Source organism: Accipiter gentilis, chromosome 4 (assembly GCF_929443795.1).
Source record: "Accipiter gentilis chromosome 4, bAccGen1.1, whole genome shotgun sequence".
In the NCBI taxonomy this organism is placed as follows: Eukaryota; Metazoa; Chordata; class Aves; order Accipitriformes; family Accipitridae; genus Astur; species Astur gentilis.
This window is the reverse complement of record NC_064883.1, coordinates 22043437-22331794: the sequence shown is the minus strand read 5'-3', so window position 1 is coordinate 22331794 and position 288358 is coordinate 22043437. Positions and strand designations below refer to the sequence as shown.

General features: G+C 38.3%; 2 protein-coding genes across 11 annotated transcripts; one reads left to right on the top strand and one right to left on the bottom strand.

Moving 5' to 3' along the window:
- Positions 1-145679: 145679 nt before the first annotated feature.
- Positions 145680-269269, top strand: AKAP9 (A-kinase anchoring protein 9). Of its 10 annotated transcripts, XM_049797979.1 has the most exons (52): positions 145680-145927; positions 168470-171521; positions 172589-172843; positions 181139-181183; positions 188727-188780; positions 189217-189387; positions 191915-192070; positions 193015-193212; positions 194007-196445; positions 197981-198194; positions 199018-199097; positions 200884-201022; positions 201449-201570; positions 203530-203635; positions 204052-204250; positions 207326-207422; positions 208282-208374; positions 210020-210391; positions 211366-211590; positions 213222-213362; positions 213903-214006; positions 214723-214928; positions 222957-223168; positions 228566-228728; positions 234108-234320; positions 235530-235568; positions 236760-236992; positions 239554-239673; positions 242692-242868; positions 242977-243081; positions 243516-243668; positions 243926-244105; positions 247459-248547; positions 249628-249774; positions 250170-250673; positions 251678-251741; positions 252453-252571; positions 253374-253565; positions 254460-254648; positions 255310-255454; positions 256200-256419; positions 257483-257633; positions 258550-259218; positions 261098-261303; positions 262182-262290; positions 263124-263309; positions 263848-264048; positions 264452-264684; positions 265678-265763; positions 266560-266635; positions 267884-268023; positions 268704-269269. In XM_049797979.1, the coding sequence occupies exons 2-52, from the start codon at positions 171498-171500 to the stop codon at positions 268745-268747; spliced, it is 11805 nt and encodes a 3934-aa protein (XP_049653936.1). In that variant the 5' UTR covers positions 145680-145927; positions 168470-171497; the 3' UTR covers positions 268748-269269. The 10 variants fall into 10 exon arrangements, with proteins under 10 accessions (XP_049653936.1, XP_049653937.1, XP_049653935.1 ...); XM_049797980.1 differs by lacking the exon at positions 168470-171521 and having other exon boundaries at positions 201476-201570; XM_049797978.1 differs by lacking the exon at positions 168470-171521.
- Positions 269270-269652: 383 nt separating this feature from the next.
- Positions 269653-283221, bottom strand: LOC126037592 (lanosterol 14-alpha demethylase). The gene is made up of 10 exons (XM_049797989.1): positions 282978-283221; positions 282086-282184; positions 280887-281063; positions 275414-275540; positions 274093-274267; positions 273789-273908; positions 273161-273356; positions 272469-272564; positions 271367-271535; positions 269653-270717 (listed from the first exon to the last, which is right to left on the bottom strand). The coding sequence occupies exons 1-10, from the start codon at positions 283149-283151 to the stop codon at positions 270539-270541; spliced, it is 1512 nt and encodes a 503-aa protein (XP_049653946.1). The 5' UTR covers positions 283152-283221; the 3' UTR covers positions 269653-270538.
- Between the last annotated feature and the right edge of the window lie 5137 nt (positions 283222-288358).

The window sequence follows — 288358 nt, the reverse complement described above, 5'->3', positions numbered from 1 at the left end:
AGAGACTCTCAGAAAAAAAATGTACAGAGGACATACAGGACACTCAACATAGAACCTTCCTTTCATCACAGAAGCAGCTATTCTCAAAAATTATGAACCCTGAATTAGAATTCTATGTATGCTTACTGGGATAGAGAGCATTTTCTCCACTTCTGTTGGCTTCAGCTTAGGTCTCCCTCCAGGATCCAGGTGTAACATTGCTGAAATTCCCCGGCCTTTGCTTGAAGGCTGCAAGTTGCGCTCTCCTTCCTTCTCCATAAAAACACCCACAATGAGCTTTTTGTGAGGACTTAACACTTTTCCTGTTCAAAACCTAGTTGCTATGTGAATTTCTTGGTTTTGACACCTCAGATTTCCTACACAGCCAGTAAGTGGAATTTACCCATTTGTGGTGCAGGAGGTAGCAACTATGAGAGCTCCTAGAGATAGCCAAAGTCTTCTGAATGCAGCAATTAACTATTTCCCAAGGGAACTACTTCTTAGATGTTTTTTCCCTAAACTTCATGTTCCCTCTGGACTTTTAGCCTATTTCCTTACCTTTTCTTCATCACTAAATTCCCTCTTTTGCACCACTTCTAGATGACTGTCTTCCTTCTAGCTTCTATATAGGCAAGGTCAGGAGAACCTGTACTCCCAATGTCTTTCCCTATTGCTTTCCCCTTTCCTTTCCTACCATTTCTTACCCAGACCAAACGTAGAAGGAGAAAGTTACTAACGAAAATTACCGTTTTGTTCCTTGCCTTGCACAGCTCTGTAGCCTGGGGCCATGCCTGGAGCTGCTGGCAGATACGGCACAGCAGAGCATGCATGAGTAGCTGGGGTAGTTCCCACAGTTGTTGTGATGCCTCCAGCTCCAGTTTGATGGGATGAATATAGGTCTAGGTCACTCATAAAGTCCTGGCAAATGCAGCTTCCAGTCCCTTTTCAGAGGCAGATTATCACACTCTGCTTATTTCCCTTCTGGCCTGTGAAGACGCCCTTCAAAATTTAATGACCCTGACCAAATCTGTAAGCTCAAACACTGTGTACAACACCCTACTGTTCACCTTCCCCTCCTACTTCACAGCTATATATGGTAAAACGAGTTGCTTAAGGTTTGACTCGAGTGGGAGCTATCAGTCACTGCACTTTCAAAGGTGACCCTTGTTTCTTAAGTGTCTCTGCTTAGGAGACTACTTCAAGATTTGGAGTTATTTTTTATGCCATTCTTGCAGATTGTGGTCTATATATGCTGATGTCAAGGCATTTTTCCTCAATAAAGGCTTACAGAAATTAGATTGTTTCCTTATGCCAAAGGACATCCAGTATCCTCTAGCCCATTTCATTGTATTTCACTATTAGTCTACAACTGTGGTTCTCATTTATATAATCTTCCTGTGTGGCCTCTCTTATGCTTCCTTACATGGCTGTTATCACACTCCTGCCAAGTCGGGTTCTACTGGATGGCTGGTGCTAATGGAGCTGAGCATTTTCTGTCATCCAGTGGTACATTGGCTCTGAAAAGAAGAACATGGATTGCTTAGGGGAAAAAAAATCTGATTGATTATTTTTAGTTTACTCTTCTGCTGCAGTGGGTGAAGCAGCTCGCAAAAGGCATGATCACTGCTGAGCAAGAACAATGAAGAAGTATTATTTGTGTGCAGACTTCCCCACAGACTCTATCTTTGACGCCAGCTTAAAATGTTCCCAGTCACTGATGCATGGAAAATGTTCAGGATGCAGTAGACAGTTCTAAAAACACCAGAACCAATCACCTGGGAAACAAGAAAAACAGAAAGTCAAGTCAAAAAGTATTTCAGCTATTAAACAAACACCACCCACCTGTAGGCAAGTGGCTAGCAGCCTGAAGCAATATGTGTAAATCCTTTTTAGGAGTTCCAATATTTTTTTCAAATATAAGGGAGAGAATCGGTTCCTCTCATATTCTCTGTGTGATACTTAAAATCTGCTGTGCGATGGTAAAACTACAGCCCCCGCCCCAGGTTATTCAATATCCTTTTTAAGTTGATGTTGAAATGACTATGTGTTTGTGAATCAAGTTGGGTAGAAACAAGAATTAATATAACTTGATAGAAAAACTCAAACCCTAGGCTCAAAACTGGGGACAAATGAGAGGTATGCTTCTCATACTTCACTCTGAGTCCCAGGGGATCTGGAGCCCTGTTAAAATAATCAGTAACAGGTATTGCAGTTGTGGAAATACAAACCTAAGTCTGAGGATAACATAGGAGGGCTAGGTCTGAGCCCTTTCAAATGGTACCTACAGAGTCAGTTACCTCTCCATCGAGTTTGCTCTTTTCTTAGACTGTTCAGGAAATAGTTTCCCTTCAAGTAATGTTATAAATTTGCATTCTTTTAAAATAAACGTTCAAATTCCATACAGAACAGCTCCAGGGAGAGGGGTCCCTAGTGTGAATGCCTCAGTCTGCCTGATGCAGAGCTTCATGCAGCATTAAACTATCTGGGTGACATTCAATACAAATAATCGTCTAAAAAGAAGAGATGAAACTGTCAAGGCTTTTTCCTGGGCACTGAAAAAAATGGATATCACTGCACCATGCTTACCTACAGGCTGTCTCGATACTTGCCAGATAAAGGTGCTTAGGTTCCTTATGGCACTTTTCCTTACAGGAAAGGTGAGGAAACCCTCACTGCTGGCTGTGGGAAGGAAAAGGACTGAAACGTTGCCCATCGCAGTCCTGGGGGTGGAAAGCATGTTTGGGGTGACTTTATGTGTTTCTGTTATCACAGACAGAACAGAACGTAATCTCACAGAGTGATTTGTGTGCGTCTGCATGGCCATGTATGGCCAAAGTTTTAAGTCATTAGTTCCACTCCCAGGCGCCTCCAATTCTGGTATTTTGGGGGCAGTGGAGAGGTTGTAAGTGCTCAGCCCATCTGATAATTAGGCCCCTGAGAAAGCTGATCATTTTGAATTTCCCAGAATGGAGGCACCTAAAAATCACAGCACTTATGGAAAATGTGGTTTTAAATGTATAACAATTGTGTTTTGGTTTATTTCAAAATGTGTGTACAAACCACAATAGAGAAGTACCCCTTCATTAACACCAGTAAAAGTGATGATAATAATAACCCTTCAGTGCTGTTTCTGAAAGGGAATTGCTCAAGGTTAAGAGAGGTAACCTTTGAACTGGTGTATGTTTTCAAACCAGAAAGATTAAAAGGTCAAAGTTGAAAAGTATATATTTTAAATAGCACCAGATGGCTGTGGTGCAAACACAAGGCTGAATTCAAACTGCTGTGCAGTTAAAGCACATGCACTCGCTGGGACCCCACGGGTGAATTACAGCCTCTGTGTACACTGGGGCTGTCCATTATCTGACATATACCTACGCCTGCTCAGTATTCAGCCAGGGACGACTTTTCTTTCTTAATGACTGTTGGATGAATAGGGCCAATTCTTCAGCCACGAGAGCCATTCCCAGGGCCTGTGATGAGAATTGGGTGCATATCCAAGGACAGAGGTTAGCCACAGCCCAGTGGTTTTCAACTTTTTTGATTTGTGGACCCCTTACTAATTCACTTGGAGAAGTGGAAACCCCAGTGAAAATTAGCACATGTGGATTGCTGTAGAATATTTATGAGCTTGGTTTCCACAGTCACCTTTTGCAAACAATTTCAAAGTTCTCTGCAGACCCCAGACTGAGACCATCACTGAAAAAAGCCTCTTTCGCACTCCATCTAGTCCTCCCTTTGCAAAATCTGGTAGTTTACCTTAAAAACTTCCTCTCCCAGTTTCACTACTTACCAAAATGAATGCAGCTGTACAGATTTGATTTTACCTCGTGCAGTCATTTGAAGGTTAACCTAATTTCTTTTTCTCTTTAGTTCTCACATTTATATGTCAGCAGATATTTGGTTTGCTTCCTCCCCCTCTCCCCAGTCATTTTTCTCTCAGACAGATGTGCAAAACTAGCTGTAAATTATTTGGTAATCACTCAGATCTATTTTTTTTTACTGGCTTATGGTGTGCCATTATCCTATCAGCTTGTTGTCTAATCTGAAAAAATCTTTTTCCATGTGGGAAGCATTCCATACGTTGATCAACCTGATTTATTGCTTATTAAATTGACAGTTAACTTGGAATAATAATCACGATGAGGATTCTAGATTATGTGCTATGTGGCCTCAATTCTTTCCAGATCAGTCTTAATTCTCTGAATTCTTATAGTCTTAACCTTGCTTAGGATGCCGAAGACATCTTCTCCATCTGCTGCAGAGACCCTTTAAAATATGAAGTCAGAATTGAGGGTGGAGAGCAGCCTTCTCAGAAGCTCTGCAGGCTATTATCCTTTTTTTAAATATTCTTTTTTTAATGTCTCCCTGCTTATTTCATTTTTTTGATTCTTTGATTGCAAGCACATTGGAAAGAGTCCATTTGTATCACCGTGTTTGTATCTCACATACAACAACAAAGTCTTTTAGCACTACTGGAATATAAATATTAAAGAAGGAGAAGAATGATTCCTAGGATAAGGGTTTTTTCAATACTTGTCTGTGCCCTCCATCGCTTCTCTGATATAATAGGGTTCACTAACAGGTGAATAATGTAATGTGAAGCCATAAAAGATGCAAAATTTTCATTTTATAAAAAGTAATTTTGTTGAGAGGGAAACTGTGGCCTTATTCAGAAAACAACAGAGACAGAATGAATTATTATTCCCTGCAAAATGAGAAAACCTGTAAGTTTACAGGTGGAAATTTTATATCTCAAGAAGCCACATTCTTTGTGAAATGAAAGTTCTTTTCTAGTTATTTTGCACAACTCTTCAATTCCTAGTGCTATTTTATAGCACATGCATCAGGCTTGCATGTTTAATAACCACATCAAACTGAGCCCTGTGCTGTACCAGCCTGTTATTCATTTTACCAGTTCTTGCCACACAGGATTAGAATAAAGTGAGGAATTCTATTTGTCATCTAGAATTTTTGGTAGCCCAAACTAGTCCTTACTTTGGTATTTACATAAAAGTAGGGTTATTGTCACATGTCTAAATATTCTGATTTTAACCTTACTCCTTTCCCAGGAATACCTTAATTTTGGTAAATCCACTTATTTTGCTTTCGGATATTCCAGGGCAAAAATTTTGATGATATAGTGAAGTCTATGAATTGAGCCATAAGTGACTTCTTTCCAAGCAATTCTGGGTTTTTTTCTGTTCTATTCACTGCAGTTGGAACACGCTCTATATGCCAGTGTAATGACAAGGGTTTTCTGCACGCCTTTCAGACAAATTACATTTATTGATGGTAGGACATGAATTTACTGATAGAAATCCTACAACTAGTTCCTGTTATTCCTCTAAGAGAAGTTCTCACAAAAAAACAGTTCCAAGCAGCCAAACCATTAAAATCACAAATATTATCAATAAATCCTTATCTTCATTATGGTTTGAACTTGCATGTGTTTTCATTCTGGAGGTAAGCCTGGAGTAACTCCCTTAAAATGAATGGAGTTTCATAGCCGAAATAAAACCATAATAAGATCTTAATCTAGCCCTCTATCTCAAAGTGCAGAAGTGAAGATATATATGATACATATTTTCACATGATTTTATATAGTAGAACATTTTAATGTAGACAAGTAAATAATTCATATATTGAGTTATTCACCTATTCCCTATAGAATTTAATAACTCTAAATCTGTCTTTTGGAAAAGGAAAAGGCTCAAACCTTAAGACTAAAATAACTTGTGTAGAATTGTAATCAGAGAGATTAGCTAATGTTAGCATGCATCCTTCATATCATAAATGTGGTTTCAAGGTTATCCAGCAATTGAAGAGAGCTAGATTTCATTATCTGACCTTCTAAAGAAATCAGTTCTGTTAAAAAGGATAGCAACACTTTTTTGAATTCTATTGTCAAGCTCTTTTTTCATATAACTACACTGCTACAACATCTAAGACTGTTTTCAAACTGAACATGGCTTAAAAATTGTACCACTTAATTTTTTTCCTGACTTTATGTATGCAAATGAAGACAGACTTGTCAGCAAGCTGTCATTTACTGGTAGGTGAATCCTAAATACCTGCTGTATGAACCTTGTGACATCAACATTAGGCAAACTTTTCCCCAAGGCTACATAAATGTATTTGCTTTCTTTCCTTAAAAGAAGACTATTTGATACAGCTGAAGAGATTTTATATAGCATCTTTGGAATTGTGACACTTCATTTAAATGCATTAATTATTTTAATGCATTATGACTGCATCAATATAGCTATCTATTAGTGCAAGATGATATGTTTCCCAGGGCTTTTACAGCTTCAGGTTTACAACAAGACTGTACTGGAAGTCATCCTTGCAAAACTGTGCACAGGATATGAGGGATAACTAGATTAAGAAGATGATTAGCCATTGCTCTTTATGTCTCTGTCCAGAGCTTCTCTGATTTTTTACTGGCTCCTGCAAATATGTACTATGGCAAATTTCCATATGTCAAAATGTACTACCTCCCAGATGCTGTCTTCTTGCAGTAGCAGCACCAGCTTCTGGTAGAAGCTTTATAGCTTCATGTTCCTCCCATGTGCAACACCTAGTCTTTCAGAACAATAGGACTGTGATGCTTCAGATCCATGAGAACAAGTGGTGACAAATAGAAGGGGACTTTTTCTACCTTGTATGTTGTCCACTCCACCTACTTCTCCACAAGGTGCACAGAAGACAAACATTTTGCATGTTATGGGGACATAAGGGTTGGCTGTAACTGAAGTTTGCTTCACCATTGTCTGTTGGAGAGGCTTTCAAATGTCAGCTCGGGACAGCCTGTTCCATTTCGCTTGGAATCTGATAGTACCAGAATTCATATTGACTTTTAATTGACACCTTAATGGGACACACTCCAATATCCAAACTTGGCTAGAGTCACGGATGCCTGGATTTATGTGGATGTGTTGCCTGTTAGATTAACCTGAATTTTCACTGGGCACCAGACAAGTTTAAAGTCGAATCAATTAGTAGTACATTAGCAAAACAGTTAAACTATTGATCACAGAATCTAAAAAGAAAATAAGTGAAGTAAACACAGTGACAGAATCACAAAACCATTGAGTCCGGAAGGGATCTCTGGAGATCATCTGGTTGAATCCCTCTGCTCAGAGCAGGGTCGGCTAGAGCAAGTTGCGCAGGATTGTGTCCAGTTGGGCTTTGGAGGTGTTCAAGGATGGAGACTCCACAAACTCTCTGGGCAATCTGTGCCAGTGTTTGATCACTCTCACAGTAAAAAAGTTTTTACTTATGCTTAAATGGAATTTTCTATGTTTCAGTTTGTGTCCATTGCCTTTTGTCCTGTCACTGGGCACCAGTGAGAAGTGTCTGGTACCATCTCCTTTATTCCATCTATCAGGTATTTATACACATTGATAAGATTCCCCTGTGCCTTCTCTTCTCCAAGCTGAACAGTCCCACCTTTCTCGGCCTCTCCTTGTATGACAGATGCTGTGGTCCCTTAATCATCTTTGTGGCCTTCCACTGGACTTGCTCCAGTATGTCCATTTCTCTCTTGTACTGGGGAGCCCAGACCTGGACCCAACACTCCAGGTGTGTCTCACCAGCGCAGAGTACAGGGGAAGGATCACCGCCCTTGACCTGCTGGTTGTTGTTTAATGTTCAATTTGTCATCTACTGGGAGCCCTAGGTCCTTTTCCGCAAAGCTGCTTTCCAGCCAGTTGGCTCCCAGTGTATACTGGTACATGGGGTTATTCCTCCCCAGATGTAGCCCTTTGCAATTCCTCTTGTTGACTTCACAAGTCAGACCATTCCTCCAGTCTGTTGAGGTCCCTCTGGATGACAGCATAACCATTTGATGTATCAGCCACTCCTCCCAGTTTTCTATGATTTATAAATCTCCTGAGGGTGCCCTCTGTCACATAATCCAGGCCATTAATGAAGAGGTATTGGGTACAATGCTAGTGACTGGCCTCCAACTGGTCTTCATGCTGGTGTTCAGAACCCTTTGAGCCCAGCAGTTCAGACAGTTTTCATGCCACCTCACTGTCCATTTACGTACCCTGTACTTCATCAGTCTAATAGAATGCTATGGGAGACAGTGTTGAAAGCTTAAATTGCATAAGTCAAGATAAACATCCACTGTTATCCTCCCCATCCACCAAGCAAGTCATCTCATCATAGAAGGTTATCATGCTGGCCAAGCATCATTTTCTGTTCATAAATCCATGTTGTCTACTCTCAAGCACCTTCTTGTCTTAACTGAGTTTGGAAATGGTTTCCAGAATTATTTGGTTCTTCAACTTCCCAGGGACTGAGGCTGACTGGCCTGTAGTTCTGTTTCTTCCTTCTTGCCCTTCTTGGACACAGCAGTAACATTTTCTTTCTTCCAGTTCTCAGATGTCTCCCCCAGTCTCCATGAACTCTCAAGGATTATCAAGAATGGTCCCACAATGACATTAGCCAGCTCCCTTGGCACTTGTGGGTGTATCCCATTATCCCATCAGGCCCCATGGGGTTGTTCATGTCCTATTTGTTTAAACATTCCCTAAGCTGATCCTTCTCCACCAAGGGTAAGTCTTCCTTGGTCCAGACTCTCCCACTAGGCTCATGGATCTGGGATTCCTGAAGGCCAGCCTTTCCAGTAAAGAGGTGAGAGAGGTACCTTCCATGTCCACCAGGTCCCATGACCAGTTCAGCTATGGGCCAATATTTTCCCTTGCCTTCCTTTTGCTGCTGCTATATCTGTAGAAGCCTTTCTCATTGCCCTTCATGTCCCTTGCCAGACTCAACTCCAAGCAGGCTTTTGCTTTCCTAATCCCATACCAACACACTCAGACAGTATCTCTATACTCCTCCTTGGAAGTTTGACACTGGCTCCATTGCTTTTACACTTTCTTTTTCTGTTTGAATTTTGTCAGGAGCTCCTTGTTCATCCATGCAGGCCTCCTGACATCTTTGATTTCCTGCTCACTGAGTTGGACTGTTCTTGAGCTTGGTGTATCCTTGAAAAGCAACACTCTTCCAACAGCTTAAAATACCTCTGGGATTAGTCTCTGCTGCAAATTGCCATTCATGACTTCTCTGAGATAATACTTAACTATGGTAGGTGGCAATAGATCCTGGGTAGCCTTTCCTTGAGGGTACCTTATTTCAGATTATACTCTCTGAGGCTGTAGTCAGTCTCAATAACCAAGGCAGCAGTTAGTAGCTCTTTGCCTCTTTAATGCCATTTTACAAAGCCGATTTATAACATTAATAGAAGACTGGAGGGAAGGAAAGAAAGGCAGACATCCAAAACCCTGCCACCAGTTCAGGGCTGCCAACATCAGTGAGATATTTCAGGTTGCATTCTCTGTCCAGGATGGATCCCTTCCCACTTCTCCTGCCTTACTTTTGCTTTATCTTTATCTCTGGCTCTTGGGAATGTAGGTTTAAGATGTACATGAAGTATGACACCCTCTTCCCTGCTGGCTAGGATCAGATTTCTTCTCCCCACAGCCTGTTGGAAACCTACCTGAGTTTACATTCCAAGAGCATTCCTTAATTAGCACATTCCTCCAGCCCCACTGGCTTTCTTGCTCTTTGCAACAATTGAAGACAGCTACAGTATTTTTTTGAATCATGTAACATCAGAACTATTAATTTTCAATACCTCTCATTAGATTTCATAATATCTAGGTCACTGTGAGTTTTTGATAGAGGCCATATATGACATATTAATAAGGAAGATGGCTGGCATGGCATTTAAGTACTTTTTCCATATAACCTCCTTGAATTTAACCATAACACACAGTGACCCTTTGCTTGGGTTTAGACAAACCATGACTGTCCTGTTTAAGGAATACAAATTCTACCTCTCCATCTCAGAAAAGCTCTTTATTGGGTTGCTTAATCAAAATCCAAATACATATTTTTAATACATTAATTTTCTCTCATTTCACATCAAAGGGCTTTTCTGAATGCTGTTAATTGTCTTTGACGGTATTACATGTTTGGGCTAAGCAATCCACAGTTTAGTTAAGTTAATTTAACTAGAGAAGTGTGTCAAAGAAGGAAAGAAAAGAAAATGGGATTATGATTATTTTTTTAGATGACCGACATGTTTACTATTGAAATTCATTGCATCTCTGATTTTCGTGACTGTTAGCTTATGAATATCCAATGTTTTCATTTCTTATGACTTTATTGCTAATCTCTTAATGTTTATTTTTCCTTTAAGCTCCTGCTCTAAATGTTACAGAATTGCTGGCAAATCCCCACTTTCTGGCAAAAAATAAAGCATCTATTTTGCATTGCCTCAGGAAAAGTTTCATTATTTATTATTTTTAATTGTATGATTTTTAAATCTGTCCCATGACAATGAAGATGTTATTTTTGTCAAAGATCAAAACAGTCTTTCAATATTTGTCATTGTCTTAAATAGTACTTGTTAAAGATCTAACCATGGAATGATTAATAATGGTAATAATGAAGTATTACCACAGCACTTTTGAACATTAATCATGGGTCATATTGACATTATATGAGCACAGAATGTAAGACGGTCTTTCCTCTAAAAACCTTATGCTCTCAATCTATGATACAGATTAATGCAGAAGTAAAAGGCAACAGTGAAATAGTGATGCTGAGTGTGGTACACATAACACAGCAACAACATCACAATTGTTAATTTTTGTAGGCATCCAAAGAGAAAAGTTCTAAGGTGCAAAAAGTGGAGAAAATGGTCCTAATAACTTAAATAATTTGGATGTACCGATGAACTCAACATAAAGAGAGAAGAGAAAAGGGAAAAGAAGAGCATTTCCCTGTTAAATGATTACCATTTGGGGCTGTAGACAAAGCGTTCCATGTTTCTCCTTCTACAGGACATAATAAAATCTTGGGCGTTGCTTTCACAGCTGTAATCTCATAGCAAAGCCACTGGATTCAGAACTGGGACATCTTGACATCTGTCCCATTTTTAGGGCCTGGCAGGAAGTTTACTCTCTTATGCTTGTGGAAGGCATCTGAGTTCTGGGGCTTTTCATGGCATGTCTCCTGCTGCTATAAAATGAAAAACATGATATCCTGCTTTTTGCTTCATGAAGCAATATCAGAATCTTCAAACCCTTCTGGAGCTGGCTTTTTGCTGGAAAGATGAACCATTCCTTGAGAGGTGGCTACTGCATTCTCCACTGTCTTCAAGGAATGTTTTGATTGAATGATATCCCACTGTTCTTCCCCATCAAATGCCTTTAATATGCTGCATAGCCCACTAATTAAGTGGTGTGTATCACCAATTAGCAGGAACCACACAACTTCAGTGTGGGTGCTTATCTTGCCCATCTTGCCCAGGAGTACGTATCTCAGGAAATCTGAGTGTCTCTGTATCCTTGCTGGGAAGAGAGGCCAGGTGTTCCCAGCACAGCCTTCAGACCATTTGCTCGTCACTGTTTTCCTTCCACATTAATCCTTTTTCCTCCTCATCCTGGCACTACAAGCAGTTCTGAACAGCAGCCACTGAGGGCTCCAGCCAGATTTCCTCAGCAAAATACCTTCTGTGGGGTAGGAAGCCGGGGAATGAAGCAGCAGTAAATGGAGCAGCCTTGCCATGTTCCTCCCCACCGCTCTCACCTGTGCCCAAGCCTATCACTTTAGCCGCCACCAAAGCCTGCCAGCTCTGGACGCAGAAGACCCAGCATTTGGACTCTAGTACAGGTCTCCCATATAAAACACTGCTGCCAAGCTTCTGAGCCAGCTTTAGGAATGTGTTTTTAATACTCATTGTTCACTCTGTCTGTTACAGATGTGCACAGTGTGATTATAATAATGCTTTGCACATGTGGTGTTATGAAATGTGTGCCTTTAAAGTCATGCCAGTTTTTTTTGTGTAACCCAAATATAATATTTCTACCTATGTTCCAGTTACTTAGTTCGCCACACATTTTAAAAAAAAAAAAAAAAGACAAAAAAAAAACCAAACAAAAAAAACCAACCCAAAAAGCTTTATTATAAAGATTAAACTCACAACTATGTAAGCAATGCAACCAAAAGAGAACAGACCCATTTTCTTCATAAAAGAACAGGTTTTTTTCATTTGCATGCTTGGATTTTTTTTCTGGTGCTCCAGCTCCTCAACACAGACACAGATGCTCACACAAACATCTATCCACATAAAAAATACATGCACATAAGCACAATTCATATTGTACGAAAGGAAATGATTCCCTAGCTGGGAAGCCATGCTCTATCCAAACATCCTCAGCTCCATCAAAGGATGTCCTTGCATTAATCACCTTCAAGCTTAACCCTTTCAGCTCATTATACCCAATAACGAAGCTTCATCCCTTGCTCTGAAAATTCTGCTCTCAGAATGTCACAGACAGTCATCAGATAGACATCATATTTACTGTGCCTTGGCAGTCCATTTTGGTTCCTCACTTACCATGGGGTTCAGTTAAAGTAGATGGTATCCAGATCCCATTTGTGGACCTTGGTGGGGTCTCCCATATGGGGTCTCCTGGGATTACAACAACTTCCTGAAGAAATTAAGTGATCAATGTGGGGGGGGGAAGCATGAGAAGCATGAGTGCAGGACACAGATCTTACACCACAGTCAGGCACAGCCCCCTTGAAGCAGAAACTAATTGCTGCAGGTCTCATTGCATCCAGAACTATGAACAAAACTCATCTCTTTAATCTATCTCTTCTGCAATTTGTTCTACACTTGACCACGCAGCAACCACTCTCCCTTTGCCTCCATTTCCATTCAAACACCCCAGCCAGCCACAACACAAATGAAATCAGTTATTTCTTCAGCAAACTGAGAGTAGTGTGCATGTGAGTGTTACTGGGTAATGATTTGGGCATTAATTAGACACTAGAATAGCATGATCTTCATAAAGTAGTGGACAGAAAGCTGACACAAATGTGGGTTTGATTTTCCAACTTCTTTTATAGTCTTCTGAAGATGGAACAAGTTATTTAAAATCTACTAGATAATTGCTTGATATAATACTAATAATATAGGCAAAGATTTCATTTTAAGTATGTAACTTCACCTAGCAAAGGTCTTTGAACATTATCTAATATCTCAATTTAAAATCCAGACAAACCAAATTATATTTCTAATAAGGCTGTTTTGAAGAGATGTCAAAACAGGAAAGAATACTGAGGGCTTATCCACTTTTTCAGTTATAATATGCCTTTGTATTGTTGTCCCTGAAGAACGCATATCTAGAAAAACTGATCTTTCACTAAGCTTCAAAATTAATGATGCTAAAGCAATTCCAAACCTTTAACAAAAGCAATGCCAAACCTTTATCAAAAGCAAACCTTCTAGTGATAACCTACCCATGGTCATGATGCTGTATCAAGCCTATAACCTGAAATACTTCTATTGCAGACATAAATAAATGCAACACTGTAGCTAGACTTCATAGCCTATTTTAGAGCCCTGTTTCCTCAGTCGTCTAGATTGGAGATGTCCGCAAGGTACCTTTGGTCTATAGGTTTAGGCTTCTTTCCAATGAGAAAATTGGCATGCAGTGAGAGACAAGACGTAGTTCTGTCCATTCAGGTCTCTTTCCAACACAGAGTCAAGCTGTGTCCATGATATACACTGGGCTCAAGAGCTGGGTATAATAGCTCACCAGTGGTGGCTGGCTTCCCAGGTTGTAAAGGACAACATTGAATTAATAAGGCAATGATCCGAATTGACTTTACATGCTCTACCTTGTCCGTATCACTTCGGCGATGCACGACTGCCAGATGAACTAGCTGTAATTTCCCATCTTAGCTTCCCAGAACAGCAATAGAGCTTTGACAGTAGATATATACACCTCAACAAAAAGTGAATCTGTTACTGAATATTTAATGATGAACAGGACCAAAATCAAGTGGGTTGAACAAGGACACCCAATCTCTGACTAGAGACAAGTTTATTCACAAAGAACATCATATCGAAACTTAGCAAGAGGAGTTGCAGGAAAGACTGATGATACCCCAAACTGGCCACGATGGTGATCTCCTTACACTTTACCAGGAAGGAAGACTACAGTCACAGCAGCAGATAACCAGCATCAAGCTCTCTCAGTCTATATTATTGAAATAAATAGTGGCAGGGCACTGGCCCACTGCTATCCCATGATTGTCCATACCATTAAATATGAACACAATATCTGGCACAGTTTTGGTCATGCCTGCTAGCCCATTCCCCAGCAAGTCCTCAGCATGGCTCATGGGTGAACATAGGCCAAGGACCGTTCCCCGTAGGCAGTTTGATTGCAGCCACTGGGGTTTAGAGGATGGGAGAGTTCAGTCCAAGGAGCATGAGCCATGCTCTTTCAGGTGGCCAGAGGAGAGCCAGGATGCACTTTATTTCCTAGTACAGATGTAACCATCAACATCTTTCGCATGGGAGCCAGTGAACTCCGCAGGTCTTTGCTTACAAACAGGAGAATCCCATATATCTAAAATAATTATATTCCAGTTAAGCAGCAAGCCATGGTGAACCTCAATTTGTTTGATGTTGTGGTTTCATTCAGTCAATTGCCTAAAACTTCAACTATTTTTCTGAAGCACATCCAGGCTTCTTTGCTCTGGAAATCTCAGAGGATCAATCTCCCTGAGGAGATTTTCAGTACGCCCTCATTCAGGTTGGGCAGGCATGTCTTTCATGCTGTGTTTTGATATTTCCACATCTTCTTCTGGCTGAACACAAGAAGTAGGAAAGCTGCTCAGAACTTAATTTAAAAGGTAAACTGAGCTCTTTTGAATTTCAAAAAGTCTCAGGATGGATCTTCTTTTATCAGAACCAGCTTATCCATGCCTAATTCAGAGAGAAAGGTGGGGGTCCAGATCAAAACTTTTTGATCTGGCTTCAGATGTTCTCAAAGTTCAGGGGTATTTGAAACTCAGATTTTGGTGTGGGCCCATCTGTGACCTGCAATGCCCTTGTCTCACCTTTTACCTGCCTATTCTCCTACACACATATTTCTTCTTTCCAGCTTCCCTCGCCCTCCATTGCTCTTCCAAGATTAAAGATTTTTTTTTTATTATTATAAAAATAATTCCTATGAGAGATAAGAAGCTCCCCAGTGTATCTTTATTAATCCTAGTTAAGATAACATTTTGCAAGCAGACAGGGGAAGAGATTTATAAAGAGCAAGAGAAGATAGTTGCAGATCAGCACAGCAAGGCCAGAATTTCCTACACTGTCTGAATCTGTTTACAAAGAAGTGTGAGTTAAAAATTGCCCTGCATGTGAAGTCCCACAATAGTGTACATGTAACCACATTGCTGAGTCTGAAACTAAATTTTATCTTCTAGTATGGCCAATATTATAATCTTGCTGTGCCTAGGAAAGGCCACCATTGTATTTTTGTCCTGTGTGCGGACCCTTGTCCACACAAAGATATTTGTGGCATTAAGGTCCTGTTATTGAAGCACGAATGTAGCTTGTGGATTCAAAAAAGGAGGAGAGGTTTTACTTCAGGATGGGAAACTCATGGATACCCACCAGTAAGGCAGAATTTGTGCTGGTGTTTGCTGGGATTTTTGGTTATTACCAATATTAATTTCTAAATACATACAGAAAATGCAAACCATGTAGCACTATCCCAACACTGTGAGGTTAGAAAAACAGGTTGTTATGGGCAAAAGGAACACACCATATACACAAAGCCAGTAATTTATTGTTGATCTAATTACAGTCTTAACAGGCTTATCAAGGAGTAATTGTTAGTGTGGTTACAGTGATACTACACAGTTCAAATTGCATATTGCAGTTAAAATGATATATACACAAACTTTATAGTACTTACAACCTTCTCTGGTCTTATACTCACCCTCCCACTGACCCTTGGTATCCTAAGGCTGATAGTGTCCATTCGTGCAGGGCACAGGTAGGGTTACCATGAGTCTTAAGTATCCCAAGCTCTTAGCTAGGAGGAGTATGATGTTGGTGTTGAAGGTTTCTTCCTCCTCTGCTGAGATTTGCTAGGCGGCATTTTTATGTTTGCTGATGTGCTGTGCACTTTGGTCTTTCGTCATCAGTCTGCAGGTCCATATTGTATCTCCATGTACCTATATATGGTGCGTTTTACATACATTGGATGCTTCTTGGTTCTCATCACTACCCCTGAGACTAGTTTACACAGTGCCCAAGGTTGCATTTATTTGCTGACCAGCAACTGACCCCAATTTATATCCCTTGAGTCTCTTGTATCTGCCTTTGCCTGTGCTTCCAAGGCCTCTGCCCTCATCCTGTGCCTTCTCCCCTCTCTGCTGCATTTTAGTCTAGGCTCTAGGGTCTATTTCTTCTTTTCACTATCAATTAGTGAGAAAACTTTATCTAATAACAGGTGTTATACCTCAGAGTTGTTCCAAGCTAAGTAAAAGCTAAAACCAAGCAGGTAACACCTCCCTGCCCAGGCCAATAGGCAACTGCTGTTACAAGCTGAAGCAAATCTCCAGGTGGGCCAAGACAAGTCCAGACAAACCCTAAGAGGGCTGTACCGGTAGCCTAATGCAAAGCTGTGCCTCCTGTACTGGTAGCCTAACGCAAAGCTGTGCCTGTTACAAGCAATGGAACCACCATGTATACTGAGAAAAAGCCTACAGTTATTTTTTTCTCTCTGCCTGGGCTCTAGCACTTTTTCTGACTTTGGCTTCCCATGAGATCGTGGACAGGTTTCTCTGTCCTTCTGAAACCGTAGAACAGAAATAAATTATACTGTCACCTTAACACAGCAGAATGAGAGGAAAGTGATAGAAATGAATCAATTGCTGTTATTTGTTCAAATGAGAATCTCTGGTTTGGTAAAAGCAAACAAGTCAAATCTGAGGAATAATATTTTTCTGGGAAGGATCCTAGGAGTCTGTACTGCTTTCAGCTGGGATAGAGTTAATTGTCTTCCTAGTAGCTGGTACAGTGCCATGTTTTGAGTTCAGTATGAGAAGAATGTTGATAACATACTGATGTTTTCAGTTGTTGCCAAGTAGTGTTTAGACTAAAGTCAAGGATTTTTCAGCTTCTCATGCCCAGCCAGCAAGAAGGCTGGAGGGGCACAAGAAGTTGGCACAGGACACAGCCAGGGCACCTGACCCAAACTGGCCAACGGGGTATTCCAGACCATGGGATGCCACAGCTAGTGTATAAACTGGGGGGGAGTGGGAGGGGAGATCGCTGCTCAGGGACTGGCTGGGTGTCGGTTGGTGCGTGGTGAGCAATTGCCTTGCGCATCATTTGTACATTCCAATCCTTTTATTATTGCTGTTGTCATTTTATTAGTGTTATCATTATCATTATTAGTTTCTTCTTTTCTGTTCTATTAAACCATTCTTATCTCAACCCACGAGTTTTACTTCTTTTCCCAATTTTCTCCCCCATCCCACTGGGGGGGTGGTGGGGGGGGGGGGAATGGTTGAGCGGCTGCATGGTGCTTCATTGCTGGCTGTGGTTAAACCACAACAGAGTCTTAGGAAAACCTGATCTGAAGTACTTTTGACAATCAAATGAAGGAAATATTTGTCCTCTATCCAGATGTGCATGCTGAGAAGCACTAGCATGGTGAAATATCTTGAAATTATTAATCCTATTCTATATTCAATTTTCCTTAAAACTGGGAACAAAATCATCTACTCAAAATGGGAGGATCACCTTTTAGATACATAAACAGATAAAAAAAATCACTTCATTATTAAAGTACTGAGAAAATTAAATCATTCTCAGAGGCTAGATGAACACCGATAAAGCCTACTTATTCTGGACTAATCTTGTGGGGCAAAATACTCTCTAATGTGCACCAGAAGCAAAGATTATGGAGAGCATAACATATTGGAATCTAAATTAATCCTGCTTATTGACTGATAATATGACCTGATCCTGGGGGAATATGCCTAATTTATTACTTTTTAAATTATTTGGATTCCTTTAGGATGAGCAACTCCCCAATTTATTTTCATTGGATAACTGTGTTGGGAAAGGAGTCATTAAGTATGAATGAGGATTAGTTTGTTTTGAGAAAGTATTAAAAAAAATTCACATTCAACCAGCGCTGTTTAGATTGTATGCTTTTTCATACTACAAGGAAGAGAGAATATTTGGAGCACAGACTCTAAAAAATAAAAAATGAAAATAAGATGCGTTGTATTGTTTCCTAGCAGACAGCAATTGTCCTCTGAGTTTTCCTCTGTTTCTGAAGCCACTCTCCCCAGAACACAGGCAGTACAGACTGGAAGAGTGGTGCTGGTAAGGGAGGGGGGATCTGTTCCCAACTGCTGTCATATTCACAAAATAGAAAAATGGGGAAAAATAGAAAATATTTTACTGAAAAGTCCTGAAGGGCAACTTAGCCAGGGAGTGTTACTTGATATAGCCCTTGAGGCTGACCTAGTTGTTAGGAAGGGCTCTTGGTCCTGACTGTAGATTGGCACCCTACCATGTTTAACACTGTGCTCACAAAGCAGTCTAAGACACTTTGTTAGTTACAAAAAAAAAAAAAAAAAAAAGAATACCTTCATAAAAGAATAACAATGTAAGTGACAAAAATGCAGTTCCTGACCAAGACAATCTTTCTGAAAAGGTGCTGTTTGTATCTGAACTCACCTCTTCTCCTATTCCCTTTGTGCATTTCCCTTTCACAGAATCTGGAAGCCCCCACTCAGACCATCTGTCACAAGGTACTATCTCACTACTTGATTTATGTGCTTATTGTATTTGTGTTGAACAGGATTTTATCAGGATTTAAAGAGATGAGCATGCAAAACATGCAAACACTTTGTGTTGTGCATAAAAGAGCAGTCTGCACTGTGGTTTGCTCTACATTCTTTTTTCTTCTCCAATATCATTCATCAGTAAAAGTGTGCTCTCAGACCTATATGAAGGATTCAAGTGTTCAGCAGCCGCTAGCTTTCTACTAAGTCTAATTTTTTAATTCACTTAATAGAATTATGCTCTTCTACCTTTGTTACAAACCATCACTATTAAATGAACAGTGAGGCAGCATTAGACAACTGCTTTGTATCTTTGTTTCGTCTTTGATAAATTTTTATGGAAATCCTATGAAATTTAATCATCTTTTATATAACCTGCCTAGACACTGCCCTAGGAAGGAACAAAGGCTTCTCACTGGATTTGCAATTGTTCCCTACCACTGTTTGCAAAAACTGTTATTAACTATTCAAGTCAGCATGAACCTAGGAATAGTAAGGTAAAAGTTTTGACTGAATTTGGCCTGATGGATGACATGTTTCCCACTCCAGAACAAAATACATTGCTTTTTGCAGAGTCTTTGCAAAATGCACAAGGTCTTCCTCTATAGGGTGGCTTTATGTTTGGAGTGAACCAACACTTTGTATGCAGTAAAAGGGAGAAAACAGACCTTCTTTGTCATAGAGCCTCTTCTCCTCATACTCTGTCCCCAGGTGGAACAAGCTATGGAGTCCAAACTAACCTATATGTGACAGGTGAACCTTTAGGTAAGGACTAAGTCTGGTAAATTTGGGGGTTTGGAGTCATTGGAGTTTCTTGCCTGGGCAGATGTGATCACTCTCCAGGTTATAACAGTAGCTCCAGAGCTTGTGGCTGCTCTGACAGACAGGGATGGATGACCAAGGATTAACTGCTTCCCTGACAAGTGATGGCCAGGTCAGAGCACAGCTCTGAGAGCCCTGCATGAAGAAGGGGTGACTTGCATCCTGAAGAGGAATAGCTCACTGTTGTCTTTTGTTCCAGGCCAGGGTTCACTGCTGCACCTTTTTGGGATAGAGGACTAAAGGTTTGAAAGTGCTCAGGTACATACCACCTAAAACCTAGAACAGCAGTGATGGGATGGAAGAATATTCTACACATCTTTTCTCTGCAACAAGCTTTACAATGCCTGCTAGTTAAATGAGAAGTACTTAAATTACATCACTTGCAATTGAAATATGAACAAAGGTGAATGCAGTGACAAAGAACTCTGAATGCATCCTAAGCCTTATTGGCAGATCCGTGGCCCATATACAATCATAGAATAGTTTGGGTTGTGTCGTGGTTTAACCCCAGCCAGCAGCTAAGCACCACACAGCCACTCACTCCCTCCCTCCTACCTGGTGGGATGGGGGAGAGATTGAAAAAAAGTAAAATTCCTGGGTTGAGATAAAGACAGATTAACAGCACAGAAAGGAAGAAAATGGTGATGATGATGGTGATAATAATAATAAAATAATTGGAATATACAAAACAAGTGATGCACAATGCAGTTGCTCACCACTTGCCGACCAATGCCCAGTTAGTTCCTGAGCAGCAATCTGTCCTCACCTGACCAACTCCCCCCAGTTTATATACTGGACATGATGTTACATTGTATGGAATATCCCTTTGGCCAGTTTGGGTCAGCTGCCCTGTCTGTGTCCTGTGCCAACTTCTTGTGCCCCTCCAGCTTTCTCGCTGGCTGGGCATGAGAAGCTGAAAAATCCTTGACTTTGTCTAAACACTACTTGGCAACAACTGAAAACATCAGTGTGTTATCAACATTCTTCTCATACTAAATCCAAAACATAACACTATACGAGCTACTAGAAAGAAAATTAACTCTATCTCAGTCGAAACCAGGACAGGTGGAAGGGACCTTTAAAGACCATCTAGTCCAACCCCCCTGCACTGAACTGGGACATCTTCAAGTCGATCAGGTTGCTCAGAGCCCCGTCCAACCTGACCTTGAATGTTGCCAGGGATGGGGCATCTACCACCTCTGGGCATATATGCCACCTCTCTGCACCTCTCTTAGACTGTAGTCAAAGATGCAGATACTATGGAAGGAGTAGAAAAAACGGGCCAAGCATACAGGGATCCTTCTCTAAGTGTGTCCTTCCAGTTTCTGTCAATGTGCAGTTCAGGGAATTTCTCAGCCAAAGTTCATATCCACATGTTCCTGGTGATGGATTTTTTTTCCTTCCATTAATTTGATTCCTTGCTTTCCTGAACAAATCAATGCCCTGGTAACCCGCAGTAATAGGTTCCGTGGGTTAATTGTAGATTGGGTACAGTGATCAGGTCATGAAAATTTCTGGTATTGAAGGTCATGGCTCCAGCAGAGGTAAAGAAAGGTGTATTTTTTGCTTGACAGTGTGTCATATTATATATTAATGTAATTGATTACATTTTATTCACAGGCCTTTATTGCCTAATATAAAAGATAACAAAAAAACCTGTTATAAAGACAGTACAAATTGCAAATGTCTCAAAAAGACTTGTGCTTTCTAGTTCTATTTAGCAAAGTTACATAAAACTCATTTTCTTTCTTCCAAAAAATGCAATTTCATTTGAAGCATGAAGTTCGGGAGGTCTTGACACTGAATAGCCAGCTTCTGTTTATGTTAAACTTTCTGCAACACAAGGAAATACAAACTGGTTTTGCAATTGTTCATCAACTAGATTTTGATTTTGTAAAATCCAAAATGGTTATTTCAAATTCTGCCTTTATATTTCCTGCACAGAGTGGTTTTGTCTTTGACCTCTTTAAAATATAATTACCCATATAAACTTTCAAACATAAAAGCTGCCATTGACTACCTGCAAACTTCACACAAAATCTAGCCACACTGTATTAACGACTCACTGCTAAGATGTTTAGGCATCATAAAGTGATTGTAACAAGCGCTGTTGAGGTTTGGGGTCAAGGTTCCCCAATGTTCTTGTTTTGACAAATGATCTTTGCAGCACTTACATATCATAAACTATGTTTAAAATTAAATGTTCTTAATTAAATCAACAACTTGAACTTGCCCTCTGGGGTCATAAACAACCAAAGAGAGATGTGTTTTTTCTCTGTCCACAGCAAGAGGTTGAGAGAGAGGGGGGGAGCAACAATAAAAACTGTCGAAAGGCCTTTCTGATAAAAGCCCTAGTCTCAGCTTTATAAGTTTTGTTCTGATTTGCAGTTTTGTGGTCTTTCTTACCCATTATTGGAACCATTGCCAACAAAACAGAGGTTGCACGAGAACTTTTCCCACACTCATTTCTACCACGCTGGTTCAGAGAACCTTGTTCTTAATTTCGCAGCTTAGTTGTGTCATGGAGCTGTGTTTTTACCACCCCTAAGGCAATTTCAAGATTTTCCCAGAGATTAAAGCACTTAGAAGCTTATTGTTTATTAGAGACCTACACTACAGAATGCAGCAGAAAGGAGGATAACCCCAGCAGAAGGAATATATTCTGCTTCCAGAACAGCCTAACTGGTCCACCTACTGTCCTCACTGATTATTATAGTGCAAAGATACTTTTATTAAACATAATGATATTAAATGGACCTGATGCGATTTAACACATTTATGAGAGTCTTTCATGTCTCGCTGTAGGAGGTTGATATTTAAACCCTAGTCCTCACTGAACCTGAAAGCATTAATAATCCCCTTCTCTTTGGCCCATATGCAGGCTCATTACAGTTGCTCTTTATAGTTATCTATTTTCTCTTAGGCCCTTATGCAGAAAAGAATCCCTATAGAGGAAAAAGCTTAAGCACTTGATTAACTTTAAATACATTGAAGTCAGTGCTCAAAGTTAAGCAGGTGCTTAACGCTTTCCTGAATCAGGGCCTCACAGCCTAGGGTTTCTGTCTCTGTATTGGTTCAAAAAATAATGATCTAGGATTTGATTCTGCTCTCAACTTCCTTGATACAAATCAGGAGGACTCTAGTTAGATTAAAGAGCTTTGTTCCTCTTTGCCTCGTACCTTATATAGCCATCTAGAAAAATGGGTGTCAAACATTACCAGTGGAGAATAGCAGAGTTTAAATAAGCTTTGCATTCACTTTTGTCACAGTCAGAAGACACATGGTGCAAGGAAGCTGCCACTCTGAGCTGGTGGTGGAGCACCAGCATAGAATTAGAGTGCAGGATCAGGCCGAAGGGACTCCTCTTGGCCTGACTGCATGAATTGTCTCCAGACCATTGTAATGAGGTGGGTAGAAGGGGGCTAAGCAGGGGCAGTGGGATCTGCAGGCAGTGATGAGTGCCATGAGCAGGACATGGATGTAATGTGTCCTCCATGGATATCTCGATAGTCAGACCTCACTGCTGGCCAGTGTGCATATGAAAGCAGATGTGTGAAGATCACCTTCCCTACCCTCCTCACCTCTGGTTACTGTGCTCCTCTCCCTCAAGAATGAGGAGGGCCTTTATGCTTCAAGAGTACAACACCTAAAATCCTGCCTCGATCCAGTTCCTTTCCCCAAGTATGTGATATGTAATACCCAGGCAGAAGTCATCCAGCAGCTTCTTAAATCTGCTTTCATGAGGGACAAGAAATCTCCTTGTATATAGTGATTTATTTGCATTTTCCCAGTTTCTGGAGGAAAAAAAAAACCAAAAACATCAGGTGGCCTTTCTTTTTGCTCATGGAATTATGATGTCAGCCTGGTCTCCGTGACACTCTGGGACACAAGGACAGCTGGGAGTTATCAGTGTTTCCTCAGACACTAAATTTAATCTGGAATTCCAATAACAGCCATTCTATCAATGATCTACAGCCATTGATAAACTGCAGACTCCTCTGGTCTTGTAGATCAAGCCTACATCCATGAAATGGTATCCAACCTTGCTGGGCAAGACCTAAAGTCCTAGACCATAGTCATGTAGCTCTTGACAGTGATGTTTGCTTGGTCCATGATTTTGGATATGTACTCCAGAGTTTCAGGTGTCCTTCTACCTTCAACCTCCATAGCTGATTTTTAGTGTATGATATGAAAAGGATTTCAGGCACATTTCATGAATTTAAAGGGTAGCTGCAGAGTAGCAAGGGCAAATTCACAATCTCAGCTGTTAATCTTCAGGAATGTCTCTGGGTTTTGATTCGGGACGAACCAACTGAATATTCAGCAAGTGCACATTAACCTGCAGTATGGATGGACAGAACTCATGGGGACAGCTCTTTAACCACCATCAAACAACACTATTTCACAGCATCAGCCAAGGGCCCCCATTAGAAGCTGGCATTACCTATCACTGATAAAGCAGGATTTACAAGCGTTGACTTGTAGGCTAAATAAAAGGGCAATGAGAGCAGACTGGAGTGAGGTTTCGGGGATTACGCTAAAACCCAGATTATTCTCAGGACCATCCAGGTACAGCATAAGGTACTGCCTATAGAGTCACAGGTTCATTATATATGTAGTCCCTGGGAGCAGAGAATATGTCATACGAAATGCAGAGCTACCATTATCACTGCCTATGCACAGCACTTGCATCTCTTACAGCTAGAAATAGTTAACAGACATAGAATGAGCACATGCAGAGCTGGTAGATATGCCCAATTGAATGAATCAGTTTATATATTTTAATCCTTCTTAAACAGGTTTATCCTCCAAAGAGTTTCTCATTTCTTCTTCTTTTCCATGATTTAGCAGCCAGCAATCTTACAGCCCTACTGTGCTTAGAAGGGGGCTCCAATTTTTTATTTCTAACAAGGTTTCCAGCAGATTTTGAATGTCATACAAGTATTCTATTTGCACATTAACTTCTTTCAGACTGAACACATCCAGAGCTAAATTATTATTCCTGAGAGCCATAAACTAAAAGAGCCATCACTCCCTGCTCTGTGGAAGGCAGCATCATTGCTGGCCAAGGTTTAACAGACATTTTTCTTCTGAACACCTACATTTGAGAAACATTTAAATATTTAATTCTCTTATTCCCTGCCAAGAAGACTTCCAGACACTTGTCATTGGGCTGAAGACCTATAGCCACGTCTACAGGATAATCCAAAAGTTTAAGCGTGTCTGGTTAGGCAGCTTGGACTCTCAAGTCTGTAGATTTGGCTACTTTGAAAACCTAGGAGTCTAAGAACAATGCTGATCTGAGAATGGCTGTGAAATTCAAACAATCTGCCAGGTAACAAGGGTTGCTGTCAAGCATTTGGAGACAGAGAACTGAAAAGGAACAGTATCGCAGCTGTCAGAAATATCAGGGCTAGATTCATTAATAATTCTCAATAACTCACTGATGACATGGGACTGCTGCAATCCTGAGAAATAAATGGAATACTTATCCTTTGACCATGCTTCATGTGAAAACCACTTTTAACGTGAAATTCTGTATCTGGTAACGTTTTATATGCAAGCTGATTCAGTTTTCTGCATAGGCATACAGCATGCTACTGAAGAAGCAGCAAATGCCAAAAAAGATTATTTCAGTCTGCAACTGGAAGCAAGGGTATCGTCTGTCCCACTGCATGATGAGCTCATCATACTCAGGGAAATGAACACCATGCAACACTGCCTTGCAAAAACTTTTATGGCACTTTCATCCAAGAACAACAAGCAAAAATTTGGCATGATTTCTGTTGTACATAACATCATCATCAGTCATTTAGCTCAAACATCAAGATACCCATTAGATAAATGCATATCCAATGACATACATACATGGGAAGACACAGACCATATGTTGATTGGAAATTATTATATAGTACAATCTGATACTTATTTATACTGACCTTTGCCATTTTCTTGCAAAAACAGCAATTATCTTTCCAACACAGAGATATGTCTGGTGTGGTATTTGTCCATGAGAATTCAGTACATTTCATGAAATAATCCTGTAATAATATTAAACAAGTTTGGTGTACTTGGAGATCATTTGGATTATATAAATCAACCCAGACAATCAGCACAAGTTTTGAGACACCACAGGGATCATCCTAGTACCAAAACATTAAAACTGACATCCTTAGCCTTCAGATGAGACAAACCAAATCCTATAATACAAGCGACCCCATAGTGATACTTCTTGAAAATCTCCAACAAAGTCTTTTTGGGAAAACAAACAAACAAACAAAGAAAAAAAAAAACACAACAAAAACCCACCAAAATACAACAAAGCAAAATAAAAGCACTCTACTTTGAGAACTGAGGGGAAAAAAAGGAAAAAAGCAGATTAAGAACTTAATTGCAAAGTTATCTAAGTATTATAACAGAAACAGTAGTAACACTGATGGTAAAACAATCTCAGTTGGAAAAAAAGTAATTCTGAGTGGACAAAAAAGAAGATAGGGAATAAGAATACTTTCAACTCATTTGAATCAAAATTATGCTCAGGTCTGGTTTGTTAACAGTAGCTACAATAGCCAATCCCATGGCACAGGAGATGTATATAAACTAGAAGACATTTGATGAACAAAAACCCAAGTATGAAACAGCTGTGCTGCAAGACACAGCCATGTAATTCCTGAGCTTCTCATCTTCATCACCATGCCTGTACCTACAGCTCTTCACTGACTCAGTTTGGATTTGATCTCTTAAGTGCCAGTGGTCTGCAGTGAAGAGAAATGCTTTTGAACACTTATAGGGCTTAGACATCCACAACTGGAGTTTTCCAGTTTACTCATTCAGATCTCTAACTTAATGAAATTTAGGTATCTGTTGAGTCATTCTGCATAGTTTAATTACTTGCACTCCCCATAGAGGTGACAGGAATGATAAATTTCTCTGAGGACGTGCAGGTGAAGACCATGTTAGATTAGGTTAGGCGCTTCCCTCTTTCCATCAACTGTATGAGAATCAAGGACCCTCCAGACACTGATCCAGCCCCATTAATTTAGAATTTTACTTCATACAGGAAATACAAAAGTTTTAATACCTCTGTCTGCTCCATTCACACCTGTTGAAACACAGTTTCAGTAGACTTCTTATTAGGCCTGAAGAGGAAAAAACTCTCCTTTGTTAGGGTTTGCCTTTCACCTACTAACTGGTTAGAGCACTTACACAGCAAATGTCAGCTAAACTGCTCTCAGCCTCACTGAGTCCATATTTCTTTGTCCCAAAAGATTTCTGTAGTTGCCAAGCCATGAGAATTTGGATGTTCTATACCACGTCCTAAAGCAGAGCCACTGGCAGACAGGATTGCAATTGTTGGAAGACCAGAAGCAGAGGCACTACCATGTACCCTGACTGATGCTGCTGAGACTTCAGCACAGTGAAGTTAATCCCTTTTCATGAAATAGCTACAAAATACAGAATAGAAATACTCTATATGGAGTATGTCTATATATGCTATATGGAGTATAATAGTTCTCCCTTTTCAGACTACAGCAGAAATAAACCGGAATTCAATTAAATCTCTGTTCTTTCCTGGAAAGTCCAAGAATGCATCTTTGAAAGTATCCCACCATCATCACTCTGACCCTGACATGGTGGATGGTGTCACCCTTCTCATCAAAACACAAAAAAATCTCAAACAAGGGATTGTGAAGTTTTGAGCATGAGACAGCTACTTTGTACCAAGATTCAGGGGTGTTGCAAATGGGAAATTGAAGTCAATGATGTTCTTTTGATGAAAAATGAAAACTTCACTGAGAAAGAGGAGACTTTTAAATTTAAATCTTTTTTCAGAAGGAAAAAAAGACTTTGACAAAAATAATTTGCCCCTCCTATATCAGGTATTTGACTTTATATTCTGTATCTGTTGTAATAGCCAAAGAAAAGAGGAAAATCACTTCGTTTTCACCTATTCCAGGGAAATCTGAACATTTTAATGAGAACTGTTGTCCATTATCAAACATTTACTATCAAGGGTACAGAAGGAACTAATCAAAACTTTTGAACTGTCAGAACTTTGGCATCCAGTATTTCAGGTGCTTGCAAAATTAACTGAAAGTTGCATCATGTACTAAAAATAGAATTTAGCCATTGTTGTGGTTTAACCCCAGCCAGCAACTAAGCACCACGCAGCTGCTCACTCGCTCCCCCTCCCACCCAGTGGGATGGGGGAGAAAATCGGGAAAAAGAAGTAAAACTCGTGGGTTGAGATAAGAACAGTTTAATAGAACAGAAAAGAAGAAACTAATAATGATAAAGATAACACTAATAAAATGACAACAGCAATAATAAAAGGATTGGAATGTACATATGATGCACAGGGCAATTGCTCACCACCTGCTGACCAACACCCAGCCAGTCCCCGAGCAGCAGTTCTCCCCCCGCCTCCCAGTTCCTATACTAGATGGGACGTCCCACGGTATGGAATACCCCGTTGGCCACTTTGGGTCAGCTGCCCTGGCTGTGTCCTGTGCCAGCTTCTTGTGCCCCTCCAGCTTTCTCGCTGGCTGGGCATGAGAAGCTGAAAAATCCTTGACTTTAGTCTAAACACTACTTAGCAACAACTGAAAACATCAGTCTGTTATCAACATTCTTCTCATACTGAACTCAGAACACAGCACTGTACCAGCTACTAGGAAGACAGCTAACTCTATCCCAGCTGCAACCAGGACAGCCATTTTCTGAAAAAGCAGAAGTTACATCTGTAACATTCTAGGCATTGGAAAGGTGATTTTTTGCTTTCAGCAGCCATGTTTTTGGGGGACAGTGGAATTGTATATTTGGTAATGGTAAGGAATGCAATAGCGTATTTTTAAATTAGGGCCCAAGCTGCTTCAGTGTTAGAAATTTTGGAATAAGCTCTTGTAACTTTGATATTGTATTCACATATGCTTTTGGGTTTACTCCTTTTATTTCTATCTTTGTAGAGGTGAAGTAGTCCAAAAAGGTCATGAGGACACACTTGAAAAGTCACAAATTAAAATTACTATTTGACATTTGTCTAAAAAAGTGACTCAGTAACAGTAGGTTTGGACGTGTGTTAGCACAATGCAGGTTTCCACCCCAGCTGAAAGGTTTGTGTCTGAGAGTAGGCAAGGTCACAGAGGTTAGAGGAAGCATTGCCTTCGATGGCCACAAAGCATTCAGCTACTAAGGATGAAGAGCAGCTCCCTGTCCAGATTTATAACCTCCCCTGCTGTTTCAACATCTCGACACTGGCATATGCTCCAAAGGGAAATGGTCTCACACATCTCTGGCTGAAGGGGGGAAAAAGATGTAATGGAAGAAAAGCAGCAAGGAAGAGCCTGGCACTGAGCGCAAGAAAATGTTTTCACAAAGTGAACTGTTTGAACACAAAGGTTAGCTATACATGTTGATACAGCATAGTCACAGTTGGGTGAATTAACGAGATGTCGACACTGGTTTAGCTCTGCAGAAAAGGGGAAATTCTAGTGGAAGCAGCATGCTCTATGTCCATCATTTGAAACCTCAGCTAGAAAGTTTCCTTAAGAGACACTGGTATTTTTGTAACATTGATAACATCTGGCGTTGTATATGGCTACTGATATAGATTTTATTCTTTTTTTTTTCTTTTTGTTTTTTTTTTTTTTTTTTTTTCCCCTGCCTCTGTAACACAGTAAACTCACTATAGCAGCTGGCAAGTAAAACAAGTACACAGGCCTGAATTACAGTCACTGGGCAGACAAAACTCTAGGAAAATAGGATACCAGTTCTGCCTAAAGCATTGGTGAGCATGGGACATCCTCTCCTCCAATGTATGACTGCAATTTTTGTCATACTCTCAGTTTTAAAAGAAGAAATAACAGCTTCAGTTCCCTTTGCTTTTACTGAGGATCCAGCTGGAGTCATCCATCACTCAAGAAGGCCATCATCATCAGGATGTGCTACATCAGAATGTACTTCACTCTGTGCTACAGGAGTGAAGAAATAGTTCTGGCATGGTCATAATTTTCTTTCCTAACAGCTGATACATCATGGAAATTTTCATATTGTGTAAATTCTGCCCCAGAAAGGCAAAAGCCATTGGCACGCATAAGAATTAAGTTCTGAAATGAACAGTTTTCAATCCTATTCTGTGAGAGCAGGAGAAATAACTTGTGTTCCCTCTGTATTTCCTTTCTTTCCTCTGTAGTATTCAAGTACTTTATAAGCAGACGAATAATTTATATGTAGCACAGGATCCGTTCTAATCCCCATGTATTAGTAAAGTTAACACAGCTCACTCCATACTGCTGTTTGCACAGCTGGATGTGTCAGATAGAGTAAGTTCATCCTTTCTAAGATGAGCTTAAATCCACAGCCTACTAGTGTCTTTCTTATTTACACCAACCACTGTTTCACATTGTTCCCATAAGGAAGGTTAGTTTTAGCAAAGTCATGTTCTTGATGCAACCTTACAGGTGCATAAATATTGATAAATCACCTCAGCACACTATCAGATCTGAATATTCATCTTCAAGCCACAGAATGTGTCTAATTATAAGTAAAAAGTCATTGAGATTTGTATTATGAGACCTACAGCTAATGATTCGTTGATGGTACCTTACACTCCCCTGGTCAAAATGAGTGCCACCTTCCGTGACAAAATAAATCAGTTTACAGTGGGATGAGGAACATGGGCTTTGCTTGCATGAAAGAGGCAAAGTTACATCCAGAGGGTTCCTAAAGGTTTGTTCTTTGCAACAGAAATAAAAATCAGGGAAAGTCGTGTTCACTGTCGTGGGGCTGCCCACCCAATCGTTCTCCCTGCCCCAGGGTGAGAGGGGATGGATGCTGAAGGAGAGAATGCTGCTATGCTTTACAGAACACCATGCAAATACCAAGGGTAGGACTTAGGTCAAAGCTTAAGACAAAAAAAAAAAATCAAATGTCTGCAGGTAGCTGTCTACATGTCAGCTAGAGTCCAAGCTCTCACTGCACTTGGTGGAGATTTGGTCAGGACAGTCAATGACATCTCAAGAGCGGCTCAGCTGATGAGCCAGTGTGGCAGGAATCTGTACCAAAGCATAGGTACATGGTACCAGCTGGGATGCCCGGGGCTATCCAGGACCTGTGTGGGGGCAGCAGACATTACACACCACATCATGCTGCTGCATCAGAGGCTGAGGGCCAGCCATCTTTATTTTGGGGCACCCGTTACGGCACTGAACACCTCTGCCTAAGTGAATTCCTCATACTTAAGGTGCTGGCTATTTTAGGAGGAACTAAATCATTCTTTAGGCTGCACTGACTGTCTTGACTTGATCTCCATGAGCTCTCATGAGAGTTTAGATACACAGTGTACATATCAAATCCCATCTATAGACATTAAACGCTGATGTCATAGTCAGCAAGCTGAATCCTGTCCTAAGGCATTGTATGCTTCAGGCATGCCATAGCTGTGTATTTTTAACTTTCCATTATTCAAAGGCAGATTGTCTGGTTTGTAAGTTGCTTTACAGGTGAAGACATACCCAAGCAGCCTCCTTTTGGAGAAAGTTGTGGTCTATCAGGGTGTATTACTTTGATTTCAGCCCCATAGGAGGTGGGACTGTACTGCTCTAGGGCCTGAGCTGCACGTTTGTTCGCTGCTGTACCCAAGAAAATAAAGCCACTACAGAACCAAAGAAGATGGGGAACATGGTTCAGAGACACCAAAGGTGGGTCTCATCTCACTTAAGCTAGTTATTGGAGAGAAACTGGATCCTACATGTACCACCATGGTCAGCTATTAGCTGCAATGAGTCAGCTCTCTATCATCATTTAGTCATTATGCACTGATGCACCATTTAACCGTTATGCAAGTCATTATGCCCTAAGAAGTTCCTTCAAAATCAGAATCTCTTCCCAGCTCAAGCAAAAAGCCTGTTTTCTCTTTTTTCTTCCCCTGGCTTGACCTTTAACTCCACAGCTTCCTTTGCTTTCTTTTGTAGTCTTAGCATTAGTCCTCTCAACCCTTTTACTACTATATGCATCTCTTCCCTGTTTTGATGACAATTTTACTCTAGCCTTTTAGGTCTGAGGTCCCCAAAATGGCCATGCAAACTTCCGAAAGGACTGTGTCTACACTGAAGGACGTTGTGCTGCATGGCATTAGGTAATTAACATTGACTCCTAACTCTACCTTGGAAGAATTTTTTTCACTTAAGCTGGTTTGACATAGATTTTTGCCTCAGTGATTTTTAAAATTAGTTTCATGCAGGGGATCTTTTTTAACTAGCTAAATCTTTCAATTTAAAAATAAATCTTAAAAAACTGAGCTTGGACACAAAAGTTCCCTAGAACAAAGGAAAAATAAGAGTTTGGTGGCAGTCTCTATACTCCAGAGCTTTATAAGTTTTTTCATAGTTAATTTAGAAACAAGCATTCTTTTAACTTGAGTCTATGGTATTTGCAGGATGAACACCGTAGGTAGGTGGATAAGTAGATTTTTTTTTAGAGTGGTAGGAAAAAAGTCTCTTGGAGTGACCTTTTGAAGTATTTCATGTTCAGATTTGATTCATAATCAGGGATAAACATGAGCTACTTTCATATTCTTTATCGCATCATTTAAGGGGAAACATATCAAATGCCAGCTGATTGCATCTGTGCCAAAAGGTAATTTTATATTCCTTGTTGAGTGAGACAGAATAATAATTTCTCTCCAAAAGAGATTTGATGACAGAGCAGGAATCAATGAACAAATCGATATACAACCATCTTAACTAACAGTTTTAGAGGAACTTCTGGCAGTCCTTAAACAAACAACAGTGCACTCTGTCTGGCGAGAAGTTAAAAAGCAAACTTACTTTACTCGTGAATCATTGATTTGAAAAAATCTCTGGGTGTCTCAAAGGAAACTTGAGGAAGTCCAATAGTGTATGATCAGCAGAGATGGGCAACTGAGAGGGGAAAGAAAACAGAGCTTCCAGCACAATGGAAATAAATTGTTAGCCAGCTACTGCGGCCTGTGAAGCTGGCAAGAGCTAAGAGAGAAGGTCAAAAACATGCAATGAAGGGAGATGCTTCTGTGCTTGCATATATAAAGTGATGCCCACTGCACTATGACTTTATGGTTTTAAGGAGAGAGAGAAAATAATATAGGCAAAACATAGCAGAGGTATTGAGTATTTGACTGTGATGTACTGTATCTCACAGAGCCTTACCTAAAATGTGAAATCAAACTGGCCGGGGTAGGAGCATTGCTTAGTGCAGGTGAGCTCTCTGAAAGCTGAATAATGATTGCTAGTCATTTTACAGCTAGGTACCTTTTTGGGCAATGGCACAAGATGTGTCATATCAATAAAGTCACAGTCAGCAGTGAAGCAGGAGGATGAGGACATAAAAATAACACAGCTTCAGACATTCAAATGTGGACAGAAAATAATAAATTAATGCTCATCTGAAACCATTTCGAAAAGAATGTATGAGGGCCCTGAAAGGTCACTTTACCGGATAATCTCCCCAGTACAGAGACTTCGTTTTCTTAGGTGTTTGTATCAAGTGGAGAAAAATGCAGTCTTAATCCTGAACTGAAGTTAACTGTGGCGGTAAAAATACTGTTGACGACAGCAACCCTGATTCAGGAGGAGAGATAAAGTTGAAGGATAATAAAAATGCCAGACTGGTCATGTCATGAGTAACAAATCCATAAATATGTGATCTGAATAATGTTCATTTGAAGGAAGAAATTGCGGCAAACTTGGGAAAACATAATTAGAGAGTAATTAAACCCTACCTATAAGATAGATAGATAAAAACATTGTAATAAAAAAGCTTCACTGTTTTTTGTTTCCTCTCATAGAAGAAATATGTCAATCTATTATATCAATTGTAAAGCTTTTACTTCACCAGTGGTTAAAAAATGCTGAAGCAGAGAGGCGAAAATTACCACCAGGTGAAAGACTGGGGAGGTGGCAGAGAGGGGGAGCTGGCAGAGAGCTCCCCACGTCCCGAGGCTCATTGCCGGGGGAGGCAGGAGGCAGGTGGTGCGGAGGAGAGGTATCACCAGCCTCTTCTTTCCTGTGGGCCATTCAGGAGGGTGCAGGTTGGAGCAAGCCTTGCTTTCTGCCTTGCGTACCTCATGTCCTGCACGCCAGGAATCTCAGTCAGGCAAGAGAGCGTAAGTCAGGGGCCGAGTGCCAGTGCAGGCTGTTCACGATAGATCCCTCTGGTGTATCATTTTGGTGTTATTTTAAACACAGCCGGCAAGGGAGTGCTGCAGAACCGTCGTTGTGCTAATTGGCTTTTTCTACTAAGGCGATCCCCATTTATAAAATGTGGTTTCCGTAATAACTCGGTGAATAATCTTGGGGAAAAAAAGCCCATCCCTCTCATGCATGAGAATCACCCATCAAAGCAGAAGGTGAAGTTTGATGAAGTCAACCTGCAAAGTGTAATGAGGATAACACTGCATCACCAAGGTTTCCTCAAGGAGATAACTACGGTCAGAAAATCATTATACCGGTTGCTGTTAATAGGAGGGAGGAAGAACGAATGATTCACAAACAAGTCGTGTAACTTGCCTACAAGAGCACCGCGGGGAGGAGTCCTGTTACTCATTACACTCCATGTCAGCTCCAGCAAGGCCAGAAGCACAGCAGAACAATACCCATGACATCTTGGGTGGCCAAAGGTTTCTTACATTGTTTTCACATTCATTGTGCACTTGAAATTTTCTCAGAAAAGAAAGGAAGTCTTTGGGCCTGCCTCTAAGAGGTTTACTTCCCGTATAAATTATATGACACACGTTTCAATCACACATAAATGTATATATACACCTTCGCCACCCCACAGAAGACAGGAGAAAGCATCCATTTTCAGCATTCTTCCAGCTTATCGTTCAGAAGAGGGGTGGGAAGAATACTTAGGCTTATAGCATGGTTGTCCCCTATTCCTTTTATTTGTATTTAATTTTGCAGGGACAAGGCTCATTTTGTGCACAGTCCTAAAAAGGAAAATTCTTTTATTCCGCAGTTTATTATTATAAATGCATGTGGAGTATGTCGTATGGTTTTTCAGGCTGCATGGAATGAAGTGAAAAGGAGTTTTCAATCTTTTAATGCTCCATGCTTGTGGAAGAGGCATAAGAAAATGGTCCATGGGGATCCTATATTATTATTTGAGGGATTTTTATTTTTCAGGCCTGGTCAGGTTTTATGACTGGCACGTTTCCGAGAATGCACCTCTCAAGCACTGAGGTTTATAATGATTTCTCCTTATGCTATTTATCTCACTTTTCCAGTTGCAGTGCATTTATCCTCACGCAGACAGAAGCATGACAGGAGAGGAGAGGAGACGTCAAAGAGATTCTGCCAAACAGAGGAATATGGTTTTCCTGCTCCCCTCCCCGACGGATATTTTCAAGAAGATGCAAGGTTTTGCAATGCACAAATATATTAGCAGTGCAAAGCAAACAGGAAAGGCTGTGACATTTGCTGCAGTTCTACTAAACTAGCTCAGGTTGTGTATAGAGGGGGAGAAGGATTTGGGGCCTGGCAGTTTGCCCTAAAATGCATGCATTTTACAGGCTGTCCTCTGTGCTTCCCCAGTAACTTGTCTTCCATCTACTGCAACCCAGAAAATAATTTGCTCTCAATCAAAAAATGAAAATACCAAACAGTTGATGCTCATCTGATTTTTGCAAAATCTAGACTTGCCAGATGATTTGCTCCCTCAGCTTTTCTTCAGCTACATAGCACAGCAGTTATTTTCAGCATCTCTCTGCTGGAACACTGGCTGGGTAAATAATAGAAATATTTATCAGCAATCCCAACTGCTTTCTTAAACATTCATACAACAGATTTTTGAACACAACATTTGGGGAGCCAACACTGTTATTTATGCGAGAACGTATTCATTCCAAGACAGGATACAGGACTTAACAAAAGTTATTAAACAACGTGATGGCAGCAAAAGGCAGTAGAACACAGCCTGCTAAATAGCCAAGTGTTGGGCCTTATATGCTTTTTTCCAAATCAGAAAAAACCACAGATCTTTTGTACTTTAGATCCACCTTTATGAACAGGTATAATCCTAGATGGGGAATGGAGAAGACAGTGTTTTCTACAAAAAAGCATGAGAAAATATTTTCAAGTGGATTTTCAAAGGTACTAAAGGAGTTAGGTGCTTAAATCTTATGGGTTGGCATAAGCAGGTTCTATAAGCCTCTTTGCAAATCACAGCTGTAATGTCCATAAAAGGACTGTTTTGCAGCCAAAGCACTTAACTGGGACCCAGTAGATCTGAGATTCGTGCCTGGCTCTGACTTTGCAAGCCACCTGCCCTCTCTATGCCTCAGTTTTTCTTTCTATGAAGCAGTACTGAGGTGTTCCTCAGCTGCACAGAGGAGTGCTGAGGATGTAATCATTATAAAGTTGGGGGGACACGCGCTTATTTAATTTAGAGTAATTTTCCACAACTAGAAGAAGTGGGATTGTACATAAGACTTACTATATATGCATAGAAGAAAATTCATAATGTTAATTACTCAGAAGAAAAAGAAACCAAGCAGGACTTACTGCTTCTCTGGTAAAAATGTGACATGGGATATATTTCCTCAGAACTTTAAATAAGGCAAATGTTTCCTCCTAAACAGGAAAACTTAGTAATTATTATGTTGAAATAGCTTCACTTTATGAAGTAACCTCATTAAAAAGAGGCAGGAACACAGACAAAATGGGAATGTGCATGATGTCAGACAATATTACCACAGCGTGAGACTGGTCACAGAAGCAACACCTGGCTGCGCAGTATCACCGTCAGCAGCGCTGAGCAAGCTCAGCACGCCAATGAAGTAACTGAAGTTGGAGACAGACTCATCTGTAGACTAAGCTAAACACGAACCAGGGCATCAGGTCTCTTAATTTTGCTGTGATGCCAAACTTTTGGCTTCAAAAAACTGAAAGATGCAGATGTGCCTGATAGCAGGTGCTTCGGGTGGAAGTGGGGATGACTCAGGTCAGCTGCCTCCTGGGTCTCCCAGTGCGCAAACGCTCAGGAGCCAGCTTTGGGGCCCTCTACACAAGATTGCACTCACACTGCTACCGGCTAACCCAACTCATCTACTCACTGAGAGGGTCTTGTCTGTCCCTTTCCCTCTGGCCCTGCAGGGAGGCTAGCCCTGGTGCCGACATGCAGTGAGGGATACTTTCTAAACCTATACGCTATTCATGAAGGAACGCAAAGAGGCTTCCTTTTACCCTTGTTCGTCGCGGCTGCTAATGCACTTTGGTGCTCTGGTTTTCTTCGGGCAGACCCTGGGCTCTGGTCTCAGGGCTGCTTGGTAGCAGGACTGAGGAGAAAGCAGTGCAGAAGTGTGTCTGTTTTCCCCACTGGTGACACAAAGGTCATCGCTTGCCACAATGCCACTGATGCTACAGCTCTCCTGGTACCTTCGGTAGATCTTTCCCTAGACTCTTTAGAGGAAAATGCCTAGAAATCTATTCAAGGGCAATACTGCAGAAAAGTAACCCACAGGAGCAATCCTTGGGGAAAGCCAAGGCAAAAACAGTGCAGAAAGATTTTGCAAACCCTCGAGGTTTCCTAGTGCCTCTGCTGTTCCAGTAGTCTCCTTTACTTGGGTCGGTTACATCCCAACACAATGGAAAGTTCTCCTAAAATTTCTCTTGACATACTCATCACACAGCTCATATACTCTCATTTTTTCAGTCTTCTGGACTACATTAAAATAACTCGGTTCCACTGGGGACATCTCTGATTACCCACTTTTAGTTCAGTTCCTAATTTGTCTTCAGAGAGGAACGGGGTTCAAACTCAAAATCTGAATCTTTGGGGAGTATTTAGACCTGGGACTTGAACTGCCTTCTGAAGTAAATGATCCTGTAAGCCCGGCCCTTTCTCCAGAGGAGACACAGGGCTCGCCATGGTTATGGCTTACTGTCAGCTACCTGCCCCGGTGCCCTGCTCTGCCTCAACACCATGGCCCTGAAATTACAGCTGAGGTGAAACATAAACAAAGGGAAATCATGCCAGTTTGCGCTGTCTTCGTATCAACCTTGATTTTAAAGATCTTTGTTTCTGCAAGGGATATAAGTCATTCCTCCAGATCCCTCTTTAAGTGCAGTGTGTTATATTTCAAAGGCACATTAGGCTTTCTTCCCGTCTCTGGTGTCCAAACAGGATGAATCTGCATAAAAGGACATCCACAAATGAGAAAATAGGACCAGGTCCGCTGATACCTTTAGCTTGTGCACAAGAGAACTGAGGGGGCAGTTCATTTGCAGTTTCCTTGTATTTGGGCCAACTCTAACTGTTGGCACTAGTCCCAGCATAGATTAAAACAGTTTGGGTATTAGCAAGGTATAGCTGGAACCGAAAGCACAAGAACTGCAAGAGACACCCTATATTCCCTGGATGTTTTTCCATCTCAGCTGGAGAAATCAGATCCAAGACTCATCCCTTTACTCCACTGAAGTGGTTGAAATTGGAATGGAGCGGGCAAAAAAAACCCCAAAAAACCAAAGCAAAACAAAAAAAAAAAAATCCCATGGAACCATAGCCTGTAAAGATAAACAGCTATCAGGATTATCAAAGCAAAGCACTGACAGGTAGTGGGTAGCTTTGGATCAGATCAATTTACTGGAAGCTTTAAATGTTTTTTAGGACATGTTTAGAAATAGGAACCAGTGGCCCTGACTCTCCTGACAAACCAGTATAACCATTACAGACTCCACTGACTGGGGTGCAGTTCTTTCACCTCCACCGTTCATTCATCCAGCCACGGGAGTGCTTTCAGACTGTAACTAGCAGAAAACACCTAGCTGGAGCTCCTGTGAAGGCCCACTTGCACACCTACCTCTGTTCTGATGTGTGTGTGGACCTATGCGTTATTCAGAGTATTAACTCAGTGAATGCCCAACTGGTCATCCGTACCTACAAACACCTCATATATGTACATGACGATAGGATTTTATGTGACATATTGGGTCATAAACTCTCCGCCTTTGATACTCAGACTTCCCTTTTGAAATACTGTTCCCAAATAATTCATAAATGACTGGCAGAAATAGAGTGATATAAAACATGAGGAAAAAATAAAGGATGTCAAATTAATCAAAATGCAGAAGTACACATGCCATCCTCCAGGCCTGGTAGAAGAATGATCAAGCTCGTGAGCCCTCAAGATGGAGGGTCTCTTTGTGTGTACATTTGGAGGTCCCACGCACCTCAGGGTGTCCTGGCAGACTCCAGTAAGGCACTCCTGCAGTGGGAATACCTTTTTACCTCTCCTGTCCCCTTTATAAAAAGATACATTGATCTCCTCCTTGTATTTACAGCAGCCTTTACTAGCTGCATTGAAACAGATCACCTTGAGATTTGGTTCAAACACAGCAAGTCTCTTGAGTTTTTTCCCCAGCTGTTAGGAGAGAAAAAAATTGTTTAAACACTCACTTCAGGGAAGCTGCAGACAAAGGCATTACCTCTTCCCAGATGTGGATTCTTCCTGACTTTGAAGTGAATCTATTAAGCCATCCTTGAGACCGTTCCGCATGTTCTGTCATTATGTTAAACCATTAATTGTCCTAGTTTCCAACATAATGTGCATTACAGTCATTAAGATCCACTGCTCTGGCAGGTTTTTCTCTCTACTTATTCAGCCTACTTTAAAAAACAATGTATTATTTGAGTCTCTGAGGTCTTGAGTATTTTCACATGTCCCATGGAGATTTGCCATTTAGTGTAATGGAAGCAGGAATCAGTCAGACTTAAGAGGTTCCCCTGGCATGAAGAAAGATTCACAGGTGAAAAGCCTAAAATGATACGGTATACATAAATATTTTAATCTTTTAGATTTAAGAGAACATGCTTGCTTTTCTGGGAAGCTGCAGTTTAAGTTTACTGTCTACGCTTTAAATTGTTATATTGTGCTTTAATGGCCAACTCCATTCTGACAGGCTGATTAATGTCTGGGATAAACATGAGTGTTCCTTCAATGGTTGAGAGCTGTAGGTATCCATTTGAGTTACTTTGTTCTCTCCAGAGCAGTAGCCTTTTTCCAAAACACTCTTTTTCAGCCTTGTCTAAACCCTCCCAGTTTTAATATAGCACAAGGCACTAATAGGGATACTGAATACCACTCATAGGAATTTCAGGGATACTAAAATAAATGTCCAGAACCTTCCTCAACTGAGATTAGAATTTACCCCTGAATTTAAAGCTCAATATCAGCTCAATATTCTAGTTTTGTTTTCTTTTTTTTAACTAGAAGGTCTGTCATGTCCCCACAATTCTCCTGTCTGGTTCACAACTGGAGAAATACATAAGAGGTCAGAAAATTTATTTCACTGCTTCAACAAGAAATTAATAGAATTGATTAGCCACAGTATCACAAGGCTTAGATCCATGCTTTGCAGGAGAAATTCATAATATCCTGAAAGTTGAAATCCTGAAATATCATTTCACTGCTGTGAATAAGACCAAATCAGCTATTCGTTGCACTCAGTAAAGATACAGTATAGTGAACAGAATGATAAGCCTAGCTCGCTGTTAGCACTGTAACGAAAGCAGCAAACCATGACAAGGTTAATCCCTGCCATTAAGAGTGACTATGACACACCTTGTTGATATTAATAAGGTCTTTGAGCTTTATTTTGTAAAAGGCTTAATAAGTCATAGTGTGAAGTTGACCCAAATGCTGCTGATGCTTTTCTGTCATCGTATGATATGCCTACTTTGCAACTCGTAGAGTAGGATGCTCTGTAGACCCTGTTTCTTAATCAGAGATTAAAGCAGCTATCACGGTTGTAGATATGGAAAACTCTAAGAAATAGTATGTCTTTTACAGAGTTTTATAGTGGCATTCAAGACCTATTCTGAGACCCACAGCAGAGGCTATGGGACTCACAATCATGACTCAAGCCCCTGCACCACTTCTTTCCTGCATTTCATTTCACTGCTATAAAAATGAAATATTGCCAGCATTACACTTTTACTTAATCCATTCTTTTATTGCTAATAAGCAGGCAGGATCCCTAATGGCTAATCCATTGAAATCTAGCAAGATTAAAACCCTGAACAGAGCAAAATGTGTGCTTGAGCAGTCACCCAAGAAGCATCACTATCACAGCTCTTACCAAACTGCAACTGCAGAATTTTTTTAAAGTGCAAAATTTAAAGATAAAAAAAGCAAATATTTCCTAGCAAATTGGTCATTCAGTGCTTTTAGGGCTTGGGGGCTTTTTTTGACTCTTCCATGAAGTCTTATTAGGCGTCTTCACTGTCCAAAACTGTTCACCAAGCAATTCATGCAAGTAGTTTGCAGATTGTTCACAAGCAATCTGCTAGATTGGTAGCTGAGCTCTGTTGACTAGTTTAATTGGATCCATCAGACATTATGTTCTACTGGGTTTTTCCTATGGTTAAATCACTGGTATAGATATTCACATCTATCAGATTTAAGGTACAGACCAAGTTATTTCTGATTTGCCCAGCAGCCCGGTAAGAGAGAGCTTCCAGTAAGAACCATGAAGCCAACAAGTCATTCTTAACCAAACTTCTCCAAAAAGTCATCATTTCTATACTCTACATAATAAAGTAAAACCTAGTTACGGGTAGCTACTGAGAAGAACAGCAGCAACAAAGTGGTCATATGCTACCAAAACTCCTTGCTGCACTCTTACCCTGGTCCACTTTGTGTCTCATCCTGTTTGTTTATTTGTTTGTTTGTCTGTTTGTTTGTTTTTAGGCAAGCAACTTTCTTGGTAGGAAAAAGCAGGAAAGATTAAACTTCTTGTTCTCAAATTAAAGTAAAGCTAGCACACAAAGGTGACTAGATGACCTCAGGCAGGATAACATTTCCTTACCTACTGTTCTTGTACATTTGCATGCTCTTGCTCTTGGTGTATTGCTCTTGCTTTCTCTTCTCCCCAGCAGAAAGGGAAAAGCTCCTTTCTGAAATTTTTTTGGCTGCTATCTCATCAGTCCTGCTCTAAGGTAAGCAGGTCATAATTATGCTGTAGAATAGACAAGTGGCTGTGAAATGTATTTTTAAGTGGTTTCTGATGGCTATGTGGTAGATCTTTGTCTCCGGGGGACCACACTTCAGTCCCACTTCACAGTGCCATTAACATATAAGCCAAATCAACCCATTTCTTGGGGTACACAGAACACAAAATCGAGGAATACATATACCAGATGGGGAATGGCAGCTTCACTGCCCTTTGCTTCACTGGTTTGTTGCTAGCAATATTTGATCCTGCATATGGGAAAAATTGAGTGCAAAATGCCACAAATTGTTGCTGAAATATTTTATGAACACAAATATGTAATGGCAAGGTTTTGGATGCTGTTATCATCATGAGTACACTATCTATGCAACCTTCCCAGCACAGGTCACTAAGTGCCACTGGAATTCTGTTCAAAAATTATTTATCCCAGCAGAAGGTCATGCCACCTCACTGGGTTAAGTCACAAATTTCCCAGAGAGCGTGTGAGCACATGTTTGGGTTTAAGGAAATAACTCCCTCCCAAAAGTTAATGATGGGGGTTGTTACAAGGTCTAAGCAAAGCAATTATTTTAAACTACAAGCCAACAAAACATTCCCTTTGTTTGTTTTTCTCCAGGTTGTCCTTGACTTTCAGAGCTGGAAGACAGCTGCAGGCAGGAGGGCAGTCAAGCTAGCCAAGGACGAGCTGCAATTAGTTTCAAAAACCCCTCTGAGCAGTACAGGGAGGCACATGAACAGCCCTCCTGAGGCTTCAGTGGGAATAAGGCACCCATATATATATATATATATATATATGTATATTTTAAATACGATCTGCCCCTAAGTTCACCTGCTAAATCAAAGGCAAGTCCTGGTGGAAAACAAGCAGGAAATGAGACAATGCCAAAGATAAGGTTATAAAGGAAACTTTGGAGGGAACAACACGAGCAGCCAATAACTAGGGACCACATCTGCCTGATGGAAATCTAGCAAGTAAGAGTTACCTTTCCCAGGCAGGACCCAAGAGCAAAGGGAAAACTGAGAGAGATATGCAGGAACTGGGAACATAGGTTTTCAGCACATGCACAGAGGCACCCAGCAAAAAAGAGAAGGCTGCTTCTCATAACCAGAAGTGGGAGCAAGCAGGGGGAGAGAAACATGCTATTTTGTTAACCCTTTGTTGTGCATGGAAGTAATGCTTTGTTAGAAATAAAGTGTTTTTTCAGAGATGCTTTGTGCAGGTATCAAACACTGGGGTTGTCGTGCTAACCCAGACAACAAAAAAGCAGAAGTTACCCCCAAAATCCACCCTGAGAAGGTTCAAACTAAATAGAGTCACTCTGAGTGAAATGCAGACTGCTTCACTACCCTGACAAATTCATCGGGTGAGCTCCTGATCTTGCTTCTGCTCCAGCCTTCACATCAAGTGAAATGGGTACAGGAGTGTACACTGGCAGCTTGAGATCTCTGTGTCGCCATCCATGGGTTCTGACTCTTTCTCAGAGGAATCGCTAGCTCAGCTCATGAAATGGATGTATTTTGTTTGTTTGCTTCTCCTGCCACTCCTGGTACTGGATTTCCCCCACTGCCACCCTGCTAGAGAGACGAGGCTGGTGCACTGAGGCAGACCCCATGGCTGCTGATGGCAGCACTTCTCCGCAAGTCCAATGTCTGGCTTGCAATGGTGAGACAGAAATACCAGAAAAGAGAGGACAACTAGTGGAAAAAAGGAAATCCAGGAAGAAATAAATTAAAAACAAAACCAACAGGGGGAGGGGGGTAAGGGAGAGAGCAGGGAAAGCTGTGTGAAAGGGGACAAAGAAGAAAAAAGAGAGCATTCGACTTTACATTTTAGCTTTCTTTATCTCCTGCCTGGGTCTTTACAAACGTTGCACAGTTTCTGCAACACAGAATAGCTGATATACTGCCCTGTTCCTTTACACCCTCAGACATAATGCCCGAGACCTGTATTTTTTTTTTTTGTCATCAAAGAACAACCAAAAATATGAATGGTATGACAAAAGAAGTAGGATAGTAGATAGGTATTTTGGTGCAATAATCTTGGAAAATGCCTAAAGTTTCCAGACTGTCTTACAGAAACCTGGAGTGTCACATTGGGTCTTTAGTAATTTTGCACTGACTGAGTGTAATATGGCCCTTCTCCTGGCCACAAAATTTTTTGTAAAAACTCATAATCATTGGGGGTTTGTTTTTTTTTTCCTACTTCAATGTTTGTGATATACATAGAGAGAAAATGATCTAATACAGAAGAAATAAATGTATGCCTACATTGGGGACGCCTAGGTACCATACAAGGTAGTACATACACATGCACGCAGAATGCAATGCTGATACTGGATCACTCTGTCTGAATGTCATAGTCAAATGCTTCTCGGCACCCTGTTCCAAATTAGATTGACTAAGGAGTCAAAGGTCTGATTTTAGTTCTTTTGATGTAAATCTAGCTAATTTTGCTGTGATGCATATAGTTACTCTAAATATGACAGTAGACAGCAGGTGGGATTTTCCTGAAGATTTCACCCAGAAGTATTTCCAGCCTAGATGAACATAATATAGTCTACAAAGTTGATTGTAATGTTAAGTTGTGATGCCCAGAAAAATAATTTTTAACTCACTGCTCTGATCTTCAAAGTCAATTTGTCATTTGTATATCTTAGGTTTTGTGTTCTCTTCCTGGTATGGATTACATAATTAACTTCCAATAGATTAAAAGGTTTATTCTTGCTAATCTATTTTCTACAGGTTTAATGGATTTAGGCATAGCGAACTCAAAGATGGCCGTTATTCTCAGACTCCAAAATATGTACTTAGAAGTATATAAAATATTTTAATCACACTGCTTTAAAATTCCTATTTAAAAATATATATTTGTCCTTGATGTAAAAAGGGAACAGTTGCGTATCAGCATTCATATCAAATTAATCTTACCCCAGCAAACTTAGCAGAGCTCTAAATAATGAGATATGTCACACTTTGGTGTAAATTGTTCAGAAAACTGATGAAAAATGGTAAAGCTGTGCGCTTCATTCTAATTTGGCAATATTGGCCATGCAAACCCAAGTCATTTGGCAAACGTGAAGTCAGAGGAAAGCTCCAGATAAAAACTGCTGCTATATAAACTGATGCAAAGCAAACATAGAAATGATATTGCTATGTATTCCTTAGACTAAGCAGGTCATATCTCAGAAGCAAAGAGATTTACTATAAACTTACTGAAAGATTTGTAGCTGTAAATTGATAGGATGTGTAGCCTTCAATTCTCTAAGCATTGTATGCCTGAGGGAGGTTTTGTTGACTTGAATAGATTTACTCCCAACTGGTACCAGCCTAAGTGAGAGTCAAGCTCTGTATGTAGACATTCTGCTGGTTAACTAAAAACCTGAGGGAAAATTGGATGACGGCATTCCTCATATTTTCTCCACCCCTAAGATGTTGCAAGATATGATCAAATGCAATGCAAGATGCTTAATCTTATTTGCATATTTCCCATCATTTTATGCAAGACGCTGGAAAAAAGTTACATAAAGCAAGTATCGCTTTGTCTGGATAATAAATGTAAACTATTTTAAGGTGTGTTCAAGGACAGTTCTGCTCATTTCATACTTCCTTTGGTGGTTCAGGCTTTACAGTTCTTTCAACCACAATTGTAATGCAGGACACTGAAAGCTATTGAAAATTTCATAACATTTGTACTTGAAAAACACAAGAGGGTCACAGTACAAGTTTGATTACTTTGGTTTAAACTATATTAATGCTACAGATTTTTTTTTTTAAGTGTAATTCATTTCTGGGTTACTTGTGGTGACTTGCAGAGTGGTTAATTACTGCTTGGAGGCAAAATTTGTGGCACAGAGGTCATTAAAAAAAGAAAGATTTAGGGAGTGCAAAAAAAGCCAGTTTTTTTAGAACTGGTTAATTTGTCCAGAAGGGAATACATTTTTATAGCATGCATAAAGCAGAAATATTTATCTTGAAGCAAAACCACAATATTTTCCTTTCTGTTTTTAGAACCAACCATTTGGATGTTCTACAATATTGTTAGACACATCTTTCATTGTTACTAGTTGCTATTACAAAACTTTCCTGCCATTGAATTTAGAAATCTTCAGGTTATTTGGCATGATAATATAACTACTTCTCAGCTGTCCCTCAAATTCTGTTGATCATACATGAAGATAATGTCCTGAAGAAAATATCCTGAAGACAATATCCTAAATAAAATGCAGTGAATCTGTCAGAAAAAGAAAAAAAAAACCTAAATATTTTTTGTTTTAATTTAATTAAGTTCATATTCACTCTGAATAGTCTTGAATTTGACATCTGCCACATTAATTCAGAGCATTTGTTCTCATCAACATCACGCCCCAACTTGACCACCTCCTGTTTCCCATAGATTTTATTGAAAGCTTGGAGAAACATAAGCACCTTGCAAAACCTCATCCAACAAAGTGAGTCAGGCTTTTAGGTGAGCACCTCAGCCTAATCACAAACCAAGCAAACAAATGGGTTATCTCAGAGAACTAATTAGAAACAGGATTTGCTTTTGCTTTTGGAAGCTGAGACACTGCCCGCCAGAAAGCTGGCAAAACACAGGGGTAGAGAACAGGAGTCTGTTACATCAACTTAGTTAATGGAAACCAAGGAAAAAGCATTGTTTCAAATGCATGGGAGCCCAAACAGCTTACTTTTTAATGGGAAACATAAATACTTATGTTTCTGGGAGTAAAATAGAGGTGTTGAATTTTGAGAATTTAACAAGAAAAACGTGTGTTCCTGGTTTAAGTGCTCAGACTCCTACCCAGAAAAAGAAACTTGTAGTGAATATATATCGCTCCAGCTGGATTCCATGCAATTAACAGAGTCTACTTTTTTTTTCTTCCTTGCACACAAAAAGGCACTTTTCTCCATCTTTTCCTACTTAATCCAAAGTTTAAATCAAGATGGTTGGTAAGGGCAGAGAGCCCTGCCCTCATCCCAGAGCACCTATTTTTTTGCCAGGATTCCACCAATACGTCACATTTCAGTGTGCTGGGCCATAGTCCATCCTCGGTAAACTGAAGCAAAAATGAAGCCATTGGAGATTCATCATAGTACCTGGCTTCTTGATATCTCAAAGTAGTAATTTTTTATTAATTTGATTAATTTAAGGTTCAGGCTTCCATGAAGAACTGGGTTCTAGCAGGATCTGAAATAAATTTTGCTTGGATTAGTTACTTACCACTTCCTTGAAAACAGATATGCATTCACAAACACACCTTCTACTTACCACTGCTGGCACAGGCTCCCCAGTTACAAGTCTGTTTTATGTGTGTACCGGATGAGCTGTATACATTATGATTCCTTATTTTGGTATAGGGTCTTTCCTTTAGGCATTTTGTATGTGTCTTAGTATAACCCGGGAATAGCCATACCAGGTCATATCAAAGGTCCTTATCCTCTGTGATTGTAGCCAAAAGCAGATGCTTAATATAAAATGTAAGGACCGCACAGAGCATTACTTCCCCATTACACGCTCTCAGTTTCCAATGTTCTGTGACTCAGAGAAGTCAGCATAACTTAGGAAATACAGATATACACGCATAGAGGACTTTCAGTCATTAAATTTGTTTTACTCTCTGTATATTCCAGAGTTGGATGACTTGCAAGGCTAAAAAGAAAAATAGCTCTCTGCTGCCTCTCTGGGAGAAAGAGGAAAAGGTAACCTGGGCATACTTTATTTATGAAACTAAATTCACCACAGTGTATCTACGATGTCTGTTGTGATTTTAAAAAGGGTATGAAGTAGTACATAAGAATGTATTTATTAAAGGGGGACTGAAACTCTAAAGGCATGTCCAGTATGCACTCTGTCGCTCCGTAGCAGCCCAAAGCTGCACTACCATGCACCCAAGCAGTTGTAGGCAAGTGAGAAAGAAATACCACTAATATGTTCCATAAGATTTTCACTGTTAAGCTTCTACTGACTTGAAGTTGAAACGATCAGGGTGAAAAACCAAATTCCACAATCAATATCTTTAACCCAGTCTAGCTCTTAAGATTGCCTGTGTTGGCAAAAGTATTAGACACAGGTTGCTTTATAGATTAAATTGAATTTCCTTGAATTGACTTGTGTGTTCTGGCCTTGTCCATGCCTTCAGACTCCCCAATATTTTGATTTCTGCCTCCAGAGCTCCTCATTCAAACACGTAATTTTAAACAAATCATTTTTCTCTTTTTAGTGTCAATACACCCTATTGGCTGCCAAGAACATTCGTTACCAGATATAGTTCATGCCAAATATAGTTCATATTCTCAGAAGTACATGAGTTATGGTGTTACCACCCCACACACATGTTTACCCTCCTTTGCCATCTTTATACATATCTTTCTCTCCTTTCTTTCTCTTCCACACAATTCTGAGGGGACAAATTCCATCATTAACACTTGACCAAGGAGGTTGCATACGGAGGCAATAGAGTGCAGAGCACTAGTATAATGTATAACGCACAAGCACTTGTGCAGCTTCAAGAAGTCTGTACTCAGCTGAGCAGATGGCTTCACACCAGGGCTAGCTGTCAGGAACTAAAGATTCATGTTTGAGCAGAAACAAAATAGTTAAAAGATGTGGAACTATGCTTTCTGTATTTAATTCTGTATATTTAGGCTAAGCCAAGGGCTTTAAATAGCTCTTTAGTCCAGATGCTGAAAACATTGATGTATGTGTTGATGTAGAATTTTGAACAACTGTCCTGGTTTTGACTGGGATAGAGTTAATTTTCTTTCTAGTAGCTGGTATAGTGTTCTGGTTTGGGTTCAGGACAAGAATAATGCTGATAACATACTTGTGTTTTCAGTTGTTGCAAAGTAAAGTTTAGACAAAGTCAAGGATTTTTCAGCTTCTCATGCCCAGCCAGCAAGAAGGCTGGAGGAACTCAAGAAGTTGGGAGGGGACACAGCCAGGGCAGCTGACCCAAACTGGCCAAAGGGGTATTCCACACCATGGGATGTCATGTCCAGTATATAAACTGGGGGGAGTTGGTCAGGTGGGGGCAGATTGCTGCCCAGGAACTAACTGGACGTTGGTCAGTGAGTGGTGAGCAATTGCATTCTGCATGGCTTGTTTTGTATATTCCAATTCTTTTATTATTATTCTATTATTTTTATTGTTATTATCATCATCATTATTATTATAATTATTAATAATTTTTCCTTTCTGTCCTATTAAACTGCCTTTATCACAACCTATGAGTTTTACTTTTTTTCGATTCTCTCCCCCATCCCACCAGGTAGGAGGGAATGAATAAGCAACTGCATGGTGCTTTGCTGCTGGCTGGGGTTAAACCATGACAACAACAAACCCAACAACAAAAAAATGTTTCATTTCAGGACATTTGCTGGAATCCCTCAAGTTTTCCTTTTCCTTTTCTTGCTTTGGCCCAGGAAGCACAGGGTTTGAATTCACAGCCTGCAGCTCTGGCCCCCACCCCTGGGTAAGGCAGCTGAGTGCTATTCAACTCTGGTGTGATCTTTTAAAAGAGCAAGAACTACTATTATTACTCACCCCCAAGAAACAAGGCCAAGCTTATTTTGTTTCCTTGGCATGAAATTTACATCTGTGCACAAATAATTTTTGTTTATCAAACATGGAAAGAACAGAGATACTCTAAAGCAGAATATATATGCCTGTAAATTCTTTAGGGATTACAGGGTCTAACACAGGGGGTCTCTGGCAGAAGCCTTTAAACTCTGTTATTATTACAATAATTTCATAGTCCCATGTATCCAGCTGCCCACTCTCATGATTTTATCAAGAATCTCCCCGTAGCGGACACGACATTCTCTTCTGGCATCTAGAGATTACATGACAATTTCCACTTTCATTTATAATGAAAAAAGCTCCCAAGCTCACAAAGAAGATCTTGAAACTAGGAACAAAATAAAAGCAGCAAATATAAATACCCCATTTTTAAAAATTGATTTTGAAGTCTGTCTCACCAGAGTCTGAAGGCCTCCCTTATGATTTCAGGCTGGTGATTATTGCAAGCAGTTAAGGCTTAGCTCTGACACTGGCTCTGACCCTGCAAATTTGTACAGAGCTGGGATTTAGGATCTTGGCTCCTGGTCTGACTAATCTAGGAAATAAAAGACATGTAATAGGGAAGAAAGCACTGCTTGGGAAGCAAGACATCTAGCACCCAATGAGAGGCAGAGCCAAAGGGAATAATCTGGGTCTGATGGATAAGCCCCCAGCAGAGACAGAAAGGGTATCAGTATCTTGGTTCCAGTACACCTGGCTGTGGTCCTCACCAGCCATAAATCACTTTGGGATACTTCAAGATAAAGAGTGTTCCCTGAGTACCAGTTATCATTACTGTGCCATGCAGATCTGTTTTCACAGCTGGATGTCCTGATGCCCACAGCTAGTGCTGCTTGAAGCTGTGCTCATTTAAGCCACCTGCCAATGCAACTCCATAGATCAGCCAAATGCCAGGATTGAAAATGTTTCTATACCTTAAAATTAGTTTCTTTGCAATTTAAATTGGAAACATCAGCCTAGTTTTTTATGTCCTTAGTGACACTTTGAAGGGCACCTCAAAAAAAGGAAACCCTGGCCAGACAACACTGGCACTTTATGCATTGACAATAAATGTCCCCACATCTTAATTTGCAATATGAGAAAAATAGCAAAACTTTAAGAAAGGTAATTAATTTCTACACTGATAAGAATCTTCTTTGTAAAACAGAAAAATGTATTCACACTTCCCAGACTTAAACCATTTACTGTTCTGTAAGAGCTTATCTCAAAACCCCTCTCCCCGTTTCATTAAGTGCCAAGATTTAATCAGGGTGAGTTAGGTGGAGACCAAGGGGCAGGAAAGTCCTTTGCAAAGAAGACAGGCAAAAATTCATAGTTCCATTAGCCAATTTGAAGTAGAGGGGAGTTGGCTGGTTTTTACTTTTCCTTTGGTAATTTAAGCATTTGCATTGGAGTGTCTGGAAGTTACCTCTTTCCTCCTTCACAGATAGCTCTGACTCGAGGATGTTGCTTTGGAGGATCAGGAAGGAATTTTTCCAGCTGGGCCTATATAGACCCTCAGCTCATGCTATCTTCCTCTTAATGCCACAAAGGCACAGTTAGGGCAATAGATTTCAAAGTGTAACACTCCTTCACAGAGGGAAGCACTTCACGGAGACATTTAGCTCAACACACCTGCAGTTGCTGTCTGAGGAGACACAATAGCAAATGCTGGGGAGTTCAATGCACCACCATGAGATCTGGAGATGGACAGAGGCCCTGCACGTAGTCCTGTCTGTGTCACCACACTGGTAGGAACTCAAATGAACTCAAGCCCTGGAGCAACTTGGAAAATAGCTGGTACATCAATTTAATAAACTTGCAGCTTATGTTGTCTTCAATTGCCTACATGTGTGGATCAATGGCTTACTGTTCAATCCAATTCTAATGTGTTACTGGAAACTGCACTTATATTTTTCCTGGTTTGGAAATGCAGCTATGTACATATTGCTTACCACTCAGCATTTTTTCTCCATAGATTTCAAAACACTTTACAAATCAGAGACAGTTATGGAAAGGAGAAACTGAACACAAGGTAGTTACCCATATGTGTGCAGCTGATCACAGGCAGAGCAATGCAGAACCCCTGAATCCTCATCCACTTCCAAATCACTGCCGTACCCTCATTGTCCTTGTCCGGTTTGAAAGGTAACAAACAGAGCTTTCATTTAGTGAGTGGCAGGCTTATTGGCTGTCAGTCACCGGATGGACATGATAAACATTTTTTTAACAAAAAAGTTCTGGAAAGATAAATTAAATTCATGGTTTACCTTGTCTTTGGGTTGTTCACTGAAACTGTCAGCTAGGACTGGACCTGTAGCTGAATTTGTTCACAGTGACACAGATAGCTCATTCAGGGGAGAATCCCATTTCCAGTGATTACTGTAGGAATGAAATACCATCTATCCACCATGTCTGGGGGTTACGGGGGAAGCTGTGCCTGCTAGGACAAGGCTGATCGCTCCCAGCTGAGGCACACATGCCTTCAAGAAGGCAGGTGATATTTTTACCATCGGCTATCTGAGAGGATGAGCTTTAGTTCCCAGGATAGTCTCTACTGGTCTGCCTTTACTAATTTGATACCTGTGGCCAGGTTAACTTGCTCTTGATCCATTGCTTTTACACACCCTGGAAAAAAATCTCCCTTACACCTCATGTTCAAGGGAATACTGGGTGAGCATGCAACAGCAGAGTCCTGCCCCTCCCCATCACAGTGCATAACCAGAGAGAGAGGCCAGGACACAAGTCCGGAGCAAGGTCATCTAATTGTCTCATGGTCATTCATAAGCAGCACTAGATCCAAACAAATTAACTGCTCCTGCAACGACAGATACTTTGCCCAGTCTTATAAAGGACTTGATTTCATTCCCAAAGGCTTCCGGGACTCAGCTTCTCAGCCTGCCTATCTCCCACTTATGCTTATGTTGACAGCTATTTTTTCCTTATCCATATATTCAAAGCAGAAGCTAAGAATGCAAAGGTTATTCTCTTCCAAACCCCTCTCTCCATGGACGGGTCTATGATGTCTCTGATGATGAATAGCACCATGCTGACATGCAAATTTGCTAAATGTAACCAAGGAAACAGGGTCCTTACTAATACCATACACTTCTCAGAGCATTTGCTGGAGGCAGAATAGCATCCCTGGTATCTGTATGCTGTCACTCACCTCTGGGAATGCAATGTAAAAATAATTACATATGTATAATGAGGAATAGGTTAGAAACACCTTGTATGTAAATATAGCCAGACAGTCCTCTCAATGAATGGACTGGTTTGATCAGGAAAGCTGATGGAGCAGAACAGCAGTACAGATTTGGTTTTGATTTCCAGTGGAAAACAGAGTAGATATGCAGGAAATATACCGCTGCTCAGGCCATATAGGTACAAATTTGTTCTTAACGTATATCTGGCCATGTGGATGGGTTCAATATGCCATAGGCTGGATTGTGGAGGTATAACCATAGCGCACTTGAAAAGGTAGAGCAACCTTATGGCATGTGTGGGCATCAGTGCTATCTTAAATGAAGAAACAAACAAACAACATAAAAACTTGAAGTCTTAAGGCAGCTTGAATAGCAGAGGGGTTGATGAGAGGAACTGTGAGTTAACTAGGAGAAAGCTTGAGGCTACACTGGTGTGCCAGTCATCTGCAATATACCCAGACAAGTGCTTGCTGAAGGGGATTATCTGGGACATGAACCAGGGAACACGATCTGTGGAGGAACTTGAAAAGGGATGAAACCGAAGCCTGGGTTTGGGTGATGCTCATGGGCTCTGTAGATGCAGCATACCTCTCATGGGTTGCTGTTCCTCATGTCTTCCACCATGTCCATCCCAGCACTAGGCCACGCTTAGCAGTCCTCTCCCAGTTTAACTACTTCTAGCAAAGTGGCAAAGCCATACCAGGACAGGAGGGCAAACAGAGCACACTGACCTGTGAGGAGAGCAGAATTCATTCTTTTTGGGGAAATCTGTGCCGCAGACATGACATCAGTGTGAGCCCAGCTAACAAACAAACCTTTGAGAGCAGTCAGACTGGCACAAGGCAGAGGCAGACAACCACTTGTCAGGAGAGCTGTGGAGATACAGCGTCAACATGCAGTTCTGGGGTAGCAATGGGACGGTGGGGAGGGGACCATGGTGGAGCCAGCAAACACAGAGGAGGGGAGCTGTCTGATTGTGTGTTGCAGACTCCTGGAGAGAGTTAGGTCTTTCCAGGATAAGCAATTTTTTAATTAGAAAAATTGTTGAGTTAAAATAAACAAACAGATAGACAGGATCCCCTTGTCTTCTCTCAATCCCTGACATTTGTCTCCTGTCTTTCCAGGTTCTTCATTAGGCTGTTTAGGTTTAGAGCTCAGGAGTCCACTGTGCTAATCCTAAACTGAAATGATCAAAAATCTTTTAGACGGAAGAAAACATTCTATCACTTACTCAATAGACTGTAATATAAAGAATCTGAATCTGTATCTATGCACAGGACATGATTAAGTGAAGGAACAAAGATGTCATAGTATCATTAATAATGAATGGAAACATTTTAGCTGCTGCAAGTGAATTGCAAAGATGTTTGGCCATTCAGTACGTTTTGAAGGAGAACTGCAAAACCTGGACATCCACCCAAAGCTTCCAGAAATTTATCTAAAGCATCCCAGAATGCTAATGATATGAAATGTCAAGAAAAAATGTCCTTCTATGGTTTCCAGTATTTCCTGACATCCTTTAGACCAGCAGTATGCAAAAAATACCTGTGGTATTTTGGTAATTCCACTTTTGCTCCCACAGATTCCAAGAAGTGCCAACATGTGAGAAAATGTAAAATTAAACACTATTCCTAACCTCAAAAAAGTTTTGTATTTGGCTCATTTGCGCTTCAGGGAAAAGCTCAAGTTAAATGGTATTTTCCATGCAATGTGTGTTCATCTCTACTTACGACTCCTTCATGACTTTTGTAACAATCCTAATGCACTTTGTACTTCTGGCATCGGTATTTTGCACTATTTGGATAAACACATTGTGTTTGCTTAATTCATTTTCTAAAAACGATGTTTAACGAACAAAGCTACCTTTCTTATGTAGGTGGTGACTTATACTTGCTGATGGTCATCAGGTCCCCATCCATGTCTCAAGCCTAACAACTGCAGAGATCTGTAGGACTCAAAAGTCTAGCAATAGATAGTTAATATTTTTGAACATAGAGGATACTGAGTGAAATCCAGCACAGCCCAAAAACTAGTTATGTGCAAGTGTCATATGTTTATTAGGAGGCTTCCAAAATCAATTTGGACTCCAAGTACTGCACACTTGTGACAAAAAAAGCCTCATATGGCATCACGATGTCATTGAGTGCCATCAAGACTGCCTGAAGACTGGCTGAATGTGGAGCAATAGGAAAATCATGAGATAGCATTGATGCCAGGATAAAATACAAGAAGGTGGCATGTTAGCTAGGAAAAAACATATTAGCCATTAGTGATCTATGGTTTTAGGTTATTCTGTGACAGTATAAGAAATACAGCAGTGAACCATTTGACACTAACACAAAAAAAATCAATAATTTTATACAAAATTATAACCCCAACATCATTGTCACTAAAAAAATCTTTGAAATACTAGGCAGGTAGACACTTCAGAAGGTTAAAAAGACAAGGAGTATTTACTTAAGAAAAGTAAGACAGACATATATAACATAATGAATGATACCAGCAATGCCAAATGGGCTATCTTATTTACTCTTCTTCTAAATTTACCTTGGGCCATAGTACAAGAACAAAAAAGTAACCAAGGAAATGTTAAAAGGTAAAACAATAAACACAGATAAAAACAAATGCTTTTTATAAAAATATTTTGCAATCTATAGCACTTTCCCTTGAATTATTTCAAACCACTTTAATGAAGTTGGGCCTCAGATTAACATTTGAGAAGACTAAAACACAAGTAGGTGATTTGCAAAGACCATACAGAAAGCTTGTGTGGTAGTTGAGAAGGGAAACTATTTTCTTTTATTCTCACTGCCTCCAGGCAATTTAGAATAGAACTATGGAGCTGCTACAGGACATTGTTGAAATAAGTGACATGGAACTTTTCTGTATCTATTAAGAACTTTATATGAATTGTAAGTCAGAAGATAAGGCTCACTGTTCATCCTTGTGGTAGCACATACATGATTTTAGTCATATGTATACCATAGAAAAAGAGGTAGGAAATCCCAAAGGGACCAATCCTATGGGATTAAGTGCTTTACAATAGTGGCCATAAATAAAAGCTGTGTGATTCATTCACAAAAAACATGCAATAGGCATTTATGCAATTATCAATAAATACAGTATGTACAGACTACAACACTGTGGAAGAGTGAGGCTGAAAATGATCCATCGTGAATCCTCTGAGTTAAAGGTAAAAGATCTCAGTTGCTTCCTTTTTCCCAAATACTAAAAAAAAACCAAACAATTGTTATCTTGTGGAAGTGAAAAAGCAATTCAGTCTGGAAATAATTTAAGCTTTGGTGACACAACCGATGTTTCAAACCCAATTTAGAACCGGTACTGTTCTTACTGGTAAAGAAGCTGCTAAGGAAGAAATTAAAGTGTGTAATTAAAGTTACAACATTACATTAACACATAAATAATTTCTCTGGCAGGTCATACAATTCACATGCATATTTTATTAAACTGTAAGAAATAATTTTCTGTGTGACCCTGATCTTCCTGCTTGCTTTGAAGTTTGAAAGCCAGCAGTATAGCCTATAAGTTTAAAGAAATTTAGAAAGAATTGTGAAGTTAAAAGGTACTTTTGATGTTTGTTCTTTCTCTTCTATCACAAGGGCATTCAATACAGAAGAAGTAGAAAACATTAATGCCTAAGAAATTTCCATGGCAATCATGCTCATTTAACTCTTTCTAATCATTTAATATAAAAGGCTGGAGAGAGCTATTCGTTTAGAAGAGGTGCAGAGATGGCGCTAGGAATTTCCTATTTTATTGCCCACAATTTCTTCTCTTACTGTCCTTGCACAAATTGCTAGGAGTAACCCCTTGCACTGAGAACAGGTCCTTTTGGCTGTCAAATAACACAGCAGTTTTTCACATCTCTCAAAGCAGGATTCAGAGAATACCCCTTTGCCCTAGAAGCATTACTAGTATCTCTGATCACACAAAAAAGCATCAGATTGCCAGATAACCTCCATTCCTTTGCCCAAACCTGCTGGGCTGCAATGAGACACATCTGTATGGCATAACGGCGACATGGTGGTCAGTCAAATTTTTAGTTTCTTTCGAAAAAGTAGGTTGAAAGTTGAAATCTGGCTGATAAATGGGGCCAGGCTCTCTGTGCTATGAACACCTTCCCTTTGCCTCATTCATTCCCACCATTCTTCAAGTCTTGTAGGACCCGAGTCCATTTTCTGGCATATAACTGAGGAAAAAGTGTAATTAAGTGGTAAATGAACATGAGTGCTGCTGAAGTTCAGGGGAATTTCCCAAAGGACAGACATTCATTTTACAACTGGTAAATCTGTATGCATTCAGAACATTTCTAAGCAGTAGCACCAGCAGGTGAAAATACACCACAGAGTAAATGCCTCGGTGGAAATATTTCATCTTTAAGTGTGGCAATGCCAAAGCTTGTAGCTAACTATACACTTGACTTTTTTTGATGCTTTTTCTTGGAAGCATCCTAAGTTTTATGTTGAGAAGGCAAATGCAGCTAGTGTAGAAAAATGTTTCAAGGGGGGATTTCAGAGAGCAAAAAGTTAGAGGAAAGAATCAAAAATGCCTCAGCAGAGGTTATAAACCCAGCTCTACCCTGTCTCCTGAGCACAATTGTTTCGAGCAGTCCCACCCACCTTGTATAATTACGAGCAATTGCCCATTAAAATTGCAGAATCAGGACTTAAAGGGGTTATGGGTTATTCCTCTCTACACTGAACTTTATCTAGTACTTAAAGACAGCAAGAAACACACCCACAGGCACTTGAAATAATCCCTACATGTATGTCGTGTGAAATATCATGAGATTGTGAAAAGCACATTTAAATCAATTACTCATAATAATAATTTCATAAAGCAGATTTCTCAGAAGTATTGATTTAAATTCCTGCTAAACTGTTAAATAAAATTACCTGGCCACCAAAGATGAGGTTTTAAGTCTCCCAGTTGGTGCAACAGTCTCTGTTTGCCAACTGTATTGTAATAACCGAAAAGTTAACATCTCTGACTTTATAATTATTTGAATTTTAATGAACAAGATGAATTAAATCTTTCAGCTTAGCTGCTTACACTGTGAACCAGTCTGAGTTCCTGAAAGATAAGAAATAGATTGTGCTTATTCAACAGCTTTTCTGTGTAGAGACAGAGGGAGGAAAAGAAGCCAGGTTTCTGTGGAATTTAAACTCATTATTAAAAAAAAGATGATAATGGTAATTACGAATATGAGTTGTAGCATTAATTAGTGAGTTTGAGAACAGCTCCAAAATGAGAACACGGGTCTTTTACCATGTTCAGCGACAGTGTGCTTTGTAAAAGGGTGGCCATCTGGATGTCCCAACACATGCATATATATATATATATATATATATGTATATACACAAACACACACGCATCAGAATATAATTCCCTTGTAATCACACTGGTCCAAAAATACAGTTGAAAGAGCATGAAAGAACACATAATATCTGCCAGCTTTCATTCTTTTCTCCTTGTTGCTGAAGGTTTTATCACCCTCACTGGTATCTACATTTCACACAAAAAATATTGAATATCTTTTAAGTTTTTCCATTTCCCTCAGAATGAAAGGGATGTTGGTATGTTGGTGCAATTTGCCAATAACACTAGCAAACTAAATAGGAGATAAATAGATGGTGAAGTTGGCTCATTTCCAGGCTGTAAATTCATTGTCAGCATGGCAGATCTTCTAGCCAAATGTATGAGATCACTTGCGAACAACAAAATAGAGAAGGATATGAATATTTCTATGAATCTATTTTCTTTTTAAAATTCTGCAATTAAAACAGGCTCAGGTGTATCATATACATATTTACATACATACATGCAAACACATGTGCAAAGGCTGACTCTCTTCATCCAAATGAATACTGTTCAGCATGGAAATTTACAACTCTAAGTGGGGGATTAGCAACTGCTTAGGGATTTAACCTCATTTCTATGCAAAAATTCCAATCAGAGCTTAAATAAGGAGGTATTGATGAGCTAGATACATTTGCAGATGTTTCTATCCAATACTGCTCTTCTCTTCCTGCATCATGCTTTTTCATGTGAAACACCAGAAGCAATGTTTTAAACAATAGGAAATGTAAGTCTCTACAGTCATGCGTCTTGAGACTATGCACACTGCAATATTTTGAGTGAGGATCAGTATCTTTTTATGTCGCCTTTTTTCCTACCACGTATTTTTCTCCCTGTGAGATTTTTAGCGTACTAAACACTGCAAAATGCCCTCATTCCCCAGAATTATAAAATAGTCTTGGAAGGGTAAGAGAGCCTCTCTGTCACATACCTTTAAGTTTGAATATTTTGATTTCCTGTGTAATTTCAATTTTGCTGTGAATCAGAACCATCTACAGTAAACAGAAAGCGGAACTGGAGTTTGCTGATATTATGGTCTGCCAGGAACAGGAGCTGTTATTGCAAGTCTGAAGAATTTTATACCTCTCTGATAGCTTGTATACCATCTGAATCTTATTAAACTGCTTGTGCCTGGCCTGGAGCCTGGAGCCTGAGCCTTTATATGCAGGGAACTTTAATGCTAATAACAGAATAGGCTTTAATGAACCACAGCTTCAAAAAGAACTAATATCAAACTTGAATGACTTCTTGGAAAGGATTTTGCTATCAGCATTGATTAACAAAATAAGTAATATGCCAGCAAACCAACTGTGGTCTGCTACATTTGTTTGTTTCAGCCTCTATTTTGGCTACCCGACTGGTCTTTGAGCTTCTTTATCCCAAAATGCGTGCCACAGCCTGATGCCAAGAGTAACATCTCCTTTCAGTTCACTCTGTGAAATACAGTAGGAGGTTGGCATTAGAGCTACCTGGCTGAACTGACATTGTATATACAGTAAACTTACCAAAAATGTGCAGATGAATGTACGAGAGAAAACAGAGCTGCGAAACATGGGGTTACACGGCAGAATTACAGATGCAGAATTGTTCCTTCCCTTACTGAAGAAAATGTTCCTCCACTCCTTAGTTAAGGTGACACTAAAACCGTAATTTACACTGTGATTAACGTCAGTGTAGTATTCTGATCTGCCCCAAAAGACACAGGATCATGTAAAGAGCAACAGAGAAGACTCAGGAGATTTCCTAGCCCATATCTCTTTTTCAAACCTAGATCTACAATCCCTAAGCTATTTCAGATGGAACAGTTGTCTAGTATTTAAAAGACCTAATGCAAGAAAGAATGTATTTGTAAAGCTAAAGAAGATCAATCAAGCAGCTTCTGACTAACAGATCATTAAATAATCAACTTGATTTAAAATCTTGACATTTGTCTATCATAGTTTTGCCTCCTTTTGTTCACAAACTACTTGCTATTTACTCCCTGGAGGTTTCCATAATTCATACTCCAGTTGTACTTAAAGATGACAGGGAACAATTTTTCTGAGTCATTACTAATGATGATATACAACATAGAAGTTCTGATTTTTCAAGCTTATTGGAGTTTTAGGTATGGATATCAATAAAACCATAAACCAGCTGGAATGAGCATTCCCTGCGATCAAAAGAGAAATCGTCACTGATGTTGTGGGAGGGTGCATGAGCGCACACGTGCGTGCGTGTGCGTACAAACAGACAAATACCTCCTGCATACAGGCACACACGCGTGGGTTACTCTTGGTGAGCTGACACTGAGAAAGAATGCAATAGATTTTTATAGCTGCTGTGTGACTGTGATACACCTTAGCCCCAAGAAATAGTCCAGTTTATTTAAAATCAGCAAGGGAACTGGACTGCAGGGGCATCATTTTGGGGCTCTACGGTTCCACCCGCCATGGTGCCCCAAGTTGTGGACACCAGGGGACCTGACGGCAGCGGGAACGCGCAGATGACTTCAGGCAGTGTCTGCGCAATCTCCCGTCCCCATCTTCAGACAGTGTCTCTGCCCTACGTATAGAAAGAACAAGGAGAAAAGGCTATGCATAAAAGCTAGCAGGACTGAAATAATTTTGACCCAGGAGCAGTAGGCTCCCAGCACGTGGGAGTGTTATAAACGGCCAGCTACAATGTTGTTAGACTTTCAAATGGAAGAACAAAAATCTTTTTGGTCTGACAATTTTCATGGCCTTGAGCACTTTATTTTTTAATGATCGTAAGTGTTTGAAAATAAAGACTTCCAGTGTGTTGTCACCTGTCGTTTATACCGCTGCTATTATGAAGCCACAGCAAAATAATAACACGGACTTGATTTTTAATGATTGCTCAGTTTTGCCTCACTTTCTGTGAAGTGCAGATATAAATTATTTTGTAGTCCTGACATTATCCGGGGATACGATCTATCCCCTCCTCACCTTCCCAATGGGATCAGCTTGGTTTGCGAGCCCAAATGTTATTGTCAGAGATCCTCCTGCTGCAAACCGCCCTTGCGTCAGAAAAGCAAGCTGTGGTTCTGCCTCCTGTATCCCCAGCACCAGCAGGAGGGGATTAAGCGGCCCTCCCGGGGCCCTGGGTCCGTGGTCAGCAGCAGCCGGGGCGCAGGAGGGAGCCGGGGCTGAGCGCGGGGGGTGGCGGAGGCAGCGGGAGGGGTGCCAGTCGGCCTCCCGGGGGGCTCAGCTGCCTCTCCCTTGGCTGAGACTTCAAGGGCTCAGGAGCAGGCGAAGACGAGATGGCATCCCGTGGGGAGAGGAGGAAGGAGGGATCCACTGGGCAGACTGGGCGGGGAGGGGCAGCAAGGGAGCGCTTTGGAGCACGCGGTCATTTTGGTAAATCTGGGCGCCGTTCTAAGCCTCGATCCATTCCTGATCACAAGCAGTGAACGCAGAGACGTGCTGGCGACAGGGACTAGAGGAAAACAAAGCCCTAACGCAGGCAGCTTTCTGTTAGATGCTAAACATCCTGTAATCACAACTTAATTGACCGTCCAGCTGGCAACACTGGAGTCAGAATTCAGCTAGTGTGCCACAACTTTGGCGTCTTTGCTTTGCTTTCCAGACCAAACCCGTGCTTTTGTCAGCAAAGCAAGCAGATCGGCCTCAGATGCATGACAGGGTTCTATTACTGAGAAAGAAGGTACAGTTTTCAGATAGTTATTTGCAACCACAGTTCATTTTCTCCATGCGTTGCTGCAATTTGATTATCTAAATGTCTCAGGAGACAACATATAAGCTGCTGGGTAATCAAAGTTTTAGATAAAGAACATTTCCATTTCAATGCGAATTTTCTATTTAAAGAGATAGGAATAAACTGTGTGGCCCAGAAAATGGATAGCAGAGCCTCAGTGGATCTTGACAAGCAGACTTACTCACATTTTTAAAGTGGCTTATGGAGAACTTCTGACTATTCCTTCCCAGACACTTACATACAATTACAAAAATCCTAAACCATCGTCTTCTACCAGAGGCTTTCATGACTCTCTACTTTTGTACTTCATTGAGGAAGTGAGGATTAAAACCCCCACCTGGTAAGAGCAGTATAATCCTGATTTACATGCTATTTGTTCTCTTTAATATTTTTCTTCCAAACATGATCCTTTTTGAAATGTTGTTTCCAGTGCCAGTTTTACCTTCTAGCAAAGACGGAGTGCCCTGGAGCGTTTAGGCGAAGCGTGCCACAGCCCTGCACGCCGGCGCTGGGCTGTGTGGAGCCGGCTGATACAACCTTCTGCCATTTGTGGGCGTTTGCTGAATTATGCGACCACCCACAGAATCGCGAGATGCTTTTGAACAAGAAAAAGCACCTCTCCCTGCTACATACCTTTGCATTTGGATTTCCTGTGTAATTACAATTTAGCTGCGAATCAAAACCATCATCAGAAAACAGAAAGCAGACCTGGGGTTTCTGATCTGTTAAGTTGTGCCAGGAATGAGAGCTCCTCTTGCATGTCTGAAGAGAGCTGTAGCCCTGCAACTGCACATATGAATCTTGTTAAATTGCTTGTGACCAAGTGGAGAACCAAAGCTGATTTTCATGCAGAGCCTCCAATGTTAACCATAAGACAGTCTCTTCAACAGCAAGTGTAGTGGCTCTGCTGTGGTACCCAGTGGTGGGGCTGTCACTCAGGTCCTCAAAATACTTAAACAGTTCTGTGAAAATTCACCTTAGCTGTAGCTTAGCAGGAAAGAACTTAGCCCAGGGGCCTTAATTTTTCACTGCTAGTCAAAAAAAAACCCCAATGCAGTTTGTCTCACTCAGCCATTTAGTGTTTAGCACGTTGTACCTGAGACACCCTGCCCTCATCCCAGAGCTTCATTATTTATTAAATCAGGAGAGGAACAAAGATCCCTTGGCTTGCTTCCCTCCTGCCCACCTTAGCTGGGGGACAACTTACCTACAGTAAAAATGTCCCTTAGACCCTACAGCTTGGATCTGATTCATTCCTACAGCACTCTCCCCTTGGGGAGCAAGGGATTTGCTACCTTTTTTTTTTTTTGCAGGTGCAGCAAAGGGATGTCCTGGTGCTGCAGACCCCAACAACCTGTGTGAGAAAGCTGGAAAATACATATACTTATTCCTTGCTTCTTCTGTGATACACGTGTGCTTCTTTTCAGATACCTCTTTTCTTCAGAAGCACAAAACTAGAACCTAGTTTCCTACAACACTTCCCAATGCCAGGGGACTGATGCCAACAACAATTCCTAGTAAATAACTTCCTTCTGACAGCTCGCCAGACACGTTTCCCTCTAAAAACCTCCAGCCTCCCAGATGTACAGATTTCACATGGGGAGGTCTCGATGGGCTCAGAAGCAAGAGATAAAGATGAAAGGTTCCCTGTTCTGCAGGTATCTGGCCCTTTCCTTCATGAAAAGCTGTGTCTGCGGGGAATCCAGCAGGACACCTTACATCCAAAACATGCCATCACCTCTCTTCCATTCCATTCTGGGCAAGTCACTCCATATCTCTATCTTAAGAAGATTATTACCCTATCTTGCCCCAGCTTCAGGGTAGTGTTGCATTACAGCACTGATGCTGCAATACTGGAGCAGCTTTTCAGTGACGCTCCACCAGATTAAAAGATGAATAAGCATGAAAATATTAATCAGGGCATCTTTTACCTAGGAATAATAAAAAAAGTGAATGAACAACAAGGACCCAACACTAAGCTTCATATCTAGTCCTTTTTCTCTGATTTTCTGGAATGTATCTAGGATTGATATGAAATCCACATGGGTCAGAGTTTCTCTTCTTGCTGCAAGGTGGATGGATGTTGATGAACAATTATCCTGGGCCTTTTTGCACAAAGGTGTGCTGACAAATCATGTTACAATATAGACCGAATGACACAAAATTAATATTTTTTTTGCTGGGAATCATTTCTGAACCCATCTGGCCACAGTGAAGTACCATGAAGGAACAGAAATTGAGATAGTGGTAATCTGTAAGAAATGGAACATCTGAAATTAATCTTCACAACAAATTGTTCACCTGGAATCCTGACAACTGTGTTTTATTAAATCATGTCCCAGTAGTGTGATGATTTTTAAACAGAATTTCAAGGTCTTGAAACATTTTATAGGTTAATTTTTTTCTAATATCTATTTGTATATGTGTCTGTGCTTCAAAAAATATGCATTTCTTGAAAAAAGTGTGTGGTTAGAGGTGTACCACCAATCAGACCAACCAGAATTCCTATATATCAAGTGAACCCTCTGCTTTTCTGTACTATCTCATAAACCTCATTCAGAACAACTCTTACTGGATAGGAAATACCACATTTTTCAAACATTGCAGTTCCTGTTAACTGACCAAACTGCTGTTGTTGTTAACTTCAGGGTTGCACATGAGATCATAATGTGTCTTATGAAAGATAGTAGGTGCCTTTTAAAACATGCAAATTGTGTAGATGGATTGCCTCTGATAAACTGTTTTTCCACCTGCTCTGAAAGTCAATTAACTTCCAAATGCTTTTACGTGTGAAAGGTTTCTTATTTTTGTTTGATGTTTCCTTTTTTAATTGGTTATTTGAAAGAAATCTGTAGGGGATGGAGCCATAAAAATGCATTGAAAAAATGTGGGAGTCCAAACTGAATCTACAATGAAAGCTGACAGCATGGGCTTAGCTCAGCCTCTGGTGCCTCTGTACTGCAGAGGTCTCTCAGCAGAAAAAATTCTGCAGCAATGCCAAGACACAGAAGGTGAGCTACAGATGATATTTCAGCTTTCTCTGTGAACCCACTTCCATTATCATCAAAATTAAAATGAAAAAATCTATTTGGTTAGCTTGTCTGTCCTCCCATTGCAGGACTATCACCCAGTTCTTGTTTTGTCGTTTACACTAGGACAAGGTGAATCAGAGAATCCCAGATTATTATTTCATAAATTCATGTTTTGCAGAGGCTGGAGACACTTGTATCTGGTGTTTGTATAAACTCACCATCAGCAGGTTTTATTCCTTCTTGCTGAGATATTCCTAGCCTTAAATTAACAAACCCCATTCAGATGCTGCCTCAAGGGCACAGCAGTCTCTAAGTCAGTCTCTAACATCAGGTTTTCAACCCCTTCTCTTGGCAATTGCATAAGAGGAACATAAATGCTACTGGATCAGACGCAGGACCTGCCTAACCCAGATGCTGCCAATACCAAAAGCTTCAAATAAAGATTCAAAAATGGGAGATTTGCAAAGCAGCTTATCTCTCATTTAAAGTCCATAGAAAACAGCTGGGCAACATCTTTGGACACAAGACATACGACCTCCCAGGCTCAACTGAGTTCAATGGCTGATGAATGCAGTTAAATGTGACGTTTGTAAGAGTCATAGTTTCAGTCCTCTACAGCTGTGATTTTCTTTCTATTCCTGTAAAAGTTTTCCTTTCTAGTATTTTGTTATTTTCTTAGCATCAGCTACACCCAACAGCACATATTTCCATAGGTCATTTGCTTGTTAGTGCAAAATATTTGCTTTAAAGTTTTTATGTTTCCTATATTTCTACTTTATTCGGTATCTCTGCTCTTGTACTTTTAGCACTCAATATAAATTCTGTCATTTGTTTTAAAGTATCTTTATATATAGTTACTCTATTTGCTTCAGTTAGTCTAATTGTTTCTTACTAAATAATTTTCATTTTTTCATTAGCTATTTCTACAGGACTGCTGTTATTTGTTTAGATGGGACCTCCTGTGCTTCTAATAACTCTTTTTCTCTACATATAAAATCCTTTCATCTTCTGTCTACCTGTGTCTCTTTTGATTTCTTTTCTAATCAGAAATTAATACAACTTGCCACAGGAAGGCCTTTTTCAGAATACAAAAACTTTTAATGATCTCTTAGTGCAGACTCCAAGATTTCTTTTGAGAGATGAAGCTACAATGAATTTAGAGCACAGCCATATGCACAAGAAATAAAAAATATTCAGTCTGTGCGATCTTGCTGTTGGCTATATGGAACTGGCTGCCATAGCACTGCCAATTTAGTTATGTTGTGAATTTCTCATAAATCTTCCCTAATCCTGCCAAATTAAGCAATGTTGTGCCATATGAAAATGGTCTCAAGTTTCCATTCTCTTTTCCAAATGATTGAAAAATGGTTTTAACCAAGACAACCTCATTACAAGCAAAATGCACAGGTCATTAGCTGTTCATATTGTTGAAAATGGACCATGTTTCTGATCTTTCTCATTTTAGCCAGTTCCTAAGATATAACAGAACTGTGCGTCTCACTTTATGATTAATTTTATTTTCCTAGCAACTTATGAGTGATCTTATCAAAAGACTGTGAAAGTCCACATAAAATACATTCGCCAGTTTTCTTTTATCCTACTCAAGGAGCAGTAGCACATAATTGCACACAGAAAACACACTTGACCTTGCCATTCTTATGCTGAAAATTTGTATTTTTACATCTTCTCAGTGTTTTATAACTATGTCCTCCAATCTATTTGGTAATTATATGAGCCTCCTGAATAAATTTGATGATTTCACCGACCATTTTATAGTTGGTGAAACCAACACAAATGCAAACTCCTGCATGCACCTGGGGAAGGACAATCCCATGTGCCAGTATAGACTGGGGACTGGAAAGCAGCTTTGTAGAAAAGGACCTGGACGTCCTGGTAGACACCAGGTTGAACAAAGTCCACCAAGCACCCTTGCAGCAAAGAAGGCTAAACCATATACTGGGCAGTATTAGAAGAATTTGATCCAGCAGGTCAAGGGAAGTGATTATTGCCCAATGTTCAGCACTGATGAGACCACATCTGGAATACTGTGTCCAGTTTTGGGCTCCCCAGTACAAGAAAGACATTGACAAACTGGACTGAGTCTAGTGGATGGCCACCCAGATGGCTGGAGGCCTAAAGTTCAAGGTACAAGAAGGGAGCCTGAGACCGCAAGGTTTTGTTCTTCATTAAAAAGAGCTGACTGAAGGAGATTTTATTGCTGTTCTCAGTTATGTAGCAGGAGGGTATAGAGGGCATAGAGTATATAGACGAGACAGGGTCATGCTTTTCCCAGTGAAAGGGTAAGGTGCAATGGACAAAATTTGCAGCAAAGGAAATTCTCATTAACTATGAGGTGTCACCTGACACTACCCAACACCACAGGGACAAGCAGGTTCTTTTAAGGATCCTTAGTAGAATGAGAACTGGCCACAGGGTTATATTATAGTTAGAGCTTTATTATTGTATAAAGATTTTAGCAATCAGCATAGCTTATCATTACACAGGATTTCTAGCAATTATCACAGCTTTCCTATTACCGAAACTTTCAGTTACCTAGACTTTTCAGTCACTTGGACCCTCTGTAGATTGGGTCAAATTCTTAATAATCAGCACGTGATACAATAATCACAGTCTAGACTCTGACTTTAAAAAGTACACAAGTCAACCACTGAGCCCTCAGAGGAAGGAGGATGATGCAGGCGGTGTCTTTGTCCTCTAGTCAATGGTGAGGGTGCTCCCCCTTCCTCCTCCATCAGTCAGGCTGCTGTTGGATCCATTTCAAAAACTTTTTGGATAAGCTGATGTAGTTATGCTATGTGAGTTTGGTCTTTACCATTGCAATAAGTTAGTGGATTCTGAAGAGGCTGCCAGACAATCAATATGCAAGAATTTGGGCTGCAGGAGACAGCAAGCTGCAGGTGGTAATGGCTCCTTAATGATCTTTATCTTTTGTTCTCCATTGTCTGCTGACTACTTGTTGCTCTGGCTTTGACCTAATGCTGATGCTCCCAGCATACATAAGGCCTTAGCATGAGCCATGTGCCAGCCAAAATGTGAGCAAGAGTTGAGTGAACAGTTTCAAGAGGCACCCTGACCACCAGTGGATCACGGGTTTTGACATCCAGAATATCTCATGTGTTGTTACGCTTCCCTGGTCCATAATGGGTGTCACCATATGCTGGCAATAACGCTGCACCAGGTGTCCAGAGCAGAGGGCACGATGAGGGGAAAAAAAATTACTTTGAACAGTAAGTTGTCTGGAGATACTGTGGGATCTCTCGGAGATCCAAGAGATCCAGCAGGATCAGCTGGACATTGCGCTGAGTAACCTGCTCTAATTTCATAATTGCCCTCTGAACTGAAGGGTTAGACCAGAAGTCCCTTCCAACTGAGATTATGTCATGATTTTCCAGCCCAAGTAAATTTTTAATTTAATTTTAATGAATTTTTTATTTCAGTGCTATTCCAGCTACAGCAATCCCTTTTCCCCTCATCCTGCTTCACAGAATCAACATGTCTTAAATGGCTAAGAAGATGGAGTTCCCACATTTTTTTCGCTGATAAGGAAGGCAGCAAGAATGATTTGGCTACTTTGATAAAAGTTCACAGACTTCCTGCCTTTGATAAAAAAATAATTTCTTGTTACTTGTTTTCTCCTGTCAGACTTGTTTGCATATTTCTTGTTTTCTAGAACATAATGTTGTTTCTCACCACTTAGGCCCCTTTCTATGGACTGCTGTTCCATCTTCTGAAGCCATCTGAATAACCAGCACTGCAATTTAGTCACTGAAGGGGTTAGGTTTTTTTCCTCTTGCTTTCTTCTCTGTTTAACTTTGACATATTCTGCTTGGAGCAGTTAAAGCCTATTCTGGAAACGTGCACTTACCCACTTTTCATTGTAGCATATTTTTAATAATTTATTCTTTTTCCCTTATTCCCCCATGCTACTTTTCAAGGTCATTCTAACACATACATAGCACGTGTTTGGGGTTTATTTAATTTGTTTCTGGTTTTGTGCAGGAATATGCATATCCTAAAGCAAGCCCCTATACCCTGTACAATGCTGCAAAATGTCATAACATTCCATTCCAGTTTTGGTGTTGGGTTTTTTTTCCTTTGACATTACTGCTCCTTCTATCTCTAGGACTGAGCTTTTAAGAATATAACCACTCTCCTTGAACACCTGTACCTTAAATACCTTCTCTTCACCTCTCTCTCTCTTGTACCATGTTGATTATTCAATGTGATCCATGACAGTCATTCCCACCGTTTATATCCATTTGCTGTCCAGAGTCAGAAGTAACCATGTCACCTTGACCCTGGTGCAATCATTCCTCTTGCCATTCTAGCCCAAAATGGTTCCTCACATTGCATTTTCCTGCTTTGTCTCTGACAGCAAAGGGAAACAAACCCTTGTCCCAGGAAAGGGATGACTCTCTGCTACCAATTGCCAGGGTAGCACACTGGAAAGAGACAAGCAAGAACACACAGTTGCATCATCTCCTTGCATTAGATGATGTCTGTCTGCAAATCCAGTCTCCCTCCATTCTTCTTCATTATGGAAGCTGAATCATTATCATAACTTTCTCAGAGTTCCTGGAAGATCAAGGCTGTAGTGTTTGCCAGGGTACACAGCGTTGGGGGGTATGTGACATGTATGAGTTATTATAGCATGTTTACTGTGGACTGAACCTTCAAATGAAAGGAAATTAATCTCCATGCAGCAGAAACAGCCACTGCTTTTAGTCTCAGGTAACCTACAGACCAGACATAAATAAATCTATTTCTTAAACCTCTTGTGAAGATTTTACTTACAACATTTTTTTTCTTTTACCTTCCTTTTATTACATGTAATTATAATCTGAGTCATTTGAAGATTTCTTCTTTTTCAAATCTGAATAGCTGTATCAATTGGTCTAGCAAAAGACACTGGATCTGTCTTTGAAACCTATACAGGTATAACAATACAGCTGTATTTATGTAGTAGAAAAACATAACATTTATAAATAGCTGGAGACACCCCAAGGTTACAAAATTCACACCCAGAATGGAAATTGTCCTAAATTTGGGGGCGGATCATAGAGGATTTATGATCTGGTATGTTTGGGGGCAGGGTTTCTCATACAGAGGGCTTATCAAATTCAGCAGTTGCATATGATTTTTTTTTTATTTTATTTTTTAGAGTAATGTCTGTCGGCAAACAATTCATCATAATAGATTTGTTTGGAAAAATTACCCTTTCATTTTCCTCCACAGATGGGTTATTTAGATTGTCTCAGACAGGAACACGTTTGCTAACTTCAACTGTTCAACAAATCGGATTGCAAGCACCTTAACAGAAGACCTAACTTACTATTGAAATAGTTTCTAACTCTGCTTCAGATAACTTTGTTTCATCCCAGACTAGCAGCATTTTGTTAAGCATTTTCAGTTATGAACCTTGAGTTGCATTCCTTAAACACTTTTTTTCCATTGTCTTTATATGTAATCCTTGGCTTATATACATCACTTAAGAAACAAAGTCCTGTTTAAATACATGAAATGGTCAAATATTAAAGTTCACTTCATTTGCTCAGCTTCATTGCTTAACAGAAGAAACCAGAGGGGTTTTGCAACAAGACAAATACTTTCATTTCTTCTTTAGACTTCATCTCATATTTGGCATCACATAAAAGAATGAATATTATGGTCAAAATGTCTTCTCACTGGAGAAAAATGTTTTCTCAGAAAAATCCCAAAGAGGATAAGAAAGTTCATTTACTGGGTCTAAATATCCATAAGAGAGAAAAATATCTTTTTTTTTTTTTTTTTTTTTAGTTGGAACATTAATAGTAGTTTTCAGAAAAACCCACACATTTTCCACAAAGTATGTGTGCTTTATATATGCTTTAGTTCACCGAGTGCAGTGTGGTAATGCTGAAACCCCATGTTAGTCCTGATAGATGATGTTTGAACAGAGGAAAAGACATCATCTGTCAAAGTCAAATCTATCATGCATTTTACTATATTTTATAGCTGGCTCTTACTGAACAAATAATCCAAAACATGCACAAAGAAAAGCTGGGAGCTAGCATCATGAAATATGACCTATTTTCAAGAAATGTTTTAGAATACCATTTTCAGTTATCCCATGTCAATGATTGATTGTTTGTTATTGCCTAGGTGACTAATGATAAGCATGATGAGTTGACACAAAATTTCACACTACTTAGAGCTTGCATTGCTTGTTTTGTCACTCAAAAGTATCCCTGCTTATTGTACTACTCACACAATAATTTATTTGCAGCACATAATAGTAGACTTAAAAGCAGACATTCCAGACAATTATTCTTTTTAGTGATAAGTCAAGGTTATTTTACTTGATCCAAAATAAAGAATTTCCTTGCTCAGAAATGATATATATATGTGACCTGACCTAGAGCATACCAAGTCAGACAGCTGAATGATGCAAAGCAGACAATGGAGTCTACACATGCAATTGTATAGAAAAAGCTACACTAAGACAAAAATAATGAAAGGCAAAAATGTGTAAGGTCTCAGTTCCCATTCCTTAATTTGCTGCACTGCTCTCCCCAATTAATGCAACAGAAAGTGACCTTCACTGAGTTTTGCAAGTGAGCAAATGGCATAAAATGGACTTGACTCAGGTGTATACCTATATAGTTATTATATTCATATATTACCTCAAAAAAACCTCTCATATTTAAGGCAATTGATAGCTAAATGCTGTTTAAGTATTAATAAAAGTGTCATATGCAAGGTCTAAGTGGTAATTATTTTAGCTGAAGCTGGTAAAATCACAACTACAGTATAGTAACCTGTTGGGGCACTATACTTTAAGAAAAATTTAGACAAATAAGAGACAGCCAGGAGAAGAATAAAAATAAGAGATTTAAAAAGTATGACTTCTGTGGGATGATTAAAAGAATGTTGGCTTATTAGTCTAAGAAATAGAGGACTACAAGAGGCACGAGAACAGTCTTCCAAGAGGACAACTGGTCTCCAAGTGCAGAAGGGACAGGACCAGAACAAATTTGTTAATTTTGCTGTAAAAAAGATAAAAGTCAGAGGTGATGGAAAACTTTCTAAATGACAAAAGCAGGCAATCACTGCAAGAGAAAAACCAGGAAGGTGATGGTATCTGCTTTCTGGAGGTTCCTTAAGGGAAAATTTAAAAAAACCCACAAGTTATTCAGGATTAAACCATAAATATCTTGACTCAGTGCAGCAGGTTGGAGCAGGTCATCTCAGTGACTGGTGTTAAAGGTAACATTGTCTGTTTCAGTATGGCGAGAGAGGAGAGAAAAGTTGCAAGCACAAGCACTAAGGCTGCCAGTGCACTCATTGGAGGTGTCCAGAAGGAGCATCAGTTTCAGCCCAGTTCAGGTAAACAAGATAAGAGTGGCTGTGCCTGGCCAGACCTGAAGCCCACCCTCCACCATGTCCTACCTCCAGACACAGCCAGCTGTGACACCTGGAGAGACATGTAAGAGCCGGACGAGCTGTCCGTGTCCTCAGGGCACCGACAAACCTGATTTTCCCTGCCCAGCTTCCAGGGCCACCACCCCCCCCCAGCCCAGGACCGCATTTTAGCCCTCCATAGCCATCGGTCCCTGCCCCAGTGATGCCACAGCAGGGCTGGTCTCCAGCTCCCCACAGCCCTGCTCTGCCCAGCCGTGAGCCTCGCTGAGCTCCCCGTCCATGGGAGCCCCTGGGCAGCGCGGTGCCCTGACATGAGCATGCAGTGGTGGCACTGCCCCAGACCACTTCTTCAGCTTGCAAGTATTTTGTGTCTCAAAGACTTTTTCTGAGCTGTAATGGAGTAACAGAGCTGGGAACAAAGAACAGAGATTGTACTTGGAAGGGATGAGACCTTTGGGAGGCAGCAGCTAAATATCTGTAAGTTATGATTGATTACAGGCTAAACATGGGACCTCTCTACAATGCCGCATCCAAAGGGCTCTTTGAGCCCTGGATAAAGAAAAAAGAAGAGCTGGGAGTGAGGAAATTGTTCTGCCTTTAAGGGCAGCTCTGGCAAGATCGGTTCTGGAATATCAAGTTCATTTCTGGTATCTACATTAGAAAAAGGGTGTTGAAACTTGGAGATGTTGAAACTTGGAGATGTTACAAAGAGAAGCCACAAAAATAACTTGAGACTTTAAACAAATACCTTATTGAGAATGTTTAAAAGAAGTCCATCTCTTCAGCTTGTCAAAAGAAAGGTGCAGGAGTTACCTGACACTATTCTTTAAGTACTTACCAGATATTAATAACGTGCTTCTTAGCCTACCAAAGAAAAATGAAGCAAGACCAATGGTTGAAACAGAACTAGGAAGAGGCAACAGATCTTAAGAGCTATGGCTGATTACTCTTTGGAAAAAGCTGCCAAGAAAAATGAAGGATTCTCCATTTCTTGGTGTCTGAAAATCAAAAAAGAAAGCCCTTCTAAAAAATAAACCCAGGTGGATAAAGATACTTACTGAAGGTCTAAATGGGTGAAATTCTACATTTGAATTACAGTGTCTTTCAAAATATGAATTTATTTGGCCTTAGTTTGTGCATTTCTCAAAAGGCAGCAGTCCAAAAGTAATATTTTTAATTCCTTTATTTGTACTTCAACTGCAAAAAAATCTTTATCAGATTTAAAGACATGATAGAAAGAGCTAGTAAAGGAATGAAACTATATGTTAAATCTACCCGTTAAACAGGTTTCTATACTAGGATTGCAACTAGTTATCAAAAGCAAATTTCCTATATCTTTGTTCCACACCAAATTGACCAACCTTTTAGCTTAGGAAAAAGTGATAACAAGTTGTCCCATACATAATTTGTAATTCTGAACTCCCTTCATTGACATCTGTGTAGAAAAGAAATCTCTACAGATATATCAAGCAAACATATCTGATAATCTTTTCCACTCTGCCTGTGTTTCCCCTAATGTAGAGAAAGCCAGTCCAGACGGAGAGCTAGAGGCTCTTCACTTTTTTGATTGAGCAACCTTTTTCTCCCTTTGATATAGCTTGTCATACCGTGATGAATGCAATGGCAGCCTTCTCTGCAATAAGTCACTAGGAAACATCCAGGGTCAGCAGAAAAAGCTCAGCACACATTTCACTCACTAGATGTAAGCATTTCACCATTTCTACAGGCAGCTGGGAAAAACTGGTAGTTCCTGAATTTAGTTTACCTTCTCTCGGTCATTTGACTACCAAGTGTACAGGACGGTGTAGGTTGTTAACAAAGTGAATAGCGTGGGAATACTAGGCAAGGTGAGGCAGCCCATAACAGGCCTCTCCACACCACCAGCAGCGTTATCCTCCCCTCTGATCTTGACCCAAAGAATGTGCGCAGACACTTCTCTGCTCTCACACTGGAGCTCTGTGGAGGAAAAGAGCTCCTTTATATGGAGCAAAAATTTCCCTCCTCTTCCCTGCCTACCCTTTCCAAACATCCTGCACTCATCCATGACAGTGACACCTTGCTATCCACACCCCAGCCATAGGACTCCAAACTTTCCAAAATGTCCAATGGAACAGAGGTGTGATAATAAACATTGGCATAATTTACAGTTAATTTTTTCCTAAGTAGAAGAGAAGATACACCCCAGAACCTTAGAGGCTTTTTGTTTATCTTGAAAGCACATGCAAACAAAAATGGAATAACAGTACAGCTACACTGAAGTGCAAACTGTGTATCTATTTTTCTGCAGGGACCTTATGAACTGAACATAATATAGCAGTGATCCCAAGCAGCAAAGTGTGTTAATTCAGTGCACATAAAGCTTTGTTATGTGAGTGATCAGGCTGAGAAAATAATACAATGTTCTTAGTAAGTTGGAACATATTTATCTTATATTCCATTTTGAGGAAATGTCAATGTTAATTTACAATAATATTATTTAATTATAATCTAATCCATATATGTCCAACAAGTGAATTTATTTTCTGGCTCTGCTGTGTGTCAGCGCCAAAGGTTAAATATCTTTGAAGATACAGTAAAGCAGTAACAATATATAAAGTGTCTGCATTTCCAAGATGTTTCTTTGAAAAAGTGCGCACACACACACACACACAGAGCTAATCTCAAACATTTTCACAATAGAAATGGACTCATTAGTGAAGTACGTCCCAAAACACTGCTGAAAACTTTACCCAGATTCTTTGCTGTCTTTTTTCCCCATATTAGTCTCATCCTGAATATTTATTGCTCATTGAATAAAAGAAGAGAGAAGAGACAAAGAAAATAAATGTATTTGCAATGCAGAAGTTTTTAATTTTGGCAGGGATTCCTCCAATATTTAAAACAAGTTATAAATACCTGGGGACAATGGAAAGTGGTGACATCATTACTCTTTCAAAAATGTTCAGAACAGTGGTGCAATCCTAAACAAAATGCGTATGCTTTGTGTATGAATGAAGACCAGTTCTAAGGATCCAAATATAGCTACTAATTTCTGATTTATCCCATTATTGTTTCAGTCTTGAGGGGTCCCTGGCAATCTTTCACCTGTTATGTTTAAGCTCTAGTAAGTGCTAGTCATGCAGTTATATTTACTGCCTGTTGGGTTTATTCTTACCAACATTTTTATGTAATATTTTGCAGTCTGACATGATTTTTCCTAAGGGGATTTTACTGAAAAAGAGCATAAAGCACCAGAACTGTAACTTTGCACACCACAGCCCACCTTTCATCCATCCCCTCCCTCCCAAGGGAGCGGTATAGACAGATGTTGAAATTACACAAACACAAAGCTAGTGGATTCCGTGTGCTATGACGATTCTTAAAAACAATGTTTACCCTTTAGTTCGGGAAGCCCCTGACTGTGCTTGAGAGATGTGGGCTCATCATGTCTTAAAATTAATATATCATCCATGAAGTGAGTGGCAATGGGAATAAACTAAGCACTTCTGATTTCTAGCCAAGGGTTAAATTCTTTAGTAGTGTAACTTCGTTAGTTGTTTCTTTACAAAAATCAAGACAGGTAAATGAATTGCAGACTTCCTAAAAGTGATGTTCATTGTGAGCTGATAAATAAGTTAACAAACAAATTTTTAATTAGAAAAATTGTTTGCTGTGAGAGTTGCTCTCGCACAACAGCACAATTTCCAGCCAGTACCACACACATATATTAAAATCCTTAGCAGTTTTAGAATTCAAAATGATTTATGTCAATTTTATTTTGGGTGGCAACAAATAATGACTTCACTCAGCAAGAAAACATTTCCTGCTGCTATCTCTTAAAGACTGCCTGCAGTGTTTAACTATCAACTGCTAGCATCACACAGACTGGAAGGTGACCAATGGAATGTGTGAGGAGAGATTAGAATGAATTTTTGACGTGTGTTTTCATTTCATAAACTCTAGTCTCTGCAGCCGCAAGTTTGTCATTTGTTATGTGTTTTTTTCAAAGGCAGTTTTGTCTTATCTGATGTTGAAACTCTTCCATGAATCTTTGAACGCTGAGGCATAAGAAAGAGAAATCAGTTGGAAATTTGTTCATGTCTACCTCTGTGCTTGACATTTCTCCACTGATAAGGTACAGCTAAATATTGACTTTTTAGTTAAGTTCAGATTAGCTGTCTGGTCCATGAGCATTGATTGTAAACCATTATCTTTTCCCCATTTATGGGCCCCAGTGCTTTAACACAAAAAAGACAGAAAGAGAAAAAAGAAAGACAGAAAACAGAAAATGGAATGGAATGGAAAAATGTATAATTGGCTGTAAAGGTGTCATTAAATTTTGCTGGGGAAAAATAGAAATGCTATTGATGTTTACCTTTAAAAAGCGATCCTTTTTTCAATCTAACGGTCACCCCGTTCAACTCATTTTTGCCCCATTCAAGGAAAATGTCAAACCAGGATTGCCACTGGGACACAAAGCTGGGAAAGATATAAAAGATTCTTCTATCACTAATTAAGTAAATACAAAACCTGGCATTAAATAAGCACTATTAAAGGTATTGCTCTATAGGGACTCAGTGGTACTGCCAATCCTATTTCATTATCCCAGCCAGTAGAATAGTTTGAGTATGTCAAAATAAGAGCAGATAAGAGAGCAGGATGATGTAACTATTTTAATTTTTGAACAGCCTTTGACAAAGTCCCTCCCAAGAGGCTGTAGAGGAAACGAAGAGATCATGCAGTAAAAGGCAAAGTATGTTTATAGATAAGAAACTGGCTAGGAGAAAGAAAACAAACAGGAGGAATGAGTCAGAAAATTTCAGCTTGGCGGAAGTCTATCAGTGGGGAGCCCTGCGATTCTGCTCCAGAGACGTGGCACAGAGGGGACGTGGCAAGAGAGTTTGTTACTTCAGCTGCCTAGGGATGTCCCTTTGGATGTCGCAGACAGCTGGAAGAGATCAGAGCAACCCACAGGGCTTGCGGACACATGGATTTATACTGAAGCAGCTCTTGCACACTCACTTCACACCATTCAGTTAATCCCATCTAATTTCCAAACGTATGCAAGTATTTAGCTTCACTGGGGCTGATGAACCGGAACAGCACCAGTACCCTGGCTGCCCTGAGCAAGTGAGATGCCTGCTACCCTCAGGTGCCAGGAGGAGGAGGAGGGGAGGGAAAGGCTGACAGAGAGACGTCGGGGTCAGGGAGGCAGTTAGCATTAATGTTGACAAAAGCTGTGTCTGTTCCTCCAAGACTATAACCAGAGCTGACCTGAGCTAGTAGTGTCGGCTAATTAGAGCATGCATACTAGCTTTTATAACTTGAACCCTGCTTGACAGTGCAGACGAAGAGTTAAGTTTGAAATTTTAGGTCCGGCACATCAAATTTCTGTGTGACCTTAAGTCAATAAAGGAGACTGTCCCAGCAGGTGAAAAGAAGCTGCCCTCAGTTGGGGACAACTGGCTGATGGCTGGACCAAATGTAAAGGGAAAACAGCTCCTCTGACACCCAGCAGACACCATGGATTTAACAGTAAGTTTAAGGATCCTTTCTGCTGTGAGCTATGCCAGCAGCACCCAGTCTTGAATCAGCAACTCCAGGTGTTACCCTGTGTTCCTCTTCTTCGGTGTGCCTTGGTATACAGTTCACATTTCGAATCCTACGCCTGTGGGTACTTTACAACAATAATAGCTTAGTTGCATGATTTCCGTTAAATTAAATACTTTAACTCTACATGGCTTACTTGTAATCCCAAACATTAGCACCCGCTAAAAGAGAACTCATCTAGAGGCATGATTTTCTCTTGTGAGTTTTGATTCAGAGCAGTAAAGGGAAGGGAACCTCAGAACTGTAGCGTTATAGGCTTCATCACAACATTTGGTAGAGCAGAGCATAGAGGAACCACTAGTACTTCAACCTCAAGCACAACAAAAATGTGTCATGGGAACGTATAGCTTGGATATGATACAGCAAGTGGTCTTGTAAATACTTCATGTGATATAACATGCAAACAATGATGAAAATATGAAAACCAGGTGCGTGTCTTCACATTTTATTTAGGGACTCTGTTCTTTAGTTTTTCTTAATTGCCAGCACACCACATCTTCCACAGAAAGAGCTTGCAATATTTCCGATTTAAGGACTGTCTTTTCTATTACTACAGCATGAATGTCAGCAAAAATTCCCAAAACTCGAAAAATAACTGATTACCTAAAGTCCTTTCTCCCCTTTAAATCCAAATGTTGCACCTATGCCAAGTTTCAGATTGATGCATATTAAAAAACTAAATTATAAATCCTCAGAAAGATATTCACAACAGCAATGCTGATAGGCTCTTAACTTGCACCTACAGTCCCAGAAGTGAATGCTGTGATCTCATCACATACCACAGGCCCAGCTGGGTTTGGGCTAAGTCAATCTGTGGGTGGGAAACCTCAGTGGAGTTTTAGGAAGTAGTATTAATGATTTAGAGCCTATTTACCCTGCAAATTTTGCTAAGGTTGCAGTACAGTTCATTACTTTCAGAAAGCAGGAATAACATTTTAACATTGCTCCTGAAAAAGGATGCAGGAGAACTGTTGGCCTCTACAATCACTCTGTGCAACTAGAAATAAGTAACATAATTAGAACAAGCTGGGGGCCTCTTATGGCAATAGGAACCTGTAAAAAGATGTGTTGATGCTGAAAGAAAGTCTTCATTTTGCTCTGATTACCCACATCATGCAAAGCCTTTTTTTAAGCAGTTGGTTCTCCCTGGTACTGTGTTCATGCTTGTGTATGGCTGGGAATTCTGGGGCCACGGTCAGTGACTTTACACTCCAGAAAGCCTCTACAGTTCTTCCCAGATGATGAACTGTGATGGGACTTGTCAGGTCTTCTGAGCATAAAGAGGGAGATTTGTGGAAAAGGTTGGCAGGATTATTAATATGCAAGTGACTCAGCCAGCATCCTGCTTGGGAAACAATGAACTGAATGAATGTGGCATCCTCTTATCACTGTCTCTGGCTGGGTCAATAATCCTGAAATTACAGCATCACCAAATCAGGTGAGCAAACTTTGCATGTAGATAAGATGTAAAATCAAAGCTGAGTTCAAATTAACTCCACGGCGAAGATCAGTGGAAGTCAAAAAGCATAGATTCTTCTATGCATGAAAACTAAGTAACAGTATAAAGAGGATGTACACAAAAAAGCTGCAAAATACACTTCCTCTTTAATAAAATTGGTCTTTAATATTTTTACAGTATTCGTTAGAAAAAAAGGATTAGTTTCTCACCAGAATCATCTGAAAAGCTCTACATATCACAATAAGATCCACAGTCCCTCTTACATACCTGCTGAACCTGCTTTAGATGGAAATTAATGGGTCTTCTGATATCTCAGATGGAAGTGCATGTGGCCATATTCAGCTTAGCTGCCATTCACTTGGCCGTCATTAACCATCTTCAAAAGACAAGTATTTGGTCTAAGCTGGTCAGCTAGACTCCCTCTGTACACAGAGAGAAAAAACATCTCAAGGGCAGTTCAATTCTTTGTAGGACAGATATCAACATAAATTGGAAGAATTTTTCCTCTGAAAGCACTTAAATCCCTACATTGCTTATAAAGGGAGCCTAAATGATTACCTTGACTAGAAATCTAAACTTTCTGTAGCTAAAAATAGATTAAACAAATCTCATGTCAGGTGATTGTTCTAGACATTGTAATTTTTCTTCTCTATTGACTGTATAGGATGCCACATTGTCCTGGAAAGTGCTCTGATTGAAAACTCTGTGCCTATAGCAGTAGAGCTGCTAAATATTTCCCTTTATGCCTTTATTTTCCTTAAACCTATTCCTTTAAGTAGGAAAGAAGAAGGGATGAAAAGAGGGAGAGAAGAAAGAGAAAGGAAGAAGGGAAGTAAGAGTCTGATGGAATAATTTAATTTCAAATATTTCCCCTTTTCAGGGTGAATAGAAGTCTTGACTGGTCTAGGTCTCTCCTTCTTCCCCTTCTCATCTTCTTTTCCCTTTATTCTAGAGAGAAAAGGTCAGAAAATGTGGCCTGATCCTGGAATGAAACAGAATTATATTACTTCATTTCATATATATTTTAAATGGCTGTATTTTGCACAAATCTGAATGCAATACAATTTTAGCTGTATTTTTAAAAATCCATGAAAAAAATTACCATTTTTCAAGCACCTATTAGGTGGCTGATGTTTTCAATTACCTTTCCTCTATGACCACTAAAAGCTCAGTCAAGGGCTTGCTGATGCTAATAGAAATCTTTCAGGTTGTCACAAAAAGGTTTTTCCACCAAACCCTAAAGGCATTATTTTTATCAGTATTTGTCAAGTTCAGCTCAAAATATTAAAATTAAATGAGAGAACTCCAGGTCTTCAAGGCACTAACTTGAATAAATACCAGAAAATTAAACCAAATTCAGTCATGTCTCCAGCAATTCCACTCAAGCCAGTAGCATTTCAAAGGTTTCAGATAAAGAGAGAATTTGTCCCAGTCACTGTTTTGCAATCAATTTACACTCAGAGTTCATTGACTTCAGTGGAAATTCCACCATGATAACCATGACAGAGCTGGGAATGATTATGTACAGTTAAGATATAAAGAGCTAATGAAGCATGCACGAATCAGTTCAATATGTTGAATATTCTCTCAGGACTGCTGGTTAGATAATAACTTAAGTAGATTAAGAGTTATAAACGGGATTCTTCTTTGTCTCTATCTTCTAATTAAATAATGACTAACCTACACTAGGAACGTAGTGATCTACAAATTTAATCAAAAGTCAATTTAAAGAATAAGTAAAATTCTAGAGATGTTTTCCCACCAAAAGTGCTCGCTCTTTTGTCCTGCATTTTCCAGTCTTAACTATAGCAATTTTGTTCAGAAATATGTGGAGCAGCCAACCATACATTTACCGTCACTTCTTTTTTATTGATGGTCAATATACTGATGTAGGCATTTCAGATTTGTCAGCAATTACTAGAGATAATTTACATTACATATATATACACAAAATGAATACAGTATTGAGCAAACTTTAATTTTTTTTCCATTTCTTTGAAGACAAAAAATCACTGTCTAATTTTTGGAGCACGAAAAACAGCATGGAAAATACAGTAAGGGACTGTTATACTGTATCCCAGCACCAGCTCCAGACAGTTCTTTGGCAGCTGGGGAATTATTCTTAATTATGTCCTGGCCACTTCACCCGATTCTGCCATGTAATAGCCCTTGCCTCAAATAAGAACCTAGACCATCATATCTAACTGGGTTACTATCAGCGATAGTAATGGAAATGAATCACCTCTGGTAGACCTGCATCGGTGCAAATTAATGTAGAATGTTACTCAGGATTTAACACATTGTCTTACACCCCCAAAAGGACAAGGTGCTGGACAACATTCAGGAGATGGATGGTAGATGTTTTCCTGTTCCTAGGCTCTCACAAAGAGCCTAGCAGCAATTTCACGTGTTAATCCCACAGACAGTCCTAACTCAGAATTTCTGAAGACTTGCCATCACAGTGAGATGTGGAATCATTATGCAGTTACCTAAATGGAGTGCCATCAAATGCAGGGATGTTCAGAGAACTGGAAAACAGCTGCTGTAAGGAGGAAAACAAAATTATTGAAACAGAAAAAAGCCACCAAATGCAGAAATAACTCAGTCGTAATAATATGTTATCTAAAAATATTGAGACTGATGGTAATAAATGCAGTCATAAGAACTGGGGTGACATTCAACCCATCACAAGAATTCAAAAAAACAGTCAGGAAGAAGCAAGAGTCATGACAGATAAGGAACAGAACAAACAGAATGAAGTACTGCTAATCTTTGTTAGGGTGAAAAACCCAGCCTTTTATGATCTTACTGCCAGACACTGCTTTCAAGGAAAATTATATGTTTTATATCTGATTTTTTTCCATCTTTTGTGTGACCAGAATTACAGCCTTCCAATGTCTGCCTTGTCCACTACCTGCTTTCTGTTTATGCAGTGGTTAAGGACGATCTAAGGAGCAGAGATTTCCAGTGTGGCAGCCCCAGAGCAGGAACTGGAGGATTGTAACACCAGTCATCAAAAAAGTAAAATTGCTCTCTCATGCTTATTCAGTATGCTGTAGGCTATAGACAGCCCATGGCAGAACTGTGTGCATAACCCACATTGAGAAGACAGTGTAGACTGGAGTCAGAACTTAACCTTACGTGGATATTTCAAAAAAGTTGCGTAAGATGAAAAGAAAAGAAAGGTGAAGCATGCATGGCATCACCAGTCAAGCATTCTGTGTTTGTGGCCCTTTACCACGTTATTGCCATTTTCCATTCCTGTATCATTTCATGTAATTGTTCAAGACTGTGGTTATAATTACAATGACCACATTTTACCCTTCCTTCAGGACAGATGGGCTGCTGATTCCCACAGCACTCTAACAACTGCTATAATCCGGGAAACACTTAAAGACCTATGTTGTGCTGGCAGAGAAAAAAATCCCCATTGTGTAGAAATGTTTTACAGCTTGAATGAGCTGCAAGCAGAAAGCTCAGCATCACTGTGAGCCATTTGAAAAGCCATATGAAGAACTACGTAGATCTAGAGGTTTTCCCTCTGCTGGTTTTGGAAACGGCTCTGAAAGATGCCCTAATTTACTTTCAGCTCCAAAGAACTGCAGTGACAGATAGGAATATCAAGAGAAGAAAAAGATGGTGAAGAAGAAGAAGAGGTTCAGGGATGACTGAAATCTCTCATCCAGTGTTAGCTTTAATCAGATGTTTTTAAAAAAAAAATAAAGAAAGCAAGTTGCATTTTGCAACATACCCATAAAGTCTCAGAAGACAATCAGTTGGTGAGTTTCCTACTAAACCAATATATTTTTCAAAAGTAAAAGAAAATGTGTATGTTCATGAGTACAAGCTTTGTGAGTACCTTGCTTTCATACTTGCTCAGCAATATCTTAGTCCTGTCTTTCCAAAGACTTCTCAGCGTGTACCCATCCCAATTTGTGCATAAACATTTGCTGTTTCAAAAATTTCTAGTTAAACTGAAAATAAGTTTGTGTTACCAAGTAGGGATTTCTGGTTACAACTTCTCATTTTGTACCAGTGGCTACTTTAAAGAAAACCTGGCATGTTTCTGAGCTTAAAAAGCCTTACTTTTTTCCTGGAATGAAACCAGAAGTAAAGCTCTACTTCTTGTTATTTAACTGACAGTTGATTATCATTTTGGACAAATAACTACAAATAACTTTTCTGAAAAGCAGGTCCCTCACATAGGTATGTAAACTGTTCTTGCAAGATGCCTTTATCTCCTGCAGTTTGTGTCTCATCACAGCCCCCCATCTCTCAAAAACAAAACCAAGTTGTACTCAGTGTTGTTCAAAACTTTCAAGTCTGAAAATTTCCCTTTCTTTTTCACTTGCAATTAACTGGCTAAGCACCTGTCTTGTAATTGTCGCATGAAAATAAAGCCATTTTAGTGCAGCCTTTTCATTATTAATTAGGATTTAAAATATTTTAATAACTGGGGTTTACATCAAAAAAATTTGATGAGGCCACTTGTGAGAGAATCATGGGCGTTTGCTGGTGTTTATCTGGGACAAATTCACTGTCAGAGTAAGTTCGCAAAACAGTGATAGTGGCACTGCACCCAGTGACACGCTTTGTCCTGTAAGTTCAGTTCCTTGTTCTTCATGTACTTCTTTAGAGGTTTGCTCTTTAAAATAAAAAAAAAAAAAAATGAACTATCATTGCAAAACTTTAAAGAATTAGTTAAACATTGGACAACTGAGTATTAACAATAAATGGTAACTAAAGGAACCCTTTCTTCCAGTTGTACGGTGGCACGGAACAGTTACGGCAGGATATTTCTGCCCTGTTCTCTTTTCCTCCGAAATGACTTCAGAGTTGATTTTTCCATGGTTATGCTTTTTCTGTTCTTCATTATTATTTTTTAAATGTGGATCTTACCCTTTCTCTGTTTTATGAATTCAAGAAGGAAAAATATGTATCTTCCTTAAATTTTGTCTCATTTTTAATACAAATTACAGCAAAAGGACCTTTATTAACACTCCATTATCTGAACTGAAGGAGGTCCAGGATACCATAGGTAATGGAAAAATCTAGGAAACATAAGTGCTAGTTAACCACAGATCCAGCATAAGTGTGACTTGGCCAGTGCTGGCACAGACCTCATAAGCTTGTCCTGAGCAAGTTGAGAGCTCATAAAACCCATGCCAAAAATGCCCCTGCATCATGTCTTGCTGTGAACGGGTCCTTAAGGTATCTGTAGGTTTGGATGGAGAAATAGTTGTCAGAAAGCATCACGCCACCAATAGGAAAAGCATGTGCTGAGAAAGTAAAGCATGGAAATCTCCCAAGGACTGGAACTCTGAGAGTCCTGCTGAATATGTGACATGGTCTCTGCTCCAAGAGGGGCTGGGGCACACCACTGGATCTGTGCTGGCACTGTGTCCTCACTCAGCACTCCGTGGGAAGCCACAGTTTCTTCTCAGGGTGTGAGGAGGTGTGGAAGCAGGTCAGCAATGGCCAGTATGAGGTTCAGAAGGTCTGACACTGAGTGGGAAAGTACCAAATGGCTGTGTCTCTGCTTGGTGTTTCCAGATGCTTGATTCTGTACAAAGGCGCCCCAGTTCTACCAGGATGAAAAGTACAGTCTGTGCTGGGTGCAGAAGCAACAGTACTGTCCCAAGACCTAATGTGGTCATGGGAGAGGTATATCCTCCTCCACACAGCTCTGTGCCTGAGCTAAGTACCAAAATAAGACAGTATTTTCAAAAAGCCTAGGCAGTGGGCAAAAGAAATGTGTTGTATAAGGCAGTAGGCATTTCAAGGATGTGCCACTGGCACATGCTTTACTAAGTGCATGAAGAGTTGCCATGTATTATTATTAATTCATTAATTCATTATGGTTGATCTAGTTATATAAACAGGAAATGGCAATAGATTAGCTCCTGGAGAGTGTTTCATATGGGATTACGTTCAATGCTGAAATTCCTGTCAAACTCTTAACTTTTAAAATACTGATAACACAGTACATACTGTGCACTTTTTTGAACACTTGAGCGATGCATTCCCAGCAACAGACTCAGAGCCCTAATAATCAAGATTGCATTTAGAGAAGCTTAATTTTCATGCTATTAATCTCTCCAGTGGTAAGAGTAATTATTCAGTATTCACCAAGAAGCAATCCCATAACATGCACAGGGTGCCAGTATGTTAGCATGGTTTGAATGACCACATAGTGAGAAGAAATGTTTCTCTCTCACCAGCAAATTATTATGCAGGTCCTTAAAAAGACTGTGAAATGTATTTGCCAGGTATAAAATTCTCTCTGCTATAAAGATCATGTCATTTCTCTTTACCCCAAATGACCTCCAAAGCTTCCTATCTTCTTTAATATCACCTTTAAGGTCTCCCTTCCAAGACAACCTTTCCTTTTATGGCTCTATTTCTTTTTTTTTCACCACACACCTTTGTCCAGCACTATGTTCTGCTAAGGACTTTTGCCATTATACCTATTATTTCTTTTTCCTCTTGTCTCATCTGAAGCCTTTTTAAACAAATCCTCCTGTGTATTATGCAGCCCCCTTCAGGTGGGTAAGGCAGAAAAGCAGTATTTGAATAAGGTAGGAACCACTGAATGCTAACTAATGACTTGTCTTTGTGTTGAAGCCTTTTCAGTTTTCAGGAACGAAAGATACCTTTTTTTATTGTGACTTTTCTTTGAAGAAGATGCATCTTCTAACCCATGAGTACCTTCCATTGAAAAAGATGCAGAATGGTGAAAGACTACAATGGTCTGTGAGATGACACATCCTATATCTCTAAGTGACTAAACCTACAATCTAAAGGTTGTATGTGTCTACCTTGTTAATCATGTATCTCACTGTCTCTTGCGTCTGTTTCTTTCTGCAGTGTCCTGTCATATATTTTGACTCTCCTGAAGTTAAAAACCATCTATTTTTACTGTATCTAGTACATACTGAGTCATGATACAGCCTTGTAGAAATGTCTGTAATACATTTGAAAAAATAATAATAAACAAAATAGGTACTAGATTTGGAAAATATTGCAACTTGAGAACAGTCTATATTGTTTTTTGAGAATTTGCCCTCTGCACCTGATAGGCAAATGCCTGGATACTCTGCCCTGGATGTTTGTTCAGCCACTGTAAATTTGAGAAGTCAGCTAACACACGAAGCTTAGATACCATAACCGTGGCCACCCAGTTCTCACAGGGATCTTTTCCCTCCTTCTGCCGTCTGATTGCTGTTCCTCGCTCACTTACTTAATCCTTCTAAATCTTCTAATTTCTAATAATTATTCCATCACTTATCTCGGTCTATCCTCCAGTTGGTCCACCTCTCTCTATATATACTTTGACTATTCTTAATTCTTCTTCCCCATGTGCACTCTCAACTGCTTCTTCACTAGCTCCTTCAATTCCAAGTTTATCAGAAATATCAAGTCCTCCAGGTCAGGCAAACATATTTCCTCATCAAATGGGAATGAACTTATGTATGCAGTGTACCTGGACTCTCCTCTTGATTTTTTAAGGGGCACAATGTAATGAATAAACCTATGAATCACATTTGGAAGATGCCAAATTCCTGCTGTATGAGCATTCTTGAGGGCCTGAGGGTACTATTATATTTGCTTCAGGGTTTATGAAGATGATGAGGAGCCAGGTTTTGCAAGAGGAATTATTAGCTGCAATGAACCTGCCACCTCTGAGATGAATGTGAGTGATCCTGTAGGAGTCGGTACTGCATGCACGTTTTCTGACTTCCCGGCATCCTCCAAATGGAGCCAGACTCAGTGTCTCCCTTACAGAACAATGAGGTCTAGGATAATATAGTGTGAAAGGAAGGCTCATGACGTGCTCTGAGGAACCGAACCACCACAGCTGTAAATATTATCTTTGAGTCATAGAAGCACACATCATACTCAGCGTAGGTGTGTTCTCTGGCTCTGAAGGCTGCACTGTCCTCAGAGAGTGCTCAGAGTTATGTTAATTCCTTGTACCACAGCGATTACTAAGAAATATTTGTCTGTTTTAAAGAGATATTGTATGAACTGGAACTATTTATTTTGATCTGCAGGAAAGAAAATTGTTGCTGTTGTTGCATCTTTATGCTGAGAATTTCTCTCCACTGCTGATGGGAAACACAAGTCTCCTTGGGCAGGTACTGCCCCAGGCTATGTGCTGACCAGAGGAGCTGTCAGAGAAGATGACTGTTGTCAGTAGCTGTCTCCACACCAGCTTACCATATGAGGAAGGTGGGTCCTGGTAATCTGCATCTCAGTGAAGTTACGGGAAAACCTCTTGACACGGTTTCTGTTTGCAGAAGACAACTGCATCCTCTGTCCCCCAGGCTGGCCTGGCTACCATCCTACTTTCTCTTGAATCCCTTCGAGCTTAACCCTTCCTTGTCCAGCACTCCATCATTTATCTCACTTCATCCCTCATCAGCCTGCCTCTTTCAGCTCTCTCCACATAAACTTTGACTCTTCCCTAGACCTCAAAATCATTAGTTTTTTCAGAGTGTGTATGCAGCTGTGTTCATGGTCAGATCCAAGCTCTGCCTGACAGCCAGTAAGGCCAGGGTGAACGTTAGTGTGTAAGCAATGAGAAAACCATTGAGTGTGACCTTGAATCCTAAGCTAACATGACAGTATAAACACAGTCCCAGTTATTGCTTATATGCTCTCTGCCTGTCTGAACAATCTCTCTCTTTTTCTCTCAGGCTCCCCCATTCCCCCTCACCAAACTTTCATTGCTTCCTCCACCATTCCTCACTCTCACTGTGTGATTGGAGACCTTTCAAGCAAGTTGAATAGAGGTATTCAAACAGTACAGAAAGGCCACTAAAAAGCACCTGGTCCTGAATGGCTTCACATATGTCCATGCCATAATGAAGTTCAGAGTCTGTATTTGGATACCCAGAGGCCTCTGAAATTTTTAAATTAATCAGTCAGTGATTCCTTAAAGTCATTTCAGTACAGTCCTCAGTCCTCACCTGCATAAGAGAATTGTGAATTCCTGTCCCCAGTGTCATGATATTGCCCAGTCATCCTTCTATCTGAATAACCAACAGATTAATCAGCACTGGTTCCCAAAAGTATTGACAAAAGTGACTTTTGCACACTCACCCGTGGCAGACACGGAGTCGGAACCCAGAAATCCAGAAATGCCTCAAATCCTGCTTCACTTACTTATGGAGAGTAGAGGAAGGCACTATTATACTAAATAGTCCTTAGTTAAATAGTAAGGTTTTTGTGTCCTGCTTTGCCTTCACAAATGGTTACCAAATTTCAGCATATTCCCCAACCATTGCTGTCACTCTTAATTCTGATAATTGTTTTACAGGCAGGAAATCCCATGATTTATTAAATTACTTTTTAATGAACATATAATAGCAACAAACAATAAATGAAACTAGAGAAGGCAAGAAGGAGTCATAATCACAGCCATCAACTCAGCCTAAAAGTGCCAATCCTCATGCTAAATTAATTTGAGATTTAAGAAGATTACAGAAACTGTATTACATTAATTTCCATTTTCACTGCCTCAGCAGTCAGCTAGCATTGGACAGATGGCATCATAACCAAAATATTTTTCTTGCACCTTATGTATACTTCTCCAGTCATTTACTTTATCATGCTATGGCACATCTGAAAAAAACCAAAAATCACAATGTCTATTAGGATTGTAGAAGACTGGTCTCAATTAGGGCTTATATAAAGTCATATAAATATTTCTTTTCCTATGGTCTTCCAAGTAATTACTTTTCAACATTTAATTCTCAACAAAAACTTTAAGATTTTCATCATTGTGCCCCAATAGCCCTCATAAGCCTGGTTTTCATGACGGACTACATGCCCTGCTTGATGGATCAGCAATAAATGGCATATCATGGAATAAATAAACTGAGCAATAGAGAATGACAGACCAACAAGAAACCAACTAGAAATTGTATCAAGTCCCTAACTGCAAATTTGTTTTGATTTTCAGACAATTTTTGTGTTTAAGGTAAAAATTTTTGGTTTTCCCCTTTTACCCAAATGTTGGTATTTTCCAGTCAGCCCTAGTCGCATCTTGATACTCTGACTGTTGTTACAAACACCTCATCTAGACTGCATGATTTATATTTTCAACTTTCATTAATTATATAAATACTGTAATGTTTCTAGGCGCTCAACCATTCTGTGACAGACAGACAGCTGCTACATACTATACTATATACTAGCTGTTCTTTTCAAAGTTCAATAATTTTAGAAGGCTTACAATTCTTTTTCCGCTCCTTTTACAAACCTGGCCACCTGTGACAAAGAGGAAGTGTAACCAGCCATTCAAAATATAGTATGTTTTAGCATTTAGATTAATGTGCTGCCCTTTTTATAAGCTACTGAATACAGAAAAAAACATGTTCTAACTGTACTGTGGTTTAGTGGGTACACAAAAGGACCAGAACTAATCCTAGTTCTGCTGAAGTCCAAGTATACCAGGGACAACAACCTAATGCAGTATTCACCAAGGTACGTGGCCTGCTGGATCAAGCAATACAAGTGAATTCTTTATTGAGAAGGAAAAGGAGAGGCAAGAAAACATCAGCGTTCAGGAATGTATCTGGAGAAGGAGCAAGACACCTAGCATTTTAGAGGATGCAATGGAGGGAATAAAAAAGTAGGCAGGAAAGAAGACTAGGATGAGGAGACAGGCAGAGGTTTATAAAGTGAGAGATCTATAAAGTTTATGTAAGTGATTCTCAAGTTTCAGTTGCTAGAAAACCATGTCTGCAGCAAACATTTCCCAAGAGTCTGCAACATCAAGCAGTTGGTATGGAAACTGTGATACATAATAGTATAACTTCAGAAAGCCACTTAGTCAGAGCAAAGACTCTGTCAGCACAGTATCCTGCATCTGACAGTGATGAATACCAGTTCCTTAGAGAAAAAGCAGAAGAAAGACAACAGGTACAAAGTGACCTCTACCTACTATGTACTTCCTGTGAATAATTGCTTGGGAGAAAGGCCTTCCTGAGACTGAAAGTTAGCAGTCATGAATGGATCTGTATCTGATTCCCTTGATAAATAGACTGTATTAGGCTATCCATAGCAAATAGGCTACCCATAACAATTTCATATTTTCATTCTGAATTGCAAAAGAATATACACGGGCTTAAATTTTATACCCTTCTGTCTGAAAATGTCAGGGGGAGCAGCCTCTATGCTTCATGGATATCAACATTTTTGTCCATCTTACCATAAAGAGCAGACTTTCCAAAATTCATAGCTCAGATGGAGACTTCCAGAGCACTGCCACCATAAGAAGGGCCAGGATTGGTACCCTTCTTGTGCCTAACGACACAGGACTTCTGGCCATGTTACCTTCTCCTCCTCTGGATTTATGTCTGGCTCACTTCTCCACCTAAGTGAGCTCAAAATCTTCTGAAGCGTACTCACACCAGCCAACTCCCTCTTCTGTCCCTACGTGACAGGTAAAATGGCCACGTGACTGGAAGCTCGTGCTGAGCTATGAAGAGGCAAGTGCTGCGTCAAGGAAGGAAATGAACACCTAGTTTTATCTCTTTAACAAGTCAACCCTGCTACAGAAGTAGCTAAAGTGAGTCCAGAATGGGAGCATGCAGAGAGATAACAATCTCTTATCATTATACTTTTCCTGGGCGAACTGTCAATTTCACTGGTGAATCTCTATATGCACAGTACACTACACTATGGTATACCTGGAATAAGAACATCCCAAACCCTTCACTCTCCACCACCACCCTCACAAAAAAAGTGCTGGGAAAGACACAGCACCTGGCCAAGTTCAGTCTCCCTCCACTGCTGCCAGCAGAGCACATGTTGTGCTCAGTACAAGTCTAAAAAGAGTCAGCTTCAACTCCCAACCACTTTGTCTGGGTGAAAAGCGAAGTGAAGAGTCAAGTAAAAGTGAATCGCAAACTCCAAGTTAATCATCATTTCCTGCTAAGTTACCTCTACTGCTAGTCTGCTGCAGGACACAAGAGACCTTCGCATAGTAGCTGGCCATTCAAAGTCAATGACTGATGATCTAGCAAAAATAGAAAGAATAATTAAAAAAATAATGGAAATAATTCTAAACCCATATTTCTTCTCCCAAATCAGGTGGTTTTTTCCATACTTGCAGCCATCGATTTTAACATGTCAGCAAGCCTGACTCTATGCAAGCAAGCTTCATCATCTCCTTCAGTCAGTGCTTTTAAAACATCATAGCTCACCTCGAATTGTCTACTGCAATTTCTAGATAGGCTGATTTCCAATAGCATCAAAAAGGCAATCTAAGCAGCATGCTCGTCTCTTCACTTTTTTACAACTCCAGTGAAAAAACGTGTCTTTTTTTCCTGCACTGAGCTTGAGGCTGTTAGACCGCTGAATGCTACACCAACCAGCATGACTTCCAACACCTCATAGTGAGTCATTTATGTCTGAGTGATTGTTTCAAAGCAAATAGTGCTGTAAGTGAGTGGTGCCCAGACTCCCTGCAAAGGCAGGCCACAGGACCTAACTCAATGCTTCTGCAGGCACACGTATGCAGCACACACCGCAAAGGCCGACTGTCTACAAAGAGTCATATTAACAGCACATACCCCTATCAGCTAAGTTCGCCACACATAATAGTTGTCCCTGCCATGCACGGAGCATTTCACATAGCCATGGCTCACTCCTGACTGATGTCATTGTGAAGGCACCTCCATATGAGCAGGGAATCGCTGTGAATCCAACGAATAGCACTGGCACGCTGGTCCCCATCACTACACTTCTGAGGCCCACAGCCTCTCCTGCTCCCCAGTCATGCGACTTAACACACATCTACAGACTGTGTGTTGGACACCTTTTGCCTTAACTACAGTAAGTATCTCCGCTCTCACCAGCATGAGAATTGGGACTTAACTGACAGATATACTTGTAGAATTAGCTTTTTAAGCACAGATGTATTCCCCCACTTTATTGAGATCCATCATATCCCGCCTAGAAAAAGACCTCCAAATCTGAAGGTTGTCTTCCCGTCATGAGCTAGGAATGCCATGGCATATGCATAGTAGTCCATATCAACAGTAACCAGAGCAGACAGAGGCCTTACAGGTCAATCCTGAGCATGTGCAAGCCCCATAGACTACAAATCTCATTTCTCCTTAGAAGTTTGACTTTACCATGTGTCTGTACATAATTAAACACTCCTGATTTCAAATACCACAGTATAATAATCGTTAGCTCATGCTAGACTCCTTTTATAGTAACCACCCTCAGATTTGGACAGCATTCTGAAAAATGGTAAGCTAAACAGTTTCAGCTATCTCTACAAATATAGTGAGAGGAAAAATGAAATGACATTTACAAGCAAGGGAGAATTTCCTTTTCAATAATTCCAGGAAAGGCTATTCTTATGGCAGGGATTATAATACGAATAAGAAATGGTGTAGACTTAACCCATTTTCATTACAGTCTTAAGACTGCAGTTTTGTGGTTGTAATCTAATGTCATGCCTTTGCTATTAGTAGATTTTCTCCAGAGTCCAGACAGAAGTAGACGTGTTCAGAAAGACCTCAGGAATATCCTGTTTTTCTGGCATCAATTTAAAATATAATTCTCATTAGATTGGTGCCTCTTTTTTATTTGTGTTTTTCCTAGATTTAAACATACTTTACCTTCAAAAGAAATGCTGTTACCTTTGTTTTAAGTGACACAGAAATGCCCTTTTGATCCTATCGCCAGAACCAACATTCTGTCATTCATATCTCAAAGTTTACTTTGTGATACGGTGATCATCTACCTACATGCCTGATATTCAAATTTAACAGAGAGGAAAGGAGTGCCCCTTCATGTCCCCCCTGTTCTTCATATCCAAAGTCAACAGCACAGATCCTCATGATTTCAACGCGAGCAAGACTGGGTCATCAGAACATCAGCTTTCGGGCACAGGGAACAGGCCTTCCTCTGTAGTCTGAATGGTGGCAAACACAATAGTCATGCCAAGTAAACACTAAATGCTAATAGGAGTGAGGAAACCACATACAAGTGTTGTGGCTTTTATTTGGTATATTTAATAAAACAATATATTTCCACAGATTTAAGACTGTCTCCAAAACAACCCAAAACAAGGAGGCAGGTCCATGTCAGGGGGAGAACTGGAAGGCTACCCTGCTTTCAGAAAACATGATGACAGCCCCTGTATATGAAGGAGTACACTGGCTTCTCCCAGTCATTACAGATTGCCAACCGCTTTCCCTTCCATAGCCATCCCTCTGCTGCATGGAACCAAGGTGATGTCCCTGCTCTCTGCTCCCTCACTTTGTCCCCAACAGGGCAAGGGGAAGGGAGCAACACATACACATACACATACACATACAGTCCAGTCTTCCTCAAACTCCCAAGCAGATTTTCAAATGCTCTGGGGGAGCAGCATATCTGTTCAGTGCCAGGCAGAATTTTGCCCCTTGCTGATTTATTTCTGAGTAGGATTTTTTGTTGGGTTTGCTTTTCTTCTTTTCAAGCCAGTAGCAGATGGCTCACCAGCCTGATTTCATCTGGCAATTCCTCTGCTCCTGTGTCACCTTCATGGACCACTCTGTAGCCACAGTATGGGGCAGTTTCAGAGCTTTCTGATGCATAATTGTCACAGCTATTCAGAATCATAAAGTGGGATACTGACAACAGCAAGTTATTTTAAGTTCTGGGCTTATTTCTATCCAAGGTTTTCTTCTACATTCAATTTCTTCCTAAGCTGTGAACCATTCAAACTGCACTTTTCATATAGCTGAAAGCAGATTTGATTAATATGATTTCTTTGTGAAAATCTGAGAAGATTAAGGAGCAGTGATGTAGAGAACATATGCCCTTTCTCAACATGACATTCTCTAACATTATACAGGGGTCTGCAGATCCTTCTAGTCATTATATTGTTCCCACTAGTGGTATCTAAATAGAGAAAAATCTATCATCAGGGAAGAATTTCATTTTTTTCATATTATAGTTTCAATCTCATGTGCAGGTCAACAAATCTGCAGCTGTGTATCGATTTCATTCTGTAACTAGGCAGGAAAGGCCACATTTCAAGGGAGCATTTGCAGATTGTTTTTCCTTTGTGTTACGGGGTCTTTTTGTGATGGTCCCTTAGAAAAAAATTAAGATTGTCCAGATGACTTCTACGCTCAGTGAAGCAAAAAGCCAAATAAATATGTTTACAGGCACATCAGTTAACTGTTCTCTCTCTGTGTATCCCAGAGTGTCACTAACCATGGAAACACTTTCCAAAATCAGTAGGGGGAAAAAATCAGTCCAGTATTGATTGAATATGGTTTCTCATCTGTCTCATGACCTTTTCCATCATATATAATTAGAAATGGAAAGGTCTTAGCTGCGTGCTTGCAGAATACAGATAGGTTTAGTTCAGTGCTGAGATACAATGAAGGCACACAGTCCACAGATTCTAGGATATGGCAGTGCCAGTATTTGGTCCTCAAAATAGGAAATACAGACCATGCCAGCACTTTCAAGCTGATGCTATATAGTATCAGTATGTCTCTTAACTGTATTCATGTAATATCTTGGATTGGATTGCACATTGTAGAGGATGCATGTGGTTCGCAACCACATACAGCACAGGAACACATCAAGCCTGTCAACTGTATGGTACGATCTTTGTTACTTGCTGCTGCTGGGATGTTTCTATGTCAAACAGTCAACATGATTTGCTAACCAGTGGTTGAGGAGCTGATTATTACACCTGTTTCTAAAAGCATTTATATAAGCCCCTCGTGGTGAGCCAAGCTGCTGTTTCTGAAAGTCTAAAACCTTATGTAGCCATATTGACCATAGGCTCTTTGCAAGGTTAGTACAATAGCATTTCTGATTTTGACACTTACACTTCCTTGGTTTTGGCTGGATTTAGAAGGTTTGCACGAATGCCATTGTGAACTGACCCTGTCTCCATATATACATAAGGAATTATACCACAGAAACACATGCTTTTCCCAATGTGAAAAGCAGAGATGTTGCTTGTGGGATTACCATGGAAAAGTTAAATATATTTCACTTTCAGATACAGCTCTATGTCCACTTTGATGTGAAAATATTCTTGCAAAGTACCAGAAAAGTTATTATTGAAAAATCAGTGCTTTGAGATGGATACTTTCTTCCTGGATGGTGTAGGCTTGCAGCTCAGCAGAATGTGTTCGTTGGCTCACTATTTGTAGCTCCTGTGCAAAATTGCTTAAGAGCCTGATTAAGGACAAGTGAAATAAATCTTCAGTATTTAGGATGCTGGATTAGTTCAGATGATAAGCAGCTGTCACCCTCTTATGGCTGGTTGCTGGTATCTGTGTGGTTTCCAATGGACAGGTATGCAGCCCATACTGCACAAGACGCAACTAGAATTGGCACAGACCCAGAGGAGAAGCCGCTGCAGTCCACACAATGGGTTGCTGAAGAGACTGATCCAGCCTTTGAGACTGTCACCCCCTTTTGAAATCTCTTCCCATAATCTGCACAAGTCCACGGACTATAGGAGCACGACATCTCACTGACAGTATCTGCCAATCCCATGCCTTTCAAAAATCATACACAAACACATTTATTTAACACAGCTGACTTTCCTTCCTGATTTCAGATACCTGCTCAAACCTCAGAGGGCTCTGATAAAAGCAGTTTGTAAAACATAAATCTCTCCCACACGTTCAGACCATTTCAACTCCCTGCTTTGGCTTCTGGATTTTAAGCAGGCCCTGTTTCTGTTCTAAGAGAACGACTTTATTGAGTCAGCATAAACAAGAGATTTGTACATTTAGTGGTATGTAATTGTCCTGGTTGTGAATTAATGCAATATAATTTCTTTTGGCATCATTATACGTTATTTCAAACATGCCTGTGAACTGAAATAACATTTCACAACAGAACATATACAGGTAGTATTCTAGACAATTCTTCAAATTGTTTTGACCAGAAATATATCTGTATAGTAAAACAACAATATGAGTATCAGACTGCCAGCAAAGAACACTTTTTCAGTAAGGATGAAACATGTATGAATGATGATTCATCGCATCTATAAAAACAAATACTCCCCAAACCAGCAAAAAATAAAAACTAGAGTTGGTGTTGTTTGTAAAGCCCCAGTCTTCTTATAAAGAAAAAAATTGAGATGGTTTGCCTGCAAAAGGCATGATACAATGCCACCTTCTGGTTAAAATGTAAAGAAAAATATACCAGCTTTGTATTGAACGTTTTTATCTATTCCCACATGTGCTTAACTAGATCATTTTGTGTATGATTTCACAATAACCATACAGTCGATTGCTTGGACCAGTTTATTTGGCAGATCACAGTATATCCACCACTGAACTTTCTGGAGCAGTCCAGCCTACATTAAAGGCAGAGTCTTGCTACTCAACAGTTACAAATTCAGTGGAGGTTTGCATCTTAAGAAAAGAATCTCTCTATTTCATGTGTTAGCAATGGGGTTTGGCCTCCAATTTTAACACACTCACTTTTCATAGACTATCTGATTTTTTAATAATGTATCTTTGTTCAAAGATTTAATAACTTTGGAAGCAAAAATGTTTTAAAATTAGGCCTTTGTGAATTTTCTCTTGAGAGCCTCATGTGTTATTGGAGTCATATAGCTACAAACTCGTAACTCTGCAACATGCAGAGACATTTTCCTAACAGCTTGGAGATAAGAAAGATTTAAATATTTTCCAGTTTAACCAAAATAAGAATCATTTACCACTAGGGAAGCCAGCAGCTCTTTTAAAATACATTCAGTATCTCACTCCTTTGGTCCTTTTGAACTGCCAAGCGGTTTAAAATAGTGACAGGATCAAGGTAAAGATAGTACTACCGCTTATTAAAGTTAACAGTTGGAAGAGACCCTGGGCACACATACATATAGACACACACATCCCCCTACCAGATTTCTCCAATACCCTTCAAGGCGAGGGCAGAGTTTGGCCATTCCCTTCCACTTTTGAAGAAACTCTAGGACTAATTTCAAGATACTGAAGTTTTCCCTAAAACCTTCCGCTATTCCAGGATCCTTTATAAGGAGGGCACATCCCTTGCGTATCCGTTCAGTGTCCTGTCCTGTCAGTCCCAGGCTGCATGGTCCTGTAGCACACCTTGGTCTCCAGAAATCCTATCTATGGAGACAAGAAAAGGGAGAAGCCCAAAGAGGACTTGAGCATGATGAGTAGGAATGGTGGTGGTTCCCACTTCTGATTCACCAGCTAATTTTGGAATCCCACTTGCCTTGTCCATATTCTCTGAAGGCACCACGTGAAGGGGAAAGTGGGAGAGGTGTGCAGGGAAAAGCAACTGCCACTGCTCCAGAGGAGTAGCACAGGGAAGCTCTACGAATGCACCGCTGTAACCCAGCCCACAGTTATTGCAACATATTTCTACAGCTTTAGTCTTACAAATATCAGAATTGCCCCTGACGGGTAGTAAATTCCTGAACAAGAATCTGAGCTCTTTATATGATATGAGAATAAAGCTGATCAATGGAGAGAATTATTGTATTGTAAAACTACAGCAATGAGGACACCATGACAATTACTGGATATTTATTCAACTGATTTTCCTCGAGGAATTTTAATGAGAATTTCACACTCCATAACCACATGCTTTAGATTCTGTCAGTAAAAATGTTAAATGCTTCTGTTAAAGTAATGTGACACTGCTTTTACTGCACTACTTCTTGCAGGGGAATGATATTTTAGCGAGATGAGAGCATGACCACTTTTTTTCAGACGTCCTGGGAATGTTTTCAATTACTTTATGTTGTGGCTGAATCCCCCAGTATGCCACTGAACGCAGAGAAAAATGACAATGCCAGCCCCATAGTGGAACAGTTGTGGAAATTCCTTCAGCTTTCCATGTGTAAGTTTCCCTGTGCTCTCCATGTAGCTGGCAGCAGCACAGTGCATAATGCACAAGCAATGCTTATGGTGGGATTAAAAGTGGCAAAATCCATCAATTTTATACAGAAAGTTCCAAAGTTAAACTAATTTATTTGCAATTATGGCCACCACATGTTATTGATTGTTATGACTACAGAAGGATTAAGCTTTTGGTACCCAATGGTTAGATTTGACCTCATGACTATGGCAGTGGCGTCCAAATAAGAAGATCAATTAAGAGTTTGGAAACTTAGTTTATATTCTTGACTCAGCCACTGATGTACACCGTGATCTTCACAGGCTTTTCACATTTCTCTGTCCTTCTCTTCTACTCTTGTCTTGCAGACTCTAAGTTTTCAGAAAAGATTGTCTCTCATTATGTGCTTCTACTATGCCTTGTTTAATGAGGTGCCAAATTCATTGAACCCTCTAAGCTTAACTATACTATACATAATAACATAATAACTCATAATGCAGAGAAATCATCCTTCACAAACTGAAAATTAGAGTTTGTTATTCCAGATTGCCATTACTTTCCTGTGCTTCTGAAATGGGCTGCTCTGCCGTTGTTCATGGACACGTCCCAGAATTTTCAGACAACATGGCAGTGTTTAAAATGCAAAATGCGAAAATATCTTTCAGGTAATCTGCACTAAATCATTCATTGCTGTGGTCATTTAAGTATTTCCACATATATGGCATGTTCTGCTTTTTCTGCTTGGATGTTTAAGGTAAATAATCAGAAAAAAAGTAAGTAGAGCTGTGTGACCTCCTTGAACACAATACACATTTAAGTTCAAGCAATTAGTGTTTCCATAGATGCTTATGCCAGACCACTGCAATTTATAGCTCTGTGAAGCAGACCTGAAATTTCAAGTTGGGGCTCTAAATTCCTTCTTGGTGTAATTCTACAACATTTTATGAGATTATACCAGAAATTAATATAGCCCAGCAACAGAAAATTACTGTCTGCCACTTTGGGTTTGGAAATGCATTGTGAAAGGAAAATGTCTTTCATATTGCAGACTTTAATGTCTCTTAGTCATGGTAACTAAAGTCTTGATTGCACAGACGTTTCATGTGAATGGCTCTTCTTCGTTCAGTCAGTGCCACTGACACCAACCAGATAACCGGGTAAGAACAACCCAAGGGAATAAAACCTGCAAGATTTTTCCACACCAGCAATAGGCCATACTTTTAAAAATGGATATCAGGAAAGCATCACGAACTAAAATGGGTTTGGGGCTTTGGTGGAAGAGAATCCTCACCACTGAAAAGAGGAAAAAAAAGAAAAGTGAAAATTCTGAACTTTGGTAAGGGCTGAAAGGGAAATCACAATGAGCAACACTGAAGCAATTAAAAATGCAAAGGTTATAAAGAGCAAGAAGTGTTGAAGTAGATGATGATTAAATGTGGAAATATATATTTGGGAGCAGTTATGAATGAGTCTAAAACTAAGAGTAAACTTTCTGGTGTAAACTATAATGGTGGTTCAGAAGCTTTACATGAATCCACGCTCTCCAAATCTCTCTCTAGAAGCTGTGCCGCCTTTAAAGGGACCCTTAGCACCCTGACAAAGGCTGATAAACTCTAAAGCTAAATCTGGGTGAAGGCCTAATGCAAATATAGACTACACACATCACAGAAAGCAGCACAGGATTGGGGCCTTTTAATTATAATTTGCTTAGGACAGATATAGATTGTGTCTGCTTTCCTTTGGGAGGTAGCCGTCACTCTTTTGGCACAATAAAATGGCAATTAGTAATAGTAATGGGTTTAGGTATTGGCGATCTAGGCAAATACCTCCAGCCTGTGCTACAAGGAAAATACATGTTGCTACATCCCCATGCATGGCATAGCAGAGGCCAAGGGACCAGCCCTCTCTGTAGCTCAAATCACGACGACCACATCCATGCATGTCAATAAACAGGCTATGGGATGAAGCACTGCACTGCCCACAGAGAGGGTGCAAAATACCCTCCTGGCCTGGGCATGACCCAAGGGTTAGGGGCTGGAGATGGGACAACAGGAGTGAAGCCACCCGGGTTTGAGTGGGAGGAGAGTGGGTGCAATGTGTGCAATGCCATTTGGTCTTGGGGTGAAAGGATGGGGTTTGGCCTATTTTATGTACTAGCCAGTGGGGTTTTCTGTGAGTGGAAACCATCTCTAAGTAGCAGCAGCAACATACCAGCAGTAAACCAGCGCAGTATCCAGCAGCGACTGACATCTCCTGCTCCAAAAGAAGGTGGAAAAGGGGACTCGGCTCAGCCAGATGTACCATGCGCTGCATGGAGGAGGGAAAGTCCTTGTTAATAATGTCTACGGGGACTGACGTGTTCCTCAGGCTTACACCACCTCATGTACCTCCCAGGTATCTAGCAAGGAGAAAAGGGATGACAGCTCTGGCTCATGGGGATTCACACTCTCCTGAGGAAGCTGCCTTCCCTCACAGCTCTCCCTCAAATCAACTTGCAAATAAGCATGTGGGGAGCTCACTCCTCTGCATGGCCAAGTGAGATTAGAGACAGCGTTTTGTTTGTGAGGTCCTTTTGGCAAGCGCCCACTGAAGTGAATGATTACACAAAAAGTCAGTTATTCTGCTAAAATAAACTGCCTTTTTTTAAAAGGAATCAACAAAGCAAATTTTCCATGAAAAAGTCATTAAATGAATTGTAGTTTAAAAGAATTTATCAGCACTAAAGGACTCAAAGAAAGAGAAGAATTAGGGAAGACATAGCCAGTCAAAAAAAAGAAGAAAAAAGAAGAGAGGAGGGAAAAAAGGGAAACTGATTTCTCGTGAATGTTTTCCTTAAGCTGAGGAAGTCAAAATGACCATGAAGAAGAAAGGGAAAACGTGGCATCTGCATTAATTGGCATTAAGCACTTAAAACAAGAAGCTTCAATAAATGTGCAAATTTAAATTTTTGAACTTCTCCTTTCTATCCTTCCTCATTGATATTCATGGGGCAGTAACCGTTATTTGCAAACAAAGATAAAAAAACAGTACTTACTCTTGCTGGAAAAAGCAGCTACAGTTTGTTATGAATGCATTCAATGTAGTGTAAACCACTTCGTAAAATTTTCATAATATAACCCAAAACAGAGCTAGACTAACAAGTAGATTTTTTTGGTTCAGTCACTAAAGAAAAAGGAAAACAAAATGTAATCAGTTGAGTTTGAATCAAAAGAGACCTTTCATGGTTTTGGAAAAATAGGAGAATTTTATTTTTTTTTGTATGATCAAGTTAATCTATAATGATTTTTTAGTTCATTTTAAAAACTTCTCTTTTTACAGAGGGCCATTATTAAACACTAAAAAGAAGTTTATTTTGCAAATGTCAAAAGTAAACATTCTAGCATTTCTAAAATGAATTTTTTTCCTTCAGAAAATTCAGGAATTAAATGCTTCTTTTTTATATAATATCTCTTTTAGTTTTATTAAGCTAAATTTATCTGCAGATGATTCACATTCACAAACAGTTTTAGACCCCTAAAAAATTCTGTTTTGTACTATTAACTCAAAACATTTCACACAATTTCAGTAAAAACCAGGAGTTACTTCCTATCTGTTTGGAGTTCATTTCTGCACGTGAAGACTCAGGACATATTTTGAAAATGACTGCTTATTTGCTTGGCTTGGCGTGACTTTGCTTGGTTGAGTAAAACCAGACCAAGTTCCAGTAGATCCTGGAGTGACTTATATGTTTGGCTGGAAACTCCCGAATGCCTTTCCGATGGGTTTCATGCTGAGTGCTAAAATCTCTCAGCAGGTGAGAACGACTCTACTGGTCAGGCTCTGAAAGGCCCCAAACAGAGCTTCTCTGGATGAACATAATACAGGCAAACTGGGAATTTACCACCCCAAATTTCAGGATTCAGAGCTGGGCTACACCTATCAGAGGGAGCCTGATGAGAAGTCAGCCCTTATGGCTGCCAGTCAAGCGGGGAAAATAGGGCAAAGGCTGCTGCTGGGAATGGACAACGTCCCTCAGTCCCCAACACTAGCAACTACTCCAGACACGTCAGCAGAAGCAAACATGAGTTTCCAAGCTATGGCAGAGGAAAAGCCGGCATAGACACATAAGGATGATCATAAGTGAGACCAAAGGACCATTTGATTCAGCATCCTGCCTCTAGCAGTAGCCAAGAGAGGCTGGGAAGCATGCAAATGAAGTTAAACATGCAGTCGTGTTCCCAAAGCTTCCAGCACTCTATGAGCTCCAAGATTTTCTGAGCCAGAAATGGCATCTTTGTGTTTTACAGCCTGTAATGGACACTTCTTCTGCAGATTTATCTAATCCCTTTTGACGCCATGTATCCTGGCATCCTCAGAATCCTGTGCTAATGCCATCAACAATTTTACTATCCTTTCTGCAAAAAAAGCCCTGCTTTTGTTTGTCAAACTTGCTACTCTATGCCCCTATTTGTGCTACCTCCTTTGTGCTACTCATGATTTATAGGTTTGTATTCTCTCCTCCCTTGGGTATCTCTTTTCCTACCCAGGATACCAAGTTTACGTAGTCAGTCCTCATCTGGAAGCTATTTCATAACTTTGAGCACCCTGTCACCCTTTTCTAGTTCTGCTTTATCCTTTTTCAGATGTAGGGGACAGCACTGCATGCAGTCCTCAAGATATGTCCACCTCACAGACTTATGAAGTGCTATATTGATGGTTTCTATTTTGTTTTCTATCCCTCTCTTAATAATTCCAGCTGTCAATTCCAGAGTCTACCCCAGGTGCATCAGTTTACATCTTCCAACACTGAATTATACCTGCCATTTTATCATCCAGTCAGCACCTTAAGATCCCTCCAAAACTACCCTGAATTGCTAGTTCTGTTTAAAAGGCTGTGTCACCTCATTTTGTTGACTCCCTTAACCAGACCTGTATGTCTTTGAAAGCACAGAGCTCAGCAACAATCTCTGTGGGTTTCCACTGGTGCATCAATCAGGAAAGCCAGCCAGTTCCCCTTTTGGTTTGTTTTCTACCTCCAAACTTGGTATTTAAACATGCTAAGACCCTTCATTTTGTGCCACAGCGCTTAATTTCCTTAAAAGCATTTGATGAAAACCTCCCCCAAATTATTCTGGAAAACCCAGTAGAACGCATCAACAGGATTTTTCCATGCATTGCTGATTGATTCCTTCAAAGAAATCCACATTTTTAAGAATAATTCCCTATGTAAACACAATGCTTGTGTCCTGCTCAGTAAATCACAGGTAAGTATGCTCATTGGTTCTGTTCTTTATTATAACAATCACATTTTTATATGTTCGTTTGTTCTATTCTTTATTAGAACTACTACCAATTTGCTAAATGCAGATGTCAGATTTACATATCTGCAACTCCCCCATTAAGCCTTTTTTTCCCAAATTGTATCATTTTCTTTTTATAAGCAAAGGGGAAATTTTAGAAGACTGTATGCCACAATTAACAGCTCACTTATTTCATAGCTAACTTTAAGTGATCACCACATGCTCTGAATGATCTGTTAACTATTTCTAGTTTTAAAAAACCAACAAACTATTTCTAACTATTGTTACCCATTTTCTTCAAAGACCTCTTTTTAACCAACACTTCAGTTTATAACAGATCTTCTGAGATGTGCCATTCAAAAATACTCTGGAGCAAGAATCCACCTAGCCTCCCACAGTGAATACGACTTTAAACAATTAATTTCTTTTTTCTGCTTTTATAGCTGGATCATCTGTTGTTCCCTGCACACTGTCTCATGTGTTTGAAAAAGCATTTTTTAAACTATTTAGCAAAAAATGCAGGGATGGTCACCCCATGAACCAAATCAGCTACAGTGCTGTCCCATCTGTATTACTGTCTTAAATTAACATAGGGAAAAAAGGGATCTATAAGATATTACTCAAAAATAATTATTTATTTCTTAAAGTCTAATGATGATTGTGATGATGGTAATCTTGACTTCACAGCTTTTATTTCCGTCACATCACAGCTATTTACATACAGCCACCACAGAGAGCATGAAGACTAGACTGCAGTGGAATATCCAGGGAGGATCTGTGGAGCACTGACCCAGTGCACTCTCCTCATTACCCTTCCCTTCTACCTCCTTTGGGGACATTACTGACAAGGGAGTGTCTTTGCTAGTCAGGCAAAACTCTTCTTTTTATCTTCTTCACCTTCCGCAAAGCATCTGTGAACTCTGAACCACAATCTGGCCCCATTTGTTTTATTTACAAAATATGACAAATCAGTATAAACACTCCCTGTCTAAAGCAAGCTCAGTTTATGATTGTAAGTGGGATAAAAATATAGATTAGATACTGCTGAATCTAACTTTGAAGTTGCCGTATTTAAGTTAAACATTAGTGAAATCAGGATCCTTTATTTGAAGGAGGCGCTGATAAATAAAGCAAAAAGGAATGACAAAAAGCAGATTCAAATATACAATGACTACACATATTTGCTTAGACAAAAGTGCTTCCCACCACTCAGAGTCAAAGGCATTTGCCTCTTCCTCGAGATTTTCACAGGAAAGCAACCTGTGTGAGCTAGAATGACGCACTTCCTAATCTAAACGTTTTGGGGAGCGAGTCTAAGGCGGTCAGAGCCCACTTGCCATATAGAAAGAGGCCCGACTGGCATTATGTCTGACAGCTATAGCCTCTATGAAGCTTAGCCATAGAAATGACTAATCATACCTTCTATCAAAAGCAAGATTAACATATACCGTTGTAGGAAAATGTAGTTGTCAACATGTGGTACGTGGCCGTGCAACTTACCTTCCACTCACACACAAATGAGTAGCTCTTCGGTAAGAGGATAACAGCTTAACGGTGGAGGAAGGTGTCTTCCATTGTGGGTCAAAGTCAATCCCAAATTCTGTCATTTATTTTAAGGTCTGAGATTTGGCTAAAAGTCAAGAGCAAGTGAAAATATTTTAGCATAAAACCTTTCAATGGGAAATGCTGATCTATCTAACTACAGAATAGTAAGTTTCCTTAATTTTCCTTTTTAAAGAAAACCTTAGAAAAATGTTTTGAAACTGTCAAAACATTTTTTTGGCATTTTTTTCAACATATTTTTTAATTTCAAAATTGGAGTTAATTTATACTTAAAGTATTAAAAAGAAAAAAACATAAAACCTTTCAGCTAGTGCACTCTGATTACCCACTGAATTATTACTTCTGTTTTAAAAAATGCATTTTGATTTTCTATTCTTCTTTTAGACAGGAAGACTCTTTGAAACAATGGAAATTGACAAATTGATTCTCCTCCCAACTCCAGCTAAAACCTTAGTTCAGGTATGTCCATTGCCTTGTGGTATCTTTGGCCACAAATTAACATGTGATGCAGAGCAGAGGACATTTTTGTACTTGTGGCATTTTGAGGGATGGAAAACACACAAAGCCTTATAAAAGAATACTGAAGCTAGATCTTCAAGTGATACACACTGAAGTGAATATTGTTGTGTATTCACAGCAATCTGGCATTAACTTTAAATTTAAGAGCCAAAAGCTGACCCTGTTGAACTGGATGGAAATTTTGCTAGAAGGTTCAGTGGGACCTAAACTTGGCCCCAGATGTCTACACAGAAGTAGCATTGATTTGAGGGTCTGCATCAGCGACACATTTTTTATCAAAGCATCCTGTCTCACCTTCATCACACTGCTGCTGCCCCTGCTGTTACCATGCTGCCCCCTTGTTCACGCCACGATATTGGTTCTCTCTGAAACTGAGATTTGAGTTCAGGATTTTACCAATAACTTTCAAGGTTCTTGAAGCCTTGACCCCTCTGTTCTTGCATAACCTGGTCCACATTTTTGTTCCCTTTCGTGACCTAGTTTCTTTTTCTCATTTATCTCTGCTCCCCTGTCACTTTTCAAGCTGACTCTGTCAAAATACGGTGCTTTTGCACAGCTGACCCCAGTGTGGTGGAACTCAGTTCCTCTTGATATCTACAGATTTGGGAGATAAATTCCCTCCCTCTACCTCTCCAAGATTTCGATGGCCTGTCTCATAGGGTACAAAGTGTGGTCAGGCCATGTGATACAGCTTTCATTCCCCCCCCAGACCTCCTCCCTCTTCAATTTTTTAAAGTTCAGGGCAGGCTGTGTAAAAGAATCAGAGCTCACAGCAGAATAATTGGAGTCATCTGAGACTCAGACAGAGGTCACATAGGTTAGTGCTTTTGAGGAATCTGTGATAAGGCAGTAGCTGAGAGGGGTTTGTGATCCAAGCCAATATTTCTGCTTAGTGTAATTTATGGGAAAATTTTAAACAAATTGTAATAGGAACAAACCCCCTTTTACTGTGCTCCTTATCACAAAGTTTATGAGTGTTGTGTGCATTATTGGATATGCAAAGTTCCTGTCCTCTTGTTTTCTTGAAAAGTATTTGTAGCTGTTGTTACAGCCTAACTCTGTTACTGAGAGCTTTCTTCCCACGTAAATAACCTTGAACACACCCCAAGTATGTTTAAGAATTAATTCCTCCTTGAACCCACTGTCTTTTAAAATTGTGCTTTGATTTTGAGAGAAATATGAATTAACTGGGAAAATGATAGTTTCAACACTGTATTAATTTAGCTTAGAAAAATACCCTTGTTTTACTTATATAATTTTGTATTTCAGAAAACCCTGGAAACAGTTGCACTGCTCACAGGTTTCTTGAACTATAAGAGGAAAAAATGTCCTTTCATATTTTTCTTATATACCATCATTTTTTCATTACTGTTCGAGGTTAGTTTCATCTCGATTATGAATTTTATGACCATAACAACTGGTCACAGAGTCAAGCATGTTTCTTTACAAAGCTGTTTCTTACTGTAAATCATTGCCTGCATCACAGCAGATTCTTGAACCAGGACTCACGTATGATTAGCACTGAAGAAGGACTGAACAAGATTCTTCTCTAGGATTCTTTTGTAACTAACTTGATTATTCATTTTTGTTAAGCCAAGACTTGAAAATTCATAAGAACTAAATTCTAAGTGTATCTTGAAAGTGTTACTACTGCCCTTACCAAAGCATGCAGTTTTCTGTATTTTTGACCAAGCCCACAGAGAGAAGATTCTAATCTAAGTCAGGAATGAAGCATATTCCTTGTGGGACTAAGTTTTCTCTGGGCAGGAAATGGAGATCCTGGTGTGGCTGAAGAACTTGACCAGGCTGACTTGGGGTTTTGTAAAAACAAACAAACAAAAAAAGAATATATTTGTTCTCTGACCTTAACTTCTCTTAGAAATAACAGTGTGTTTCTCTTTCTGTCAGTGAACACTTCTCACCTGATGCCAGCTTGTCATCATATAAATCAACACAAGAAGTCGTGCAGTAGACAGAGAAAACTTTACCTCTTGCATTCAGATTTCTGGTAACTCTGAAATTAATATAAAGCAACCAATAGTAATCTCTGTTTTGCAAAAACAAAATTCAAACCTCTGTTTCAGCATTTTCTGGAACTCAAGCAAAATAGCACTTTCAAGGGTATACTTGGAAAATCAGCACTCTTTCATTCTATTTACAGTTCACCTTTCCAGCTGTGCAGTGCCCTGACTTGTATGTACCATTTCAGGGCAGTCAAACGTCCACAGTGATACAACAAAGCCCACACTTGCATTGAACTTTATCAATTTGTAAAGTCTCACAGGCTCAGGTGATTTGGGCCTTTCAAAGAACTGTTCAGTTAAGTCTTGCCTTGGCAAGAACAAAGACTTGATAAATGTTTATCTCTTCATACCACACTTCCCTCCTAAATTGAGTGCCATGTCATCAAAAATGAGTAGGAATCCAAATGGGTGGAATTCAGAATAGTGACTATATCTAAAACATGTGGGGTTTTGCTAAAGGGGATGATTTTTCATCAATCCCTCACAGTAGGCCTTTACTTTGCAGGCACAATTAAGCACTGCTTCCAAAATTTGCTTTTCTGCGTACTTTACAGGCCTTTTCAGTGATGCAGGCTTGTTGGATTTGCTAACCAGCAAATATATGAGTTATAAACATTCCTCAGGAGCGCAGTGTCCCACAGCATAAAGAACGGCTCCAGGAATTCTTTTTCCCCACTCTTTTCCACATCTTCTGATGTGTAACAGATGGTTGTTATTATTTCTCTTTTTGGTTTCTATTCCTTTTATCTTTACCCAAAGTATTTCACCACTGCATATTTGTACTGTCAAATTGCACCATGGTGGAATTATGCACACTTCTGGAATGTGGGATCATCTCTTCAGTTCTTCACCCTTCCTACCACTTCCAGATAAATCCTCACTTTTACTGACAATCCACTTATGAGAATCATCTTAAAAATGCCATACTTTCTTATTCTCCCTAAATCACAATCTCCACAGTTTAGAATAATTTTCAGTTCTACTGTTGTTATTCCCTTATTTCTCATTTATAGTAAAACATCTGAATCCAAAAATACTTATAATATACAATGTCTTTTACCATAAATTTGGTACCAGAAAGCACCTCAGTCTGGACAAAAGATATGATCCCACAGGACTTCCAATGCTCATGTCACCACCAGGTTTGTCATCAGTTTGATACCTTATTTTCTACCTCCAGACATAATCCTGCAGTGCTGTAAAAGTTTTCAGGCACATTCTTCAGACTTTCATTTCTCTGTTTATGGGATCATGACTCTCTCCTAGGGAAACTGTCCCGTCCTTCATTTTCATAAAGGCTCTTCAAACAGTAAAAGATGCCTTTCAATTACTTTCATACAGTCTGATATAGATTTTAAAATTAATAGTACTATGGAAAAAATTTAATGAAATCCGAGATCTATTCCTAACTCCTGTAACAAAAGCATCAGTTGGCACTCAATTATTTAAATAGTTGGTCTCCATTTACACTACTCTACTATACTGATGCATAATTTATTGTTGGACTCATTTGTTCAGTCTGGCTATGATTAATTTCACAAATTTCATCATTATTCAAACAGATCTTCCAGCTTAGACATGCTTTATATTGTAGTCTTATCATAACAATTAAATAAGCTAATGTATTTCAGCACAAATATTCTCTATCATTTGCAATTACGCTACAAGTCCATTCATTCTGAGCAATAAAGCAAGAAACATTTCATTCAGATCTTACATTCTTCTGAAGATAAACATGTTTATCAAAATTCTTGTTATGGTTTGTGTTTGTGGGATGAGGTTAAAGAAATGACAACTTCACTTTGGAAAATATATTTCTTCAGAATGTTTTACCCCACTTCTGGTCCCAAGAGCTATGCCTTCAATGTGCTTGAAAAGATTTCTATATTGGCAACAGAAGCGTGAGTTTTAATTTGAACAAAACAGGTATTATAGAAGAAGCTGCATATGAAAGCAGCAAGAAGCCTTTGAGGTTCAAGAGGCCTTTATTAACTTCCTAAGGGGCCTGTTTAGCTCTGGCACGAAAAGTAATTTATACACATCTAGTCGTCTTTATTTTCATAGGAATAATTATTCCTTCCTGTTACAGTTTTCCTTCTGTTGCCACTTTCTCCCTAGTGCAGTTTAACCTCTTTGTAATACATAGTTACAAAACATTGCCTGCAACATTAATTTCAAAGAGATATCTCAACCTTCTTTGAAGGTGGCTTTAGTTCAGTATATGCAGTATTTCTCCTGCATTAAGATTTTTTCCAAATTTAGTTAGCTATTTTTATCAAAGATGAGCAGAATTGCTGACAGTACAAGAAACAGAAAAGACAGCATCTCACAAATGTGAAAAGGAACAGATCACAGATGACAGCCTGAGTTGTGGGTTATTGTAAGTTGTATATACACCTGCTAAAAGTTATCTCCCTATCTAATATGCATCGGGACATCCTTGCTACTCTATCTTTACTTACACAGCTCAAATGTCAATCTAGCTAGCACAATAAAGGGCCAAGGTGGCACATAAAAAAAGGCATCCAAAAACGGTCTTCTATCAAAGAACTGATGTGAAACTTAGCTTAAAAAGCCCTACACTTTTGTCAGAGATGGCTGGATTCATCTGTGTATGTGATTAATTCCTCAGTCGAAGCTGGGAAGCTGAGAGCAGAATGTAATGAGTGGCAATTCCTACGCTGAATGACCTCCTAACCAATTCATACAGGGCTGTGTAACTATAGGAAAGGAGAATATTATTTTTCCAAAGTTGTCAGCCTTCTTTGCTCAGCTCAGGTTTGCAAAAAGAAGCTAGGCATTTCCGCTTTCCTACACTTTCTTCAGTTTAATTGTTCTCCCATTACTTTGATACTGATTGAAGCAGAATACGATCTACTTTTCCTCTAAAAAGCTGGTTTAGATCTGCTGCACAGAAAACAAACCATAAAACTGTGGTTTTGTCAGTTTTATGCAAGTAGGCAGGACTTAAAGACATGTAGGGTTAAAGGTTGAAACACTTTTAATTCATCATCCAGCTCTAGTTCTCAAGTATTTGGCTGTTCGATTTTGCAAGCATAAGCCAGCAATTATATGTGGAAACTGAGAAATTAGAACCCTTATCAAGCCCAAGTATTTGTATAAGAGCACAATTTCAGGGAAAAAAAAATCCAGATTCAAGGTGTTTAAGGGGGCATACAAGGACTGAAATATGGTTTGAAAGTGTGCCTGTCACAGATAGAATCTGTTAAATGTTTGCTGACCAGAACCCCTATACGTGTCTGTGGGAGGCAGTGGATCTAAAAAATGTCCTTAAAATAGATAAGCATTTCTCCATATCTTTATGTGTAGCTGACTTTGTTTCTTTGAATATGCAGTACCTCTGAGCTTTTCCAAGAATTATTATTATCCAGCTCTGTAGTGATATAAAGCAAGTGAAAAGCACCGAGTTGAACATTCCACAAACATATATAAGTATCTAAACTGTGAAAATTGTGTTCACTGCAAACAAATACTAGGTTTTACTAAATTTAAAATTATAATCTTGATATGGGGTTTGATTTTCAGAAGGACAATCACATTTTGTACTTATAAGAAACTGCTGCAATTTTCCAAGTAAAAATTTGCACAGCCTTCCAGGGCTGATCCTCCTTCCAAAAACCAAAAGTGAAAGAAGAGCTCACCTGTTAATCAGGAGCTTGAAACTATTCTTCTTTATTTCCATTTCTTCTTCTTTCAGTGTCAGCTTTCTTACTCTCCCCTTGACCCATAGGACAAACTAACTTGAGAAGTTTGCCCCCTCCTCAGTTATTATGAATCACCTCCACCACAAGTGAATGATCTACAGGTTACAGCTCATGCAGATTTAAAGCCAATAGCCCTGCTAACCAGGGCTCTCAGCATCCCCGATTCATGGAAGCTGCAATTCTGCCCAGAAAAAATTCAGTGGATTCAGGACAAGACCTTACAAGTTCATCCAGCAATGCTTGCTGAAACCTGACGAGCTCTTTCTAAAGACAAATAGACAGGTAGATATTTATAAGATAATTCTTTCTCTACTAATCTTCAAAACATGCACCATGGCCATGTGGAACACAGGACTATGGCAATCCTTTTAATAGGACCTGCAAAACCCCAAGACTTTTGGTTAATTTTACCCAACTGAAGGACTTCCCTTTGGATCAGAGAATTTTCTGTGGTTTGAGAATTTTAAGATCTAACTCTCACTTTCTGGAAAGTTAACTTATGCATGAAACTTGCAAAGATTGCTTGCAGTGATCAGAAGCCAGTGCCCATGTTCTGTCTCGTATACTGTCCATGCAAGCCAGGAATCACAGATGTTGTCCCCTGCTTTCTTTTTCATTGTGAATACCACTCTCTTGAAAAGAACGGATGAAAAATGTTGCTAGAGTGATTTGGGGACAGGATAGTGAATTAAGTATAAATAGTTACATCTAATCTATTTACAAAGGGACTGTGCATAGCTGACTAGGAAGAGCTGGCATTGGCCATCAGAAAGAATTTAAAGTAAGTTACACAAAGAAGTCTTGTGCATGCTTTGAGGTTTACAAAAAATACATTATTTTTTATTTGAAATATGTTCACACATTAGAAACAGTATTCACTTAGGAGTGGGACTATACCCCACTTTTGTATCAGCAGAAAGTCCCAATGCAGGAGTAGTTCTACAATCAAAAACTCCTCTGTCACTGCTACTTCTTTCATTCAGGGCATCTGACTAAGGAATACTATCACAAGAAGACATCTGTCAATATTAACTGTGACTCCATTACACAAATTATACCAGCAAAATCTTTTCATTTCCTAGGCTCCTGAAGAAAGACAGAGGAAGGATTCCTCTAGAAAGGAAAATGAGCCAAGTATTTGTCAAGTATCCAACCATGCTGCAACAAAGAATGGGACAATTTTCTGTCTTCAGAGAAAGGGCAGATTAGGCTGCCTCTTAACAAAGTTTCTACTGACCATTCTGCTACAGAACATGTCCCCAGCCACATGTACCCCAAAATGTAAATTCAGGAGCAGAAGCAGTATTCTACAAAAGGAAACAAAATTCCAGTGCAATTTTGAACAAAGCAAATTCAAGTAGCAATACTACTCGATCAGAAGAGTAGTTACTGGAACATAAGTGAAAATTTAAAAGCAGTTTGGATACTCATCCTCCTAGACTCCTTTGAAGTAACTTGCTTAGGAGGTAGCAAGATGTACTAAAAGTAATTAGCCTGGTAAAAAGAAGGGGAGGGGGGAACTATTTTAGCTTCTTGTCATGTTTTCTCAGCTTCATATTTCATTATGGATATCTGAGGTACAGTGAAAGCAAAGACAAAGTGAAGGTGAAAAAAAATCAGTCACTAAAAGAATATTTAGTCATTTTGATTAGCCTTAGTTGTTATTATGTCAAGCAATTTTTATTCTGTCTGTGGAATATAACACCTCTGTAGGCCAGGTTTTCAAAATGTGCCTCAACTGAGTGTCTAGTTATGTGAAGCAATATGTCTTGCATGTGCCCTTTTTCATGTTAGCAGCTGAGAGCAGAAGTGATAGAAATGGCATTAACATCAATCAGCTTATATTGGAAAAAAAAAAAAAAAAAAAAAAAAAAAAAAAAGCAGGCACAACCAGAGCACAGGAGTTCTGGGTTTAAAAGTTATTATTTGTTAACACAAAAGGTAGCTGACCAAAGAGCACATGCGAGTGACTTAGGCATATGTGAATGGAGATCACACTAGGTCCTTCACTAAATTTGCAATACTTCTTTCTTATGTTATCTGAACAGTGTTGTAATTGTTTTACTGTAACTAGCCAGATTTAATGTTACATGTGTCTGGTAGTTTAGATATTTTTATCTTTCAGAGTTCTATATTCAGGGCAATGTCAATGCTGGGGATCCTTCAGCTGTACTGGAAATCTCCAGTGAATATTCTCCGCTCGTTACACACAGTGAAATTTCATTAATATCAATACTTGTTTGGTGTGTAGAATACACAATACAGATCTATACTGCAGCTCATGAAACACAATTTTGCTTCCTGTATTAAACTTCAGCTCTTTCATTGATTCTTTTGCTACCCACCCTCCTCAAGGATAAGACTAAATTGCTTGCAGACTTCATTATAAAATTATAAATTGAGGGCAAAAAAAAAATCAATGATGGAGACCTGTAGTGATTAATATGTCACTAACAAACAAACTTTCCCAATTTCCCTATGTGTTATTTGCTCATTTTGCAAGAGAAACAGAAAAATAGCTTTAAAAATGTAAAAGTCAAATATAGTCCTTTATTTCTGGAGAAGAGAATCTATGAATTTAAATCATTAAATTATAATTATACTCTGAACATTGGAAGGATTTGCAGTAAAAATATCAGGTTGAGATTAAGTCAATAAAATTAATCACTCATGACCCCAAAGGAGCAAAAGGGTTGAAAAATGCTACAAAATTGAAAGCTACCATGAGCAAAGGGACTTGGGGAATTCATTTTAATTCACCACAGCCAAGTTCAAATACAAGCTGTTCTTTGTTATTCAACCTGAGGTATTATTTTTCATACAGACGCTTACATCTGACCAAGCCATAATCACATACTGCAGAGTTTTCTTTATCTGATTGTAGAAGTTTCCTGTTTTAGCTATATATTAACAATGAACTGCATATGGATGGGGTGGTGTCACCGAGTGGACTATATTCTGCTCAGCTAACCACATCTATCAGTGGATTAAATGCCTCAAAGCTGGGACTTGAGCAATGGGTAGTAAAGTTGGCCTTAAGTCACTACTCTCTCTCCCTTACATGGGCCTAACAGACATTGTGTACTGTGAATTCTTTGCTGTTCCAGCAGAGCAGACAGCTCTCCTGCAGTTGCCTAAGAGAAGGTTATGAATTGCAATAAACCTTCTCTCTCATCTGTGTTTAATGATTGACTGTGCTGTCTAAAATAGTACTTCTCAACCCCCAAGGTATGTTCTACCCATGAGAAGCTGCAAACAGCAAATGCAGCCATCTCCCCTCCAAGGGTCCACATGCTATGATGATGGGCAGAGGCTTCTTAGAAGAAATTATCTAAGAAATGAGATGTGAATTTAAAGGGTTGAGAAGGATGTAGGAAAGGTTCTATAAAGGACACATGATCAACCACCTAAGTAATTTGTAATTCAAATAGAACATGCTTGTGCTTTTGGATCTGAAGTGACCTGATCCATCTGCTCTGAAAATCAAGATGTGTCTGTGAACTGTGGGAGTGTGCACCATGGGTGAATTTTAATTTGGCTGCAGAGATTTACGTTCCTCCTTTAGCCCTGAGAAAATTAAAACCAATTAATGAGGTCCCTTTTTGCTTCAGCGTAGTATATTAGACATCTGATTTTACAGCTATGAAAGTGGGGACAGCTGTATTTGAAAACTTTGAAGTAATGGAGAGAATTGCTTAATACATGATGTAAAGTAACACTTACAAGTGAAACCAACCAAAGTTCAAAGATTTTTTTTCAAGGAGTGCTTTGAAAAAATACCAATCAAGGAACTATTTATGTTACCAGAAATAGTGAAGTAGGGGGTGCATAAAAAAGTGTATATGCCATTGCCCATTCATAAGCAAAATCAAAGACCACATCCAGTATTTGCAGCGAAAAAGTTTCAGTGAGAACATAATCTATGATAGCACAGTTCCATGTTATTGGCCTGACATGGCTTTCTTTCCAAAGTATTTGCAAGAATTAGCTGAAATCTTTGTTTATTTACAAGATTTCCACTGAAGCTCGTTTAAATAGACAGGGTTTTTTTAAAGATTTCCAGGAACATATAGCAGCCATCTGCAGGCAAGTTTATTCCTGAAAAGACATTTATGAATTTACATCCAACATAAATAAAGAGCTGTTAGGCAATTAAGCTGGAAAACGTGCATTTTTTCAGACAGAAAATAAACATTTATTTTTAGCCAGTTGATGTACAAGTACCACAATTTAAAATTTGAAAACATAACTTTCTGCACACAATGTTGAGACTGAATTTCTGCTTGTAAAACAGAATGTGTGAGTGTTCTTGACCATGTGGATTTTTTTGATTCTTCTCAACATGGAAGGTGCTAATGTTCCATATGATTTGAAAAATAATCTTCACTCACATCTCCCTCTTATTCTTACCCCATACACAAGACCTTCTTAGTGAGCTGTAACCTGCCATCCTTTTTCAGGCAAATGGCCATTTCAAGTCAAAGGGAATTTTGCTTGATAAGCCTTGAGGAAGGACTTTGGGAGTAAACGTAATTCCTGGAATTAATTTCTTATCACCTAAGAATATAGGTGGAAATTGAACTTTATTTTAGGCTGCCAGTTCTTGGGTGGAGAGTGCTGAAGAGTATTATAGCTTTGTTTCAGTTGCTCTATGGTAAAGATAGAGTTTTCTTTCCAAGCCCCTGTTTTCAGCACCTTCCTCAGCTATTACCTTTGGCCTGAAATATTTTGCCTTTGTTTCTATTCCCCCTGACATTTCCTATCTTTTATACTCTTCATGTTTGAAGAACATCCAGCTATTCCTTTAGATATACAAGACCTAATATAGTGTAAGGTTATTTATTTAGCTGAAGATCTGTTAAGATATCTTTGGAATAGGTTAGGCAGAAACTATTTGGCTTTAAAATATCAGATGTAGCATCCGTGCAGCTCCCTTTGAGAAAAATGATAAATTTTTGTTATAATACATATGATATGATAGAATATGATAGAAAAGTTGTGAAAGAAAAGAATGAGACTGTTACAAGCCATACTATTTTCTAAGGTATATAATGTCTTGGTCCAGCATCTAGTCAGAAGATGACTTTCCATATCTATGCGAAACCCCACTAGCATTATTAATAAGAAACTGCATCAATGCATGTGCAATCATTAGTCTTATAATTACACAGGCTTGTGTACTCCTCTGAGAATATAAAATGAGTGACCAATGAGGAATGTTACACAAGGATGTTAATTCTATCATCTGTCTGGACTAAAACTCCATTTCTTATGCACAAGAAAAACGAGATGTGACATGTATGCTGGGCTTGCTAAAGCAAAAGAAAGATTATATAGTTCTTTTGAATATGATTTTCTTTGAAATAATACCTATAGATTGCTGCTGTGCTCAAAGCCACTGAAACTTAAAAGAATAAAACCATTACTTTTCTTTTTAACAGTAGAATTTAGGTGTGGTTCCCCAACCTGCTCATGGAATAAAAATGTGTTTGGAAGGAGTTAGCTAATGGTTTCTGAGCTGTGTTGTACCACTCCCTAAAATCTCTAACAGCATTAGCAGCTAGTCCACATTATTCCACTCTCTACAGTATTACCTTTCACCCACACTAATATTTATATCATCTGTGATATTTACCTAGTTTTACTTTGCAGTTTGTTGTAGAGCAAGAATTGGATGCAGGGAGTAGGTCCCTTAGTGTCTGTTGCATACAATGATCTAGGTGCACCCTCTGGCTATACAAGTCCCTTTACTGCTGAGTGCCAGAATCCAGGAAGGTAAATCAGAACAAACATCTTGCTACTCCTGCCCAGTATCTTACATATTTACCCTAAATAGTCACAACTGTCCACCATCAAAAAGAGGAGTCTGTGCTAGCCGGGTCTGATTTTATGTGGTACAGACATTTTTATACTCTTAATGTTATATGCATTTGCATAGTACTCATCACAGCCTCAGCTAAGGGTCAGGATCCCTGTGCTAGATAACTGTACGAACACAGAATAAAGTTCCTGTCCCAAAAGATTTAGTAAGGCAAAAAATGGAACAGACACACTGTGTCAGAAAGAGAGGGGCACAAACATACCAAACCAGTAAGCAGCTCTTTGTTCACTAGATAGAGAATGAAATCAGCAAATCTATTATTTCACGCATTGTCTAATTTCTGCTCTCCGTTCCCTGCAACATATTCAGACAGATGCAAAGTAACCCTGATGTTGCAATTGATATGCACTGTAGATTGAATTCGCACCTCTTGCCTCTCATTAACAAGACACAATTCTGTGCACCATGGAAACCATAAGCTATTTAAGTCCGTTTGGAAAAGAATGCCAATTGCTGTAACAATAGGTGGAATCCAAACCCCTGTTCTAAACCACATGCCTTGTGACACAAAGGCTTCCTGCTATAGAAACACACCCAGAGAGGCCTGAGACTGTTCACACACAGTCCTACTGCCTAAGAGATCTGCAGATAAAGATGATGGAGGCACCACTCCAACCAAGGGAGTGAGACAACTGTATCCTACCTCTGAATTATGGTAGTACAGCCCAACCTCCAGTCTCCACTTCATTCTCCCCAAAACACAGTTTACTCCACCTCTGTGCAAGCATTGAACTCTCATACATACACGTAGATTTTCTTTCCCTTCAAATGATGTTCCTTATGGCAGGCAGGGTGAATTTTAACCTGTGTGTCTAAAGACTTTCATGGGAGCTCAGAAACACAATTATGTGCAGAAAAGCCAGTTTCTAGGTGCACAACATCCATGTAAGATCTTGACTATTTAGCCCTCAAGCACCTAAATCCTCACCGTAAACCATTGTAAAGTCATACTAAGAAGAGTGCCCTGATGCTCCAGTATTCCTCATAATTGATTTCCTATATTGATTGCAGAAAAAGATTTCCCAGTCAGTTTATAAAATGGAATAGAGTCTCCATGGGTTACTTCCTTGTTAAATAGGATTTAAAGTACTACTACCTCATTAATATATGCAAAATGAGACAAAACCTTCCATGTCTTGAAGGCTGTTTTTAAAAAAAATACCTGGAAAGTTGTCTATGAACTAGGTAGGACAAAGTAAAAGAAACTGAGAGAAAAAAAAGGAAAAGGAAAAGGAAAAGAAAAAGTAGAAAAAAAGAAGAAAAAAGGAAAAGAACAGGAAAAGGAAAAGAAAAAGTAGGAAAAAAGAGAAAAATTAAAAGAACATGAAAAGGAAAAGGAAAAGGAAAAGGAGAAAAAAGGAAAAAAGGAAAAGGAGAAAAAAGAAAACAGAAAAAAAAAGAAAGGAAAAAAGAAGAAACAAAAAAGAAAGAAATCACATATTTTAAGCTTTAAATTTTGCATTCCTTAAGAATCCTGCTTATTTAAACCAGACTTTGGAAACCTTGCTGCAGTTTCAGACTGTGAAGCAACAATTTGCAATGCTAAAGATATTTCCTTTTGGACTACTAATCCAGAATCTCCTTTTTTTTTCTTCATTTAAGAATATTTTAATTGGAAAGATTATAATTTTTTTAGTTCATTTAAGCAAGCAGTTCTCTTCTAAAACATCTAGCTTTCTGTTAGCACTGTTAACTACTTCGTCTTCCTTCCTATGCACATACACGTCATGTCTGGAGCAGAGCAAAATAAGAACCACATGTTTCATATGAACACTTAGATGCTTTGCATATAGATGGTGCTTAGCTGGAACAACTATAAAGGAATAAAGCAGAAGGAAACAGTAGGTGGAAGACTCAGCATTTTAGTAAGAAAGCAGGAACATAAGCAATTAATCATTAATGTGGAAAAAAGTGGACAGCAATAGGAGGAGAAAAGTAGTTACTACCAGAGAGGAAAAGATTTTATTAAGGTTTCATTTGAGGTGAGCCTCACCCAACCACCGTTTGAGTCTTGTTTAAAATACACATCCAGGGCCACACTCTGCCTTGATGGAACCAGTGTCAAAGCCTAAACACTCATTTTCCATAGATATAAGTAAGAAGAGAATTTGTCCTTTCATCATTCCGTAAGTTTGCTGAATTCATTGTTTACATTTCAAGTGTTCAAAATTAAAGACAACAATATAACTCAGACAGGATTTTGATCTTAACTGCATCCAGTAAAATGCAGAGTAACTCTACTAAAATAAACTCTGATACTTAATTTTGTTAAGCAAACTTCAGTAGAGTTACATAGATTTATCATGGTGTAACTCACATCAAAAGCTAACTCAGTCAAAAGCAGTATTGGAGTCCATAATGCCAGACTTCTCAAGCCTCATACTTCACACACAAGACTTTCACCTGGCTCCATCTCGCTCTCCTCAGTGTGGTGCTTCAGTCTCAGGCGACCACACAACAGCTCCTCAGCTTCCCTCCAGCTCTGGGATCCAACATCAGATACATGTGTTTAGACTACCGACAAATTGTGTTTGGCAGAGGGGGTCCTGGATGGGGAGGGAGGATGGAGCACACTCTGGAGCCCGGAGCGGTTGCTGTCAAGGGAGATCCCACCCTCCGAGTCCTGCAGGTAGGCAGCAGCTCCCCAGCTGCAGCCTCCCACCACTGCCTCTTCCCCACATGGTCCCAAGCCCCACGTTCCCTCTAAAAGAAAAGCAGTCCTGTAAGAGCAAATCTGAGCTCTTAACCTCGATGATAAAAATATTCAAGGGAAATTACATCAATGGTTTTCATTACAATGAAATATTTGCTGATTGGAACCACAGATTGACAGGTAAGGTGTCTCCACAGTAAGAAATTTTGCATTTTCTTAACTTTTTGTGGAACATGTTAGTTCATAACTGTTGAGTTTTCCATGGTGATCACCATGGCAACGCACTATAAATTCAGTGGATAGTCTCTATGAAATGTATTTTCCTCCTAAAAAGAAAAGAAAACTAAACAGTGAACACTGCTAAATGGTTAATGCATATTCTTTTTTTTCTAGGCTAGCAGTGGCACCCAGGCCACAAAATGAGAGGCAAATGAAAACCAAAAGGTTCCAAGAAGGCAATCCAATACGCTAAAAAAAAAATATACAGCAACTTTTTCAGGAATTCTTACAATGATGCATAAAACAAGATTGTTGCTTTCTGAAAAGTTTTTGCAATATCTACCTGATTAGTGAATATCCCATTGTTGATTAAATTACTAAACAAAATACTGCTTTATAGCTAAACCAAATTAGCTAATCATAGTAGTCCCTAGTTACAGTCATACTTTTCATTTTCATTCACAGAGATAGACTTGCAACTTTGAGATTATTTCCTACAAATAGAAAAAAAGACAAAGAGATTATCTATTTGTGTTGCTCCAGGCTGCAAAAAGGTCAAGAGTCAGATCCTGCCTCCATTTTGCCAGACCTGGGAAGATGGGGGGCTGGGAGACAGGGTAGGAGGTCAAAGCACAGTGAACTTTAGTTACTCTTTTATCTCCCTCTGTTCCATCCATTATCTTCATCAACACAAGTGAAATTGACTTTTAAGGATAATTAGGAAGCAGTTAAGTTTAGAGCAGCCCTGTGGCTGTCCTAAAACAAATGGTTGGAAGAAGAATGATAGAAAATAGCCTCATTTTTTTCCTACACGGAAGCACATGGGACTTAATGAAAAATATACAGAATTAAAACCAGGGAAAGCTCAAGATTTTTTGGTTCCTAGTTCTGTCTGAAACCCCTTACTCTTTACCCAGACATAGAGATACTTCAGAGTTTCATTTGGACTAAAAGCTCTAATGGGAATCTCTACCAGGTAAGCATATAGGCCCTTGGACTACAAATTAGGAGCTAAAAATGACTGAAATTCAGCAATGATCAACTTTCCAGTTCACTGTCAATACTGTAAAATAGACTGCAAGAATTGTTTGAAGCTAAATCATAATAAGCCTTTCTTGAATTTTCCTGGAAAAAAAATAACATTTGGGGGAAAAATATTTTGTTCAACTTTTTTTCATTTCAGGGTTCTTCCTACTCTTAAAGATATAAAAAAAGCTTCAAGATGATGAAAAGATACATGTCATGCAGTCTGCATCTCACTGATGCTAACCTAATCCATCAACAGCCTGGGAAATATGTTCCTTGACAAAAGGAAGCAGATGTGCTCTTAATCCTCCTAAAGTGAACTATGGGATGAGTATACTCAATCATCCAGGATGGTTTCTCTGGTGCCCTTATGTCTCTTGGTAAAGGCTGAACAGAGTATTTGTCATGGAATCAGACCTTCACTTGGGATTTGTGTACTTTTTAGTCCTTTGATCATATGTCTCATATTTTACCTTAACTGAGCCTTCATGGACTTTTGAAGATAATCATTGCTTTCCATTTTTCATGAGAGAGCTACTGGCATGAGCAATCCTCCCTTTCTGCAAGAACTCCTCTTGAAATGTAGGAAGCCACTTGCCCAGCCTACATAAGATACAGTAGGTGCCAGATTTAGGCTTTTTTCAAATAGCAGTTGTTAAATCTTTGCTACTTCCTTGTTGACTGGAGGCTTGATTAATTTTTCCCTGTTCAGATCCAAGAGAGGTGAGAAAACACCTTTAATGCCAAAAAGGGATAAAAGTAGTGTTTATTATACTTTGTTTATGACCAAGATACCATGGCTTGTGTAACACAGCGGGTGTGCAGAGGCCAGTCACTGAGCTCTGCCTGGCACTTTTTCCAGCACTGTGTATATGACAGACTAAGGCAATATCAGCCCATTTGTGTAACAGGAAAGCTGCCTTTACTAGTTTTCAGTTAAATTAGTTTCCTGCTTCACCAGCATGTAGAGGAGAAAGAGCCGTGCTTTGTTAATGAATCCAGATGTCCCACCCAAATGTCTGAAGACACCAAACCAGAATACACCTTGTATTTGAACACAATATGTACAACAGACCCAATTCCCTTGGAAGCATGGGCCTTTGGCTTTTTTAGGAAGCACAAAACTGGAGAGCAGGTCCATGTAGTCAGCAGAGAGCCACATTATTGTGAAGAAAGTATGAGCTAGGGTCAAATCAACACTCCTAGCCCTTCTATCATAAATTTTCTCCTAGACTAGTGTGCCCTTTATCATTATCATTATCTGTTCTGCAGTTTCATCAGAACAAGAAGATAAATACATGGTCAGGATATTCTACACTGCAGCAAACCCAGACTGCCATTTAAGTACTGCTCTAAACTCCATCGAAGCCAGGACACAGTCATTCAGAAATTCAGAGGTCTATAAATGGTTCATTTCCTTGGTACACATAGTGTCCTTGGCCAAACAGTATGTGTAGCATTCAGTATAGCAACCCTTTTACTTTTCCTGAGAAAGCAGTGTAGCTTTTGTTTGAATATAACCTCCTTTGCACGGTATTTAGAAGTGTGGTTTATTGGACTGATCACAGGACAAAGCACTGTGCACCATCACACATAATTCTTTTGCTCCTGGGAATAAAAAAACACCGGGTAAGTGATTGTTCATTAATATCACATAATGAGACAGACAGAGCTCTGACTGAAATACAGGTCTCTTGCCAGCCGGATCCATGCATACGTCGCTAGTCCACAGTTCTTACAATCAGATAATGTTTTCACGCCTCATTCTCCCCAAAAGTAAAACAATATGCTATAATACTCTTTCAGCCATTACATTGATGTAACTGGAGTGCTGATATGGCACATGAACATTCATAGCACACTTTGAAAATGTAAGGTACTATGTAAAAAAGCAGAAAAAGTGTTAATGGTTTAATGCTTGGTTATATAGCAAGAGCAAGAACATGGAGTAAAACTGCTACAGGCATCTTCCAGAGAGGCAGTACCATAGGAGTCTTCCAAAGCCCAGCCCAGCTCAGTATAGACAACACAATGAACCAGTTCTGTGGCACTCTGCAACTCCACAACTTTTCTGAACTGGACCCTAGTGAGGTAGTATAGATGTTTCCCATGGTTTGACAACATTCTTCACACAGCTAAAATGTTCACTGACAAAAGACAGTGCTTTATTGTGCTAACTAGAGAAAATGGATTGTTTTGTACAAAACTGGCCCGTGATTCAGGAGATATGGATTCAGCTGCCAGCTCTACCACAGATTCCCACAGGACCTTGATCTAGTCAAGTGCTCTTTCCATTCCTCAGCTCCCCATATGTAGCTAGTTCAGCTACAAAGTTGCTGGGATGGACAAAGGAAATATTGGATAAAATTCTACACCGAGTATTGTAGATTGTATATGATTATCAGGGCATAAGTGATATAAAATCTATGACTCTATCTTCCAGATATAAAGTCTATGCATCTGTTCAATTTTGCAAAGTTAAAAATTTCAGCTGGATCTATTTAACATTTTTTTAAGCATCCAACTTTTTCTTTCCCTTAGCTGCCAATGTTTCGTGATTAGAAAACATTTTATTCTCAAAGCCTTGCCATGCTTTCATTGCCATGTTTTTATGAACTAAGTGACAGAGGAGATAAATGAAGGCTTAGCTCTCCACGGTTTAAGAAAAATGCAGTTAAAAACTTCTTAACAATTGGGCAGAAAAGCAGCAAGACAGATGATTATCTAGTGGTTACTTTCATGAAATGGTCTTGAAGGATAAATATTTAAGGAAAAAGAAAAAAATGTTCTCTTTTCCCACAATTGGTTCATTTGTTTTATGAAATAACAATGCTCCCTTCTTCCCATCCCCTTCAAATTCCATATATAACCCTCCAAGTCAATTACACAGGTACAGACAATGCCAAGGAAACACAATCTGATAGTTTAGGTATAAGCCATGATGAATATGAAGACTGCAGTGAAGTTATAAAATCATTTAATAGTCATAAAAATAAAATGTAAATTGCATCTTGTTTACTTAATTGCCAGATATTACAGTATAGCAGGTTTTAACCTAAACAACATTTCTGTGTAGCCATATATTAAATATACTGTTGGACTTTTAAATTAGCTACCCACTTTATTCTGTAATTTAGTGCTGGTGTCCAGACTGAATTTTAGTGTTGCACTCACCCCATCTAGCTGCAAACAGTAGAAAGGCCAGCTAGACAAAGACTAAGAACTATCCCTATGAAAAGGAGTGCAAATCTGATTTAACTAAAATCTAGAATTTTATTTTTTTCCAAAATAAAGTTGAAGGCATGTTGATGTGTGATCTTGCAGTATTGATTAATAACCCACTGAGAGTACATTCTGTTGTATTTCAGTAACACAGTTGTGGCACTTCTGCACTTTACAGGAAAAGCTATGTCAGAAAAGCATTCTTAAATGTGCATAGTCAAACAGTGAGAAGTTAAGAAATGTAGAAAATAAAATTCTTTAGGGAACTTAATTCAGTCCTTTAGTATGCATGCACTATGTTTCAAACTTTTATCAGTACAATCATATGCTATCTTCCCCTATGGAAAAACAAACCAAATACAGATCAACAACCTGTTCACCTCAGTTCCCATCTGCTTACACAGCAGCACTCCCCATGTCCTCTGTCTATCTCAGTCTCCTTGAGAGCCACATAGTCCTTGCCATGGAGGAAGGTTCCTCTGACCATTTTAGTAAGACTTTTATTTCCAGAAAATGTTTCTTGCTAAGAAAAAACACAGAGCTGCCCTTTGCTTTCCATTCACCCATTTGTTCTTAGTGCCACGCAAAGGGAGTGAATTAATACAGAGCAGCGGAGAAAGGAACAGAGAGCACACAGAAGACTTGAGAATGAGCATGGTTGGGACACCTGCAGGAATAGGTCTTAACACATACAAGGGGCTCAGGAGGAATGGGCATGCTGACAGTAAGCTGGAGCACAAAACAACTGTGTTTGTACAAACTGGTTATAGTAAAAGGTTATAAATAGTTTGCTGTGCTTTTGTAGCACATTGTTGGTCATTTATAGATGGTATAAAGAATAAATCATCCACAATGAAACAAATTACTAGGGGGGGGAAAGACCCATACAAGTGTGTTGACATTTCTCAAGCAGAGATGGTCTCTTGTTTATTTCAAAATTGTGAGGGGAACACGAGATGTCCCAGTAACACTAGAGAGAATTAGTATTTCAGAAATAATCTCAGCCAGTCATAAAGGGCATAAGACAATTAATAACAATTTGACCATCTACTGAGCAAATTACAATGTTAGCAACAAACTTTAACCAAGTTCTTTCATAACTGTCTAAAGCAATCATACGTGGTACTAATAACTGTCAAAACCAGGATGCAGGCTGGCTGTATTATAGAAAAACCTACACTCTCAAATTTTATGGAAATCCAAGTTTCATTGCACAGTTACATATTGGAACCAGAATCCAGAGCTTCACTAAGCTGTGCACATCACAAAATACAGAAATTAAAATATAGTAAAGGGAAAAAGGTGCCTTTTCATTCCTTCATCTTTTCAAGATATCTTGTGTCATGACAGTGGAAAGCTTCCTTAGGATCCACAAGGGAAGTCTAAGGAATCTGCTTCAATAACCTTTTAAATTACTACAATTCTGAAGTCTGTCTCTCACTGTTTAGTCCTCAGCCTAAGACAACTCAAAGTAAAGCAACTAGTGTGTCACCAACTTGTCACATCGGTGTCATTCAAATTAGCAGCAGAAATTCCAAAGACCTGGTTTCTACAGGAGGATTTCAGTTAAGGAACTGTAAACAGGTAGTTTCAAATCACAATTTATTAAATAACAATCAATAGTACTAAAAGTATTTTTTTGTACTTAAAAGTTTCCCTTTGTGAAAGAACAGAGGTAACTTAATGGGCTGCTTGATTGGAAACCACTGAAAAAAATTTTTAAACTTTTTCTGGTAAATTAAAGAGAGGCCTAAATTTAAGATAGACCCAGAAGTTAACCAGGAGCTATCATGCCATTGTATTTTCAAGAAAACAACCCATCAGGAAGGAAGCTGAGTTCAGGCAATCCATTCAGAAACTCCATGGCAGAAAAAGAGCTTGCTGACAGTGAGAAAAAGCAGAAACAAACTGTAGAAACCACATCTCAAGAAATTCCCTTAAATGTGATAGTGAGTGTAGTCTGGTGGTCTCCACAAGTGAGGGAGAGCAGAGAAACAGGAAATCAGGGAAAAAGATTAAGACTATAAACCAGCAACTTGCAACAAGTTCCACACAGAGCTTAGAGAGTGAATAAAACACCCACTGCTGTTCTCATAGTTTCACAAAAGTTTCACCTATAAGGAGATTAAAGAGCTGATAATGTTATTATTCATTATAATTTTTAAAAAATTCTGCAATTAGTTTCTTTGTTAATAATGGTAGTTGTGATACTGAACCACATCGGCTTACTTATGCATGCTGTGCCATGAAAGTCAGCTGAGTTGCTCCAACCTGTATCAGGAGTGAATTTGTATTTTTGCTAATGAGCAGGGGTCTGTGACTGTCTCATTTCCCCTTGTGTGTGAAAATCTCACAAGACCCTACTCACTCAATACTGGTGATTTCTGCTTTAAGCCAGTCCTGAAAATTCCTTCTTCTACAAGCCCTGTGCTAAATGAATTAATAGTGCACCCTGTATTTTCTCTTTTAAATGTGGATTTCAGAGGCTTAACAGAAAAATGGAGCTTAGCAGGAACCACATCTTTTATCATTAATAACTGTATTAGTTCCTCATCCCATTCTCTCCTTACCGCTTTTTTTTCTGTAATATACTGAGTCATATCTAGCCAACTCAGGTTGTAAATTCTTTGGGACAGTGGTCCCATTTTTGTGAAATACCTGTCCTGTTTTAGGAAGCTATATTAAAAATTAGAATCAGCATGAGTCTAACAAAGCGCACACCCAATCCTCTCAGCTAAAGGTGCCATCCCTCCCTGGGAAGTCATGCAGACCTACACAACTTGATTAAATTTGTCAGCAGTGAGCTCCAAGAAGGTAAAATAATAGTTTGCACATTCTTGTACAGCTATAATAGAATTCCAGCTGGTGGCAATTCTCCTCCTGTTCCGGGTTTCTTCCAAGTGAAACATTTTTAAAACAAATAATTTTAAGGGAGCATATGGCATATACAAAATTAAATGTCTAGGGCATCAAAAGCCTAAAGCAATTTTTATTTTGACTGCCAAAGAAAGTTTTAAAATTTCTTTTTGGCTTTGCATACAAAAGAACCATTGTGAGGCTTTTAGCAGCATTTTCTCTGTCCCCCTTCATCTCAGAAAACTAGCATTAATAATTAAAAGTCTTTAAAAAAATACCATAAACATAGGATTTGCATGCCAATGTTTCAGCTCTATTAACATGAAACATTTAGAATTCCTTTTGCCCTCAGACATTTAGTCATCTGTGGCAGGAGCCACTGAATAGAGCCTTTTGCTTCTTTTGCCCTGGCTGTCAGTACCTCAGCCTAGAACCTTTTAACCCATTCTTTTGGACAGCAATTTGCCCACAGGCTCCTTAAGAGAAGTGAGAACTGGATCTCTCCTGCTGTTGCAACTGCTTTTTCAAGGACCTCTCGTAGATAAGGAAGTTCTAGCTTATCTTAAACCAGGTTCTTACTCATTTCTAAGACTTATTTCCAGGTAGTAAGTTTTCAGTTGTCATACTGCATCTGGGTCCCTTCTTAAATTTTCTTTTTCTGATTTCAGACTGTGTCAAGGAGAAGCTGATTGTGCATTTATTTGACTGGAAATCCAGGACATTGCTTTTTTTACAAGGACTCAACATCTTACAGCACTGGCTATGTGCTCAGCAAACCTATTATTTGTGAGGTGGAGATGTGTTGTTTCCTGACAAACTACAACATAGTTTTTTATTTATCTTTCTAATGTGGGGAGAGGGAAGAAAAAATGAAATAAAATTATCGTGTCCCTTCCGAGGGAATCATTTAAGCACCACTCATGCCTCTCTCTACAGTAAATTGGATCTTTCTGAATAGCTAAACCTATATCCAGGATCTTCTGGTAGCAGAGGAGATTTGTACTCCTATAGCTCATGTCTGTACACTTCCTATAGATTAATACAATACTGAAGGCCTGAATGGACACAGGGACTGAATCACTCTGCTCATCAAACTTCCTCGTTTGATGGGAAGTTTCCTTCTATCCCTCATCAAACTTCCATGTTTCAGTCAGTCCGAAAATGTCAGTACAGCACTAGCTAGAATAGGGCCTGTTCAATACTTTGTCTCTATGTTCATAAAGAGCAGACTATCAATTAACAGGTTTGTCTGATCTTTGATAGTTTTACTAATCATATTCACCTGTGGACAGTGCTTCTAGCATAATTTATTGGCATCATCTATTAAGAAAACCACTTACTATGAAGAACATGCTCTGTACTGAGAGTCTCTGCAGCCTTAAAACAATTGTATAGTATCTATTCATGATAAGCTCAGACATGACCTCCCACTATGTCAAGTCATTGACATTGTCACAAGATAGATTGTCTTTTTAATTACCTCTGTTACGGGGCTCCCAGAGCATAAGGAATGTAAGAAGCTTAGTAAATACTGAAACATCTACAAATAGGAATAAGTCCCAAGATGAGCCCAGGTCAATGTCTAAAGTATACTGAAAGCTAGGACATCTGGTTGACAGAAGCAACCAAACTATAACAAGTATTTCTGTCTTCAGCAGCCTCCCACAAAATGCATAAAACTCTGGTAGGATATTGAGGTCACCCTCACCTCTAAATTTATCAACATGTTTATAATGTCTATATTCTGCCACAGAGGAAAAAGCAGGATTCTTATTTCTGTTGAGAGAAATTTCTTTCTAAGGGAACTTCTAGAAGTTCATACAGACTACAAATTCTAATGCACCTACCACTTCGGGAGCTCTGTGCCAACTCTTATCTTTCTCTCAATTCCAGCTCCAAATTTTTTTTCAGTGAAAGACACAATGGCTGTTCTAGACCAAATGGGTACTTTGTATGTTAGGTCTTTTTCCAGAAACTATGTAGTTCATATTTAAACATATTCATATAGAATCACAGAATTGTTCAGGTTGGAAAAGACCTTTAAGATCATCGAGTCCAACTGTCAAACCAACACCACTGTGCCCACTAAACCACGTCCTGAAGTTCCACATCTATGCATTTTTTTTAACACCTCCGGGGATGGTGACTCCTGTACATAACTGTTGAAAAACCCATCCACTGGGAACTTATATTCCATGTGACATCGGTAATTTGCTTTACCTCATCTGCTCTCGAGGACCTGGAGATACCTTTTCTGCAACACCATCTTTTTCCCATAACTAACAATGTGGTTTTCTTTGTTTAGAAGTGGCATATATGCACAAGGAGTACGAAGATACATAAGAAAGTTCACGGAACCTCCTCAGTGAAACAGTTGAGAAAAACCATCTCCTGTATTTTTTAGCTTTTGGCTCAACAGGCTAGGAAGAACTCTATTTTTATTGACAACTTCTCTATAGATTTTTATATAGAAGGACCTTCAAACTTCCAACATGTCTGCTAGTAAAGGTCTAGAACATACCAAGCGGTTTGGCAACTCTTATGATCTAGTAAGAATTTCTGTCTTGCAAGCCAATTATGCCATAGTTCTCCCAAGAAAGTATTTGGTTATTTATCTTTCACAGTAAGAAACACATCTGTCAAATAGTACATGGAGCTGACAAAATTCTGGCTGATGAACTTCCTTTACAACTCCAGAAAAAGTCAGTGCTATACCCAAATCTTCTCAAGCTGTTTTCTATAAGAAAGGAATTATTTTTAAAAGTGTATAATGCATAGATGAAACATAGCACTTGCTCATCATGTGTAGGCTTTTGCTCTGAATTATCTTGAAGTACAGATGTTTTCTTCAAATCCCTTTGCTTCAGAAACCATGATAGAAAATTATTTCCCTCTTGAAATTTATTCTCAGTAGAAAAGGAACACTGCCATTTACCAGCTCTGGCTGGCTGGTTTTGGCCTTCCTGGCTGTAATATAGGCAAAGTATTCTGCAATAAAAGAAGAGGATTTTTATTGGTTTTAATCCTTCTCCATGATTCTGAAACAAAGTGGGCTTAACATTCTAGGTCTAAATAGATCCTTCTCATGATTTATATTGTGGCTTCTTTAAAAACCATACAATTCCTACTCTGTCACCTCCTTCTCTCATATCACAGCATTTTCCCCTCGGGTGTCCCAGCAACATACTGCCATTCTTTGTTTCAGTCCTTAAAATAGCTGTCATCCTAGTAATATTGAAGAGTTTATATCTGTGCTGTCTATAGTCAAATAGGGTAGAAAGGAGAGTAAGGAAAGATGTTTGCTTTTCAGAATAATTTTTATTCTTCAGAGGAGGTGGGTTTTTTCATTAAGAAAGTTCAATGATAATAAAATATAGTAGAAGAAGAGAAACCATCTGGGAGTTAGCATCTACCATTTACTACCTCTGATAGAAACTAAGAAAACTTTATTAGAAAGAAGAACTAAAAAAGCTTTACTATTAAGAATCCTATCAATTTTGCAGGGAAAGATAAGAATCAAGAATGGGAACACTGAAAACATAATTCTGCTTTTCTGAAGATACTTTAATTGAAGAAACATACCTTATCCAGAAAGTATTTTTTTAAAAAAAAGCTGCACAATGACAAAACAACCAATGTTTCTTACGTTTATTTCATATACAATTACAAAGTTTTTTACATTCCCTATTAAGCTAACATCAATGGTCACACTGACAAGACACACATTTTTCGGTATCTTACAAAATTCAATTAAAAGACATTACAATCAAAGAATAATTTTGTTTGGAAAAGATCTTTAGAGGTCATCTTATTCAATCTCTTGCTTGTAGCATGCTAATTTCAAAGCTAGATAGGGTTGCATAAGGCCCTGCCTCGTCAGATACTGAAAACCTACAAGGGTGATAATACCAGCAGTTTGTTGCAGTGCTTAGCCATTCTCATTCTTCATACCTAATCAGAAATTCTCTTGTTGGCTTCTGTCCTTTCACCTCAGAGGAAGAGTCTGGCTCCACCTTCCTGTGATCCCTGTTTAGGGAGTAGAAGACTGCTATTAGTTAGGTTCCCCACCATTCTGCCTTTCCTTCTCCAGGCTAAACAAATGCAGCTCCCCTAGCATCTCCTCATTTGTCAGGTGCTCCAGCTCCCAGAACCTCTCGGTGGTCCTACAATGAACTCTCCATTTTATCAACATCTCTAACTTCATTCACAGACAGTCTCAAAACACAGTCATATTACCAAGATGGCCTGGACAGCATTCAGATGACAAAATGAGGCAGGATATATGAGCATCTACAGAGATATGTATTTTGACTTTATAATCAAAAGCATCTAATGGGTGATCTTTTCTTACCAAGAAATGTCATGACTGCTTTGAAATACATTGTGAAACTTCAAATTTCGTATGTACAATAATTAGTTGGAATATAATATCACATTAATTATTTCCCAGAGGATTCCACACTTTAATCTACTGCTAAGCTTAAAAAACAATGAGCTTTACCATTTGTAGTAGCGAGTGGCCAGTCATTTTTTCCATTTAAGAGCTACAATTGCTTTACTTTGCCTTCATAAAATTTCTGCTTTCGCATACGCGCCAATAAAAAAGATGTGAGGAATTTTTGGTTTACCTTCCTTATTACTTAAAAAGGAAGAAAATACATATTTGTTAATGAAAATTTTGGGTTGGTGTCAATTATATAGAAAATTTTCATTATTTGTAATTTATAATTTAATTAAATTATAACTTCTAATAACTAAGCCATCTTTCAAACATATCTCCAATTATTGTCCTAATGATTTATTATATTAATTCTCTCCCATCGGTAAAAAGGAAGTAATTGCTATTCTACTCTGGCATGTTTCATTCCAATTTTTACTCCCTATAAATGTGTTACCATTCTTCCGTTGGCAGTCAGAGAAACTCTCTATAAAAGCAGCATTTACTGCAGTTTCTCTCAGAGCCAAGGAATACATATGCAGCTTGACATTTTGGAGTATTTGTTTTCAAGCATTGATCTACAGTCATTACTAGAGCTATTGCTCTTACTATTTCACAAAGTCTTAAAAGTGCACCTTTTCTTTGTAAAATGCAAACTTTTCTTTGTAACTTTAATGTGTTGACCATAAGGAAAAAAAAATGGCATTGCATAAAAACATATTTTGAAATGGACAAAAAGTCTTCACGTCATCACCATAGGTCTCTAGGATCTCCACTTTTTTAGTTACCGGAAAACAACACTAAGAGAAATAAAACCAGTCTCTTTAAACTACTGGAGGACATTCTTAACTTAACTATGCACCAACTGCAAACACAGATTACCTTAGATTTTAAAAGCAGGTAATTCTGTTCATTCCTGAGGAGTGTGCATCCATTTTCTCTTATATCACCTGTCCCTTTTAAATAGTAACAGCTAGACAATAAAAAACCCTATTTTTGCACTCTGATTTCCTGCTGTAAAGAAGGGCCAACCTTCTAATCATAACAGCTTTTGAACCAAATTTAAGACAAAAAAGAAACTGAAGTTCTTGCTAAAAGACAAATACAACCTGCCTCAACATTTCTCCTTTACAGGAGTCAGGATCGAGCCTTCCTGGCACCCTCTCCTGCCCAGGCATTCCTAACAAGAGGAAATAGTAAGAAAAACACAACTGTGGAAGAAAGCTAACAAAGGACAATGCTTTTCTTGTTAACTAGAAATTAAAATTACATCTAAAAAGATTGAATATTCAATAACAAAATTAAATTGAAAAACCTGCATACAACAAGTTACTGTATTACATTTGCCTAGATTTCTGACCAAAGATAGGCATTCTTAGACTACACACTGTAGCCTAAAAAGGAGGAGGAAACAAAGCAATAGAAACTTATTTTTACCAAGACTAAGCAAAAAGATCAGTTGTGTTATCAGAAGACAAGAGCATATATGTATGTATTTGAAGATCTTGCAATTTAGCAGTAGTAAAAAAATGCATCTGAAAAAACAAAATCACCCCTTTTTTATACTTCAGGGGCATCATGTTGCCTTTTTTTTTTTTTTTTTTTTTTTTTTTTTTTTGTGACAGGGACCTTCTTAAAGTATTTAACAAACTAGTCTGATCTCCCACAAAGACTTCTGTAGCCTTTAATGAAACTGCCTCCAAGACACTGGGGCAACAGACCCGCCTTTCTTACACCTCTTTCAGTCACTCATTAGTCTGTGCCATCACTGATTGTATTCAAATCCTCAGCAGAAGCACATCAATACATCTCCAGAGGTCCACTACCTTCACATTTGACAGGTCAAGCATCAGAACTTTCTCATGATCACTGCAGGGAATTCCAGTACTAACATCAGAACATTTTCTTACAGCTGTTTATTTAGGGAAAAAAAAAAAAATTAAAACTTTTTCAAAGCCATATAGAAAAGCCCCACTTTAAAATGTTTTTTAATTACAAAATCTGGTTGAGGAATTCTTGCACAATAGGCTGTCTACTCATGAATAATAGCTATATCTGATTAATCAACATGTTATGGTTTCAGTTTAGCTTCAATTCTCCTTTTAATTAGAGCAAGACTGCCATTTCTATAAATTTCAGTTATAATCAAGCTTTTCCAGTTCATTGATCCAGCTGTACTTGTACACAAAATATAAGAATTTATTGTTATATGTTTAATGTAGATTTCTGGCTGTATGAGACAAACCATTTTATCATTGAAGTTCCTGGATGAAAGAAAAAGAACTTGCAGATAGTCAAGAATAAGTCTACCCACATCTCTTTCAGTACAATCAATAGAAAGCAGTTTCTCCTTGATACCTGTAAAATTTCTTTCAATGTGCTCATTAGATAAGTTTAAAATACCAGTCACACAACCAGGGATAGCAGTTGTCAGTTGTTCTCTTTGAAAGATGTCTAGAGAAACTCAGTGCTACTACCTCTTACTTACTTTCTGCTCCATAGGAGGACTAAGACATTTCTAGAAATGGTTGTCTTTAAAAAAATATTTGGTTTTCACTGCACACAGGTGACCTCATGAAGCAGGTACATCACCTACCAGTTCTACTCTGCTTGAAAATATTTGTGGTGCTCTGTTCAAAATGTCACAAAGACTTTTATGTATCAACCCAAGAAAGCAAAAAACAGTATTCTTTTTTCTCCACATCACTATTACTATGTGTAAAGAGAACTAGGCCTTAAGCCTCATTGTTATTAAGACTATGCATATCAGACATATAACTAATGATTAGAGATTGCTTTAGAAGTGATTAATAGAATGCAGGTGCTTATAAAATATGCATAAGCTGCTTATTTGTCCCATGTGTAGCTCTCACCATGGCTGGCTTAAAACCCAGTCAAGCTGCATCAACAGAAGAAGGTTCATACATCTTAGATCTAAGACATAAGAGTAAGTGATTAACTTTAGAGCAAGATAAATTAATAGAATAGCCTGAGTGATTTTCAGAAATTCAAAGGTGATCTTTGATGTGTAAGAAGATAAGTGATTGTGGTGACCGGAGACCTTCTGCCTACAACCACTAACTTCAGAAGAACCCGAGACACGAGAATTGATGAGATAAGATGATTAATGATAATGACATGAGAACTGAGATCAACTGGAAAATTACAAAGACTTTGGACTGGGATAATAGGTGGTAAAAAGGTATATAAGACTGAGAAATTTTTGGAAGGTTGCCATTCACTGCAGTGGTGGCCCAACTCTGAGTTGGGCAAAAATAAAGCAAACCTAGAGAAACCCACATTTGAAAATCCTTTAACACTATGAGAATAAAGAAAGGACTCTAGGTAACTTTCCAGAATCTTTTTAATTTTCATATCACCCATAATATTTTCCCCAATGTTTTTCAAGACACTCATAGGATGACCCATGGCTAATGTTAGATGATGGTGGTAATGAATAGATTGCTAGCTCCTTTAATCTTCAGGAATTGCTTCAGGCCCTGCTTGTGATCAATCTCCTAAGAACACTCAATGGCTGTTGTCTACTATTTTGACATCCACTCCAACGCATGCCAGGTGGCTCTTCCATGTGATTCTGCACCACCACTACTCATTTTCTTCTTTCTGAAGCCAGAGAAGGCACCAGTGTGAATACAGCCCCTCCTGAAAACCTAATAGCTAGAAATTATTCGTGCTGGAGAAGCAATGTGTTCTTCGTGTATATCAATCTTCTGACTGCCATGGGGATCAGAAGCTGTATATACCTTCCTATTGCTCTTCTTGCATGGTTCTTAATCTGGAGGTGAGGAAAAAGAAAATACATACAATGCAACCAAGTTGAATGAAAAAGAAAGAATGTACTGAGGCTTTTTTTTTTTTCACATTAGCTACAGATTAAAAAGAGAAAAAACCTCTACCCAAAATAAGAAAAGGCAAGCAATTATTTAAAACAAATGGCTCAATATAATCCTACAAGCTAGTAGTAACTCAGACTGTTAAGAAGTTAATTGTGCTTCAAACTTAAAAGTACAATATATGGATGTTTGATCTTGTCATGGAGCCAAATTAAGTTACATTAAAGCTTCAGAGCACCATTTATAAGAAACGTAAAACAAAATCACCAGCCTCTGGAGAAGGAATAGCTAACATGAATTGAATCTTTTGCTAAACTTTCCCAATTCTGCATGACCTTAGAGTCTCAGAGTACTAAGCTTCATGCACACAGTCCTGAGAAGCAGTATAAATTATGGCAATAAAATGCCGCCCAGAATTTCCCATAAATGTTTTTCCCTCAACACACGCCAGCCATGCCTTATATATGCTTTCTAAATAAGAGTTCAAGAAGAGTTCTGGAAGGACAGCATCTAGCTGTTTTTCCACAGCAATCTTATTCTAAAGGAGATTTTTTCAGTAAAAGTGGGATATCACAACACCTGATTCTGGTTCACAATACCTTTGTTTCATGGTTACAAAGATATGTGTTTGGGGTTTGGGGTTTTTTTGGTAAAGATTAACTATTTTAAAAAATCTTATTATGGCATTAAGTTAAAAATTTCCTGAGCTGTAAAAAGCATACCTTTTCAGAGTTCCTCTTCACTGTTTTGAAGTAATTTTTAATGTAGAATTTACCATTTGAGTTTCAGCACAATGTGTCATTTCTTGGGCTTTTAAATAAAGTTGGTTGTTTAAAAATCCCATGTTTTTTAGTTTTCCAGCACAGCTACACAACTCAGGAAATGACGTCGCTCTCCTAGTGCCAAAAATCAGGTTGGAAGTCCTAAATCTCTGCACACTTTCTCAGCTAGTGACGCAAGCAGCTTGCTGAAGTGAATTAAACCTTTGTCCTGTTTAGTGAAACTGGGATTTTTCATGCTTTTTTAAGAACTCTACAAAACCTAGTTGCTGAATATGCTCACAAAATAAGCTTCAAAAGATAAAAATCTCAAAAGCAACAAAATAGGTTTCAGAATGGGATTCAGACCTCTCAGGATTAACTGCTGGCAATGTTCCTGTGTTTTAAATAGCAACTTATTCTTACTTTAAAAAAACCAACCACACCACTATTTAAAATCTGATCCCTTATTTTGAAATAATTAACACCAAACAATCAGATTCTGAACAGCAAATAGGCACTGCAGTAAGTAACACCAATAGGAACACTGAGAGGCCAGTTCTTTCTCCAAGTGTCACATCAAAAATTTAGGAAACAATTTAGCTGAAGATCAACACACCCCAGTACAGTAATCTAAATGTAGCTATCTATATGTGATTATAATTAATGAAGATCAAAATTAGGGTCCAATCCAGGTGACTATCCAGTCGGTGTTTACTTTAGGATAAGCTGATTCACTCTCCAGTCTCTGTTCACTGTTTTGCAAGTAACTCTTGTAGCATGAGATGGGAAGAGGCCAGGAGCTATGCTCCCATCAAAGCAATACCTGAGGCCAACTGTAAAAAAAGACAAACCACCAAGACTTCATTCAATTCTTCCACAAGTCTTTTTCCCAAATGATATCACACTGGGTTCAATTCAAACAGCTATAAATAATGCTCATGACACTGAAACTTCATACTGTTAAGCCAAGTAAGTGAATTCAGACTAAAAAGCCTTTACAGCCCAGTGATAACCCCTCAAGTGCATGGAGACAACCTGTTAATTTTCTTCTAGTAGCAAATCCATACATATATCAATCGTCGTCTATCCACTACTGAAGATAAAAAAATTAATTCACAACACCCAGATCATATTACATAGATCGCTGATGAAAGTCACCACAATTTTTTAATCAGCAATGAGTGCAGTGAGGTCTACTCATGTTCGTAAATTCTCAGCATGTTTCAGTGAAGTTCCCCAGCAATATGACATCAGTGTTTACAGAGCTAAACTTGTGGCATTGTATGAACGTGAAGTACCACACATCACTTCCAGCTCCACAGCAACTGAAGAGCCTGTGGGGAACCACTTCAGACCTTAGATGTTGCCATTTCCTGAAATATACAACAAACGCAAGGTCATGCAATATTCTGGACCAATATGATTGAGACTACTCCTTTAGTAAATATAAATCAGGTTCTGGCACTGTTTTGTTCTCTCCCTTCACCCCTAAAGTCCTGCATGCAAGTTTACTAGTTAAGCTATATTGTTTAGTTCTCTACAAGAGTAACTTTTTTTTCTGTCTTAGTGTCAGACGTACAACCCCTGCTCATGACAACCCAGCCAAACATTGGCCACACTCCTACAGGATTGTTGCAAATTATGCCTCCAAACACTGAGTAAAATGAATGGAAAAGCACCCAAGGTCCTTTCACTGGGGCCTGTGAAAGGAGCAGTTTCCCAAATGACTAGCTGCCTTCCTCCTACCCTAAAGCAAGCTTCCCAGCCTTTGACTTTACCTGTGTCAATGGTCCAGTAAGTGCTTTACTTTGTTTACACTGAGCTATATGCCAAACACAGGGAAAAATGATACAGATAGACCCTGGATAATCATGGATCGGCCATTTCCAGCATTGCTCAGCCACAGAAGGGTCCTCCTCACCTCTGTCGCAAAAGTTCACAACTGGCCCATGTCAACTGAGGAGAGAAGCTAGGACACAAAGTACAGAATTACAAGGATAATATTTATTTATGTACATGAGATGTCCCAGCCAAACTGGGGCACCCTGAATGTGGCTTTACACAAGGTTCTTATACCCTTCAATTGCCCGAGTACAACACAATTTGACTAATCACTAACACACTACTGATCAGTAATCATAGTAAAACTTTGTAAAGTAACTATATTTTTGCAGCATTCTTGCTGCTTGTCTATTGATCTAGCTTTCCCTGAAGTCAGTCTTGCTATAGTTACTTATCTATGACACCAGACAACACTGAGAGGGTTTCAAAGACATGTCAGAGGGGCTAGCATGCTGGCATTATCTTAGTTGTCCAGGCGTATCCTTTATCCTTCACGGACAGCCCTAAGCTTCCAAGAAGCAAAGTCCTTATTTCCAGGGCCAGATTGTCCTTTACTTTGTTTTACTGAAGTATGAAGAATACTAAAGCGTCCAGTACCTCATTAGATTACAGTACATATTGTGAACTGATGTATATATTGACAAAGTTAATAGACTTTTACACTATAAAGACTGATTGACACAATAGTTAGGGAAGGGAATTTTCGTAATACCTCCCTTACCTGCTGCAGGGGCAGGCAGGCAGTGGGAAGTCACTCCAGCTCACTGCCGTCCTTGTTACAAAAGTAACAATTAAGGATTCTCTAATTTCTCCTTTTTCCTTGTGCCAATACAGAAGATGGGCCCCATCTGTAATCACGTTGCTAGGTTAAACTGTCCCACAGAAATAGCCCACACATTTATGTGAGCCTGTGTCAAAATCCACCAAGAACCTATTTTCACCTCACCGACTACAAGCTGCATGCGCTGACCAGAAACCACGGGGCTGGGTTTTCACCTTGCTCTTTACGGCCACTAAATTTAGAATAAAATGCGGCTGCCCGACACCGCCAGAGCGGCAGACCGGTTGGGGAAACCTGCCCCTCCACGTGGGCCGCCGCCCAGGGCGACAGCTGGAAGGGCGACAGGCGGGAACCGCCATTACGCGAGGCCGGCTTTGTTCCCAGTGCTGCCACCCTGCAAAGCCGTTTTACTCACCATTTTATTTGTAATTGAGGCATTTGCCAGGAGATGGCAGCATAAGATAAAATATCCCCCCCGAATTTTGGTCCCATAAAATAAAATATCCCTGAATTTTGGTCCCAGCTATTACCCAGCAGTGTCCCCCGGATAGCAATACGGGCCCCTGGGAAGCCCTTTACAGCAAGACTTCCATTTACAGAAGTAAGCCGTGTGCTACAAACCCCTTGTTCTTAACTTAGTTTTTAAACTGCTAGGTTTAGAGCAGCAGGTAGAAAACAATTTGTTTAAAAACCATGTCCAAGTTTGGTGACAACAAAAGCTGCAGTCACACCAAGGGAGTGTGAGGCAGGAACACAGGCCGGCCAGCGCCAGTGCTCGGTGCTTTGGCCAGGCAGCAGCCAGTCCTGTCTTCACAAAAGTGCAAACAAGAAAAAAAAAAATCTCTTTCAATAAGTAAACAATTAGAACTGCTGTAAAGCCTCCGCAGTCACAGCTGTGTTGCCTAACCAGGCTCCGAAGCACAGCATTTTTGTGGGTAAAGCAGGAAGAACGAGTGGCTCAGTGGGAAGGTGGCCATACGGCATTCCCTCCTCCCAACACGCTGGCCCAGTGCATTAGGTCTGTCTGCATTTGCAGTGCTCCCAGCATGTTTTCATAGCAATCCAGTAACAAATCCTTTTGCCAGGGTGTTAGCGAGGTATGCTGTCTTTGGAAGTCCTACACACTTCTCACAGCTCTGTTGTGTCTGGGGCACTCTTTATTTGGGATGGCAGAAGACTTCCCTGTAAGTATTGAAGTTAAGCCTAGGAAATTCATTGTACTTAACAGTTCTTACAGGATTACTAGGCATGCTGCCTCTTTTTTCCCCCATAAATAATGCTAAAAAAGGTGTGGCCCTTAGCATGCTACAATGATTTAGGAGTAATTCTCATTATGAAAGTAAATCCATTTATAATACATTTTGAGACTTGCTAAAATATGAATAATGCAAGTATTTTCCATTTTAACACCCAAAGATATTAAAAGTTAGTGTTTTAGGAAGCTATAGCTTATTCAGATTTTGTAATTGTGCTGCCAGTTCTGGTGCCTGGAGCTCTTCTCAGAAACTATTGGAAATTCTGGAATTTCTAAAAAAACACTGGGGATGCAGATCTGTCAGATTAACAGTCTGGATAAATTTGAAAAGAAACTGATATTCTCACTGGTAAATTAGTAATGTGCTGAAACACATGGACGTTCTGTTAAATTTGTAAATTCTTCCATGTTCTAAATGGAGTTTCATGAATAAAACTTGACCATATAAAAAAACCCAGAGCTGTAGGAAAATAACTAGCTTTTATACCTTCATATGCAATAGGCATAAGAGAATCATATTCTGAACTTTTATATAAACTTGGACAATTGTGACTTAGGTTATAAAGAAATGTGTACTATAATAGCTCTGCATGTATCTGATACAACTCACTGATTTGTGCATACCTCAAATTAATCTTCTGTGCATACCTCAAATATCAAATGCCAATTTGATGTTTCTGGGTCAATTCATTAGTTGTATTACCTGCAAGCTTACTTAAATTACCTTCCTTGATATATTATGCCTCCAGAATAAATTATTCATCTCATAAAACTTCTTAGCTAAAGAGTCTTGCCTTGTCCTAGCTACAGTATTTACATCAAAGCAGCAACCAAATATCACAGTATTTGTCTTAATTAATTAAATTATAAGGAATAGACTCAAATATGCCTAAAAAAAAGATATGTGGAGCTTACAATTTGTCAAACTATAAGCTGTAAAACTCCAGGATTCAGAAAACAAAGACACACATCTCCAGGAGGTATGTTACTGTAGTATCACAAGAGCTCTGTGCTTTACAACTTTTGTATCAATTATTTCATTCTCTTTTCAGCAGAAGAAAAATATTTGTGTTTGGAAACAAGAAAAACACTTTTGTGTGTTGGACTTGACTGTGTGTGACTGAAGCATGTTAGCAAGCCCACTTTTATGCATGTATTAAGTGAATACCTGGATCACATATGTCTGTGGAAGGTTTTAGTGTCTGATTTCTTCTGTCATCTGTTATAACAAAACTCAATAAAACTTCCTTTAATTTAGGAAAAAAAATGCATGCTGAGTGGTGACAAAACCCAGACCTTTGGTGAGACACTGGTTGCAATTGTAAATATAAATTTCTCTAACTTCACAGCTGCAGATATGGGTTAAAAATTGCATTTTTGGGGTAAATGTTTCTCTGTATGTGGGAACATTTTATTTTCATCCTCAGTGCCCATGCTGTTTCATAGGCTTCGGTACCTTTTTTCATTAAAAAATACATACAAGAGAATAGAAATTTTAGCTGTTACATGGGATCTTGTTTCTCTATATATTCATCGGTTACCCCATCTAATAATTTTTCATACAACCATTCTTCTCCAGTGATTCTCAAAAGGAAAACACCAAAACCATACCAAACTCTTTAAATCATAAAACATTTTCCTTACATCTCTAGCTCACCTATTTGTTAACCACCAAGCCTCACTATTTATTCTGTAATGGCATTTGTTGTGCTCTGCTTTGAAGGAGAGAATATTTGTCTGTTTCTAAAACACAGTTCAAGGTAGTCCTAACATAAATAACATACCTCAAAAATCCCTGAGGTGAAAGTGACTGAGGTCTTAAAAAATGTTTTTATAACATGTAGTCAGACTATCTAAATACAATAGCCCAAGCTCTACCTGAAATTTGAGTTGACTTGCACTTGATAACAGCAATTAATATAATTTCATAATCCTCCCTCAGCAGCACCCACAATGGGTCTCTGAAATTATGAACTTTACACATTTTACCTAAATCACCTGCCTGCTGCAACCATGCCAACAAAGCAGCACTCTGGGAAACTGCAGTGCAAAATGATGTTCAGTGCAGCTGCAGAGCAGATGATAGGGGACAGAGTTGGCAAGGCAGACTGTGGCAAAGGCAGAGGTAAGCTAGTCATTAAGTCAACCTCGTATTCTTTGTGCAAGCTGACACTGAAGTGGACGCAAATCATTTTGGTTTACAAGCGCTATGACAGGTAAGCAGTGAGGCCCTGCCTTACTATCAGTACAATCAACCGTAGAACTCCCAACTAGGTTCAGTGAAAGCTGGTGCATGTCCCAGTCAAATAAAACCTTCGGCATCGTCACCTCTCAGATGGAAGTGTCCCTTATTTTCACACTTGATTCACTTAATGTTCACTATAATTGGAGGTGTTATCCTGCCAGGATAGGTTTTCTACAGCAGATCTAGTGTCACAGCAGAATTGTTGGGCACATGCATCAGAGGTTGCATATCCATTAGCAGGAGGACTACTCCTTTACTGTATTAAGTTCACCAAATACAGACATTTACAATTAAACTTGTAGGTCTTTTAAGACACATAAAGTGGCGTGGTCATTGTATTGGTGCTAGGAAAACATCTGACTGATGTCAGATAATATTTTGTTTTTACAAGCTGGTTCAGGGAATCTTACGTGGTTCATGTAGGAGACTTCCATTCTAATATGTATTTTTTGTTGAAGGAAATAAAATAGAGTTGGATAGTCTCATCATTAAGTGGTACGGCTGATAGTCATGACACCTGAGAACACACAGTATCTGAGCTCCTTAGCTATTGGAAGAGGTTGTACCATCAGTTTAGGCCTGTGATACTTTGTAATTTTTGCATCTTATTTACACTGGCATTTTACCAAGATTCCCTCTGATTCTGACTTCAGTGGACTATGGCAGAATTTGAATTTCCTTCAAACGGTCTTTAGGCTTCATCTTTTGGCTTCACAGTCTACTAAAGCACCATGGTGAGAGTCACCAGGCATACCTTCACTGAACAATGAATAAAGGAAACAGAAGGGGTAGGAAGCAGATGGAGTTTCACTGTTAGAGTAGGTGAAGAGGCCTTTGTCCTTGTTTACAGACAAACACAACCAAAAATTAGGTCTGATAATCAAAACTGGTTCAGTGCAGTTCTTTATGAACATTTCCAATAATCAATATATTTATATATAAAAATAAGCCTGGGCCAAAACACCAGTCATTCCTATTCTGGAGAATGTCTGATCTGTATTTTTTACCCTATTAATCTGGTTCACTTCACATATGCTACTGTTGAAAGCAGTTTACACATGTTTAACTTACGTGAATTCAATGAGTGTTAGAAAGTTAACCAATTTTTAAAGAGGTTATTAGCCTGACTCTTGGGCACCATCTTACATTCTTAGGCAAGTGAACATTACTGATCAATTCTGAGAATTAAGCAAGCAAGATTAATGCTTTTCTGTAACTGGAAGTTTAATTGGCTAACCAAGTTGTGAATTCCAGTCAGCTCACCCTGCATAAATGATAAAATAGGAATTTAAATAGCTGAAGTAGGAAATTGTACTGTATGGATTTTTTTTTCCTAGGAAAGAAAGTTCTGTTCGCCTTCTAATGTTGAGAGAATATGGAAATATTATTCCCTGGGATATTATATCCAGTAGTAATTTCCACAACACCCTATTACAGTCTGTCAGTCTGATCTTTATGAGTTTCATCATCATGAATTAGGTGTTTAACTAAAATCCATTAGAATGACATGGAAATAAGTCTGTAAGTGAGAGGAAAATTAGGCCCATCAATTCTTAGGATTAACTCAAGAACCCATTTAATTATGGGATTTGGGAAGTTCGTAATTATCTTCTAAATAGGATATTTACTGATTAAGAAATTACTATGATAGTATCATGCGTGTGTGAAATTCTACTCACACCTAACAGCTAGTTCTGTGACAGTGGCCTCCATCAGCCAAGAGGAATGTAATTGGTACAGAAAAGGGGATTTATTTGTCCCTCAGGGGTCTCTGGGCCTTTGTAATTGCTGGGGAAAACTTCCATTCGTACAGGCTTTGCATAAACTATTTTCTGATACTGACTTGAGAACATATTTTTAAGGAATGAACTCAACTAAATTTGTATTTCTATAAAAATATTTCCTCTTTAAGTAATTCATGATTTCATTTTCATTTGCTGTTTTTCTCTATAACATGCTTTTCCTCTCATGAAATAGCAAAGTCTGAGAACTTTAACTCAAACATATGCTTGCTTCAAATATGGAACAAAGTATGATGCAGATGTTTGTCATTCCCTACCATGGATGGTGTTTTCTTCTTTTGACCTAAATGGTATTCATTTCCTTTTTGACTGAAGGTTGAGGACATTGCCTTGTAAACACAGGAATGCATGTTACATGTACTGATCAACAAATGATTTCAGACTTTTCCATGAAATGTAATGTGTTTTAGGAGAAGTGGAAAACCCTTAAACATTTCAGATTGTACGTTTAGTTTACTTTGGGAGTAATATGTCTATGGAATTCTGCTGCTAGGAGTCCTAATATTTTTCATCTTGGTCCTGGTCAGTAACACTGTGCAAATGATGTTTTCTTTTGGCATTTTTTCTGTTTTGAGCGTATCTGGTCTTTGCTGGAAAATTCAAGCGAGGAAAGAATGTATACTAAATGAATTGTGTTAAAAAGATCAGCAAGGCCGACATCTAAGTTAATTCAGAAACATTTTAGAATTTACATTTAATAAAGCAGAATGATTCCAAATGCAGAACAAGGAATCTGTTCACATGCAGCTGTTACACACTAATGAAAAAAGGCTTGCCAGGGATGTGTAAGCCTGTGCCATCCGTTGCACCACAACAAATGGAACCAGCTTCAGGGGTAACTGAAAGAAAAAGCACATCATGAACATCTAATCATAGAATCATGGAATGGTTTGGGTTGGAAGAGACCTTAAAGATCCTCTAGTTCCAACCCCCCTCCCCTGGGCAGGGACACCTTCCACTAGACCGGGTTGCTCAAAGCCCCGTCCAGCCTGGCCTTGAACACTTCCAGGGATGGGGCATCCACAGCTTCTCTGGGCAACCTGTTCCAGTGCCTCAGCACACTCACAGTGGAAAATTTCTTCCTTAAATCTAATCTAAATCTACCCTATTTCAGTTTAAAGCCATTACCCCTTGTCCTACCACTACACGCCCTTGTAAAATGTCCCTCCCTGGCTTTCCTGTAGGCCCCCTTTAGGTATGGGAAGGTTGCTGTAAAACAGTCTGCTGTCTTTCCCAGTACGAGGCATACATTTAGTAGACAACATTAAATAATCCCAGAATATTGTTTTGTATCGAATGCTGAGGTATAGAAATTGTATTAGCATTTAACTGCCACGTGCCATATTCCCCACTGTGATTTTAACATACCTATTTCAAGTCCTCTGGCACGATGAGTGCATATTAAGTAATTTAAACGGGGTGTGGGGGTGTGGTGTCTACACATCCTTTGTTGTCATCCTTACATGGTCTGCGGCACAGGCTCAAAAAGCATTTCCAAGCTTTAGATCCGTGCTATAGGAAGCCTGCAATTTAGTGAGCCGCACGCAGGAGCAAGGAAACACTTAAGAGAATCAAACCCGCCAAAATTAGCTCTGTAGCCAGAGAGGTGGGATTTGCGAGAGGGCAGAAGGCAGGACTCCTGCAGGACCCGGGTATTGTCTGTTCACACCTTTGCACCAAAGCCACAGCAAACTACAGGCGTCTTGCCGACGCAGTTCTTTTGTGGGAAGAGCGAGCCCCCCGCCTTTCCGTCCGCAGGAGCCAGAAGGGGTGTGGTGGAGGGGGGTGTGCCCGCCGGTGCCTCCGTCCTCCCGCCCCGCGGCGGCTGCGGCCGTGCCCGCGGCCGGCTGTCACTCGGCTCCCCGCTCGGCCCGGAGGGGTGCAGACCCGCTCCTCCGGGGGCGGCCCCGGCGGGACTCGCCGCCGGGCGGGGGGCGCTGGCGGGCTGAGGCGCTCGGAGCTGCCGGGGCGCGGCGGGGAGGAGGGGCTCGCGGCAGGAGGAGGAGCGGGCGGCCCCAACGTCACTTTCCCCGGCCGCGTGTTTACGTGGAGATGAAGATGGCGGCGCCGGTGGCCCCGCCACGGCAGCTGTCGTCGCTGTGAGACGGGACGGGACGGGACGGGACGACGGGACAGGACAGCACAGCGAGCGTGTGCGCCCCGGCTGAGGGGAGGGGGCGGGGAGGGCCCCGCCTCCCGCCGCCGGTAACGCTCTGCTCTCCCGCACAGACGCCATGGAGGACGAGGAGCGGCTGAAGAAGCTGGAGGCTGGGAAAGCCAAGGTAGGAGGGGGGGGAGGAGGAGGAGGAGGCGGCGGCGGCGGCGTGGCGTGGCGTGGCGTGGAGGCTGAGGCGGAGGGAGGGTGGTCAGCGGGGCCGGGCCGGGCGGCGGCGGAGCGTGGGGCTGCGGCGGGGGGGGCTCGGCTCGGGGCCCCGCCGCGAACAAAGCCGCGGGCGGAGCAGGCGCTTTGCGCTGTCCTCCCTGCGCGCCCCGGGCTCCCCCCGCTGGCCTCGGGGCGCCGCGGGGGGCCGAGTGGCGTCTCCCGGCCGGGCTGCGGGTGCGAGTGGCCGGCGGCCGCGGGGCCCGCGCGGCGAACGCCACAGGTGCCTGTCGCAGGGCCGGGCGGTGACGGCCCGGGCGGCCCCCCGCTGCGGGGCCCGCTCCGTTGGCGGCGCCGGGTGGAGGAAGAGCCGAGGCGGAGGAGAGCTAACCTCCTTACCGCCTCGCACCCGAGGCGCGAATTCCGGTTTGCCTCTTAAGCCCGGCAAAACTCTCCGTAAACCTTTAAGGCAGTCTGTAAAACCGACAGCTGTTCCTCGGTGTGGTGCCAATACCGTGAGAGAGCCTTAGGAGGCAGAGGATTAAAGGTGCCTCCAAGTGATGCGGTGAGGTGCGTTTACCCGTCGCCTGAAAACGCCGGGTTGTACGGGAGTCGCCTGCAGGACCTGGCCGTGTGCGCTCGCCGCTGGCAGCCCTCGGTGCCTGCACACTCGCCTTCAGCCGTCACCGCCTCATGGGCTGTCAGGCGGCTCAGACGGTGCCCTGCGGGCTTACCGGTGTGTTAATCAGGGAGCTTAGCATTTTACTCTTTAAGCATGGCTCAGTACGCACCGGCTGCAAAGCACCTCGCCTTCTGGGCAACAGACCGGGGTTACCACACTCCAGGAGGACCTCCTTTTTACTTCAGAGAAAGCTTTGGTGTGGTCAGTGAGATAAGATAATTAATGGCATTCGTAGGAAAATAAGATAAAATTAGTGTTTTGACGTTGGGTATAGTCTGGTTCCTTCCAGCAATCATTGCTAAATGATAAGATTTTAGAAGTTTGTCAGTCAATCATTCATGCTAAACTTGGCAGGGGGTAATAGTACAGGCAACGAGAAGACACGCTAAAGATGAAACCATGAAACATCACCGTTGTCTTGTTTATGTGGTCTACGGAGAGGAGAATATAGGTCAGTTGTGACCTACCGAATAAGTATTTTGCTGTACTAGACAAAAATTTTGTAACTTGGCATGTTTCTGTTTCTTTTGAAAGAGCATTCAAAACGTACATTGGGAAAGTCTCCTGGATGGAGCTGTACGTTTTCATAGGAAAACCTGTTCTTAAACGCTTAGAGCAAGAATGGTGTTTATACAATGTTATGCAGTACTATTAGAAGGCACTGGGACAGATCGCATACTCCTGGCAGTACATTCTGTCACACCCAGGTTGGTTAATTCTTTTGCAGAAAATTAGAAAGTAGTTCACAAGGAAAATGGTTGAAGTAAATTTGCTAGTATTATAAACCACAATGAAGAATTTATCAAGAGAACTTATATTTTTCTGGCCATGTTGGCCTGGGGTTAACACAGAAAATTGATGACAGTTACTGAAAAATGAACCAAAAGCCAGGACTCTAGCAGGAATTCAGTGGCTTCCTGCTTACTTTGAGAAAAGACATGTACACACGTCACTAATTTATTTTGCATTTTAGGAGCACTGTCATAACTCTCACCTTTCTTCTAGTCTTTTCTGACTAAATCCTAATGTTCTTGTAAGTATTTGCCTGAAGACTTTCATGTGCTATGCTTTTAAACATCCCGTGTGGTTTTAAGTCATTATAATTCTTTAAAGCTATATGTGATTTACATGGGAAGGGACTGTAAAAGCAGTGTTAGTTTGTCAGATATTTCACTGGTGTTCTGTGTACCGCTTACCCTTTTTTTAACATGTGTTTTGCTGCAGAGACTAGGTCTCAGTCTTCCAGTGACAGGTGTCACTGATAAAGGCAGAAAAGAAATTGTGTTAGCAGAGAATGGAAGCAGGAGTTGCTCCTGCAGCTGCTTTTCTCTCTCTTTTTTTTTTTTTTTTTTTTTTTATACAAACACATTCATGGTAGCATAATCAGTATGTCTCCTAAAATTGCTTGGCTCCAATGAATATTTTCTGCAAACCACAGGAACAAGCATCCAAAAAACTTTTGAGCCTAACCACTGAATGTTGTTTAAATAAAATAACTGGAAAAGCGTATTAAAGTATGTGTTGTTACTGTACTAAAAGTGCAGGTTTGCTATACTACAGATACCTTGATGCATCTGCCTGAAATGTCGTATTTATATTTAAAATATATAATTACATAAACTGCAGGATGAATGTTGGCAATTGGGAGGCTGGTAAGAGTCTAGTAGGTACCATAGAGGTGGCTGGTGCACTGCTAACAGTGGAGTTATTATTCAAAATTGGGACTTAGATTCTTGTTTGGTTTTTTGCTTTTTTTTTTCTCGAAAAGTAGATAGCTAACTACTGCCAAATCTCAGTATGTGCATTTTAAGCAATACAAACTTTCTGTAAAGCAATTATTTGGTTAGTTTCTGATCATAATGTCAAGGAGGCAAGCTGTAGAGTTTAGTTCTGTGTGAATTTATCTGCAATGGAACTTTGTTTTTCTTTATTCTTGATGTCTTCTTAAGACACTGTCTCCCCACATCAGTCTTTTACAGAGAAGTGTATTACAAATGGATTTTCTGCAACTGAAGTTTCTTTTGAGTCGTCCTTTATTATTACTGGAAATGAGAAGCTGTGTTGTGAATCTTACCTTGATTGAAAGGTGCTAGGTGTACTCAAACCTGGCAGAATGGGTCTCAGTGCGAACACACAGCCTTTGCCAATATATCATTTGAAAAATTGAATAAAAAGCTCTTGATAGAAGCTCACCAACGTTTATGTGTACCTGCTGACTTTTGGAGACTATACCAAGTCTTTATTATGAAGCAGTTGCACCATATGTTGCTGTTCTGTCTGTTACAAAGCCACAAGGGCAAGGGAGGCACAAAGTTAAGCCAGTAAATTACATGCTCCTTTTTCCAGACCTGTAGTCATTCATTTTCCTTTGCCACAAGGTAGATGTGCTGGATATAAACGAAGCCTCTAAAAATGTCTGTCTTCCTTACCCATTAAAATGTCTCTCTGTGCCTTTATAGAACTACCTTCTCCCCACACAAGCAATTTCTTTGTCTTATATCCCAATCTGATTATGGTGGAGCAAGAAAAGTGGCTAAAATGCTAGTTAAGAGAAACAGGGTTGACTGTGATGGAAGGAGGAAAGGAGGTGTGTGCCAGCAACAGAAATATAGATGCATGTTAAGTTGATCAGTGCCCCAGAACACAGTGAATTTAGAAATCAATTGGATATGTTACGTGCCTTGCTGAAGAGTTTCTAGAATATTGCTGATGGCCTGAGATAGATATACCTGGTCTTACAAAAGACTAGAGAGGATGGTCATTGAAGATCTTAGTGTGATATTTATATACACAAGTACTACGTGTGCATGTCTCTGTGCATCAGTTTGCTTGGAAATCCCGTCTAACATTACAGTGGATACTATTTATGGTAGTTGGCTATATTAATTTTATGTATTTATTTAAGAGCTTAGTAGTTGGCTTTTCTTATCAGGATATTGCACTATTTTGGTCAGCTTTCAAAACTATACAGAGTAGTGTGCTAGCTTCAGAATAAAAATGTTGGGGACTCAGATTCCCTTGTGAGAAAATAGCTGACAATATTTTGGTAAAGCTTTTTATATTTTAAAAAATATTTTGATTTAACTTATACACACACACATATATATGAAATGCACAGCTATTATAACTGGTAAAATTAAGAGATATGAAACTAACCATAGCAAGTTTTGTAGAATGGTCGGTCCATTTTAAAGTACTGAAATTTTATTTGCAGAGTATTTAAATATGTGCATTGCTCCTGTTTAAATTTGTGTTGAGGAAAGGGCATGCTCCCTAGCTGCATGCTTTTTTTTGGTGTAGGAGGGGTGGGTGAGGGAAAGACACTAATTTACTTCGTAAATTTTCTCAGGTTAGTCTAGGATTTCAGGTCTAATGTTAGAAATACGTAATTTAATGTCCTGATTTTCAAAGGTTCTATGTATATTTGTAATACATTCTTGTTGAGGTGTTAGAAGAAATTACGTAATAGTTGAAGAACCTTAAGAAATTAGGGAAATGGTTTAGTTAAACACTTGAGCACAGAATAAGCAGTGTGACTGCTTTTGATCTGTACCAGAGAATTGCTGAGCTGGTAGAGCAGTGAAGTTGGTTTGGGAAGCTCTAATGGCACTTAGTGGACAAGTACTACAGGTTGTAGAAGTGATTTGACAAGTTACCTTCACGAATTGAATAGTAAAAAGAAATAATTGCATATTTTGTCTTCTGGTCATGGATGTGAATATTTCAGATGGCTGAAAATGAAAATGAGGTGTATTATTAAAATAGCATTGTCTAAGAGTCTGAGAATGTTTGCTGTTTGCATTTTTATATCTTATTCTTGAGGAGAGAAGAAGGTGTTACTTCCTTATCTCTGGCCTCTTTGGACTGAGAAGTTTTGTATTTCTCAAGGAAAGCTGTTGATCAGGTTATTGTGTGTGTTGTTTTTTTTTTAAAATGACTCAAGCAAAGCATGGAATAATTAAGTGCCACAGTGATTAAAGGTCTAATTTAAAACCCCCAGAAGAATTCAATGTAGAGATTGTGTTTGTAGAACACAGTCCTTTTAAATTCTCTCTAATTTACCTGAAGAGGAAAAAACCCCAGTATTTCTGTGGTTATTAAGAGTTTTTCATCACGGAAGACAAATGAAATACATTTAAACTTTACATTTCATTAAAGAGCTGGCCTACTAACACGTCTTCTTTTGCTTTCATGTGTAGACTGTTCATTTTGTTTATCCTCTGTCTGCCTCAAATAACTTGAACAAAAATAATTAAACAGAATCCTGGAAGCAAGAATTTGCTTTTCAGTCTGCATTTTTTTACTCTGCTTTTCTCTTAAAATAAGAAGTCATATTCAGCCATATCACAAAGTGCTAATTTCATCATAAAGCCCTAGTTATTGCTGTCACTCTTCATAAAGTATGGAGAGCAGCTTTATGGGCTAAAAGCTCACAGAATGAGAGTGATGCTGGGCTTTCTCTATATCTGAAGATGCTGCGTGCGTATTAATGGACAAGAGAGGAAGCAACTGGAGGGGAGTCTAGCCTAACTCTCAAGAGGCTCCTGGAAAGGTGCGGGTGAGCTTTGGCTCAACAGATGTGAATGGAAACTGCCTAATCTCTTTGTTTATAATGAAGTAGGACAGTGCAGTGGAACTATGAAAAAAATATAATGAAGAAATGGGCTTTAAGACAATTTACTTCAGGGAGCCCTTTTTCTTGCACATGAAGATCCTCACAAACCTATACCTAATTCCTAGGCATTCCTCTCTTGTATTACTAAGCTATTTCTTCTCCCAGGTCCTTCTGAACTTGTGGGTTTCTTGTATCCTCTTCTTTTACATGCTTCAATCCACTCCCTCTCCTTTGCATCTCTGTCAATTCTAAATGCAAATAGTAGGAGGTATAGGGAATTGTCTGTGTGTGTTTTGATTATGAACATGAGTAAGCTTAAGAACTGGTTTTTGTCTTGCAGAGAAAATCACAGATACAAGGACTGAACATTACCTTGGAGAGAAAACATGTCATTTTAAAACTCTTTGAGTAAAAGCAGATAGGGCAGAAATTGAGTAGAGGTGAGAGAGAAACAAAAAGCGAGGTGTTCACCTCACCATGCATGCTTTTATTTTTGTTCAAAACAGTGGATATCTCTGCATTTTATCATAGAAGAGAGATTTATATACATTTAAGATGTAAATATATTTTATCTACAGTTTATTGCTACTGGGCTGTTATATGAGCTCAGATGAGAGATCAAACAGAAAGGTAGTCTGTGAAACTCTTTTCAAGACACATTCTATTTATAATAGCAGAAAATTGGGATGGGTAGCTTAAATGTTGAGGTTTTTAGTAGAACTTAATTGTTCTCTTGAGGATAATAGAACTACCTGCTCTTTACAGTTTTCTCAGTGTTCTTTTTTCCTTTAAAAAAAAAATAAAAAGAAAGTCCACTTTTTTTACCCATTGTGTTCAAGTTTTTTCTGGACTTTATTGGGTCCTTGTAAAAAAAAATAGTACTTGAAATCTGGGATTTCAACTCTCTTTTCCATTGGCACTACTGGAACTCTTCCTGTTTTTAAGCGTGTTCCCCATTTTTCTTCTATTTCCTGATTTTGATCTCCATTTCCCTCATTCCAGAGATCTATTCTTGCTTTCAATACAGGGCTTGATTATTTGTTTTAGGTGTGATTGTCAATATACCCTTTTGTTCAAAGCTATGAAGTAGCTGTCTCCCTTACAGTAGAGATGCAAGGTAGAATGACCTTAAACTAATACTTGCTTTCTTCTGAGGATGCAGATAAATATCACTTCAAAATAACCTTTGTTCTGTAGCCAGTTTAGAGAAAATTGATCTTTAATCCAAGATGCCCAGTGAATTTCATAAAAATAGAGAAATAAGACAACACAGTATTGTTAGTAGCACTATGAAAGCAAGAAATTGCATTGTAAATACACAATTTAAAATGTTTGCTTGCTTCTCCATGTGTAAAGAGAAGGAGTTGCAGAAGAGAACGCACAAAGTTGGTCTTTGCCTACATTCAAGACTTTCTTCATTTTAGCACTCGTCTCTCCCTCATTTCTATGGTCTGCTTTCCAGCTATTTATTTTCTTAGTATGGGTGTTGCAATAGCAAAACAGAGGTGACTGGGACATTTGTTTCCATCAGTTATAACAGTATCTAGACAAGTTTGTTTATATTGATTTGGAAAATAAGCAGGATCACCACCACAAATTCTTTCTAAAGTACTTGCAGTAAAGCATATCTGGTACTCCAAGGAAAATAGATTGGACCCTTTGGCATATGTAGGTGTTACTGGAAAATCTTGTATTTTTTCCCCACAGGAAATAACCAAACAAGTAGGTGCTTTTAAATATTGATGTATGGAGACATTAACTGAAGAATAATATACGGTTACTGTTGCATCTTAGTGTTTGGAATAGTGAAAAATCTGATGAAAATGAGGAGAAAGAAAAAAGGCTGCTGAAGTAGGTCCAACTGTGTTGTCCTACCTTATATCGCAATACGAGATTATATACTAACAACACAATTGTTGGGAATCCTAATTTAGGGGCTGAAACCTCTGTCTTAAATACCTGCCCTAGAGCTAGAGATTCAAATGTATTGGTATATATTTGTTTCAAAATAATTTCATTACTGGTACCAGCTAACATGACACTTTGAATTTGCAGAGCCACATTGATAATGTACTACAGTTCAATGAAACAGATCTGATAACTGCGGTCTTTTGAAGGCTATGCTGAAACATAAAGTCAATAGATCTTGAAATTTATGATGAGACACTTGTATGTTGACTGCAAAGTGCTGGCATGCCATATTGTGTTGATGGTTCTGGTGTTCCTGTTTCTTGAAAGAAACCTTAATCTGCATTTTCGCATGATTTCTTGAGAAGCCAACATTTTATTTTATAAACAACCTTTCTTACAACCAGTGGAGAAAAGGCAGAAGAATGAATAAATATGTTAAGATTTCTTACAATTCTTAGTTTCTTGGTAGTATGGAGTCAGTGTTCCTGCTTCCCTCCCCTTCTGAAAAGCAACCTGAACAAGCTTCCAGATAGAACAAATTATGTAGTTGTCAGCTGGGCAAAAGAATGTGAGACCCTGGAAACCAAACACTAAGCTTAGGAAGGTGGGGGAGTGATCAGATCACGGTTTTAACAACCCTAAGTTGTAGCATCATCACAAAACAAAGAAGAGGTAGTCTCTTGGACCATGCTTCTGAATCTCAAAACATGAAGAAATTTTAAGAGTCCACAATTGGAGATAATAATTTGAAAGAGGATGTATACCATTTTGATATTTCCAGGGGAGAGCATAGATTTGATGAGAACTGTACTGCCATGGCAAAATTACAGCATATCTCTAAAACTATGATCCTGAGCCGAGAAGATTGGTGGAGTTGAAGAGGTGGAGTAGATGGGATTCTGGGACTGAGTATATTTCTGTGCAAATATTGATAAAATAGGTGTTACAGAGAATAAGCAAAGTAAGTTGCACAAGAGCTTACTCAAATCCGACTTCACTGGTAGGCTGTGATTTAACAGACACGATTATCTCTTAATCCTGGTTTAGTTTTCTGAAGTTTTTATTTGTCCTTAAAACTTACTTCTCTGTGACGAAACTTGCTGTGCCCAACCACAAAACAAGGGAAAAATATTTAAATGTTCCTAAATCCATTTATATTGTCTAAGTGAGGCAGCTGATTTAATATTAGTACCATATATTGGGAATATATATTTTCAATTTAAAGTATATAGGAGAAATATCTTACTATTACAGATAACACTCCATAACAATGATAAGAAAACCCTGTCTTGGTATGTTTAGTAGTATGTTGTGCTAGCTAGCTTAGTTTGCTGTGTTTAAAGAGATAATGGAAATCCTGATACAAGACTCCTCAAAGGTGGATGTGTTTCCTAGATTTTTTTCATTATTTGGAATATATTCCAGGAATTAAATTTTGCCCTTTTTTTTTTTTTTTTTTTTTTTTTAAAAAAGAAGCAGCAAAGTCCACAGACAAGTCTGAAAGTTTGTGAGCATTATCAGTGTCTTTTTGAGCTCGCTTTTCTCTCATGATTCAGCAGCGTTTAAAAAATAATAGAAGCCTGTCAAAATAATACAAGCCTGTCAAGCCTTGCATGCTGAGCATGAAATTCATGCAGTTGGTTCTTTCCTTATGTCTGCTCTGCTCCTCACAGAGCTGTCTCTCACAAACCTACTGAATTTGGGGGCTTTATTCTCACTCTGTCCATTCAGTGCCAGACAAGCCACATGGTACGAATTCATGTAAAAGTAATATAAACAAGGTGGGAAAATGATGAAGTGCAACTGGCTTTGACTTGTTTTAAAGTATTTTACAATTTAAAAAAAAATAAAATAAAAACCACAAACATTTTTTAAAATCAAAATTTAAAGTTTTGTTCAGTTTCTGCACCACCCCTGTGTGCAGAGATGGCCAGAATGCCTACGAATAATTTCCTAAAAATGTATCTCAATTCTCCAAACTACTTTGAAAATCTCATCATTAACATTTGTGAAAAGATTGCCTTTGGCAACTGGGTGGAAGTCATCACATCACTCATTTATTAACAAGGAGTAGCTATTAGTCCCTGCTAAGCTTGAACAGAATTTAAACTGTTGATCTGTATCTGAAAAGCTGATTGTCTTGTTGCCAAAGATGTAACCTCTCAAATTCTGTATCAAGTCCATGGCACTTGTCAACTTGAAAAAACTGATAATCTCATGTTGGTTATTAATAAAGTCTTACTTAGACATGGTCTATTCATTCTAAAGGTACCTTTTTCTTTCAGACTTCTTAGTTAATGGGAAATTAAATATGAGCAAAACTATTCAGATTTTACTGTGCTTTATTCCATTAATTTATATATTCTGTCTACCTTTTAAATCTTTTTCCTCAATTTTTGATTTTTAAATATCTCTGGCATAAATACATTTTTATTAAAGAGGACACAGTGTGAAGTGGAGGAGAAAAAGCCTAGATGTATTCTACATAAATACAACTAAAGTGGTTTACAGCAGAATAAAGTTTTTTGCTAATATAAATTCTTTTTTTTTTCTTGTAGGAGGAAAAAGTTAAATTTATATGAATCAGGATAATATAAGCAGTACATAGACACTCAAAGTAAATTGATAGTTGATGCTTTTTCTAAAATCTGTGAAATACTCTCTTCAGCCCTTTTCAGCGAACTTCAATAAATAGTGTATAGAGTAAATGTTACAGCGCAGGAGGGAAGTAAAATATGCATTGTTGTGAAGTGTAGGAGTCTTGCTGATCAGAAACAACATGCAGTGGGCTGTAGCCCCCTTTCTTGCAGCATCAACACCAAAGAGAAATGGCAAATGCTTTTGTGATTTAAGTTCTTTTGCAATAGCTACATAGAGAAGTCTGGACAAAGCCTCTTCAGATACAGATTCTCACCATGCATTTCATTAGGTGTCTCAATGTCACTGCATCTTTAAAGCCCTGTACTCTAGAAATGGTAGTCTTTTAAGTTAATTAGAATTTGCAGTTGACTATTTGCAGTGTGTTGTGGAAGAACAAACTATTTGAGCTAGAATGGAGTATTGATTAGAATCTCACAGGAAGCAGCAATTGCTTGACTACAGTTTTCTTTAGATGTGCCATGATTTTTCTTGTAGGATTCTAATCAGTATTCATGATTTTTGAGAAACAGCTGATTGCCTCCAACTCTGGTCCCCTGGAAGCTACGTTGATGCTTGATAATACACCGTAACTAAGGCCACAGTCATCAGTAAGACTCTGCTTATACTCATTAGGAAGTCCCAAAAGACTGGCAAAGATTGCTTTTTAAAGGAAACAGACTTGTCTAAAGGAATCGTCAACATTAAGGTCCTTGGGGATCTGCACAACTGTTAATATGGGAGTGCCTTTAGGTAACTAGGGCTAATACAGACAGAACTTCTTGCTGAAAGTCAGTGTGGTGTTAAGATTTTTGATACTGTTTGACATAGTCTTATAAGCAAACTAAAGACTTGGTCTAGGTACAATCATCATTTGGTGGTTGCAACTGAATAAAAAAATGGTTCTTAGCATTATTTTTGTTTTAATGGCTTACTCTCAAAGTAGGTGGTCTTTTAGTCTTTCAGGGGCCTATGTCATTCAGTATTTTCATTATTAGCAGTGGAAAGAATGCATGAATATATGTAGACAGTACTAAACTGAAGTGGGTAGCAAGCATGGTGAAGAGGCTTAGAATTCAAAATTATCTTGACAAATGATCTGGTACAAAAGGACATGGAAGCAATACTCAAGGCTTTCTTTGCCCCTTTAATGGTACGGTCTGTCCTTGGGCTTCCCATGTCCCTGAGTGTAATGGCAGAATTGGAGGGACTGAAGCATTATCCACAGTACAGAAGGTCAAGCTGGGTTCCACTTAGGCATATTGGACGTACACAAATTTATTGGACTGAATGTGATGTATCCAAGCATCCTGCCAGAGCTGGCTGCTATCGTTATAAGGCTATTCCCTTGCTTGTCTTTGAAAGGTCATTGTGATTAGGAGATTCCAAATGAGCAGGGAAAAAAACAAACATCGGTCCCATCTTCAAGAAGGGTAAGAAGGAGGATCTGGGGATCTATAGGAATGTCAGCCTGACTGTTGTCTCTGGGAAGATTATGGAGCAGATCCTCCTGGAAGCCATGTTTAGGCACATGAAGGGCAAGAACATGATTGGAATTTATCAAGGGCAAATAATTGTCTTCTGTGATGACCCGAGTGGCTCAGTAGATGGGGAGAGAACGGTGGATGCTGTTTACCTTGACTTTAGGAAGGTGTTTGATGTGATCTGTTAGAGGCTATTTGTAACCAAACTGGAGATAGGTGGTTTGGATAGGTGGACTGCAAGGTGGGTGGAAAATTACCTGGACTGCTATGCTCAGTGCTGATACAAAGTCAAGCTCGTGGCCTGTAGTGTTCCTCAGAGGTTGCAACTGTGGCTGCTACTGTTTGATGTTTTTATTAACAACCTGGACAATAGGAGGGAATGTGCCTTCAGCAAGGTCATGGATGATACCAAGTTAATGAATTGAAGCACAGGGCTTCTTTTCAGAGACACCTTGACAGTCTGGAGAAATGAGCTGACAGAAAACTTGGGAAACCGCAGCAGCATGAAAGAAGATGATAGAGGAAAGTTCACATGCTTTCCCAATGGCAGAAAGGAGAAATTTCAAGTTTCCATTTCATTACTGGATGGAACAGTAGTCTACAGGATCCTCCAGTGTTTAAAAAAAAAAAGTGATGATGTGTGATCTAACTTGAAGCCAGGAAGGGGTCCTGCATTTCACAGTAGTGGTCAGCACTGTTGTTTGGGGGTCATCCTCCTCTTCCAGGATATGCAACTATACTGAAGAACAGACAGCTGAGAAACATCATAGAAACCTTGGTTTGATCTCTTTGGTGACTGGCAGGGAGATTGGTAGAAATAGCAAAAGCACAGAGGTTGTGTATGCAGTGTTCTCCTTTCTTCAATATAAGATCATCATTTGTATTCCTGCAGAACTGTCTTGTTTTCTACACACCTTCCAATTTACAGTGAATGAGAAGGTAATTCTACAAATGGCAGTATCTCAGTACAGTCTGAGCGCTGATTAAGGCCAATACTATGGGGAAAAAATGTAAAGACTGGGCTGTAATGCATGCATACTCTACATACTCTCAGGGCAAAATTTATTTCTACCTGCAATCCCAATTTTGGAATATTTTTTGTTTTCATGAGTTCTTTAAATTAAGTCTGATGGTGCTTTTCTTGTGTTCAGCTTATGTAGGTAATATTCTTAGATTTTACTTGAAACAAGGTAAGAATAACTTGAGGTACAGAATTATGTTATCTGGTAGGATGATAGCTGTCATCCCAGGTGATAATGGACTGATGTCATCAAATCTTTTCATGGTCTCAAAAATAAGTCTGTATTTTGGGGTATTGTCTTCATCTACTGAGTGGGGAAGAACACCTTTTTGATTTGGGCTATAATGTCCATGTAGCTGTATCTGTGTGGGGAAAATCGATTTCAAGTGTTTTATTAGGAACCCACTCAAATTAGTGCATGGAATGCCATAAAACTGTTGAAAGTAGATTTATTCTGGTGATTTTTTCCCAGTTGAAAACAAACATAATACTGTTCTGCTTATAATTATTTCATACATAAATTCATCTAAATCAGAATGTAAGTCAGTCTGGTAATACTCAAAATCAAATCTTGTGCAAGTAATTTGTATTTAGAATCCTATTATTAGAAACATGAGAATCATTACTTTCCTTCTTGAAGCTTTATATTTTCTGGTTTTATAATTTAAAATTAATGTTAAAATATCAATCTTTATAAAAATGTAAAATGTTAACCTTAACTTTTAAACACATAAGACAATAAGTGGAAGAAGGTGTCTGTGTTACACATATAAACTTGCAGGTTGCCAGTAATTTGATCGACAAGCACTGTGTGGAGATACTGGCAACTGTTGCTTTTGCATACTTTTGTATTTTTATAGTTGTCTTCTAACTGGCAAGTGCAGATGGCCATAGATTATGATTTTTGTATGTTTCTGAATTAGAGGAAACATTTATATAGTATTTTAAATTGCATTGTCTAAGTATCATGTGTTTACTCCGTATGGGTTTTGATTTTAATTGCTAAGTTACAGTATAGGATTTTTGGAACAAACTATTTTAATATGTTGTTAATAATATGAAAGGTTTCTGTGCCCAGCTTTTGAATAATTGGAAGATTTGTTCTCAAGCAAATTCTCATTAAGTAATCAATGTTATTTTGTGGTAGTAGCAACTTTTTAAAGTTTTTTCCTGAAAAAAAAAAATCAGATTTGATGCTATCAGGCCTTTCTCTTTCTGATAATGAAGAATGTTCTACCACAAAGTTGGAATTGGTCATTTCAGTGGTACTTCATAAAGTATTTGGGACTGCTCTAACCCAGAGATAAAAAGGGTTTTAGAGAAACCCTGTGAACTGCTCTTTGAAGGATCAGGCTTGTTCTGCCCACTCCAGGAAGTTCAGTGTACTATATAACTTTTTTTTTTTTCCCCTCAGAATTTTAGCAAAAATAAGAACTAAACTCAGTTTTCTAGGATGTGAATTCGTAGCTTTTATTGCTATCTATTCTTGGTAGTCTGCTATAAGCTTATATAGGGGCTAGGAGAATTGAATGGCAATAAGAATCTGAATATACTCTATAGGAACTTTTTTGTAACAGTATATTTAGCTAATTTATGTAGAGATAGTGTACTGTTTCTGTCTGAAGTTAACTATGCAACGCATTGTGACTTTAGGGGTCTCATAAAATAAAAACATAGCTCCTGCTTTGTTAAATGAAACTAGCGCTCTCAGGCATAAATTCAGTTATATGTGGTTAGTAAGGAGAAAAATAGTAATTGAGTGGTAACTGAGGAGAAAAAATACTAAATACTAGACATGAAAATAAATTTTTCTTTTACCAGAAGGAAACTTTGCTCTTTCCATCTATTATTACAGAAATTTAGATTGGAGTTCAGCCTTACTTTGGACTCGGAAAAAATAGACTCACTTTTTTGCTGTCTTGTGGTCTTAGGCATGTTTTCCTAAGGTTATTTTTTGGGGAAGAAGGGCGGCATGTAGAGAAAATTACTGAACAAGACAGAGATTTATTAACTTTTTTGTGTGCATGTAGCATATAATGACGTGGTTTCATTGCTTCATAGACTATTCCTGTTCTGGAAGACATTTTTTTGAGTTGAATATTTTTTTAAGACCCAAAGATAGTGGAATAAAGATGCTTAACACTTAACTCTGTTACTGTAATGCAATTGTTTTCTGAAAATAAATTGTTATCCTGAAAGAACTCCAAGGGGTTAATTAAATGAGTCTCCAGCTGCTGATTTAACTATATATAGTTAAATAGCTAATATAACTATATGCTTGTTAAAGAACAGGTGCTAAACCAGTTGCTTTAAGAAGAAATAAAGTGAAGTAACTACCTAAACAATGCTCAGATTGTTAGTAAATTTTTTTTAGTGATACAGAAGGCAACATACTTACTGACACATGCCTGATGACTCTGCTGCTTTCCAAAAAATTCAAGTTCTGAATAGATTAATGATTTAATGCCTATATTTGACCACTAAATTGCTACTATGCCATAAAACAAGCTTTCTTCTGAAGCCCTGCTGAAGCTTGTTATCTGTGAATGTCCATTATTTCTTTCTTTATTTCTCTTTTTTGTGGTGTATGGTATTCACCTGTATGCTTTGTTTAAATAATTCATTGTGAACCGTTCATGAGCTATGGTTCGGTAGGTGAGAATGAGTAAAATTGATCCTTGTAATTCACTTGACTTGCACTGGGTTTATAGAAACCAACTGCAGTAAATGTAAGGCCTAGCATTATAAATTTAAACACAATATTGAAAGAAAAAGTGGGTATAAAATTGTAAGCTAGTACATAATTTTAATGCTTAAGTAGCATGGGGACTATCTCTCATTTGCCTTCTGTTCGGTAGGGCTGTGTCTGCCTTTTACTTCCAGAAGACAACTCATTTCACAAGGCTGATTTCATCAAGAGTTGAGCAGGGAAAAAAGTACATAAAATCCTAGCCAAATTTGTAATTGTACAACCTTACAAAAAATGTCGTTGCTGAAGCTTGCTGGAGAATTCATCTTTATGAAATACTGCACTAATTGTGGCTTTCAGTCTAATGGTTTTTCTGCCAAGTGTATTTTGTAGGCATTACTTTAATCTGTCCCAGTGGCTTTAAGGTGTGGTAACTTTTGCAAGTCCCAGGCCTTTGTTTGTTTGTTTGTTTTTGCTTTTATCTTCATGTGATTGAATTAATGAACACAAGCTTTGTCTTGATTGCTTTGCATCTCCTGGGCCAGTAGAGGATACACAGCAATCTAGTTTCCATTCAGTTGGTGTTATGTGTAGCCTACCTAATGTAGTGTACTACATGCCACCAGTGACTTAGTTTTATTAGTTATTCTTAAGTTCTAACACTATCCAACAACTTAGAATTTTGACAACTTTTCATTAAGATGAGAGGTATCATCTTGTTACACATCTAAAACCATGATAGGTAAGGTTGTATCACCTTTTGGAGCTCAAAAATGTTATTTATTCTTTTGTCTGTCATAGCCTCTACCACTTACTGTTCAGCTGTTAACTGTTACTAAGATATAATAATTTTATATCTTGATTTAAGTCACCAAAGATAAATTGTCTGTTCACTTTCTAGAGTCTGTCTTTTGGTTGTGTCAGCAAAACATACCACATCCTGTGTTTTCATTCAGTAGGAAAGTGATAGTAAAATCATATTGTAGGCTGTCATGTACACTTTTAAAACAGGAACTGGTTTAGTTAATAGAACCTCATCTACATTTACATCTTGTTTAGGGTCCTGCACTTTAGTGAGCTTACTGTCCTTCCATGGATGTCAGAGCTGAAGTTACCCATTGCCTTATGTGGATACCAAAACACCCCAGAGAACTGGGTCCAGCTGGGGAGTAACTTACTAGCGGTTAGTACATACTATTATTAAATTGCTGAAGTCTAGTGGATTTGTGTGTAGACATAAACATGGTGGCATGTAGAAAATCTTTGCAATGTTATAGCCTAGTGACTGAATTTTAGGACTCTCTTGAAGATTATGACAACACTGAAGGTTGGTTAGTGCCTGAGGATAATGACTGATATTTTTGTTTCTAAAGGGCTGTGAGATAACAAGTTAATGCAGTCCAATGAACAGTACTGTAACTGTATGGAAAACAACTAATGCTTTCAAAGTATGTAAATCTTCATATTAGGATTCATTTTCAAGAATGAATTAATATACAAACCCATCTGCTGGGTGCAAATTTTCAAAACACTTTCGTGAGATCTGAAGACCAGCATTGCAAAGCGGTGAAGTTTTCTAGTTCAGAAAGTTGGTGAAGAAAATCATATGACTTGTTAAAAACTAGTAGTTTAGCAACTGAAGTAGTAAAACTCCCCCCCCCCCTCATTCTTTTATAAGGATAAAATGTAATGGAAACATTTGCATCTCCTTTGTTAAAATTTGACCAAATTTTAGCTCTGGCCTGGAATTTCCTGGCTTTGGCAAGCTGGATGATTTTAGAACAGCTAAGGGAGGAGAGGGGGAAATATTTTTCCTTCCAGGGGGCTGAAAGATTTTCTTAAACACATTTGTTAATCCATTTGTTAACATTGTGATAATTCCTCCTCCTTCCCCACCTCCCCTCCAAAAATTGTTTCAAGAGGTTGTAGGACATTGAAGACTGACTCCGTCTCTGTGCTATGGGGGTTTTTTCAGCCTAGCTGAAGAAAGCTTCAGGATCCAGTTTTTAATTAAAGTTGGTGTTACACATAAGCCTAGTATAATAGGAGTGCATTTCCGTCATTGCATAACTCTTTTGCCTTACCTTATTACAGAGCCTTTGAAACTCTGGGCAGAAGCAAAGGATAGATCATGCCTTTTGAGACAGCACCCGACTGGTGATCTTCCTCACTTAACGCAGAGTAAAAGAAGCTCTGTTTTACATTAGCTGCCTTTGCATTGACGTGACAAAGACATCCTCATGTTTCAGGCTTCAAGCATGGGTGATCTGTGCTTCCTATTTGCCCTCTCATTTTTGTCACTGACAGCTTGGCCCAATCTAATTATTCCCCCTTCACTTTAGGGAAATAATGGTACCAATGCAGGTCAGGTGCTTTTTTGACCCTCTGTATCAGCAGAGGCAGTTATCCAACATTCAGTATGAGAAAGATAAAGTTAAAAAGTAGATAGGAGCAATATATAAATCATGCATATATAAGTAGGTTAGTTAAGAGACCAGTTGAGCAATTTGTTTAGTAGTTAGTTTGAGGCATTGCTTTTCCTGAAGCAATCCAGCATTGAAATGTGCTTAGTGTACTTGTGTCTGTCATTGTAACCTGACTTGAGAGTATTTTCATACACTTAACTTACATTCCTTGTCCAGAAAATAACCCAGCTGTAATGAACTTAGCTGTTCCTAGGTCGGTTCCTATTTAAATTCTTGGGACATGGAAGAGCAGACCAGATCAGAACCACGCTAATTCTGAGGCTTTCCAGCTCACAGTGCCATCTGGAGGGGTTCATTCAAGTTCAGTGCCCTTGGTTATTAGCACTGACAACAGTAGTCTCTAACTTGATACAGACTGCTAAAAAGATGAAGACAATTGCTCTGCATGCTGTTATTCTCACTGTCCTCAGTTGTCCTCTATGGTACTTCACCTGTAACTGTAAATTGTGGTGATCCCATTGGTTCTCTTCAGAGTACTGCACAGGAACAGCTGTCTCTGAAGCTGAAAGACTCTCAAGCTTGTATTTAGGTAGAGACTATAGCATTTCTTCTTTGGAAATTTTCATAGCCTTATTGACATCCTCTAATACTCATGAGCCACTTAAAATCTCCGTACGGAGAGACATTCTAAGGTCTTGCTCACGTTATTTGGGAAAATCTAAGTGCAACATAAAAAAAGTAAGTAGATTGGAAATACCTCATTCCTGGGTGATTATTTTCTTGTTCATTCAGCCTAATGTTTCCCACTTAGTAAATTCAGCATCTGTTGAATGGAAGAAATAAACTAAAGCTCCATTTGCCTCAATAGATAAGCAGATTGAAACTTGCAAAGAACATTAATTCTTTACTTACAGTTTGGATTTTCAGCTATGTGACATAATATGTTGAAAATATTTGCAGGTTACTTGTCAGTTATCTTCTTTCTGTAGGTTTTTATCTCAGAATTTGGAAAGATATGTGATACTCTCCTATTTGTTGATTAGCAGAATAGAATAATAGAATAGAATCAGTAGACTTCACTTGAAAGATGTCTATTTATCCTCTGTATTTGATAGTTTTCCATTCATCACGCTCTCTGTTATCCTTTTCTTAGGCATCAGGAACTCAGAAGATGCAGGCAGCACTGTAAATTTGCCTATACTTCAGGAGTTAGTGCTTTGGCAATGCAACCCTCAGTGCTTAGACCTTTTGAGAATATGACAAAAAGTGACAAAGTGCCACTTTCTTATCCAGTTACCAGTTAGCCTGTTTGATACCTCTTTAGGGGGTGGATGGTCAAGCTTTACAAAATTTGGTGACATAACAACAAATGAGTTTTGAACAGCCTAGGTGAGGCTTTACTGCTCAAATCTTAGTATTGCTGTCTCCCAGACTCTCTTCCTTATTCTTTTAGAGGGCCTCTTATCTGCTGCCATGGAACACAAAAATGTTACTGTATATTGGAATCATAAACCCAGGTCACAGGTGAAACAGATTACAGCAGGTATTTTTTCAGTTATCCAGGGGAAGGTGGAATAGATAACCTGAGACTTAAAATCACAGCGGATCTCCAGCTTCTGAATGTTGTCAAAATTTCAGATTCAGGTTGGCCTTTTTGCTTTGTCCCTATTGGCTTGCAAGGCACCCAAGTCAAGACTTCATGGGACGTATCTGTGCTTTATAGATGATCAAAAACAAATCCCACCCCAGGACCTTGCTTTTTGTCCTTTGTGTGTCACTGAAAGCCTTTGTAGCAATAATTGCTTACCTGTTCTCAGGGGGAGTAGTGACCTATCATTACTAGGGCAGGTGAATCTTAAATTAATCCTTTGCTTTTTAAGACAAGTTATCAGTCTTAGTCTAAATATTTAGGTTTCACTTTCATTCTCAGTAATCATTCAGAAATTATACCTTATTATCATTCAGTGATGAGTATTAGGAGCATTATATTTGGAAAAGCCTGAGCCTTTTTTATCACAGGACTGTTTATGATCTTCCATGAGTTTCATGATGCACCTGAGTGTTATCTTGCACTTGCAGCCACAGTCTGTCTGATTCTGGGATATATTGTAGTTAAAACTTGTACAATACAGTTTGCTACAATGCATGTTATACATTCAGACACAGCTTAGAGCAGACTCTTTAGTATTCATTCTATAAGCAAAATAAATACCACTTTCTCAGCCAAATTTGTGGCTTTTGTGTTGGTGACAAGTCCCAAGCAACACCTGACAATACTATTTCACATCTGCCTACCCTCCATGTGCTTAGTTGCAGACACTGCTCCTGTGGAGAATTTCAGTCTGCTAGATTGAAAGCTTAAGATATGCTTCCTGCTGTTAAATACAACATTTACATTAAAGCACTGAAGCTAGGAGTGTTTGTTAGGCTCACTGGACCAGATGCTCAAATAACAAATAGTATTATTGCTACCAAATTCTGTTTTACAAAACAGGATTGCATAGGGTCTTTTCAGTCATGCAATAAGTAGTAAATCGCAAGATCTTAGTAAATCTTAGTCATTTACTATGGTAGGCATTGAGAGTCATTTCAGAGAGGTTTCTCATAGTTTCTCTTCATTGCTGCCAGGACATGCTGCTCTCTAATGGTTAGCTTGCTATCCACCAGGACTCTCAGGTCTTTTTCAGCAGAGTTACCAGGCCAATCGGTCTCAAGCTGTCACTGTTGTATGGGTAATTCCATCCCAGGTGCAGGATTTGATGTTTATCTTCGTTAAATCTCATGCAGGTCTTGTTGAGGTCTTTCTGTGTGGTCATTCTTCCTTCCGGTGTATCTGGCTTTCCTCCAGTTTGATGTCATCCATGAACTTGGTTAAGGTGCATGTGATTTTATCATCCAGATTATCTATAAACATACTGAGTATTATTGGACTGCCAGTTTGACTTTGAGCTATTAACCACTACTCTAAGCTACAGACAGGAAGATTCAGACAGAAGTCCTTGTCTTACATTGTCAATGTCCTTACATTGGCTGAGTGATCTAAAGATGACCTGGTCCAGTAGAGAACATTTCTCACTGGATACCAGACTGTTTGAGAAATTCTGACAAAGAGCAAGTCCCCTTCTATGAGCAGGACATGTTCAGGTGAAGTTTAAGCAGTATCTGGAACATCTTTTGAAACGATAGTAGTTGAGAAGTCAAGACCATAATGTAGATCTTAATTCATGCTTTTATTGTACAGTGTAGAAACGAAAAAGAATAATTACTGCCTGTAGCAGCTTCTCTGAGGTTCCTTTTTGTTGTCAGTCTGTAAGTTCACAACTCATCCTTCTATGCTTCTTTAAATACAAGTTAAGAAAAGAAATAGAGATTTTGTACTTAAGAGGAGCTATAAGAGATGAACAGTCCCTGCTCTTTCTGTAAGAGGTGCCTATGCAGCACTGAATTTGAGATGTAAGCATTCAATGTTAGTAAGTTAAAATTTGAAATTAATACATGAAGTATAACTGTACAACTATACTTGTACAGGATATGCTACCTATAAACTTCTTGTCTTAGCAATTAGAATTTGTTTTTTAAACAGTAAGTACAGCAAATATTGTTTCTCTTATTTCATAACAGCCTTCTTCAGAGACACTGAGCAATTTTAATTCCTCTTAACTCTGAAAATGAGACTATCCAGATCTAATACATTGTCTCAGAATGTTAAGGAATAATAAGCAATCATAAGGCAGCATCCAGTTTTTTCTGTTTTAAAAAGTCTTTTATGCATGTGAAGTAAAAATATAGCTATTTATGCTTTATAACTGTAGCTTTTTAAATATTTGTGGATTTTTTCAGTATTTTCTTGTGCCGATATATGGGCAGTGGTTTAACGTTGCAGCTTTTGTTTGGATATTTTATATATTTTTTTAAATGCTTAAGAGGAGATTAAGTTTTGCATTCTGTTGGAGCCAAATTTTATTTTAACATGCACTTCTACTCTAGAAATAGTTCAGTCAGACCATATTTGAAAATAATCAGTGGACAGCGTATCCCAGCAATCTAGATTGCTGGCACAATTGCCAAGTGTCAGAATGTGCTGAAAATAGCTGAATAAATAAATAAATAACGCTGCTGTTGTAATTATAGCAGTGCATTAACTATCATAATTGACACGGTTACACAAGTAATCCCCACCACTCTGCAAGTTAGTTCCTTTCTGTCTCAAGAGTATTTAATTCCTAATAGTGGTTGATTCTCCTCCACATTTCTGACTTTCTGCCAGTTGGAGGATATCGGCATTTAAAAGCTAAGGTAATGTTGTACCAGGTGTCTGTAATTTTGCTGCAGTCTGTGATGTGGGATTGGTGCTAGTATTTTTTTTGGGGATTCATAAGTAGAAAGAAATTATAATTAGAACCAGATAAATATATGCTCTGAATATCTAAGTTCTTTGGTGCAATTGGTTTTTTATTGTGGGAAATTATTTTGAAAAGTATACCCATTAACTTATCTGCGTGCTGCTCTGTTGTAGTCTTGTGATTTTGAATAGGTGTTTTTCTAAGAGGCAACATGTCTTGTGCATCCACAGAATTTAGTGCTAACATCCAATCACTTCCCATTTTTCAATCTAATGGAAAGCTGAGCAGCTGTTGTAAATGGCACTTCTAAAAATAAACATGTAATTCTTCCTGCACAATTTTATTATAGGTTGTCATGCGTTAAAAAGAAAGAAACATAGTTTCATTCTCAGAGTTTAGCTTAAAACTTTGATTTATTTATTACAATTAAGAATTTAATTATACAATGGATATTGAATAGAAATAATTCAGACAATAAACATGGACTCCATAATACAATTTTTTATATTGCTATAAAGTGGACACATCTGTTTCCAAGAGTGTTGCTTTTGTTTGTCTACAAGAGGACTTGAAAAACTTATAAGCTGAAAATTGCAAGTTGTTAGTTATTTTAGATGGAAAAGCTGAGAGACAAGGATAAGGCGCAAAATCCGCTGTTACTCACTGCTTGAAAACACTGATGGAATTTTTTAACAGGATTCAATACTGCTTGGAGGATCCAAGGTCTTATCAGCATGATTGGAAAAGCTGGAGGCAACATGCTGGTTGATAGTGAAAGAAGACTTGCTCTAGATTGGTTTTCAGATGTGCTAAAACCTATGGTAAAGTTGTATCACAGCTGACTATGTTCCTGATGCCTTCCCGGGGTAAAGTGCTCATTCTCTGTTGCTCCTTGGAGATGGATCAATGCAGAGAGCCTGTTCTGAGCATCCTTCAGCTTCTGGTTTTGGATCCTTCCTCCTCCATGAGTAACATCTGTGTTTACATCTTTTCTTCTTGCTTGCAACTTTTGTAACTTGACAGACACTTGATGTTGAATTGTTTCAAAACTGCAGATTCAGAACTGACAGAAGCAGTGTTAAATTCTCCATAGGCTTAGTTTTGGTGTTAGCAAGCTGATATGCCTGGAAGACAGGTGTGGTGGATTGACTCTGGCTGGATGCCAGGTGCTCACCAAAGCCGCTCTATCACTCCCCTTCTTCAGCTGGACAGGGGACAAAATATAAGGAAAGGCTCCTGGGTTGAGATAAGGATATGAAGAGATCATTCACCAATTACCATCACAGGCCAAACAGACTCAGCTTGGGGGAAAAAAAAATTTTAATTTATTACCAATCAAACCAGAGGAGGATAATGAGAAATAGAACCAATTCTTAAAAACACCTTCCCCCCACCCCTCCCTTCTTCCTGGGCTCAACTCCACTCCCAATTTTCTCTACCTCCTCCCCTCTCAGCAGTACAGGGGGATGGGGAGTGGGGGTTGCAGTCGTTGTTTCTGCTGCTCCTTCCTTCTCAGGGGGAGGACTCCTCACTCTTCCCCTGCTCCAGCGTGGGCTCCTCTTTCCACGGGTCCACAGGTCCTGCCAGGAGCCTGCTCCAGCACGGGGTTCCCACGGGGTCACAGCCTCCTTTGGGCATCCGTGTGCTCTGGTGTGGGGTCCTCCCCAGGCTGCAGGTGGATATCTGCTCCACCGTGGACCTCCATGGACTGCAGGAGGACAGCCTGCCTCACCATGGTCTTCCCCACAGGCTGCAGGGGAATCTCTGCTCTGGTGCCTGGAGCATCTCCTCCCCCTCCTTCTGCACTGACCTTGGGGTCTGCAGGGTTGTTCCTCTTACGTGTTCTCACTCCTCTCCGGCTGCAGCTCCTGTTGTGCAGCAACTTTTTTCCCTTCTTAAATCTGTTATCCCAGAGGTGCTACCACTGTCGCTGATGGACTTGGCATTGGCCAGCAGCTGGTCTGTCTTGGAGCCGGCTGGCATTGGCTTTATCGGACATAGGGAAAGCTTCCAGCAGCTTCTCACAGAAGCCACCCCTGTAGCCTCCCAGCTACCAAAACCTTGCCGCACAAACCCAATACAACAGGGTAAAGGAATGTATAGTTGTATCAGCTTATATTTGTTCACACTAGAAAAACAATTTTTTGCGAAATACAAAATCTGGAAGTGTTTTTCTGTTTTAATGAAAGTTTTAATTCTACCAAATTTATTTTCCTTAGTTTCCATGACTGCTGCTTGTATTTTTCCTGCTTGTCATTGAAATGTAATAGATCCTTAACTTTAGTTCCCGAGTCCCATTTTCTGAAGGAATTGGGTATCTGAGACTCCCCTGTCTTGATGTAAGCATCACGGAGTATTTGTTCACCAGTAGCTTTTCATTATGCTGCTTCTCTCATTTCTAGTTTTTAAAATTTGATTAAAAATGTGAATTTGAAGCTATGTTGCATTAATAGCTGGACAGTTTTGTGTATACATGAATGTGCGGAGTAAAAAGTGCTATCATTTGTGCGTGCATCTGCACTAATAATGTAGTGTAATTTATTTCCAAAATATTGGATACTCGTACAGAAATTGTCAGTTGAGAACTTGTGTAATATAAAAATATAGCAGTTTAGTTTGCATATGCATTTAGCTTTCATATGTGCCCATCTTCAGCAACGTTTAAACAGAAAGAAATAAGGTCTGTTTATAACTGCCATGGTAGAGTTTAATCTGTTAATTCTGAACAAGTGAGAGTCGACAATTTTGAAAGGAGAGAAATCTGGCATACCCAGATGCCTCAGCTAAAATATGCAAAATGCTTGAGGAGAGACACAGAGTAATTCACTTGTCCTTGAGCTACACATCTAATTTTGTAGACAAATAAAGACTGTAAAGCTGCTTTTAAAAAGCCAACTTAACTTTCCATTACAGAAGGTTTCAATCAAGTTGGGGAAGAGAGTTCTCGACCAGTGGGACTACATGTCTTCCATTATTTAAAAAGTAAAAAATTGAAATCTCAGTAGTTGCACTTGAAAGCAGGTTGTCTGCTTTATGTCATTGTGACATTTGGACAAATTCTGCTTGTCTTTTGGATAAATTGAAAACTATTTTGTTGAGGTAAATTTACAGTTTTAGCAGAATGTAGTAATTGTCGTAAGGAGACAAATGGAACCTTCACCCTTCCCATTTTTAAGAAGCTAAATCTATGGGGTTTTTTATATTTTTTTTGTTCCTTAAACTTCGAAGTCAGGAGGAGACTATCCTTTCTTTTCCTGTTCAGAATTTGTGGTGTTTATAAGCTTTAATAGAGTTTTGGTGAAACAATGAAAGTTGCCCATTTACAAAATAGGAAAAAAAAATCATTAAATTGAACTAACTAGGGATGTGGTAGGGAGTAATTAAGTATTAAATACATAGGTGAGCATATTTTGCTCAGTAAATCTTCGGGTCCTCCTCCTGTAAACAGAGCAGGAGCCATATGCCAAGTTGTCAGTCATCCTAAGAATGGAGAGGAGGCTGAAGAAACCCACGAAGAAATACAAATAAAGGGACGTAAGCATAAACTAGCCAGAAGTCAGCAGTGATCTGTCAGTGATGCGTTTATTTAGACTGGGGCTTCTCAGCTATCTTGGGGCCGGATGAGAACTAGAGAACACTTCAAGTGACAGCTCGCGCTGTGACCAGTGACTGGGAAAGAGGATCCGTGTGTCCTGCTTGATTTGCAATTTGCTGAAGAGGTTGGATGGAAGCCTGGCTTTCTCGATTGGTGAATATCAGGAGCAAACGTGCTATCTTTTCTATAGCTTTTTATTAAAATTAGTTGATGTATTAGTTGATGTAAAAAGTATTTAAAGCTTTAGGATCTTGATTTGTATGCTTTATGTTGGAGCTACATTTATAAAATATATTGTAGCACTTAATTAATGTTGGACTCTTCAATTTGAAAATAATGATCTTTGTTTCCAGATTTCATTGGTAGGATCTGTTTAATTTCGAATTTTAATTGGTAAAACCTGTTGTGCTTGCTTTTTCTTGTTTGAACAGAAATTCTGTTCTTGTTAAGAAAAAATATTTTAAATGGATTTTCTTGTGTAAACCATTATAAAGTGATTAAAAGTGATAAGCTCTTCAAAAGGCAGTGTCTTACAGTATTTGAATAGCTTACATACTAATTGGTTTTTCAACTGTGTGCCTGGCTCACCTGTGACTTTTTGCTCATCAGCATGTTTTGCTACAAGGTAGCGTATCTTTAATTTGCTTATTGTTTGTTTTTAGACTATTCCCCTCATTATGTATTTTGCTATTTCTTTATGATGTTTTCAGTAACTTGATCTGCTTTTTGAGTTCTAACAAACTTTTAAAAAAACTTTGTGATACTTGCTGGAAGAGAGATTTGCTTTTATCTGTCTCTGGTATAAAATTTAAAAGTAATTTCTGTAAATTATTTTTGAGGTATTTGTTACTATAAAATTGAAAAATGAGATCAGAGGTTATTTCATTGCATTTGTCTTTTATAGTGACATTTGTACCTTTACCTTTGAATGTTTTGATTTCTAGGTATCAGTCTGTGGAACAGTAACTTGCTAGTATGAAACTGAGAAGGAATTCATTAATAGATTGTTGTTTCACATTTAAGAATTTTTTTAAGGCAAACTATGTAAACAGAAAAATAATCTGAATGTGTCTCAGATATGCAGCATTAACTTCCAACTTGTTTTCAGCAGTGATTAGTTTGAAGCTTTATGTAGAACAGCTGGTAAGACTTTGTAGTGGATGTCATTAGTAATAACGAGGAAAACTTTAATCTTTAACAAGATTTTGTCTTCTATACAGCTTGCCCAATTTAGGCAGCGGAAGGCACAAACCAATGGTCAAAATGGATCAAAGAAGCAGAAAAAGAGGAAGAAAACAGCAAACATCAAAGATGAAGAATCAATACAAGATGGGATTGATACTGATCGATCTCAAGGTGATGAAACATCCACGTGCAGCAGCCGAAGGGGAGCAGCTGCTACTGCCGACTTTGCTATTATCAGGACTTTGCATAGTGGAGAAATTATCAAACACAGCCAGACTTACACCATTGAGGTAAGTTTGTCTCAGGCTGTAAACAGTTACTTTTGGGGAGGGAAAAATAGTCCATTAATTTTGAAAGTGGAAGTAAAAGAATTATATGCGATTTTGGATATTATTTCCTTGCCTCCTCTGCCTGTCCTTAATATGTCCAGAGAAGGCACTTTCTACCTGCCTGCTGACATCATGTTTTCTGTCACAATCAGTGTACTGTAGATTATGGAAAGTTTGTTGGTACTGTTGTACTCCCTAAATGGGCAAAAATTGGTTTTGTTTTATTGCTTCATTTTATGCATTTTGTTTTATTAAAAGTTCACAAATTGCAGTGGATTTTTGATCACTGCAGCTACGGCTACAGCAAAATGCAAAACTAAACATCTTTCTTGTATCCATAATGTAATTTGAGTCTTTCTGGTTAATGAGGAGGAGGAATGAATTTAGAAAACACTACTTAGAACTGGATGCCTTACGAAACTGATAAACAGATACTCTACTTATACTACTTAATGAAATATAATCCTGATTGCTAGTGGCTGAAAGTATATGCTCTGGGAAAGTTGTAAGAGGCCCCGTGTGATATACACTGGCACTCTAGTTCAGTTCTGAGTGGACATGAATTCACATAACATAGTATGTTGTTCCAAATATGAGGGACAAGAGATGCTGATGTTATTTACAGAATAGCTTATTCCATTTGTGAAAGCAGTGCCTCTAAAAGGACAAGTGGCATTCTGAACAAGCAGGTCAATGCAGAATCCCAGCTCTGTGCATGTGAATGCAGTCTTTTCTGAGAGATGTAGTACAGATGAGCACAATGCATTTTGACTTGTCAGTCCTGTGCTAGGATAGACCATTTGTAACTATTTTGGTCCATAATCTCATTTCCTGCAGCTGAGAAGTAATAGAGAAATTACACTTTAAAAAAATTTCTTGCATTTGTGTTAAAAAGAAAAAAAAAAGGTTATCCTGGTGGAGGGGCAGACCAAATCATACATGTGAATAAAAACTTGTAAAGTAATTGATCCATTTATTTTACAATTTTAAGCCTACAGTATGTCAGTATGCTAGATATTTTGAACTTTATGAAAAGCTACATAGTAAAGGCATGTAGCTATACTTAGCAAGCTCATGTGAGGGCTTCAGAACTGTTTGTAGTAACTCAATAAAACTCTTTGTTCAACTCATAGCTTTTCCTGGAGGAGGTAGTAAATTTTTTAAAGAGTATTTGAATGACTGTTTTCATAGGTGAAGGTGAGACTTTTTTGCCTTCTAGGAGAAGAGAAAGGTGTACTTTATGAAATGCAGCAGGTTATCTACAACTAAGGAGAGAGGACTGTTAGGGCAGAGCACTGTTTAAAGGGAATCACTTAAACTGTTGTTTTAACTATTATAGTCTACATAAATATGTAACTGTATGAAGACACTTTCTTAACCAAATATATATTGAAGTGCATCATGATTGCATGTTACAGATGGACTCTGCTGATGTACTTGCTCTCAGTCAGGGTAAATATCTCTATTACAATTGGAGAAACAAGGTAAAGTACAGAATCATAGAATAATTTAGGTTGGAAGGGACCTCCAAGGTCATCTAGTGCAATCCTGTGCTCAAAGCAGGTCTAATTACATCAGGTTGGTCCTAGTAGCCTATGTTGGCTTCTGAATGCTAACAGTACAAGACACACATGATTTTAAAAATGGAAAAAATACCTACACTGCAGTTGCTAAAGATTGCGTACATAAATATATTCTTAAGATTGAGTACGATTTTTATGAGGTCTGCCTTATTCCCAAAGCAGCTTAACTTAAGTTTAAATAAATAAATATAGAGATGCGTAGGGGTTTTTGGTATGTTGGGGTTTTGTTTTCTTTTCTTTTGTTTTTTTAAATGTAGCTTTTAAAAAAATAAGTATGGTGATTAGTGTTTATTTGTAATTTGACTATCCTGAATTACTCATGTCTTACTGACTTCCAGAACTGTATTCACTTCCACCAAAAAAAAGCTGCTCCCAATTGGGAGAGCATTTTTCTTTGTTACATGTTGTCTGTGGCCTGTTTATTCATGTTAAATAAGTAATTGGTATTTTGGAGTTGGAAGATGATTGCTAAAGTCTCTATCTGTGCAGTATTAATAGAAGAGGAAAAATTCTGAAATAGTTGCAATGAATCTTATAACTTACTGAGTTTAGTCTTAGAAGTGCAATGATTTGGTCAGAGAGCCTGTATTACAGTAATTGGATTAGAGCTTGCTTAGTTGAAATGGCAGCCAATGTAATAGGCAGTTTCAAGCTAATCTGTGCAATGGAGAATTACAGACAGCTTCTTTGAGCTGTTTGCTTTTTCACCCAACATTAAATCTTTATAGGCTGCTGTGTCAAAAGAGTAAGGCAAGGTTACTGGAGGCATCATGCAGGATTATTTTCTAGCTAAATTTTGATTCCACTTACTTATTTCATCCTTTACTGGAATTCATATTTAGAATTGTTCTTTCTGTACCACAAAATAGACTCAGAACATCTGACTTTACTGCCCATCTATCTAAAAATCCTGACTGAGCTCTTTTGTGGTAATTCTGTGGGTAGAAGTTTATCTCCCTGCAGTTTTTCTAGTATGATATTTTAGTCCCCAGTGGAATTAGTGTGTCCAAATGCAAATAACAGAGAGTTCTCTTACTCAATATGAATAACAGAAAGTGAAATAGAGGTATGCCTCTGGGAGCTTATTCCCCATCTGAAGTTAGAGGAGTTCCTTTTCAGAGAAGGCAAAAGTCTGTTTAGAGAATTCAAAGTTATTTTTTGCAGTCATCCCTTTCCCTTTTTTTTCTCCCTGTCTTCCTAAGGGTGGGTTCCTCCATCCCGTGTAATCCCTCAAGTTACAGAAAGTAATTCAAAGAACTCTGGAATAACTGTCACTGTTTTGTAATGTCCTTATCTATTCCATTTTACCTTCTGTCTGAACTTATTTGTAATTCCTACAAGGTTTTCCATCCTCTATCAGAGGAAGAGTTTATTTACAAGATTTATTAGAGAAATGCCAGTTGGTATTTCTTGATTAAAGTCTCTGGGTCTTAACTTGTTTCGTGCTAAATGCTTTTTGTTTTCATCTTACAAAGAGAATAATATGTTTTGTTTCTAGTTGCCTTTGGTTTTTGTCTTTATTCTGTTGCACCCTGATATCTTTTGGTCTTGACATCCATAGTGTCCTTTTCCATATAGAAGTAAAAATAATCTAGAAGATACAGCTGAGGAAATAATTCGGATCAATGAAACTCCTGGGTTTAGGATTGGGTTTTTTTGTGACTTCCTGCAATTAAATATGGAAGAAAGCAAAAGCTACTTCCAGGGTAAATAATTGCTGAGAGCACCTTCTCTGAGAAGTCTTGAAGCAATGCATCAGAGCTTGCTGCTTTGCAAGAATGTACTAATGCCAGAAAAGCAAAAGAAATTAACCTGCGGCACAGTAAAATTGTCCTTGAGTCACCTGGGTAGTAAAAGCTATTATACAAAGCTTCTTAGAAAAGAAAAGTTAAAAGTTCTGTGATGAAGAATACCTGCTAATTGACTAACGTTGGATTAGTAACTCGTCTTTTGTTTTTCACAGGACAAATCCATTTGGTAATAGTTTTAGAATAGCTTAACTGTTTACTCAGGTAGGTGATAAAGTGTGTTCATTGTTTCATTTCTATAACTTATGCCAGTTGCTAGTGCCAGAGATTTGACAGGAAAAGAACAGAAACAGAGTAAGGAGGAGATACTGGGTAGGATTCTTGAGAACTAAGGAAGAAAAGTGACAGAAATATGGAAACATAAGCAGTGTGGAGAAACAGAGAGGACACCTCAGTGAGAAAAGGCGTAGGTGGTGAATGTGGGTGAGGCATTCCCATGATAGAAGCATGAAACCAAAGAGCAACCAAAGGCTTTGACTAGAGATACTCTGGGATGTACAGAACGATGGAGGATTTGAAAAAAAGGGTGGTTAAATAAAATGTAGTAAAAATTAGCCCAGTCACTTCAGATAATCTAGCATCCCTTGAAAAATGTTTTGAAATTGGAGAATGAAGGTAAACAAATGTTTGGAAATGGTCTGTTCAGTAGTAAAGTCAGTGCCTCGAGAGAAGAGAATAGATTCTCAGCAGCATGTGGTTCTGACTGAAGCTGGTCATCTTTCCATTCACTGTCTGGCCAAAAGATTACCAAGCTATCTTACCAATTTTCCTTGATATGTAAGACAACTTGTGGTATGATGCCTTCCTTTCTGTAAATACTGATATATAATAGATTTACTGACACAGAAATTACCTGTATTACCTGGTCTTTGCAGATTTACAGAGTATTTAGATTAAACATTTATAAGGCCATTATTACCAAAGAATAAAAACCTAATTAAATCCTTAGGTTACCTCTCTGTTAATGATGTTTTCTGATACAGGAGATTTATACACTGAGGAGTGGGCTACTTTGCTACACATTATGTTCAGATTTGGCAGTGGTTTATCTCCACTATTTAAATCTGATTGTAGTCAATTGGTTTGGGTCATAAGTTACCAGAGAATACATTTCTTTGAATTGAATGGGTTCTGGATTAGGAACTAAGAAAGACATGGTGAGGCAATGTATAAGAATAGCACTTCAGAATGTTCTGCAAATATTAAAGGCCCATAAAGTTCAGGATGACCTAAAGAGAGGGTTTCATGACTGGGATTTGCCTCCCTTACTAGTCATGGTCCTCTTAATTAGTCTTACTCAGGTTTGATCGTCTTTGGATCACTAGTGACCCATGTGAAACTGGCCACGATAAAATAACTTGGTTTTGCTTCTACCGCTGGCTAATACATGTTCAGGAATGAGTCCAGAATTTTGTAGTTAAATTTTTGTAACAGTTTACACTAGGGTCATTAAAAAGTCAGTAATTTACTTCAGGTGGAATTCTGTTCCATGAATACTCAGTCTTGGTTCTCACCCTTTAATACTCTCATCCATTGCAATTTGAGTAGTTTAGTATTGGATGTCCATTCTTGCAAAATGTTTTATTGTCACCTATGAAAGTTTTCTAAAGAAACATAAACATCACTTTTCAGTTCTTGTGGCCAATTTCGTATATGAGTTCTTTTGTGAATCCTGTGATAATGTTGGGCATCCAGTGCTGAAGAACGTGACTTCTGAGCAATGCTTAACTGCATACAGAAACAAGTTATTCTGAAATGGACCTCCTGTGTTTCACAGGCTGATTACTCCCTTTTTTTTGTATCATCTTGCAGTATTTCTTCTGAAGAATGTATACAGATGAGTGTTTTTAATTTTCTGAATACTTAAGCATTATCATTAAAGGTACTATCTGCAGAGTTTATTGAGATACTTAAAATACACTGAACAGACATCTCAGAGACTCTTTATAGGCAACTATGAACTACGTTGTCAGTGAAGAAAATATTAAATAAAAAATTAAAACATCTTGCCAGAAGAGAGCATCTGTTTGTAGCAAGAAAATGCTGTGGGGCATGGGTGGTAGAATACATGCAAACTAACAACCTGAAGTCAGAGTGTGACAGAAACCTATTTCAGATTCCATAAAATATTGAGCGAACTGATGAATAGCTTTGTTGGCATTATGCTGACAAAAGATGTTGTGTTGTTGCTAACTGTGTGTATATATATGAATTTTTTGAAATATTTCCTTTTAAACTGGACCCCAGTGGTTCAGACAGATGAGTTGTGTAAAACCTAATTACTTCTATTGACTATAAAAGAAATGAAGCATATGGAATGGATGGCTTAATAATAGAAGGAACTGGATTTTTAAATAAGGTTGGTCAGGTCTTAGGAACAGAACATAGCTGCTTGGAGGACAATATGAGTGCCCATAAAATGTTGACTACTTGTGATGTTATTGATTCTGACAGTAAAAGAATAGCATTAAGTCTTACAGTGTTGGAGTCTAATGTGTGAGCTCATAGGATTTAAGTGTTTCTAACTGATTTTTAGCAGGGTTTGGATGAACCCCTTAGCACAGAAGGCAGATCCATTTAACTTGTGTTCATTTGGCCATCTTTCTTTGCTTATCTTCAATAAATCTCTTGCCAAAAATACTTGGTCTTAACAGCCAAAAAACTATCTAGATACAGGATTGAAGGAAATACTTTAGAAGGATTATTTATGCTGCTAACAGATACTGCACACTTAAACTGATGGAGCACTAATATGGTTTTTGATAAGTTTTAAAAAAATTTATTTTTTTTTTTTTTTTACTTTAGATTGGTATTCAGAAAGGAGAAGCAATACACATTTAAAAAAAAAAAATCTCATATCTGGCCAAATTACCATAAAAAAGTAGAGAATTATTTTCAGTAATCACTTTCCTTAGGGAATTCATATTTTCTCACTCTAGCCTAAGCATCAATCTACAAGTTCTTGGCCTTTTACTATGATTACTAGGTTTGAGCTTATCCCAGGATCTAAACATTCATTTATCATCTTTCTTATAAAAGGGGCTGTTTATATAATTCAAAAGCATTACAAGGAAAAACTATATAAGAAGTCACACTACTTTTCCTTGTTTTTTGCATGTTGAGAAGTGTCTGTATTTCATGCACCATATAAAGAACTTCAAGAGTCGTTAGATCTAATTAAATATGTAAATTTATAGGAATACTTCTGAGCTTCTGTAGGAATACTTCTAATCTTTCTTTGTGAAGTCTTCTGAATTGGAACAAACCATGAAAAATTGTGGGAGGATATGGCCATACATTTGTTATCTGTATTATGAAAATAAGTAAGAATGTGGTTTTCCCTGTTTTTATTCCTTCTGGAGGACTTTGTCCTAGACCAAGGACATAGATTACAAATGATATGTGAAATGAACGTGTGTGTGTGTAAATGCATATATATATATATATATACACACAAATATAAATATAAGTAAAATTTGTGTGTGTGTATGCATGTATATAAGTATATATAATATGAATAAAATGTATATTTATATAAAAATTAAACGTCATTAAGTACTAATTGTGTATTCCATGGCAGAAACACTTTTGTCACCCTGTAGGTTTACAACATAATTTTGATTTCTGTTTCAGTTTGTGGGTTATTTTTAAGGTGGACTTTTTTAATTTTTAAGATCATACGCACTGTATGAATTTTAGCTTCCACATTTATATTTTAAGTTAGTTTTATGTGCTCTGTACATAAAATAATAGCCCTTTTTTAGGTTAATTACATTGTGGAGCTACATATTGAATTCAAAATATGTAGAATTGATGATTTTGGGGTTATAAAAACTGCAGAGCTCCAGTAGGTCTAAGTGGCAGATTTCTTTTAAAATAAATACAAAACGAAACACAGTTGACAGTTCCAAATTTTCCTGATGTCTACTGATGCAAACCTGACTGTGTTCCTTTGAAAATAAGCCTGACAGAATTCAGTGTAAAATGGAGACTGATTTAATGTAAGGCCGACTAAAGTTAAGTGAATTTTGAAGAAGCCCTATTACGTACATTTCATTTTTGCTAAAGCAGGTTTAACTCAAAATTACACTTTTCAAGTTCAAAAGGGTACTTGCTTATTCCCCAATAGTGCACCTTATGTAGATAATTTAAATATTTTGCATAGTTTCCTACTAACGTCTTGATTTTCAAACCTGATACATTGTATGTAGTTCATCAGGATACTCTATATTTAATTCAGGCATCTTCCATGGCATGTTTATGCTCACTTTGTTAAGGCTTTGTTCCTTTAATTGCTCTAATTCATTAGATCACAAGTTTTGAGTCTTTGTCCTTGTTCTTCCTGATCACTTTTACCTTTCCTTGGTTTCCATGGAAGCTGAAGGAGATGATGAGTATTTGTTTTAAAATTCTAGTCAATGTCAAAAGTCCTGCGTGTACGAAAATGGCATTCTGTACATGATGATGTTCTTAAGCCAGCAAAATTCCTAATTAGGTAAAATCAATCTATCAGAGAAAAGTCCTTTTCTTGGTACTCCTTATTTCTTTAAAAAAAAAAAAAAAAGTTACATTTCCAAAATATTATTTTTTATCTCTACGTTATATTTTCATTAGAAGACTTTGTCATGTAATTATAATGTTTCCAAGATCATAGTTGAAGAGCAAAGTAACTTTTTCTTTTTTAAAGCTGAGATTTCAAGGAAGTGAAGGTGGCCTTCGCTATATGTATTCTAATCAAATTCATGGATACCTTAATATTTTCAAATATTATCTACATTCTCAGAAACAGATGGAAAATGTCTTGTTTAATATTTTTAGAGTGCCATCATTGTAAATGATGTAAATATTTTAATATTTTATTTTAGCCAGAAAGTGAAATTTCCACCACAGTAGAAGATTACAGTTCTGAGGTAAGGCTGAAGTAATGCTTTTCCTAACTTTTCTTTCAACTTTATTTTACATGTTTACTGCAATGCTGTGCATTGTTTTTCAAAAAGAGAAGGAAAGAAAGAACAGATGTGATATTATAGACAAAGCTGTTGCATGTCATTACTGGTATGAGTAATGTACCATTAAAGCAGGCATTATGTCAACTACATAATGGGATGGCTACTATAATCAATAATGTAGTAGATACATGAACTGTTGTAACAATGTCATCATTACGGTTGTATTAATGCTTCGTGTTGCCATTGGAGTTGTGGCTGTGCATAATTTCTACTAATTTTCTGTGGGAAACTATTTAGTAAGTTGATTACGTTTTAATGAGTTCCAAAGCAGCTGTTGCTCAGCGACTGGCTAGGCATCAGTCTGCTGGTGGGAGGTGGTGAGTGATTGCCTTTGCATCGCTTGTTGTTTGGGGGGTTTGTTTTGTTTTCTTTCACTTATTAAGCTGTCTTTATCTCAACCCATGAATTTTTTTTGCTTTTGCCCTGTCGATTCTCTCCTTCATCCCACTGGTAGGGGAGTGAGTGACTGACTGCGGAGGGGGGGGCTTAGCTGCTGGCCAAGGTCAACCCACCACACGTTGGCAGCTACTACTCACCTCTGTCACATCGAAGGGTAGTAGCACACATGAAACTTTGGTCTTGCCAAATAAAACAGTTTGTTAATGTTTGTAAGGAGTAAACTACCTCATGCGTAAGTGTGGGTCAAGAACATGCTTGCAAGAAATAGCCATGGAATATCTACAGTAAATATTGTTTCTAGTTTAAAAAACTAATTTTTCATGTCTCAAACAATCACTTTCTGTAGTGACAATCTGGGTTTTGTTTTGCAGATCTCTGTGCTAAACGCTTCTGCAAAACACACCCCAGAATCTTAAACTTGGCAATGAGTAAGAAGGGATGAAGTAATCAAATGAGTCTCCATTGCTGAAGTAAATTTGGTTTGGAATACTTTGTTCCTCTATTGATTTAGCCTTTTGTAAGAGATGGTGACTATGCCTTAGAATAACTATTTGTTCAGTACTACTATTATAGCTGCTTATTGTGAAGCCTAAGGGAATATACACGGCAGACAATGTGTCCCTGACCTGTTGCATCGGATGGTGCAAAAGTAAAATCGTTAACACAGTGGGGAGTCTAGACATACCCCAAAAACTGGAAAGACTTTTGTTTCCCAACTTAAATGCTTTGTCTTCACTTGTTTCTTCTCCCAGCCTATTCTTTTGACCAACTCTGTCTGTTTTCTATCCCTTAGTTTTTCGTAAATTCTTCCCTTCTCTGTAATAGCTTCTGTCAATCTTTTCATCTTCCCTCACCCATCCCCTTTTTCCCCTTGCTTGGTTTCTTAGCTCAGTCTTACAAGCTTTTCAGCCTGTTTCTATTATTCCTTTCCCTTCCTCAGTCATTCCGAAGTCCAGTTTCTTTCCCAGCCTTTCCAACTTCATCCAAGCATTATTTATCCTTCTGTCTTTTAATATTTTTTCTCCCTCTTCCTTGAAAACCTCTTCTTTATTCCCTCTTCTTATGTTGCAGTCCTCCTAATGTTCAGCTCAGCTTGTCCTAGATGAAAGCAGTAGTTTTTCTTTCCAACTTCTCTCATCAAATCCCGGTTACAGTTTCCTCCATAGAGTTGATCTCAGGTTTTTTAGTTGAATTCTTTTCCTGTCCCTCTGTTCCCCAGTTTGACACCTTTCTTTCCCACTTCTTCCTCTTGTCCTTGTTTATGAACACCCTCACTTTATTCCGGCGTGTTGGGAGAAGGCACTTGGGGAGTACAGGGAAAACGTTCCCTTACATTAATTATTGGCTACTTTCAAATACAGAATATGGAACCATATGGACCCTTGGTCTGGTCAGTTATGATCGTTTCTGTGGCATGGGTTTTGTGATGCAAATTTTTAAAAAAAGTATCTGAGACTGGTGCTTTTGGAACCAAAGATTCCAGTGCAGCTGTTTGAGTGCTGTAAATGAAAGAAAGAAAAAATATTTTTGTGGAGGGATAGGTGTAAGGGCTTGAAGCAAACACTACCTGGGGAAGAAAATCAGTTTAAAGATGTAGTGTTTTTCATAGATAAAATCTGGTGTATTTTGTCCAAGGAATTAAAGTAGCAAAGAACAAAAAGAATCTGAGTTTGCTTTATGTATGCTAAGATGATAGGGCAGTATGTGCACACAGTTTGCCATTGAAAGTGTAGCAAATACACTTTCGAACAACTGCTGTGACCTTACTGCACCTTTTTAGAATGTGCATCACCATGGTATGTGATTACTATTAAATGGAACATGCAGTATGTGAAGAATGAACCCGTCAAAACAGTTGACAGTGGCATTGATGTTCATGTATTTTTAGAAGTTAGAGATATTACATATATCATGAAATATGACTAAGAAATTTTGATCACTTCTGAGACTGTAGGAAGCAGTGTTGGAGACTGATTGCAGAAGCTCAAGAAAACACATCTTTGCACAAGGAGACAGAATACAGAAAAGATCTGGCATAGTGCCTCATGATAATTGTCGATATGTTCTGATTTTTAGTATTTTGTTGTTAGTATCAGTTGAATTCAAAGCTCATTTTAAAATGAATTTTCACATCTAAACCTTTAACTTCACTCTGCTTCATTCTTCAAAGATTTCTGTAGGTGCCTACAAAGTACTTTAGGGACCAATTTTTCATATACTAAAGACAACAGAATTACAGCCAGACTGCCTTCTGAATGTACCTTTTAAAAACCTGCAGCTTTCCTCAGAATTGCAGATTTCCTCAAAAATGCAATGACAGATGCATTTCTAGGCACTTCTTGTATTCATTCTTGCAAAAAGACTTTTTACCTCCCTGAGAGTTATTTTCCAAGACATAAGTAGGCAACACAAAACTTGTGTATAATAACATGATACTGGATCTGGTGAAGAGCGAACTCAAGTGATGAGAGTTGCTATCTTAATAAGCTCTTTTTAATTCCAGTTCATTACAGTTGTCTGGTATCTGCAATGAGGAAGCAACATGCTTAGGAATGCATACATTTTAGGAACTGAATTTTCAGTATGTTTCATATCAGCTGTAATGTTACGTTCATTATTAAAAGTTCTACTTACATTCATGGCCACCCTGTAAATAAAGCGATCTGAAGCCTTTTCAGTTGAAGAAGATGAGAATAAGTTAAATTTTGTCTGTAACAGTGTAATGATGAAGTTGTATGAAATCTTGAGCTTACCTTTCTTTCAGATACTTGACATCCTTTTTGGAATGCTAAGAAACCACACATTTGTAGAAACATAGGCCTGTTGATCCATCTTTTCCTTCATTGATTAGAAGAACATCTGTATTTTTCTTAGTGTTTTTTTTGGTCAGAAATCATGTTGAAATTGAGGCTGTCATGCTTCAAAGTGAAATGGGTCATAAGTCATTTGTTTGTTGTAGTTGGTAAAATAAGTCAGATGTTTTTAATTCTTCTGCCCCTTCTCTTGAGGAATTGGAGAAAATTCAGTGATAAGTATTTCCATCTTTAGGAGACTTAACAGACACCCAATTATAAGCCAATACAGTTGTCTAAGCAAAGTTGAAGGAACCAGTGAATGTTTATATAAGAATTCTTGTTTTGAAGGAATTTTACTGTAAATAACAGTCTTTTTTTTTTTTTTTCCAGTTTGTTCTGTCACCTCTCTAAATACCTACACTATCAAAGGTAGTAGCCAAACTGGAGACTGATAAATCCTTCTTATGACCAACTTGCCTTTTGTAACAAATTACTCAATTCGAGCAAGAATGACACCTACCTGCATAGTATTAAATTAAATTATAATGGTGATTAGCTATTTAAGGTTATGGTCTACACTTAGAACTAAGGGAAGTTAGGCTTTTTCCAACAGTTAGAATTTTTTGGTTTTTTATAACTGTGTAAGGTAAATTTGCCCCCACATATTTTCCATATGTCAGTTTTACAGTATAACTGAAAGACTGTTCCACCTGATTTGGTTTTTTCCTCTTATTGACTCTCTTACCCATTTGCAAAGTGTACTTCTGAAAAGATGGTTAATATGAAGTCTACAAAGTCGGCGATTTTTTGGAAATGTTAATGAAATTCTATACCTCAACCCTAACCACTACGTAAAGAAATCTTACATTAGGTGCTATTAGTAATTAGAAAAGTATATTAAGCCATGATATTTTAAAAAGCCATCAATTGTTATCCTTCAGAAGTTATTAACCTTAGTTATATTATATGATTGTAATTAATTTCATCACAAACTGAAAATGGTTTTTGTTTATGGAGTATTAAAAAAACCCATCAAAACAACTGAAATTCATTTTCCCAAATTGCCCTAGTTGCTAATTTTAGCGAAGTTTCATGTAGTCAGTTGTGACATAACTAGAAAACTGAGGAAAGGCTAAGAACATTGCATAAGACAAGCAGTGTGGGAGGTCCAAGTATTAATTTTTGTGAAGGAATCAGATGTCCAAAATGTAACAGAAAAGGGGGGGGGGGTAAAAGAAAGCATGAGCTAAAATTGTGAATCCATTCCACATACTTCTGCATGGTTCTACTACCAAATCAAAGCACTTTTTTTTAGTCAGAAGTCTGCTTGCCTTTCTGTAAAAGGTTATATTCTTTTCATGCATTAAGGTATCTTCTACATTTTTCAGTGATTGAACAGTATGTATTGATTTATGCTGAGCATGGATTTGCTAATTATAAAGGGAAATCTGTGTGATACTGGCATTAACATTATAAGCAGTTACACATCATATATTATTACTGCTGTTTTGGAGGTAAAATTTCAGGTCTTCCAAGGTCTAAGGAACATTAAAAGGGATACAGTGATTTCATAAATTTAATCCTGACCTCTGGTGGCTATTGCTGTGAATCAGTGCCTTAATTCAGTCATGGAAGTTGGTTTTTCTTGTGTTTCTCTGGAAGAAGATTCCTTTGTCTTAAGCATATGTATTTACTGATGCAATATAAATGATATGTTTATTTTTAGCCAATAGACTACAAATTATATTTTCCTTTTTATTAGTAAATACTGTTTCCGTGAATTATTTTGAAAATACAAGCAAGGAACAAAAATCAGAGAGAACGTCCTTTGAGGGACTTCCATAACTGTCTCTTGTTTCATATATTTCGTTCACCAAAACAGTTGCTCCTGGGTAGCTAATGTACTGTAAAATTTAATTTTTTCTTACTTTGTGGTTATTTATTTATGCAGTTGTCTTCAGAGCTCTTGTTACTCCCTGCTTCCATTATCTTAAAATGCTCTGTGGTTTGATTATTTCTTTAAATGTTCAATTGTTTGCTGGGGTATGTAACTGAGCACATCATAAGGTATTAAGGCATAAGGACGTGTCAGTGTTAAAGGTGAACTGCAAAGCTTTAAAAGAAGAAATTATAAGGATGTACATCAATAGTATTTATGGGCTTGCAGAAGATCTCTGTGCAGGTAAACTGCTGGGGCCATGAGGCAAAACACAGAAGTCCAGTAGGCCTTGTGTAGACATCTGTTAACGCTGAAGTTCGTATCTGGACTACAGCCTTCATATATTGCAGATGAGTGAGAAATTAATCTTAAACTAAGATATTTTGAAGCTAATAACTCAGCCCCAACTGTCTGTCTGCTCTGACTCAGCAGAATTTCTGTCATGCGGGAAGTTGCCACGCTGCTCATGAGGCCCCCATCAGTGTAGGACCTAGCTGCTTTTTCCATAGATTACAGGGCAGTTTGCTATCTTGTCATGTTTCAGCTTGCACTTTACCAGAAGGCATAAGGCATTTGAAAGGAAGAGGTATCAGATGAGAAACAGCACGGGCTACCGTGTTGTTGTGGTTCACTTCTGTGCTGTCTAAGAGCTAGGCTCCTGTGAAATGAGGAAGGATTTCTGAGGCTCCAGACAGTTGTTCTGAATGTGTGTAGCAAAATCCCTTTTATAAGTAAAAGGTCTTTTGTAGAAATTTCAGTTGCTAGGGAGTCTGGAACGTCTAATGAGATAAGGCTTTTATGTCTTTCCATAAAGCATCTAAGAGTCTTTGATTGTTACACACAGAAATGATTCACAGGAAGAGAAGCATGTCCACTGTGGTAGCTTACAAGGATTATACACTACATCTTTATCAATTAGGCCTAAATAAAATGGAAGTTAAAAGAAGTATTCCATAGTAGAGTTTCTATTAAACTGCTAGTGTTATTAATCTGGGACATGTGCCAAAATCTGAATAAAGAAATTGGTGCCAGGCACTGTGTAGGCACTTGTATGTCTGAATACAGAGCGAACATCTGGCAATACACAAATGATGTGCAATGTCTCTATGAGTTGCCTGGACTGCTGTTTGCTGCAATTTTCTTTATTCCTCCTAAAATAAGGTGGTAATCTCACTGTGGTATCTTTTTCACTGAGGAAGTCAGGAGTTGAAAGGGCACTGTGTCAGCTCTGCAAATTCTTGTCTAATGCAGGTTTATTCATTCTCTTAATTCAAACTCAATGACTATTGATCCCATTTATAACAGTGTTCTTATTGATTTTCTCAGGCATGACAGTCCTTTGTAAATAAGCCCTGATATAGACTATGGCAGATGTCTGAGCAGTATACCTTTTTTTTAATGTAGATGTAGTATTTGGGTCTGAAATGCTATGATGCCTTTCCATCTCTAATACCATTATTTTTGTTTTAGGCTCTGATATAATAAACAGCTCTAAGGGGAAACACAGCTGTTCTTGCTTGCTTATTTTAAAAGATTGATCTGCTGTTTTAAGAGCCTGCCTGTCAGTTTTATGGTTACTCACAAGTACCCAGCATGTTCTTTTCATTTGGATTTTTTTTTTAAACCTGTAACTGCTACTTTGGCTTGTGCTTGCCTTTTGGAGATTCGTTGTTACAGGTTTGCACAGTCTGTAGAACCAAAATTCTCATAGAAGCTGAAAGGGGTTGCGGTGTTGGGTGAGTGAAAGAGGATTATTTTCAAATGTCTTATGTTAAATGTAAAATTTCTGGTCTATTTCAATTTTAAGAAATTCCTTCAAACTGAGGATGAGTCTATGATACTGCCTTTAATCGACTATCGAGAGACTGGTGACTTTCAGAAAGAGTAAATCTTGGGGTGTATAAATATTGTTTAGAAAGCAAAACTATGTTTAGTATTATATAGAAATATTAAATGTATAATATGAAATGCAGCAGCACTGCATTTTAAGCATTTAAAATATAAAGCTTTGCATTGATCTTTAAATCTGAATTCCTTTGTTTTCTGTACATGTTTAAATTCATAATATAGTTTTTGTTTTTAGACCGTAGTATCTCTTTTTGCAGTTTTGGGCGATTTACCTGTTACCTATGGTTACTGTGATGCAATTTACTATATATAAAGCTATTTTGTGTTTCAAATGAAATAAGTTTTTATAGCATAAAAATTCCCGTAGATCTGCAGGAAACACCACATAAGATTCAAATGAATGGAAAATAGAAATCAAGCCTTATTTCAAATAATAATGTATTTAGAAATTGTCTTTATACAGGTAAATGGTTGCAGTTTTGTGACAAGAACAGCTATACCTGCAGACTTAATCAGGGTACAGTATTGCAAATTGAATTGTAATACTAATGGTGAATACTAAAAACCTCAAACAATTTGTTTTGAACAAAAACTATGTTGCTGACTAATACTTTATTTTGCATGCTGTGCTCTGCATCTGCATTTATAAATATAGTGTTATATATATAGTGTTATATATTAATATAGTGTGTCATTAAACTTGAAATGCAGAACAATTTACTACTTCTATTAAGGCTAAGATTATAAAGCAGAACTTGAAGAAATGCTTTATGTCAGTGCTTTTGAGGTGTGAATTATACTAACAAAGGAGGTTACCATGGCAATAAGATCTTCGATGCTGTATTGTATGTTAATGTTCTAAGCTGGCATTTGATACAGAATTTGATATTTGAGTTTACTTACTGTGATAAAGCATAAAAAAATGGCATGTTAAGGAACTTGGATTGATTTAGGAAGAAGAATTTGGAGTTGGAGAGATTTGTTCTGAGCATGGAATGCAGCACTCTCACACGCAGCTAGAGGTGATGGAGAATGAATTGGCTGGGAAACAACAAGAGATTGAAGAGCTAAACAGAGAGCTAGAAGAAATGAGGGCAGCATATGGTACAGAAGGATTGCAACAGGTATAATTACCTTATGTTGCTTTCTACTTGCTACTTGGTTACATGCAAAAATGCAGAGAGTCACCTGAAAGAGTTCACACTTGATGGCAGCTGTTCAGAATGCAGTCAGCGTGTGATACAGAATTACACGTAATTTCTTTCAATCACATACCATGCGCTCTATTTCTTTGAATGGCATTTTCATTGTGTGTCCTTTTTCTCTGTATTTTGTGACTAAAATTCCAGTCTTCTTTGCAGTGACTTCAAATCAGGAATGGAAAGACAATTTTCTTCAAGAAAAGCCTTAATTCTTCTCTAGTTGTGCAAAGACTGCATTTCTTTAATACCTTCCTGTTCCTCCAAGATCAAAAACCCTCAGGTTTCACTTCCTAAGGAATGATATAACTGAGTTGATCCTTGAACTAAAAAGGTATTTGTATGTCAGACTTCCCAGTCTGCAATACAAGGCAACTATGTCAGAATGTTTTAATAAACATCTAATAAATTGGGATTACAGGGAAGTATTTCTTATTTTAGAAATACCATTAAAATTTGAAGTTGGCTTTTAAAGTAAAGAATATTCTTCCAGTTTAAGCAAGTGGTGCAATGCACTGAAGTCAGTGCTTTGTCGTGCTTGATGTCTTATCTCTCTCTTTTAATTTGGATCCAGGTCACATCATTGTGTTCTTCTATTTGTTGCAAAGTAGAATACAAAAATTGTTCCAATATTCAGTCATTCTCACCTTCATTGTTATTGTACAGTTATAATTTTTTCTGCTTTCATTTGTATTTTATCTATGAAAATGGATGTCATGTTTTCCACCATACTAGAGTGATCTTTAGGTGGTTGCCCTGGAGGAGGTGGTTTATCATTCCTTTGTCCATTGATGAATCTCTGTGTTGCATTTTAAGTCAAACTTAGCTTCTAATTACTATGTTTTGTATCTGTTGTGCTAAACATAATAGTCATAATTACAGCATAATAAAGAACATAAGCATAATTTTAGTTTCTCACAATTGTGACTACTGTTAGTTTTTTCTGAAAAACCTGAAAGTGAAAATGTTTGCATTTTAAAAATGGCTATGATTACTATTTTTAAAACAAATTAAAAATATATTAAAACAAAACAGGCTGTGGTACAATAATATTTTAATAGTTGCAGCATATTTTCGTATGGTAGTGGTACAGTGCGTAATATCTCAGTTGAGAAATACATATGGTTTATTTTTCAGAAGAAACAAAAGAATTGTAAAAGGGGAGTGCAGCAGATATGTTGTATGCTTTAGTTCTGCCTGTTTGTTAAAGAAAAATATTGAATTTAAAAAGTTGAAAACTACCATATAACAGATAAATTTACTTCTTCAATTTTATTGAACAGATGCAAAAGGAAAGATATGACACACTGAAGTGTCTGATCTGTTCCTAATTTTCTCTATTATAACAAACATCTAGTATTTCCACTAGGTCTGTGCTTTTAAAGTAGGAGTTCACTGCAGTGTTCTGAAAAGAACCTTAAAAGAATTTCCTCAAATGCTTTGCATAGTTTGGCTTGTTTAAGAGACTTTTGTTTTTTATATCCCACTGAATAACGTCCCTATCCTCTAAATCAGTAAACTTTTTCTGGAAGCATTATAATTTTAACTTCAAGACTCAGCATATAACCTGGAGAAGCTTCTTTTTGGGAGCACCGTAAACAAAACAGTTACAGAAGGTGACTGATGGTTTAAGAAATGTGCAATATGCAGAGGTGAAGCTTCCACTAGCCTTAAATGAGTTCAAACTGACAAAGTAACTTTAAAGTGAGTAACACATCCATTTATATAATTGCACATGAAAATAGTCCCATATTGTAGACTTTCTGACTGCCTGAGTGTAATCCTACAAAAAAAATGAAACACTTGCAAAGGATTTTTTTCTGTACATTTATAATTTCTTCTTCATTAGAAATTACAAAAGATTCATCTATAAAATACACTATCAGTTTTGCAGCTTAAGCTGATTTTCTAATGTAGTTACAAATAATTTCTCTGGGTTCACAATGTAGGATACTGCATGCTGTCTATTATATGCTGTTAGTACAATGAATGCAATTTATTGCACTTTCAGTGAGAGATGATATAACTTGCATTTATTGTGGGAAAAGTGTGTAGACATGAGTAGTTGTACAAAATTGCTGAAACACTCTAAGTAGATACTCTGGCTTCCTTTATGATGGTTTGTTTATGTGGCCATGCTTTTTAGTTTAAAAGCAAGTTATATATTTAACTAATTAACGTTCTTAAAGGTTCAGATTTTGTTCTTTGATAAATACATTTTATGGAGAGGTCATATATTGTTAAATGAAGGGGGGGGGGGGGGGGGGGGGAAGACTGTCTGAACTATTTACAAATAGAGTTAGCGAAAACATAAATGCTCCAGTAGGTCTATGTGACATCTTTTAATTGGAGAAGTTAGGGATGATGTATTCCTACTTAACTAGAATAAGCTAGTAATTTTTTTGTCTGTGGCTTTGAAGTGCACTAATAGTTTAAATTTTTTCTTTTGTAGCTGCAAGAATTTGAAGCTGCTATCAAAAAAAGAGATGACATTATCACTCAACTCACTACTAACCTACAGCAGGCACGGAAGGAAAAGGATGAAACTATGAGGGAGTTCTTAGAGCTTACTGAACAAAGTCAAAAACTGCAAATTCAGTTTCAGCATGTAAGTTACAGTGCTACCAATATTTGGGTTTGAAAATTGGTGTCTCTTTGGAGGCTCCATAAATGGCTACTTCCTGCAGAAACACAGAAATTTTTGTGCATTTTTGAAGAATTGGTCTCAGTATAGATCAGCAGTCACTTTACCCATCCTACAGTTGTCATTACAGTACGTGGTTTATTATACTAATTCACTATAAAATAATAAAGATTAGTCTGTTTTCTTTCCTAGTATGTGGTAATAGCTTCTGATAAATACTGGATGATGGCAGTTATCTTAGGGAAGAACACTTGTGTAATTAGTTATCAGAGCTTTGGGCAGAAATCCAACCTGTTCTCTTTGAAGTCAAAACAACCAGCCATCAGCTTTGGTGGGCCACCATTTCATGCTCCAGTCCTTCCTGTATTTTTGGGTAAAACCTGCCTCTCTTTAAGCTTCAGAGAAGCATTTGTTCTAAAAAGCACTGGTGATTGAGGTGCCATGGATGCTCTGTTAATCTGCATGACTACAGTTTACAGTGTTGCAATTGAATATTGTAGTATTCTGTGCTGTTGTGCTGTTGTGCTGTTGTGCTTTGTGCTGTTTAAGCACTTAATACAGTTTTTTTGAGCTTCAAGGGGATTATATTCTGAAGCCTGAGTTTTTAGTATTAAAAATTTGGGGGGGGGGACAGTAATTACAACTAGTTCATTTTACTACTTAGAAATGTTTCTGAGACAGTGTTGTCTTGTGCTAGCTCACCGTAAAACAATATTAAATAATTTTATTGGTTGGCTATTGCAAAAGAATAAGGATATTTCAGTTCCTCCTGAAAGAACTTATAAAATTTTGCGATAGTCTTTGGGCTTGTGATGTGGAAGAAGAAAGTAAAGATAACTCTGTACATAGTGCAGGCTGTTTCTGAAAAACTTGATGTATTTTAGGTTTTATCTTTTTTAACATTCAAGTTGCAGGCAAGTGAAGCCCTAAGGAACACCAGCCATAGTTGCACAGCTGCTGATTTATTGCAAGCAAAGCAACAGATACTTTCACATCAGCAACAGCTAGAAGAACAAGAAAGTCTGCTGAAGAATTATCAAAAAAAGAATGAAGAATTTGAAGTGCAAATTACATGTCTTCAAGACAAAATCATAATGTATGAAATGGTATGTTCCTTACTAAGAAAGATCTGTTTTCTAATCTCTTTTTTTTCTTTCCAGGATTTGGTAGCTCCTTTGAAATATAAACGCCAAAGCACAGATTATGAGTGTGCTGCATATAATGCATACAAAGATTTTAAGTTTTTAAGACTGCTTCTCTTAACTAACACATAATATGTGTATAATTTCAAGCTGAAATTTTTATGTCAGTATTAAGTATCATATTTTAAAAAATTGCAGAAATATTTACAGCAAGTGATGAAATTACACTGTATATTAGAATGCCTTCATTAGACGACATTATTTTGTCAGGAAAAAAATGAAAAATAACCTGCTTGAACAATCTGTTCTGTCTTAAAGAAAGAATGAACTCTTTTCTTCATGTACTTTTTTAAATTATCCTTCATGGAAGACATCTTAAAAATACCTAAAAAAATTAAATGTCATTTAAAGTGACAACAGACAAAGCTTTCAGTAGATTGTACCGAATATTTTTTTTTGAAGTATCAGAGCACAACTGGAAAAAATGGAAGCGATTTTTTTTTTTTTTTTTTTTTTTTTTTTTTTTGGCCTTTTTTCTTTTTTTTGGTGGGGCAGGGGCTGGGGATTGTCACTTATTCCAAAGGTACAGAAAACCTCCAAATGACGTAAAAAAAAAAATTTATATTTATTTTTTATAAATGATCACTAGCCTTGTAAAGAAAGGCATTGTGTTTAAATAGCTAAGTGTTCTTATATGTTCAGATAATGAACTAAAAATGCGAACATGGTTTTGCTCTTTTTTTTTTTTTTTTTTAAAGGAAAAACACAAGAATGAGGGAGAAGACTTGACTAAACATGAAAAAGAAGCATTAGTTGAAGAACTAGAAGCAAAACTTGGAGAAGAAGAAAAAAAATCATTTCAGCTTACGGAAAAATTATCAGATGTCAGTAAATTACTTGAAGAATTGAAAGAACAGATTTCACTAAAGAACCAGGAGATAAGTAATATGAGAGTTGAACTTACAACCTACAAACAGAAAGAAAGACAATGTTCTGATGAAATAAAACAATTAATGGGAACTGTGGAAGAACTGCAGAAACGATGTTATAAAGACAGCCAGTCCGAAGCTGACATTGTGCAAAGAATGGAATTAGAAACACAAAGGAGACTGGCACAACTTCAGGCTGAATTAGATGAAATGCACGGCCAGCAGATTGTACAAATGAAGCAAGAATTAATTAAGCAACATGCAATGGAAATAGAACAGCGTCTTTTGCAACAAAAAGTAGAATTGGAGAAAACTTCAAGTCTATGTTTGAATGAGAATGTTAATAAAGATCAAATGCATTTAATGAATATTAAAATTAATGAATTGAATGTGAAATTGCAAGATGCTGACAATGAAAGGAAGAAAATAAAGCAAGAATTGTCACAACAGATGGAAGTTATTTCGGCAGAGAAGTCTCTTCAACAAACTAAAATTGAAGATCTTTTCCAAGAACTGAATTTTTCAAGAGAGCAGGTTCAAAGAGCCAAACAAACTATAGTGGATATGGAATGTAGATTAAATGAAGCTGAAAAATACCAGTTTGTGATTGAAGATTTAAAAACTCAGCTGGCTTCTGCCTCTGAATTTAGGAAGGAATTGGAATTAAAACATGAGGCAGAAGTCACAAATTACAAAATAAAACTTGAAATGCTAGAAAGGGAGAAAGATGCGGTTTTGGACAGGATGGCAGAATCTCAAGAAGCAGAATTGGAGAGACTGAGAACAAAGCTTCTGTTTAGTCATGAAGAGGAACTTTCCAGACTTAAAGAAGACTTACAAAAAGAGCACACAGTGAACATGGAAAGCCTTAAAGATAACTTGAATATGCACCATAAACAGCAGTTAGATGAGGTACAAAATGAAATGAGTCAAAAGATAGAAGCCATGCAATATGAAAAGGATAACTTAATCACAAAGCAAAATCAGTTGATATTAGAGATTTCAAACCTAAAAGATTTACAGCAGTCTATTGTAAATTCTAAATCTGAAGAAATGACACTTCAAATCCATGAGCTGCAGAATGAGATTGAAGTGCTTAGGCAAGAGGAAAAAGAAAAAGGTACCCTTGAACAAGAAATGCAAGAGCTGCAGCTTAAAACTGAGTTGATGCAGGAACGAATGAGGGAGAGGGAAGATAGCCTTCAAAAAAAATGTTCAGAACTTGAAACACAAAATAACCTTCTTAAGGGGGAAAACAAAACTCTGGAAGAGAAATTAAAAAGTATGTTGGTAAGCTCTGAAGAAAATGTCATTTTTAACAACAGTAGTAGCTCTAAGTCAGAAATTTTGGACTTGCAAAAAAGAATAGAAAAGCTGATTACTGAAAATGAGCAACTTAAAAATCAAAACAGTCAACTCCAAGAGAATACTGAAAGGCAGAAGAGTGCCTTTTTATTTACTGAGAAAAAACTTGAAGCTAATTATAAAGAGCTGCAGAAAGAATGTGCAAGTCTTCTGAAGGCAAAAACTGAGATAGAAGAGAACAAGAATAAGCAGGAAGCTGAATATAAAAGCAAACTCAAAGCTTTGAATGAAAAACTTCACCACTTACAAAGCAGTAGACCTGTTTTATTTAAAACTAAAACTTCTGGTTTTGAAGGGAGTAAAGAAATCAAGGTGTTCAAGGCAGACGCATTTGAGGTTGGAGAAGTTGTTGAGAAAGGTGCAACAGAACTTATGGAAAAGCTTGAAGTTACCCAGCGTGAGAAACTGGAATTATCCCTGAGACTTTCCAATCTCTCTGAACAGTTGAAGTCAAGGCATAGTGAAATTTGTCATTTAAATGAAAAAGTTAAATCCTTAAAAGATGAGAAAGAACAAGTTCTAGCAAAATGTAAAGAACTAGAAGTCATAATTAGTCATACTCAGAGAGGAAATAGTAGTAGTGATGACCCTAAGACAAAATGTTCTAAAGCTCCAAAGACTGCTGCTCCAGCATCTGAAAATAGAAATAAAACCCCTGGTCCAAGGAATAAAGTTGATGAAGGAGTAAATGGAAGAGGAAATCTAGTTTTGGGTAAAGATATCAGTCATGAGGTAACAAAAAGAAAGGAGGTTCAGCAAATGTTGAAACAGGAACAGCAGTCTTTTGTAGAACATTTGCATGGGATGACAGACAGGCTGACTGATGAAACATCGTTAATAGCCATTACACAGAGTGAAAATAATATTCTTCAGCAGCAAGTGGATGCCTTAAAAACAGAACGGGTATGTTACATGACTCAGTGTAGAAAATAGTTTACCTGTGAAAATTTGTAGGAGCTTGCACTTGGAAATTTGCATCATATTTTTCTTATTAGATGCTTTGAAGTACAGGTGAATGGTGGTATGTGTGTGGCAGTGTGGCCAATGGTTGAAGGTGGTTACATGAATGACCAGAATGATAGCCATAGTCAATGTGTATGAGGATGCTATTTTGCACTGAAAGAAATGCTCTTCCCTTACATTTAATTAAATCAGCAACAACAAAAGATAAGGAGAAGATGTCTAGAGTACTTCACACTTGGATATAGCATTTAACTTACTTAATTGAGGTGAAAACTTATTCAGGACAAAATTTTTTAATCTGATTAGCTTTTCAGTTCTCTAAGTACTCATTCAAACTCATTCTTCTTCAGTAATCTTTTATCAAACTTGTAAAAAACTAATCTTTCATTATCAAAATTATTCTTTATATGTGGTTACCACTTCTTAAGAAATGTGTCTGGATGTGAGCGTGAGAAATGTGTGAAGATACAGAAGTTATGCATATCGTGATTAACCAATCTCTATGTTTTGCTGAAGAAATTTTGCTTGTATTTTTTGGTATTGTAAATGAATTGCAGGTGGTATGGGAAGGATTGGTATTTGCGAATAAAAATAGCCAAGTATTGAATTACCAGTATTTAATTAGGTGCTGGCATCATAAATCTGGCTTTAAATTTATATATCGTGATGAAGTTGAATAGCATGCTGCAAGAAGTATTTCTGTAGAAATAGATGTTAGTCAGTCTTGTACTAATTTTTTAGATTGATTTTTTTCATGTTCTGAAAATCCACCTAACAGTGAACTAATACCACTACTGCCTAATTTTATGTTGTGTTGCAGTTTGTTCATTTCCTAAGAAATAAAATCACAAGCAAAGCCACATTGGAAACAGTTGTGAGATTATAGAAAAGAGCTACAGCTGTAAAATATATATATTTTTTTTTATGAGGATGTGGTAAGGGTCTTGCAATTTCCTGCCATAGAACTAAAAAATCATTGTGGTCCAGAGGTGTCTAAAAACCTTTTCAAACTTGAACTCTAAATAGCACATTATTGGAATATCCTATTGCTTTAGCAATAACATCCCCAAAAGTGTAGACTAGAACTACAAGCCTTGGAAATCAGAATTTTTAAGGTCTGCTAATAATAAAGTCTTTTTTCCTGTATTTGGAGTGAACTTTCTTAACCTATTCTGTTGGTAGTGATATTGCTTTCACTTCATCGGGGTAAAATTTGTTGGGTTTTTATTGCTGCAAAATAGGAATTGAAGCATATTGAGTTTTGTTGATTTTAGTTTGATTTTTAAGTTGAAGAAGCATCATACTATTTTTTTTACAGTTCAATTTTCCAAACTATGTATGTTTAAATTTACCTAATGCATACCATATCTGCAGCATTCCATTCAACATACTATTAATTTCAAAAATTCACAAAGACGGGACCTTTTTGTTTTCTTGTTTCTCACTCTTTGTAAAATGTGTCTTTTTATTCAAAGACTGATTTACAGCTACAGATGGAAGCACAGCGCATTTGCCTATCCCTGGTTTATTCAGCTCATGTAGACCAGGTTCGTGAGTACTTGAAAGCAGAAAAAGAGAGTGCACTTCGCAGTCTTAAAGAGGAGCTTGTACGTAGTCATCTACAAGACATGAATGATCTTAAAAAAATGCATCAGCTGGAGCTCCAGACCTTGAAAATTCAAAAAGCAGGTAACTTGACCAAAATTACAGGAGTGAAGCTCTTGATATGAAAAACAGGGACTTTAAAAGAAAACAAGCACAAGAGTTTGTGCATGTAGCTGTCCAATAAATTGGTTTTATAGAACATTTTGAAGTGTTTTTGTACCAAGTTGTTTACCCATTACAAGTCTATTACTTATGGTACTTAAAAAAAAAAAAAAGTAATAGTAGTGTAAAAAAAAAAAAAAAAAGAAAGGAGGAATAGGAAGTGTTACAATTCATGTTTTGCTATGTTGTATTAGGTCAATTAATTGTAAAGAACTATATAATAGATTCACCTATAAGGTTGTATTCTGTACCGAAATAATAAGCAAATGCATCAGCAAAATATGTTTGGGCTTGTTTCATTCAACATTCTTTGAATTGTTGCATTGACTTCCTGCCCACATTAGGTAAGCTTCTTTGCTACTACTTCTTTGCTACTACTTTTTGCCTCGGTCAGCTTTTATGTTATCATGATGGTTTTCTATCTCTACTTTTTCTGTCATCCCATGATTTGCCCTTGTGTATATTTTTTGGCTTAAGTTCTTTGCCCTCCAGTGTGTTTCTGTAAAGTTTGATCTTGCTAGAGGTCACTAACACACAAAGTCATTTCTTACCACTTACTCCTCTTGAACATACAGTCCTATGGTAACAATTGAATCTGTGTGATGGAACAAGAAAGAGGGGAACAAAAAAATCTATGCCTCTCCAAGATCTGAAGAGGCAACCTTACCGAGGCAGGAATTTAGGTCTTTAAATAGTTGTTGTGCATTTAGTGTTTAGAAATAATATGAATAATTTATATTCATAGATGATGAAGTCATATCTACACAAAGACTTATAGAAAAGCTGAATGAAGCTGTAACTGAGGAATGTTCTAGGCTTGCTCAGGTAAGACTTACCAAAAAGCCTTCTTTAAAATGGAAATTTTGAAAAAGAAAAATCATATATACGGTGAGTCATCATATTTTTCTACATAATTTTTAACAGGTTTTCTTTGCACCTTCTCTCTTTGCATTGATATCAAAATAGAGACTGCTAAATCTCATCTTCCAAAACAACTTTGCAAGAGTTTTGTTTTATGTCCTCGTCCAGAGAATTCTTTTGTCTTATCTTATCATGATGGTTTTCTATCCCTACTTTTTCTGTCATCCCATGATTTGCCCCTGTGTATATTTTTGGCATAAGTTCTTTGCACTCCAGTATGTTTCTGTAAAGTTTGATCTTTCTAGAAGTCACTAACACACAAAGTCATTTCTTATCACTTACTCCTCTTGAGCATGCAGTTCTACGGTAATAATTGAACTATTAATCAATCAATCTTAATCTCCTATCTAATGTTTGTCTTTTATCTACTAGTTTGGAATTATTTTTTCCCTTTCTGTGTGTCGCTAGCTATATGTTTTTGATTTAACAGCAGTCTGATGTCACGCGCATATTGACACTCTCATATCTGCAATAAGATAGTAATTTCTGTCTTAGCTGTAGCATATCTTTCAAAGACTTAAAAGTGTCTAAGAATCTAACAAAATTGCTGTCTATAGTGTTTCAATAACTAAATATTATAGTCAAAAATTGAAGCTTATTTTTAGTCTGTATTCTAGTATCAGCCAGCAATGATACTATTTTGCCATATCTTTTTTTTTGTAGAGTACTAGTTATCAATGGCCCTTACAGGTACTTTTTGACCATCAATAAAGTTACTTCTTGAACTTATTTCTGGGTAGATTAAGCTACTTCTATCATTCATTATAAGCCATGGTTTTCCAATCTTAAATACTTCAAATGGTTGGTTTTGGTCGTTTGGTTTCTTTTCCTTCTTTGTTGGACTTTCAACACCTTTTTGGGAAAGTGGATAGCAGCACTTCTTTACTTCAGAACCAACATACGAGAGATTAAGCAGGACTCCATGATAGCTCACAGAAAGTAGCAGCTGAGAGTCTTTGGCCTTAGTTGTTTCATGGCTGGGAGGATCTGTATGATGCCATGTTGAGCTTTTGGAGAAATTATGGTTTTACTTTTGTAAGTTGAATTTGGTGTCTGTTAAGTCCAAAATCTTTAAATAAAGAATCCCACTTATTCTGAGCAGTCCTTTTCATTTATCTTCAAAAATCAGATGGATAAATCTGACTACTTGTCATAACTATGGCAACTATTCTTATGGCCATGTAGCACTAACAAACATGAGGCATTCTGTTTATGACTTGCTTGTGTTTTCTTATGCCATCCCCTTTTATCTTATTTGTTCAATACTTAAGAACAAGATGAATTTTAATGTCTAAAAAGATACAGATTTCTGCCATAGAGAATCCTTCTTCCAAGTAAAATTGTAGTTAATGAGAATGAGACATTTACAATGTAAATTTGCTTTCAGCATTAATGAAGGAGGCCTTTCGCTGCAAGATTTTAATACTTGGCAGTTCCAAATTAATTAATGATTCAAAAATACATGTATTTGTGCTTTAGCTGAAAAGTCTTTCCATACCTGTTTCTTTTATCAGGAGTTTTAGATTGTCTAGGTTCTTATGACTCAACATCTATGCCATCATTTCCATAGAAGATAATACTCACAAAATGCTACTTTCCTGCCACTATTTTTCTTGCTTTCTTTGTGAATTGTGATTGATAAGTTAATAAAAAATTCTTAACTTTTTTCTTTGTTTCATTTGTTGTGCAGGTTTTGTGTGACAAGCAGAATGAACATTCTTCAGCTGCTTTAGAAGTTGGTGATAGGGAACAGCGTATTTTCTGTAGACCTGCTTCTGTGAAAGAAAACCTGAGTGTAGAATTACCAATACACAGAGGTCAAGCTCAAGGTAATGACGTTGTGGTATCACGCTGTTTAAAAAAAAAATAAAATACTGATTTCAAGTGTTTCAGACTGGCAATTGTGCCATTAGTTGTTCAGGTGCTAATTAATGTGCCTAAATAGCTGCTTTAGAGAGTTCCTCACTATTCTGAACCACTTTCATTACGACTATTTTCTTGTGCTGTTTTCGTTATAGTGGAAATTGGTGAAAAACGTGTTTTGGTTTGGTTTGGGTTTTTTCCCCTCCTCCTTTTGTAGAAGCAGCCAGCAGCTCTACAAAAAAAATCATACATATCAATACTGTATAAAAATGCATCCAAAATTTGGAAGGGGCGTCACTTGTTTCAATAATATGTAATGTTTATCAGATAATTCTTCAGTGGAGAACTCATGATCAATTCACTGTATTAAAATGTTTGATTTCTTTTTTAAGTCCCTGCTGGTTATCTGTGTCATTTAGCTGTGCAAGAACTGGATGCACTTCTACACAAGATAATGGAAGAATACAGTAGGCTGAAAGCACTTCAAACACAGCTGATGAAGGATTGTAAACAGGTAAACTTCTTATAGTATATATGAGTATTCGAATTTTATCTGTTGCATGATTTCCCTCTGGATGAGCAAAGAACGTGTTTGAAATTGTGTTTATGTTCCTGGCTGAGAGGCAGAGCAAGGCAATGATTTGATAAAATGGAGAAAGTTGCTACCCATGTCACAGAATCGTGGAATGGCTGAGGTTAGAAGGCATCTCTGGAGTTCATCTAATCCAAACCCTTGCACAAAGCAGCATCAGCTAGAAGAGGTTGCCCAGGACTCTGTCCAGCTGAGTTTTTAGTATCTCCAACGATGTAGACTCCACAAGCCTGGTGGGCAACCTTGTCTTCTTCAAGCTACATATTCCCAGCTCTCTCAGCCTCTCCTTGTAAGACAAGTGCTCCAAGCCCCTGCTCTTCTTTGTGACCCACTGCTGGACTCATGCCAATATGTCAGTTTCTCTCTTACACTGGAAGTGCAACACTGGACCCAGCAGTCTAGATGTGTCTCATCAGTGCTGAGTACAGGGGAAGGATCACCTCCCTCAACGTGATGGCAAACACTCTTCCTAATTCTGCCCAAGAGGCTGTTGGACTTTTGTCATAATGGCACACTGCAGGTTCCTGTTCAACTTAGTGACCACCAAGGCCCCCAAGTCTTTATCTGCAAAGCTGCTTTCCAGCTGGTCAGTCTTCTGCATGTACTGGTGCACAGGGCTATTCCTCTCTAGGTTGCAGGACTTGGCATTTGCCTTTGTTGAACTTCATGAGGCTCCTCTCAGTCCATTTGTCTGGCCTGTTGAGGTCTCTTGAAACGGCAGCACAACCATCTGGTGTATCAACCACTCATCCCAGTTTTGTACAGTCTGCAAACCTGCTGAGGGTGCATGCTTGTCCCATTATCCAGGACACTAATGAAAAGGTTAAACATGTTGGCTCTGGTATCAACCCATTAGCTGCACCACTAGTTATTGGCTTCTAGCTGGACTTGCCACCTATCACAACATTTTGAGCTCATCAGTTCAGCCAGTTTTCAGTTGGCCTCACCAACCCCATTATCCATCTGTTTGTCTATGGGCATGTAATAGGAGGTGGTGTCAAAAGATTGGTCAGGTATGATTTCCTCTTCATAAATCCATGCTAAATGGAGTATCTTCTCACCTTCATGTGTTTGGAAAGGGTTTCCAGGATTATTTGCTCTGTCATTTTCCCAGAGAACAAAGTGAGGTTGACTTGCCTGTAGTTCCTCAAATCTTCGTTCTTTCTCTTCTTGAAGGTAGGAGTGCTTTTATCTAGTCCTCAGAAACCTCCCTCAATCACCATGACCTTTGAAAGATAATTGAGAATGGCCTCGCAATAATGTGGACCAGCTCCCTCAGCACTCCTTTGTGTATCCCATCAGGCACCACAAATTGTTCATGTCCAATTTGTTCCCTAACCTGATCCTCCTCCATCAAGGTTGTCTTCCTTGCTCCAAAATTTTACACTCACCTCAGGGGCCTGAGATTCCCAAAGACAAATTTTATCAGTAAACTTGGAGTTAAGTACTTCTGTGTATTAAATAAGGTACAGTAACCAATTATGTCTAGAGATGGTTGAAGGTCATGTGTATTGATGGGTATACATTTACAAAAAATATTTGTATGTGAAAACTGCATTTTGGGCCTCAGTGGGGTGTTAGTGTCTTCCTCTCCTCCTTGGAGAGGAAGTATACTGCTCCTGGAGTCAGAGGAATTATGACTTAACAGTTTATATCCAGAGAGAGGAGTTTGAGATTTACAGTGGACATTCTGCACAGGCTGATCAACTAGCTATAAATGTATGCTTGGTCATTCAGGCTGTAAAATGAAACACATTGTTACACTGTACACTCTCTTATGCATTGGCCACCAATCTTTCTCATGTTTATAATTACAGTTAGTATTTTTGTATTATTGCTAGACAAATTATTGTAATTTGTATTTACTTGATTATTTTTTAGGTCAAAGAACCATGTCCATCTTCTTCGGAAAGGACAAAAGGAGAGCAACCTAGCCATCTGGAAACAAGAAAGGAGTGTCTGCAGACCCCTTCACAGGGTCTAATGGGTAAAAAGATGCATATGCTGGTTTTAATATATGTATATTCAGAGAGAAGGAGAAGACAATGACTTTAAATTTTAACTGATTTATAGCTTACTACAGCTTGAAGCACGTAAGAGATTTTTGCAGATTTTGCAGTATGATACTCTGATTTTCTTAAATCTCTAAAATATTTCAGAATTATATTCTGTGAAACAGTTTTTGTTCAGTCTTTTTCAGTTTTTCACAGTTAAAGTTCTGTTACCCATATCAAATACAGTTTTGCAAAACGGAAGATTAAGTGATAATTACTTGTTATGGAAAAGTAACTGATACGATACCAGAAGAAATTTTTACCTACAGTAATTATTTAGTCCATCACTGCTAGTAAGTTTGGAGGGAGTTAATGTAATTTATTTTCCCCCCAAATAACGTACATATAGATCCTACAGTTCAAGAATACTGTTTGAAGGAGATAGGGAACCTTAAAACACAACTTGAAGAACAACATGCTCAAGAACTGGAACACCTGCGGTCCTATTTCCAACAGCAGCTGAAAGAAAGTGAAGAGAGGTACACTACAGAGATTGTCCATCTGCAGGATAAGCTTCAGAATGCTGGGGTATCCTCTGACCACACGAGGTATTAATTCGTTCTTTAATGCTTATAACTTTGTGCTACGCACAAAAATAAGTGTTTCAAATAATCATTCCTGTAAAGCTATGTGCTTTACTTCAAAATTTTAGAAATTCTTTATAAACACATTATTCTTACGTTGTTTTGTTCCTGCAAGAGTTGAGTGTTATGAAGAAATGACATAACATTGCAAACTAAGTAGGGCAGCATTTAGAATTTATTATGTTTTTATAGTTAATAGAGGAACATTTGAGAATTGGAATGATGTGTAAATGTCATTTCATATATATGAGCTTTTTGGCAGTAATTTCAAAACTTCCAACTCAACAGACAACTTTTAACCCTTGAAACTCCAGGCAATGTACATTATATCTAAAGACACCTCATGTAGAAATAGTTGCATGAAATTGATGATTTTCTGGAATGATATGTAGCAAGAAGTTTTGTGGCAGAGTTGAGGTCCGCTTGACACATTCTGGCTTTCACCAAGTCATGGGCTGTGGGATGTACTCATCAGCCTCTTCCTGGCCCTGACCATTGTGGCCATTAAAACCTGAAAGAGGTGCAAGTGTCTTGGGAGGATCCTGACAGGTGTGAAGCCTCCTGTTCCTTGATTCACTGTTTCCTTGAATGTGTTGAAGGGTGGTTTTGTGCCCTATTCAGTGTCATCTCTGGTTTCCTGTTCTGCCACTGTTGACTGTCGTATTCCTTCCTTATGTTTCATTTACTGTACTCAGTTTCTCTACATTTTTCTTTTATCTGAATCTCCCTTCTGTGAGAGAGAACTGTGAGGGTTTGTTAATCAGAGCAGTGCCCAACTGTAAAAGGGAAATGGCTAGACAGAGTGGCAATAGGAAATGCTACTAAGGAGGGGGGAAAATTGTCTAGATGTTTCTAGAAATTGTTAAATATTTGATATACTTACCAGAGTACTCTCTTAAAAAGCAAAAGGACTGTGGTAAGATAAATCCTTAGAAGTTGAGAGAAATGAAGATAAAAGTATTTTCCTTCAACCACGACCCATCAGAACCCGAACAGCTGTTTTGCCCTTATTGTTTGATCACAGCCTTTTTTCAGCCATGTGTTTTTCTAACTTTTAAACAGTTTTCCTTTCATTCCTTAAAAATATGTTTCTAGTCTTGGAAGTGGCAAGTAAAATAATGATTATTTTTTTTTTTCCTAATTTGAATTAATACTTGTATATACTTGTTTTGAGGTGAATAAGAGGTCCAAGGTCTGAAAATGTTTATGCATCTGTAAGACTGAGGCTGTAGTTTTATATCATTGTTTTCCAGTATCTGCCTTAAAGAATCAGTACATAGTTATTAGCCTGAGCTCAGTTTTAAGGGACTGTATGGCTTCTTAAGTACTCTTTAATCCTTTTAAAAAAAAGTACAAGCTATGAGCATTTTCAAAATGCAGTTTGTGAAACTGTATACTTCTGTTTGTGTGTTGGCCAGGACAAGTTATAAATATTCATATATGATTTCTAATTTATTTTTAAATAGGTACTTAGTGTTCTGAATTCATTCATGATAAGTATTCAGCTAAAATACTCAAAACTCATTTTACATGTGTTAAATAAGCATTTATAGCAATTATTGATATTTATAAGCTAGGAGTAGAGAAAAAATTTCCCATGAAGAATTGCATTCTTTTTAGGTTTAATACCTGAAGTTCAGGTTTTAAACATTAAAATTAAACTGGAGTTTTACAGGAAAAGTTCCTAGATCAGTATATAAATTAGTTTCTAATAATGTAGTGTGGAGGTCTGTCTCATTACATCTTAAGCCTGAAGAGAAGATGAGTGTCTTTTTTAATGGAGTAGTCAGTAACTGGTTGAATGATCTGTTTCTATACCTGGTTTGTTGCTGCATCTTTTAAACTAAGCTCTAAGTAGGAGTATAGCTGTGGCCAAGCGTGGGAATTTTGGGGGGACAATTTCATCTGGTTTTATATCCTACTGCAACATCAGAAAGGGGAGGGGGGATGGGGGGGGAGTTAAAAAAAAGGAATTCAGTTGCCACTGTTCATTCATCAAATCAAGCATGAATGCTAAGAATAATGGGTTGCTTTTTGTAGTTAGAAATGTCACAAGTTTTATAAAATTACTGTTACTGTTTTGGAGTCCATTTCAGGATTATCTAAACCAGCTCTCAGATTTGAACAAAAGAAAAGCTTCATGATCTCTGTAAAACATTAGTGTAGTTAAGATTGTAAGTCTCACAGACCATAAACTTACTGTCTAACTACTTATTTTGTACCCAGTCTTTTACCAAGGTATTAATTTCTGTGTGGTAGCAGATCACAAATTGTAGAGGAGAGATTTATTTTTTTAGCTAGTTTGATACTGTATCTTAGCCTTTTGGCAGTGTATTTCTGTTAAGTCTTTTTCAATATGTAGTTAAAGGGGAGCTAGAGTTTTGGTGGTGTGTGGTGTTATTTTGGGTTTTACTGATTTACAGCACTCTGAATATATAGAGCAGTTCTGTTGGAAAAGACAGTCTCTGAATATATTTCAGCATGTTGTTATCTAAATACAAAATTAATCATATTAGATTGCTTACTATTCTTATATTTATGCCTCATCTATATAACACAAGAAAGCAAGCAAGCAGTGCATTTGTTGCTACACATCAATTTAAAAGAACAAAAATAAATATAACCATTTTCTAGGTGTTTTTATGGCTTCATACACATAGCCATTCTGGTTTCTCTCATATCCGTATGATCAAACAGGTGCTTTTGTCTTCATCTTATTGTGTAGTTATTGAGCACAAAGTATTCTCAGGTAGCTTTAAAAGTAAGTTGTTTCTGAGGTCCTTGGCAAAACTGGTGTTAAGGTGTATTATGCTGAGAGGAAGAGCTAGCATTTGGAAGGCAGATGAATTACAAAGTCAAGTGTATGAAATTAATAGCATGGGAAAAGGTGTGTCCTGAAGAAAATGTTTGCAGTTATTTGTCTTTGAATATATATAATATATATATTCATATAATGCATATTTGAATAGAGGAAAAATAATGTCTATTGAAATATTGATTTCCACACTGCACACACACACCCCTTTTCTACCTTTTTAGTGTATCCACAGGTTCAGAAATAAAGCTAAAAGACGTCTTCAGGAAAGTGAAGTGCACTGAAAATTTTCATCAGCAGAAAACAGATGAAGCACTGGAGGTATCATATAGCTCAGTTGACAGCTAATACACATATGGTCAATATAATTGATATGCTTTGGGTTCTAAGATTAAATTGAAATATGGACTAATATTAGGTAGTATTAAAGTAATTATTATCTTAGTATTATGCTATGCTATTAGACAGTCCATGTTAGAGGAAGATTTAAATTTTGCTGAAAAACATTTCTGGAAATTATGAGCAATGAAACTTGTTTTATTGGTCCTGGTTTAAATTATAGTTTTTATTTTTCTATTTTTCTCTGAAACAAGACATTTGGGTTGGGCTGCTTCTTACTAAAGTTGAAGAAAATTAGTGTTCAAATTCTGGGATTTCTTGAGGAGTCTTTAAAATATTGTGACTTTTCTTTAAATACTAGTTGTGAAAGAAGAGTGATTTAAGTGAAATCCTAGTACTTTTGAAGTATAGACTGCACAGTTTAGGAGAAATTTTGAAAAAGTAATACCAAAGATCTTCGAAACCAAATGCAAATGGAAAAGACCCCATACATTCCTCCCCTAGTATTGCTGGAAACCTGGCTTAAAAATTCTGCATTTTGAAAAATAGCGATGCTGTTTTGTACTGTGGTGCTGTGCTTTCTCACCTGTTTTCTCCGCATTTGACAATTTAAAAAGTGTTGGAAGAAAAGTTGTTGCAAACTCAACTTTTAAAATTAATATTGAAGCAGAATCAAGGCAAAGTCTTTCACCTAGTTTATGTTGTGGTACAAAATCATGTGATTTGCATGAAATGAAGGTAATCTAATTGAGGAGAAAAATCTCTGTCAGATTCTAAAACTTCTAAAATTAATGAAATAAAAGCCCAAATATATGATCTGAGATTTCATCATTTTTTACAGCTTGCTAGTGAAACTGAAATGCAGAATGATCTGGATGTTGTTCAATTGCTAGAAAAACAGTACCAAGAAAGATTAGAAGAAGAAATAGCAAAGGTATTATTTTTATTTTGTTACTTTAAAATATGTTTTAAAAATGCTGTCATTTTCACTTGCCATTTCTAACAATTCAGACATTTACAATCCTGTATGCCAACTTTTGTTTGATTTATTTACAAGGAATTGTTTCATTCGGATTCTGAATGGGAAAGTCTTAAAAAAAAAAAAAAAAAAAAAGGTTCTGAAGAGTTTTGGGGTTTTTTATTTGTCTGTCCTATTCCTAAAAAGTTCTGAAATGTTTTGGGGTTTTTTATTTGTCTGTCCTATTCTTAACTCATAATTTCTGTTCATGTGGGGGGTGGTGGTGGTGGTTTGCTTTAAAACTTCAAAGAAAATAGGCAACATGAACCCATGCTTGACACTAGAATTTATTTAGAAAATCCAGAGGCTTAGAGAGTGGATTTCTTGATACTTTAGGCTTAACAGTGGGTCAGTTTAAAAGATTTTGCACTTAAGTTTCACACTATTTTCTGATCATATTTTGTGCATTTTAATATATTGTGTAAAATGCATACTCTTTATTTGGATCTGGTGACTTTCTCTAAAACATAAGTAAAATTAAGATTTTGTAGGTAGAGTATGTTAAATTGTTTGTGGATTTAGTTACTTTTTGACTTTCAAAAAAGTTTTCACTTTGCACAGTGAAAAATTATCTCTGCTTTCATATCATGGCATAAATAAAATTAACATAAATGAAAAATTTGAAAAAATAAAGAAATACTTCTTTAAAGGATTTGCAATCAGAGTTAAGAAGAATGTTATAGCCAGCTCTGGGTGATGACATTAATTTAAGTAATCCACATTTCTGGAGTAAAAGTTCAATTTCTCTCATCTGCTGCTAAGAAAACCCTTCTTAATGGGAAAGCGAATTACACAATTGGCTAGTGTCTTGTTAAGAGCAGTTTAAGTTCAGAAGACTTTCTGGAAAGTAAGGGTTAGGCATTTTCTTTTCAAGTGTAACACTCCTCTATTTCTTATACTATTTTTTCACACTTTTTGTAGCTTATGCTATAAATGGCTATGTTTTAAATCTAGAAAAGAACTGCTCATGTGATTGGAAAAGGGGTTTGTTTGTGTTAGAAGGGGATACTTAGCAATACAGAAGTTACTAGCCTGTTGTAACTGCAACTGCAGCTACAAATGCCAGTAGAAGTTTCTTTCTGGTCAAGTAAAATTCCTGTGATGAGTATCAAGCCCATGGCACTGCTGTCTTTATACAGCCCAAAATTCCATGTCAGTGAAACCTTTACAAAGGATGCTTGGTTAGATAGAGGAAGCTTAGCACAGGTGCACTTATGTCAGTATGCCAGGACTTTTTAAAGTTGCCTTATAGAACCTTTTTTGAAAAGAGCTGGACAATTCTGTGCTAAATAATATATTTTAACTGAAAATAGCATCATAGTTTATTAAACTACCTTAAATACAGCATGTCTGTATTTATACAGATGTGACTGTTGATGAGATTGGCAAGATGTCTCTGTTCTTTTACATTTATGTTTTCCTCGGGGGGGGGGGGGGGGGGATCATAGTTCAGAACTCTTAGTACTTATATTTATATTATTGATGGCCAGCAATGAGATTTCTTCAGAAATAGGAGATGCTGTAAAGCATAAACTAATACAGACTTTTCTTTCTTATGCAGGTAATTGTGTCAATGAGTGTAGCATTTGCCAAACAGACTGAATTGTCAAGGATTTCTAGGCTGAAGGAAGAAGTAGTACAAACACAGATTGTACATCAACAGGGAATGCATTTTGAAATTAAAAAGCAATGTAGTGAAGAAGAGGTTGACAACCCTCTTAGAAAAGCAACAGAAAAAGGCAGTAAGCATGAAGAAGAATTGAAATCACTTTGCAAGGAACTCAGTGAAGAGTCTGGTGAGATCAACTCACTTGGAGAACAACTTCATTCTAATAGCAAGCCTGATTGCATATTAGGACAAACCACACAGGAATCGGTGATTTCTGAAGAATTTTTTTCACATGTCAAAGGGCTTACAGTGGAAGAGACACCGGTAAGTGGGGGTGGGGAGGAAGGCAGTATGAAACACCATATCCACCATATCTGAATAATCTTTCCAATGGATTTACAGTTCATTTCAATGAGAAAACTGCAAAGAAAGAAGTTAAGATGAAAATTCCATTTAAACATTTCCCTTTCAAAGGGGTGGCAGTTTTAGACCTAAATTATGTACCCTTATTTTCTGTGTTCTGCCTGACTGTCATAGCATTATGCTATGCTGTGAGGAAAGGAATATGACACTGGTTACATGAAAATAGATTATTCCATTTCATGGATAAAACTGTATTGCAGGCAATAAATTGTATAAAGACTTTTTGTAAGCTGGGTTATATTCTGGTATGTATGCAAGGCATACATTAAAAATAATGCTTAAAGAGTTTGAGTCCCTTGTGATAAAGGATATCAGCTGAACATAAAAATTATAAAAGTAATATGTAAAATATATATTTGGCATTTCACAAGGATGGGGTGGGGGCAAGGTGGAATAAATATGGTAAAAAGCAGTCATTTTGACTCACAATTTCATCCTAAGTTTTAAATTTTTTTTAATTAAATTTAGCATTAGTTGAAGCAAAAATTACTTTCAAATTTGTGTAACAGTTAAGCATTCTGATCTTGTTTTATCTTGATCGCAAATAAACTAATATTCCTGTTTTGTATGATACTGCTCTCTCAAACTTCTGTTGTTGTACACACACTCATACACAAATGTATGTGCCACTGTATTTTCTGTTGATATCCCCACTAGATAAAACACATAAGCATTAACACTGTTCACAGTTACTTTAAAAAACTTGTATTTTAAATAAAGAATAATTCTAAGTCTAGACCTTCCAAGAAGCAGGCAACAACATAATGCTTTCATGATAGCTACTTTAATTTGTGAAAGTATTTTCTAAAATTTATTAAATATTTACTAGGAACTGTCACTGAACATAAAATGCTAAAATAGTTTCAATATTTCAGCGCTACAGTGAGATGATGGCATCAGACAGAGAAACATCAAGTCAGCTGTTGTTATATGAGGAACGTTTGGAAGACATGCGACAGGAGCTAGTACGGCAATATCAGGAACACCAGCAGGCAACAGAATTATTGAGACAAGGGCACATGCAGCAAATGGAACGTCAAAAAGAAAATCAAGAGCAACTCTTAGCAGAGCTTGAGAGTCTTAAAGTGCAATTAGCTGAGGTAACATGGAGTTTGGCTCAATGAGTTAACATGGGTTAACAAAGGGACATCACCAGGCAGATTTACATTTATTTATACCTGTATCTCTAATATATATTGAGACACGCACATATTTACTATATGCGTGCATACACACCCATGTGCGCACACACATATATCTATTTGTGTGTGTAAATATACAAACACATATATGCCTATATGTATAAAAGGCATATTTCTTTAATCAAAGCTCAGTCAGTGATGGATCAATTCAGTCTTCTGTATACCTGGAGAAAACCTGCAGTGCTGCACAGCAGCCAGAAGAGTGAGTGAGTGAGCGCAGATTCATTGTAAACCATGCCACCTTCCAGATACATGGCCCTGAGCAGGAGGCAGGCTAGCATCCATTTACATCAATGAAGCCACCAGCCATAGCTAGAAATACCATGGAATTCTTCATTTTATCTTATCCCCACTTGAGGTCAGAACTTGAACAGTATCAGTGGCTTTCTGCAACAACTTCCTGCTTTTTTTTTTTCTTTTTTATTCTTGTAATCGTAGGAGATTAAGTCCTTACTGACTGTTAGAATGAAACAGAATCAGTGGGGTTTGGTGGGAAACACCACTGTTTCTTTGCCTTTTTAAACTTAACTTGCTGTCACTCTGTATCTATTCAAAGCCTATAGTAGGTATGCTAGTGAAACTCATTAATTTATCTTAATAATTAAGTCTTCAAAAGTAATGTCACTTATAGACTTTTTCTTCAAGGTTTCCTTCCCTTGAAAGATAAAGTAAACAGAATCTAGAAGAATTTGTCTTGCTCTGATTTAATTTCAACAATGAAACATTACAGAAATGCACATGAAAATTGTAACCAGTGAATTCTAAAATTCTTTGATTTCACTGTGGAGTGGAGCTTTAGGTTCCTTCAGACCTTATCCAAACCTGGTTGTGTTCTGTTTAAGTTTGGGTTCAAGAAGCTGGGGAATCTAGAGTCAGTCACTTGTATCCTAGGTGCCTTTTCCAGCAATGTCAGGTGTCCGTTTCTCCTAGCTGCTTTGTAGATGTTTTTCTATCATTTATCCTGATAATCTTTCAATATATACATTCTTTCTCCTTTTATCTCTTTGTCAATTTGCAACTGCATCTTTCATCAGGGGTTGCAAATTCCTGAAACAGATAAATATTAATTAGAATTTATGCTGCTGGCTTTTCCTCAGTTTTTAATGCCAAGGATATTTATCCATAAGAACCATATAGGAACATGTGCATTGTGTTTAAGCCATGAACACTTCTAGCTCTTCTAAAAGAGAGTGTGTGTAGGCTGTGTATAAAAAGAACTTATTTTCATCTTTATTCTTGTGCAAAACATGTACTATAGCATGTGATATCCAGAAATTCCATCCAGTTTACATTGTGACCACTGTGTTTCATGAAGAGCATAAAACTTGTATAAAATCTTAAAGGAGTAAGATACTGAAAGTACTTATTAGTGGTATTCCATTATAGAAGGTTTTCAATGTCTTTGTAACCATTTAAAGAGGTGGACTGAAATTTCTTTGTGCAAAATACATAAAAAATTAGAAGTGGCAGGACTCACTAATACTTAGAAGCTTAAAAAACTGTGTGCTTCTATAACACTTCTTTCTTAGCATGTCTCAATGGAGAATGACAGCTTGGTTGCAGAGAGAGAGAGAATCCTTTTAGAAGAACTGGAATCATTAAAACAACATTCTGTGCCCAGAAAAGAGAGGCTCTTTTGTGAGCTACAAAACAGCAGCACGCAAACAGAGGTAAATATGGACTTTGACTTTCTTGGCAGCTGTGGTGTGTAAAACCAGTAAAATTCATTTTTGCTGCTACCCTTTTTATGTAATATATTTTCCTAAAAGATGTTGGGTATTGCTTGAACAGAGCAGGTTTAAGAACCAAGAGGTGGTACTGTTAGACAGTTTTTTACTTTGGGTAAGCAGAAGCTATTTTAACAGCGTGAAGGTGGGGATTATTACTATAGCTATTTGCTCAGGTAAACTCATATTTTCATATTGCTATAGCAACACCAACAGAAAGCACAAAGGCTGTTTAATCAGCGTAACAAAGTCCTTTCTAATAGGACCTGCCTTGAATATCCTGTTTTGATTTACATTTTAACTTTTCCACGTAGGAAGATTATTTCTTGTTTTGTAGTTTGGTGCAGAAGTTTTATTAACAAAACACAACTAATTTAGGTTTTAGATTTCATGTTATACTGCATATAAGAAGAATATGTTGATTCTGGCATGACAGGATTTCTGTCCTTTTTGTCTTCTCTCCCTCTGCAAAAACTTACGCAGAATGAAAATCAAAACCAAAACGATGTGAGAGAGCAGACCTTTGAAGATGAAGATGGAGGAAGAAAGCCTGATGAAACATCTTCAGCTCTTCTTTCTAAAGAAAGGTGCTTAGAACTGTTAAGAAAACATCAATTTTTTTAGAAAACGTTGAGAATCATGTTCTTGTTAAATGATATTTATAAGTTTTATCCTGACTGATGATAATGGCATTTTTTATTCTAGATAACCATATTTCTAATTTACACACTTTAGATTAAACAATGTCTTATTTTTTATAAAGCCTAACGATGTAATGGCATAGAGGATGAGACAAATCTTAACATATTTTACTATCTCTTTCATATTACATATAGAATCATAATACATCATTTATACACATGTGCTTCTATATACCCATTGTATGTACATATATGAAATAAGTTTATATGAGTTATTTGCTAATACCTTTTGACTGTTCTGTAACTTTTTGATCTGTGATGGCAATCTTTTTAATTGTCACTTTGAGAAAAGAGTAAGTTTATAATGAATACCAGGCAAATGTAGACCTCTGTTTTGACAGAATAACTAGATAAAATACCAAGATAAAAATACAAATATTGATAAATAGTTTGACTTCTTACATATTTTGTAAAAAGAACTGAGTTCTAACCCAAATGTGCTTTTAATATTTGTGTATATGATGTGGGTTTTAGTCTTAAAGAAATCTTAATTTTACTGTTCCAACTGCAAATCTTTCCTGGTTGCAAGTGTGTATAAGGGGGAAAAAAACCACTTTGAAAGCAGGGGAAAATGAAAGGACTGATTAGTTTCTCTCCTGCAGGCATGTTTTTCAGAAGGCTAATGAGAAACTCATGAAGATTCTTTTAGAAGTTGTGAAGACAACTGTGGCCATGGAGGAGACAATTGGTCGCCATGTTCTCGGATTACTGGATCGGTCTGGGAAAGTCCAGCCTTCCAAACCAGCTGGATGGGACGCAGAGACAGAGGAGTCAGTAAAACCCTGTATCCATGTGGGGTATGAAAAAGGTACTGCTTGTATGGTTTTCTATTTCATAACAGGTAGCATTTGCATAATTTTATTATATATTTAAATAAGCTTAGTTTTTAAATTTGTAATTAAACACTTTTTTTAAAAACTATTTGTCATTTGAATGCATATGACATCTCTGCTTAAGAGACGTTTCAGGAGTTGCCTGGGTCATGCCCCAAACCAGTTATGACTCTTATCTATGGTTCTGTTGTAAAGCCTGCAACAGAATGGGAAAGTGATTGAGACATACAAAAATAAATACGTTCCTGTTGAAGGGCGCAAAGAGAAAGAGAATGAAACATAGCTCTGTGGCATCTTGCACCAACTTTACACCTTCCTGCGTACATACGGGGAATGGGAGCTGGTGTCAAAGGCCATATCTCTACCAGTCCACGAAATGTACTCAGGGATGCTGCTGGTCATTCTGGCCAGCTGCCATGGGGCAGCCTGTATATATGCTTGTGGACTTCCTTAGCCTGCTAAGGAGGATGGTTGCATGCAAACAGCCTTTTGGAAACAGTTCCAGGAACTTTCTAACTGCCAAGCCTTGCCCATCAGCTGTTTCGAGGAGTGCTAGTTGGCACAAGCCTAAAGGAGCATTTTAACGTTGTAGTTAATTGCTTGCTAGTGTTTTAAGAACTCTCCCAGGCTCTGTTTAATTTCCTGTGATTGTACTAGGATAGTGTCCGTCCATTTCTCTTTTGGGCAAGAATAGGCACTTTATCGTATTGCCATTTAGCATAAGGATGTGTACATTCATCCTGGGTCTTATGGGGAGGCAATGTGCAACAGATCAGTCTAAAACACATTCTACATCTGATTTTGGCTGGAATTTTAACTACTGTGAATGAGAAAAAGAACTGGAAGTCAAATACTACATTTCATTATTAAGAAAGAATCTACTACAGAGTAATAATACAAATGGTAAATGAAGGTGAACTTTACCTCTTTCATTCAAAATGTAGATTATTAAATATTACTGATTCCCTTTGGCTTTAAATACAGGTCACATTAAGCCTTGGGACGAGTTAAGAAAGGTTGTATGACTTGCAGCACTGTGACATCTCTCTCAGTTGATTACTCAAAAGGTTATCTGTGGTGAAATGTGTACAGCTGCAGTCTTAAGATTCTTGAATTTTTCAAATAAAAACACTTTCATGCCTGTCTAATACTGCTGTTCCGTTAAAAAAAAACCTCATAACTTTTGTTTTCTGCACATTTCTCTGTATTTAATTGTGAGGAAAATTATTTTTTGAAAACTCAGACTTTTGAGGCTTTGCCTTTTTCTCCAAATTTTAGATTGGATAACTAAGCTTCTGGCCTTAATTTTTGATACTTGTCCAGGAGACCTTAAAGATTGAGAACATCTGCTACTATAATTGAAGGAATCACTTCTTTCAAAATGGAGTATTCTTGCACTTTACTTTGGGGTGGGAAATGAATAGAGTTTGCTTACGTTAAAGCAGTTCAAAGGATCTTCAACCACTGGCGAGTATTTTCCACACAGTCTTCTAGCCAGACAGTAAAAGGAGCAATCACCAGGCTCAAAGTTGACTACCACCTCCTTTTGTATCCTGAGGTAGTCTTAAATTTTATGTAAACTGCATCTTAAATAAATTTTCTATATTAAAACCAGCAATTTCTAAATATTCTTTGTATTCTTTGTGTTCTCTTTGTATAGTCTGAGGTGTGTAAAAAGCATTGGGGTTTTCACAACATACACTGCCCAAAGGAATAAAAATGTGTTCTGGTTATGTAGGTAGCGATTGCAGGCTGTCACAGTTACATGTATTATCTAGTGCATTTGCTGAACCTAGTTCATAGTTATATCATGCTGTCACGACCCAGACTGGACAGACCAGGGAGTCGTGTTTAATTCGAAATTCCCTCAGGCTAAATTAAGGTGAAACAACACCAAAGGATCAGTTAAAGATTTTATTCATGACAGAACCAAGCTGAACTGGGGAGGCGTGGTAGTAGGTGGCAGGGTTTCTCACAACAGGAATTGGCATAAGACTACTTCTGTAAACCGTGTAACCCAGGGTAACCATATACATCAATTCAGGGAGTAAGGAGATCCCTCCCATCGAGTCAGGAGGTTCAGAGCAGACCTCCTTGCTTTCTAGACTCCTGCTCAGAGAAGGCCCCAGGTGTGGCTGGATCCACTCTTAGTCCCAGATTTGGTCAATGGTTTTGTGTCTTAAAAGGATGAGGTGTAGGGATTGTGGAAAAGGAAAGAGAGAAGAAGACAGAGAGAGAAAAAGGAAGAGAGAAAGATTTCACCGTCCTGGGTCCAGCATTGGTTCAGTCAGCCGAGGGGTCCAGTCTCAGTGGGCTTGCCGCACCTGGGGCTTCAGTTTGTGTCCTTTTATCATCCTTGCCCCTCCTTTGGGTGGGCACCTGAACTCATCAGGTTAATGAGCAGTTTGTGGAGTAACTTCTCCTTCCCTGCAGACACGGCCACTGTTTGATCTTTGTATCAGAACAGCTTATCAGAACAGGGAGCTGCGCACCCTCTAGCACGCCCTCCCTCTCCTGTTGCTGATGTCTGAGCTGATGGGCTTTTCACCTTGGCTCCTTGCTGTGTGTACAGGGTTTGTCTTTAAGCAGAACTTGCCCCACCACAATGTTTGAGACATTAACTCTTTCAGTCTCTCACACATGCCTATTGTCAGAATATGTACTGTTGCTTATCTCCTTCATTCTCATTTGCTGAGAATATTGCTCCCTTTTCTCAGACAGCAAATGCATAACTATGTACAAAGCGCTGGTACATGATTGCTGCTCTTCACTACTCTCATGTGCTTGCTCTGCACAGGCATGTACAATGCACAATACATGCATTTGCTTTTTGCCTGTGCTGCACAGCAATATGTATACTTATATTTGTCACTAATGATTGCCATTAACAATTCTTAATATGGATTACTTGCATTACATATATGTAGAAAAATATAGTTAAAAAAGTAACTTTATTTGGTGTTTTAGGTGGGTATAATACAGACTTACGTCTAGCTTTCATAATACTACTGTTTAAACGCACAACAGGCCCTGTAATTGGAGTGTATTGTGTATTCACCAGAAGTTTTCTGGTGAAAGTGTACTCTCTTAAATAGAAGAGAACTGTATTCCATTCCACTGGCAGTGAAGGTTGACTGTTTTAACTCTTGTGTTTGCTATTAGTGTATTTTGAGGGGGCATGTAAGGGTTCACTCTTCTGCAACAAAGCAATTTGCCTGTTACTGTAATGCCTCCCATTGGTATAGAGCTGTTCACATGCCAGTTGCTTATTCTGTTATTCTTTTTTGCATGTTTCATTACATTCAGAAATAATTATGAAAGGAGGAGAAATCAAAGAAAACAGTGAGGATTAAAGAAGACCCAAGCTTACAGTGGCTATAATGGGTGAATGTATACTTTGTAATGTATCTCTGAGGTTGTATTCACAGTTCTCTTTTTTTCCTTTCAAAGTGGTACAACAGCATCCTCGCTGTGTACAAAGCTCTGCCACTGGGGTCAGACAGCCATAGTAGCAGTTGTACTGTTTCTTCAGCTGAAGTATTTGATCCTTCTTCAAGTGGAATTAAATGACAAATTCTGTTACTGTTTTCAGCAACAGGACTGTTCATTTCCTATACTTCCACTGAATGGCCTGAGAGGACATAACTTTTAAAATTTTTTCCCCCCATTGTTTTCTGGAATTAAGAAATAGGTAGACACTACTTTTATATTTTAACCTGTTCATGTTATTGTATTTTCTAATACCTAGCCAAATAGATCTTCCTTTTTAATTCTGTAGGAAATTTGTAGGAATAAATTTGTACCAATAAAAATCCAATAATAAAATAGAAAATATAATGTGTTTAATAAAGCAAATTCTCTCTGACCTTCTGAATGTAATCCATATTTATTGACAAGCAAAAGTCAGCTTACTGGTTTTGCTGAGTTTCAGCATTTTAAAAAGCTGAATCATTAAGGTGACATACTTCTAGCCATAACCTGATTTACAGAGCATACAGAGATTTATCTGGGACCTTGCCTAGGTTATTGGCTAACACAGGATTTTATTTCTAGCAGAGTAAGTAAAGTTCAAATTTCAGTCATAAAACGTATCATTGGAAGTGAACAGCATTTGTGCAAAGTAATCTGGTGAGTTAATTACATCTGGAGGTTTGGGCCAGGAATCATCGTGACAGAGACAGCAGGCTTTGCTGTTCTCTTCCCTCAGGTTGTACTTTGGGTAGAGGGACTGCATAATGCAGGTTGCTCTGGAAAAGCCTGTGTGGTTATGGCATTCCTTGAACATTAAACCTTCTAACATACTTTCTGAGCTCCTGGTTTCTGAACAGTGTACCAGGAACAAGGTAGTAAATAGCTTTAGACACTGAACTGCCATAAAACTGATTTTTTTGTTTCAACTTGTAACCCCTAACCTTAATTCCGCAGTGGAATCCCAGGAGTGAACTGAGATGCTTGCTCTACATGATGCAAAATATGTATTGCTTCCTAAATGTCAGTTGGCAGCTCATAAACTACTTCTGTATCTGAAACTTCTGAGTAAGCACTGTATAATTAAGCACTTTTCTTAAGATTTAGTGGGCCATGACATCTGAAGTGCTGAACAGCAAGCTTCTTGGCAAGCAAGCAATATGAAACTTTGCTGGGGTTTCTTTGTTGTTGTTACGAGGAGAGAATTTACACAAGGAGAAGACATTTTTACTAGGGCCAGTTACATTCTATTTATTACTGTGTGTTGACTGAAAAAAGGGGGGGGGGAGGGGCAGAGAATTTGATTTTAGTTCTGTTGGGGTGGGAGATGGAGCAGCATTATAAGGATTAGTAAAATGGGAGTTAGGCATTCAACTGCCAGGGGGTTAATAAGACTTGACAACATTTCTGTTTCTTGCTTCCACCACTGAAAATCTTCTGGAAATATGCGGTATTAAGACCATTTTTGGGGGAAGAAGATGCAGAGATTCTCACTTTGCAGTTAGGAGGATTTAACATGGGCTCCTGTTCTTAAGTGCCACTTTGTAGAAATTATAATATGGGTGCCTGAGATTTTTCATATAGCAAAAATATATTTTCACATTCATTTATTTTGTATGTATCCAGAAGAAATGGAAGCAAATTACAAAAGAACTGACATGAGCAAAACAGGAGTTTAAAATCTAATCATTGGTTCTTGGAGGCCAAATTGTACTGTTCTGGTCACTGGCAAGAAGTAATAATATTAGTGGTACTATTAATGTAAGAGACATATTCTGAGCCTGGCTTTTAAAAGATTACACTCTGAGCAGGCATCAATATTTTTAAGTTTTTCTCTAAAGGTTTCCAGAGAGCCAGAAGTTCAGATAATTTTGCAACAGACTGCACATTTCCGCAGTTGTTTTGTATAATGTTTATTTCTGTACTTGACATACGCTTATCATTGCACAATTCAGCTGTACCTCTCAAGCAAATAATTTACCAAAATGTAAGGGTTACAGGACATGAATTATGGGTTAAAGCCTGAGAAGGAAAACAGGAACATTACATAGATAATTTGTACTCCATCAAGAAAGAATTAGATTGTGCAGTAACTAATATGTCATTGTTTTATCTTATTTATAGCTGTGCTACTGTACTGTGGGATTTTATTTTGTGAGATCTCTGAAGCTAAGCAGGGTCTTGCATGGTCAGTACTTAAGATGGGTGGCCTCCAAAGAGCATCAGGTGCTGCAGTAAGTGTGTCGGTGGCTCAGTAGGGAATATGTTTTCCTTCAACTCAATCTTTAACCAATACCTTGGCACAGCATTTGGAAATATTTATGCTGCTGGATGTCCATCTTAAATGAAGGTCCTTTCTACTCTGAGGATATTAAAGCTTCTGCATCACTATTGATATTTTGAGACACCCAGAGCCAACCCAAATTTGGGTGGTGAGAAATCAAAATGCTTTTGAATAAAAAACTGTGAAATTGTTCATTTTGCAGCCTTCCTTACACTGCAGGGGGGTGGAATATTAGGATTGTATGGGAAACATTTTGTGCTATACAAACACATTGCAAATATTTAGTGTGCTGGCAGAAAATGACTGCCAGCCACTGCTAGGGTGACTCCGCTACAGTAGTTTGTGACTGAAGTTCCAAAGTGCAGTACTCAAAAGTGCTTTGAAATCCTGTATAGATGAAAGGTGCCATGTGAATGTATATTCTATTCCATCTGGATATTCGTTCCATTCATACATATAGTGTGCTTCTGTTTTTTCCCTTTGGAGTGTGAAAAGAGTTTGTAACATTATATCCCACATATCTAAAAGGAGATATGAAACAGTAATGATATAACTAGAAGAAAAAAATTACTAAATACGTCTGCATTTAAAAAATCTTAGCAATTATAAAAGTAAACAAAACAAAACCTTTCCAAATGCAAATAGCTGTGGATTAGTTTGTTGCATATATACAGCTGCATCCATAATGAAATAAATGCATAGATATAATTATCAGAATGTTTGCAGGTATAAAAGTATCCAGGTGGTTAATCATGTTGCAACTTGTTAAAAAACAACAACAACAACAACAAAACAAAAAACTGAAAATTAGAATCTGACTCTCTTGCTATGTTCAAACAACATCAACAAGGGGACTTGTATTTCCAATGTTAGCTGCATGCCTGGTTAAGAGGCAAAAGCAAGTATAAGGAAATTGTATCCAGCAAGAATACTAACTACATTTTCAAAGGCAATTTGTAAAATTGACCTATTATAATTTCATTTCAATTTCTGTAACTAAACAGTTCCAGTTCAGCAGTCAAAATCCCTGGAGTAACCAGGAACTTCAAGATAACCCAGTATTGCAATTATATTGCTAAACAGGCACTGATTATTCTTGTCTCCTTTAGTCATACTGCTGTTGCCCAAAAATAAGGTATTTTTTGGAGAAAACCTTAAGCAAAATCGACATCTAATTGTTTAAAAAAAACCCCAACACACCAAAAGATATGATTTATTTTTTTAAAATATATTTCAAAAATGTACTTTATTAAAATAAACTGTCATTTAAAAAAATTTTCCACAGTTACATTTATTTCTGACACTTCAAATCTAACAGCCTAATGGCATAACACTTCTACATTTTTAAAACATGGTATCAACAATTGTTATCTACCATCATGATGTATTACTGTATTGTTATTTCATACTGAAAGTGTGATTTTAAAACATCTCAGGAGTTTGCTTTCACTTGTCTTGCTTAAATACAGCCCTGAATTCTAAATATGTCAAATTTACTGTTTTCTAGATGAATTGCTATGAGTTTAATACCATAGGCAAACTTTGTATCTTCTGCTTTTCAGACAGAATAGATAATGCCCTTAAACTGAACCAGACCTCAGGAAGATTGAGAAGTAGGCAGGTGCCTCGTAGGGACAGTTACAGTCCCCCCACTCTGTACTTGATTTCTTCAGTTACCCATTTTAATTACTTTTCAGTTTGCTAATAATAATGCTGAATTTTGATGTTCTGTATTCTAGTCTGTTTGTCTTGAGAAGTTGTCTGAATTACGTGCGTGTCTTTCACTTTGCTCCCTTGAGTCTGTGCTTTTGAATCATGATCTTGAACAGTTTTGTTTTAATGCACACTAACATAGCTGGGCATTGGTGAAACAGGGACTGACAGTCTAGGGGTTTTTCACCTGGTTGTATTTTAAAGACAACCTTGCAAGTTACTCGAAGTAGTAAGGGTTACTGATAGTAACAAAGGCTTGAAGATGAGCCTCAGAGCCCAAAAGCATACTGAAAGGACGTCTAAAATATTCTCTGTTAGTATCTCCTTTTCTCTTTCCCTTCTGCTTTTTATAGTTAACACATTGTGTATCTTTTTTGTGTGAGTTTTTGTACGCAGTATTTCCCTTTCTGTCTTTGTGACCAATACAAATATTTTAATTATTTTATGACATGTCTTTCTAATCATAACTCAGATGCACAGTTCTCTGTGTTTTGAAGTGCTAAGAGTCTGTGTGAAAAGGTAACTATTGTTTTTCCAGAGTCCTGTTCCTCATATCATGGTAGTAGTATGGGAGATGATGATACTAACAGGTGGTCAGGAACAACAGATGAAGGACTACTGAGCCAACATCTGGCAGAAAGTGGAGTGGAAATAGATCCTGAAAATGAAGAACTCGTTCTGAATATTAGTTCTCGACTACAAGCAGCTGTTGAAAAGCTTCTGGAAGCTATCAATGAAACTTCAAATCAGGTAGGGTGATCTAATAGTGAAGCATTTGGAACTTTGTGTTTTGATGATTTTTTTCTTTATTTTTCTTGGTAATGTGTTGTTATAAGCCTAAAACCTGTAGGCTCATTTTGAAACCTGAAACAATACTTGAGGTGCCTACACCCAGAAAAGTCTGCTCCGGCATGACTTTACTGATGGATTTAGATTCATGTTAGAAATCTGCTTTGGACTAGAGAGGAAACCTGAATTTGGGCAAGTTTCTCAATCTAGGGCACTCTTTCATTGCTCATACGGGTCATCTGCATTCTGCTACAATCCATAGATGAGACAGGAGGTGTCAGGGCACATTGAGCTGGACCTTGTGAAGAGGGAGTATTAAGGGGGAAACTGTGCCCAGTTCTCTTGACATTTTTAGTCAATTGACTGGCCAAAAAGGTGGAGCCTTCCTACTGTCTCTTCCAACTACGATTTAAACGTGGCCAGTAGAGCACATATCCCCCTTGCTCTCAGACAAGGAGTCTGCACTCCAGCTCTCCAATATTTGTGTGAGGTATGTGATGCATGAATAGTCTCCAAAAAAGAGGCATTGTATGGCTACTCCTTTCTCTTTGCTATCAGTCAGGGTATTTTGCATGGCGGGATATTAGTTGCTCTCTGGAGTACCTCCCTGATAATTTAAATGGGAGCTATATACCTTGCTCAGTGAGTTCAAATCATACTGCTTATGCCATGTACTTTACTTTTAGATTATGTACATCTCAATTTGAAGGTATCAAATTAAATACTTTATTTCGCTGTAACTTTTTAAGCTCTCTTGAAGGCTCAGTCTTTAGAATCAGCTCTTTAATCTATCTGAGACTAGAATTCAAAGAATACAGTGTGCTCTGTGCTACAGACCCATCTGTTAGTTAACCTAGTAATGGTACTACTTAAAAAGTCATTGCTTTCTTGTCTCTAGGTGTAAAATGTGTGAATCATAACTACTGGAAATGAAAGAGAAAAAAAAAATATCTGTGGTGATAAAAGTAATATGAAAATTCAGCTGTCTAATACTTTAAAGGTTTTAAGCATTGAGTATTTGGTGCTTTTGAAAAATACTTCAAACATGAAGTTGATACTCTTCTTTTTAAAAAAAAAAAAAAGGACAAAAGAGTAATTTGTGATTTACTAAAGTTAAGAGTAATTTAAATACAGATTCAGCACACACACCCTGGCTTACTAAAGCAAGTAGTCTGGTGGATCTTGTAAATCAGTTTCTGCATCACATTTATTTACAAACCCATTCTGCAACAGCTCTCTTGTGTTTGAGCATGAGTTCAATTAAAAAGAGATGTTTAGCTTTTTGAGGTCTTTTTTTCAGCTTAAGGCTTAGCAGTAAATAATAACAAAAAAAGGATACACAAATAGTCCAGTATGTGGAGTTCCTAAAAAAAAATACAGTTACTCATTTGTAGGAAATCTTGCGTTTAAAGAGCAGATGATACAGACAAAGAAAAACAACTTCAAAGGTTTACAATAATTAAGAATTCATGCTGTGATTATAAAAGTGTTGTCAATTATTTATTCCACTTGGTGCTTCCTTTTTCTGAACATTTTGCTGCTGATCTTTAAATGCAGTAGTTTTGTACATAGCCCTAAATTATTTTACTTTTGTGACTGACGTTTTTGCAGTATTTACTTTTCATATCACTGAAAGTACTCAGTGTATTCTAAGCAGCTTATTTTTGTTTATTGTCAGTTGATCAAGAAAGTTTATTTTCCCTTCATAGCTTTGTAACTGAGACCTTGCCAATACCAGCAAGAGAGTTATGTTTTGGCTCAAACACATACGCACACGTTTTTTTCTTAATATGGATTATACAAGTATGGATTTATCCCTGATGATCATATCTGGGTTTGGGGTTTTTTTTAAGCTAATAAAATGTTAATCTGTTTACACATTTCCCCACAGTATTAAGTATAAATATTGACATCTTTTCTGGGTGTTCTGTAGAGGTACTTTGGAAGCGTTCAAGCTGGTCTGCTTTGCAATGTCTGTTGTGTGCTTACTGGATTGTATACAGTTCCTGTATATACCAAGGGTTTGTAGGTGACTTGACAATTATTTTTAAATATTCAGAGACTGAATACTTTATTTTTTCTACCTTGCAATATTTTATAATCTAAAAGTAATTACAGGCAGAAAAGATTTTAACCTTTCCTCTTAATCAGTTGTGTTGTGCTTACAGACATGTACCCGTCTTCTCAAGGAAACTTAAAAGAGTGAGAGAAACCTGGCAAAATCTTCAAAGTAACTATCTGAGACCTGTCTGAACACACACTTTCAGACCTGAAATGCAGTTTGAATCTTTTCAGGCAAGGCATGTAGTGGGTGTGTTAATTCAAATTCCACCTGCTAGTGTTATGTATAGGTAAATAAATCAGGCCACTCCCCTGCACTCTTTTCAGTTGGGAGATACTAACAGGAAGCCTTTAAACTAGCAGAGTTTGAGAAAGTTCTTCCTGTTGAATTAACTCCAAGAACAAGAATGAACGCAAATAATGACACATCTGTATTTCTCTTTCATTTGCCATAGTAGAGATGGAAAATCATTTTTTGTTTCTGTGCTGCTAGCTTGCTTGTCTGCTGCAGCGTACCTGTGCAGCTAAAACAAAAATTACACTTTCTTGCCTCGGAAATTACCTGCCAGCTGCTATGGAAAGATTTCTGTTGCTTTTTCATGTGAAGCTTCTCTAAGAAGGATTTTTAGGAGTGACCATATGAAGTTTTCTTGTACCTCTCTACTTCGGTTTAACCCACTCCTGAATTACTCTGCTTGAGAACGTGACCTGAGGCTTCCTGCTGATTCTGAGTAGGTTTGTCACTGACAGTCCTGATATGTGTCTTCAGACTGTTAAATGTGCGTGTTCTATTACAAATTCCTGTTAGAAATCTCTAAAACCAGCCTAGCTAGTGCAAAATAGCCATATGACGTTTGAGAAGATAACAACAGTGATATTTTTTGGAATGGATTCTTACCACACTTACTGGGCATCTGATCTGCTTAGTGGTTTGTGGACTGAAAGACAAGAAGAAGATACATACGAGGTTGAATCTCGTGTGCCTTTACCATATCCTTTTCCTTTCACTGAAAACTTGGATGGGAATAATTCTGTAGTTGTAAATACTTCAATTTTTCGCTTCAGCCACAAAAAAAAAGGGCACATTTTAAAAGTTGTCTCTAAAATCTCCTTGCCTACACCACCCTATTCAGTAAGTATAAAAGTTTTTAAAAGAAATTGTATTTTAAACCAGCTTAAATCGAAGAGAGTGAATAATGGTATAAACTTGTCTCTATCGTTAAAGTTATTATGTACTGCTGACAGGTTTTTTCCTAGACAGTTTTTAATGGGCACTGAAAAAGCTTTAATTATACAATTCTCTCTGTTAATTTGTAACAAAAGAAGTTTAGCAGACATAGAAATATATTGAATTACAGAGCTTGGAGATCTCTTTTTAAAGCACTTCAGTGTTACTTATTACATTACCTTTTTCTCACTGTGAATAATTTATGGCGGGGGGGCTGCAGTCAGTTGAAATTGTTCCTTTATAGCTGTATGCACTGACTACTAACATTAACTTGCACAAGCTTGCTAATGGCTTCCAGTGATCCTATGAAGAAACTTTTGTTCTTGAAAAATCATGTTCATATTTGTGCTACTTTTTGGGTTTGCCCTGTGATATTTTTAATAATACCTTTAGTTGTTATTACTGGAAAGAGCTGGAGAATAATTTTTATTCCGAGTTTTAGTTGGAGTATTTGATGCATTTGAATAAGCCATTTTTATGGTTGTCTAGGTACAGTAAACCTGTCATACATTTCCCTTTTATCTGAGATGGGTTTTTCATTAAGCACTTCAAAATGTAAGAATAAAGTAAGAATGCTCTGTGATTTTTAAGATATCTCAAACCAGTGCAGATATTCAGCTGCAGTATTTATACCTTTCTTTATCACCTGTCAGAATAAATAGTTCGCGTTAATGGTGTCCATCTAAAAAGGAATGCTGTCGGAAAGAAATGAAGTATTTAAATTCAGTGGATCATAAAAGAGAATGTATTGATTATTCAGACACTCTTTTCAAAGTGTAATTTTATTTGTAAGTGGATAATTTTGTGTGCAATGTGCTATGTTCCTATCCTATTTTTCTGAGATTTTAAAGCAAGCTAATCGTACTCATGAACGTAGCTGAAGATGGTGAGAAAGCTTTTATTTTTGAAGAAATTGAGAGAAAGTATAGTTTTATAGAAACTGTAGCAAAGCCACAGATGTTACTGTGTTACAAATATCTGCCAATATCCATAATATTAAAAAGGAAAAGAAAAAAAAAAAAAGGGAGATAAGCAGGAAATACGTGTTATTTCATTTTCTGACATTGTTCTTATTCAAAATAAGTTGTCTTGTTTTGAATGCAAGCCACAGAAAGAACTCATGCCTGGTTCAGCTCTGACAATTTGTGTTTGTGTCACTTGAAGAGGTGCATGTAATTTGTAAATGTTAACAGTTGAGAAGTGGAGGTGGTCTTGGTAGTTGACTCGTTTGCTGTTATCTTAGATGAACATTCTGTGTAATCAGAACTTTCAACACTAGGGTAATGTTCCTTTTTCACTATTTTGCTTTTGTAATTCTAATTTTAATTCTTTTTGAAATTATTACTTTGGGTATGTCTAAACTGGGCAGTAAGTATACAATTTTATACGTTTCAGTCATGGTTTTCCACTAGTTGAGGATAGTGACATAGTGAGATTGCGCTACATCTGTGGTAGTACACATTAAATATTACTCATCAGACAAACAGAGAAGAATAAAAAGATCGTTAGTAATTCTGTAAGGTGGACACAGTTGGAAGAAGCATTGCTTTACTGCCTTGTTAGCTGAAAAGTGCAGTATATTAAAAATTCACATTTTCCTGGTGTTCTCATTTATCTTCATCTTAAGGAGAAAAAGAGATGAAGCATCACTTCTGTCAATTTATATCAAAACTTCTGCCAGTTTTATGTAATGTTTTTCGTCATTCTAAGTATGTGGTGGGTGACAGCTTACTCATATTTAGTACAAAACTCATATGTAAATAAAGGTGAATGTAGAGTAAACTTATAAACCAGGAATTACCGGAACAACAACACGGATTTAGCCAGGTGGCTTATTGAGTTCACTATACTGACAAAGCCTATTTGCTTAGACTTTTGTACTGAGACGATCTTCCTATTGTAGTTTGCAAATGTGTGTTCAGTAAAGATCTTATTGAATGTCCAGTGAAGTTATGTAAAACTTCTCATCACACTGTAAAGCAACTGTTAATTAAATAGGAATGGTAGAGTAGTTATTTATCGGAACACATTTGGTTTATCTAACTTCCGTAATTTTTTTCCTGTGGTAGCTTGAACATGCTAAAATTACTCAGACAGAACTTATGCGAGAGTCCTTCAAAAAGCAACAAGAGGCCACAGAATTTATCAAGTATCAAGAAGAACTACAGGAACGTCTTAATGAAGAAACCAAAGCCAGAGAGCAGTTGGCTTTGGAGCTTAGTAAAGCTGAAGGTGAGTAGCTTTTCTGATGAATTGTTGAACTTCACATTTACTTACCTATTAATTGTGTAAAGAAATTGCAAATTAGATCAATTTCTTTGCAAATTTTAGAATGTTATGAGCCTTTTGGGTAGTTATGGACAAGATGACCTCCGGAGGTCCCTTCCAACATCAACCACTCTGATTCTGTTTCCCAGCTTTGTCTCACTTATTATTGTCTGACTTACTAAAAATAATAGGTTGGATATGTGTTGTTATCCTCAAAATTAATTTATTTCATAGTAACATGTCTGTTTGTGCAGACAAGCTTAAATATTAACTACTTGGAATCATAGAATCATAAATAGTTGAGGCTGGAAGGCGCCTCTGGAGATCATCTATTCAAACCCCATGCTCAAAGCAGGGTCAAGTAGAGCAGGTTGCCCAGGACTGTGTCCAGTCAAGTTTTGAATGTCCACAATCTCTCTGGGTAGCCTGTTCCAGTGTTTGACCACCGACAAAGAGGGGAAAGGAAAAAAAAAAAAAATTCTTTTTTTCTTATGTTGAAACGCATTTTCCCATACTTAAGTTTGTGCCTGCTGCCTCTTGACCTTGACTTAGTTCCACACAAACGTGGGTAAAAATGTAGCACCTTCACTCTTAATTTGATCATATGGTGGTGATAATGTTTCAATTTGCACTGTTTGAAGTAGTCTTTTTAAGTATATTTGCAACTGTATTAATGAAGCAATTTAAAATTATAGGGTGTTAGAACAGGGGAAATCTAATAATCTTTTCTGACATCAGGAACATATGTTCAAATCTGACAAGACAGTTTGTTCTTTAGAAGTAGCTTTATTGTTTCAATAGCTCCATCTTTTGTTTCTGCCCAGCATTTTTACCATTTTCTGTTTGTAATTAGCATCTGGAAAAGATGAAAAAAACACCTACCCTATAGGTAGGATCTCCGTAGTAGTAAGCAAAAAGATATTTTAGTTAGTTCTGAAGCTCAGCGGGCTTCTGTTTCAAAGTGAGAGCATAAAGTTTCATAGCCAAATGTTATTCCTGGAGAATGCTACCCTGCCAGCCTTCCTGTTCTTTTTACATAGACAGATAATCCAACATGAGTTCACACACTGTTAATAGCTGGGATACACATAACCTGAACAGTGCAGGTTTCCAAGCCACGTGTCTAAAATGTGGCATGAGGGACAGTTGGTAGCCTGTCAGTTCACACAGCATAAACGTTGTGTGTCATCAGCACCACTACTGGCTGCAGCTTTCAATAGCTTGAGCAAAACCAGAAAGGAGGAAAATTGAGTGGTTGATGAGAAGCTCAACATGACCCAATAATGTGCATTTGCAGCCCAGAACGCCAGCTGTATCCTAGGCCGCATCAAAAGTACCATGACCAGCAGGTCAAGGGAGGTGATTCTCCCCCTCTACTCTGCTCTCTAGAGACCCCACCTGGAGTACTGCGTTCAGCTCTGGGGCCCCCAACATAAGAAGGACATGGGCCTGTTGGAGCAAGTCCAGAGGAGGGCCACGAAGATGGTCAGAGGGCTGGAACACCTCTGCTATGGACACAGGCTGAGAGAGTTGGGGTTGTTCAGCCTGGAGAAGAGAAGGCAGCGGGGAGACCTTATGGCAGCCTTCCAGTACCTAAAGGGGGCCTACAAGAAAGCCATAGAGGGACTTTTTACAAGGGCATGTAGTGATAGGACAAGGGGGTAATGGCTTTAAACTGAAAGAGGGTAGATTTAGATCAGATGTAAGGAAGAAGTTCTTCTCTACGAGGGTGTTGAGGCACTGGAACAGGTTGCCCAGAGAAGTTGTGGATGCCCCATCCCTGGAAGTGTTCAAGGCCAGGTTGGATGGGGCTTTGAGCAACCTGGTCTAGTGGGAGTTCTCCCTGCCTATAGCAGGAGGGTTGGAACTAGAGGATCTTTAAGGTCTCTTCCAACCCAAACCATTCTATGATTTCAGAGGGAATAGATTCAAATCTGAAAGAGGCATTATTACTTTTTTTTTAATATTAAATTAAGAGCAAAAAAAATCTTGTATGGAATGCATCTTAACATGCAAAAAAGATGAAATCTTCTACCAAAATATAGATGACCTCAGAATTTATATTCTTGCACAGTTACAAAACTGTTTAGTATTGATGAATTTCAGAAAGTAGGCAGGTTTTACATCTGTTGCTGTTTTCCTTGAAGGATAATATTTTTGTCTTGATACAATTTTTATTCACAAATCTTCAATAATGAAGTAAAATAGACTAATTCATTAGGAGAAAGCAGAGAGGTTAGTGTTAAGTTTTATTTAAAGGTAGGAATCTGTCATAATGTCAGAGCTCTCTGCATAGGTTTAATCCTACAAGTAAAAAAAAATACTAGAGACTAATTTTATGTATGGAAAAAAAAGGTTTTTATTATGAACTTATTTTGTTGCTTTGCCTTCTGGATCTGTATTTTTTTGGCTTACATTCTCTACTAAGAACCAGAGGCTTGCTTTTTCATTTACAATAAATTAATTTCCATTTGTGCAGGAATATTGCAAAGAGTGCATGCATAATTGTATTTGAAGATGACATACCACAGAACAAGACCTGCTTATTATCTATTTTTATTTTCATATTTTTATTTATTTTTATCCCATTACCACTAGACAAGCAAAAAAATCTAAAATTAACTAGGTTCTTCTCTTGAGCAGTGCACTTCTGTTATAAAATTTGCCTGTGCAAACAAACTTAATAGCATCAAAGAAACTGCAAATTCTTGCTAGATGCCAGTTTGTAGATAATGGGATTGCCCATATGTAAATGAAGGAAAAATTTACCTGTAACGTTTTATTAAATGCTTGAAATACGCCGTCAGAGCCTGGTTTGGAGACATAACAGATGAGTCAAGTATGTATTTTTTGCTAGCAAAGAAAGTATATTAAACACTAAAATTTAGTGAGAGCTATGAAGCTATGTTTTGCTCTCTCTAGATTTTATCTGATAATGCTTTATCTGGGAAAAAAAAACTTGAAAGCATATAAAGTGGAAACAATCTTAAAAAATTTTTAACAAATTTCATTTTAATCAGAGCAATAGCAATGTCAGTTTATAAGACTTGACAGACTGGCTGTATTGATTTGGTTGATGAACAGTTCTGGAATATAAGAGAATTTGATGCTAGTTTTAGCCCTTTGACAGATGTATTGCACAGCTGAGCTTTTAGGTTAGGTGCAGATTTATGTCACATATAGAGATTTAATTCAGTTCAGTCTTTTGCAGAAAGTCAGCTAATTTGTCCTTCTTACTGCTTTAATGCTTTCTAACTCCAGAATTAATTAAATCTTTTTTCATCCTTTTTTTCTGTGAGCTTCTGAAATGAATGCACTCTAAATGATACCACCTTTTTTTTTTTAGTGTTGTTGTAACAAAACAAAAATGCCATAGAACTCTTCTTATCTAATTTCTTCTGCTCATTGAACTGAGTTGTGAGCATACTCTGACAGAGCCAAACTACATTCTCTTATCAAATTCCTTAGATAGGTATGCAGAGCCATGTCTTAGTTCATTATAGATCTGATGGTACTTTGTCTTCTCTTGAGATAAAATGTGTCGAGTTTGATCATTTCTTGTCTCAGGTGCAGCAGTTTTTGTGACATTTTCAAACCTCTAGTGTTTTAGTTGTGTCAGATATGACTTATCTAATGTGATAGAAAAGCTAATGTCAATTTGTTCACTGAACTCTGACAACTTTCATTACATCTCAAAAAAAAAAAAAAAAAAAAAAAAGAAAAATAAGGCAGGAGTGAAAACCACAACACGTGATCTTAGCAGACTTCTTCATTTTTCATACCTTTTTGGTGGGGCATGTACTCCATTTAACCTGGGAATGCCCTCTCAACTTCCAGTCTGTTAAGTGAACAGCATCTGATACAGTGGGAAGAAATACTAGAATTTGTATTGTCTCAAATTTTTGAAATGCTGTTAATGATGTTTCTAGTTCAGTATTTTGTTTGAAAAGCTAGTCCCTCTATGCAGCTGTGTTCTGTGTGAATCTGGAAAAAAAGATTGGTCAGCAATGCATGATTGATACGCATGAGGACCACACCTGTGGTTCTCAGACTGTATATGCAAACACTACTGATACTTAATTTTCTCTGATCCAGAACTAAGTGCTCACAGAGGTTTTACTTTGTCTACATTGATAACAAATAGAAACATCTTTAGTTTTCCTAGATTCTTAAGCCAGGGTAAAATCCATTTTAATAGTGACTCAAGACTACAGATTTATACTGATAAAGTACTTTCAGACTGAAAATAGTTTGATATTGAAAAAATACTACTTAAATTTTGTGGGTTTAGTAAGAAGAAACCTGTGAAATAGGTGTGTGTCCAACTGAGAAAGTTTAGACATCGTATGACTGATGTCCTCTCTGTCTTTTGGAACCATGGGTGTCTGACATGACAGGACACATCTTGCCATAGAAGTCTGGGATACCTATGTAGTACCTTCTGTCAAGCAGTAAAAATGTCTTCCGTGTTCTGTGGTCAGATGTTTCTGAAAGGACTGATTTGAATCTTCTGAAGCCCGTACCATTACAGGATCTCAGTTTAGTATATGAAGCCCTCAAGGAAATTCACTGTTTTTTCGTAAATTTTCAGCTTTGTGCTCACTTCTGCATCATTCCAAGATGGTACCATTTCTTACAGCCATAATATCATTCATAAAGCTAAAATAGAGTTCCCCCTCAGGTTCCTAGATAAACTACTTCACTATGAGCAACTTTTAAAAGCATACAAGACATATTCTCAAGGTAGTGTCCCAGATTCTCTGTTAAAAAGATCATTAATTGTTCTGTGCTACTTTAAAAATCGTGCATTAATTGTAAAGAAATGAAATTGCTTCTTAGATGTCAGCTGTTACAGGGCTTTGGGGAGTGATTCAGGTGCTAAACATGGACACCTACGGCCAGTTTTGGTGCCTTATGATGTTGGAGGCATCTGTATTATACCTGACCTACAGGAGACCCGTGATCATACAGAAACTGTGGTTTGAGGTGAGACAAATGTCTTGAGGCACCTAAAACGGCACCTGGCACCTGAATTTATTTGAAATTTCTTATTTCTCCTGTGTTTATTACACACTTATTTTCCCTTGGCTTTGGAGTTCCTGTTTGCTCCAGAGATCTTGTGCTGAGGAAAAGTTAAGAGCTATATTTGGTCTGGTGCTATTGTTCGTCCTCTAATTTGTTCATCATGGAAGAATAGCAGGGACAGGAGTAGAAGTTGTCAGGTGCTGAGTATCTAACATGCATGTGCATTCATGTGAGAATACTGTCGTGACTTCACCATGCAAAAAATTCAAATTGTTCTTTATTGTCTATTAAATCTGCCCCAAAATTGATGTTCTACAGGCCTCATTGATGGTTATGCAGATGAAAAAGCATTTCTGGAAAAACAACTGCAGGAAAAAATAGATGTAATTGACCATCTTGAGCAAGAACTACTGTGTACAGGTAACAAATTGCAGGAGTTAGAGGCTGAACAGCAGCAGATCCAGGAAGAAAAGGAGCTACTCTCCAGACAGAAGGATGCCATGAGAGCAGATGCGGGGCCAGTAGAGCAGCGTATGTATTCCTCACAGTCTTTCTATGAGATTTTCTTATACTTTTCAATTAAAATAATAAGTAATCTTGATGAAGGTTTCCCCCCCCACACACACACTTTGTAATCATTAATAAAAATATGATAGGGCAAAATGTGGTATTTTCATACCTGATGCCTAATGTTATCATGACAACTTTTCTTGATATTTAAACAAAAAATGACTGAATTTTCAGGAGTCTTGGGCAATCACAATCATTCTTTAAGCCAGGAAAAGCTGGATACCTCTGAAAATCTGTTTTTATACTATCACTGGAGGTGGAATATCTTGAAGTTAGCAGCTATGGATAAAAATACTGGTCTAAATAATTTCCAGAGTTTTATAGGGGCTAGCAAGCATACCTACCAGAACATGATTGAACTACACATGATGGCCATACTTAGTTTAGACACAGAAGATACACTTTGCTAACAAATTCCTCCTTTGGGGAAGAATGGCACAAAAGTTGCATGATAAGGAAAGCCTTTGTAATGAAAGCTTTCAGGACTGATGGTGAAAATTCCAGATAAATACCATGTCAATGTAATCTATCTGCTTACTCAAAAAAAGCATTTACCTTCATGAAGTAAATATGTCTTTTAATTCTTCCTTAGACTAATAAATTAACACTTCATGTTTGAGGAGGGAAGAAAACTAGAACAGTGATGTTTTAAGAAGTACTGATCTTTCAAGGATTGCAGTGCTTACATTGTAAATAGCAGGATGAAATCACAATTTTATCTAATTTCTAAAAGTTTATGGCAATTTATAATGTTGCTTTTTTAATAAATTGCACATCTTGGTGTGTATTTGCAATTTCCTGCGTCCACTTTGTGTAACAATGGAATTTTAAGAACAACCTGTTGATTCCTACTTTATGGTAAAAAAGATCCTTGTCTGTGACTCCAGATTAGTTATTTGTTATATGGTTTAGGTTCTAAATATTTTAAAGTTATTTTCATGTATAACAACTGTAAGGATAAACAATTCTGTAAATAAGTGTAGGTACTTATATCATGCATACCAGAATAACTTACCACACTCCCTAAGTTATCTCAACAACTTTGTCATTAAATGCCACATCTATCTTTGGCTTCATTTTCTCTTACATTGTTGCACCACAAGAAAACTATAGCTGGCATGTGAATTACTTTGCTTCTTTTTTTTGTTTTCTCTCTCTCTATTCTCCTAGGCCTAGTAGATGCTGCAGTCGATGCAGCTTCCCAAGCAGGTGTGTTTGTATGTTGCATGGCCAATTTGTAATTGGGTGGAAGACTTACACATACTGACATTGTTAATCAGGATTATTGGGCTTTTGGCTTACTGACATTACTTGTAATTCTTACTGGCCTGCAGCTTTGATGTTGTATTTCATGCTCAGTTTTACATTTCGCTAACAACATTTCTTATAATTTCTAAACATAATAAGCAAATTCATGAATAACCATCATCTTATTCACCTGAGAATTACAGATACTTAGATGGTATTGGAAGGATATTTTTGTAGCGTTTTTTTTCTTTTTTTTCCCCAAATACAGTTGAGTCATTCATTATGATAATTAAACACTGTATTATACTGATATATAATGGTTACCTAGAAATGAGAATTGGTTAAATATGATGTAAGATGATGGTGCCTAAAGGATCTTTCTTCTATAGTGAAAGTAAATTGTATTGTTTCTGTCTAAATATCAATCATGTTTTAAAGATTCTCCAAATGTAATTGCACTTTACAGTTTTGATTTTACCTCAAGGGATTCATATGGTTAGTTAATATGTACTTCAATGGGCTGTGGCTTAAGAGTCTTAATAGAGTGGTTTGGGGCTTTACTATATATGCTTGCCAGCCATTTTATGAGGACTCAAAATTGGGCATCCATGCAGTCACTGATATTACAAAGCTCCACTTACAGGTCAGTAATTTCCCTCTCTGTCAGCCTGACAATCTTGCTAAGTCTTTAAATATTTCCTTCAGATTATTTAAATGTATCCCATTAAATGATGAAGACTGGGAGTGGATTGATTTTACTGATGCTGGGGATGAGAAGAGGGTTGGGTTTTCTTTACTTCTTTATTAACCCCTGTACTGACTCTAGCTGTAGTTTGAACCCATGCATTTTCTTTTCTTTTCAATTATACAAAGACCTTTTAATTTATATGAAACTTAAACAAGAAGGTGATCTGATACAACTTCACTAGACTAACTAAAGGATAGTAATTTTAATATGAATTTGCTTTAGTGGTTGTCTGATTATTTCTCAGAAGAAAATACATTTTCTAAAAAAGAAAAATAGTAAAAACCCAAACCAGTTCACATCCTTCTGCAGAGTACAGCATGGATACCTTGGGGAGTGGTTTTGCTTCATAACGTTACTCACTATTCATATCTAAAAGTAGTGTATGATGCTTTTATTATAACCAGAATTGCTGGAGGAAACAGAAAAGTTAATGAAAGAAAAAATTGAAGTACAGCGTCAAGCTGAAAAAGAGTATGATGACCTTCAGAAGCAAGTGAAAGTCTTGGAGATAGACTTGGAAGAACAGGTCAATCGTTTCATAGAGCTAGAGCAAGAAAAAAATGCAGAACTAATGGACTTAAGGCAGCAAAACCAGGCTTTGGAGAAGCAACTTGAGAAAACAAGAAAGTTTCTAGATGTAAGTATGGTAAAAGGCTAGATTCGTGAAGGTGGGTGGGCACCTGCACTGAGGTTTGGTTCAGCGGGAAATGCTATTTTTTTCAGGTTTTGAGCAAACATAAAGAAGCACACAATAGTAACAGTATTATAGGTTCCAGCCCAAGAATTTAATTGATGTTTCAAAAGTTGAAAATTCATTTCAGATGCTTGGTTAGGACTGCTCTGTATTTCTAAGTGTAACTTAGTAGTCTTCTTAAATGTTTAAAATAATGGGAAACTTCTAAAATTAATGAGGAGACATAAATTTTTGTGACCTTAATTTTTAAAAGTTTGTGGAATTTCCATGTTTTTCAGTAAAGTCTGTTAGTATTAGTCTAAAGTCTGTGCAAGGTTCTGCACCTGGGTCAGGGAATCCCCTGGTATCAGTACAGACTGGAGGATGAAGGTGTTGACAGCAGCCCTGCCAAGAAGGACTTGAGGGGTACTGGTGGATGAAAAACTGGACATAACACAGCAATGTGCGCTCACAGCCCAAAAAGCCAACTGTATCCTGGACCGCATCAAAAGAAGCATGGCCAGCAGGTCGAGGGAGGTGATTCTCCCCCTCTGCTCTGCTCTCATGAGACCCCACCGGGAGTACTGTGTCCAGCTCTGGGGCCTCCAACATAAGAAGGACATGGGCCTGTTGGAGTGAGTCCAGAGGAGGGCCACGAAAATGATCACAGGGCTGGAACACCTCTCCTATGAGGACAGACTGAGAAAGTTGGGGTTGTTCAGCCTGGAGAAGAGAAGGCTGCCCCCGGGGAGACCTTATAAGCAGCCTTTCAGTACTTAAAGGGGACCTACAAGAAAGATGGGGACAAACTTTAGGAGGGCCTGTTGCAGTAGGACAAGTGGAAATGGTTTGAAAATAAAAGAGGGTAGATTTAGATCAGATGTAAGGAAGAAATTTTTTACGATGAGGGTGCTGAGGCACAGGAACAGGTTGCCCAGAGAGGTGGTAGATGCCCCATCCCTGGAAACATTCAAGGTCAGGTTGGACGGGGCTCTGAGCAACCTGATCTATTTGAAGATGTCCCTGCTCATTGCAGGGGGTGTTGGACTAGATGGTCTTTAAAGGTCCCTTCCAACCCAAACTATTCTATGATTCAATGAATTAAGTAGTCTACTTTATCTGCACTTGGAAATTGAAAGCATAATTTCTCTAAGTTTCTTTTATAGTCTTCCTTCATAGCATCCAAGGATCTAACTCCAAATATAAAGCTACACCTTCCAGCCAGTTATGTTATATGTGTGTTTGCCCCCATTCACAGTGGCAGCTGCCTCCATTGTATCCAACTTCTTCCTACCTCAGCCTGACTCTGCAATTTTGTTTTAGACTCTACCCTGTTTTCAGCAAACACAGTTTTCTCTGCCTCCTTTACCCATTATTTTTTTTTTCCTTCTTAAGTGTCCTGTGCTGCTGTTGGGAGAAAACTATTATTTCTGTGCCTTCTCAATTAACTCTCTAGCCGACAGCAGTAGGGTGGAATAATTTTTTTACATAGTAAATATAACACCCTCTGGCACCTTCTCTGCATTATCTATTACTAAGCAGTATTAAAGGAGAGATCTTTCCAGATACTTCTTAGCACAAATGGATTTCCTTTAGTTTCTACAATTACAAGATTATTTTTCTCACTGAAACTAGTGTGTCATAATAGGACAAGGTTCAGAAGTAAAAATTCCTATTACAAGTCCCATAGTCATAAATGCATCATGGTTTGGAATTATCAATAGCATGAACTGCAGAGTTATGGACTACTGAGACGAGTAGCTGTTTATAATAGCACCATTAGAATTCTGCTATTTCCTTGAAACAGCAGGTGAGTTTTTAAAATCTGCAACTTGTAAAGGTTGAGGTTTTATTCTGGTTTCCTGAGTTTTTGCTAAATATTTTGTTGCTAGACAGAAGCATTCCTCTTTGTATCAGATACTTCAGCTAGTTTATTTTAATGCATCTGATAAGGTTTGTCTGTTTTACAAAGTGGCATTTAAAGATTGCATTTCACTGGATGCTAGCAGTTGGGCATTATTTCCTATATAAAGATGTATTTCTCAAATGTCAGACTGCGATATAACAAGTGAAACTGGTCAAAAGTAAAACTGAAATGCAAAATGCAAATAATGTATAACTTTTTTTTTTTCCGTTGGCTTCTCATCAATAATAACACAGAGTTAATTTCTAGTCTTAATTTCTATTTATGCTACATATATCAAAGACAAACATTAGGAAAGAAAATCATAAAATATTGGCTTATTACCATTTGTGTGGTGTGTCTGGAACAGAAGAAACAAAGCTGTCATTTTTGTGAAATAATGCTGGATGTACCTGTCCTGTCCTAATTCTTCAATAAAAAAAGTGAAATTTGTTGCCCCAAATGATTAAAGAATTATGGTAATTCCAAGAGGTTCTGCTACCTTAAAAATACTGACATACTGTTACCAGCCTCACATTAACAGAAATAAGAAGTAGTAATATACTTAATTTAGATAGTTTTTAAATCAAATGGTGTATCCAAATAATTTCTTAACTTTCAGGAGCAAGCAATTGACCGAGAGCATGAGAGAGACGTATTCCAACAAGAGATACAGAAGCTGGAACAACAGCTTAAGATTCCACAAAGGAATCAGCCTGTCAATGAACATCAAACTAGAGAGGTAACATATCTTGTTACTTGTACTCAATGAATATAAATGACAAGTTGACAGCTGTTAAGATATTGTAATGAAGCTATTTTACAGTGTATCTAACCTGCATCCATTTACAAGCCAGGAAAGTAAACCCCCTTAAATCAAGGGTAAGGTGTTGGGTGAAAGTGGTAAAACTGTGTTTCGGGGATTTTTTTTTTAGGCTGGTGCCTTGTTTGTTTTTCGTAGCAGACATACAGAGACTTCATAACTTTGAAAAAGGCTTTTTCATATAGCTTAATTTAGAAAATCCACCGTTTTCAAAAACCTGTGGAAACATTTAGGACTACTTTAGCAATTTCACATGTTCTTACGTTGTTTTGTGACATCCTGTTTTTAGCACAGGTACACAACTGAAGGAATTGAGTTACCAAGGTTTAGGACCTGAGATGTAGTAGCACGCTCTGTGTACACTTGAACCTCCCCAGTGAAAGTCTGTCTCTGCTGAAACAAATTTAGTGACTAGAACAGCAGCTCAAGGGAGTCACAGAAAACTCTTAGACCCAGCAAAATCAAGAAAAGTGGCAGCAGTGCAAATGCTATATATTATGAAGCTTTTGCATATGTTTTGTTTGATGACGTGTTAGTCAAATCACATTTTATTTTTTGTGGGTTTGGGGGTTTTCTTGTGTCCTGCTTTTTGAGCAAGGCTGATATTTGTGCATGATTTTCTTGTCTGATTTTCAGTATTAAAATGCCTCTTATTAGGTTGCACTGCGATTTTCAAACCAAAGTTCTTACTGAGGTAGTTCAGTTGCTGTAATTCAATTCTTAAATATTAGCAATGTTTAGTATTCTGTATTATATAGTTTAGGACCATAGACAGTAATAGGACATAAATTGATATATGTGAGGTGTAAGTTGTTGAAGTATTTATTTACTTATAATTGTCAGATTTAGAGGTGTATTTCATGGGGGTTTTTTTAATACAAACATTTGTAAGAAATGTTAAAGTACTCAGTCAGCACTATGTGATATAGCTGTCATCAGCCTCTGTGAACAACGAATCTTCTGGAATTAGCTGGGTATGTGGTAACCAACACATACGGAGCAATTCTGCATCTATTTCCTTCTATTGCAAACTGTGCACACTCCTCTCCTGTTGACACATTACACAGATGGGGGAGACATTTTAGCACAATTAGTTTTCCTGAATCCAGGATGTTCATTTTGAGTTCATTTCTTTATGTGTCTGTTTATAATTTGGGGCATGGGTAGTGTCTGAATTCCTGGTCAAAATTAAAAAAAGAGATTTAAAAAAAAAAATCCCAAGAAAAGGATTTGAAATTTGATAGCATAATAAAAATTGCCCTATTTTTCTGTACAGAATCTATATGTAAAAATGGTCCTGATTTATATGCATATATACACATACCTGTATACTCTTAAGTTGGCAGATATGCTACACTGGAAATTTAAAGCATGCTTTAAAATGAAAGACAGCTGTAACTGTGATTAATATTTTGAGATTTGTATTAGAAGCTTTTAAATTAGGATTTTTTTAGTAGGTAGAAATATAGACAATAAGATAATGTCTATAAGCACCACAGGTGTAGCAGCTATTTTAGAGCTGGGTAGCATTGAATGTGATACATTACAAATTATAGGCAGAATTTTCAATAGTGTATTAGATCTACATTTAATATTTATCAAATGAGGCACATAATCTTACTATATAGTATATTTTGATGTCACAATGTTACTTGGAATATTTCATAAATATACATTTTATCATTATTTCTCATGCTTTTCTGAGATAGCTGCTTTATTTTTTAATAGTTGCACAGTTTTTTAAATGCTCTTCTGCTTTGCGTGGATGCTATGAGCATTTTCTGTTGATAACTTCATTTCTTTTCTACTGTTGTTTCAGCTTACTCTGTCAACTTATTCCTCGGAGGGTTGTCGTAAGGAGTCTGCTCTAGACTTGATTTTTCTTTTTCCATTTCTCTCTCAGGACTTTTCTGTGGTCACTTCAGACTTTGATGTTACTCATGGATGGATAACGTCAATAATACCATCCTGTCAGCTTTATGTTCTGGTCCTCTTCTCTCCTATCTATTGAAATGCTTTGAGTCTTCTACCTTTTGGCTACATCGTAACTTCCTAATTGTAAATACTGAAATCAGTTTCTTGAGTGGGACAAACATTACTTTTCATGTCTCTTGCTCAATTGCTTAGTTTAACTCGGGTCTTAACTCTGTGCATCAGGACTAATACCATGGCTTTGTTAATGAAAACTACAGATAAAAAAGACACGTAATAATTTCTGAAATACTGCTACAACTGGGATCATTCTTATCTCTGCTACTTCAGTTACTCTTTTAATATGTTGTTTCTGAGCCATAAACATCTGAAATACTGAGATTCAGAATGCTTTATTTGGATGCTTTGTCCCCAGTACAAAGTGAAATTGTATCATCCATCACATCTGTTTGGTCCCATTTAACAAAGCCAGCAAGGAAACAAAACTTCATGTTTCTTGAGACTGAAGCAATTCTCTTCAATGCTAAAAGACCCAAGACCCCCAGTGAGTTTTAGGATATGTCTGTATGTCACTAATCAACTCCTTATTTTAAATAATTTTGTCACACATTTTTAGAACTATGATATTTCTCAAAGATGCAAATACCATCCTGACCTTAGGGTCAAGACATTCCATCCGTAGATGTTAAAGGTGTATCTTTTTAGTGGGCTGCATAGAGATGCCGTGCTACTTGCTTTTAAATGACTAGAGAGTCTGAAGGCTTCAGAAGGACAAGGTCATTTCTAGAGTACATGATATATACGACTTCTTAAAAAATGGTGTTTGTATTTGTTGGATGTAGCACTGCAGTATCCTAACTTTACATTCTGTTTCACCTAACGAGTAAGAGTTTTGTTACAAGAAAAAAAGAGGGATACTTTGTCAAAAATGAGTGCTGTTGCTATTGCTAGCAAACCCTTCCAGCCTAGTACAATGTATTCATCATCTTGCCATATTGTCACCAGGTTGAACAGTTAACAAATCATCTAAAAGAAAAAACAGACAAATGCAGTGAGCTTTTGCTCTCTAAAGAGCAACTTCAGAGAGATATACAAGAACGAAATGAAGAAATTGAGAAACTAGAATGCAGGATAAGAGAATTGGAACAAGCCTTGATCATCAGTGCAGACAACTTGCAAAAGGTATTGTTTGGTCTAAAATTATCATGTATTTACTACTTTCTTGTTTGCTTGAGAACAAAACAGTATATTTTTTTATTTGTTTGTTATTAATGTTATTTATATTTAAAGGTGGAGGAAAGAAAACAGTTTGGCACCATCATAGTAAAGGGAGAATTACCTCTTGAAGTACAACTGCAAGCTGAACGAGAAGCTGTGGACAGAAAGGAAAAGGAGGTAAAATACCTGTCAAATGTTCCATGTTTCTGCTGATGTTTTGGTTTGTCAGTTTTTGCTTTCTGTTGAGTTCAGTGAATTTTTTAACAGGTGAAATTTTTTAACAAGTCAGAGAGACAGCAGTCCAAATCCCTTTGAAATTCTCTTGTAAGCCATGATAATTGTTATTGTCTATGTTAATGTGTATGACTTACAAGAGTATTTCTGGAATCAAAATTCAGCCTAATTAAGAAAAACTTCATAGTGATTTCAGTTGATTTGTAATGGGTTTTAAAATTCCATTCAGTTTGAGGACTCGGAATGTTACCAAGTACACATTCTTTTGTTTGTGTATGCCAAACCAGTTTACTGTACACATTGCTCTTGAAAATTATGACGTTTAATTTTTGGTATGGCTGCCTACTCCTTTTCCACCCTTTGTTTTGGAAACATAGATCACGAACCTTGAGGAACAACTGGAGCAGTTTCGAGAGGAGCTAGAAAATAAAAATGAAGAAGTTCAGCAATTGCATATGCAACTAGAAATTCAGCGAAAGGAGTCCACTACACATATGCAAGAACTTGAACAAGAGAACAAATTATTTAAGGTAATTGTGTAACAGAGAAGCCTACAGCTTTATTGTCCCTCCTCCCCAGAAATAAATGCTTGGAAAAAGCCAAGATGCCAAATTCTTTCTTAAGCATTCCACAGTTCAACTTGCAAAATATTAAAAAGCTCATATAATTACTTCTCATTCCATGCAATTTGTTTATTTCAATTCTTATGCCTTAAATACTCATACAAGAATATGCAGAAAACATTATGTACAACTGTAACATGGTTTTGGGGGGGTTTTTTTGGTAGGATGAAATGGAAATACTGGGACTAGCTATCCAGAAGTTTGAAGATGTCACCATAAAGGACCATCATTTAGTGGCTGGGAGGCTCGCTCACATTATGCAAGAGAAGGAGCAGGAAATAGATCATCTTCATGAACAAATTGCAAAACTGCAACAGCAACTTGAAGTCACAACCGACAACAAAGTACATACTTTTGAAATCTTTTTCAGAGTCCTACTTTGTGTTGCTAGCTGTTTAAGGAAAACAAACCCTGTGTCCCAGCACTAATTACATTATCTTCTATTGCTGCCTTAATTTAAAAATGCACATCCTTCAGTTTCAAGCAACGCTTTAACCCTAATCTGTTTTTCCTCTTTTGTCTCATTTTTTATGAAAGATACTTTTTGCTTCCTTTTCTTTTTATTATTCTGCCTTATTTCTGCTTGAGTTTTTGTCTTAAATTCTTCTTCATTCTCTGTTCTTCTAATACTTTTGAACATTTAGTAGCATGTAGGTAGCTGAATTCAATCTCAAGGTTCATTCTACCATCTTCCCTTCACTGACTTACTTTCAGTGTTACATTTCAGTGACACCTGCTGGATCATGTTGGATTTTATAGGGTTTTTTAGCAGTTGAACTTTTGTGCTCCATGAGCTTGTGTAAATACTTTGTCATCATACCAATGTTGGCAACATCTTTAATCCAGTTTGAAGCATGGTGGATGTGCAAAGAAAATGCTGTGTTTTATTATAAATGGAGAGCAAGAAAGAAAGAAGCAGATTCATCTTTCTTTTATTTACTGAGATTTAACACCTGTAGCTTTCTGTTATTTTTCAATTATGTGTTTTTATCATAATGAACTTCATCTTTTTCTAGCTTACTTCCATTTTATACAGATATAACACATTTGATTTCAACAGGAATACTACTTATTTTGCATTGATGTAAGTGACAGCAGAAACAGGCCTTCAGTCTCACATTTTTTATAGAAAGAAAATGGGATTTTTTTTTCAGTAGATGAATTTTGCATTCTGACCATTTTAAATGTGAAAATCTATTAGTCATAAGCTTTAACCCCAAAGCAAGTATTATTCAGTAAGGTAAGAACAGGCATTCTGTCACCCCTCAGTAGCTGATTGAACATGTAGGGTAACATTCTACATACTGAATCCACTAAAATAGAGCTCTGACCGAGCTGGATAATTTCACTGAGTTTTTATGTGCAAAATTTAGTTACAGTGAACCTCAGTGAATAATGACAAAGCTATAAACTGAATTTAAGCAATATCATACTTTAGGAATCCAGAATGGTTCTGCTTTATACAATGACCACCGTAATATGGTTACATTTCTTGCCTTGAGAAAAATACCCAGGATTCAGGTATAATTCATTTTAATGATTGGTTCTTTTCCTGTTACATGAAGTTTCATTTTCTTCATTTCATCCTCTTACTCAGTTATTTTTTCCAGGACATTAAATAATTACTCTGCTTGATTATGAGATTAATATTAAATATTAATAGATTGTTCTTAGGTTAAACACTTTCCTAGTCCTTTAGACATCTTCATCCCAAGTGCTTTTCATTTAGTTGCTGTATTTGCCTTCTGTGGTCCTTTATTCTATTATGTTACAAAGAACAGGAACTGCTATGCTGACTTGATAGCAGTTGCCAGGATCACTGTTCTTTTCTTCTGAAAACCAATGACACGTTCATGTTTTATTTAGTGTTTTTGAGCTTTCTCTAGTCTCTGTGGATTTTTAAAAATAAGTTCTTCGTTGACAAATCAGCCTCTCTAATTTATGTGGTCACATTTACCATTTATTTTTGTATATATTTTACTTACTACAAAGTCTTCTTACTATTCTATTTAACTAACTAAACCTAATGAAGTATTGAGAGATAAAGGAAAAAGCATGGCTATTTGAGTAATGAATTTAGTCATCTTTCATCTCTTCTGCATTTTTTTCTTTTTCATATTTCTTTTTGAAAACTTTTAGACTTCTTACACATTTTATGTTCCATAACTGATTTTAATTTTCTAGTATCTCTTTCTGAATATTTTTGACAGATTTCCTTTTGCCTTTTTCATTTCCAGTGTAGAAGCACTGTTCATTTCAGATCTCCAGACATTCCCTTAAGAAAATATATCCACTTTGTTTCTTAGACTCACTACTTATAATCTGGTCTGTCTTCATTTTGACTTTGTAAAGGATTTTTTGTCATTCTTCTACACTCAAATGAGAATTTGCTCCCAGTGCAGTTTAACCAGCAGGTTTTTTTAATGAATTTTATAAAACTTACTCTACTGGAATCTGATAGCTTGTCTCATTATTCCTTTTGCTAAGACTTTTTTATTTATTAAATTTAGTGTTTTTCAATGCCAGTCATTCCATTTTTTTGCGTCTACTCATTTATTTCTTGTTAGAAGCTGATACAAGATGGCTTCTCTTTTCTGCATCATAAAGTCATCATGCTCATATTTGCTCATTTACATGATTTTATGAATTTCTTGGAATTTCGAGCTCCTTACACAGCCTGTAATTTGAAGTGTCTTTAGAACTAATTGCTCTTTGAATTTTGTTTGGATAGTCATATACATTTTAAAATAAATATTTCTATAACTTTGTCTCTCTTTACTTTCATTTAAAGTATGGCACAAAGAAATAATTTTGCTCTGGGTCTACAGGTACTATTTGCCCTAACTGTTTTTGTGCACATCTGTATATGTGTATGCACACACACATAAACAGACAAACACATATTTAGGTTTGTGATGGGAAATGTCAGAGTCAACTGATAGGTGTTTTCTGTGCTCTCAGACTAAAAAGCGTTGACAGGATTTTTCAACACAATTAATTAAAGGTCTATTTGTATTTAAAATACATATCCCATCTTAATTGGCTTTGTCCTACATAAATCTGTTTGACCATATGAATGACTGGTTCTTTTCTGTGAAGGGCACAGTATCTGTCTAATCTAACTGAACATATCTGACCTGTATACGGTAAGCTTGAGGATTTGTTTTTTAAAGGAAGTTCTTTATGTAATGTAATGCAGGAAAATTTATCTGTAAGTTATAAGCTTCATAAATCTTGGTTCCTTGGAATTCTTTGAGTAAAAGTAGTATATTAAACCTTGATTTCATAAAAAGATTGAACAGTCGACATGACCAGTCCACTTGTTTTCATTTTAATTTTCAATAAAAAGGACAAGACAGAACTTTAGACTAAACTATTGGGGAAAAAAGTATTGTGAACACTTAAACTTCAATGTTTTATATCTCTGTGAATGTTGTACATGCTTTCACTTCATCTAGTGCTTTCACACCTATTTTGCAGTTCATTAAGGTCACAGGCTGTTTTGTCAGTCCTATGTGAAGATGTCCTGATTCTCATAAAGAGTTACAATAGACATCCCATTAAGAAATTCACTGAGGACATACTTTCTTTTACAGTGTTTGATTAAACTGTTGCTATGAAGTCCATGAGAAAAATTATCTGAGGATTTATTAGTTACCCATTATGAAGTTCTTTTGTTGTATTTTTTTTTTTCCAGGTTATTGAAGAGCAAAATGAGCATATACGGGAGCTTGAAGCCCAGGTAGAATGTCTGAAAAGTGATCAAGAACGTGTGAAGAAAAAAAATGATGAGGAAGTAGAGCAGCTGAATGATGTAATTGATAAGCTTCAGCAGGAACTAGCAAATATTGAACAAAAAGTACCTGCAGATATTGCTGCTTTTCAAGAAGATGCTGACAGTCTGAAACACACGTTTGAGACAGTTCTGGCAGAAAAGGAAGCTTTGGAGAAGCAAGTAGAAAACATACATGTAGAGGCATCTCAAACGAAGAATGAGCTTGAGGAAACTAAGTTAAAAATGAACCAGCTAAAGCAAGAAATAAGTATGTTAAAAAAAGAGCATGAAAAAATAACAGAGAAATATAAGTGTGCACTGATGAAAGGTGGTAGGGAAAAAACAGAAGATGGGAGCAATGGAAAAAGTGAAAAAGTGGAAGAAGGCTTATGTAAGAAGATAGAGTTGCTAGATCAATCCCAGCTTAGGTCTTCAGATGAGAATACAAGAGTCACCATTAGCAAGATGGAGGTACAACTGCAGCAACTTCAGGCATGCATTAAGGAAAAAGATTCAGAACTGTGCCAGTCCTACAATGAAATGAAAGACCTGAAAGAGCAAGGCAAAGCTGAAAGAGAAACACTTAAAAAGAGGATATTAGAACTGGAAAAGACACTAATGGAAAAAGTTGCTGCTGCTCTTGTGAGTCAGGTTCAGCTAAATGCAGTTCAGGAGCAAAGAAAATTCATGCAGGAAATTCAGGAAGCTTCAAAATGTGTGGAGGAAGCAAGCAAGAATGCCCAAACAGAGGGTTTGAGTGATAGAACTGAGAATGAGATGGAATCAAAATTATCACTCTTAACACAGAGGCTTAGTGAGATGGAAGACCAACTGGCAACAGTCAATCGTAACTTAGAGCTAGAAAAAGAAAATGTAAAAGTTGCACAAAAGGAAGCTAAAGTGAAAGAAGAGAGACTCTTAGAACTTCAGCAATTACTGGAAGAGGTTCAAGAAAAACACAAAGGAGAGATTCAGAAATACATTAAGCAAGAAGAAATGCAGACATATCAGGTTAGATGCCATTTTCTTTTGGCTTGTTTTCACCGAAATCTGTTATTTTATGTAACCTATAATGAATTAAACACTTCTTAAGAGACTAGTGATAGGAATATTCTGGTGTGTGGGGTAGATCTTCATTTCTCTATTATTCTTGGAGTTACAAAGAAGAGAAGGGTGTTATTTTAGGTGAACCCCACTATCAGTTTCCATTTTGCATTAAAAATGCTTTGCCTTTTCATGAATGTAGGATGATTTTGAATTTTGGACATATACTTTCTTATTCTTACTTTAAATTGACATAGAATGGAGTGAATTACACTTTTACATGGCATGGAGGTAGAGAGATAAAAATGAAAATGGTAAAAATTATGTAAGATAGGGTTCAGAATGATAAGGGATTGATAGCAATTTGTCTGTACAGGTTTTGGGGGGACAAGGTTGTTTGTTTATGTATGCTTTGAGTTTCGTTTTCTTTTTCTTGCTTTCCTGTCTTGATTCCAAAGATATTTCCCATCAGTAGTTTTTACCACTGTCCTGAATTTCCATCCACCACTGGTTACGTTGCCTCTGAATTTAAAACCTTCAGTCAAAGTTGACTATGCTTGATAGCCCAAACATGAGTTTGATTGCTGAAGCCCTGAAGTTCAGAGACATCATGGAACCCAGTGCTGGACCAGAAAAGGTTCTAAGACCTTTAATCCAAATGCAGATTGAATGAATGTCATAAATGTCTTATAAATTTAATAATATTATCAGACTTCATTGCCTACTCTCTGTTGACCTTCATCCCTGTGCTTTCTGTGTGGTGCAGCCAATTTCTGCTTGCAGTTCAGTAAACTGTAAGAAGACGATCTCTCCTCCCACACTTGTCTTTCCTGCCACGCTTATCCATTTTGTGGGAGTTAATCTAGGAAAGTGATCTTTCAGTCTTAATTTTTTGAGGCTATGTTAATCCAAATAACATACATTTGTTTCCCCCTATGACCTTTTCATTTGTGGCTTTGGAATTTGGCATGAAAGTGATCAGTGGTGTTAATACGTGACTCTTCGTAACATTCTTCACCATTTTCCATATCTTGTGTTGCCGTGTAGGTACGAGCACAGCTCATGGAAAGTCAAAAAGAAAACGTGCTTATTAATGAACTTGAACTAGAGCAACTTAAAGGAGAGGCAGCTGCTGCTAAGGAAGACCTGAGCAGTTACAGAGAAAAGGCAGAAAAACTTCAGCAAGAACTGGCAGTAAGAACCAGATTGTTCCATATTTTATTTAAAGCAAATGAGTATACAGGACTTACTGTCCAAATGTGAATGCTGTAGTTTTTTGGGGTTTTTTACTCAAGTACTGAGAATGCCACTAAGAAAAATGGTCACTTGGCACCTACTGTCAGTGGAACAGAGCTGATGCTGTAGACCAAATCCTCCCTTGTTGCCAAAGTACATGGTTTTACAGTCCACTGTAGTGCAACAGTGGATCTAGAGCTGTGTTTCTTAGGAGATAGTGTTTGTTACCATGTGTAATAACTGCTTTAAAATAGGACTAAACTGAGCTCTAATGGTTTAGAGGGCTGCTTGGGCTTTAGATATTTTTTTCAAGTCTTTGGGAGGACTGCAATTCAGATTCTCCATATTTACAGGTAAAAGAAGCAAGTCTTACACATCTTCAGGAAGACCTGCGCAAAGTCAAAGAGAACCTAGTTCAAGCAGAAGAGAGGCTTACAAGTTATGTGAGAAAGGACAAGGAAATGGTAAAAACTGAAAGCAAAAAGGATGCGGAAATATTGTGTGATTTGTCAACCAGTAAGTCTGCTCTTATTAGAAAAAGCTCATCGTCACAAACAGACAAGACTGTGGAAATCAACAGCTGTATCCAGACTTCACCAGTCATTGTTAAAAATGCAGGAATCCAAATTGATTTGCAAAATGGATGCTCTTCAGAAGAGATTGCAGAGATCATAAGAGAATTTACTGAAAAAATCGACCAAATGCAAGAACTCCATGCTGCTGAAATCATGGACATGGAGACAAGGCATATCTCTGAATCTGAAGCATTAAAGAGAGAAAAGTTTGTTGCAGTGCAAGTATTGACTGAAGAATGTAATACTTTAAAGGAAGTCATAGAAACTCTACAAACTAAAGAGGTATGTATCCTATTACGTATTCATGGAGCTACTTTGGTTTGTGCTTTCGCTTCTGCTACAGAAATTCCCATTTAAAGTCTGTTAAGTGTGAACCACCACATGTTCAGCATAAAGCTTTCAAGTGTTCTAATGTTTCCATGGCCTGGGGAGAGATCATGAAGCCCTTCCTCAGCAATTTAAGTTTTGGGGTGTGCTCAACTATCAGATGCTTCCTTGTGCTACTGCCTTGGACCTGTCCTGCTCTGTGAAGTGAGGACAAGTGTAGGTCACCTTATTGAATGCCATCTTTCTCGTCTCCATTTTGACTACTTTGATTGCAGGGGAAACTGAACAAAGAAGCTGTCGTGGTTTAACCCCAGCCAGCAACTAAGCAGCACGCAGCTGCTCACTCACTCCCCCCCATCCAGTGGGATGGGGGAGAAAATCGGGGAAAAAAGAAGGAAAACTCGTGGGTTGAGATAAGAACGGTTTAATAGAACAGGAAAGAAGAAACTAATAATGATGATGATAACACTAATAAAATGACAACAGCAATAATAAAAGGATTGGAATGTACAAATGATGTGCAGGGCAATTGCTCACCAACCGCCGACCGACACCCAGTTAGTCCCCGAGCAGTGATTCCCCACCCCCACTCCCCCCAGTTCCTAAACTAGATGGGACGTCCCATGGTATGGAATACACCGTTGGCCAGTTTGGGTCAGGTGCCCTGGTTGTGTCCTGTGCCAACTTCTTGTGCCCTGGCTGGGCATGAGAAGCTGAAAAATCCTTGACTATAGTCTAAACCCTACTGAGCAACAACTGAAAACATCAGCGTTATCAACATTCTTTGCATATGAACTCAAAACACAGCACTGTACCCGCTACTAGGAAGACAGTTAACTCTATCCCAGCTGAAACCAGGACAGTAGCTCATATGGTTTTCTGCTCCTTAGAATTAGTTCCCTTATCATGAGTGGGTGTGGGGTGATTAAAGATTTAATTGTTCTCTTTTCTAAATATAGGGAATCTCATTTCCTGGATTAGCACGTTCTCCACAGTATCAAGCTAGAGATGGAGGTTCTAGTGGTAAGAAACTTGGTTTTATAGATTTCAAACAGCATTATAAATTAAATCTGCTTTTTAAGTATTAAGTTTACTGTTAAAGAGTTTGTGTTCTAAGAAATAAAACCAACCACTCCTCAGATCAAAGCAGAAGCCTTTCATGCTAGTAGAGCTCACGCTGAGCATGCCATGTCTATTAATTTGCTACAAAAGGAAAGTGACTAGAGGAGAGGTGGGTTGAGTCCAGGCATCAGATGCCAATTTTTTTCTTCTCACCAGAGTTCCTATAGTCTTCTTACATATTACCTTATCTCTTCAGTGGAGCTTCATAATCTCAATAGAATTTAAAGCTACAGCTCCCTAGCAGTGGGCGATGATGACAGGTACTAACTTCTCCAAGAGTAATAAAAATTATGATGATGATCCTTTTCACAGGCAAAGGCTAAGCATATTAAGGGAGGGCCATCTGGCAGAAGAGTTTGTGCAAGTAGTTCTTTCTCTTTTAGAACTAAACTAGGATTTTTAAGTTTGGGGTTTTTTTTAGTTTTGTTTTGCTGTTACTGCTTTGAAACTGAAAAAGGAAAAACTATAAAACAGGTAGTCTCCAGGCTTAGAATCAACTCTGGTGACATGCAACCACCTGTTACAACAACAGACAAAAATACTTTTTTGATGCCTGTTCTTCAAAGTTTCACAGTAATCCAGCTTTCATGTTTTTCTCTCCTTTTATTTTAGACTCCAGTTCAGACTGGAGTCAAGGAATGTATCTTGCTCAGACCCAGGGATCTGACACAATATCTGAAGGAATAGATGAAGGTGGAACTTCAACAGATTTACTTCCAAAAAAAATTAAGGTAAAGTAGAACTGATCATTTTTATTATGGAACAGCAGTGATACTACCAAAACCTGAGAGTAGCTGCTGCTGCTTGATTAGTGAAAATAGAGCCATTTAGATAAGTTTTAAAGTTTTGGCTATTTTAATACATTTTAAAATACTTCTGATAAATTATGTGCATTTTTGCATGTTAAATTAGGCTAAATACGAGTTTTGTAACTGTAGGCTTGTTCTCACTTGTGTTTATGAGAGATCTAACTCCTGTTAATTATAATTCATTGTAGTTATTGTGTATTAATGATAATGTCAGGATCATATATTACACAACTTTATAGATTCTGTTATTATAGGTGTAGAATAATATCTATATTATGAAAGTAAGCAAATGTGTTTCTTAAAAACAGTAAGGGTATCATGCTTTTAATTACATTTTAAAAAAAAGCAAGTCTTTTGCAGCAAAGCTTAATAGTAATTTCAAAAAGTGAATTGCAAAGCTCACCTGGAAGCTTCCCAGGACTTTGTTTTTAAAGTGTTAGTTTCCATCAGGAACATTTTAAAATTTGAATATTGATTTAACAGATGAACTTTGGGAATTTTCATTTGAAACTGAGGACAAATACATCTATTTAATAAGTTCTGCTGTTTGGCAGATACAAATAACTGGGTGACAATTCTGTCTTGGATATGAGGAAGCATAAATAGTTTCCTTGTGCTGATCAATTTAGAAGTACAAGTATTCTGATACGTATGAAATAAGATTGTTGTTATTATCATTATTATTAGGACTGCCATTACTGATTTCTTTTTATATTTATTGTAGGGTTTGCTGAGAGCAGTCCATCATGAAGGCATACAGGTGCTGTCTCTCACTGAATTTCCATATGGTGAAAGAGAGATGCCACCTCTTAAGCAAGAGCCAGAATCTTGGCTTGAGGAAAGGAAAGCGTTTCTAAGCACCATTTCATCTTTGAAAGACCTAATTGCAAAAATGCAACTTCACAGAGAAGCTGAGGTATAAATAATATCATAAGATTCTAACCTAAATTTAAAAAAAACGATGATGACCTTATAAGGCACATTCACAATTCAGGTTTAAATGCTCTTCAAGGCAAAAGATTTCAAAAAATTTGCAGCAAAACTGCATGTCACGCTTTCTGGTAATATGTCTTAAATTACAGCTTGCATTTGTTCTTCTGTGCATTGATAGCTTTTGACTGTATAGATCCACCTTTCAAAAATAAATCTATTTTGAAAGCATGTTTCCAGTAGCAGTTAAAGTAGATTTTTTTTTGATGTTGTGGTTTATTGCTGTAGTGGAACCTGGATGCTATCAAAAAGATAATGAGTGAGAGAAAAGAGGGGGAAAATTGTTAAAATATAGCACAATATTAATCAGTAATCTGTTAAAACTTATTAGGACTAATTACCCCAGTTGCACTTTTGGATGTATGTAGGTAGTTTCTATTACTTCTGCATTTCCTTCAGCTTGCAAAGTGGGGGGATGAACTTTATATGATTATAAAATTAAATCTTCTTCATATACAATATCTTCACACTACCACGTAGCTCTGTGAGAGTCTAGGAACATACATGTAACGTCATAAAATTAAAAGGATAATGTGATACAGTAACATAAATAATAACTACACAGGGCTAAGTTTTCAGTTATAAAAAGCTAAATTGCTTCCATCTAAAACACAGATAAAAGTTTAGCATTTGTGCATACAGAAAAAATCATAACGTGTACAATAAATAACACCTATTTATGTGAATGAATGTTACATAGCTATTGAGTAAGAAAAGCTCAATATTCCACTGAAAACACACACTTTACATAAAATTATAATGATCATTCTTGATGTAATCTTTGAATTCTGCTGTTTAAATTGTTTTTATACCACTGTAGATTTATGCAAGTACTGAATCTCCTGAAGGTGTCTCAGACTGGCGAGGAGAACTTCTGCACGCTATTCAACAGCTTTTTGTGAGAGAACAGAATATTCTTCTTGCTGCGTTTCAAACTGAACTTGCAGAACTGGGCACAAGAGATGCAGTGATATTGATGAATCAGTTAGAGCACAGACTGCAAGAGCAGGTAATATAAAACATACTTTAGTCAAAGTGTGTTTGTCTACATTAAATTTTAATTTTGAATGTATAAATCCATTTAAAAATACATGTATTAGTAGTAGTTTTGACAGTCTAAGGGTGAAAACAAGGTAAGACTTGTAGGAAGAAGAGGTGTCTTTAAAAAGAAAAACTGATGTGGTGTGGGAAAGAGATTTTTTTGGGTGCACACGCTATAGAAAAAATACAGCCTTCAGAGATCAATTTGAATAAAAACACAGTTGTCCTGAGCTTGATTTCGTTATGTTAATTAGAATTATGTTACACTGTCTAAGAGAAAAGGTAGCTTGTATATGTGGAGCAAGTTGAAAGAAGAGAAAGTGTTAAAGGCTGCTATGGGACAGAGAGAGGTCAGTTAGGTCCTCTGAACATGGAAGGATTAGTGAGGAAAATTACAATTTGCTGTAAAACTGACAGCTCTTTTGATTCTATAACTTTGATGCCTAGGAGAGAAATAGAAAAAGTAACACGCAGTTCTTCCCAATATTATAATATTGACTCAAATATGACTTAATTGAAAATGCTTTGAATATATACGCACTATGAATATATAAGTAAATGTAACATCCAACCATAGATATTCTAATAACATCTGGAGTTTTACTTTTAAATTTTTCTAATGCTAATAGGCTACTAACCAGAGAGCAGCGATGGACTGTCTTCAGAATGCAGACAGAAGAAGTTTGCTGATGGAGGTTCAAGTATTACATGCTCAGATGAACAGTAAGAAAAATAATCCAAAGAGAGAACAAGAGATTGATTCAAAAAGCCAAGGTGACTTCTGTCGTAATATATGTCTATTTCCAAATGCTTTCATGGCAGTGCTCGTAATGTTGTAGGTGAACGAATACTGACTTCCTTTGTTCTCTGATTTTGATACTCGTGTTCTGACCATGCATACTTTTCATCTTTTTTCAATCTTATTGGACTAGTTTTGCAAAAATTAAGATACAGTCTGTGTTCTTATGACTTGTATCAAATTGAAAGTGATACAAAGTTATTTCAATTGCTATAAAAATTGGGCTTGTACCTTAAGGTTATTTTCCATGTATGCCCTTCACTGTTTAGGTTCAACAGCTTTGAAATTATCTAAGTTGGATAATCAGTCATAATGAGTAAACTAAGAAGCAATTGGAATGAACAACAAAAAGTTCAGAGAACATGTGTACTTTAAAATTGAAGTAAATGCTCACTGTCACAAAAATGTGGTCACAAGTATACATACGTACCTAAGTTCAATTATGTTAGTCATAATCCAAATGATACATATTGATATGGTTGCACACACAGCCTTTAAACAAGTTTAGGGGTTGATGTGATTTCTTGGAAAGTATGAAAGGTATTCCAGTATAAAAGGCATTGTTTTGCTTTCACTCCGCTATTGAAAGAATATACTATTGTAAAATATCACTCTTAGTGATAGCCTTGCAGTCATTCTCTGTGCTATGGGAAACTTTACCCAAATAGGCAGTTTTCTTTGTTTACTGAGTAATTTTCATATTAATGGTACTCTCATTAGAAATGCTGGAGTATAATATGCAGCAGAAGCAGTCGCAGATACTGGAGATGCAAGTGGAGCTCCGGAGTATGAAGGACAGAGCAGCTGAGCTTCAGGAACAGCTGAATTCAGAGAGAATGATGGGCACTGAGCTGAAGAATGAACTTGCACAAGCCAAACTAGAGCTTGAAGCAACCCTTAAAGCACAGCACAAGCACTTCAAGGACCTAGAAGCCATCAGGTGCGGCTTTCGGTGCCAAACTTTCTGTGTTGGCAGTGAAGATGATCTTTTCTGTGTTGTCTCAAATCATAATACCGTTTTTATTAAGAAAGTTTATCTCATGTAATGTAAATGCTTCTCACTTTTTCTGTAAAACATACCTGACAAAGAATAGACTTCTGTTCCATTGTAAAAAAAAAATAATTCTATAGGTTAAAAAGATCTGATTCATAGTGTGATTTAATGATTTATTAATATCAAATTTCTTTTAAAATTTTGACACGAGATTACTGTATACAAGCTGCTAAGTATACCATATTTATTAAAGGTTTTTCTGCTTCTAAAACTGAATATGGAGAAAAAAATTGCAGAGTTAAGATGACTTTGCAAGTACTTCCATATGAAATTCTGTAACTTCTAAGTGTTGCTTTGGCATGGTCAACAGCAGAGATAACAGACCAAATATTTGGCACTCAGGAAAGCCATTATTATTTATGCCTTTACCAAATGGATGTGCCGATGTATGGTATCGTAATGTTCAGCTCAGAGATAACAAATTAAGACAGAGTTTAAATTGCTATTACTTTATAGTTTACCTTACAGCCTTTACAGACCATCAGGAGCAAGATTCTGTTGCAAATTCATGTGAAATTGATTTTCAAAAAAAAAAAAAGAAAAAGAAAATTCAGGTCATAGATTCTTCCCCCCCACCCCCCACAATGGATTTCTTTTGGTTTTTTTCCTTTGAGACACATGGCAGCAAGATGCATTTCCCCTGCATTCTTTCAGATTTTGGCCAGTGACTGGATTAAGTTGAACACTAGCTGCCTCTGAGCCACCAATTAATAAAAAATGGCAACTAAAAAGTTAGCAGGATGGACACACTTTCTGTCATTGTTTGAGCTATGCAACTCTCTCTTTATTTTTTAGTTAGGCTTGTTTTTCTAAATAAGCTTTTCACTATTACTCTACTACACGAGCAGTGTTTTCAGTGCACAAGATGGAGTAAATACCAAGTAACTGATGTTACCATGATATGATTAGAGCCGTTGTCTAATCTAAAGGTTGCCCATTTCTCTTTTAGGACTGAAGTTAAAGAAAAAGCAGCTGAGCTAGATATTCTCAAGGATACAATGGCCAGTGAACAGAAAAAATCAAGAGAGCTACAGTGGGCTTTGGAAAAGGAAAAAGCTAAAATGGAACGCAGTGAGGAAAGAGGAAGAGAAGAGCTTGAGGTATTCCATAATCCCAAATGGCCTGGAACATCAAGGAACACACAAATATTCTTTCGGTTAACATATCATCTCGGCTTACATTTTTGTCCAACATGTGCTCCATTTTCTGTCTTCAACAGCCGTATTATATCATCTAGAGCTGAAGAAAGATGCATAGAAGCAGAAGTGGCAAAGAAAGAAAAAGGCCTGATGCAAATTCCATTTAAATCATTAGGAATTTAACAACTACGCTTTTCAGGGCCAAGATGAAGAGATTCTGCTTTGTATAATAGCCCTCAGATATTCAAGGGGACAGGACACTGCTAACATGGATACACCTAGCACCCACTACAACCTAACTTATAAAAGATAGTATTTAAGGATATTATTGAAGGAGATACATTGTTTGTCTCCACTTCAAAAGTCAAAAGTTTCACCTCATGAAAACCAAAGTAGGGAGTTTAGTTTAGGAAAAAATGCATTAGTAGCTTCCTTGATACCTCTGCAGTATCTGATATAGTGAGGGAGAGAGCAGGTATCCTAGTACAAGTATTAAGACAAAAAAGCAATCACTTTAGCAGCATAGGTTTATTTACATCTTGAAATCTTAACTTGGAAAATCACTTTCACAGTTTTAGAAAGTAAAAGCAGCTAGTTATTTTCAACTTCAGAACTACGGCTGTTTGTATCTCATTAAAAAGTATATGTTACAGATACTCTTTTATGAGATTATCTGATTTTAGAATAAAGACATCTGTAATACATTTTAATATCAGATGTAACTGCAGAATTCAGAGTATTGTCACATTAATCATGAATAGCAAAACCTGTTACAAGCAGCATGTGTAGAGGTAGCATATTTGCAATTTGCCAAAGATAATGGAAAGTATACACAAATGGCTTTAATCAATTCTTTTCTTCTGTTTTCTTATGGAAGGATTTAAAATTTTCACTTGAAGATCAAAAACAAAAGAACTTACAGTTAACTAAACTTCTGGAGCAAGAGAAACAGCTGTCAAATGATCTGCAACAGAAAATTGAATCCCAAGAAGCACTCAGTGCTGCCCAGCTGTCACGTGAACGAGGCCGTAATTCTGAGTTGCAGGTGCTTCTTGAATCAGAGAAGGTTCGAGCTCTTGAAATAAGCAGTGCCCTAGAAAGGGAAAAAGAGCTATGTGCTCAGCTTCAAAGTGCTGAAGATAAGGGGCAAGCTGGAACACCTAATCCATCTGAGGAATTACTTAAAGAGCTACAGAAACAAATGGATGAAAAACATGACCGTATAGTGGAGTTAGTAAGTGAGATGGAGAAGTATAAACTGGAATCTGTGCAAGTGAGACAGCAAATGGAAAAAGAAAGGCAGATCCAGAGGAAGGCATTACAAGCAGAACAAGATGCTAACATAATAGCACAGAAGAAACTCCATGAACTGGAGTCCAAAGTGGAAGACCTTCAGTGGCAACTTGGGGAAAAGAAGCAAGAAGTTCATAAATTAGGGAATGAAACAAAGAAGTTGCAGGAAATAATCCAAGAACTACGGAAAAAAGAGCAGGAGAATGAGGGAAGAAAGGAGGCCGAAAGGACACCAAGCCACAATCCAAATGAGGTACAGTAGGACTGAGAGAAATGTGTAATACTGAATTGTGCAATTTAGCTTTTAATTCTTTTGTTCAATCAGCATTGTGTGTCACTGTGCCTTTACTCAGTTTATAAAACAGCCTGCAGATTACAAAATACGGGCACCAGAGAAAGGGAAAGGGAAAACGCTCCAGTTCTGCTACCTAAAACTATTCACATGCATCCTCTGACAATGAAGCTGTAGAGGTGTGTAAGGAGAAGCGCGAGCGGGAGAAATGCATCTGAGTGTATACACACACTTTGTGTCTCAGTATAGGAGAAGAATATTCCCTGCACCCAGTCACAGAAATGAGCTGTTCCTACTCAGGAATGCTCCAGGTCAGTGCTCTTTAGTTCATAAACCACAAGTGGTCTTTGAAATGTTTGAAAGTGATCTCCCAATAACTTCAGTAATTGCGTAAGTAATCAAACAACCATATGCATGAATATGTATATGTTAGCAAACAAAATAGAAGGAAGAAATCAAGGTTAAAAATTAATTTAAGAATTTAGCCTAATTTTTAGATGAATGAAAGTTGGAACCACTGTTGCCTGTAATTTTTTCTCTCTCATAAAAGGTTTGGAAAGTTTTAAAATTATTTTAAAATTACTTTTAAAACTCTTCAGAAACTTCCCTGTAAGAGATAAGTGTTGCTGGGTGACTGATTTGTGGATAGTCCCAGAGAGGTTTGACAGGAGACTTGCCTCTTTGCTGACCATTTTTTTGCCCTTTCTGCCATCATTCCATGCCTTCTGGAAGCTGTCTGTCTGTGGAACCAGGAAGGAAATTTTTCTCTTCACCTAATTTGGCTACTGGTTTCGATCTTCCAAAGCGTTGGAAATTACCCACAGCTAGAGGCAGGATGTTGGGTGTATCGGTAACTGTGATAGCATCGGCCTTCCTGCCGCGTTCAGTTTGTGCACCTTGCTCTTCTGCTCAGAGGTAACTGCCAGCACGGCGGGCAATGAAGAGTCTTCCCTTGGATCAGGTTGGCAGTGGCTGTTGGGGCTTTTTCCCCTCCTCAGCAGCAGACAGTGTGATCTGCTTTCCAGATCACAAAGCAAAGTGGAATTGCTCACACAGATTCAACAAATTTGTGGGAAGCAGAACCACATTTTTAAATGTGCTTCATGTAGAACACCCTTTTCTCAAAATCAGTGGAAACTGTTCTATGCAAATTCTTTACAAACTTGAGTCGATCTGCCTGGAGTTCAAATAATGAATCTCCTGCTGCTTCCTGTGATATTTGCAACACCCTCCCTTTTTCCATTGGTACCACACCGTGGCCAAATATTCAAAGGCGCAGCTGTAGACTCAGGTGTCCTTGGGAGGGCTAGCATTCCTTCCACGGCCAGTGGTGTTGAGGGGGTGTTAGCGAGGGCGAGGAGTACGTGTTCATTGCCTTGCTTCACTTGTGGCAGCATCAGTGGTATGGTTGCCTGTGCCTGTGGACTGACCTCCATGACCGTGGTGGGCTTTTCCAGTCCTGTTCCTCTGACCATGGATTGGTCACCAAAACGCATGGGCACAGTTGCCCAAATTCCATGCACAACTGGTAAAGGAGCTGCTGGCAGAAGAAACAGAAATGCTGCTTGGCTTACTGCAGGCTGAGTTTGTGGAATGGATTCACACTGTAGCTGTATGATTACTAGATCTTAGTCAAGAGGCATCACACTAGACCATTCACAAATAATAGTTTAGTAGTACACTACAACAGTAGTGTAGTCACACTAAACTCCTTTCTGTGTCAGAATTGTTTGTTCTTCAGTTTCTGGGGGTGTTTCAGAATCAAGTGTTTCCATTTTAAAGCACTGGACCACATGCATTTTTTATATATATATATATAAAAATACATATTTATGTACAGACTACCTGGGATGCACCCAATGACAGAACAAGAAATTGGGTTCTCCAGCAAAAAATGGAAGGAGCTGAGACAAATGAATCGACCTACCCCACACCGACAGGAGGAGGAGATCTCTCTGCTGCCACTGAAATTCTGGAAAATGTCAGACAAAAGCTGCAAAACACATCTCCAAAGCTGAAGCAGTTGGCTTGGAAAGCTGCTAGCAGGTTAGACCACTCTTCAGCTACTTGGTTATTTTTTAACAGGAACCAGGAAGCTAATATATTGGGTTTTAATCAATTCACAGACTGCAGACCTAACTGATTTTGGGGTTGTTCTAGTTTTGTAGTATGTGCCATTACTTGAGATGTACTGATGTAAGACAGGATCACAGAGTATCAAGTGCAGCTCTAAATCTTACGTGTTTAATATAGTCCTTTATAAGTTACAGCAAAATTGTCTTTTTTTTTCTCTGAAAAGTGATAAGGTTTATTTGGGTATGGTGTAGGTGTATCATTTTAAAACAATTTAGTAATGAAATAATTCACTGTATTAGGAGATGAATATAGGGATTATTGCTGTGGATCATCCCTCTTGTTTCCCCCAGCAAAAATTAGTATTTTATGGTCAGGTGAAGCTGATCTTGATTCTTATTTTCTCAGGTTACTATCTCCTTAAGAGAAAAAAAAAATAGTATGGTACCAGGTCTATGGGAGGTTTGAATCTGTTTTTATTTTGCTGTGATGGTGATTTAATATTAAAGATTCATTCTGAAACATTTGGGCAAAGTGGAATTGCTCACACGGATCCAACAAATTTGTGGGAAGCAGAACCACATTTTAAATGTGCTTCACATAGAACACCCTTTTCTCAAAATCAGTGGAAACTGTTCTATGCAAATTCTTTATAAAATCGAGCCGATTTCATTTAGACTCGCTGAGCAGTGTTGAAAATGTTGCCATGTCTCCAGTAATTATGCTGAAGTCCCAGTGTGCGTGGATCGATACGCTGAAGTCCCAGTGTGCGTGGATCGATGGAAAGGCCTGTCAGGCTGGCTTGTGGTGTCAGTCTATACCTGCTGCTGAAACTGTCACTTTTGTTTCAGATTACAGTTTGAAACAGCAGATGATCAAGACTTCATTGCAATACAAAATGCTATTGAAGAAGTTATTTCAGAGCTGCAAAAACTGCCTGGATTGTCCTATCTGGAAGAGGTGAGAGTGCAATATTGTAACTTTGGTAGGAGAGTTTGGATGATGAGCTGTGAGCGGAAACCAGCAAGGAGTTGTTAAGTCTGTCTTATCCAGGTCTGTACTTTCTAGAGGAAAATCTGCTCCAGTGAGTGTACTGATTTGGAGTTGAAGTGTAAAAACCCCTTTCCTTTTATTTTTTCAATTTTAGTCACCTTAAAAGTGAATTTTCAACTTTCAAATAAAAACTTTTCCAGTTTAATTATAAATTTTTGAATCACATGGCTTTTTCTTTAAGAAAAGATATTTTCTGGTCAGTAGTATTTCTGAAACTGAGGAAACTTTCAATATTAAAATCAACATTCAATATTTACCATATTGTGTTGATGCAACATATTTACTTAAACTGCCCTGTATTTACCAAAGGAGAGGCAGTCAAGTAGTGTGCACCTGTGCAAAAAATGAAATGAGATACAAAGCATTCAGCAATATTTGATTTTAACTGAGCTTGGCTGGGTCCTTACCTGCATTTTAAGCAAGTGTTTTCAACATGACTTGGAAAAAGCTTTGAGGCTTTTCTTTTCTTCTAAGTTAGATAAATCTAAACATAGTAGTAAAGCTTTGCAAATTGTTGTCTGGTACAGTTGAGCTTGCATGGAAATATTCTGCTGTGATTTACAAGGTAAGCATAGAAGAGAAAGTCACGTTGATCTATAGTTTACATGTACACTTATGTTTTTCTTTATATATGTTGTTACGAAGTTAATGTCATTATCTACAAAAGATTTTCACTGTAAGCCAGTTATTTTCCAGTTGGATCTAGTAGAAGTTGGTTTGGTTTTCTTTCTTCCTTATAGCTGAAGCTAGTGCTACCACCAGGGACTCCATCTAGCTCACTGACTGAGAGGCTGCTGAGGCAAAATGCTGAGCTGACAGGCTTTGTCAGCAGACTGAGTGAAGAAAAGAATAATTTGAGGAATGCTGTTATGAAACTGGAGGAAGAACTGAGAAGATACCAGCACAGACAACCTTCTGGAGACTATGTATGTCTTTAGTGTTGCTGATATAATGATGTATATATAGGCGTAAAAGCATCGTTCTTTGTCCTAGTCACCTAAGTGGGAGTCATCAAGCTGTCTGGCTTTCTTGGCTTCCCTCTGCAGAGTGAAGAAATGGGTGTGAGTTATTCTTGTCCTATGGTCAGTAGATCTCGTCTCACTCTGTTTACAGTAAACTTTGTGATTTTACCCAGCTTCTTTTTGTTAACTGCTCTATTTTTTTAAATTCCATGTGCTTCTCTTTTTGATTGGTATCTTGTAACTGTGATGAGTAGCAAATAGATCCGGGTAGCTTCAAGATCATGAAGCCAGTATGATCCAATGAGGGGGATTTTTTTGGAGAAGCTATATTTTTTAGGACGTTTATCAGGCTCCTAAACTCACTGCTGCTGAGGTGTTAGGATGAAAAGATGGTCTCTTCTCTCATTAATTTTATGAGCTCTCCACCAAACCAATGACTAGAATGTCACAGCTCAAGCTTTTCCAGCCTCTGTGGTTCAAATTCAATTTCTTTTGTCTTCAGTCTTCTAGACGCTCATTGGATGTTGGAGTTAATATCGATACTCTGGTTGCCTCTGAGAAGGAAATTTGGAACAGAGAAAAGCTGTCACTGCAGAAATCTTTGAAACAAGCTGATGCGGAGCTCTCCAAGCTGAGAGCAGAGCTCAGGAGCGAAGCTTTCCTCAGAGAACTGGGATCAGATTCTGAAAATGCTGTTTTAAGGGTAGGAAGAATTTGTTGCCCGCATACTAACTACAGCCACTTTTTTCATTTTGATTTGGGCCTATTTTTCATTGTGTTCACTCTGCTTATTCTAAGTAAACAGGTATTAATTCAGTTTTAAAATTTTCATCCTCAGATAACTGACCCTTAGTTTTTCTCCCCAAGAATGATACGTAAGCACCTATGTTGTCCTTCCCTGTGTGCTCTATTTTTTTGCTGCTCTGGTGATCCTCATATTATGAAGCTACATTCAACAAGTGTGAGCTGTAGTGCAGTCTTCTCCATGATAGTGAGAAATGAGTAATCACAGAAATGCTCTAGGGGTAATGATGTCAAAAGTCTTAGAACTGTAATCATTCTTGGAGCTTATGGGGCCTTTTTTTTTTTTTTTCTTCTTCTTGTAGAGAATTTATGGCAAATACCTACGAGCAGAGAGCTTTCGGAAAGCTCTCATATATCAGAAAAAATATTTGCTGCTGTTACTAGGCGGATTCCAGGAGTGTGAGGAAGCCACGCTGGCCCTCATTGCACGAATGGGTGGACAGCCTTCCTACACAGACCTCGAAATCATCACACATCATTCTAAGGGTTTTACAAGATTTCGCTCTGCAGTCAGAGTGTCCATCGCAATTTCAAGGTAAGCTTGGATGAAGTTCGATTTCTAACAGATATGACCGTGCAGTTTAATATATACTTTTCTAGCTCTCTAGTGGAATCTAGAACTTGTCATGTTCTATCCTGTTGAAATTACACATTTTTGGTAGTCACGAATATAGTAGATACTGTGTAGGGTGACAAGGTGAGAAGAGCATATGAAAAATCTGTAACAGGAATAAGCAATATTTGATAATCAAAGATGGAGTGTATTGGATAAAGTCATAATGTTAGGAAAAAAATTATTAGCAATTCTAGGGTATGCACTTACCTACAAAGGTATTTTCTGCAACTTAATTTCCCTTAAAGGTTAAATTCTTATGCATAAGTATAATACAGATTTATGAACTAATTTTATCTGTCTAGGTAGTCCTTTGAATTAACAAGACTTTAGGTCTCAGACTGAGGATGAATAGGAATAGAAGAAGAAGAAGAAGTGAAGGTTACTACTGCGTAGTACTGCCATGTTGCTAGCAAACCTTCTTGTCAAAGGTTTGAACCCCCAAGCACTTCTGCTTGCTATTGGTCTGAGCCTTGTGTGTAGTATAAATTCAAGGAACTATTCATGTGCCTGTTTTAAGTGAGGCTTTTACTTGTAGCGCTCTGTAGTCACAATTTTGGGGATGTGATAGGGCAAAAAGTGTATTTAGCATGATTTTAAAATGCTGATGCCCTGTTGCTTAGGTGCTTGAGCCATTTGCTGTCCATTTGGACTTATGCAGCACCTCTGGAATCACTGGAATTGCAGAAGTGAAGCTGAAAGCAAATTTGGACAAAAGATGTTTTTCTTAGGGATGTGTATAAAGATGTTTTCTACTTGATCTTCAGTTTTTAGATGCCCATCCATTAATTTTACTTGGTGTTCAAGAAATTCTTATGCCTTCTAGAATACAACAAGCAAGATTATTTTTAGCAGACTATTTCATTTATCCTGAAGTTTTTTGTTTTGTTTTGTTTTGTTTTGTTTGAAATGCAGAATGAAGTTCCTGGTTCGTCGATGGCACAGAGTTACAGGTTCTGGTATACTAAGTATCAATAGGGATGTCTTTAGCCAGAACACAGGTAAATCGTAGTCCAGTAATGACTGAAAAAATGGTATTCATAAGTCACACCTCTGCTTAATGGAAGTGGCTTTTTATTTGTATTTTCCTCATGTGGAGTGAATGGGCGGTGCTGTTCCCCCTTCCTTTTTGCTATAATTGCTTGGATTAACGTATTTCTCAGGTTTCTGATAGTTTCCATGCTCAGCACAGACACTAATCTATTTGCTTTCTCTTCAGTCTTGTTTTGCTCCATTGTGGATGGAATTATCACAACTTTCCCTATGGAGTGTGTTTGTAAAAACAATTTTATCTGCATCATTGGGTTTCTCTTAAGAGACCTGCACCCCCAGCTCCGAGAGAGGATGCTGAGGACAGGGACGGACGGAGGAACCGTGGTAACTACAGGACCCCACAGTGGTGACAGAGCCTATTTATTGACCAGCTCTCCCTGGCCTTTTCCTCAGAACAAAAGCCTGTCATTCTCTTGTTATAGCTTAAAGTTTGGGAAATCCGGTTTTCTGTTTGCTTTTTGGTGGGAGCCTAAGGAGAATCAGAAGCTTCTTTATTAATTCCTGGCTATCTAGGTCTGCACTAAAACTCTGTCCTACTCAGTCTGTGAAAGTTTTCTCACGAACATCAGTGAGGCCAGGATTTCACCTCTGGTTTTCTCTGAAGCAGTCTGAAAGTGGTTTACATTTGCTGAACACAATTTTTGTGATATGCGAACAGAAAACTCACATTTGAGATTCCCAGGAAAGTGCAAAAGGTGTTACTTTTCTTTTTAGTTTTCAAGACATTGCTTTTTATATTTCTAGGTAATGAATTACGGCCTGATTCATTCTCTGGTGGCATGGATCTCTATGGAGAACAAAGGCATTCCTATAGATCCAGGTCAGACATAGAGTCTCCTAGACCTCCTGTAAACTTTCAGCATAAGTATGTCTTATTTTAGATCATCATTTTCTGTCAGAACACTGTTGAACTAAATGAATGCATCAGTGCGTACTGCTAAGGTTTGTAATCTTTGATGCTGTAAGATTTTTAGCTTTTTTTGCCTTCAGTGTGCGTTTACTCATCGCTTGATCAAGGCCAAAGCTTGCAGACTTCTGCTGCCTGATTCACATCATGTTCTTGGAACTGGTGGTAGATGACTGGGTGGAGCAACGTTTACCTACCTCTGTAGAGCCTGGGCTTTGTGACCAAGCAAACCACCGCTGCCTGCCCACCTTTCTGGTTGGCAGCAGGGTGTGGTGCAGCGAGGAGCTGCCTCAGGTGCCCTCAGCCGAAGGAAGGGAGAAGCAGGGCCGCTCGCTGGGGCTGGGGAGAGTCATCTGGTTACTGCGTCCTCGTGGCCAGAGAGTGGGTGGAAGCTGCTTGGTAGCTCCGCTGCTTGCTCTTGATTAAACCCTTCTGGTTGGCTGTACTGAGCTGTGATACCAGAGGCATCAGGGAGTCGGATGCCACTGAAACCAGGTATTTTTTGTCAAAGGCAGCATTTTTATGAGCGCCATCAGGCTTTGATGAGTTTATACGAAGTTGTCAGATCTTTATTGAATATCAGATTCTAGCCATTTGGGTTCTTCATTTTTATATAAACCACCTCAACATTTGTAATCTTAGTTTGTGGCAACCATAACAGTTTACATGGAGAAAATGTTTAATCTATTTTAGCCACTTTGGACTTCAACTTACAGAAAGCAACAAAGAGAGACTGGACTTTAACTTATAGAAAGTAGCGAAGGGACAGAATCCTGTAAAGATGGCTGTGTCCTTGTTCACACAAGCTTCTTAATAGAGAAGCAAACTTGAATATGCCACAGCTTCTGCTACAGCCTCAGTAGGAATTTGCTGGTTGGTCTTTGTCCCAAAGAAATGCAGCAACTAATCAGGTGAAAACAAATCAGTAGAAAGAAAAGACAGCTGGGAAAAGTGGTTTCTCTGGGGAAGGCAGTATGATGGCTTGGGCCATAAATGGCAGGGAGGTTAAATGGCTACGATGTGCTGGCTTCCACATGGGTAAAGTAAGGGACGTGCAGTCAGTAAGGTATTCCTACTTACAGTATTTTGCTGTGTCTGCTGATACTTCTGTTTTATTTAAAATTTCACTTTTTAAAAACATCTGTGTTCTTCTGCCCCTAGGTTCCACGGTATGCATGCTGATTTAAACCCAGTCTCTTTCACCTGTTCTCAGCTGCAGAACTATGATCCTGAAAGAGCTTTAACAGATTACATCAATCGGCTGGAGGCACTACAAAGGCGGCTTGGCAGCGTGCAGTCGGGTAAGGGCTCAGGCAGTCCTCCCCGTGGCTCCTGGGTAGCACAAGGCACAGTTCCAAGTTAGAAAGCATGTGCTGGTTCTCTGAGATACATAACAAACGTCTTTGGTTTTAGGCATTTTCAGCCTTAGACAAGAGGCTATTCTGAGCTGTAGCAAAAAGCTTATTAAAAATAAAATTGTTAAATTCTTTGAAGGGAGACATACAAGTGTGCTTTAATTATAGATTTTGAGTTTATTGGCAACGCTTCAACTTTCTGTGATCTCTAATGAATATGCAGCAAGGATTCAGTTAGCATCTTAATAAGATTTAAGCTAGATGGAGGAAAATGTACCCAAAAGACTGAGGAGTGGGAGTACAAGGAGAATTTCTTCTCCTCCCACTTTGATTACAGAAGTTACAGCCTTTTTGTCCCATAGATGATGGTAATTTTGTGCTGTAAAAGGAATACGAATATGTCAAGAAAATTGTCAAATCAACGGGATGTAATTTATCAAACTTGATTTTTGCAGTTACTGTGTCAAAGTCTTACTTCAGCATAAAATGCATCACTTGAGGAAGTTTTCTTAAAAAAATTCCCATGTAAAATCTTTTGCACTTATTCATCTAAATAACATGTCATTGGTGAATCCTCATCTACTTATTCCAAGTAATCTTGATGAAGATCTTTCTCCCTCTTACAGGTTCGACTTCATACACTCAGTTGCACGCGGGTATGAGAAGATAATAATACCCTTTCAACATCTCCATCACTGGCAGTGATGTTAATGGATTGCCTTCTGTAAATCTGTGCTCTTTCTGTGCTTTTGTATAATGTGTATATTGTGGGACCAATACGAACACAGCTAGACAACTGTCTACAGTTCCACAGACTGGGATTTATGTATATAGACACTTTGTGTTCATGAAAAAAAACCACAAAAACCCCCAAAAACAAAGAAACCCACCCCACCATTAAATTACATGTATATTTGTGGAATGCTAATTTAAATGATTAACTTATGAAGTCTGTATTTATCAAAAGGGTGTGAAGATGAAACTTGTGTATTAATGAAATTGAGCTACATTCAGCAAAGTTTACTTGCACTTTTTCTGGCAAGGCTACTGAAGTTACATGACTCGTAATATTTGCTACGGGCAGCGCAGACAGAATATCACTTGTAGAGACCTATTTTTGTAATGGTAGAAGTTTTGAATTTTATGGGTATTTTGTCAAAGTACTGAAATAAAGATGACTTCATGCTTTTAACTGTGTTCAGGAACCCCTCCCTTATTCACACTGTGCTCCTCCTACTCACGGTGGCTACAGCTTTACTTTTTACAGATTCCAAAATACTGCTACTGCCAAGAAGAGAGGACAGGTACAAGCTTGGTTTCTGAAGACCCTGGTCACATCTGACCGGGCTGGATGGGAGGATACTGCACTCCCTCAGTTGCTGTGACTGATATAGAACTTTGTGTTTATAACAGCTACACCTGAGTTTAGAACATGAAGGCTAGGGCAGAGCCCTTGCTATATGAAGGGGGGCAGCTCTTTGCATGATTGACTTCATCCTTAAATTTTCTTACAAATTTACTTACAAAAGCTTTTCAGAATTGACAGAGTTGAGTACAGAAAACTTCCACAAGAGGTTTGTTTATAAATTTAATTCAAAGTTCCTATGAGCCAGAGCTCATTACCATTTATCACCACTCTTGAACCAAACACCATTTAACAATCCTGCATGAGTCAGTACAAAGGGGGACAATATTCACCTATTTCACTTAGTTTGTGACCATTTCATACACACAAACATGTTATTTACAAAATTAATGTTTATATCATCGTATTGTTACTTTCACACATCAAGCTTTTAGAGGTCACTACTTTCAGACGTTTTTAGAAAATCAGTCATTTTACAATTGCTTCAAGTTAGACATTGAAATCATTTATTCTCAGAAAGACTTCGCTGTGGACATTTTGTAGTTTGCCTACTACTCAGCTGTACAGTACTGGTTTTTAAATATGTATGTGGGCACTTCCAAGAATCAGCCTAGTTTGCTTGGAACAGAATCACAGGTATCAGTAGTAGAGCACCACCACATACCTTCCCCCTCTGTGACTGTTCCCTGGCCAATTTACTGTAGTTGGATACAGAGGTACGGTACAGTCTCATGCCATCTTATCTGGGGAATCTTCAATTATTTTTCAAAAGCAAAGAGTTCCATTTATAGAAATGACTTGTTTCTTCACCTTAAAGAGTTGGCATGCACCTTAACAGTGTTACACCAACAGAAAAAACACTTTTTCTTTTAAAAATGCAATGAGAAATTTGTAGAACAAGCAATTATACACAACAGCATTAAATGGTGTGGGCAAACAAACAAAATAGATGCAAAGACTTTGCATGTGGTAGATTATTGTTGCTTTCCTAACAGTAGATGCAGGAGTTTCCATTTGCCACTTGTTTTGTCAGAATTTTATTCAAAAGTCTGTTAGTTTACACAACTTAAAACCTTACTTATTTAGCTCCAAAATTTACAGTGACCTCCTCTTATATCTGATAATGGGGTTATTAGGTGTGTGTATCATAGTTGTGTAATTTATAGTCGGAAAATAGTCATTGATGAGATCAAATTCAAACAAACGAAGCAAAGTAGACCAAATAGTCTTAATCTGAACATAAGCAAAGTTTTCTCCAATGCAGCGATGACGGCCTACAAGGAAAACCATAAAAAGCAGTTAGAATACTTAGTTAGTAAGTCACCTTTGACAACAAGCTAACTTTAAAAAATTTTTGGGGACAGTAATTGCTTCTTTCCTTTCTAAACAATGGAGGGTTCTGATGCTGCACATACACCATTATGGAACTCCATCAACATCATCTTTTTATAAGCTGTCACTACATAAAACAGACCAAGTAACTTGAATGAGATTGTGTTGTTTTGTCATCCAGAAAGCATTAATGTGTGGATCACCAAAGAAGCATTTACAACACTGAGAAAAGATACCAACCCTAACCCTATTGCAGTGGTATATGCGAAGTGTTGTTACAACTCTATGCAGATTTTTGCTCTGCCTTAAACTGACTTTGTAGTACCAGGTTTTTACCTTGCCTTGAAAAGATCGAGTCAAATATCACCCGTGCTAACCTCAAGATTTGTTTTGATTGCTACTCTGAATTATACACAGGTACTACTAACGCAAAACTATTGACTTCATTCGTTTAACAGCACTTTCACAGTAAAAAGACTTTTAGGCAGCAACAGAAATTAAAACAATACATCCTCAGACACTACAGCATGGGGAGGTGCTGTACAAGATGACCAGCATGAGCCACTTTAGTAAGGTGCTGTGTTTTCTTACCAGCGCCAAATGGAACATATGCAAATTTCTCTCCAGCTGCTGGGTTATCTTGGAGATACCGGTCAGGCTTGAAGTCTAGAGCATCTTTCCAGGAGTCCCTGAGTCTGTGGTTAACAGTGGGAGATACACAGACCTGATGGCCGGGGGGAATGTTATATCCAGCAACAGTCTATAAGAGAAGGAACAAGACCCCACACATCACAAAATTTCTCCATTTGTCTTTTTTAAATGTTACCTGAAGTGCTACATTGTGAGGCTTGAATTTCAAAGGAGATTTTGGCTACGCTTGTTTAAAATTAACAGGGCCTAATACTTTATTGTTTTACTTGTAAAGGGCGCAATGTTCAAGTAGTTGCAGAAACCTTTCAGCTGCTTTAACAAGGCTAGCAATTCTACAGAAAGAGTTTTTTAAAAAGTGAACTTAAAACTTATAGAAAGCACTTGTCATGGGAGGGACATCTGTGCAAAAAATTGACTTACTTGACTTTATTCGTACAAACAGCAAGTTTTCTTTCAGATATACCTAGCTTGTATTAAGTGCAAGCCAAATTTTTCCAAGACGGCTAGCTAGCTAGATTTTTTGTAACAATACCTGACAAACAAAAAATATCTTTAAATGGTAGCACCAAACTAAGCTCACGTGAGACCGATTGATAGCTAAAACAAAGGGTCAGTGTTGCTGAATAAGACTGCATGTGGCTGTTGCTAGGTTCCCTGAGAGCCCTCCCTTTTCCAGGCTGAACAAACCCTGTTCCCTCAGCCTCTCCTCACGTGGCAAGTGCTGCAACCCCCTGCCATCTTGGTGGCCCTCTGCTTGCTTCACTTCATCAACATCTTGATTGCTGGGGGCCAGAGGGGTCCAAAAGTGGACACAAATAATTCCACATGAAGGTAACAACTACCAAGTTCAAGGTATTAATTGCTTTCCTCAATCAACACCAGCTACACTCTCACTGGTGTAACCCAGGCTGCCATCAGCTTTCATCCCTGCCAGCAAACACTGCTCACTCTTGTTTTCCTTCTGCCAACCAGGACACCCCCTGCCCGGCCTTTTCCAGCCCTGTTCTGCTGAAGTGAAGTTAGCTCTAAAAAGTGTACTCACCTGGGGAGTTCTGGCCATTCTCATCATGGTCATTATAGGAGGTCTAAGCCTTAAAGTTTCTTTTAGACAGCGATCCAGCAAACTAAGATCCTTGAGCTGAAAATACAGGGAAAATGATGTATCAAAATATACCCAAATTTATTCCAAGACAAAATCGTATTTTATACCATTTTAAAACAAATTTTAAAAAACCCCAACACTAAGCAGCTCATATTTACATGCACTTCATTAGCTGACAATTTCTTTTTTTTTTCCATTTAATTCAATTAAGAAGGAAAAAATCTCTGACCAGTGCAACCAAATTCAACTAGTTTCTTACTAATCTGTCTCATGAGTGTTTTCTGATGCCTAATTAGAGAACAAGGTCACACTGCATCCCTTTCCTTAGTGTGAATATGAGGATTCTCCTCTACAGAACTACCATTTCTTAAATGTAGGAACTGTGATTTCCTTAACCAACACTGATTAAATAAACAAAGTGGCAAGTTGATAATTTACTTGGAGAGGAGGAGATGGAGGAGATATATTGGCAAACTGTTATCAGAGAGTGACTATGCCAGATTATGATTCTAACATGAAGCATATGACTATATTTCACATTTGTTTGTTGTTTTGTGGTTTTGGGGTTTTTTTGTTTTTAATAAGCATCTAAAAGTATAAAAATACCCAGCAGGAATATGTAACATCCAAACCTGGTCATAAGTTAATGGTGGCAAGTCATCCCCACAAACTGCTTTTTGTTCCGCATAGCACTGGTCCTGTATTGATTTGTCTCTGGCTATGAAGAAGCCAAGCCAAGCACTGGTGGTGGAGGATGTGTGCTGCCCCGCTAGCAGCAACCCAATAAGCATTCCAGCAATTTCATCATCTGTCAGCAGACGGCCATCCCTAGGTAGAAGGGTGTTATGTTAGAGCTTCATTTGATCAGTTTTCCAGTTACAGTAGCATTTACAATTTCTTCTAAGGTACTTCCTTCTCCTTCTCTTTTGTTGCCTACCCTAAATGGAGCAGTGAAAGATCTAGGGATAGGGAGAAGGGAGAACAGAGGGAGACATACTCTCTAGGAGCCTTAAAGAAAATCATTACTGAAGAGCCAGCAAAGAGAAAGGAAGAAACCTTGGGAACACTGATGAAAATCTCGGAAATCTGAATAACCATTTACAAGTATAGTTTTTAAGAATACAAGCTAGGACCAATTGCTGGCAACAAAATTCAGAACATAAGAGAGTATTTCTTATATTTTGTAGATAGTTTTAACTGAAGAGCTCAAAACTAAAGCAAAACATCTATTAATGACAAGTCTTCAAACCCTTGGCTTACTTGTATGAAGCATCAAGTAGAGTTTGGAGCATATCATGCTCCTTTTCATCAGACTTCCGACGTTTCTGGATAACCTTATAGAAAATATTCTTTATTTCTTTGTGTGCTCGGTCTCGACGTCTGCAATTCAAAACACTTCTATTAGCAACTTTATACTAAGTAACACATAAAATGCTTATGAGGATTTATTGGGATGTCTAGAATAGCTAACAAACAAGAAATGGGGGGGAAAAACCAACAAAACCCAAACAACAAAGATGTTTAGATAAAATGCTTTAGTTGCTTCATCTGTTATTTCTGGTACCTGAAGCTGGGCAGAGGTAGCCAACCTGGCAGAAGCCAGGCAGCATGAGTAAAACCCCCATCCAAATCGGCATACAGCTGAGCCACCTTCTCATTCAGTAAGCTTCTTATTTCTTTCCCATGTAAGCAATGACTTGCTGTCAAAATGATAAGTTCTGAAAGGGCTTCAAACAGGTCTAAGGAAAGATTTGAAAAATATTACTGAAGATGCATTTCAGGCAAGATGTTATGTTTTACAGGTTATTCTTTATTTTTATTTTGTAGAAGACAAAAATAAGTAGCTAACTGGACACAGATTAATAATTTTCAGTAGAGTTTTAGATTGTTTTACTAGGAGAATGAAGCATCTAATCTTAGATTTCTGCGTGTCTTGTCAGGTCTCTCTTCAAACAACTTTTTAATTAGATGGCTGATTTCAACAACTTTTTTCTAAGGTATTTTTTTTTCTATAAATTTTTCTAGGACCTAGTAATCCTTCCAAAGTAAGGCATGCAGCACAAGCTCAATCCTTAATAAATACAAAAGAAGTCATACAAAAACTTAATCTTGAAATCCAAATCCATGGGAAACCAGTTAGTTTTGCTGCTCAATTAATTATTTTATAATAATAGTACTTATACCTTTAATATAATATATCATTTTAATTATAGAAATATATTATATAAATTATATAATCAGTAATACAATTTATATTGTATATTTTACGTGAAAGTATTATGTATTATATGAATACTATGTATTTTTATAACATAAATATATATGTTAAAATAAACAGTATTTCTGACACTGTTATGCTACTGTGGGCTTGCAACAACAGTGATGGGCTATGTCTAGCAGGCTAGCTGGGAAAGACAGGTGGGAAATAAAAGAATTCCACTTAGATCACTAACCTAACCTTATCAGCTTCAAGGATGCAGTTCTCCAGTGCAGAAGTTCTCTGAGCTAAGATCTCTGACAGGCTCTGGGAATCCAGAGCATTATCTTTTCCTAGGGATTAAGAGGTGGTTACACTGAGCCGACTCATGCAAAACGAGCATGACTCAGCCAGGCAACAAGTACATGCTCTATTAGCTGACTGAGAAACAAAAAGATAGTCCTTTACTCCTTGTCAATGATTTTCTGAGCAGCTTTATTCTCTAATAGCCTTAAACTTGATTAAACAAAATCTGTATTTTGCATGTTTCTTCTGATGTTTTGTACAGTTATACCTATGTCATTTTTCATTTCTTTAATACTGCAGTAAATTATTTACAAAAACATACTGCATTGGCTTTAATTCCTTCCCAGAAAATCTGAGGAAAAATGCATCTGGGCTTCCTTACTTTTTTCTCCACTCTCTCCCCATGCTTTGAAATACTCCTTTGTTTCTTCCTCAATCACAGATACATGCTGTTTAAACTGGGCAATATTTAGCCCCGTTTTGAGCATCTTCTTCTGTTCCAAAAACACCTAGAGTAACCAAGACAGAAAAAGCAATCAGTACAAGAATCACCATATTAATGTAATTAACAACTTACTATCATTTGTACTACAAGAACATACAGAAGTAAAAAGAAATTATGGTTATGATTGCAGAGATACTCAAATTTAAATAATAGATAATATCCCGTTTTGAATATCCAAGTAAAATACTAGCTCAAGGGAGCTACAGTACCAAAACCAGAAAGTAATTTTAATGCCTTTGTTAAACTTTATCCCTGAAGATAGAAGCAGCATTCAAGACTGAAATATGGAATGCACTTTAGATCCATAATCACAAATGTAATCAGACCTGTCCTTGTGAAGTTTGCATTCAGTCTATGTTCCTTGTTATGTGGCCTCCTTGCTTTCTCTTCCCCAGAGCGTCTGTCTTCTCTCATGCAGTAATACCTTACCCCTGGTCTAGAGATGCACCTTTCTTTTACAAGGCCCTCTGATCTCACTGCCCAGGAAGTCAGACACAGAAGCAGGAAGCAAACTGCTTCCTAGGAAAATGGTGAGCTTTACAACCTTCTCACCTCTTCCTCTTTTTCTTTGTACAGACTCATAGCTAACAAACCTACTGGTAAAAAGCCCATTATTAGATGAGAACCATTCAATGGATTGACAGGACATGTACTCAGAAAATTATTCAATGAATTTTTAAGCCCTTGTATACGGAGGGGTTAAAAGATAGAATTTTGGTCCGTGGATGAACACTGGGGGAGAAGTAGATAGATAGCCAAAAAAACCCGCAGTCAGCACAGGAAACAGATGGGTTTTTGCCCATTGCTTGGAATGCTGACCATGGAGATAAGAAAGCTGAGCAATACTGGGGGACGTGCAGCGGGCTGTTGCACAGTACAGCTGTGAGCATGGTCAGCGCGTGACTGCTGAATTATGAAAATATGCCGCCTGTACAAAGCCCATGAACCAATAGACAGGATGGCTATGGCTTGTGCAGCACACCTGACCAGCAAGTGCATGCGTCATAGGCTTCCTATGTGGCAACAGGCGTTTTGGCACCCGCTGGCCACGTGTGCCAAAACCCATTCCTCTGCAAATGTATAAATACCGTGATTTCCCAAAGAGCATCGGGCTGGTGTACAGCAAAGCCCCCGTTGCCTCCGTGGGGACGCCCACGTAAAGCTGGCACCTACTGATTGCTGGGCTGAGCTTGCGGCACAAGACAGCACAAGAACGCACAGATGGTCCATCTTCCTCACAGTCCTCGGGTCAGTATATTAATTTGCTTTACAAGATACCCTTAGCATAACGGATGCCTGTAGTTAATAAATGCTTGCTTTTTCCCTTATAGTCAGTATGTGTGTGTTTGCCTTCCTGGGAATCCTTGAAACCTCCCTAAAACAGCCCTTATTATGAATTAGGGCATCTGCCCTTGTGGTGGGTTAACCCTGGCTGGATGCCAGGTACCAACCGAAGCCATTCTATCACTCCCCCCACCCTGCCTCAGCTGGACAGGGGAGAGAAAATATAACAAAGGGCTCATGGGTCAAGATAAGGACAGGGAGAGATCACTCACCTTTTACGGTCATGGGCAAAACAGTCTCCACTTGGGAAAAATTAACTTAATTTATTGTCAGTCAACCAGAGTAGGATAATAAGAAATAAAACCAAATCTCAAAACACCTTCCCTCCATCCCTCCCTTCTTCCCAGGCACAACTTCACTCCCAAATTCTCTACCTATCCCCCGCAGCAGCGCAGGGGGACAGGGAATGGGGTTACAGTCATTTCATCACATGTTGTCACTGCCACTTCATCCTCTTCAAGAGCAGGACTCCTCACACTCTTCCCCTGCTACAGCATGAGGTCCCTCCCATGGGAGATGGTCCTCCACAAACTTCTCCAGCGTGGATCCTTCCCACAGGCTGCTGTTCTTCACAAACTGCTCCAGCGTAGGTCCATTCCACGGTGTGCAGTCCTTAAGGAGCACACTGCTCCAGCATGGGTGCCCCACAGGGTCACAAGTCCTGCCAGAAAACCTGCTCCAGCGTGGGCTCCTCTCTCTACGGGTCCACAGGTCCTGCCAGGAGCCTGCTCCAGTGTGGGCTTCCCACAGGGTCACAGCCTCCTTTGGGCACCCACCTGCTCCGGGTGGGATCCTCCACGGGCTGCAGGTGGATATCTGCTCCACCGTGGACCTCCCTGGGCTGCAGGCAGACAGCCTGCCTCACCATGGTCTTCCCCACAGGCTGCAGGGGAATCTCTGCTCCAGGACCTGGAGCACCTCCTCCCCCCTCCTTCTTCACTGACCTTGGGGTCTGCAGGGTTGTTTCTCTTACATATTCTCACTTCTCTCTCCGGCTGCTGTTTCTGTGCCTGCTGCAAGTTTTTTTTCCCCTTCTTAAATAAGTTCTCCCAGAGGCACTACCACCGTCACTGATGGGCTCGGCCTCGGCCGGTGGCAGGTCCATCTTAGAGCCAGCTGGTACTGGCTCTGTCGGACATAGGGGAAGCTTCCAGCAGCTTCTCACAGAGGCCACCCCTGTGACCCCTATGCTACCAAAACCTTGCCACACAAACACAATACAGCCCTACAGGTCTGCACTATACCATGAGCAATACACCAAAAACTGTCTTCCCACCAAGGGCTCTGCATGCGCTATGAAGTTATTCACGAAACAAAAGACATAAAAAGAAAGGTTACTTCCTAGAAACTGCTGTTTTCAGAATGCAGTGGTGACTCCAGCAGTCTATCAGAGGGTATACATGCCACAGAGCAAAGAGACAAGCACATTTTCCCTTGCAACATGCTAGTCCATCTGCAGCTTGACGGAGGCAGGAATGGCACACAGGAGTGAACACATCTCTGCCGTTTCAGCTCCTCTCAATGCAAAACTATCTGCAAGAGGCTTGGAGGGAGGAGACGTAGAGTGAATATGAGTTGATATATAAACTATGCATATTAACAAACAATTACCAGAATTACTGGTAAATAAGTAACTTCCTCCTTTTAAAGAGTCATTGGTTACCTTCTAACAAGTAGTCAATGTAAGGGGTGGCTCTTCTAAACACATGACTGAAAGTCATTGTCAGACTAAGACATAAAGACTTAGCAGCTTGAGCAGAGAGAAGGGGATCTCAAAAGAAAGTTCTGGATGATCCATCAACAGTAGAACACCAATGAAAGTTTGAAAGGCTCTCTAAATGCCTTCCCAGTAGATGTCTGAAATGAAGTCATGGTGGTAGCACTATTCAAAAAACCCAGCTCACCTCTAGCAGAATGCATTCTGGCCACAACCGGACACGCTACCTCACTAGATTCATACAGGGAAACACACTAGAGATAACCAGTGCATGCCAATAACAAAATCCCTGCATCTCCTAGCTGTGGAAAACAGTAGCCCAGGTGATTTTCTGAGGAACCTGAATGTGCAGAGATAAAAAGGAAGAAGTCCTTTAGTATCAAAGGTATGAATGAAGCAGACTTATCCACAGATACCCAAGGCTGAGTAGTACGAAAAGATTAATCTCTTGACTAAAGCAGAACTCACACTCTAGGGAAAAAAATTAGGGTAACTCTAGAAAAAGACCTTAATTCCAAAAAAAGCAGTATATGGTGGACCAATGAGGTAGGCCTTAATCATCCCTGTATGCCTGAAGAACACAGTTGTAACAAATGCCCATTTCCAAGGAGCTTACAGAAAGTTCTGTAAAACTCTGGAAGGGTGAGTGAGATTAGATCTCATCGAAGAACTAGCTCTTGAATTAAGACAGACATTCAAATCCATCCATGAACTATAAAGTGTGAAAGCAGAAGTCAAGACAGCTGTAACAAGTGGAAAAACTGTCACAGAACTAAGAGACAAACTAGCACCTTTCAGTTTCAAGCAAACATCCCACAATAGTCAGAATCCAAAGAATAAGCACAACGCAGTGAAAATCTGGCCAACTTAGCAGCCTATGTCTGATTCACAGACACTTTTCTGAAACTAGTATATACCAGAGAAGAACATGAAAGATGTATTGCCGAGAATCACGTACCCTCTCCACTCTAGCAGCTACAAAAGGTATGCCCAGCTCCATTCCTGACTTCTTGAGGAAGACCTTTGACCGTCAGAACTGGTACAAACAAGTCTGTTAGAATGACCCTACTTTTGGAAGAGGGTCTCCTAGGACACAAGGAATAATCTCCTACTTCTTATCCAGGCTGTAGTCCCGCTGGTTACATTCACAAAGGGATGGGAGGAGCTAAGCAAATTCATCAAGCACAAAAAAAAACCACCACCCAAACAATCAAACAACCCTCCCCCCAAACTTTGTGATGCTGTCTATCCACAATTTAACACTTCCTGACAAAGCAGGAGACAACCAAGTTCTCCTTTACTTATTTACAATGCAGCAAGTTGTTGGTTGTATATGAGATTTCCAAAAGAATGGCATAAGAACAACATACGTCACTGCAAAATGCTGGTGTGAAGGAAAAGAGACTAGTGACTTCTGCCCCTAAGCCACATAATTAAGAGGGCAACAATCACTGCAAGTACTATTGGCAGGGGAGAATGAAGAGGCATGCTAAGGAGGAAAAGTCTTGATGGCCACAGAAGCTATTACCAGTCAAATGACTGGCATCTATACAAACAAAATTAAGTCAAAGCTGAAAATCCAAAACTAAAGTATATCATATATCACAATGCTGTTTCTGCCACCAGACCACTCTGTTGTACAACAGGCTGTCGATGTCAACATACACTGAATACAGAGTCCCAGTGGAGCAAGTCTGCCTGCAGAAAGGTCGGTTTCTGCAGTTTAAGACTCTGCCATGCCAGACAACACAAACAAGAAAGCAGCCAATGCTTAGCCACATGACACAGCCACTGTGCTTCCCAGACACATGCAGACTGTATTCTGCAAACATACACAGACGGACTTTTGTCCAACCAAGACAAACCCTGCAGTGGAAATTATCAAATTAATACTCCTGTTTAATCTAGATTTGGCCTGGCATAAATGAAAAATTATCTCTTTTAAAGCCCTCTCAGAAGGAAGACCTGAAGTTGCTTGTAAGGGAAAAGTAAGCTGCAGTCAGTAGCGTGCTTTAAGGGAAGGAAAAAGAGACTCACTTATTAGTTTTTCCTCTATGGTGGGATTAGATGGTTTCAAGAACAAAAAATAGCATCCAGACTGATGAATGGCCGTGTGGTACATAAAGCAACCTAAACATGTTCAGTCTTGATTATCCAGCTGAGACAATTTACCTGAAATATGCCAGAATTGTGTACCAACACCATCATGCAGAGCCAAGAGCTCAGGGCTGCCTACTCAGTATTTAAATTACACTAATTTTCTACTCATCTTATATTTAAAATACATACCGTATTAGGGACATCATAAGCAACTCCCTTGCCAAAAACTGGTGTAGTTAACCGAGAGTATACATCCTCTGCATTCAAATCTTCATTTTTACTATTGAAGAGTAGAGCAGCAGCATCACTACCCAGTAAGTATGTGAATGTCTTGCCAACCATAGTGAAACTGAACACAGGTCCATACTGAGAGAGATAAAAAAAGACCAGTTTATTTTAAATAAGAACAATGCAAATCATTAAATCCCTATCTCTTTATGTACAGGCTTCCATAAATCACTTACTCTCCTAAGAAATGCCTAGAGATTTAATAAAGATAGAAATATTTTAAACCACATTTAAATTCTGTTCTCAGTATACTTACTAGTGATATCTAACGTTATAATCAACACACATGGTCTTGCACATTTTAAAACCATTTAGTTTAAAAAATGTAAATAAAAGATCAATTATACTACAAAAACTAGCAGGGATATTACAGCACATATAGCCTCCAGTAATCTCCAAACATTGTCTCAAAAAATTCTGCATTTGGAGTTATGCATTGGTAATCAAGAGCATATAAGATTTTAAAGATTAAAGGTCATCTCCAGCAGACCTTCACATACTAAATTTGGCTTTCTCTAAGCTAGCCAAGCTAAGATTTAAGCTTATGACTCTAGAAAGTTTTAGACAACGTGAAACAGATCAATAAATCTTATTTCATTGGAATTAAGGCTCTACTGCCTTAGTCAGTTTCTTTTGGGCTGTTAGAGCATAAAAGCTACTGAGGTTTCATACACCAGCCCTTTTAACATTGGAGAGGGCCTTAAATTTATCAGCTGATTGCCTATAGAGGCGGTCAGCTACATTCCAGCCTGGTCGCAGATTAGTAAAGAGTGAGATTAAAAGTTTCCAAGTAAGGCAAGAAATAACATCACAAAAATGGGTTTTTAATTAACTTGCGATTCAGCTGTGAGCATTACCCAAATACACAGGCATATTTTTTAAATCTGAAACACAAGAGGTATCTCAGAAAACACCATTTCTCTAACAGCGATGTGCACACAGAGATCAGAAGAAACCAGCACCTACTCTGCACGCTCCATTCCACATTTGAGGTCGTAAATGAGAATGAACTTATTCTTAAAGTTAAAAGTTTAAGAGAACTTAACAGATACACAAAAATATTTTAGCATATGCTCAGCCAGTCATGTGGGAAAACATACCCTGTCGTAAGCATTTTCCAAAAACTCAATGGGACTTTTTCCAAATGCAATTGCGTGTCCAAGGAAAGGGATGCTTGATGAAATATAAGGTGGGTATTTCTGAGGAAGAAAGAGAAAAGCGCATATTGGGTTTTCTTCAGAGAATAATAACGTCATGAACATTTACATAAAAACTAAACACAGAGGAGGCTTTATACATGTTTTGTTTACAGTCTTTTGTGAAAAGGCCAACTTCGGACAACTGATTATTATTTTTTTTAGAGTAAGAGCGAGCCACATTTAAAAGCAGCATTGGTTAAAACAAAATTAATGCGATTAAGACTCTTGCTAACCTGCCTCTGAAAGCAAAGTGAAAAGTGACTGCAATGGGAAAGAAAGCAGTCAGAAACAAGGCAGCGCCGACGATTTGTTAAACAGCCCCCCGAAAGCATGAGCCTCCCTGTAGCAACAAGTTTCATACGTACACGGGAGCCTTCTTTTAAGCTGCCCTGATGAAGCAGCACGGGGCACAGCCTTCGCCTCCACAACACCTAGCCGCCTCTGCTTCACGTGGCACCAGCCAGCTGGGCGAAGGGACGAGCCGGTGCAACGTTCCCGTCGGAAACCGTCCCTGGGCAGCCTGCCGGGAAGGCCCCTCGCTCTCCAGAGCCTGCTCCCGCACACCTGGATTTTACCGCCCGTTCCTCGGCGCTCCCCGGGAAGGGCCGGCCAGAGGCGAGCGCACCGCTGCCTCCCCGCCCGCGCCCTGAAGGGAGGACGCCCGGCTCCCCCTCCCCCCCCGGCCCTCGCCCTCTCCCTCCCTCTCCCCCGCCTCAGCGGGAGGGTGGCGGAGGCCTCCGGCTCCCCCGCCCCGACCCACCGCCCCTCCCCGGCGGCGTCCCCCAGCGCCTACCTTCTGCTCGGACCCGACGTGGCGCCGGTAACCCAGCTGGAACAGGTAGCCGAGGCTCAGCGCGAAGGCGGAGGCGGCCAGCACCAGGGAGAGGGGGTTGCCGACGGCCACCCGCTCCAGCAGGGATCCGCCGACCTCCATCAGGCTCAGCGTCCCCTCAGCGCCCACCGCCATCCGCCGGGCTGCGAACCGCCGCCCGCCCGCCCGCGCGCGCCGCGGAGCGGGGCCTGCCGCCGCCGCCACGCCCCTCCACGCTGGGCTGATCTCTGCCTATGTGACGATTCCCGGCGCCGGAGCCAACCGGAGGCCGCGCTCTACGGGGTGACGGCGTCTGCCGGGCTGCGAGGGGCGCCATTGGGCGGGCGGGCGGGGGGGCGGGGCGCCAGGCCCTGGCCGCTGATTGGCCGCCGGCTGAGGCCTCGCGCGTCCGGGCGGCGGCCGTGTGGCCGCGCGGGGCCTTGCCGGCCGGCGAGGGCAGCGTCGCCCCGGGCCGCAGCCCCGAGCCCCGGCCGCCCGGCGCGGCCCCTGAGCGGGGGAGCGCGGCCCCGCCTGCCTCCTCCCGCAGCTGCTCCCCGCCCCCGAGGGGCCGCCTGCCGCAGGGGCAACGCCCGAGGCGCTCCTGGTCTCGAGGCGCCTCGGTCGTTGCTCAGCCTCCGGCGCGGTCCCGGCGCTGACCGGCGGCTCGGTGGCCTCTGCCCTCCGCCTCCTTCCTCTGCAGCACCGCTCGGCCCCGCGGGGCTGCGGCAGCCGCCTGGCGCCGCAGCCCTAGGGGAGCGAGCAGCACGCTGCGGGGAGAGGCACGCCTGCCCGGGCGGTGTGCGTCGTGAACTCGGGGCGGGGGAGAGCTCGCGGCGTGGGGGAGAGCTCGCGCCGGGATCGGGTAAGCCACCCGGGATAACCCACACCAGGTAATCCACCTGGGTAGCTGACCCACACCAGACACTCCGCCCTGGAAAATTCACACCAGGTGACCCACACCAGCAGGAGAACCCACGCCAGAATGACCCACCCAGGATAACCCACACCAGAGAATCCATCTGGCACAGCCTGCCCCAGATAAGCCGCCCACGGTCACCCACGCCGGGAACGCCCCTGGACAACCGGCTGTACTACGCCAGCAGCGTCACGCGGACAGCTGAGCGCAGACACGCGTGCTTTGCGGGCAGAAAAAGGTCGGTCTCGTCAACGACGGGACCCTGCCCGGCACCTGCTGTAGCGATGCGTGCTTTGTGCGTGCCGGGCCTTGATGTGCCTCCTGATCTCGCTTGCAAAAATCGTGCCACTTAAAAAGATTTCACAGATTTTATTAAAAATCTGTATTGAAAATACTAAATTTAAGAGAGGATGCTTGGTTAGAAGCCATGGCAGATCACAGCAGCATACGTGAAAAACTGGAAAGCTGTCTTTTCCTCGGTTATGCGCTCCGTCACCTTTTTAATCTCATGATGTATTTATACTCTTAGTTCAATGCTTACATTTTGCTAACGGATTGGATGCCTGATACTGCTCAGGTCACGCTGTTGTGGCTTTCTTAGTGATGTAATAAATTTGGGGAGCTGGCTGATATCATTATTTGCAATTAAATGGACCAAATACTCTAGTTCCCCTGTGCTGTTCGATGCATTGTGAGATATGTCCAGTTCCCCAAGGCAAACCAGTTTGGATTGCTCCTCTGGAATTTTAGTTAACTGATAAAGAAATAAAGCAATGCATTTATTTGGATACAACTCTTTCTCTTCTGCAAAAAAAGTTTAAAAGGTAACTTTCCTGCAGGTAAAATAAGATCCCATAATTTTATTCCAGCAATAAAAGCTTCTGACCTTTGATTCTAGTGGAAGCTAATTTGGTATTTTCCAATAAAAATACGAATGCTGAGCACAGAAATTTGCAGGGAAGCTTTTTAGACATGACAACAGAAAGGCAATAAAAAGCATGCAGTAGAATAATAGCTCCACAGCTGGAGCTCTACAAGTTCTTTTGGTCATTGTTATCATTAATGAAAAATTGTACCCTCTCAGAACACTCTTAATTTTATTTTCTGTTTTCTTCAGCCACAAGGAATTTAAACACACCATTTTCTTCTTTTTGGTTCTGTTCTTACTTTGGTATTTTCTGATTTTTATTTTCCTTCTTGGAACTTCAACTGTTGTCCAATTATTGTGGAAAATAAAGCTCTTTGAGAAACGGACATAAGATCGCATACTTTTTGCTCCTGGTCTGAAAAAAAGCAGCCCTTAGAAAGGATCATAACCACATCTGAAATCATATTAAGAAACATGAGCCTTTTCTGAAATAGGGTGTGAAATACTGATTTTGCAAATTCTGGCGAAAGGAGAATTTTAAAAGCCTAACTCATCAGGAGATTGTTTTGCTTTGTTCCTTAGTATTAAAAAAAAAAAGAAATTAAACTTTGGATTTTAGAAATGTGAAGCATGTTTCTCTGCTATAAGAAATCAGGGGTCTAATATAGCTTTTCTTGTTTGACTTAGTGAAAGTCTAATGACCAACTAATTTTAAGAAGTATGACACAAGTCGGAAGGATTTGTTCATTTCACAGAGAGGAATCTTGGAGGCAGGCTTATCTACCAACTTCCAGCTAGTCATTTTGCCTCTTGACATCCATTGGGATGGAAAATACCTACATTCCTAATAGTACTAGAAAAATAAAAAAATAGATGGTCTATTTCAGATCAAAATCCAATTATCAATATATCACCTCAAGATATACCTCAGTAACACTATATAAAGTGAGGTTCATATCTAGCATTTCTAATTAAAAGTGTATCCTAATAGATTTTTGTCCACTTATGGTATTAAAAATAGGTAAATACGTACACGTTTTTGCCTCTTTAGGGGCTATTTTTCTGCTCTTCGTTTACTCTAGATGTATTCAAACACAGGAGCTTTTACATCTTTTAGGAGGAAGTCTATTGATAATAATTTTGCAGCACAACAATCTGTGCAACACAAGGAGATGTTCTCTTACCTTCCACCTAGTCACACTGTCAAATGTCTCCAGCGAAGAAAGATGACATGTATCAGAAGGAAAAGATGCAAACTAGTTGTTTGATACATTTAGGTCTTTGATCACTTCCAGACTGCTCATCTGTAAAGGAATACTCTTTATCTGATTATCTGAAATGTCACGTGTTTTCAAACATTTTAAAGAACACAGTTCTTCAGGAAATGAGTCAAAGTGATAATGGTGTAACAGCAGTACCTGGAGAGCCTTCATCTTGGCCACCAGTGCTGGCATACCATTATTGATTTCATTCGCACTTACATCCAAGTAACCTCATTTTGAAAGGCTGCACAAGCATGCAGAAAATTAGGACAGTTTATTTTTCTTTAACTCTAGCTGCTCCAAATCTTTGATGTCAGAAATTCCAGGTATTATTTCTGAAATAGAGTTGCCACTAAGATATAAGGGTTTAAGATCAAATAGTGCACACAATGCATTTGGAAACTGAGAGAGCTTATTATTGCTGAGGTCAGCTTTGGTTTTCCGTATACAATTTTTTAATTCAACAGGAATGTATCTTAATGCGTTTCCAGAAAGCTCTATTTTGGAGAGGTCTTTTAGATGTGATATTTGTTCACCCAGCGAGTCCAGTTGTTTTCCACTTACGGAAAACTCCTTTAAATGTTTAAGTCTGTGAATCTTAGCAGGAAGCTGAGTTAATTGATTACTATGTATAATGAGATGTTTCAACATGGTACAGTTGCAAAGATTATCTGTAATGCTTTTGAATAAATTTTTTGCAACATTCAAAAACTTAAGGTTTCATAAATACTCCACTGTATCTGAAAGAAGCTCCAATTTGTTATCATCAGCTCTGAGTACTTTTGTCAACTGGGAAAGCTGCACGGGCAAAAATATAAGCTTATTGTTACTAATTGAAAAATCTTGTCGTTTCTTAAGCTCGTTAATATCCTTTGGTAAAATCTGAATCAAGTTCTCACATATGCTGAGTTTTACCAGATGAGGAAGATAGCAGAGAACCCTTGAGAATATTGAGATTTGAGTGGATTCAATGCTGAGTACCTTCAAATTTTTCGTGTCAGCTATGGTATCTCGTAAAGTTTTTACCTTGTTGCCTGCAAGCTCTAAAGTTTCAAGGCTTTCCAATGCAAAAGGAAATTCATCAGTGTTGTAGTGATTTGAGTTCCTTAATATTTACAAGCTTTGACAATTCTTTAGGGAGACCAGATAGGTAACAGGTTGTGACTGACATTCAGTACTTTCAGTTTATGAGGTAAGTATATTTCTGGTGGCAACAGTGTCAGTGTATTTCTTTCAAATAACATGATTTCCAGATTAGTCAGATCACCTATATTTGAATGCAATGTTTTTTATTTCATTGTTGTGTAAGAGCAAATATTTTAAATTTTGGTTTTCAAAAGCGAGCAGAGGCATGCCCCCTAATCCTTTATCATTTAGTCCAAGTGTGAAATGCTCAGCTTTTTCTTCAGGCAACATGTATGTTGATCCATTTTCTTCGCTTTCAGGATTCATTGCTGATGGTAATATGTCTGGTCTGGCATTTCCATTGGCAGCTTCTGAAAGGATTTGGTTTAGTTCTCCTGTATCCTTTTCAGGTGATGTAAGTAGTATGTGTTTTCTCACACCTGTTTCAGAGACACCTTGCGGCATCGTGGCAGCATTTATCTCAGCTGAGAATTCACATTCATACCTTTTTTCAGGTAAATCACTTCTTGATCTATTTTCAGTCATTTTGTGGCTTTCCTCATTGCCAGCTGCTTTAGGAACTTCATGTGAAATACCACTCAAACTTTTCATAGTTACATCAGCTGCTTTAGGATTCTCTGATGAATGCAATGGGTCTTTCCTGGCATCATTAACTGGAATCTCACAAAAGCTTTTGTTTAGTCCTTTTGTATTTAGACCACTTGGGATTTCATCTTCTTTCTTCTCCAGAAACATTGTTCTTTTTTCTGGGTTGCTAATTGATTCTTATCATTTTTTTAAGAAATCAAACTGTAAGTGAAACCTATGTGTAATAATATGTTTTAACATTAGCAGACTGAGCTAGCAACTGTAAGAGATCTTAAAAAAAATCTAGACGTCTTCCGCATTTGCGAACTCTCCCATTTCTCTGCTTACCCCAAAAAAGGGATTATTTTACTGCAGTGCTTGCTACTTTAATACCTTGTTTTTCCAGACAATAGAATACAGATCACACAACATACATCAGGAATGTGCGATTTATTGCTTGTCATTTCACTGAATAGCCTGATCTATCTCGTAGACAATACACTGCTCAGCTTAGTGGACATTCCATAGTTCTCTAGAGCTCTGTTTGCACGTTCTTCCTGCTTATAAACTTTAATTTACTTCATTGAACTTTTGTTCTCCTGCT

What these genes read in the sequence shown, in the direction of transcription:
- LOC126037592 (XM_049797989.1), bottom strand. Translation starts at nt 283,151, where the DNA reads ATGGCGGTGGGCGCTGAGGGGACGCTGAGCCTGATGGAGGTCGGCGGA. An exon ending in ACGTCGGGTCCGAGCAGAAG is followed by an intron (nt 282,185 to 282,977) that starts GTAGGCGCTGGG and finishes TTTCTTCCTCAG; the next exon opens with AAATACCCACCTTATATTTC. An exon ending in GAATGGCCAGAACTCCCCAG is followed by an intron (nt 271,536 to 272,468) that starts GTGAGTACACTT and finishes CTTCTCTTATAG; the next exon opens with ACTGTTGCTGGATATAACAT.
- AKAP9 (XM_049797978.1), top strand. Translation starts at nt 145,880, where the DNA reads ATGGAGGACGAGGAGCGGCTGAAGAAGCTGGAGGCTGGGAAAGCCAAG. An exon ending in TGGACAGAAAGGAAAAGGAG is followed by an intron (nt 243,082 to 243,515) that starts GTAAAATACCTG and finishes TTGGAAACATAG; the next exon opens with ATCACGAACCTTGAGGAACA. An exon ending in GTGTCCATCGCAATTTCAAG is followed by an intron (nt 264,685 to 265,677) that starts GTAAGCTTGGAT and finishes TTTGAAATGCAG; the next exon opens with AATGAAGTTCCTGGTTCGTC.